This window comes from Dendrobates tinctorius, unplaced genomic scaffold (assembly GCF_039654945.1).
Source record: "Dendrobates tinctorius isolate UK_male_01 unplaced genomic scaffold, ASM3965494v1 ptg000102l, whole genome shotgun sequence".
NCBI lineage: Eukaryota > Metazoa > Chordata > Amphibia > Anura > Dendrobatidae > Dendrobates > Dendrobates tinctorius.
In genome coordinates, this window is record NW_027361770.1 from 9,672,057 (window position 1) to 9,960,414 (window position 288,358).

Sequence of the window (288,358 nt, forward strand, 5' to 3'; positions counted from 1 at the left end):
GCGTAACATTACAGTGCACAATGCGAGTGGGCAGTGTTCCGTCTTTCTCGGGTCGTATTTCGTATACAGGTCCATCGGGGTTTAGGCGGTGTAATACTCGGGAGGGACTTTCTTCCCAGCGTGTTTCTAATTTGTTCTGGGGGTGTTGGCCTAATACGAGTACCCGGTCTTTGATTTGGAGGTTGGGGGGGTGGAGGTAGATTCCTTCCTGGGTGTTCCAAGTCTTGGAGCTTGGTACGAACAATTCAGTGGAGGGTTTGCAGCCGGTGTCAGTGATTTCGTACCCATGATGATACTCCGGTCCAGGGCTGGGGCTCCTCCTGGTCCAACTCTACCTCCATGATCCTTTTGCCTTCTCGCCCGAATAGCAGGGAGTAGGGGGTATAGCTGGTAACTCAGTGAACCCGTTTGTTATAGACCCATACTAGTTCAGGGACATATTCGGGCCAGCGTGCCTTCCTGTCACTCTCCAGGGTACGCAACATTTGAATTAATGTCTGATTAAATCACTCGCAGGCCCCGTTTCCCTGCAGGTGGGATGGCGTGGTCCGGGATTTGTCGATACCGTAGAGACGATGTAGCTCCTCCATAATTTTTCCCAAATAGCTTGCTCCTTGGTCAGAATGTATACGTTGTGGGCAGCCGTACACTTGTATAAAGTTTCTAAAATTGCGGAGGCGTCCGACTCCGCAGTTTGGTCTTGGGTGGGAGTGACCACGGCGAACTTAGTGAAATGGTCCACCATGACGAGGCAGTGTTCATACCCCTGGAATGCGGGACCAATGGTCAAGTAATCCACCGTCAAAAGCTCAAAGGGCGCTGAGGTCACTATTGTTTGCACTGGGGCTTGCTGTGCGGGTGGTTTGGCTAACTCGCATAGGCGGCAGGCCCGGCAAGTCTCGTCCACAGCAGCATGCAAGCGTGGATGGTAAATTATCTGCTGCAACCATTGCAAGGTCTTTTGAGCCCCGAAGTGGGTCCCTTTTTCGTGGGCTTTTCAGGCCAGTTCGTTGAGTTGGGCTCCGGTCAGAACTACCTGCTAAATAGTCATAGATGTCCGTGATGTCGTTTTACGATACAATAGTCCCCTTCTGATGACCAGTCTCTCCCATTGTCGTAACATCAGTGACATATCCTGAGTCTAAGTCTGTCTTTGGGGGTCAATGGGTAGTTTGCCAGCAGCTACCCATTGCCGTAGGAGCCCAATTTCTTTGTCTTCTTGCTGCTGTTGGATCCATTTATCACGGGATTGCTCCAGCATGCCCCTTAGGGGATCCGAGGGGGATACTTTCTGGGTGGCAGCTGTGAGAACGGCAGCGGTGAGGGCGAACGGTATCTCTTTCCTTTCCAGTTCGTCGTCTCGACTCTTCCCTGGAGTTGTATGTCGGATCCTGGAGAGGGCATCAGCGTGTACATTTTCGGCCCCTCTTTTATAGATGATCTTATAGCTGAATTTAGCCATCCGGGCCACCCACCTTTGTTCCAGAGCCCCCAGTTTGGCGTTCTCCAAATGGGCCAGCGGGTTATTGTCGGTCCGCACCACCACTTCGGAGCCCACCAGGTACTCTGCGAACCGCTCCGTTATGGCCCACACTACAGCAAGGAGCTCGAGCTTATAGGAGCTGTAATTGTCAGGGTTGCACTCGGAATCATGAAGTGAGCGGCTTCCATACGTGATCACTTTCTCCCGGCCGTCTTCAACTTGTGACAATACAGCCCCTAGCCCGTGGAGGCTACCGTCGGTGTGTAGGATGAACGGTTGCGAGAAATCCGCATACGCTAACACCAGGGCACCTGAGAGCGCAGCCTTAAGGTCTTGGAAGGCCTCTTCTTGTGGTTGTTGCCACTGGATTTTCCGCCCATTTGCCCCGGCGGAACCCCTTTCAGCAGGTCGCGCAGGGCTCGGGCTCAACGTGCAAAATTCTTTACGAAACGACGGTAGTATCCGGCCAACCCCAGGAAGGCCCGCACGTCTTTTATCGTCTCGGGGGTAGGCCATCCCTGGATGGCAGAAACCTTTTCCTGGGACGGTCTTACGCCCTCCGCCGAGACGATATGCCCCAAATATTCGATCTGAGTGCGAAATAGGTAACATTTCTGGGGTTTTACCTTCAACCCGTACTTTTGCAGCCGGCCGAGTACCTGCCCCAACCGCCTCAGGTGGTCCCCAAACATGGCAGCATAGATGATATCGTCTAGGTATATTAACTTGGCCTCCAAATTGAGATCCCCCAGACACCGCTCCATCAACCGCTGAAAGGTTCCCGGGGCGTTGGCCAGCCGGAACGGCATCCGATTGAACTCAAATAGTCCCATGGGAAGAATGAACGCCATCTTAGCCCTGTCTTCTTCCGACTTGGGTACCTGCCAGTACCCACTAGCCAGGTCCAAAGTCGAGTACGTCGCCTTTCCCAAGGCGGACAAGGATTCTTCTATACAGGGTAGTGGGTACGAGTCTTTGATGGTACATGCGTTCAGCTTTCGATAGTCCACACAGAACTGTAGGGTGCCATCCCTTTTGCGGACCAACACGATGGGAGCTGCCCAGGGGCTTTGGCTTTCTCGGATGACTCCCTTTCGTAGCATTTGAGCCAGTAAAGTTTTCACCTCTTGATAGAGCTGTGGAGGAATCTGCCAATACCGTTCACGGATGGGGGCCGCTCCTGCCGTGGGAATTCCATGGGTGATGGCGGTGGTGCATCCAAAATCTTCCTTGTGACTAGCAAATACCTTGTGATACTGTCCGAGCAGTGTTTTTATCTGGGAAAGTTGAGCTGAAGTCAGGCCGGAGAGCTCTGCCCGCATTTGTTCCAGGATGTTTCGACCCTTCTCCTGAGTTGAGGTCTCGGCAGCCTGTAGAGTCCGGATAGTCACTGCCCAAGGGTCCTAGGGTTGCACTCTCAATTGGACCGCAGAGGCTGTCAGCACTTCTTCCAAAGGCCTTACTAGCTTGGCCATTTCGGTCCGGGACTTCAGGACGATGTCTTGGTCTTCAAGGTTGACGCAGTGCACCAGGGCGGTCCCCTTCCGCACTGTGGTCAGGGAGTGGGCCACCAGTATGCCAGGAGGCAAGCGATCCGAGTAGCATGGCTCCACCTGCATCTCTACGCCCTCCAATGGTATCGAGGCTCGGATCGGCAGGGCCACCACCGTCTGCCCAGGGGGCAGCGCAAGCAGGGGAGCCGCTGGCGCAATGACTTTGCCCAGAGCCTCGTCCTCCCTGCAGTCCTGGAATACCTGTCCTTGGGCCGTGCGGGAACCCCACTGCTTCAGGGTCTCGTGCGTAGGATCATTGAGGAGCAGATTGCCGAACTCCTGCAGTATGTTCATGCCCAGAATGACTGGATGCTGCTTATTGGTTTCCCCTTGAGTCAGAACCACTCCTCTGCAGCCGAGGGATTTACCATACAGTGTCACCTGCACACACACACACCACTCCGGCTACAGGGACCGATAGTTGATTGGCGGCTACCAGTCTGATCATGGACCCCCACAGGGGGTCTCGCTGCCTCGGGGAAATTCTGCCGGAAATAAGTTGCAGGCATAGTTGTTACTTGTGACCTCGTGTCCACTAGGCACCGGACGGCACGGCCCTCGACTTCTGCCCATACCACCGGACACTTTGTGACCAAATCTTCGGGACTTCCACCACCCCTTATCGTGGTTTCTGGCTCCGAGCGGCGTCCCCCCAGCCCGAAGCCCTCTAGTTTAATGGCCGCCGGGGTGGGTATCTCCCACGCCGGGAACACTCTCGGGCGAAGTGGCCCAGTTCCCTGCGCTCATAGCATCGGGTCTGTGATGACCGGCCGCCCCGGATAGGGCGAGGACCCCAGGGACCGGGATTGAAACTAAGCCATCCAGTCCCAGACTCGGTCCTTCTTTTCACTTCGGCCAACTTACCCTTGATGTTTTTCAACTCTTGTTTCATCTCTTCTACCCATTGGGGCTCCTCGACTGCGTTCACGGAGGCCTCCACACTACGGACCTTCCCCACGGGGAACGCCATTCCCTGCTCCTGCTCTCGAGCGTGTGCTTGACTTCCCACCTCTGAAAAGTCCATACATGGGTTCACTCTGACCTGCTCCCGTAATGCCTGCTTTATTAACGGGTCCCGCAGTCCAGTCACCAACAGGTCGCGTAGTGTAATGTCGATAGGTCTCACCCCTACGTCGTCCTTCTGTTCGATGACTGTGTAACTCTTGGAGGACATTCATATACTGGGTGATGGTCTCCCCCTCCCACTGCATCCAACTGAACAACCGGGTCCTTAACTCTCCCACACTGGTTGGGTCCCCATGGGTCTGTTCTAAAATCTGCAAAACTCTACTAAAGGTGTTGCGGTGTCCCAGGGTTCTCAACATTACTGAATCCCGAGCCTCCCCGTCTAATGCCATGACAGCTACTTCGGCTTCCAGGTCAGGAGTCAACGGGTGCATCTGAAAGAGCCCCCGCATTCGCTCTGTCCAGCTCCATAGCATGGTATTGGAGCCGGAAAACCTAGGCAGGTTGCTCAGCATAGCCCCCAACGAAATGCTGGACCGGGGGCCCTCGATATCTGTTGAGTGCACGGCCCTGCCCTGATCTGGGGCGCCGTTGTCCATGCTCGGAGACTGCATCCTGCCGACTACACCAAATGTGGTAATAGCAGGTATGCAGGATGCAGTGACGAGACGCAAGACTGATTTGTGCCTTGGACAGTAACTTTTATAAATGGAAGCCGCTAGGGCTATCCTAAGCAACCAAAACAAAATAACAGCAATTGTCCTTGCAGGAAACCAGCACAAACACTATAAAGGAGAACACAACTACGCCGGCAAAGGCCGGTTACTATAGGGCCGCGGTATGGCCGACTACGGGTCCTTATTTTCTATAGTATCACTTATCCGTCCTGACGTCCCTCGGCGTCTCGGATGATGCTGCTTCCGCGTCGCAGCTGCTGAGGATCTGGTGTAGTCTTCGGGCGCTCTGACGCCCAGGCGGGGTGGGGGCACAACAGGCCCTGGGCGAGTCCTTTGATGAGGCAACCCCCTGCGAAGGCAGCGGGGTTCCGCCAGTTAAGGGAGACCCCAGCCCCCGAGCAGAGGTGAGTCGCAGTTACGTGGAGTGGCGGTTGGAAGGCCGCATGCACGGCCTGGGGCTGTGCAGAGAGTTTCTGTTAGCGAGGAGCAGGCCCCAACTGCTGACTGCAGCGGGGTGATGGCAGCTGCGGGTGGTAATGGCAACGTCCGCGGGCAGCATCGGGCAGGCTGCAACCGCGGGCTGGAGTGGGGCGGCAGTGGCCGCGGACAGGCCGCAACGGGTTGGAGTACAGTGACAACAGCCGCGGACGACAGTGGGCAGGCCGCGACTCCAGACTGGAGTGAAGCGGCAATCTCCTGTCGGTAAGCTCGGCGCCTCCTCCCAGCAGGCCACTGTAAGACTCCCCTCTGCTGCTGGCCTCCTTTCCGGTCACTGTTTGTGGCTCTGACGCTCCCACAGTCTCCTGCTCCGTCTCTACCGTTCTGCTGACTCCTTTATACTCGCCCCTCCCCCTGCTGTTCTGTCACTCAGCTGTCCACCTTCCTCCTCTGCCCCCGGATACAGTTCCCTTAGGAACCTAGATGGCGGTCCCCTTGGTTCCGGCCCGGACCCTCTGCGGGGGCCCTCCTTCCTACACACACACCCTTGGAGTTTTGGGCTACGGTGACATCTGGACAGTGGGGTGTAGCGCCTTTGTGTCACAGCAACATATTGTGCACTATTTTCCATCATTCCCTCATGTCCTTCCCTGTGTTTTCTGAGTATATTTTGTCAATGAATTTTTAATAACATTTTCCATACTATTTACAAATAACTTGGACTAGTACATCTCCTTTTTTGCTCTTTGTATGGTTTTTGGTGTCCAGCACTATGATCCAGCACACTGCTTGGTTTATGTCGTGATTACAATGAAATTTTTTAAGCGTGTGCGTTCGTGGAATATTTTCTGTCATGTTAAACATATGTACGCATGATGCATGCGGATCAAACGCTGCAAGTCAGCTCTAGTTACTAAGGAATTCATGCCCAATGCCCATACTGCGAGCAGTGTCCGGTGAATCACACACTTTCTGTATGAGGAGCTCCAGGAGCCGGCTCCGACCTAGACGTGTGAGTGCTGACTGCACCGGAGCGGACTCATGGAGGGCCTCAGCACGATGTAGTCACTTCGGAGGTGGGAAAATGAGGTCCTCAGGGAACCTCCTCCGATCAGGTCAGCACTGAGGGGTCCAGAGGAGCGGCTATGGCGAGGAGCACAAACTCCACCTCCGGTATAGACGACACCGAAAACACAGACTTTGCCCCTTGTGTCGACGTCATCACACAACGCCAGCAAAACGTGACGTCTTTTACGTGAGACGGGTGTAGGGAGAAGAAACATGGCGGCCCCCGGAAAGAAAAAAATAATCCAACAGGATGAGCTGAGGCGGTTAATGAAGGCAAAACAAAGGGAAACTGCAGCCAAGAAAAAGATCGAGTCCCCTCTGGCTAAATATCCTTCTTATCATTAAGGACTGAACGGTAAAGTCACATGTGGATGAGCGGACAGCACCGCGCCATTCTGGGAATCAGGTCCTAAGTCTGATCGTTACCTCCAATAGACGGCGCCAGGTATCCTCTCCTGGAGAGCTAATGACATGTCCCTCTACATGTGTGCTGTACATAAGGGCTGGATGATGTGTGTGTGTATACACTCCCTCTACATGTGTACAGTACATAAGGGCTGGATGATGTGTGTGTATACACTCCCTCTACTTGTGTGCTGTACATAAGGGCTGGATGATGTGTGTGTGTGTACACTCCCTCTACATGTGTGCTGTACATAAGGGCTGGATGATGTGTGTGTATACACTCCCTCTACATGTGTGCTGTACATAAGGGCTGGATGATGTGTGTGTGTATACACTCCCTCTACATGTGTACAGTACATAAGGGCTGGATGATGTGTGTGTATACACTCCCTCTACTTGTGTGCTGTACATAAGGGCTGGATGATGTGTGTGTGTATACACTCCCTCTACATGTGTGCTGTACATAAGGGCTGGATGATGTGTGTGTATACACTCCCTCTACATGTGTGCTGTACATAAGGGCTGGATGATGTGTGTGTCTATACACTCCCTCTACATGTGTACAGTACATAAGGGCTGGATGATGTGTGTGTATACACTCCCTCTACTTGTGTGCTGTACATAAGGGCTGGATGATGTGTGTGTGTGTGTGTGTATACACTCCCTCTACATGTGTGCTGTACATAAGGGCTGGATGATGTGTGAGTATACACTCCCTCTACATGTGTGCTGTACATAAGGGCTGGATGATGTGTGTGTGTATACACTCCCTCTACATGTGTGCTGTACATAAGGGCTGGATGATGTGTGAGTATACACTCCCTCTACATGTGTGCTGTTCATAAGGGCTGGATGATGTGTGTGTGTGTATACACTCCATCTACATGTGTGCTGTACATAAGGGCTTGATGATGTGTGTGTATACACTCCATCTACATGTGTACAGTACATAAGTGCTGGATGATGATGTGTGTGTACACTCCCTCTGCATGTGTGCTGTACATAAGGGCTGGATGATGTGTGTGTATACACTCCATCTGCATGTGTGCTGTACATAAGGGCTGGATGATATGTGTGTGTGTGTGTGTGTGTATACACTCCCTCTACATGTGTGCTGTACATAAGGGCTGGATGATATGTGTGTATACACTCCATCTACATGTGTACAGTACATGAGAGCTGGATGATGTGTGTGTGTATACACTCCCTCTACATGTGTGCTGTACATAAGGGCTGGATGATGTGTGTGTATACACTCCATCTACATGTGTACAGTACATGAGAGCTGGATGATGTGTGTGTGTGTATACACTCCCTCTACATGTGTACAGTACATAAGGGCTGGATGATGTGTGTGTGTGTGTATACACTCCCTCTACATGTGTGCTGTACATAAGGGCTGGATGATGTTTGTGTGTGTGTGTGTATACACTCCCTCTACATGTGTGCTGTACATAAGGGCTGGATGATGTGTGTGTATACACTCCCTCTACATTTGTACCGTACATAAGGGCTGGATGATGTGTGTATACACTCCCTCTACATGTGTGCTGTACATAAGGGCTGGATGATGTGTGTGTATACACTCCCTCTACATGTGTACAGTACATAAGGGCTGGATGATGTGTGTGTATACACTCCCTCTACATGTGTACAGTACATAAGGGCTGGATGATGTGTGTGTATACACTCCCTCTACATGTGTACAGTACATAAGGGCTGGATGATGTGTGTGTGTTTGTGTATACACTCCATTTTGCATGTGTGCTGTACATAAGGGCTGGATGATGTGTGTGTATACACTCCCTCTACATATGTACAGTACATAAGGGCTGGATGGTGTGTGTGTGTGTGTGTGTGTGTTTGTTTGTGTATACACTCCATCTACATGTGTACAGTACATAAGGGCTGGATGATCTGTGTGTATACACTCCCTCTACATATGTAGAGTACATAAGGGCTGGATGATGTGTGTGTATACACTCCCTCTACATGTTTACAGTACATAAGGGCTGGATGATGTGTGTGTATACACTCCCTCTACATGTGTACAGTACATAAGGGCTGGATGATGTGTGTGTATACACTCCCTCTACATGTGTGCTGTACATAAGGGCTGGATGATGTGTGTGTGTGTGTGTATACACTCCCTCTACATGTGTGCTGTACATAAGGGCTGGATGATGTGTGTGTGTATACACTCCCTCTACATGTGTGCTGTACATAAGGGCTGGATGATGTGTGTGTATACACTCCCTCTACTTGTGTGCTGTACATAAGGGCTGGATGATGTGTGTGTGTGTATACACTCCCTCTACATGTGTGCTGTACATAAGGGCTGGATGATGTGTGTATACCGTCCCTCTGCATGTGTGCTGTACATAAGGGCTGGATGATGTGTGTATACACTCCCTCTGCATGTGTGCTGTACATAAGGGCTGGATGATGTGTGTGTGTGTGTGTGTGTGTGTATACACTCCCTCTACATGTGTGCTGTACATAAGGGCTTGATGATGTGTGTGTGTGTATACACTCCCTCTACATGTGTGCTGTACATAAGGGCTGGATGATGTGTGTGTGTGTATACACTCCCTCTACATGTGTGCTGTACATAAGGGCTGGATGATGTGTGTGTGTGTATACACTCCATCTACATGTGTGCTGTACATAAGGGCTGGATGATGTGTGTGTATACACTCCCTCTACATTTGTACAGTACATAAGGGCTGGATGATGTGTGTGTGTGTGTATACACTCCCTCTACATGTGTACAGTACGTAAGGGCTGGATGATGTGTGTGTATACACTCCCTCTACATGTGTGCTGTACATAAGGGCTGGATGATGTGCGTGTGTGTGTGTGTGTATACACTCCCTCTACATGTGTGCTGTACATAAGGGCTGGATGATGTGTGTGTGTGTATACACTCCATCTACATGTGTGCTGTACATAAGGGCTGGATGATGTGTGTGTATACACTCCCTCTACATTTGTACCGTACATAAGGGCTGGATGATGTGTGTATACACTCCCTCTACATGTGTGCTGTACATAAGGGCTGGATGATGTGTGTGTATACACTCCCTCTACATGTGTACAGTACATAAGGGCTGGATGATGTGTGTGTATACACTCCCTCTACATGTGTACAGTACATAAGGGCTGGATGATGTGTGTGTGTTTGTGTATACACTCCATTTACATGTGTGCTGTACATAAGGGCTGGATGATGTGTGTGTATACACTCCCTCTACATATGTACAGTACATAAGGGCTGGATGGTGTGTGTGTGTATGTTTGTGTATAAACTCACCCTACATGTGTACAGTACATAAGGGCTGGATGATGTGTGTGTATACACTCCCTCTACATATGTACAGTACATAAGGGCTGGATGATGTGTGTATACACTCCCTCTACATGTGTGCTGTACATAAGGGCTGGATGATGTGTGTGTGTGTATATACACTCCCTCTACATGTGTGCTGTACAAAAGGGCTGGATGATGTGTGTGTGTGTGTATACACTCCATCTACATGTGTGCTGTACATAAGGGCTGGATGATGTGTGTGTATACACTCCCTCTACATTTGTACCGTACATAAGGGCTGGATGATGTGTGTATACACTCCCTCTACATGTGTGCTGTACATAAGGGCTGGATGATGTGTGTGTATACACTCCCTCTACATGTTTACAGTACATAAGGGCTGGATGATGTGTGTGTATACACTCCCTCTACATGTGTACAGTACATAAGGGCTGGATGATGTGTGTGTATACACTCCCTCTACATGTGTGCTGTACATAAGGGCTGGATGATGTGTGTGTGTATACACTCCCTCTACATGTGTGCTGTACATAAGGGCTGGATGATGTGTGTGTGTATACACTCCCTCTACATGTGTGCTGTACATAAGGGCTGGATGATGTGTGTGTATACACTCCCTCTACATGTGTGCTGTACATAAGGGCTGGATGATGTGTGTGTGTGTGTGTATACACTCCCTCTACATGTGTGCTGTACATAAGGGCTGGATGATGTGTGTGTATACACTCCCTCTACTTGTGTGCTGTACATAAGGGCTGGATGATGTGTGTGTATACACTCCCTCTACATGTGTGCTGTACATAAGGGCTGGATGATGTGTGTATACCGTCCCTCTGCATGTGTGCTGTACATAAGGGCTGGATGATGTGTGTATACACTCCCTCTACATGTGTGCTGTACATAAGGGCTGGATGATGTGTGTATACACTCCCTCTACATGTGTGCTGTACATAAGGGCTGGATGATGTGTGTATACCGTCCCTCTGCATGTGTGCTGTACATAAGGGCTGGATGATGTGTGTGTGTGTGTATACACTCCCTCTACATGTGTGCTGTACATAAGGGCTGGATGATGTGTGTGTGTGTGTGTATACACTCCCTCTACATGTGTGCTGTACATAAGGGCTGGATGATGTGTGTGTGTGTGTGTGTATACACTCCCTCTACATGTGTGCTGTACATAAGGGCTGGATGATGTGTGTGTGTGTATACACTCCCTCTACATGTGTGCTGTACATAAGGGCTGGATGATGTGTGTGTATACACTCCCTCTACTTGTGTGCTGTACATAAGGGCTGGATGATGTGTGTGTGTGTATACACTCCCTCTACATGTGTGCTGTACATAAGGGCTGGATGATGTGTGTATACCGTCCCTCTGCATGTGTGCTGTACATAAGGGCTGGATGATGTGTGTATACACTCCCTCTGCATGTGTGCTGTACATAAGGGCTGGATGATGTGTGTGTGTATACACTCCCTCTACATGTGTGCTGTACATAAGGGCTGGATGATGTGTGTGTGTATACACTCCCTCTACATGTGTGCTGTACATAAGGGCTGGATGATGTGTGTGTGTGTGTATACACTCCCTCTACATGTGTGCTGTACATAAGGGCTGGATGATGTGTGTGTGTGTATACACTCCATCTACATGTGTGCTGTACATAAGGGCTGGATGATGTGTGTGTATACACTCCCTCTACATTTGTACAGTACATAAGGGCTGGATGATGTGTGTGTGTGTGTATACACTCCCTCTACATGTGTACAGTACGTAAGGGCTGGATGATGTGTGTGTATACACTCCCTCTACATGTGTGCTGTACATAAGGGCTGGATGATGTGCTTGTGTGTGTGTGTGTATACACTCCCTCTACATGTGTGCTGTACATAAGGGCTGGATGATGTGTGTGTGTGTATACACTCCATCTACATGTGTGCTGTACATAAGGGCTGGATGATGTGTGTGTATACACTCCCTCTACATTTGTACCGTACATAAGGGCTGGATGATGTGTGTATACACTCCCTCTACATGTGTGCTGTACATAAGGGCTGGATGATGTGTGTGTATACACTCCCTCTACATGTGTACAGTACATAAGGGCTGGATGATGTGTGTGTATACACTCCCTCTACATGTGTACAGTACATAAGGGCTGGATGATGTGTGTGTGTTTGTGTATACACTCCATTTACATGTGTGCTGTACATAAGGGCTGGATGATGTGTGTGTATACACTCCCTCTACATATGTACAGTACATAAGGGCTGGATGGTGTGTGTGTGTGTGTTTGTGTATACACTCCCTCTACATGTGTACAGTACATAAGGGCTGGATGATGTGTGTGTATACACTCCCTCTACATATGTACAGTACATAAGGGCTGGATGATGTGTGTAAGGGCTGGATGATGTGTGTGTGTGTGTATATACACTCCCTCTACATGTGTGCTGTACAAAAGGGCTGGATGATGTGTGTGTGTGTATACACTCCATCTACATGTGTGCTGTACATAAGGGCTGGATGATGTGTGTGTATACACTCCCTCTACATTTGTACCGTACATAAGGGGTGGATGATGTGTGTATACACTCCCTCTACATGTGTGCTGTACATAAGGGCTGGATGATGTGTGTGTATACACTCCCTCTACATGTGTACAGTACATAAGGGCTGGATGATGTGTGTGTATACACTCCCTCTACATGTGTGCTGTACATAAGGGCTGGATGATGTGTGTGTGTATACACTCCCTCTACATGTGTGCTGTACATAAGGGCTGGATGATGTGTGTGTATACACTCCCTCTACATGTGTGCTGTACATAAGGGCTGGATGATGTGTGTGTGTGTGTGTGTGTATACACTCCCTCTACATGTGTGCTGTACATAAGGGCTGGATGATGTGTGTGTGTGTATACACTCCCTCTACATGTGTGCTGTACATAAGGGCTGGATGATGTGTGTATACCGTCCCTCTGCATGTGTGCTGTACATAAGGGCTGGATGATGTGTGTATACACTCCCTCTACATGTGTGCTGTACATAAGGGCTGGATGATGTGTGTATACACTCCCTCTACATGTGTGCTGTACATAAGGGCTGGATGATGTGTGTATACCGTCCCTCTGCATGTGTGCTGTACATAAGGGCTGGATGATGTGTGTGTGTATACACTCCCTCTTCATATGTGCTGTACATAAGGTCTGGATGATGTGTGTGTGTGTGTATACACTCCCTCTACATGTGTGCTGTACATAAGGGCTGGATGATGTGTGTGTGTGTGTGTATACACTCCCTCTACATGTGTGCTGTACATAAGGGCTGGATGATGTGTGTGTGTGTATATACACTCCATCTACATGTGTGCTGTACATAAGGGCTGGATGATGTGTGTGTATACACTCCCTCTACATTTGTACCGTACATAAGGGCTGGATGATGTGTGTATACACTCCCTCTACATGTGTGCTGTACATAAGGGCTGGATGATGTGTGTGTATACACTCCCTCTACATGTGTACAGTACATAAGGGCTGGATGATGTGTGTGTATACACTCCCTCTACATGTGTACAGTACATAAGGGCTGGATGATGTGTGTGTATACACTCCCTCTACATGTGTGCTGTTCATAAGGGCTGGATGATGTGTGTGTATACACTCCCTCTACATGTTTACAGTACATAAGGGCTGAATGATGTGTGTGTATACACTCCCTCTACATGTGTACAGTACATAAGGGATGGATGATGTGTGTGTGTGTGTGTATACACTCCCTCTACATGTGTACAGTACGTAAGGGCTGGATGATGTGTGTGTATACACTCCCTCTACATGTGTGCTGTACATAAGGGCTGGATGATGTGTGTGTATACACTCCCTCTACATGTGTGCTGTACATAAGGGCTGGATGATGTGTGTGTATACACTCCCTCTACATGTGTGCTGTACATAAGGGCTGAATGATGTGTGTGTATACACTCCCTCTACATGTGTACAGTACATAAGGGCTGGATGATGTGTGTGTGTATACGCTCCTCCCTCTACATGTGTACAGTACATAAGGGCTGGATGATGTGTGTATACACTCCATCTACATGTGTGCTGTACATAAGGGCTGGATGATGTGTGTGTATACACTCCCTCTACATGTGTGCTGTACATAAGGGCTGGATGATGTGTGTGTATACACTCCCTCTACATGTGTACAGTACATGAGAGCTGGATGATGTGTGTGTATACACTCCCTCTACTTGTGTGCTGTACATAAGGGCTGGATGATGTGTGTGTGAATACACTCCATCTACATGTGTGCAGTACATAAGGGCTGGATGATGTGTGTGTGTGTATACACTCCCTCTACATGTGTGCTGTACATAAGGGCTGGATGATGTGTGTGTATACACTCCCTATACATGTGTGCTGTACATAAGGGCTGGATGATGTGTGTGTATACACTCCCTATACATGTGTACAGTACATAAGGGCTGGATGATGTGTGTGTATACACTCCATCTACATGTGTGCTGTACATAAGGGCTGGATAATGTGTGTGTATACACTCCCTCTATATGTGTGCTGTACATAAGGGCAGGATGATGTGTGTGTGTGTACACTCCCTCTACATGTGTGCTGTACATAAGGGCTGGATGATGTGTGTGTATACACTCCATCTACATGTGTGCTGTACATAAGGGCTGGATGATGTGTGTGTATACACTCCCTCTACATGTGTACAGTACATGAGAGCTGGATGATGTGTGTATATACACTCCCTCTACATGTGTACAGTACATGAGAGCTGGATGATGTGTGTGTATATACACTCCCTCTACATGTTTACAGTACATAAGGGCTGGATGATGTGTGTTTGTGTATACACTCCCTCTACATGTGTGCTGTACATAAGGGCTGGATGATGTGTGTGTGTATACACTCCCTATACATGTGTACAGTACATAAGGGCTGGATGATGTGTGTGTGTGTGTACAGTACATGAGAGCTGGATGATGTGTGTGTTTACACTCCCTCTACATGTGTGCTGTACATAAGGGCTGGATGATGTGTGTGTATACACTCCCTCTACATGTGTGCTGTACATAAGGGCTGGATGATGTGTGTGTGTGTGTATACACTCCCTCTACATGTGTGCTGTACATAAGGGCTGGATGATGTGTGTGTGTGTGTGTATACACTCCATCTACATGTGTGCTGTACATAAGGGCTGGATGATGTGTGTGTATACACTCCCTATACATGTGTATAGTACATAAGGGCTGGATGATGTGTGTGTATACACTCCATCTACATGTGTGCTGTACATAAGGGCTGGATGATGTGTGTGTGTGTGTATACACTCCATCTACATGTGTACAGTACGTAAGGGCTGGATGATGTGTGTGTATACACTCCCTCTACATGTGTACAGTACATAAGGGCTGGATGATGTGTGTGTGTGTGTATACACTCCCTCTACATGTGTACAGTACGTAAGGGCTGGATGATGTGTGTGTATACACTCCCTCTACATGTGTGCTGTACATAAGGGCTGGATGATGTGTGTGTATACACTCCCTCTACATGTGTGCTGTACATAAGGGCTGGATGATGTGTGTGTATACACTCCCTCTACATGTGTGCTGTACATAAGGGCTGGATGATGTGTGTGTATACACTCCCTCTACATGTGTGCTGTACATAAGGGCTGGATGATGTGTGTGTATACACTCCCTCTACATGTGTGCTGTACATAAGGGCTGAATGATGTGTGTGTATACACTCCCTCTACATGTGTACAGTACATAAGGGCTGGATGATGTGTGTGTGTATACGCTCCTCCCTCTACATGTGTACAGTACATAAGGGCTGGATGATGTGTGTATACACTCCCTCTACATGTGTGCTGTACATAAGGGCTGGATGATGTGTGTGTGTATACACTCCCTCTACATGTGTACAGTACATAAGGGCTGGATGATGTGTGTGTGTGTGTGTGTGTGTGTGTATATACACTCCCTCTACATGTGTGCTGTTCATAAGAGCTGGATGATGTGTGTGTACAGTACGCAAGGGCTGGATGATGTGTGTGTATACACTCCCTCTACATGTGTACAGTACGTAAGGGCTGGATGATGTGTGTGTGTATACACTCCCTCTACATGTGTACAGTACGTAAGGGCTGGATGATGTGTGTGTATACACTCCCTCTACATGTGTGCTGTACATAAGGGCTGGATGATGTGTGTGTATACACTCCCTCTACATGTGTACAGTACGTAAGGGCTGGATGATGTGTGTGTATACACTCCCTCTACATGTGTGCTGTACATAAGGGCTGGATGATGTGTGTGTATACACTCCCTCTACTTGTGTGCTGTACATAAGGGCTGGATGATGTGTGTGTGTATACACTCCCTCTACATGTGTGCTGTACATAAGGGCTGGATGATGTGTGTGTGTGTGTATACACTCCATCTACATGTGTGCTGTACATAAGGGCTGGATCATGTGTGTGTGTGTGTATACACTCCCTCTACATGTGTGCTGTACATAAGGGCTGGATGATGTGTGTGTGTATACACTCCCTCTACATGTGTGCTGTACATAAGGGCTGGATGATGTGTGTGTATACACTCCCTCTACTTGTGTGCTGTACATAAGGGCTGGATGATGTGTGTGTGTGTATACACTCCCTCTACATGTGTGCTGTACATAAGGGCTGGATGATGTGTGTATACCGTCCCTCTGCATGTGTGCTGTACATAAGGGCTGGATGATGTGTGTATACACTCCCTCTGCATGTGTGCTGTACATAAGGGCTGGATGATGTGTGTGTGTGTGTGTGTGTATACACTCCCTCTACATGTGTGCTGTACATAAGGGCTGGATGGTGTGTGTGTGTGTATACACTCCCTCTACATGTGTGCTGTACATAAGGGCTGGATGATGTGTGTGTGTGTGTGTGTATACACTCCCTCTACATGTGTGCTGTACATAAGGGCTGGATGATGTGTGTGTGTGTATACACTCCATCTACATGTGTGCTGTACATAAGGGCTGGATGATGTGTGTGTATACACTCCCTCTACATTTGTACAGTACATAAGGGCTGGATGATGTGTGTGTGTATACACTCCCTCTACATGTGTACAGTACATAAGGGCTGGATGATGTGTGTGTGTGTGTGTGTATATACACTCCCTCTACATGTGTGCTGTTCATAAGAGCTGGATGATGTGTGTGTACAGTACGCAAGGGCTGGATGATGTGTGTGTATACACTCCCTCTACATGTGTACAGTACATAAGGGCTGGATGATGTGTGTGTGTGTGTGTGTGTGTATACACTCCCTCTACATGTGTACAGTACGTAAGGGCTGGATGATGTGTGTGTGTATACACTCCCTCTACATGTGTACAGTACGTAAGGGCTGGATGATGTGTGTGTGTATACACTCCCTCTACATGTGTGCTGTACATAAGGGCTGGATGATGTGTGTGTATACACTCCCTCTACATGTGTACAGTACGTAAGGGCTGGATGATGTGTGTGTATACACTCCCTCTACATGTGTGCTGTACATAAGGGCTGGATGATGTGTGTGTATACACTCCCTCTACATGTGTGCTGTACATAAGGGCTGGATGATGTGTGTGTGTGTGTATACACTCCCTCTACATGTGTGCTGTACATAAGGGCTGGATGATGTGTGTGTGTGTGTGTATACACTCCATCTACATGTGTGCTGTACATAAGGGCTGGATGATGTGTGTGTGTGTGTATACACTCCCTCTACATGTGTGCTGTACATAAGGGCTGGATGATGTGTGTGTGTATACACTCCCTCTACATGTGTGCTGTACATAAGGGCTGGATGATGTGTGTGTATACACTCCCTCTACTTGTGTGCTGTACATAAGGGCTGGATGATGTGTGTGTGTGTATACACTCCCTCTACATGTGTGCTGTACATAAGGGCTGGATGATGTGTGTATACCGTCCCTCTGCATGTGTGCTGTACATAAGGGCTGGATGATGTGTGTATACACTCCCTCTGCATGTGTGCTGTACATAAGGGCTGGATGATGTGTGTGTGTGTGTATACACTCCCTCTACATGTGTGCTGTACATAAGGGCTGGATGGTGTGTGTGTGTGTATACACTCCCTCTACATGTGTGCTGTACATAAGGGCTGGATGATGTGTGTGTGTGTGTATACACTCCCTCTACATGTGTGCTGTACATAAGGGCTGGATGATGTGTGTGTGTGTATACACTCCATCTACATGTGTGCTGTACATAAGGGCTGGATGATGTGTGTGTATACACTCCCTCTACATTTGTACAGTACATAAGGGCTGGATGATGTGTGTGTGTGTGTGTATACACTCCCTCTACATGTGTACAGTACGTAAGGGCTGGATGATGTGTGTGTATACACTCCCTCTACATGTGTGCTGTACATAAGGGCTGGATGATGTGCTTGTGTGTGTGTGTGTATACACTCCCTCTACATGTGTGCTGTACATAAGGGCTGGATGATGTGTGTGTGTGTGTGTGTATACACTCCATCTACATGTGTGCTGTACATAAGGGCTGGATGATGTGTGTGTATACACTCCCTCTACATTTGTACCGTACATAAGGGCTGGATGATGTGTGTATACACTCCCTCTACATGTGTGCTGTACATAAGGGCTGGATGATGTGTGTGTATACACTCCCTCTACATGTGTACAGTACATAAGGGCTGGATGATGTGTGTGTATACACTCCCTCTACATGTGTACAGTACATAAGGGCTGGATGATGTGTGTGTGTTTGTGTATACACTCCATTTACATGTGTGCTGTACATAAGGGCTGGATGATGTGTGTGTATACACTCCCTCTACATATGTACAGTACATAAGGGCTGGATGGTGTGTGTGTTTGTGTATACACTCCCTCTACATGTGTACAGTACATAAGGGCTGGATGATGTGTGTGTATCCACTCCCTCTACATATGTACAGTACATAAGGGCTGGATGATGTGTGTATACACTCCCTCTACATGTGTGCTGTACATAAGGGCTGGATGATGTGTGTGTATACACTCCCTCTACATGTGTGCTGTACATAAGGGCTGGATGATGTGTGTGTATACACTCCCTCTACATGTGTGCTGTACATAAGGGCTGGATGATGTGTGTGTATACACTCCCTCTACATGTGTGCTGTACATAAGGGCTGAATGATGTGTGTGTATACACTCCCTCTACATGTGTACAGTACATAAGGGCTGGATGATGTGTGTGTGTATACGCTCCTCCCTCTACATGTGTACAGTACATAAGGGCTGGATGATGTGTGTATACACTCCATCTACATGTGTGCTGTACATAAGGGCTGGATGATGTGTGTGTATACACTCCCTCTACATGTGTGCTGTACATAAGGGCTGGATGATGTGTGTGTGTATACACTCCCTCTACATGTGTACAGTACATAAGGGCTGGATGATATGTGTGTGTGTGTGTGTGTGTATATACACTCCCTCTACATGTGTGCTGTTCATAAGAGCTGGATGATGTGTGTGTACAGTACGCAAGGGCTGGATGATGTGTGTGTATACACTCCCTCTACATGTGTACAGTACATAAGGGCTGGATGATGTGTGTGTGTATACACTCCCTCTACATGTGTACAGTACGTAAGGGCTGGATGATGTGTGTGTGTATACACTCCCTCTACATGTGTACAGTACGTAAGGGCTGGATGATGTGTGTGTATACACTCCCTCTACATGTGTGCTGTACATAAGGGCTGGATGATGTGTGTGTATACACTCCCTCTACATGTGTACAGTACGTAAGGGCTGGATGATGTGTGTGTATACACTCCCTCTACATGTGTGCTGTACATAAGGGCTGGATGATGTGTGTGTGTGTGTGTATACACTCCCTCTACATGTGTGCTGTACATAAGGGCTGGATGATGTGTGTGTGTGTATACACTCCATCTACATGTGTGCTGTACATAAGGGCTGGATGATGTGTGTGTGTGTGTGTGTGTATACACTCCCTCTACATGTGTGCTGTACATAAGGGCTGGATGATGTGTGTGTATACACTCCCTCTACTTGTGTGCTGTACATAAGGGCTGGATGATGTGTGTGTGTGTATACACTCCCTCTACATGTGTGCTGTACATAAGGGCTGGATGATGTGTGTATACCGTCCCTCTGCATGTGTGCTGTACATAAGGGCTGGATGATGTGTGTATACACTCCCTCTGCATGTGTGCTGTACATAAGGGCTGGATGATGTGTGTGTGTGTGTGTGTATACACTCCCTCTACATGTGTGCTGTACATAAGGGCTGGATGGTGTGTGTGTGTGTATACACTCCCTCTACATGTGTGCTGTACATAAGGGCTGGATGATGTGTGTGTGTGTATACACTCCCTCTACATGTGTGCTGTACATAAGGGCTGGATGATGTGTGTGTGTGTATACACTCCATCTACATGTGTGCTGTACATAAGGGCTGGATGATGTGTGTGTATACACTCCCTCTACATTTGTACAGTACATAAGGGCTGGATGATGTGTGTGTGTATACACTCCCTCTACATGTGTACAGTACATAAGGGCTGGATGATGTGTGTGTGTGTGTGTATATACACTCCCTCTACATGTGTGCTGTTCATAAGAGCTGGATGATGTGTGTGTACAGTACGCAAGGGCTGGATGATGTGTGTGTATACACTCCCTCTACATGTGTACAGTACATAAGGGCTGGATGATGTGTGTGTGTGTATACACTCCCTCTACATGTGTACAGTACGTAAGGGCTGGATGATGTGTGTGTGTGTATACACTCCCTCTACATGTGTACAGTACGTAAGGGCTGGATGATGTGTGTGTATACACTCCCTCTACATGTGTGCTGTACATAAGGGCTGGATGATGTGTGTGTATACACTCCCTCTACATGTGTACAGTACGTAAGGGCTGGATGATGTGTGTGTATACACTCCCTCTACATGTGTGCTGTACATAAGGGCTGGATGATGTGTGTGTATACACTCCCTCTACATGTGTGCTGTACATAAGGGCTGGATGATGTGTGTGTGTGTGTGTATACACTCCCTCTACATGTGTGCTGTACATAAGGGCTGGATGATGTGTGTGTGTGTATACACTCCATCTACATGTGTGCTGTACATAAGGGCTGGATGATGTGTGTGTGTGTGTGTGTGTATACACTCCCTCTACATGTGTGCTGTACATAAGGGCTGGATGATGTGTGTGTGTATACACTCCCTCTACATGTGTGCTGTACATAAGGGCTGGATGATGTGTGTGTGTACACTCCCTCTACTTGTGTGCTGTACATAAGGGCTGGATGATGTGTGTGTGTGTATACACTCCCTCTACATGTGTGCTGTACATAAGGGCTGGATGATGTGTGTATACCGTCCCTCTGCATGTGTGCTGTACATAAGGGCTGGATGATGTGTGTATACACTCCCTCTGCATGTGTGCTGTACATAAGGGCTGGATGATGTGTGTGTGTGTGTGTGTATACACTCCCTCTACATGTGTGCTGTACATAAGGGCTGGATGGTGTGTGTGTGTGTATACACTCCCTCTACATGTGTGCTGTACATAAGGGCTGGATGATGTGTGTGTGTGTGTGTATACACTCCCTCTACATGTGTGCTGTACATAAGGGCTGGATGATGTGTGTGTGTGTATACACTCCATCTACATGTGTGCTGTACATAAGGGCTGGATGATGTGTGTATACACTCCCTCTACATGTGTACAGTACGTAAGGGCTGGATGATGTGTGTGTATACACTCCCTCTACATGTGTGCTGTACATAAGGGCTGGATGATGTGCTTGTGTGTGTGTGTGTATACACTCCCTCTACATGTGTGCTGTACATAAGGGCTGGATGATGTGTGTGTGTGTATACACTCCATCTACATGTGTGCTGTACATAAGGGCTGGATGATGTGTGTGTATACACTCCCTCTACATTTGTACCGTACATAAGGGCTGGATGATGTGTGTATACACTCCCTCTACATGTGTGCTGTACATAAGGGCTGGATGATGTGTGTGTATACACTCCCTCTACATGTGTGCTGTACATAAGGGCTGGATGATGTGTGTGTATACACTCCCTCTACTTGTGTGCTGTACATAAGGGCTGGATGATGTGTGTGTGTGTATACACTCCCTCTACATGTGTGCTGTACATAAGGGCTGGATGATGTGTGTATACCGTCCCTCTGCATGTGTGCTGTACATAAGGGCTGGATGATGTGTGTATACACTCCCTCTGCATGTGTGCTGTACATAAGGGCTGGATGATGTGTGTGTGTGTGTGTGTATACACTCCCTCTACATGTGTGCTGTACATAAGTTCTGGATGGTGTGTGTGTGTGTATACACTCCCTCTACATGTGTGCTGTACATAAGGGCTGGATGATGTGTGTGTGTGTGTGTGTATACACTCCCTCTACATGTGTGCTGTACATAAGGGCTGGATGATGTGTGTGTGTGTATACACTCCATCTACATGTGTGCTGTACATAAGGGCTGGATGATGTGTGTGTATACACTCCCTCTACATTTGTACAGTACATAAGGGCTGGATGATGTGTGTGTGTATACACTCCCTCTACATGTGTACAGTACATAAGGGCTGGATGATGTGTGTGTGTATATACACTCCCTCTACATGTGTGCTGTTCATAAGAGCTGGATGATGTGTGTGTACAGTACGCAAGGGCTGGATGATGTGTGTGTATACACTCCCTCTACATGTGTACAGTACATAAGGGCTGGATGATGTGTGTGTGTGTGTGTGTGTGTATACACTCCCTCTACATGTGTACAGTACGTAAGGGCTGGATGATGTGTGTGTGTATACACTCCCTCTACATGTGTACAGTACGTAAGGGCTGGATGATGTGTGTGTATACACTCCCTCTACATGTGTGCTGTACATAAGGGCTGGATGATGTGTGTGTATACACTCCCTCTACATGTGTACAGTACGTAAGGGCTGGATGATGTGTGTGTATACACTCCCTCTACATGTGTGCTGTACATAAGGGCTGGATGATGTGTGTGTATACACTCCCTCTACATGTGTGCTGTACATAAGGGCTGGATGATGTGTGTGTGTGTGTATACACTCCCTCTACATGTGTGCTGTACATAAGGGCTGGATGATGTGTGTGTGTGTGTGTATACACTCCATCTACATGTGTGCTGTACATAAGGGCTGGATGATGTGTGTGTGTGTGTGTGTGTATACACTCCCTCTACATGTGTGCTGTACATAAGGGCTGGATGATGTGTGTGTGTATACACTCCCTCTACATGTGTGCTGTACATAAGGGCTGGATGATGTGTGTGTATACACTCCCTCTACTTGTGTGCTGTACATAAGGGCTGGATGATGTGTGTGTGTGTATACACTCCCTCTACATGTGTGCTGTACATAAGGGCTGGATGATGTGTGTATACCGTCCCTCTGCATGTGTGCTGTACATAAGGGCTGGATGATGTGTGTATACACTCCCTCTGCATGTGTGCTGTACATAAGGGCTGGATGATGTGTGTGTGTGTGTGTGTATACACTCCCTCTACATGTGTGCTGTACATAAGGGCTGGATGGTGTGTGTGTGTGTATACACTCCCTCTACATGTGTGCTGTACATAAGGGCTGGATGATGTGTGTGTGTGTGTATACACTCCCTCTACATGTGTGCTGTACATAAGGGCTGGATGATGTGTGTGTGTGTATACACTCCATCTACATGTGTGCTGTACATAAGGGCTGGATGATGTGTGTGTATACACTCCCTCTACATTTGTACAGTACATAAGGGCTGGATGATGTGTGTGTGTGTGTGTGTATACACTCCCTCTACATGTGTACAGTACGTAAGGGCTGGATGATGTGTGTGTATACACTCCCTCTACATGTGTGCTGTACATAAGGGCTGGATGATGTGCTTGTGTGTGTGTGTGTATACACTCCCTCTACATGTGTGCTGTACATAAGGGCTGGATGATGTGTGTGTGTGTGTGTATACACTCCATCTACATGTGTGCTGTACATAAGGGCTGGATGATGTGTGTGTATACACTCCCTCTACATTTGTACCGTACATAAGGGCTGGATGATGTGTGTATACACTCCCTCTACATGTGTGCTGTACATAAGGGCTGGATGATGTGTGTGTATACACTCCCTCTACATGTGTACAGTACATAAGGGCTGGATGATGTGTGTGTGTATACACTCCCTCTACATGTGTACAGTACATAAGGGCTGGATGATGTGTGTGTGTTTGTGTATACACTCCATTTACATGTGTGCTGTACATAAGGGCTGGATGATGTGTGTGTATACACTCCCTCTACATATGTACAGTACATAAGGGCTGGATGGTGTGTGTGTTTGTGTATACACTCCCTCTACATGTGTACAGTACATAAGGGCTGGATGATGTGTGTGTATCCACTCCCTCTACATATGTACAGTACATAAGGGCTGGATGATGTGTGTATACACTCCCTCTACATGTGTGCTGTACATAAGGGCTGGATGATGTGTGTGTATACACTCCCTCTACATGTGTGCTGTACATAAGGGCTGGATGATGTGTGTGTATACACTCCCTCTACATGTGTGCTGTACATAAGGGCTGGATGATGTGTGTGTATACACTCCCTCTACATGTGTGCTGTACATAAGGGCTGAATGATGTGTGTGTATACACTCCCTCTACATGTGTACAGTACATAAGGGCTGGATGATGTGTGTGTGTATACGCTCCTCCCTCTACATGTGTACAGTACATAAGGGCTGGATGATGTGTGTATACACTCCATCTACATGTGTGCTGTACATAAGGGCTGGATGATGTGTGTGTATACACTCCCTCTACATGTGTGCTGTACATAAGGGCTGGATGATGTGTGTGTGTATACACTCCCTCTACATGTGTACAGTACATAAGGGCTGGATGATGTGTGTGTGTGTGTATATACACTCCCTCTACATGTGTGCTGTTCATAAGAGCTGGATGATGTGTGTGTACAGTACGCAAGGGCTGGATGATGTGTGTGTATACACTCCCTCTACATGTGTACAGTACATAAGGGCTGGATGATGTGTGTGTGTGTGTGTGTATACACTCCCTCTACATGTGTACAGTACGTAAGGGCTGGATGATGTGTGTGTGTATACACTCCCTCTACATGTGTACAGTACGTAAGGGCTGGATGATGTGTGTGTATACACTCCCTCTACATGTGTGCTGTACATAAGGGCTGGATGATGTGTGTGTATACACTCCCTCTACATGTGTACAGTACGTAAGGGCTGGATGATGTGTGTGTATACACTCCCTCTACATGTGTGCTGTACATAAGGGCTGGATGATGTGTGTGTGTGTGTGTATACACTCCCTCTACATGTGTGCTGTACATAAGGGCTGGATGATGTGTGTGTGTGTATACACTCCATCTACATGTGTGCTGTACATAAGGGCTGGATGATGTGTGTGTGTGTGTGTGTATACACTCCCTCTACATGTGTGCTGTACATAAGGGCTGGATGATGTGTGTGTATACACTCCCTCTACTTGTGTGCTGTACATAAGGGCTGGATGATGTGTGTGTGTGTATACACTCCCTCTACATGTGTGCTGTACATAAGGGCTGGATGATGTGTGTATACCGTCCCTCTGCATGTGTGCTGTACATAAGGGCTGGATGATGTGTGTATACACTCCCTCTGCATGTGTGCTGTACATAAGGGCTGGATGATGTGTGTGTGTGTGTGTATACACTCCCTCTACATGTGTGCTGTACATAAGGGCTGGATGGTGTGTGTGTGTGTATACACTCCCTCTACATGTGTGCTGTACATAAGGGCTGGATGATGTGTGTGTGTGTATACACTCCCTCTACATGTGTGCTGTACATAAGGGCTGGATGATGTGTGTGTGTGTATACACTCCATCTACATGTGTGCTGTACATAAGGGCTGGATGATGTGTGTGTATACACTCCCTCTACATTTGTACAGTACATAAGGGCTGGATGATGTGTGTGTGTATACACTCCCTCTACATGTGTACAGTACATAAGGGCTGGATGATGTGTGTGTGTGTGTGTGTGTGTGTATATACACTCCCTCTACATGTGTGCTGTTCATAAGAGCTGGATGATGTGTGTGTACAGTACGCAAGGGCTGGATGATGTGTGTGTATACACTCCCTCTACATGTGTACAGTACATAAGGGCTGGATGATGTGTGTGTGTGTATACACTCCCTCTACATGTGTACAGTACGTAAGGGCTGGATGATGTGTGTGTGTGTATACACTCCCTCTACATGTGTACAGTACGTAAGGGCTGGATGATGTGTGTGTATACACTCCCTCTACATGTGTGCTGTACATAAGGGCTGGATGATGTGTGTGTATACACTCCCTCTACATGTGTACAGTACGTAAGGGCTGGATGATGTGTGTGTATACACTCCCTCTACATGTGTGCTGTACATAAGGGCTGGATGATGTGTGTGTATACACTCCCTCTACATGTGTGCTGTACATAAGGGCTGGATGACGTGTGTGTGTGTGTGTATACACTCCCTCTACATGTGTGCTGTACATAAGGGCTGGATGATGTGTGTGTGTGTATACACTCCATCTACATGTGTGCTGTACATAAGGGCTGGATGATGTGTGTGTGTGTGTGTGTATACACTCCCTCTACATGTGTGCTGTACATAAGGGCTGGATGATGTGTGTGTGTAAACACTCCCTCTACATGTGTGCTGTACATAAGGGCTGGATGATGTATGTGTGTACACTCCCTCTACTTGTGTGCTGTACATAAGGGCTGGATGATGTGTGTGTGTGTATACACTCCCTCTACATGTGTGCTGTACATAAGGGCTGGATGATGTGTGTATACCGTCCCTCTGCATGTGTGCTGTACATAAGGGCTGGATGATGTGTGTATACACTCCCTCTGCATGTGTGCTGTACATAAGGGCTGGATGATGTGTGTGTGTGTGTGTGTATACACTCCCTCTACATGTGTGCTGTACATAAGGGCTGGATGGTGTGTGTGTGTGTATACACTCCCTCTACATGTGTGCTGTACATAAGGGCTGGATGATGTGTGTGTGTGTGTATACACTCCCTCTACATGTGTGCTGTACATAAGGGCTGGATGATGTGTGTGTGTGTATACACTCCATCTACATGTGTGCTGTACATAAGGGCTGGATGATGTGTGTGTGTGTATACACTCCCTCTACATTTGTACAGTACATAAGGGCTGGATGATGTGTGTGTGTGTGTATACACTCCCTCTACATGTGTACAGTACGTAAGGGCTGGATGATGTGTGTGTATACACTCCCTCTACATGTGTGCTGTACATAAGGGCTGGATGATGTGCTTGTGTGTGTGTGTGTATACACTCCCTCTACATGTGTGCTGTACATAAGGGCTGGATGATGTGTGTGTGTGTATACACTCCATCTACATGTGTGCTGTACATAAGGGCTGGATGATGTGTGTGTATACACTCCCTCTACATTTGTACCGTACATAAGGGCTGGATGATGTGTGTATACACTCCCTCTACATGTGTGCTGTACATAAGGGCTGGATGATGTGTGTGTATACACTCCCTCTACATGTGTACAGTACATAAGGGCTGGATGATGTGTGTGTGTTTGTGTATACACTCCATTTACATGTGTGCTGTACATAAGGGCTGGATGATGTGTGTGTATACACTCCCTCTACATATGTACAGTACATAAGGGCTGGATGGTGTGTGTGTTTGTGTATACACTCCCTCTACATGTGTACAGTACATAAGGGCTGGATGATGTGTGTGTATACACTCCCTCTACATATGTACAGTACATAAGGGCTGGATGATGTGTGTATACACTCCCTCTACATGTGTGCTGCACATAAGGGCTGGATGATGTGTGTGTGTGTATATACACTCCCTCTACATGTGTGCTGTACAAAAGAGCTGGATGATGTGTGTGTGTGTATACACTCCATCTACATGTGTGCTGTACATAAGGGGTGGATGATGTGTGTGTGTATACACTCCCTCTACATTTGTACCGTACATAAGGGCTGGATGATGTGTGTATACACTCCCTCTACATGTGTGCTGTACATAAGGGCTGGATGATGTGTGTGTATACACTCCCTCTACATGTTTACAGTACATAAGGGCTGGATGATGTGTGTGTATACACTCCCTCTACATGTGTACAGTACATAAGGGCTGGATGATGTGTGTGTATACACTCCCTCTACATGTGTGCTGTACATAAGGGCTGGATGATGTGTGTGTGTGTATACACTCCCTCTACATGTGTGCTGTACATAAGGGCTGGATGATGTGTGTGTGTATACACTCCCTCTACATGTGTGCTGTACATAAGGGCTGGATGATGTGTGTGTGTGTGTGTGTGTATACACTCCCTCTACATGTGTGCTGTACATAAGGGCTGGATGATGTGTGTGTATACACTCCCTCTACTTGTGTGCTGTACATAAGGGCTGGATGATGTGTGTGTGTGTATACACTCCCTCTACATGTGTGCTGTACATAAGGGCTGGATGATGTGTGTGTATACACTCCCTCTACATGTGTGCTGTACATAAGGGCTGAATGATGTGTGTGTATACACTCCCTCTACATGTGTACAGTACATAAGGGCTGGATGATGTGTGTGTGTATACGCTCCTCCCTCTACATGTGTACAGTACATAAGGGCTGGATGATGTGTGTATACACTCCATCTACATGTGTGCTGTACATAAGGGCTGGATGATGTGTGTGTATACACTCCCTCTACATGTGTGCTGTACATAAGGGCTGGATGATGTGTGTGTGTATACACTCCCTCTACATGTGTACAGTACATAAGGGCTGGATGATGTGTGTGTGTGTATATACACTCCCTCTACATGTGTGCTGTTCATAAGAGCTGGATGATGTGTGTGTACAGTACGCAAGGGCTGGATGATGTGTGTGTATACACTCCCTCTACATGTGTACAGTACGTAAGGGCTGGATGATGTGTGTGTGTGTGTATACACTCCCTCTACATGTGTACAGTACGTAAGGGCTGGATGATGTGTGTGTGTATACACTCCCTCTACATGTGTACAGTACGTAAGGGCTGGATGATGTGTGTGTATACACTCCCTCTACATGTGTGCTGTACATAAGGGCTGGATGATGTGTGTATACACTCCCTCTACATGTGTACAGTACGTAAGGGCTGGATGATGTGTGTGTATACACTCCCTCTACATGTGTGCTGTACATAAGGGCTGGATGATGTGTGTGTATACACTCCCTATACATGTGTACAGTACGTAAGGGCTGGATGATGTGTGTGTGTATACACTCCCTCTACATGTGTACAGTACATAAGGGCTGGATGATGTGTGTGTGTATACACTCCCTCTACATGTGTACAGTACATAAGGGCTGGATGATGTGTGTGTGTATACACTCCCTCTAAATGTGTACAGTACATAAGGGCTGGATGATGTGTGTGTGTGTGTATACACTCCCTCTACATGTGTACAGTACATAAGGGCTGGATGATGTGTGTGTATACACTCCCTCTACATGTGTACAGTACGTAAGGGCTGGATGATGTGTGAGTATACACTCCCTCTACATGTGTGCTGTACATAAGGGCTGGATGATGTGTGTGTATACACTCCCTCTACATGTGTGCTGTATATAAGGGCTGGATGATGTGTGTGTATACACTCCCTCTACATGTGTGCTGTACATAAGGGCTGGATGATGTGTTTGTATACACTCCCTGTACATGTAGCTGTACATAAGGGCTGGATGATGTGTCTGTATACATTCCATCTACATGTGTACAGTACATAAGGGCTGGATGATGTATGTGTGTGTGTGTGTGTGTGTGTGTATACACTCCCTCTACATGTGTGCTGTACATAAGGGCTAGATGATGTGTGTATACACTCCCTCTACATGTGTGCTGTACATAAGGGCTAGATGATGTGTGTGTGTATACACTCCATCTACATGTGTACAGTACATAAGGGCTGGATGATGTTTGTATACACTCCATCTACATGTGTACAGTACATAAGGGCTGGATGATGTGTGTGTGTATACACTCCCTCTACATGTGTACAGTACATAAGGGCTGGATGATGTGTGTGTATACACTCCCTCTACATGTGTACAGTACGTAAGGGCTGGATGATGTGTGTGTATACACTCCATCTACATGTGTGCTGTACATAACGGCTGGATGATGTGTGTGTATACACTCCCTCTACATGTGTGCTGTACATAAGGGCTGGATGATGTGTGTGTGTATACACTCCCTCTACATGTGTACAGTACATAAGGGCTGGATGATGTGTGTGTGTGTATATACACTCCCTCTACATGTGTGCTGTTCATAAGAGCTGGATGATGTGTGTGTACAGTACGTAAGGGCTGGATGATGTGTGTGTATACACTCCCTCTACATGTGTGCTGTACATAAGGGCTGGATGATGTGTGTGTATACACTCCCTCTACATGTGTGCTGTACATAAGGGCTGGATGATGTGTGTGTATACACTCCCTCTACATGTGTGCTGTACATAAGGGCTGAATGATGTGTGTGTATACACTCCCTCTACATGTGTACAGTACATAAGGGCTGGATGATGTGTGTGTGTATACGCTCCTCCATCTACATGTGTGCTGTACATAAGGGCTGGATGATGTGTGTGTATACACTCCCTCTACATGTGTGCTGTACATAAGGGCTGGATGATGTGTGTGTGTATACACTCCCTCTACATGTGTACAGTACATAAGGGCTGGATGATGTGTGTGTGTGTGTGTGTGTGTGTGTGTATATACACTCCCTCTACATGTGTGCTGTTCATAAGAGCTGGATGATGTGTGTGTACAGTACGCAAGGGCTGGATGATGTGTGTGTATACACTCCCTCTACATGTGTACAGTACATAAGGGCTGGATGATGTGTGTGTGTGTGTATACACTCCCTCTACATGTGTACAGTACGTAAGGGCTGGATGATGTGTGTGTGTATACACTCCCTCTACATGTGTACAGTACGTAAGGGCTGGATGATGTGTGTGTATACACTCCCTCTACATGTGTGCTGTACATAAGGGCTGGATGATGTGTGTGTATACACTCCCTCTACATGTGTACAGTACGTAAGGGCTGGATGATGTGTGTGTATACACTCCCTCTACATGTGTGCTGTACATAAGGGCTGGATGATGTGTGTGTATACACTCCCTCTACATGTGTGCTGTACATAAGGGCTGGATGATGTGTGTGTGTGTGTGTATACACTCCCTCTACATGTGTGCTGTACATAAGGGCTGGATGATGTGTGTGTGTGTATACACTCCATCTACATGTGTGCTGTACATAAGGGCTGGATGATGTGTGTGTGTGTGTGTGTATACACTCCCTCTACATGTGTGCTGTACATAAGGGCTGGATGATGTGTGTGTGTATACACTCCCTCTACATGTGTGCTGTACATAAGGGCTGGATGATGTGTGTGTATACACTCCCTCTACTTGTGTGCTGTACATAAGGGCTGGATGATGTGTGTGTGTGTATACACTCCCTCTACATGTGTGCTGTACATAAGGGCTGGATGATGTGTGTATACCGTCCCTCTGCATGTGTGCTGTACATAAGGGCTGGATGATGTGTGTATACACTCCCTCTGCATGTGTGCTGTACATAAGGGCTGGATGATGTGTGTGTGTGTGTGTGTGTATACACTCCCTCTACATGTGTGCTGTACATAAGGGCTGGATGGTGTGTGTGTGTGTATACACTCCCTCTACATGTGTGCTGTACATAAGGGCTGGATGATGTGTGTGTGTGTGTATACACTCCCTCTACATGTGTGCTGTACATAAGGGCTGGATGATGTGTGTGTGTGTATACACTCCATCTACATGTGTGCTGTACATAAGGGCTGGATGATGTGTGTGTATACACTCCCTCTACATTTGTACAGTACATAAGGGCTGGATGATGTGTGTGTGTATACACTCCCTCTACATGTGTACAGTACGTAAGGGCTGGATGATGTGTGTGTATACACTCCCTCTACATGTGTGCTGTACATAAGGGCTGGATGATGTGCTTGTGTGTGTGTGTGTATACACTCCCTCTACATGTGTGCTGTACATAAGGGCTGGATGATGTGTGTGTGTGTGTATACACTCCATCTACATGTGTGCTGTACATAAGGGCTGGATGATGTGTGTGTATACACTCCCTCTACATTTGTACCGTACATAAGGGCTGGATGATGTGTGTATACACTCCCTCTACATGTGTGCTGTACATAAGGGCTGGATGATGTGTGTGTATACACTCCCTCTACATGTGTACAGTACATAAGGCCTGGATGATGTGTGTGTATACACTCCCTCTACATGTGTACAGTACATAAGGGCTGGATGATGTGTGTGTGTTTGTGTATACACTCCATTTACATGTGTGCTGTACATAAGGGCTGGATGATGTGTGTGTATACACTCCCTCTACATATGTACAGTACATAAGGGCTGGATGGTGTGTGTGTGTGTGTTTGTGTATACACTCCCTCTACATGTGTACAGTACATAAGGGCTGGATGATGTGTGTGTATACACTCCCTCTACATATGTACAGTACATAAGGGCTGGATGATGTGTGTATACACTCCCTCTACATGTGTGCTGTACATAAGGGCTGGATGATGTGTGTGTGTATATACACTCCCTCTACATGTGTGCTGTACAAAAGGGCTGGATGATGTGTGTGTGTGTATACACTCCATCTACATGTGTGCTGTACATAAGGGCTGGATGATGTGTGTGTGTATACACTCCCTCTACATTTGTACCGTACATAAGGGCTGGATGATGTGTGTATACACTCCCTCTACATGTGTGCTGTACATAAGGGCTGGATGATGTGTGTGTATACACTCCCTCTACATGTTTACAGTACATAAGGGCTGGATGATGTGTGTGTATACACTCCCTCTACATGTGTACAGTACATAAGGGCTGGATGATGTGTGTGTATACACTCCCTCTACATGTGTGCTGTACATAAGGGCTGGATGATGTGTGTGTGTATACACTCCCTCTACATGTGTGCTGTACATAAGGGCTGGATGATGTGTGTGTATACACTCCCTCTACATGTGTGCTGTACATAAGGGCTGGATGATGTGTGTGTGTGTGTGTGTATACACTCCCTCTACATGTGTGCTGTACATAAGGGCTGGATGATGTGTGTGTATACACTCCCTCTACTTGTGTGCTGTACATAAGGGCTGGATGATGTGTGAGTGTGTATACACTCCCTCTACATGTGTGCTGTACATAAGGGCTGGATGATGTGTGTATACCGTCCCTCTGCATGTGTGCTGTACATAAGGGCTGGATGATGTGTGTATACACTCCCTCTACATGTGTGCTGTACATAAGGGCTGGATGATGTGTGTATACACTCCCTCTACATGTGTGCTGTACATAAGGGCTGGATGATGTGTGTATACCGTCCCTCTGCATGTGTGCTGTACATAAGGGCTGGATGATGTGTGTGTGTATACACTCCCTCTTCATATGTGCTGTACATAAGGGCTGGATGATGTGTGTGTGTGTGTATACACTCCCTCTACATGTGTGCTGTACATAAGGGCTGGATGATGTGTGTGTGTGTGTGTGTGTATACACTCCCTCTACATGTGTGCTGTACATAAGGGCTGGATGATGTGTGTGTGTGTGTATACACTCCATCTACATGTGTGCTGTACATAAGGGCTGGATGATGTGTGTGTATACACTCCCTCTACATTTGTACCGTACATAAGGGCTGGATGATGTGTGTATACACTCCCTCTACATGTGTGCTGTACATAAGGGCTGGATGATGTGTGTGTATACACTCCCTCTACATGTGTACAGTACATAAGGGCTGGATGATGTGTGTGTGTTTGTGTATACACTCCATTTACATGTGTGCTGTACATAAGGGCTGGATGATGTGTGTGTATACACTCCCTCTACATATGTACAGTACATAAGGGCTGGATGATGTGTGTGTATACACTCCCTCTACATGTGTGCTGTTCATAAGGGCTGGATGATGTGTGTGTATACACTCCCTCTACATGTTTACAGTACATAAGGGCTGAATGATGTGTGTGTATACACTCCCTCTACATGTGTACAGTACATAAGGGATGGATGATGTGTGTGTGTGTATAAACTCCCTCTACATGTGTACAGTACATAAGGGCTGGATGATGTGTGTGTGTATACGCTCCTCCCTCTACATGTGTACAGTACATAAGGGCTGGATGATGTGTGTATACACTCCATCTACATGTGTGCTGTACATAAGGGCTGGATGATGTGTGTGTATACACTCCCTCTACATGTGTGCTGTACATAAGGGCTGGATGATGTGTGTGTATACACTCCCTCTACATGTGTACAGTACATGAGAGCTGGATGATGTGTGTGTATACACTCCCTCTACTTGTGTGCTGTACATAAGGGCTGGATGATGTGTGTGTGAATACACTCCATCTACATGTGTGCAGTACATAAGGGCTGGATGATGTGTGTGTGTATACACTCCCTCTACATGTGTGCTGTACATAAGGGCTGGATGATGTGTGTGTATACACTCCCTATACATGTGTGCTGTACATAAGGGCTGGATGATGTGTGTGTATACACTCCCTATACATGTGTACAGTACATAAGGGCTGGATGATGTGTGTGTATACACTCCATCTACATGTGTGCTGTACATAAGGGCTGGATAATGTGTGTGTATACACTCCCTCTATATGTGTGCTGTACATAAGGGCAGGATGATGTGTGTGTGTGTGTACACTCCCTCTACATGTGTGCTGTACATAAGGGCTGGATGATGTGTGTGTATACACTCCATCTACATGTGTGCTGTACATAAGGGCTGGATGATGTGTGTGTATACACTCCCTCTACATGTGTACAGTACATGAGAGCTGGATGATGTGTGTGTATATACACTCCCTCTACATGTGTACAGTACATGAGAGCTGTATGATGTGTGTGTATATACACTCCCTCTACATGTTTACAGTACATAAGGGCTGGATGATGTGTGTTTGTGTATACACTCCCTCTACATGTGTGCTGTACATAAGGGCTGGATGATGTGTGTGTGTATACACTCCCTATACATGTGTACAGTACATAAGGGCTGGATGATGTGTGTGTGTGTGTACAGTACATGAGAGCTGGATGATGTGTGTGTTTACACTCCCTCTACATGTGTGCTGTACATAAGGGCTGGATGATGTGTGTGTATACACTCCCTATACATGTGTATAATACATAAGGGCTGGATGATGTGTGTGTATACACTCCATCTACATGTGTGCTGTACATAAGGGCTGGATGATGTGTGTGTGTGTATACACTCCATCTACATGTGTACAGTACGTAAGGGCTGGATGATGTGTGTGTGTATACACTCCATCTACATGTGTACAGTACATAAGGGCTGGATGATGTGTGTGTGTGTGTGTATACACTCCCTCTACATGTGTACAGTACGTAAGGGCTGGATGATGTGTGTGTATACACTCCCTCTACATGTGTGCTGTACATAAGGGCTGGATGATGTGTGTGTATACACTCCCTCTACATGTGTGCTGTACATAAGGGCTGGATGATGTGTGTGTATACACTCCCTCTACATGTGTGCTGTACATAAGGGCTGGATGATGTGTGTGTATACACTCCCTCTACATGTGTGCTGTACATAAGGGCTGGATGATGTGTGTGTATACACTCCCTCTACATGTGTGCTGTACATAAGGGCTGAATGATGTGTGTGTATACACTCCCTCTACATGTGTACAGTACATAAGGGCTGTATGATGTGTGTGTGTGTATACGCTCCTCCCTCTACATGTGTACAGTACATAAGGGCTGGATGATGTGTGTATACACTCCATCTACATGTGTGCTGTACATAAGGGCTGGATGATGTGTGTGTATACACTCCCTCTACATGTGTGCTGTACATAAGGGCTGGATGATGTGTGTGTGTGTATACACTCCCTCTACATGTGTACAGTACATAAGGGCTGGATGATGTGTGTGTGTGTGTGTGTGTGTGTGTATATACACTCCCTCTACATGTGTGCTGTTCATAAGAGCTGGATGATGTGTGTGTACAGTACGCAAGGGCTGGATGATGTGTGTGTGTGTATACACTCCCTCTACATGTGTACAGTACATAAGGGCTGGATGATGTGTGTGTGTGTGTATACACTCCCTCTACATGTGTACAGTACGTAAGGGCTGGATGATGTGTGTGTGTATACACTCCCTCTACATGTGTACAGTACGTAAGGGCTGGATGATGTGTGTGTATACACTCCCTCTACATGTGTGCTGTACATAAGGGCTGGATGATGTGTGTGTATACACTCCCTCTACATGTGTACAGTACATAAGGGCTGGATGATGTGTGTGTGTATACACTCCCTCTACATGTGTACAGTACATAAGGGCTGGATGATGTGTGTGTGTATACACTCCCTCTACATGTGTACAGTACATAAGGGCTGGATGATGTGTGTGTATACACTCCCTCTACATGTGTACAGTACGTAAGGGCTGGATGATGTGTGAGTATACACTCCCTCTACATGTGTGCTGTACGTAAGGGCTGGATGATGTGTGTGTATACACTCCCTCTACATGTGTGCTGTATATAAGGGCTGGATGATGTGTGTGTATACACTCCCTCTACATGTGTGCTGTACATAAGGGCTGGATGATGTGTTTGTATACACTCCCTGTACATGTAGCTGTACATAAGGGCTGGATGATGTGTCTGTATACACTCCATCTACATGTGTACAGTACATAAGGGCTGGATGATGTATGTGTGTGTGTGTGTGTGTACACTCCCTCTACATGTGTGCTGTACATAAGGGCTGGATGATGTGTGTGTATACACTCCCTCTACATGTGTGCTGTACATAAGGGCTAGATGATGTGTGTGTATACACTCCATCTACATGTATACAGTACATAAGGGCTGAATGATGTGTGTGTATACACTCCATCTACGTGTGTATACACTCCATCTACATGTGTACAGTACATAAGGGCTGGATGATGTTTGTATACACTCCATCTACATGTGTACAGTACATAAGGGCTGGATGATGTGTGTGTGTATACACTCCCTCTACATGTGTACAGTACATAAGGGCTGGATGATGTGTGTGTATACACTCCCTCTACATGTGTACAGTACGTAAGGGCTGGATGATGTGTGTGTATACACTCCATCTACATGTGTGCTGTACATAACGGCTGGATGATGTGTGTGTATACACTCCCTCTACATGTGTGCTGTACATAAGGGCTGGATGATGTGTGTGTGTATACACTCCCTCTACATGTGTACAGTACATAAGGGCTGGATGATGTGTGTGTGTGTGTGTATATACACTCCCTTTACATGTGTGCTGTTCATAAGAGCTGGATGATGTGTGTGTACAGTACGTAAGGGCTGGATGATGTGTGTGTATACACTCCCTCTACATGTGTGCTGTACATAAGGGCTGGATTATGTGTGTGTATACACTCCCTCTACATGTGTACAGTACATAAGGGCCGGATGATGTGTGTATACACTCCCTCTACATGTGTGCTGTACATAAGGGCTGGATGATGTGTGTGTATACACTCCCTCTACATGAGTACAGTACATAAGGGCTGGATGATGTGTGTATACACTCCCTCTACATGTGTGCTGTACATAAGGGCTGGATGATGTGTGTATACACTCCCTCTACATTTGTATAGTACATAAGGGCTGGATGATGTGTGTGTATACACTCCCTCTACATGTGTGCCGTACATAAGGGCTGGATGATGTGTGTGTGTATACACTCCCTCTACATGTGTACAGTACATAAGGGCTGGATGATGTGTGTGTATACACTCCATCTACATGTGTGCTGTACATAAGGGCTGGATGATGGGTGTGTGTATACACTCCCTGTACATGTAGCTGTACATAAGGGCTGGATGATGTGTGTGTATACACTCCATCTACATGTGTACAGCACATAAGGGCTGGATGATGTATGTATGTGTGTGTGTGTATACACTCCCTCTACATGTGTGCTGTACATAAGGGCTGGATGATGTGTGTATACACTCCCTCTACATGTGTGCTGTACATAAGGGCTAGATGATGTGTGTGTGTATACACTCCATCTACATGTATACAGTACATAAGGGCTGAATGTTGTGTGTGTATACACTCCATCTACATGTGTACAGTACATAAGGGCTGGATGATGTGTGTGTATATACTCCATCTACATGTGTACAGTACATGTTTGTGTGTGTGTGTATACACTCCCTCTACATGTGTACAGTATATAAGGGCTGGATGATGTGTGTGTGTATACACTCCCTCTACATGTGTGCTGTACATAAGGGCTGGATGATGTGTGTGTGTATATACTCCCTCTACATGTGTGCTGTACATAAGGGCTGGATAATGTGTGTGTGTATACACTCCCTCTACATGTGTGCTGTACATAAGGGCTGGATGATGTGTTTGTGTATACACTCCCTCTACATGTGTGCTGTACATAAGGGCTGGATGATGTGTGCGTATACACTCCCTCTACATGTGTGCTCTACATAAGGGCTGTATGATGTGTGTGTGTGTGTGTATACACTCCATCTACTTGTGTGCTGTACATAAGGGCTGGATGATGTTTGTGTGTGTGTATACACTCCATCTACATGTGTGCTGTACATAAAGGCTGGATGATGTGTGTGTGTGTGTGTGTGTGTGTATACACTCCCTCTACATGTGTGCTGTACATAAGGGCTGGATGATGTGTGTGTATACACTCCATCTACATGTGTACAGTACATAAGGGCTGGTTGATGTGTGTGTGTGTGTGTGTGTGTGTATACACTCCCTCTACATGTGTGCTGTACATAAGGGTTGGATGATGTGTGTGTGTATACACTCCCTCTACATGTGTACAGTACATAAGGGCTGGATGATGTGTGTAGACACTCCATCTACATGTGTGCTGTTCATAAGGGCTGGATGATGTGTGTGTATACACTCCCTCTACATGTGTGCTGTACATAAGGGCTGGATGATGTGTTTGTGTATACACTCCCTCTACGTGTGCTGTACATAAGGGCTGGATGATGTGTTTGTGTATACACTCCCTCTACATGTGTGCTGTACATAAGGGCTGGATGATGTGTGTGTATACTCTCCCTCTACATGTGTGCTGTACATAAGGGCTGGATGATGTGTGTGTATACACTCCATCTACATGTGTCCTGTACATATGGGCTGGATGATGTGTTTGTGTATACACTCCCTCTACATGTGTGCTGTACATAAGGGCTGGATGATGTGTGTGTGTGTGTGTATACACTCCCTCTACATGTGTGCTGTACGTAAGGGCCGGATGATGTGTGTGTATACACTCCCTCTACATGTGTGCTGTACATAAGGGCTGGATGGTGTGTGTGTATACACTCCCTCTACATGTGTACAGTACATATGGGCTGGATGATGTGTGTGTATACACTACATCTACATGTGTACAGTACATAAGGGCTGGAAGATGTGTGTGTATACACTCCATCTACATGTGTGCTGTACATAAGGGCTGGATGATGTGTGTGTATACACTCCCTCTACATGTGTGCTGTACATAAGGGCTTGTTGATGTGTGTGTATACACTCCATCTACATGTGTACAGTACATAAGGGCTGGATGATGGGTGTGTGTATACAGTCCCTCTTCATGTGTGCTGTACATAAGGGCTTGATGATGTGTGTGTATACACTCCATCTACATGTGTACAGTACATAAGGGCTGGAAGATGTGTGTGTATACACTCCATCTACATGTGTGCTGTACATAAGGGCTGGATGATGTGTGTGTATACACTCCCTCTACATGTGTGCTGTACATAAGGGCTGGATGATGTGTGTGTATACACTCCATCTACATGTGTACAGTACATAAGGGCTGGATGATGGATGTGTGTATACAGTCCCTCTTCATGTGTGCTGTACATAACGGCTGGATGATGTGTGTGTATACACTCCATCTACATGTGTACAGTACATAAGGCCTGGATGATGGGTGTGTGTATACAGTCCCTCTTCATGTGTGCTGTACATAAGGGATGCATGATGTTTGTGTACTGTCCCACTACATGTGTGCTGTACATGAGAGCTGGATTATGGCCACTTTTCTTTTGGCTTATTTGCTACTTGCCTTAGTTTGCATTGCCACCATCTGAAGTTGCTGCAGGTTTGATTCTGCATATTTATGGAACATCGAACTGCAGCGGTCAGATGTTACATCATAGTGAATGGGATTTCAAGAAATTTCATGCCTACTATACGTGCACAGATGCCTGTGGATCACCCGCAAACACTGACATTAGGTGCGTCAATTTCTCTTCCCGGAGACGCTAGTAACCATAACAGAAATGACATCAATAGAAATGTTTTGAATGCATTTAATCCGCACGGTTCAGTAACACATCAAAACATTTACCTGCTTTTAATAGCAGGCAGCGCTTTGGACTCGGTGAACGTGCTCTGCGTCCAAAGTGCTGCTACTTCCGTATCGTGGGAACATACCCTTAAAACACAGTTTTTTAATTGCCATGGAACTACTTTTTTTAATTTAACGCCTTATTTATGCATCTGGTGCACCAGAGTTTGGGTGCAATGCCCCTGACAGGCACAGGTTAGAAAATCGCCTACAGTGGCATGTGCAAGTTTGTGCACCCCTTGTCAAAACTACTGTAATTGTGAACAGTTAAGCAAGTTGAAGGTGAAATAATCTCTAATCTACTTCACAGGCGCGGGTGGCGCCCTCTGGGAGGAGGATTTTTTTTTTCTCTTCTCCAGCAAGATGGCGCTGCCGGCTACTGCACAATAGCAGCTATCGCGTCTCTATACACACACCGATAGCTGCTACTGCGCAGGCCTGGCGGGTTCCATTTTCAATTTGATTTTTTTTTTTTTTTTTTACACTTCTTCAGTAACATCAAGCATACGTATTAACTGGACACTAAGGCTAGCTTCAGACTAGCGTTTTGGCCCGCAGCGCACGGCCGCCGCTAAGCCCCCTCCGGTCATCTCCTTCTAGTGTTGCACATCGCTGCATTCGATCTGCACACCCTATCTTTAGCATAGGGTGCCCTGGCCGTGCGCTAGTAGGATTTTGAGTGCGCTGCGCCCTTTTGACGGTGCTCCGAGCGCACCAAAATGCAACATGGTGCGTTCGGCACACGTCGGCGCACCGTCAAAAGGGGGCAGCGCACGCAAAATCCTAGTAGCGCACGGTCTGCTAAAGATGGGGTGTGCAGATCGCATGCAGCGATGTGCGACACTAGGAGGAGATGAGTGGAGGGGGCGAGGCAGAGGGCGGGGCTTAGCGGCGGCCATGCACTGCGGGCCAAAACGCTAGTCTGAAGCTAGCCTAAACATGCGATTATGCTGCAGCGGAGGTCCCATGGCTGTCACCTACCTGCAGAATGCTTTTTTTTTCTTCAGTATGTACAGGTAGGTATTCATTATGTAAACTGCAGTAGGGGGCATGTCAGTGAGGGATCAGTGACCTGTCGGCTGTCTGCATTATGAATACCTAATCAGAGCACCACATGAAGACCCACGCCCCAGGGCACGAGCATATCATTAACTCTTAACTGAAAGTAAAGATTAAACAACAACCACAAGACGGATTTCATCAACCCAGGTATCATTGTAATCAGTATAACGGCGCCGACCTGACACTGGGTATAGGTTACGGTGCACTATGTTGCTGACAGATTACTTTTAATTACCGTATTTTTCGGACTATAAGACGCACCGGACTATAAGACGCACCCCAATTTTCAGAAGGAAAATGGGCAAAAAAATAATAATGTGTCAAATGGGGGTCCGTCTTACAGTCCGAATTCAGCTTACCTGGAAAGGGATCTGGCACAGGTGGAGGAGTGGTCACAGGGGTCATTCAGTGGTCCAGGCTCGTGCGGTGGCGGCTCTGTGGTGGGGCAGGTTGGTTGTGCTGGAGCAGCTGGGCTGTGCTGGGGCAGGTGGGCTGTGCTGGGGCAGCTGTGCTGTGCTGGGGCAAGTGGGCTGTGCTGGGGCAGCTGGGCTGTGGCAGCTGTGGTGGGGCAGCTGGGCTGTGCTGGGGCAGGTGGGCTGTGCTGGGGCAGCTGGGCTGGGGCAGCAGGGCTGTGCTGGGGCAGTTGGGCTCTGTGGGGTGAGGGTGGCGGCTCTCTGTGCTCCGATGCAGGGGCGGAGGCTCCGCCGGCATTTCCTCCAAGCCCGGAGGCCCCCGCACATCCCTTGCTGGCCGCCGCCATGTTGAGGTGGCCTTCGGGAGCATGGACGCCGGAAAGATGGCCGCCGGTCCGGGGACGGCGCATGCGCAGGTTTAGATCTCGTCCCGAGATCTCGGGGGACGAGATTCAAATCTCGGCAACGAGATCTCGTCCCCCGAGATCTCGGGACAAGATCTGAACCTGCGCATGCACCGTCCCCGGACCGGCGGCCATCTTTCCGGCGGCCATGCTCCCGGAGGCCACCGCAACATGGCGGCGGCCAGCAAGGGATGTGCGGGGGCCTCCGGGCTTGGAGGAAATGCCGGCGGGGCCGCCGCCCCAGCACCGGAGCACAGAGAGCCGCCACCCCTGCACCGGAGCACAGCCTGCTGCCACCACCGCACTACAGAGCCCCGCGGCATCCGCACCAGCCTCGGAGGTAGGAACATTGCGACCATAAGACGCACCCCCCACTTTCCCCCAAAATTTTGGGTGAAAAAAGTGCGTCTTATGGTCCGAAAAATACGGTACATTTTGAACTGAGGAAAGGACAACTTGAAAATGCTTTGCTATATTCTTAATATAGCCTCTCCTGCTTTGTGAGTCTCCACCATTTTCATTTTCAGAGTACTAGACAGCTGCTTAGAAGAACCCATCGCTGCTGGTTTTGGCACAAGATTAGAGGAGGCTGGATTTTTGTAAAGCTGGGAAATTTGCATCATTTGGCCTCTCCTAACGATGATAGTGAACAAGTCATAACTCTAACAGGCTAATTAACCCCTTAACGTCCAATGACGGGCAGGCATATTCTTGTCATTGGACTCCTCCCCCTGTTGGGTGTGGGCTCCGGGGATGAGCCCGCACCTTTTCCAGCACATGACAGCTGATCTGATCAGCTGACATGTGCCCGGACCAGCTGCGGGTGGAATCGCGATTCACCAACGGCTGTTAACATGTTAAATGCCTCTGTCAAACGCCAACAGCGGCATTTAACATGCATGCGCAGGAAGTGCGTCATTACTTCCTCCCTCTGGCGCCAGTGTCACATGTCCGCGTGTCGCCATGACAACCTGGGGTCGGAGCTCATATCAGTTGAGCATATCTGCTACATAAAGCAGGGCTGCAGCAGCAGAAGCGATCGGACAACTGCAGAAAAAAGTAGAAAAAAAAAATAAGTTTTTAAAAATATAAAAAAAAAGTTTAAATCGCCTCCCTTTCACCCCATTCAAAATAAAACAATAAATAAAATCAAGCATACACATATTTGGTATCGCCGCATTCAGAATCGCCCAATCTATCAATATATAAAAAGAAATTAATCCAATCGGTAAACGACATAGCTAGAAAAAAAAAAACCAAAACGCCAGAATTACGTTTTTTTGGTCTCTGCAACACTGTAATAGAGGGCGATCAAAAGAATGTATCTGCATCAACATGGTATCAATAAAAACGTCAGATCTGCGCGCAAAAAAAAGTCCTCACCCAAGCCGAGATCATGAAAAATGGAGGCGCTCAGAAAATAGCAACTTTTTTTTTTTTTTACAAACTTTGGAATATTTTTTCACCACTTGGATAAAAAGGAACCTAGACATGTTTGGTGTCTATGAACTCGTAATGACCTGGAGAATCATAATGGCAGGTCAGTTTTAGCATTTAGTGAACCAATTGTGGGATTGCACTTTTTTGCAATTTCACCGCACTTGAATTTTTTTTCCTGTTTTCTGTTACAAGAAATGGTAAAACCAATGGTGTCTTTCAATAATACAACTCATCCTGCAAAAAAATAAGCCCTCCCATGGCCATATTGACCAAAAAATAAAACAGTTATGTCTCTGGGAAGAAGAGGAGCAAAAAATGAAAATACAAAACCAATTCCGTCTTAAAGTCCGGAATTTGGCTGTGGATAGGGATGACGAGCAGCGGGTCACAGGAGGCAGAAGCTGAAGGGTGCGGCTAACACCTATGCCCGCTACTAAAGAGAAATGAATATTCACTGCACTCCACGCACATAGGTGTGAAGAGAAGTGAATATTCGTTGATCTTTAATAGCGGGCACAGTGTTAGCCACAGCATTCCGCTCCTGCAGCTGCCCGGCAAACACGTATTCCCGCTCTTAAAGAGAATGAATGTTCACTGCTCTCATACCCACTTGCAAGAAATACGGATGAGTGCCATCAATTAAAAAAACGGATTGCACTCTGACCAGTGTTATTCAATGGGTGACATCTCATTTGCGATTTTTTTTTTTTTCTCAGCTGAAATCGGACCGAGAAAAAAATTGCAGCATGCTGACAATGATTTGCTGTGTATCTTGGATGAGACTCGCCAATGCAAGTCAATGGATGCGAGAAAAAAATCGCACAGCATAATGACCATCCTCATGCCGTCCATTTTTTACGGATGCATTACCATTCTGTGTCATAGAACACTGTAAATGGTCCTGTAAATGACTGCAGAGAAAAAAAACACATTGCATACGCATGTCATACGGATGTCAGACAGATGTCATACGGATGCTATGTGAGAAAAATCGCATTGTACTCGCATGACACTCGTATGACACTTGTCCGTTTTTTTTCAGTCCGGAAATTGGATCTTTTTTTTTTCTCGCAAGTGGGTATGAGCCTTTAAAGGGAACCTGTCAACAGGATTGTGCATAGTAACCTACACACAGTGTCAGGTTGGCGTCGTTATATTGATTACAATGATACCTTGGTTGATGAAATACATCTTGTAGTTGTTCTTTAACCCCTTAATGACCGGAGCTTTTTTCTGTTTTGCGTTTTCGTTTTTCGCTCTCCTTCTTCCCAGAGCTATAACTTTTTTTATTTTTGTGTGAATATGGCCATATGAGGGCTTATTTTTTTGCGGGACGAGATTTACTTTTGAATGACACCATTGGTTTTAGTATGTCGTGTACTTGAAAACGGGAAAAAAATTCCAAGTGCGGTGAAATTGCAAAAAAAAGTGCAATCTCACACATGTTTTTTGTTTGGCTTTTTTTACCATGTTCACTAAATGCTAAAAGTGACCTGCCATTATGATTCTATAGGTCATTACGAATTCATAGACACCAAATATGCCTAGGTTCTCTTTTATCTAAGTGGTGAAAAAAAATTTCAAGGTTTGCTTAAAAACAAACAAAAAAAGCCATCTTCCGAGACCCGTAGCGTCTCCAATTCTCGTGATCTGGGGTTGGGTGAGGGCTTATTTTTTGCGCAGTGAGCTGATGTTTTTAATGATACCACTTTTGTGCAGATACATTCTTTTGAACGCCCATTATTCCATTTTAATGCAATGTCGCGGCGACAAAAAAAATGTAATTCTGACGTTTTGATTTTTTTTCCCGCTACGCCGTTTAGCGATCAGGTTAATCCTTTTTTTTTCTATTGATCGGGCGATTCTGAACGAGCCTATTCCAAATATGTGTATGTCTGATTTTTTTTAAATTTTTTTTTTAATTGTTTTATTTTGGAAGGGGCGAAAGGGGGGTGATTTAAACTTCTATATTTTTTTTTAGCTTTTTCATATTTTTTAAAACTTTTTTTTAATTTTGGCATGCTTCAATAGTCTCCATGGGAGGCTAGAAGCTGCCACAACTTGATCGACTCTGCTACATATAGGCAATGCTCAGATCATCTCTATGTAGCAGAATTACTGCATTGCTATGAGCGCCAACCACTGGGTGCCGCTCATAGCAATCCGGCATCAGCAACCATAGAGTTCTCTATGAGACCTCTGGTTGTTATGCCAATGCATTGCTGACCCCTGATCACGTGACGGGGGTCGGCGATGTGCGTATTTCCGGCCTGGTGATCAGAAGCGCTGGTTAAATGCCGCTGTCAGCATTTGACAGCCGCATTTAACTAGTTAATAGGCGTGGGCGGATCACAATTCCACCTTCGCCTATTGCGGGCACATGTCAGCTGTTGAAAACAGCTGACATGTCCCAGCTTTGATGCGGCCTCACCACCAGAGCCCTCATCAAAGCGGGGGTACTGCCATTGGACGTACTACGTACTATTGCGTCCAAAGGCAGTAAGGGGCTAATTTTTATTTTCAGTTTTGTGTTAATGAGATTCTTGTGCCCTAAGGCGGGGTTGGTGTACATGGTGCTCTGATTTTGATATTCATAATGCAGACTGCTGACAGGTCACTGATCCCTCACTGACTTGCCCCCTAGTTTGTATAATGAATATCTGTATATACTTAAAAAAAAAAAAAACCCTTCTGCAGGCTGGTGTCAGCCTGTCGGCTATCTCCGAGCTGCTACTGCGCAGGCGTGGGTGGCGACATCTTGGAGGAGGGAATTTTTTTTTCTTCTCCAGTAAGATGGCGCCGGCGCATGCGCAGTAGCAGCTATCTGATCACAGCAGCAGACACCGATTAGCAGCTACTAAGTTACATAATGCACCTATAAACAAACGGAAGCAATTACCAAGTACATTTAAAAAGGTAATAATCTTTATTTAACACTTGTTTACACACAACTTAAAATAATTTTTGCTTTCAATGGGTGAATACAAAAATGGAGCTGCAACCACAGGGGTATATCCAAATAATGAGCAAAAAGTCAAATTTCTTTTTAGGAGTGATGTACTTAGAGCATAAAAAGGAAAGAACCACAAAATAAATTTTTAGTCCTTTTAAAGCACAGCTAATATTACAATTAGTGCTTATAAGGTTTGACATATGCAAAAGGGTATTCATAGATTTCTCAGTAATATTGAGTCCGAATGTGGTTAGTTCAATTACTCACTTAAAGCAATTTAAAGCCTACAAAATATAAGGCAATCCTGTTAAATATAAGTTGGCCCACAGTGTTTATCACAACAATAGACTAACAAGACAAAAATGCTTGTTTGAATTTTTGAATACTGTGAACTAGGATTTTCAATGATGCTCAAATTATAGTACAACTATTGCTCATAACGTCATACAAACAAACTGCTCCTCACAAAAATAATGCATGTTTGTGTTTTACATCTCCTCATAGTCAAGGTATAATGAACAGTGCTCATTAATTCTAAACATACTTGCTGGCAATAAATTAGTGCAAAAATACATCAAAAAAGGTAGAGATGCTTACCTGCCAAGACCTCCAAACAAATGCACGGTCAGGATGCAGTGGACCCATATATTTTGGCCAAAATACGTAAACTCGTAATCCTCGTCACGGATCCCCACGTTTACGAGTCCCTAACACTAAACAGCAATAGCACGAAAAGAGGACTTGAAAATCCTTCAAAAATTAAAAATATATCAACTAATAACTCACATTTTTTATGTGTTTTTTGCACTTTATTTTTCAGGGTGCAGTTGGGCCCATTTGGTCTTGTAAACTGTGGTGTCTGTTCACATGGCATACATCTTGATAGCGCTGGGCAGCCCGCCTGATCTAATAGAAGGGCGTAACTAATAGGCTGTTAACCTGGATGCTGTGCATTGCCATAGTGTGAACAGCGCCACATACAAGTTTTCATTGTGCATTAATATACCAAGCAGCCGCCCCCTCCATGTATTGGTAGGATGTGAGCGGCTGTCTCATCGGTATTTTTGCACCTGTGTTGCCGCCATCTTAACTATATGAGTCCACAGCATCCTGCATTTGTTGGAAGGCCTTGGCAGGTAAGCATCTCTGCCTTTTTTGCTGTATTTTTGAATTTTTGGAGGATTTTCAAGTCCTCTTTTTGTGCTATTGTAATAAATTAGTGCCTAGAGTAGATCCCATAATATTAATCAAGTATATAGTGTTTAAAGTGCAAGAATGCTACTAAATTGTTCAGCAATTAAAGGGAGTCTGTCACCCTATTTTAGCCCTATCAGCTGCCGGCACCGCCATCAGGGGCTTATCTGCAGCATTCTGTAATGGGGTGACAGATTCCCTTTAAATTCATAGTGGGGAAGGAGTTAAGCGTGATTAAATTTAAAGGATATACATGATCTTGTTGCAGGATGGTGCCCCGACGCGCGTTTTGCGTTAGCTTCTTCCTTTGGGGGACAGTGGTATGTTATATAATGGAGGTTTCTCTTATTTTGGCTGTAGTAAGCCACTGTTAATATACCCGTCTATAATGGAGGTTTCTCCTACCAACAAGTAGCAATCAGACAGCGCTTTGCTGCAACTGGGATGACATTCTTGCGCTTTAGTTATTATTTTTTCTATATAATATGTAGACTTTGAGTCACCCACACAAGACAAGTCTGATAGGCTTTCATTTGTTCTTGTGCTTTCTGTGGGAAAAAACCCCCAAACCCTCTATACGCATGTGTGAAGAAAAACTACCTTGGAAATGAGTCCTTGCTGTGCACTAATTAGTGAATCTCCATAGTGTAGCAGCTTATTCTTTCAGTGTTGTTCAGTTATAAGCCTTAATCACACATTGTATACATACAACAGCCTTGGCCAGTTATCCTGTGTGGTGTGCAACATACCCATAAAGAGTGAATTGTTGTGGCAAACACACATCCTGGGAAAGCAGCATAAAGAGGTAAGACTGTCCGTCACATACCCTGCTTTGTGTTTAACAGTAGCTAAGGTAATAGAATTTTTATTTTAATCTCCATGACCTTCGCATCGCGCATGACAGGAAGCCATCTTTCAAACTTCTGGACATGTGCAGTGCGCAACTGCGCATCTGAAGCTGGTAAGCTTACACCCGGCTACAGAGACGCCGTGACGCTGCCGGAATTAGTGGCAATGACGCCGCTTGTGCAAATTATGTTGTCATGCCAAACACAGGGTCATGATAACATGGAAAGAGGGCTGACTAGTATGAGGAGACTAGTCAAAGCCCTCATTAGCATAGCAATTGAGGGGCATTATAAATGCTTTTTTTCAAACTCCTCTTTACAGAAAAACATTCTTTGCCTAAATGACCCTTGTATTTACTCATAAATAAGTGAATGATGCCGGGTTGGAGGGCATGGGGGACCTCACAGGTTCCTTATAAGAGAGCAGCATAATACAGGGCAAAAAAGCCTGATTCTAGGGAAGTGTCACTTACTGGGCTGCTTTGCCTTTTCATACAATCCCTGTTTTGTTAGCAGAACTAAATATTCTATTAGGTGTATAACCTGCCCACACCCCTGACAGGCAGCTTGCTGTGTTCACAGTGTAGTGTGAGTAAGCTGCTACTCGGTGGGGGTAGGGTAACACAGATTAGCCTGACTGCTCTGCATGTGACCTGTAGTCAGATTGTGTTAATCTCCATATAAAACACTGTTTGCATTGAAATTACAGCACACAGCCTAGTAAGTGACACATCACTGCAGTCAGTCTCGTGCTGTCACAGGTGTGTCAGCTGTGACAGAGAGTCATCCTGGATTCTGCTGTAGAAGGTCTCCCAACTTTTGCTGCTATTTAACACACCCTTGCTGAAGGTTTAAAAATACCTTCAGTCTCTTCCCCAAGATACTGGTGATTTCCCATTTTCCCTCTGTCTGGTTGGAAGTACTAGCATTTGGCTAGTATCTTCTTGGAGTACTCTTGGAGGATTGCTGGCGTGATATCTTGGTGGTCTTCTCAAGCTAAGTGTATCCTCTTTTTTTGTCTATCCTTTCTGCCTTTAGTTGTAATGGGGTTGACTAGCGCTTACCCTGTCCTTTCCCTATCCTGGTCCTATTGCTAGGGTCAGGCAGGGATTAGGTTCCTGCTCGGCGTCAGGTGCGCAACCTGTTTAGGGATGTCAGGCGAGACAGGGTTTTGTTAGATCTGCCTAGGGGTTTCCACTTCCCTAGTGTTTGGGTTCCCCTCCCTCTCCCCATTGTGCACCTTGCTTCTCCCTCACCCAGCATGACACGTGCCCTATATTATTCTACTCGGATATGGGTTGAACTAGATGGACTTAAAGTCTCCCTTCAACCTTAATAACTATGTTACTATGTTACTCGCAGATTACATAGCAAAAGCCTGCTTACAGATCTCTTAAACCCCTTCAAGTATCCATATATCTTGACAAGGAAGGGGTTCCGGGCATTGGACATATGGATACGTCCTGTCAATCTGTGCTCACGAGGTCGCCTAAGATGACAGCTGAAATCTTGCTCTCGCACCTCCCCGTCTGTTTAACCCCTTTACCCCCAAGGGTGGTTTGCATGTTAATGCCATGGCCAATTTTTACAATTCTGACCACTGTCCCTTTATGAGGTAATAACTCTGGAACGCTTCCATGGATCCTGGTGATTCTGAAATTGTTTTCTCGTGACATATTGTACTTCATGTTAGTGGTAAAATTTCATTCATATAATTTGTGTTTATTTGTGAAAAAAACGGAAATTTGGCAAAAATTTTGAAAATTTCACAATTTTCCAACTTTGAATTTTTATGCCCTTAAATCACAGATATGGCACACAAAAAACTTAATAAGTAACATTTCCCACATGTTTACTTTACATCAGCACAATTTTGGAACCAAAATTTTTTTTGTTAGGAAGTTATAAGGTTTAAAAGTTGACCAGCGATTTCTCATTTTTACAACGCCATTTTTTTTTTTTTTTTAGGGACCACATCACATTTGAAGTCACTTTGAGGGGTCTATATGATAGAAAATACCCAAAAGTGATACCATTCTAAAAACTGCACCCCTCAAGGTGCTCAAAACCACATTCAAGAAGTTTATTAACCCTTCAGGTGCTTCACAGGAATTTTTTGAATGTTAAAAAAAAAAAAAAAAAAAAAGAATGAACATTACTTCAAGTCTAATTTTTTTATTTTACCAAGGGTAACAGGAGAAATTGGATGGCAAAAAGTTATTGTGCAATTTGTCCTGAGTACGCTGATACCTGATATGTTGGGGGGAACCACTGTTTCGGCGCATGGCAGAGCTCGAAAGGGAAGAAGCACCGTTTCGCTTTTTCAACGCAAAATTGGCTGGAATTGAGATCAGACGCCATGTCACGTTTGGAGAGCCCCTGATGTGCCTAAACAGTGGAAGCCCCCCACAAATGACACCATTTTGGAATCTAGACCCCCCTCCAAGGAACTTATATAGATGTGTGGTGAGAACTTTGAACCCCCAAGGGCTTCACATAAGTTTATAACGTACAGCCGTAAAATTAAAAAATCATATTTTTTCCACAATAAGGATCTTTTCACCCCCAGTTGTTATTTTCCCAAGGGAAACAGGAGAAATTGGACCCCAAAAGTTGTTGTCCAATTTGTCCTGAGTACGCTGACACCCCCCATATGTGGGAGAAAGTGCCGTTTTGGAATGCAGACTTTAATGGAATAGTCTGCTGGAGTCATGTCACATTTGGAGAGCCCCTGATGTACCTAAACTCTGGAAACCCCCCATAAGTGACCCAATTTTGGAAACTAGACCCCCCCAAGGAACTTATCTAGATGTGTGGTGAGCACTTTGAACCCCCAAGTGTTTCACAGAAGTTTATACTGTGGAGCCATAAAAATAAAAAAAATCATATTTTTTTTTCCACAAAAATGATATTTTTGCCCCCAATTTTTTATTTTCCCAAGGGTACCAGGAGAAATTGGACCCCAAAAGATGTTGTGCAATTTGTCCTGAGTAGGCTGATACCCCTTATGTTGGGGTAAACCACTGTTTTGGCGCATAGCAGAGCTTGGAAGGGAAGGAGCACCGTTTGATTAACTTTTTCAACGCAGAATTGTCTGGAATTGAGATCAGAGGCCATGTTGCATTTGGAGAGACCCTGATGTGCCTAAACAGTGGAAACCCCCCCAATTCTAAAGCTCCCGTCTCACATAGCGAGATCGCTAGCTAGATTGCTGAAGCGTCACTGATTTTGTGACACAACAGCAACCTCACCAGCAATCTCGCTACTTGTGACACGCAGTGGCGACCCGCCCCCGCTGGATATCGCTGATCGTGCTTGAATGTCCTGGGCCATTTTTTCATCGTCGGTGTCCCGTTGACCAACGCACATCGCTGTGTTTGACCCGACGAGCGACCTCGTTGGCGATGCAGAACTCGGGGACGCAGGCTGGAATCTTTCAGAAAAGCTGCTGTGTGACAAGGTACCAACGACCGCCGAGGATCGCTGGATGGTTGCTGCGTTGCTGAAGAGATCTGCCTGTTTGGCAGCTTACTAGCGACCATTTAGCGACGCACCAGCGATCCTTACCAGGTTGTATCGTCGGAATCGCAGGTGCGTCGCTAAGGCTGGTTTCACATTAGTGCTTTTTAAGCGCACGCATGGCCGGGGGTAGCTCCGCCCCCGAGCCGGCTCTCTGCCCGGCGTGCCCGCCCCTTGCTTGTAGCGCCGCCTCCTAGCGGACAGCGGCGCCTGCGATCGGCGCACCCTATCTTTAGCATAGGGTGCGCAGATTGTGCGCAGGCCGTGCGCTAGTTGCGCTTTGACCTGCGCTGCGCACTTTTGACGGTGCGCCGTGCGCGCCAAAATCCGAAAAGTTCGATTTTGGCGCGCACGGCGCACCGTCAAAAGTGCGCAGCGCAGGTCAAAGCGCAACTAGCGCACGGCCTGCGCACGATCTGCGCACCCTATGCTAAAGATAGGGTGCGCCGATCGCAGGCGCCGCTGTCCGCTAGGAGGCGGCGCTACAAGCAAGGGGCGGGCATGCCGGGCAGAGAGCCGGCTCGGGGGCGGAGCTACCCCCGGCCGTGCGTGCGCTTAAAAAGCGCTAATGTGAAACCAGCCTAAGTGAAACGGGACCCTAACTCCACCCCTAGCCCTAACCTTAGCCCTAATTTAGCCCTAATGGGAAAATGGAAATAAATACATTTTTTTAATTTTATTATTTTTCCCTAACTAAGGGGGTGGTAAAGGGGGGTTTGATTTACTATTTATGGCGGATTTTTATGTTTGGCAGCTGTCACACACTAAGGCTGTGTGCACACGATGCGATTTTTAAGCGTTTTTGCCACGATTTTTGGCGCGAAAACGTTTAAAAATCGTGTACTGAACTCCCCCCATGCATTCCTATGGCATTCCGCACATGCTATGCTAATGCTGCGCTTTTTTCCGCTGTGGAATCGCATCGCGGAAAAAATCGCAGCATGCTCATTCTTTTGTGCGGAATCGCAAAGAATTGCCGCGATTCCGCACCCATAGGAATGCATGAGAATCGCTTACTTCCCGCATGTGGCTATGCCCACCATGCGGGAAGTTAAGCGTCTCATGTGCGGTTGGTACCCACGGTGTGGAGGAGAGGAGACTGTCCTCCAGGCCCTGGGTACCATACCCCTGTAAAAAAAAGAATAAAAAATAAAAAATCGGGGTATATTTACCTTCCGGCTTCACACGCTGCATTCCCGGCCTCAGCGTTCCCAGTAATGCCTTGCGGCAAGGCCCTGTGATGACGTAGACTCGCGTGACTCTAGCGGTCTTGCGAGATCGCTATAGCAAAGCGAGACTACGTCATCACAGGTCTCGCAAGGCATCGCTGGGAACGCTGAGGCCCGGGATGGCAGCGCGGGACGCCGGAAGGTAAATATACCCCGATTTTTTTTTTTTTTTAGCATTTTAACATTCTATCTATTACTATTGATGCCGCATAGGCGGCCTCAATAGTAAAAAGCTGCTCACACTTGTCAAACACTATGTTTGACGAGTGTGACCAACCTGTCAATCACTTTCCAAGCGGTGCTTGAATATCGCACGCCAAAATCGCGGCAAAATCGCGATCAAAATCGCGGTAAAATCGGCGGAAAAAAAAGCGTGATTTCTGGGAAGGAGTCCGGTTTTCTGTGTGCGTTTTAACACGCAACGTGGGCACATAGCCTAAAAGACGCTTTTTATTGTAAAAATAGTTTTTGCATCACCATATTTTGAGACCTATAATTTTTCCGTATTTTAACCCACCGAGTCATGTGAGGTCTTATTTTTTGCGTGACAAGTTGACGTTTTTATTGGTACAATGTTCGGGCACGTGACATTTTTTGATCGCTTTTTATTACGATTTTTGGGACACTGAGCAAAAACCAGCATTTCATGAATTTTTCCGCGTGTGGTAAAATTGATAAAGCGGTTTTATTCTTCGGGTCAGTACGATTACAGCGATACCTCATTTATATCTTTTTTTTTGTTTTGGCGCTTTTATACAATAAAAACAATTTTATATAAAAAATAATTATTTTGCATCGCTTTATTCTGTGAGTCATAACTTTCTTTATTTTTTTGCTGATGACGCCGTATGGCGGCTTGTTTTTTGTGGGACAAGATGACGTTTTCAGCGGTACCATGTTTATTTATATACGTCTTTTTGATCGTGCGTTATTGCACTTTTTGTTTGGCAGTATTATGATAAAGCATTGTTTTTTGCTTTTTTTTTTAAGGGGTTCCCTAAAGGGGTTAACTAGTGGGACAGTTTTATAGGGCGGGTTGTTACAGACACGGCGATACTAAATATGTGTACTTTTATTTATTTATTTTTTTTTTCAAATTTACAAAAAAAAAAAGGAATTTATTAGGGAATATTTATATTTTTACTTATTTAGGAAATGTAAAAAAATTATTTTTACACTTATTATTTTTTTTTTTTTACTTTGTCCCAGGTGGGGACATTACTATAAAGTGTCAGATCGCTGATCTGACACTTTGCAGTGCACTGTGTCAGATCAGCAATCTGACAGGCACTGAGGAGGCTTTCTCAGACTATCCCGTCCCTGGTCATACGGGCCTGAGTACCATGGACAGGATAGTACGTCAGATGTCAGAAAAATGTTAAGCCCCTAAATACCATGATCAGTCGCAACATTTAGGAGGCAAGGAGAGTGAGGGGGCTCACACGCTGTCCGATCGGCACCCCAGCAATATCATCAAGAGGGTCCGATTGTTGCCATGGTGACATCTGGGTCATCAGTCTATGGAAAGCCTGAAAAAAAGCCAAAAAAATTTTGGAAATTTTTTTTTAAATCACAAAAATAATAAAATATTGTATTCATAAATATGTATTTTTATGTAAACAAAAAAAGAAATCTATATATAAAAGTACATATATTTGCTATCGCCGCGTGCGGAACAGCCCGTCCTATAAAACTGTCACGTTAGTTAACCCCTTCAGTAACCACTATAAAACAGGCAATAAAACGTGATCAAAAAGACAAATGTAAATAAAAATAGTATCTCTAAAAATGTCATCTTGTCCTGCAAAATACAAGCCACCGTACAGTTCCATCAGCGGAAATATAAAAAAGTTATAGCTCTCAGAATAAAGCCATGCAAAAATATTTTTTTTCTATAAAAAGCGTCAAAACATGAAAAAGATATAAATGTTGTATCGCTGTAATCATACTGACCCTAAGAATAAAGATGTCTTATCACCTTTACCACATGTGAAACTGCATTTAAAAGAAAAAACTAAAATACAATTCCTAAATTGCTGGGTTTTGTTAATTCTGCCTCCCAAAAATCGGAATAGAAAGCGATCAAAAAACATTGCGATCGACAATGGTACCAATAAAAAACGTCAACTCGTTCTGCAAAAAAAAACAAGCCATTACATGACTCTGTTGGCAGAAATATGGAAAAATTATTGCTCTCAAAATATGGAAATGCAAAGAAAAAAAGCATCTTTTAGTGTATGACAGCAGCCAAGCATAAAAAGCCTATATAAATCTGTCATCTGTCATTGCACTGACCTGACAAAGTTGTGTAATCACTTATACCACGTGAGAAAAGGCGTAAAAAAAATAAACCAATTTTTGACCTGCTGTTGATTTGTTCATTTTGCCTCCCGAAGATTGCAGTAAGGCTCAGTGCACATTTATCCTGTGCTCTATACTGAGCGTTTACATCGGTGAGTAATTCTCTGAATACATGATTCAGACAGAACAACTAGCAGAAGATCCCCTATAATGAGGCAGATGGAGACACTGTGGTCGCCGTCTGACCTGTGATCTGGCAGTGTCCGTCTTTTTAAGCGTGTATGAAAGCGTGATCCACCACAGTTTTTGTGTGCCTTTGAAAAGAACACCGATGAACAGAGGCCAGAAGAAATACAGAGAAACTCTGATGCCCCTTTATAGTGATTTAATACCTCTGTGGTTCCACGTTACTGGTAGTACAAAGGCTTTGAAAAAGCAACATGGCTACTTTCCCAACCCACCACACTCCCCAAAAGAAATTTAGCAAATTTAGCACTCCCAAATCCAAATGCCCCCTCCCTTCTGAGACCTACAGGGGTCCCAAACCGTACTTTAGCATGCACATATTTGGCATTTCTGTAGTACTAGGCAAAAGCCCGCATGTCTCCAGAAGCACGAGTTGGGCATGATGTACTGGGCAATAAAATGTATGTGCACTACAATAACAGATTTGCAATTTTCACTCCGCAACATCAACTGCTGCTTGTTTCTGGAAATCATCCATGGAGTCAAATAGTCACTAAACTTGTAGATAAACTCTCAAATGGGTATAATTTCCAAAGTGAGGTCACTTGAGGGGGATTCTGCTAGCACTAAGTAACTATGTGGAGTCAGCGAACTAGTCTAGGAAAATACTTATTCCAGGAGGTAAATAGTGCAACACCGTGTGGCTAAACATGACTGGTACAGCCACATCTGGCCTCTGGGGTATTTCCACGTTTAGAAGAAATTGTGTGACAAATTTTGGTGTCCTTTTTATCCATTTGTGAAAATGTAAAATCTGGGGCTAAAACATTTTTTGTGGTAAAAATGTAATTATTTTTTTCTTAATTTCCCAATGGCATAAAATTCTGTGACCCATACATAGTGTCAATATGAGAACCGCACCCTTAGATGAATTCAATGAGAGGTGTAGTTTGTAAAATTGGGTCACTTATGGTGGAGATCTGCTCAGGACTGTGGAGTCGGTAAGCCAAACCTCCGACTCCTCAATTTCCATTACTTAGACTCTACCAAAATGGGCTCCGACTCCTCAAGTTCCATGACACTGACTCCACCAAAATGGGCTTCGACTCCGACTCCACAGCCCTGGATCTGCTGTTCTGGAGCCTCGGGCTCTTCCAGTGGGTTTTGGCACCCGCAAACCATAACAGTAAAATCTGCACTATAATATGGTGCTTCTTCCCATCTGAGCTTTCCACTGCTTTTGAAAAGTATTTTCCGATCACATTTGGTATTAATGTACTGTACAACAAACTGGGAGGTCAATTTTTTCGTGATACCCCTTGTAAAAATTAAAAAATTTGGAGCTAAAACAGCATTTCTCCTTCCCCCATGTTGGCACCACGGAGAGAGGGGATCCACCCTTCAAGGACAGGAAACCTACAATTAAAAAGGGTGGTACCCCTCTCCCGCATTAGTTGGTTTCCTGTTCTTGATGGGGAACCTACAGTTCCTGTGAAGGGAAGGCATACCTGAGTGCCAGAAGATCGTCGTTGGATGCCATGCCCGGCCAGACCGATTCAGGCAGCGGGGGTGTTCTCTGCCTCAGCTGAGGCACCACCGCTGAGGTCAGTGGGTCTCTAGGGTGTGTGAGGAGAGGCAGCAGAGATGATGGTCATCGCTGTGGTGTGTTGCCTCTCCGTGGATCCTCACTGCCTGCGCTGCAGGCATCCCGCGGGCCAACTCTGGTGGAAAGCGCGCACCAAAACTTCCAGGCTCCAGTGCACATTCACGGGGATGTGGCCCCCCTTATGACGCGGCACCACAAGACATGACTTGTAATCCAGTCAGCGCACGCTCACGTCCAGTGGTGTGAGTGTCCCGGGTACTGTTCGCTCGCACGCTGTACACCCCCCCTTTCCGGGGGGCATCCCTATTGAGGGCAGGCATCTAGGAATAGGAGTGGGTGTGTTGAAGTGAATCAGTCTCAGGTGTGCAGAGGCGGTACAGGCGAGGAGAAGGGGAAGTGCCATGACTTATTTACCGCCAGAAAGCACTAGGAGAGTGCTTCTGATAGAGCTGTGACAGTTTTGCCCCAGTCATGAGTGAGCAGGAGCACTACATTCCCAGTCACTACCCCAGCAGTAGCTGCTGTCGCAGCCACAGCAGCAGCTGCTGTCGCAGCCACAGCAGCAAAAGAATAAACGTGCTGGACTTAGAGAGCGTAGTAACAGTGGGAGTGGGCGCTCTCGCAGATCAACACAATGCAGCAAGGACTCCAGTGTGGCATCGAACCCAAGAGAGAACCCATCTACAAGAATGGTTCCTCCTCCTAACTGTCAGAATGGTAAGTGATCTACATGAAAGTTCACCTTGTAATTACGGTCCCCCTTTTCTCTTCTCTTCTTCAGGGAAGGAAAAGTGCGGGCAAGACCTAGAACAGTACCTGCGCACATTTCACGGAGGAGTTATCCACTACATGGGAAAAAAGATTCTGCAGCTCTTGTATAGAGTAAACAATCTGTGGAGAAACCCCGAAGTTTGCCTCAGAGCTTAGGTCCATAGTAGTCACAGGTAGAAGATACCTTTAGGTCCCTTCAGGATAAGGGGAAAAACCAGCTGAAGTCCAGGGGCAGGTTCCCTGAGTCCAGGTCTAGCAGTTTTGACGGTGAACAGGGGGGACTCGGTTGCGTCCGATTCATCTTCAACAGCCTCGTTGAAGCAGTCAGGACCACCATGGGGCTGGTAGACTCTCGTCCAAAAAGACCAGTTCATGACATAATGTTCGGTGGACTAGAACGAAAAAAAAAAGATCTTTCCCTGTTAATGAGAAAATCCAATCCCTAGTTAAGAAAGTGTCGAAAGAATCTGAGAGAAAGGGCCGTTTATCCCCAAAGAGGAAGTATCCATTTGATGACTTGGTATGTTCATTCTGGGAGAAGGCACCAAAATTAGATGTGGCAGTTGCTAAGACTTCCAAAAAGTTTTCCCTTCCCTTTGAAGACATGGAGAGTATTGAAGGATCCCATGGACAAAAAAAAAGTGAATACCTTTCTGAAGGGTTCATGGGAGGCCGCCAGGGATGGGACTTAAACCTATGGTCTGGCTGGACCAGCTGTAATCACAGCTGAGAGAGAAAACCAATAGGGATGCTATACGAGACTCCATCCCAGTAATGATGGGTGACACATCGGCGGGCTCGGTCAGACTGGCAGCCAGATCGGCAGTTTTTTCTAATGCAGTCCGGCGAGCCCTCTGGCTCAAATGTTGGCCAGGAGACCTCCAAATAAAGTAAAGACTATGCTCCATTCCCTGTGAGGGTGAATTATTATTCGGGTCTACGCTTGATAATCTGGATAAAGCGGGGAATAATAACGCTTTCCTGACCTCTCCAATACCTCTTATAGGAAATCCTTTTGGAGTAGGAAATTTAACCGGAGGTAGCCCCCCTGGAATCAGGATAAGTGGGAGGATAGAAGGGGAAAAACCAAAGGGTTCTTGCTCAACAGACCCCCTCCCCCATGACAGCAACAAGCCATCCCAATGAGGGTTTTTCCCAGGTGGGGGAAAGGTTATCTCATTTTCTCCCGGCCTGGGAAAAAATATCCAACAGATCTTTGATCTTAGACCTAATAAAATCCATTCTAAAATGTCAATTCCACTCATCTCCCCAACTAAATTTTGTAGTGACACACCCCAGAGATCTTCAAACGAAGAGCAACTAGCCTTAGAGCAGGAGGTTCTTGGCCTGATAGGAAAAGCAATCCTTCAAGTGGTCCCTTACCATGAAAAAGCCGAAGGATTCTACTCCCCTCTGTTCCTGAGGAAAAAATCAGATAGAACTTACAGGACAATCATAAAACTAAAGAAACTGAACAAGTTATTGAAGGTTCAAACCTTCAAAATGGAAACAATAAAAACATTAGTAAAAATGCTGCTTCCGGACTGTTTCATATTCTGGATCTAAAGGACGCCTACTATCACGTCCCCATCCACAGAGACTATCTGAAATTCCTCAGGGTAGCAGTCCCGATAAAAGGGGTTGTAAAGCACTATCCATTCACGGCCCTCCCATTCAGTCTAGCCATAACTCCATGGGTGTTCACCAAGATAGTGGCAGAAGTAATGGCACACTTGATGGAACAAGATATCCTAATTGTTCCATGCCTGGACGATTTTCTGATAATAGGCAACTCCCTCCACCATTGTAAGAACCAACGAGAGAAATTCATGGATTCCTTGATGAACTAAAGGGGGTTTTACACATAGCGATATCGCTATAACGTCACCGATTTTGTGACGTTATAGCGATATCGCTAGCGATATCGCTATGTGTGATACTTACCTCCGACCGCCTCCCCCACTGGTTATTGCTGATCGCGTGAGAATGTCCGGCTCCATTTCTCGTCGTCTGCTTCCTGCTGGGCTTCCTGCTGTGACGACGAGCGACGCGTGTAGGCGGGCGGGAGGACGTCTTCATCGCTGTGTGTGAAAGGTGAGTATCGTGCGCTGCGTCACTGCTGCATCGCTGTGAGATCTTTCTGTGTGAAAGCTCAACTAGCGATCATTTAGCGATGCACCAGCGATCCTGACCGGGTCGGATCGCTGGTCAGATCGCTGGTGCATCGCTAAATGTAAAAGGGCCTTTAGTCTGGCTTTTAAATCTAAAGAAATCCAAAACCGTGCCAAACCAAGTGCAGGAATATCTGGGTATCATACTAGATTCAAAGAAACAGGAGTGTCGCCTCCCAGCAGAAAAAGTTGAAAATATCATAGCTCTGATATCTCGGATAAGGGACCTCCCTTTATGACTTTGTGGAAAGCAATGTCCCTCTTAGATTCCATGACTGCCTGTATCCCGGCCGTTCATTGGGCTCAGACATACCAGGGATCTGCTGTGGGAAATCTTATCAGCCAAAAGCTCTCTAAAAGGGCATTTAGAAGGTCAGCTAACCTTGTCATCGGAATCAGCACTTTCTTTAGAATGGTGGATTAGGATAGACAACTTAACCCAGAGTATTCCATGGGTGATTTCAGTGTCTCAGGTTCTGACCACAAACGCAAGCCACAGGTGTTGGGAGGGCTCACTTGAACGACCGGATAGCTCAAGGGGTCTGGACAGAGGACCTAAGATCAGTGTCCTCAAACATGAAGGAACTATTGACAGTAAAGTTTTCCCTTTTAAAATTCTCTTTAGGGGCACCACATAAGAGTATTCTCAGACAGCTGGGTAGTGGTAGCCTATTTAAATCACCAGGGAGGAACCCGGTCCCTCCTGCTCATGGTAGTGACAAAGTCCATTTTTCAGTTAGCTGAGGGCAACTTGGGATCTTTATCTGAATTCCTCATAAGAGGGACAGAAAATCGCAGAGCGGACTTCCTGAGTCGGACCCAAAAGAGACCGGGCAAGTGGGAACTGAATCAGCTGGGTCCGATTCATGGTTAACTGTCTGTGTGGAAGGAAATTAATTTCCTTCCACATAGCTTTAATTTCTGTGAAGCACCTAAAGGATTAATAAACTTTTTGGACGTGCTTTGAGGTGCACAGTTTTTAGAATGGTGTCACTTTTGGGTATTTTCTGTCAAATAGACTACTCTGTCACTTCAAACGTTATGGCCCCTAAAAAAAAACACAAATAGACTACTCTGTCACTTCAAACGTTATGGCCCCTAAAAAAAAACAAACAACAAAAAAAAGTTTTGTAGATTGTTGAAAAAATGAGAAATTGCTGAACAACTTTTAACCCTTTTAACTTCCCGACCAAAAAAAAGTTTTAAAAGTTGTGTTGATATAAAGTAGACATGTGGGAAATGTGATCTATTAACTGTTTTGTGTGACATAACTTTGGTTTAGAGATATAAAAATTGAAAGTTTGAAAATTGCAAAAATTTTACCAAATTTCCAATATTTTCACAAATAAATGCAAGTCATATCGAAGACATTTTACCACTAATATTAAGTACAATATGTCAAGAAGAAACAGTCTCTGAACCAGTGGGATCCGTTGAAGCATTCCAAAGTTATTACCTCATAAAATGACAGTGGGTAAAATTTTATAAAAGGTGGACTGGTCAGGAAGGTGAGAACAGGCTGGGGGTGAAGGATTAACAAGATTTTGATATCTCCTAATAAAAAGGATTCCTTTTTTGGGGGTTTGAAGTTTGGTTCTACAGAGTTCAGTTTTGAAAGCTCATGAGTGTCCAGGCTCCATCTTCAAATAGATTACCAATATCCGTTTAGTGGAAGACCTTATAAATATAGTGTAAAAGAGAAAAACAAATGCATTATATTTAATATAATATTGCAATACCTGCCTCTAGTGTGTTATCTCTATTGCAATACCTTTTTCAGTTCAGTGTAGTGTCAGTTGGAGGCAAGGTCTGTCTCAGACCTGTCTTAAGGAACTGTCACACTTACCGATGTACCAGCGATCCCGACCAGCGATATGACGCAGTCAGGATCGCTGGTACATCGCTAAGTGGTCGCTAGTGAGCTGCCACACAGGCAGATCTCACCAGCGACATCGCAGCGGTCAGGGGTCGCTACTTACCTGTCAGACGAGGCGATCCTGACGTCCTCCAGCCCGCGTCCACGCGTCGCTCGTCGGCGCCACAGGAAGCCCAGCAGGAAGCTGACGACGAGAAACGGTCCAGGACGCTCTTGCGCGATCAGCGATAACCAGCGGGGATTAGTCGTAGGTAAGTATCAGACATAGCGATATCGCTAGCAATATCGCTATAATGTCACAAAAACCAGTGACGTTATAGCGATATTGCTAGCGATATCACTTAGTGTGACAGGCCCTTTAGGCTAGGAGCTAGTTACTTTTGTTTTAAGATGGATATCTCGGGGTAGTAGAGTGTAATTATGCACTCTGTTTCACCAACGCAGTGAGAGTACTGGCTGTAATTGTTCAGTCGGTGTGGCCGGACCAATCGTACCTTGACACAGTTGGTGCAAGTACTGTAAGCCTGCTAGCTTTTGCCGCCCATACTGCCATGTGCATACAGCAAGAGATAAGAGGATCCAAAGCGTCAGGATAGGTAAGTATATCACTGCTGTAAGCCGTTTCCCGCCATCCTCTCTCCCTCCCCTATGGCCTAGGGTGGTGGTTACCAGAAGCTGTGCAGGGAACAGGTGCTGCTACTAGGAATCCGTCTCATCCAACTGGTCCCTTGTCCTCATTGAGTTTAGATTGACAGTGGGAGGCAGTTGGCCATCAAAGCAGCACTGTCTGGATTGAGGTAGCTAGCAGGGGTGCGGTCCTGCATGTGGCATGGCCTTTATAGCGCTTGGCCATTTTGGGGGAGGCAGGGTTAGGCGATTCCCTGGGCTGTATGTTTCCAGTCAATCTTTGGCCGTGTTCCTCCTGGCCTTCCAGAGCGGCTGGACTTGCAGCTTATAAGCGGCAGTGTCTCAGTATGCCAGGTTCCTGCTCCTGTGGCTCTGCCTCTACCTCTTAAAATCGTGTGGGGAACAGTAGCACCTCGACCTCTTCCTCATGGTGGGATGGTAAACTCACAGGGGACACCAGATTCCTGAATTATGGATGTGGAAGGCTGTTAGCTACCGGGTGCTGATTCTAAACCCTCAAACAGTTTTATGTCACTGTTTAGTGGGGTCTTCCATTTTTTTCTTTCTGTCTTTTCTCTATCACTCAAAATGTCTGAGTCTAGAGAGGACCGTGCATGCCCATTAACGCAGTCTGCACTTGTCACTTATTATGCCTAATAAAAAAGCCAAGAAGCCAGCGCTGCCTATGGTCAGCATGCAATACATAAAGTGCATATGCACATATTGATTTCTAATTGTACTTTAAAATGAGACATTTAGCAAACAAACAAGCAAATGAGACGTGGCGGAGTGGCTCAAAGAATTGGTCAATTGTTTGCTAAATGTCTTATTTTAAAGTACAGTTAGAAATCAATATGTGCATAAGCACTTTATGTATTGCTTGCTGACCATAGGCAGTGCTGGCTTCTTGGCTTTTTTTACTTATTATGCTTGTGTGACTTGTAATAGTAAGTCTTCCACTGGTCAACCTGTGGGCTATTTACCACCTGAACCTCTCCTGCTTCCTTGCTGGTAGCCACACAGGGGACCTCTATAATGGCTGAGGACCCCTCCTTCCTGGGCTTATGATTTGGCTCAGTCTGTAGCCAAACTAACCTGGGTGCCCAGGACTCTGGTTACTGTTGTGGAATGATTGCTGGTGACTATTGCTAACCTGGAGCTCTGAGTGCCGCTGTGAGTTAGTCAGATCTGCCATCATACCCAGTACCAATATGGACTGTATGAAAGTGGTCCAGGCTGCGGTGAGATACTTACTCGTCCTGGACACTTTAACAGGTGAGGCACCCAGTTTCCTTTTCCCCTTTCCAGCGGATTTGTTCCCCTCAGCATTCAGAGTCCAGTTCCAGATCAGAATCCTTCCTAGATCTATATAAGTTAGGAAAATTAAAGTACATGGTGGACAGTTTGGAGTCGGCAGTGAATGCCTCTTTGGGAGTGACAGCTGCGTCACCCCTCCCATAACTGAAACCGGTTTCTTCTAGGAGTGGTAAGCATGTTTCGTATACAAATGGGGGCTTTGACTAGTCGATGGGGTGTTAGTTGACCCTGATTAGGCCGCTCTCTTTCCATGTTATCACGCCCCTATAATTTACAGGAGTGGCGATCCGCTCATTCCAGAAGCATCACAGCGTTGCTGAATCCGGGTGTACTCTTCCCGACTTCAGAGACACGCACTGCGCACGACTGGAAGCCATCTTATGAATTTCCAGTTATGCACAGTATGCCTCTGAAGCTGGGTGTAGGCTCTCCAGCTTCAGAGAAGCGCACTGCGCATGACCACAAGCCATCTTCTGAATTTCCGCTCATGCACAGTACGCCTCTGAAGCTGGGTGTAGGCTCTCCAGCTTCAGAGGCGCACTCTGCACATGTCCGGAAGTTTAGAAACTGTTTCTTCTTGCATTAAAGGGGTTTTCCCGCAAATAAAAGTTCATTGTAATCAATAGATCTCGGAATAGTAATAAATTCCATAATTAGATGAGTTTAAATAATGTTCCTGTGCTGAGATAATCTTATAAATGTGCCCATGCTGTGTACTCTTATAATGGCTGTGTCTGATTGTGCAGAAACATGATCTGATCTTGCCACAGCTCCATAGCAGGGGAGGTGGGTTGGCATCAGAGAGTATACAGATAGGACAGCATGGGATCTCAGCTTATTGTTTTTGTGAGAAAAAAACACTTCCCTGCCTTTTAGGCTATGTGCGCACATTGCGGATTTGTTTGCGGAAATTTCTGCGCGGTTTCTGCATCTCTTTTCTGAAAACGCAGTGGAAGTTCCGTGCAAATTTTATTCATTTTTGATGTGGATTTACATGCGGATTTGTTTGTGGATTTATTAGCTAAATAAAGATCTACCGTATTTAAAAAAAAAAAAAAAAAAGCAATTTTCAAGTCCAACCTCCATTGTTGATGTGCTTCAATCAAGATAGGCTCTATTCTAGATTCTCCTCCCACACACTCTTCCTCCTTCTGACATCATTTCCTTTGACAAATCTGCATTTTTGGCAACAAACCCGCATTAAATCCACAGCAAATCCACAAACCTTTTTACATCTGCGTTTTTGCTGCAGATTTGAGTGATTCAATGGAAGTCAAAGGGTGAAAAACGCTGCAGATCCGCAAAAATTATTGACATGCAGTGGAAAATAAAACGCTGCGAATAAGGATGGAATTTTCTGCATCATGTGCACAACAACTCAGTATTCCCGTTGATTAACCTTGCTTTAGTTATCCTTTGTGTTTTTGGTACATTAACGCGCAGAAAAAAACGATGCGGAAACGCAACAAATTAGCATTGTGTGCACATAGCCTTATCTATTTTTATGTTTTACTTAACAAACAGAATCATTTGCGGTCTCTTGCTGTAATGTCTGTATGAATTAGTCTCCCCACCTACCGTGGAGCTGTGGTATGATCAGACCATATTTCAGCACGGTCAGACACAGCTATTACACAGTATACAGCAGGGGCACATCTATAAGGTTATCTCAGAGAAGGAACATTATGTGTAGGCACGTCAAATTGTGGAAGTTATTATTATTCCAAGATCTATTTGATTCACCCTTTTCTGACATCAAACGTAATAATATGTCATAAAAAAGGAAAGTCCAGCTCCAGGAGTAAAATCCAAGACATTCTTTATTAATTCCAATAAAACAATGATATGGCTGCTATGATCGTCATTGCGGCTTACCCTGGCATGGGATTACCGCATGGAGATTTGCCCAGGAGGTTCTGAACGCGTTTCGAGCGCTATGCTCTCTTAAACGCAGAATGACCTCAAGGAGCTAACTGAGCAGTATTTGAAGGCAATACACAGGTGAAAAAAATTAATTAAAACATGCAAAAGAATAAAAGTGAAAGAAATAATATATACATATACAGTGCTGTGCAAATTAATTGGGACAAAGCATTTTTTTAAGTAAAATCGTAAGTTGGTTCCCAGTCAGTGATTCAAACCAGTTTTATCTGCTTTGACCAGGCACTCACACCTGAATCACTGACTGGTAACCAACTTACGATTTTACTTAAAAAAATGCTTTGTCCCAATTAATTTGCACAGCACTGTATGTGACATACAAGAATAAGTAATACTTATATATAACAAAAAAGAAAATAAGCAATTATGTACACCAGATCAATAATAAAGCATGAACTCTTTTCTTAAATGCATACCCATAGGTACACTTGTATCAAGAAGGTAGATCCACAGTGCTTCTTTATCTCGTAATAATTTTTCTCTGTCTCCTCCTCAAACTTTTCTTTTAATTTGTTCTATGGCATAGATTTTGACATATGAAAGATCTCTATTATGAATAGAAACAAAATGGTTTGACACATTAGATATATTACGAAGTGTGGGCTGTACAATGTCATATAAATGCTCCCGTATTCTATCTTTCAATCTGCGGGTGGTAGAGCCCACATAATTTAGATTACAGTGAGTACATTCTACAACATAGACTACATAATTTGAGTTGCAATTCAAAAATTCTTTTATTTTATAATCTTTACTATTAAGAGAATTAGAAAAAGATAAGGTTTTAGATGAACAAAGACACGTTTTACAGGGAGACTGACCACACTTATAATAACCCGCTATTGATAACCAATTATTATTTTTATAATTTTTGTTCATACAATACAAACTTGGAGACAAGGAATTTCCCACGGTCAAAGCTCTTCTCGAAACAATCCTAACACCATTCCTTAATAGATTGTCCATAATACTGTCATTACGAAGTAAATATACATTTTTATTTATTATACAGTATTACTAATTTGCTTAAAATATGGGCTATAAGTAAGGACTAATGTGGGACGATCATTGTGTTGGTTCCTATTGTAAGAAATAGGTTTAGATTTAATTAGTGTCTCTCTTGTTTTACTATTCACAATATTGGCAGCTCTATCTATTGTCCAATGTGGATAACCACGTTTGTTTAGGCGTTTTTTTTTATAGAGCAAAATTCCCTATTAAAAGAACTCTCCTCACTACAATTCCTTTTTGCTCTAGTTAGTTCGCCCACAGGGATTGCTTTAATTGTGTGAACAGGATGAAAACTGCGTGCATGCAAAATAGTATTGCCTGCAGTTTTTTTGCGGTAAGTTGAAGAAGAAATGCATTGGTGCGGTTTTCCAGTTAAACCAAGATCTAAAAAACAAATTGTAGTTTTATTGAAAAGATGTGTAAAGCTTAAATTAAATTGATTTACCTTGATGTAATCCATGAAAAGGGGAATAAGATGAACATTCCCCTTCCATATTAACAATAAATCGTCTATATATCTTATGTACCGTTCTATATGATCCAAAAATGGATTGTTCACATCAAAAATAAAAAGCTCCTCCCACCAAGCCATTACCAAGTTAGCGACCGAGGGGAAAATTTCGCCCCATCGAAACACCGCTATTTTGCAGGTAGAATTTTTTGTTAAACAAAAAATAATTGTGAGACAATAAGAATTGTAAAACCGCAACAAAGTAGTTTTGTAAATCCACACAATAAGAACTATATTTATGTAAGTGAAAACGTACCGCTGAGATGGCAACATTGTGAGGGATGTATGTATATGATGAGATCACATCGCATGTTAACCATGTCCACTTTGTTTGGATCCCAGGTAACATTATGAAATATACCTAAGACATCTTTAGTATCCCTTACAAAACCTGGGAGGCGATGTACTAGAGGTTGGAGAACGGAATCTAGCCACTGGCCCAAATGTTCATTCAATGAACCTTTACCGGTCACTATTGGGCGGAAAAATATTTTTATGTATTTTGGGTAATGCATGTAGGATTGGAATGACAGAGTTGTCAGTTAAAAGATATTCAGACTGTAAAAAAAACCCCTGTCTAACATCTTCATCAATAATAGTCTTGCATTTGCTGAAAAAGGAACAGTAGGATCACCCTGTACAACAGTGTAAATTGTATCCTTGGAAATCATTTCATTCACCGCTGTGAGGTAGTCACATGCATTCATAACTACTACTGAGCCCCCTTTGTCTTACATTTTGATTAAAATATTGGGATTAGGTTTTAAATTGTTTAAAGCTTCTCTTTCAGCAAATGTAAGATTAAATTTGGGTAAATCATCATTAGGATTGTTTAGTAATTTTTTAATATCCCTCCCCACACACTCCTGGAATTTTTCCAGGTCATCCGTTCTAGTTTTTACCAGATAGAACAATGAGTTTTTAATCCTAAAAGGGAAATAAGAGGTTAATGAATCAGAAGGCATGTCAGAAGTCTCCATATCAGACAACCATAATAGACAAGTCTGCTCCAAAAATTTTTTTTCCCAAAAATTGATTTTCCAAGGGAATTGTATGTGAATCCTGGGATTCATTGTCCGAAAAAAGTGTCTCTTTATAATGAGACCCTTCACAAATTTATTTGTCTTTTAAAGTTGAATTAACGTCCAAATCCAAGTTAGTCGGCCCAAAATTTAAGCCCCTAGATAAAAGTTTCACTTCAGCTGGGGACAAAAAAAATGATGAAAGATTAATGACATCTAGGAGAATATTTAGAATGGAGAGTCCTCAGTGGTTGATACCTTTTAATGGCTAACTGAAAAGCTGTATCGTAATGACATCTAGTGATTCGTTTTGTTGGAACTTCTCAACCGATTTTTTAAGAAGGCTGGTCTGTCTGTTGTGTTTCCTGCCTCCCCTCCTTGTCCGTTTTTTGGACCAGCATTAAATCTGCGAGGTTTTCTATAATAATTAGATTGAGACTTGTTCACTTTGATGCAATTATCACTGGAAAAATCACAAGGAGGATCCTTAGACGTATCTGATGACTCCAGATCAGAAGAAGAAAATGTAAATTGATTCCGACGAGAAGCATTGGAAAAAGTGTGAGTGCATTTTTTTAAAATTGATTTGGGACAAAAAACTGGTCTTTCCCATCTGCCCAACTCGTAAACTTGATTGTTTGAATAGTCGAATAAATCTCTGTTAAATTTTCTTTTTTTGAAGTCCACTATAGAATCTTCCAAAGAGAGCATTTTAGATTTTAAATCTTTCTGAAAATTTTCGTATGCATCAGCAGACATGGTGGATGTTAATGATAAGAGATTTTTATTAAGATCCGTTTGTATTTAGACCAATTCCTGACTTTCCTGTTTCACAATCAGTTGCATTAATTGCGATGAGCAGTTAGACAGAATAGTGTTCCAAGCCTCAGTAAATTCATCATTAAAACAGTAGTGGGTATTTTTTTAATACTTAAACCACGAGGAATCATATTTTGCTGGATATAATTTTCCAACGTTGTTTTATCCCGCCATGTTCTGGTTTAATTCAATGACAATTTTTCCACTTCATGCATAAGATTAAGTAAATCTGGTGATGTATCCATAGATTTGTTAACAGACTGAAACACCTGCACCGCACATTCCCTTCTATTGGAATCAATTAAAGAGTCCATGATAGCAAAAGAAAAAAGTACTGCTAAAAATCACAAATAGGGCAATCTCTAGACGATTTTTATCAACAATAGCAAATAGCAATTCATGGTAGCAAAAAGAGTCATATATGTTCAATTTTATCTTGATTATATTTTTGCTTCACAAGATGGAGCACGAAAACAAGCAGAACAAGTATGCAAAAAAACAAATATTTAGTTCGGCTCACCCCTTAAGTTACTGACAATGCAGCAAGTCTGAGCAAGGACACCGTCTCCGCCAAAACGTTCTGGGAATACTTCTTGAAAAAGGAAAGTCCAGCTCCAGGAATAAAATCCAAGATATTCTTTATTAATTCCAATAAAACAATGATATGGCTTCTATGATCGTCATTGTGGCTTACCCTGTCATGGGATTACCGCATGGAGATTTGCCCAGGAGGTTGGCCCAGGAGGTTCCTGTGCCCTGGGCCTATACGACCAGGGACAGATTATTACGTATGAGCGTGATCGCCACCAGGTATCAGATAATTCTCACAGCTGACACCCGGCACTAAGTGCCAGGAGCAGTCACAGACCACTGCCGGCACTTTTATCCCCAAAATTTGATTGCAGCATTCCTGGAGCTGGCAGTGGGCTGACAGTCCCTCTGCCTTTGGATCAGAGACCCCACGGCGTGACGCAGGGTTCCGATTGTTGCCATGGTGACCCGATGTCGTCATGACGACTGTTGTGAGTTCATTTTCCCCTTCACCATTGAGGTCTGATGAACTCCCTCTTCTAGTGAAGGAAGGTAGTGAGGCTGATTACCAAGCACCTGAGCAGGATGATGATGACTGCGTGACTGGAATTGCTGACTGGATATAAGGCAGCCGACGCCCTTCTGCCTTGCTGGTGATTTCTCAGAGGGATTCTAGGAGACCAGTCTGATTCCTGCTCCTCAAAAGCTAAGTTTTCTGCTCTGCTTTTTGCATTTGTGTTTTGGTTTTGTTTTGCCTTGTTTTTCTGGATTTCTGCCATTCCCTGCTGGCTTGAGCTGAATTCCTTTTTGCTCTGTCTTCAGAAAATACCTTAGTACTGATATAGTCTTTTTGAAGCCTAGCGTCTTCAGGGTTTTTTTTCCTATCAGTCTGTTGGCTCTTGTTTTGATAGGGTTTTGGCGGATTGCAGACAGCAGCTTTTCTATCCTGTCCTATTTAGTTAGCTTGGGCCCCATCATTTGCTCAGCCTATCTTTCTATCTGTGTGAGTGTTTTTCATCTTGCTTCACCGTCATTATATGTTGGGGGCTGCCTTTTGCTTTGGGGTCTGCTCTGGGGCAGTTTAGATTTCCCTTTCTGTCTTTAGGCTATTTAGTTCTCCGGCTGTGATCGAGGGGTCTAGGGCACCGTAGGAACCCCCCACGGCTACTGCTAGTTGTTGTTGATAGGTTCAGGGGTCTGCAGTCCGATAGCTGCCAACTTCTCTGGTTTTCTGGACTTAGCTAGTATTTCTGTTTTTACCTCCTACGGTGACTCATTCATAACAGACGACATCCGGGTCACCAGACTTGGCAAACTTGCTGATCATGTCCAGTGCATGATGAGCAACTTTGTCAGTGCAGAGGTGACAATTTCTCCAACATAGGGATGCTACTTCATCCCCATGCTGTACAAGCGATCAGCCTGCAAAAAATGATAGTCCCATAGTGGGACAAAGTAGAAAAAAAAAAGTTAGAAGAAAGTAAAAAAAAAAAAGGTTTAAATAATTGTAAAAATAATGTAAAAAATACAATCTTTTGATGTTTTAATTTTTTTTTATCTCTAAATAAATATTTTAAGGAAAAAAACAAATAATAAAAGTACACACATTTGGTATCATTGAGTCCTCTACGACCCGACCTATAAAACTGTCCCACTGGTTAACCCCTTTAGTTGAACACCATAAAAAAAATGAGGCATCGCTGTAATCGTAGTGACCCGAAGAATAAAACTTTACCACACATGGAACGGTATAAACGCTCCCCCAAATGAAATTCCTGAATTGCTGATTTTTGTACTTTCTACCTCACAAAAATTGGAATAGAAAGAGATAGAAAAAAAGCAATGTGCCTGAAAATGGTACCAATAAAAACGTCAACTCGACCCGCAAAAAAACAAGACCTCACATGACTCTGTGGCCCAAAATATGGAAAAATTATAGCTCTCAAAATGTAGTGATGCAAAAACTACTTTTTGCAATAAAAAGCATCTTTTAGTGTGATTTCAGCCAAACATAAAAATCCAATATAAATCTGGTATCGCTGTAATCGCACCGACCAGAAGAATATAGTTGCCCAATCACTTATACCGCACGAGGAACGTCGTAAAAAATAAAATCAATTCTTCACATGCTGTTGATTTTTTCACTCTGCCTCCCAAAGATCGCAGTAAGGCTCGGTGCAGATTTATCCTGCACTCTGCATTGAGCTGTTACACCTGGGTTTCCATGTAAATCTCTGAAATACGTGATTCAGACGGAATCTCTGGCAGAAGATTCCCTAAAATGACACAGATGGAGGCACTGTGGACGTCGTCTGACCTGTGATCCGGCAGTGTCCGTCTTTTTAGGATTGCACAGAAGTGCCATCAGCCACAGTTTTGTGCACTTCTGAAAAGGACACCGCTGAACAGAGAGGCCAAACGGAGTCCTGAGTAACTCTGCTGCCTCATTATAGTGAATGGCTCCCTTAGGGGTTTCATCTGAATCTTTTTCCTCGGAGATTTAGATGGAAACCCCAAAGTAAGGGGTCAGCGTAGTGCGCTGGATAAATGTGATCGCAAACGTTATGTAAAATGTTCCCAATAAAAGCTTCAACTCAATCCACGAAAAAAGCAAGCCTTCACACAGGTCTGTCATCTGTTAGCTATAGGGGGCTTTCACGTTACTGGTAGTACAAAGGCTCTGGAAAAGTGAAATGGCTCCTCGCCCGCCAAAAGAAATTCAGCAAATTCTCTGCTCCCAAATCCAAATGCCCCCCTCCCTTCTGATCCCCACAGTGTACCTAAACCACATATAGCATCCACATTTGACATTTCTGAAGCGATGAGAGCCCGCCAAACTTACCGGTGCATGCCTCCAGAATCACGGGCCGGGCATAACATACTTGTGATTGCAGCGTACTGGTCACTACAACGGCAGCAACATCCACTGCTTCCTTTTTCTGGAAAACACTCATGTAGTCAAAATTGTCACTACATCTGTAGATAAATTCCCAAATGGTTATAATTTTCAAAATGTGGTCACTTGAGGGGGATACTGCTCTTCTAGCAATTAGGGGCGCTGTATATGGAGTTTACAAACTGTTCTAGGAAAATCTGCAATCCTGGAGGCAAATAGCACTCCATTCCTCCCGAGTCTCTCCGTATGGCTAAGTAGTACTATACAGCCACATATGAGTTATTGCCACGTTCAGTAGACATTGAGGAACAAATTTTGCTGCCATTTTTACCCACTTGTGTGAAAATGTAAAATCTGGGGCTAAAACAAAATATTGGTGGTAAAAATGTAGTTATTTTGTCTTCTCCCCCCAATGGTATAAAATTCTGTGACACACCCATGGTGTCAATATGATCACTGCACCCATAGATGAATTCGTTGAGAGGTGTAGTTAATAAAATGGGGTCACTTAAGGGGGGGTTCTGCTGTTTTGGCACCTCATGGGCTCTCCCAGTGGGTCATGTCACCTGCAAACCATATAGCAGTAAAATCTGGCGCTCCTTGCCTTCTGAGCTTTGCACTGTGCCTGAAAAATATTTCCCGATTACATGTAGGGTATTGGGTCACTCAGGAAAAAAATGGACCTCAGTTTGTTGTAAAAAAAAAAAATCCTATTAGCCCTTAGAAAAATTAAAAACTTTGGGTTAAAACAACATTTTAGTGGTAAAAATGTAGTTTATTCTTTCAGTATAAATTCTGTGAGGCACATGTGATGCCGGTATGATCACTGGACCCCTAGATCAATTCATTGGGGAGTGTAGTTTGTAAAATGAGATCACATATAGGGTGTTTCTGTGTTTCTGGCACCTCAAGGGCTGTCCCAATGTGACAATACACCCTCAAACTATTCCAGCAAAATCTGAACTCCGTTATGGCGCCTCTTCCCTTCTGAGCTTTGCACTGTGTCTCAAAAGTCGTATTTCCCCACATATGTGGCATCGGCGTACTCAGCTGAAGTTGCACAATAAATTGTGTGGTGCAATTTCACCTGTTACCCTTATGAAAATGGAATATTTTGTGCTAAAAACATATATGTGGGGAAAAGTAATTTTTTTTCTATTTTTACGGCTCAATGTTATAAACTTCTGTGAAACACCTGAGAGCTCAATGTGCTCACCACGCATCTAGATCAGTTCCCTGAGGGATCTAGTTTCCAAAATGGTGTCATTTGTTAGGGGTTTCCACTGTGTAGGCACATCGGAGGCTCTCCAAATGCGACATGGCGTCCACCAATTGTTCCAGAAAATTTTGCATTTAAAAAGTCAAATGGCGCTCTTTCCCTGTCAAAATAAAAAAAAAATTGGATCTGAAGTAAATTTTTTGGGAAAAAAAAGCTAAATGTTCATATTTTTTTTTCCACATTCCAAAAATTCCTGTGAAGCACCTGAAGGGTTAATAATCTTCTTGAATGTAGTTTTGAGCACCTTGAGTGGTGCAGTTTTTAGAATGGTGTCACTTTTGGGTTTAGTATATCATAAAGATCCCTCAAAGTGACATCAAATGTGATGTGGTACCGTATATACTCGTGTACAAGCCGAGATTTTCAGCCCATTTTTTGGGGCTGAAAGTCCCCCTCTCGGTTTATACGCGAGTCATATACCGGGGATCAGCCGGGGAGGGGGAGCGGGGGGTGTCGGAGATCATACCTCTCCTGGCATGTTTCTGCAGCCCCCCGTGCTTATTCCATCTTCTCGGCGCTGTTCTTCCTGCTTTCAGCGGTCACGTGGTACCGCTCATGACCCTCATGAATATGCGCATATGTCATGAGCGGCACCACGTGACCGCAGAAAGCAGGAAGAACAGCGCTGAGAAGATGGAACAAGCACTGGGGGCTGCAGAGACATGCCAGGAGACGTGAGTATAATGGGGGGAGCCATATTCACCTGTCCCCCGTTCCACCGCTGCGCGTCGCTCTGCTGTCTTGTTTCCTCTGGCAGTGACGTTCATGTCAGAGGGCGCCATGACGTAGTTAGCAGGTGCCCTCTGCCTGAACAGTCACTGCAGAGCCAGCAACGCTGAGGAGCAGCAGCTGCAGCAGCGACAAGGTGAGTATATAGTTTATTTTTTTTAATTGAGGCAGCGGCAGCAGCATTGTAAGGGGCCACTAATCACCGTGCAGCATTGTAAGGGGCCACTAATCACTGTGCAGCATTACAAGGGGCCACTAATCACTGTGCAGCATTATAAGGGGCCACTAATCACTGTGCAGCATTATAAGGGGCCACTAATCACTGTGCAGCATTATAAGGGGCCACTAATCACTGTGCAGCATTATAAGGGGCCACTAATCACTGTGCAGCATTATAAGTGGCCACTGATCACTGTGCAGCATTATAAGGGGCCACTAATCACTGTGCAGCATTATAAGGGGCCACTAATCACTGTGCAGCATTATAAGGGGCCACTAATCACTGTGCAGCATTATAAGGGGCCATTAATCACTGTGCAGCATTATAAGGGGCCACTAATCACTGTGCAGCGTTATAAGGGGCCACTAATCACAGTGCAGCATTATAAGGGACCACTGATCACTGTGCAGCGTTATAAGGGGCCACTAATCACTGTGCAGCATTATAAGGGGCCACTTATCACTGTGCAGCATTATAAGGGGCCACTAATCACTGTGCAGCATTATAAGGGGCTATTAATCACTGTGCAGCATTATAAAGGGCCACTAATCACTGTGCAGCGTTATAAGGGGCCACTAATCACTGTGCAGCATTATAAGGGACCTCTAATCACTGTGCAGCATTATAAGGGGCCACTAATCACTGTGCAGCATTATAAGGGGCCACTAATCACTGTGCAGCATTATAAGGGGCCACTAATCACTGTGCAGCATTATAAGGGGCCACTAATCACTGTGCAGCATTATAAGGGGCCACCAATCACTGTGCAGCATTATAAGGGGCCATCAATCACTGTGCAGCATTATATGGGGCATATGTTATTATGGAGCATGTTATAGGGCCACCATTATTCACTGTGCAGCATTATTAGGCATATTTTTGTATGGAGCATCTTATGGAACCCATCATGAACTTTATGGAGCATCTTATGGGGCCCATTTTATTTTTGAAATTTACCAGTAGCTTCGGCATTTTCCACCCTAGGCTTATACGCAAGTCAATAAGTTTTCCCAGTTTTTTGTGACAAAATTAGGGGGGTCGGCTTATACATGGGTCGGCTTATACACGAGTATATACGGACTAAAAAAGAATGGTGTTGTAAAATTGAGAAATTGCTGGTCAACTTTCAACCCTTATAACTTCTTAACAAAAAATAATTTTGGTTCCAACATTGTGCTGATGTAAAGTAAACATATGGGAAATGTTACTTATTAAGTATTTTGTGTACCAAATTTCCATTTTTTTCATAAATAAGCGCAAGTCATAGCAAAGAAATTTTACCACCATCATGAAGTACAATATGTCATGAGAAAACAATCTCAGAATCACTGGGATCCATGGAAGCATTCCAGAGTTATTACCTCATGAAGAGACAGTGGTCAGAATTGTAAAAATTGGCCTGGTCATTAACATGCAAACCACTCTTGGGGGTGGGTAAAGGGGTTAAAAAGTTTTCTTCATGGGAAACCTCATTTATTTATTTATTTTCTCTTCCTATTTCTTTCTCTCATAACTGAGGAAGCATGGCTCTAAGGCTAGTTTCACATTTGCGTATGGAGTAGCTGCGGAGGGATGCGGACTTCCTCTGTGAAGCTCCGCCCACGGCAGCACCTCCTCCAGTCAGCTCCGCCTCCGTCGGTATGCGGCCTGCGTACCCTATCTTTAGGTACGCAGGCAGTGCGGATGCCTCCTCATGCGTCGTTTTGACGGTGCGGAGACATGTTGCATTTGGCGCAGGTCCCCGCACCGTCAAAACGATGCATGAGGAGGCATCCGCATACATCCGCACGGCCTGTGTACCCAATGCTAAAGATAGGGTAGGCAGGCCGCATGCCGACGGAGGCGGAGCTGACCGGAGGAGGTGCTGCCGGGGGTGGAGCTTCACGGAGGAAATCTGCATCCCTTCGCAGCTCCTCCATACGCAAATGTGAAACTAGCCTAAGAGGCAGGGTATAGTCTGCTGGGGAGGAGCCAATATTAATTAATTGCAGTATTAGTGTCAACCTCCGGGTGGCAGCAGACTATCCTATGGTTCTATGTTCTCCAATAAAGACTTTGAGAAATATTTTTTGCTGTGAGTAAAGGTACTGTCACACTTAGCGATGTACCAGCGATCCCGACCAGCGATATGACGCAGTCAGGATCGCTGGTGCATCGCTAAGTGGTCGCTAGTGAGCTGCCACACAGGCAGATCTCACCAGCGACATCGCTGGGGACGGGGGTCGCTACTTACCTGTCACACTAGGCGATCCTGACGTCCTTCCGCCCGGCTCCACGCTCGTCGCTCGTCTCTCCACAGGAAGCGCCGCAGGAAGCTGACGACGAGAAACAGTCCTGGACGTTCTCGCGCGATCAGCGATAACCAGCGGGGGAGCAGGTCGTATGTAAGTATCAGACACAGCGATGTCGCTAGCAATATCGCTATAACGTCACAAGTTATAGCGATATTGCTAGCGATATCGCTTAGTGTGACAGGCCCTTAAAAAAAATCTATTCTTGTACAAGCTATTCTTTAAGTAACAGTGTCTATTATAAATATATATTTTTTTTGTTTTTCTTAAGAAAGTTGCAGAACTTAAAGGAGCCAATGTCAAAGACAGCCGTTCCCCTGTGTCTACACTGTTGTTGCAAACTACAAAACGAAAAGGGCCAGTTTTGGAAAGCCTGGAGAGTAAGCGTATCAAAGGTAAACTACAAATACTACATCTATCACCGTGGTCTTTTGGTAGCCTTTGGCAGAGCTTCCGTGAAGCATATGTCTGCACTATACAAGCCCCGTAATGAAACAGGCTCGTCTTAAATGTGACGTCCACCTGTGTGCGCCTTGACACAAACCTTACTCCCGTCAGAGAGGTTTGTGGCGTAAGGTACATTACTTTTCATTATGAATTAGATGAGCTGGCATCTTCACGCCTAGTTCCACCCATTTTGGCATAGCTGGCTGAAACTGGTGACGGCAAAATGTTTGTGTAACTCCATGTTGCGCAAAAAAACAATAATTTAGCAACTTTATAAAGTGTTATGCACCAGATATCTGGTGTAATTGCTTTAGTGAATTCAGGCCATAGTTTTTCTATGATTGCAGTTCATCTTAAAGGGAATCGGTCAACAGGTTTTCCCAAATTAAGGTACGGCCATCGCGTTTAAGGCCTTTTTTTTTTTTACAGTATTCTGGAATGATGTATGTAAGTCTCCAGTTCACTCTGCAGACTCCCAAAAAGACCTTTTATTATACTAACAGTGCAGTCCAGTATGATGAGTGTCTTTTGGTCTTGATCCAGCACCTCCTCTCTTTCCACAACTGCCATTCTCCTAATTTTCATGTGGATGATGTGTCCTACGTCATCCGCACAGTATCTAGCACTCTTGCTCTTGTGCAAAGGCCAAAGCCAATAACCCAGCCGTAAAGTCTGCGCATGCGCCCCGCCTCAGCAAGTCAGAGATAAATGCGGTTGCGCAGGGGCATGATTGGGAGACACTGTGTGGATGACATAGGACGCATCATGCATGTGAAGCAAGTTGGACAGCTGCGATTATAGGAAGAGAGGAGGCCTTGGATCAAGACTAGAGATGCTCATCAGAACGGACTGTACCATATGGGGGTTTAATTTAAAAGGACATTTTTGGGATCTTCAGAATTAATTTGAGGACTTAAAGCACATTCTCAGTTATGTGTAAATTCTATTTTTCTCTTATTTTCCTAAATGGTAAATGCAAATAAGTCAGTATAATGCTCAAATCATCATCGGATTTTATTGGACAAAGCTCCCAATGAAAACAGTATTTTTTTTTTTTTTTTCAAAACTACATTTTTTTTTAAATTCACTGTTCTAAATTATTATGCACAACAGAGGACCCAAACATTTTATAGGTTGTAAATAACTGAAAACGGTCATTTTTTGAATTTGCAGCACTAAGAGGTCTCATTTACTGAAATCAAAACTAAAGATCTTGACAGGTCAAATCGCATGTTACCGTAGGACCCATTCTTTAATATCACTGTCATGGAGAGTGACTGACCAGATATGAAACGACCCACCAGTAGGTCGGTCACCAACAACACAACAAACAAGGGAACACCGTGAACACAATCACAACGGTGGGCCCTGCGATAGGGTACGGGGGAATGGACACCTCCTGCACTCACCTAAGGATTTGCCCTGGTCTTCCTGACGGCCCTATACGGCTTCTTTCAAACTGTTGCCGAGTAGGATTCCTTAGGCCTCGCTTGCCCTGCACCAATCGCTAAGTAGGGAATTGGCAAATGCAGACACTGGTCCCACCGCTGCACTAATACAACACAAGGTAGGTATGACAAACAAGGTAAAGACAAACAACACTTAGCTTTCTGCTGCAAAGCACTGCACAGCAGGATCACAACACCAGATACACCATGAACAGCTGAGGCACCACCGCTCCCAGCAAGCTCCTCCCAGCGTGGTCGCTGCACAATGACCTCTAACACCGACGGTCAGCTGATGCATCAGGTGACCGTTTGCTGATGCAGGTGGTGACCACTCCTCCTTCCTTCAAAGTCAACAGCCATGTAATTACACCAGCGGCCACCGGGGGGAAAAACTGACATTAACCCCTGATGGCCTGAAAAGAAAAAAGTTTGTGTGAGAATCCAGTCTGCCACGGATCCAAGGATGGATCGTGACAATCACCTTCACAATTCTTGCATCCGTTGAGCTTGTACGTTTTTGGATAGTTTCTGCTTGAATTTCTTTCCAGTATGTCAGAATAAACTCCCAGTGCTGCTATTTTGATGTGAACGGCCTTGCACACTCATAGATTTTTTGCTTCAGGATATTCCAAAAGTTCTCAGTAGTATTGAGGTCAGAGGCTGCCACACCATAAGTTGCTCTCATTTCTGCCCAATACAGCCAGTGACTCCGATTTTCTTTGCAGCATGAGATGAGATTTGTCTTTATATACCAAATACCTGTTTGTTGCTTTGTGATGGTATTCTAGCAGCTGCTTTCTTAATCCTATGAATTTGTCTGGCAGAAGCCTTCCTCAATATGCCTTTATCCGCATGAATCCGTCTGTTCTCTATCAGCCACAAATCTCTTCATAGTACGATGATCAGCCTGGGAACCGTGGCTGTTTGACCGGTGGTAATGATCCGAGCAGAAGCGGTGTTTGCTGCGCTGTCAATTCACATGACAGCGTGGCACACACTGGATGTTTGGGCCCCCCATTCATGTGAATGGGATCTGGGTTCAGGTACTGTTCTGGTACCCAAACCCAAAGCTTTTGTAACTCTTCGGCCGAACCTGCCTGAGCCGAACACCCAGGTGTCTGCCTATCTCTATTCAATAGTTCAGGAAAAATCTTCATGCAGGTGGACAGCCCTCCTGCAGGTGTTAGCATGCTGCTCATTGAGCTTGGAATTTGGACAAGGGAGTACCTGTGTGTGACATCACACTCAGCAGGAAGTCAGTGACCTGATGGTCAGAATGCTCAAAAAGGAAGTGAACTACAAAACTTGGTTCAAGTGCGCCCTTACCACACCTGTGGGGAATTTATCAGTACCTAATAGGGGTGTGCAATTGTGGAAACCAATGTTAATGTTATTTACTTGTGTCTATTAATTTTGGTCGGTGTATCTATTTTTAACCTTATGTGGACTTCAGTGCACGGTATATAGTTTTTAGGATTAAATTAAATCTGAGACAGTCCATAGGGGCCTGCTTTTGTCTGAGCAGCAGTTTTCACCCTAGTGGTGGCGCCAGTGTGTTTTTTCTGTTGTATATAATTTTCACAGGTGTTTTGACATTGATTTCAGCGATCCAAAGAGCTCTGACACACAATATTATCCATGAGTTTATTTGAAAAACCAAAAAATTGACATTTTTATGACGATCAAATCCAATTTGCTCAATAATTTGGGCCGCGCTGCTCACAGTGTAGTAGAATGCTGTAGCTGAGGCTTTAATGGTGATACTCCACTGTATTGGGAAAACCTGCTGACAGATTCCTTTTTAAAGAAGTTGATTACTTTTTCCTTCATCTGTTAAGGAAAACTGTAATCAGATATTTTTTCTCTCCGTTAAAGGTTATGGTGAGCTGCCACGTAAATTGCAACAAATGGGGAATGCCACAAGACACTAGCACGTTTAAAAAAAAAACAAAACAAAAGTGTAGAGAATTGGGATTAACTACTCTCAGCCATAAATTTATGAAGTGTTAGTTTGTTATTACTTCCATTGTACTAGTAGTGTGAATATTGATTCACATTTTCAAAGAAACTTGAAAGGATGTGGTGCTCCCTAGTGCACTGTGGCCAACTTAACTTAAAGGCTAAAAAATTGTCTTTACACATGCAGTGGAAATCTTTAGTTAAAGGGAATGTGTCATTTGTAAGATGTTTTAGTATGTTGTGGGGGCTATAAAGTGTTCATGATCGGTGAGGTTCTAGATCCCAAGACCCTCAGCAAACGCTCAAACCGCCGCTCTGAATTCTGCATCTCCTGCAAGTGCAGAAGGGGGTACGGACCCTTAGACATATACTATTGGGACCATTTATTAATCTGTACCTGGAATTCATGCAGGAGCTATGCATTTCTGCTTTGTGGTGTCTGTGCCATAATCTCCACTTATCTGCAACATGTTCCAGCTCATATAACTCTTCGTCGTACTAGTACTGCTCTGCGAGAACTGCATTTCCGTCCAGAGCAGTACTAGTACAGCAGCACGATCACCACGACCTCACGCTGAGCGCCGCAGTGATCGGGTACAGGTGTCAGCTGTATATGACAGCTGACACCCCACAGCAATGCCCACGATCGGTGCTAGCACCGATCGTGGGCATTTAACCCCTCTGATGCCGCTGTCAGTACTGTGAATATCTTGAGGGGTGCAGTTTTTAGAATGGTATCACTTTTGGGTATTTTTTATCATATAGACCCCCCTCAAAGTCACTTCAAATGTGATGTGGTGTCTAAAAAAATGGTTTTGTAAAATTTTTTGAAAAAATAAGAAATCGCTGGTCAACTTTTAGGCTATGTAACCACGTTGCAGAGATGCTGCGGAAATTTCTGCAGCTTTTCCGCAACTCCCGCCGTGGGAAAAACACATGCGTTTTTCCCATGGAAAACAAATGTTTTTCACACGATTTTCGCATGCGGAATTCAAGCGCATTCCAAGCAATTTGAAGCATCGCTTGGAATGTGATTGACAGGTTGGTCACACTTGTCAAACATAATGTTTGACTAGTGTGACCAACTTTTTACTATTGAGGCTGCCTATGCGGCATCAATAGTAAAAGATAGAATGTTAAAAATAATACAAAAATAAAAAAATCGAGATATTCTCACCTTCCGGCGTTCCGCGCAACGTCCCCAGGCCTCAGCGATGCTCCTGTTCCCAGCAATGCCTTGTGACAATGACCTTTGATGACGTAGCGGTCTCGCAATACTGTAGCGGTCTCGCGAGAGTGCTACATCATCACAGGTCATTGCCGCAAGGCATTACTCGGAACGGGAGTTGGTGGGAGCATCGGTAAGGCTGCGCGGGACGTCAGGAGGTGAGTATAAGCCGATTTTTTAAATTTTAATTCTTTTTTTTTTTTTTTTTACGGGGATATGGTACCCAGGGCCTGGAGGACAGTCTCCTCTCCTCCAGGCCCTGGGTACCATCCGCACATGATCCACTTACTTTGCGCATGGTGGGCATAGCCACATGCGGAAAGTAAGTGGATCAATGCAATCCTATGGGTGCGGAATCACTGCGATTCCACAAAAAGAATGAACATGCTGCGTTTTTTTCCGCTGTGCGATTCCACCGCGGAAAAAAACGCAGCATTAGCACAGCATTGCGGAATCCCATAGGAGTGCATGGTGTGCGTTCTGTATGTGTTTTCGCAGCGAAAAACGCGGCAAAAACACATACAATCCACAACGTGGGTACACAGCCTTAATCCTTATAACTTCCTAACAAAAAAAAATATTGGTTCCAAAATTGTGCTGATGTAAAGTAGACATGTGGGAAATGTTATTTATTAACTATTTTGTGCAATATGACTCTCTGATTTAAGGGCATAAAATTTAAAAGATGGAAAATTGTGAAATTTTCAAAAATTTTCGCCAAATTTCCATTTTTTTTTTTCTCAAAAAACCCCGCAAGTTATGTCAAAGAAATTTTACTGCTATCATAACGTACAATATGTCATGAGAAAACGGTCTCAGAATAACCGGGATCCATGGAAGCGTTCCAGAGTTATTACCTCGTGAAGGGACAGTGGTCAGAATTGTAAAAATTGGCCCTGTCAGAAGGGTGAAAACAGGCTGGGTCGCGAAGGGCCTAAGATTGAGTCTGCAATCTTTATTCCTTCATTCATTTTCAGACCTCAGATATGCAGTTTGTTCCCAATTTATTTTTTTTCTCTTGTGGGAATATTCCTGCCAGTAAATAAGCTGAATCTGTGCCCTGTGTATATCAATTAGCTCTCATTTATCAGCACAGCTTCTATTCAGCGCTTAATTTCTTTTCATGTGCTTTCCTCCTTTTGTACAGCGTGCCCTCTCTGAGACTGTAGATAATTTCTCACCTCTATGCTGTGGAGATATGTGTAAAATTCCAACCCATCTCTGTTGCTATCTCTCATGGGTCCCAGTAAGAACATGGGCAGTGATGCATGGACCAGCTTCTAACCTGAACTTTACAACCTTGTTCTGTAATGTACTGTATGGCGCCTTATGGGGGATTGTCCTACTCAGGAAAATTGCTTGAAAACTATAATGCTGTTTTTTGTTATTTCTTCATAGTTTTATTGAAATGTTATAAAATTAAAGCGCCTATGGGTCAAAATGGTTGTTACCCCGCTAATTAATTCATTGAGTGAGTGCAGATTCCAAAGTTGCATGACTTTGGGGGGATTTCTTCTGTTTTGTCACCTCGGGGGCTATGTAAATGCAACATAGCACTCACAAAGTATTGGAAAAAAAGCTGTGCTTCAGAGGTCATATCATGCTCTTTGCTTTCTGAGCTCTGCCTTTTGCCTAAACAGTAGTGTATGACCACATACGTGGCATTGCAGTGCTCAGGAGAGATTGCAGCATAAATTATTGCGTAATATCTGTTGCAAGAATGAAAATTTTTGCTCTAAATCTGCTTTTTATTCTAACACTTTTTTGATTTTCAAAGCCCAATAGTAAAGAAATCAGTGAAACACCTGTGAGCTGAAAAATGTAAGCTACATTGCTAGATAAATTCCTGGTGAATTATAGTTTGCAAAATGGAGACCCCAATGAGGAATCTCCATTTCTGAGGCTCTGCAAATACAATATTGCTATTTAGAGAGTATACATAATCAGGATTTTATTTGGCAAACTAAGCGGTACTTCACACATAACGAGATCGCTGAAACGTCACAGGTTTTGTGACGCAACAGTGACCTCGCCAGCGGTCTCGCTATGTGTGACACTTAGCGGCGACCGGCCCCACCCCGCTGCGATATCGCTGATCATGCTCGAATGTCCTGGGCCATTTTTTGATCGTTAGTGTCCCGCTTGCCAGCATGCATCGCTGTGTTTGACGCCATAACAATGACAAGCGACCTCATTGGCGACTTAGAACTCAGGGACGCTGGCGTGATTTTGCTTTGTCTTTTCAACGCCCCCTCAGCTCCGATTGGTGGTCTCAAATTAGGATCTTTGTAGCGTTTCCTTTTATAGGTCAGCTATCAATTATATGTAATCATAACATTTAACACGTACAGTTATAATAATCGCGTGTCCCCGTGTAAGTGACTGTGGATCCACTAATAAATAGTGCATTAGCGACTCAGACAGGGACAGTGAAGCAAACCGCATAATGATAGCGCAGTAGTGGCCACCAATTGGAGCAGAGGGGCGTGGAAAAGGCAACGCTGAAGCACGCCTATCGAGGTCTGAGTCATCAGAATAGCTGCTGTGTGGCTAGGTCCCAACGACCGCTGAGGTCATTATACGGATCGCCGAATCGTTGCTGCGTCGTTGAGTAGATATGCCTGTTTGACAGCTTACTAGCGACCATCTAGCGATGCACCAATGATCCTTACCAGGTCGTATCGTTGTTGGGATTGCTGGAGCGTCGCTATGTGTAACGGGACCCTAATGGCGTGTGTATCTACAGTCATGGCAGAAAATGTTGCCACCCTTGAAATTGTCCCAGAAAAGGAAGTATATATCCCAGAAAATTATTGCAATTACGCATGATTGTTTATACACATGTTTATTTCCTTTGTTTGTATTGGAACAACACAAAACAGCAAAAGGCAAATTGGACATAATTTCACAACAAACTCAAAAAATGGGCGAGACAATATTGTTAGCACCTTACCAAAATTGTGAGTAAGCAACTTTGTTTCAAGCACATGATGCTTGTTCAAACTCGCCTGTTGCAAGTAGCAGGTGTGTGCAACATGAAAATCACACCTGATACCTGATAAAAAAGGGGCGAAGCATGGAGAACAGAAAGAGGACCAGACACCTGTCTGAGGACTTGAGAAGCAAAATTGTGGAAATATATCAACAATCTAAATGTTACAAGTCCATCTCCAGAGATCTTAATGTTATTTTGTCCACGGTGCGTAACATAATCAAGAAGTTTATAATCCATGGCACTCGTGGACGGCAGAGAAAAATTGATGAAGGGTTGCAATGCTAGATGGTGGATAAGCAGCCCCAGTCAAGTTCCAAAGAAATTCAAGCTGTTCTGGAGGCTTGGGGTGCATCAGTATCAGCGCGAACGACATTTAAGTGAAATGAAACCTTATGGCAGGAGACCCAGGACTGTCCCACTACAGAGCAGAGTGGAATAAAAGGGTTTTCTCCTTCGTCTCATTGGGGGACACAGGTACTGTGGTGTATGCTACTGCCATCTGGAGGCTGACACTAGGCAATACAACACAAAGTTAGCTCCTCCCCCGCCGCATACACCCTTGCCCTGATTGCGGGCGGAAACCAGTTTTTTGCTTAGTGTCTTATGGAGGCACACACACAGTCTGGATCTCTCCAGACTATTTTTTTCTAGTTTACTATGAAGATACTTTCCCGCACCGAGGGACATATCTGGGACTTTTCCCCAGACTTCTATTTTTGTTTGTTATTTTATGAAGATGAGACAGGGGCAACGCATCCTATTGAAAGGATCCGATTTCCCCAAACCATCAACGGGCGACCACGTGAGAGTGTCGCCTCCACGTATCCTCTTCCGCACCGTGGGACAAATCTGGGCAGGTTCCCAGAATTTTTTATTTTAGTTTGTTTTTTTCTTTTCTTTATTTTTTCTAAGAAGATGAGACAGGGGCAACGGATCCTATTGAAAGGGTCCGATTTCCCCAAACCAGCAACGGGCGACCACGAGAGAGTGTCGCCTCCACGTATCCTCTCCCGCGACGTGGGACACGATGCCAGACTTAGCCCTGTCCACCCCTAGGTATTGAAACCATGGGCTTGCACAGAGGCACAAGACTAGTCTGTGCGGCCCCCACTGCTCCACCAACGCTAGACGGAGGTGCTGCAAGGCGGCGGACGGTCCCTCTCCTCGGCTGAAGCTGGACGGAGTTAGGGTGCCTGCACCGTCCTGGATCCCCCACCACCCCTCTCCTCCCCGGTATACCTGGTGGAGTCGTCAGAGATCGCAAATCACCGGCCGTGTGTATGGGGCTCCTGGGCAGAGAGATGCGGACACAGCAGCGGTGTGCTAGGAGCGTGCAGCAAATCCTTCCCGGTGCTTCCTCCTGCAGGTAAGCTGGCGCCCGTCGCCACCACCACCCTCCGCTGCCACCTCCGACCACTCCTGTTGCGGAGCCTGGCGCCTCCGGCAGCCACGCTGCTGCGGTGTTTATGGCTGCGCCGCTGCGGCGTCCTCGGCCGCATCCCGCGGGCGGATTCTGTAAAATTGAGCCCGCGGCTTTGGCCGGACCTAGGCCGCGGCGGAAGTCCCGCCTCTGTCGGGATGTCACTTCCGGCGGTCCGCAAACTTGAAGCCGGGCAGACGCCGAATTAATTGAGGCCCCGGCTTCGGGGTGGGATAGGCCGCGGGAGGTAGGGTGGTCGGCCTACCCCAGAGAGGTGCACAGGAGCGGTGGCGTGGAGGACGCAGGAGCGGGTAAGGCGCAGCTGAGCTGCAGGTGCACGCTGGACACGCAGTGGGTGCCCTCCTGCCCCCCCCCCCTCCGTTCCCTCTCTGGGGAAAAAAGAGAGAAGGAGAAAAACGCCTTGCTCATGCAATATGGCCAGGAAGGGTAAAGCGTACGCTGCATGCATCTCCTGTAGAGAAGCTTGGCGGCTGCTAAGCAGCCTGAGCCAGGGCCGGGATCCAAGTGGGAGACCTAAGCCCAAACGTGCCCAGGAGCCCCCCTCCGGTAGCTGAGTCCAGAGAGCCAAATCCTCCGGAAGGCTATTACTATGGCGTCGCTTACAAAGGCGATCGACTCTCTTCATGCCCGGAGAAGGGTCCTCCATCTCACGAGAACCCTCGGCCTGCAGGGGCCGCTCTCATGCCAGACAGATGCCAAAGGAACGCACCTATACGAGGTCTTTCCGGGTTGCCCGGTGCCTCGGTATCTGGGAGTTCAGCATCACGCTCTCTGTCACCTATGTTACCTGCCTGCGGAGGTTGGGAGCAGGCAGAGTGTGGATTGGGACTCAGACGCTCTGCCGGACCTGGATATCCGGGGCTGTCAGTAGCAATAGACAGCCTCATTGGAGCTATCAAGCAAACCTTGGGGGTAGAGAATGAAGTTACCCTGGCCTTGAGCCATAAAGTAGCCTTTAGACAGGCCAGGCGTCCGCACGGAGTCTTTGGCACTCACCCAGAGTTTAAAGGCATTGGGCAGCGCCACAGAGAACGCCCAGATAGGCGCTTCTCGGGTCAGGAGACTATGGAGCCATTTGCCCCTGAACTCGGTAGAAAAAAAAAAAAGATCGACGGAATCCACCAGTATCTCGTATGGCCTCGAAGTCCATTAAGAATCCCTCTGATAGGCTCATTGAGAGATTGGCTCGATTAGAGTGTTTGACGCGTCAGCTTCAGCTCTCGCCCCCTCCTTTGCGCAACAGGGAGAGCCAAGGCCATGATGTCATGGGCTGAGTCAGTGAATAAGGCTTTGCGAGATAGAGACCTGCCTGTGGAGGTGTTAGAGGTCACAAATCAGATTCCTATGGCCAGAGACTACTTGATCAATGCCTCCTTGGATGCAGCCAATTGTGCAGCATCGGCAGCCGCTAACGCGGTAGCCATTAGGAGAGCCCCTTTTGTTAAGGGCTTGGCGAGAGGATTCTATTTCCAAGAGGTCTCTGACTTCCGTACCCTATCAAGGGCCTGTTCGGGGAAAGATTTGGATCAGCGCATTTCTGATGCGGCGGGAGGAAAGAGCAGCTTCCTTCCACAGCAGAAGATCAGGCATCCTTTTTTCCTAGTTTCCGACATAGTTTCGGGTCTTTCGCAACTCCGGGAGGACGGCGGCAGCCAGTTCGGCCGGTCCAAGTCGCCTCAGCCAGAACAGGGAGCGACAGGTCTCATGTAGACCCAATCCAGTGGAGGGTTCCGCGCCCGCCAAGTCGAGAGGTGCCAGGAACCCCCAGCCAAATGACTCGGGGAGCATTATGGGCGACATCAACAGGACAGGCGGGCGCCTGCTCTTATTTCGTCATTTTGGGTCGAGTTAGCACACGACTTATGGGGGACGAAACTGGTGTCTACGGGTACGACTTACAGTTCGATGAACCCCCAAGACGGTTTTTTGTCTGCCCGACTTCCCAAGGTCCAGTCCAGGGCAGGGACGTTGCGGGGGGCCGTCAGGTCACTCCAGGACGACAGGTCATTATTCCATACCAGAGCTCGAGAGGGCTCAGAAGTTTTATTCCAATCCCTTCACAGTCCCCGAAAGGGACGGGACAGTCAGGACGATTTTGAACCTGAGGCTCCTGAACAAGTTCATCAGGATCACACATTTTAGGATGGAATAGCTTCGTTCGGTTATATCGGGCATGGTGCAGAGAGAATACATAGCCTAAGTCGGTGAAGGGTCCCTCTTTTTGAGCATGCAAGGAGAATGTCAGCATTACGCTAAGATACGCTATTCCGCTTAGGATGGTTGGTCAACAGGGAAAGGTCATCCCTTGTCCCAACCCACAGGATTTTCTTCCTAGGAATGATCTTCGATACCTCCCGAGGGTTGGTGAGTCTCCCTCAAGACAGAGCCGTACCGCTCCAGCAGGGAGTCCGGAAGCCCCAGCCAGTTCCTCGCTCCATTTGTTTCGGGATGAGGATGCTGGGGAAGATGGTGGCAGCAAGGGAAGCGATTCCGTTTGCCCAGTTTCCTTCTTCACCCGCTACAGCAGGCTCTCGTTAGATTGGGATAAGAATCCATTTGCCCTCGATCAGCGGTGCCAGCTATCCTCTCAGATCAGATAGTCACTGGAGTGGTGGACGGTCAGATCTTCACTTCTTCAGGGTAAACCTTTTCCCCCAGAATACTGGCTAGTGGTCACGACAGATGCCAGCCTCCTGGGCCTGGGGAGCAGTGTTTCATCACCACACGACTCAGGGCCAATGGTCGCGACAGGAGGCACGCCTCCAGGTCAACTTGTTGGAGAAACGTATAGTCCAGCGGACACTGCAGTATTTTTGGCACTTCCTAGCCGAACCACCCGTTCAGATTCAGTCAGTCAATGCCACGGCAGTGGCTTACGTAAATCATCAAGGGGGCACGCGCAGCAGGACAACCATGCGTGAGACGGGACACGTCCGGCAGTGAGCTGAGAACATCCAGCGGTATTTTCGGCGGGCCACATCCCAGGAGTAGAGAATTGAGCAGTCTACTTCCTCAGCCGATAGGAGGTCGTGGCTGGGGAGGGGTCCCGGCACCCCGAGGTTGTTCAGCATATTTGCAACGATGGAACGTTGCAACCAGATGTAGATCTAATGGCGTCCAAAATGAACACCAAGGTGCCCGTGTTCGTTGCTCGGGCACGGGTCCCACGAGTGTTCAGGGTGGAGGCGTTGGTTCTACCAGGGGACCAGTTTCGCCTTTCCATACCTGTTTCCTCCGTTGCCATCGCTTCCAGGAGTTATCAGAAAGATCAAGGTAGAAGGGGTACCAGTAGAGCTGCTGGCACCAGATGGGCCCTGACGGGCATGCTATGCAGATCCGATACAGCGGCTCACCGACATCCAGTGGCGATGCCGCGGCGTGTGGATCGGCTGTCCCAAGGACCGATCTGCCACCCGAACTCGGGGGCCCTGGGTTACATGACATGGCCGTTGAATCTTGGATTCTAGCTCAAGCGGGGTTTTCACCACGAGGTGGGCGCTACAATGGTTAGCGCCAGGAAGCATACCTCGGCGAGAGTCTATCGTTACTCCTGAAAGTTGTTCTTTACTTAGGGTCGAGAGCACGGTCTTTCGCCCCGGACATTCTCTATTCCCGACATCTTGGCGTCTCTCCAGTCGGGCTTAGATGCAGGATTAGCCCGAGCTCTCTTAGAAGTCAGATATCGGCATTGTCCTTCCTATCCCAGTGTAGAATGGCTACTAATATGCAGGTAAAGGCTTTCATCCGGGGAGTCTCTCATCTAGTACCTCCCTATAAGGCGCCAATGGGCACCAGGGACCTTATCCTAGTCCTGAGTGTTCTGCAGGAAGCTCCCTTTGAGCCGCTACAGGTCTTTCCTTTACCATTTCGTTCGTGGAAGGGGGTATTTTTTGATAGCCGTCACCTCAGTTAGGCGATTGTCGGAGTTGGCAGCGCTGTCGTGCAGAGCACCGTTCCTCACTTTCCGCAAGATAAGGTGGTGCTTAGGTCAGCTCCCCCCTTTTCTTCCAAAGAGGTGTCCTTATTCCATGTCAAGGAGGATATTGTCTTGCGCTCGTCCTGTCTGGTATCAGTGCATCGCGTAGAAGAAGCTCTGCACACGTTAGACCTGGTAAGAGCTCTCCGGAGGTACGTGTCAAGGACAGCACCCTTGCGCCAGACGGATGTGCCGTTCGTGCTCCCTGAAGGGCCCAGGAAGGGACTCGCTGCCTCAAAGATCGACCATAGCCAGAGGGATCCGTTTAACTATTCAAGAGGCCTATCGCATCAGAGGGGCGCTGGTTCCATCAGGGATCAAGCGCATTTTACTCAGGCAGTGGGTGCCTCCTGGGCTCTTCGGCATCAGGCTTCGGCGGAGCAGGTATGCAAAGCAGCAACCTGGTCCAGCCTGTACACGTTTACTAAATATCACATTGTCCATACTCAGGCTTCGGTGGATGCGAGCCTGGGTAGAAGGATTCTCCAAGCAGCGGTAACGCACCTTTAAACAAGGGATGTATGGAGCTTGGATAGGTGAGTCAATCTCCCACCCAGGGACTGCTTTAGGACGTCTCACAGTACCTGTGTCCCCCAATGAGACGAAGGAGAAACATGGATTTTTGTGAGTACTCACTGTAAAATCCTTTTCTCCGAGACGCTCATTGGGGGACACAGCACCCACCCTGTTAGCCTGTTGGCTCTTGTTTATTTGATTAATGTGTATGTTGTGATGAATGTCAGGGTGGTCCTTTGCCAGACATATTGTTTACTGCATTAAGGCTAATGGTTATTGCTCTCCTACTGCTTTTGCACTAAACTGGTTTCCGCCCGCAATCAGGGCGAGGGTGTATGCAGCGGGGGAGGAGCTAACCTTGTGTTGTATTGCCTAGTGTCAGCCTCCAGATGGCAGTAGCATACACCCACAGTACCTGTGTCCCCCAATGAGCGTCTCGGAGAAAAAGATTTTACGGTGAGTACTCACAAAAATCCATGTTTTTTTCTTTTTTTGCCTCTGTATTGTGGAGATATTAGCATTTGTTATATCCAAATGGGTGTTATCAGATAGCAAGTCCTACAGGGAGCAGAAATGAATGTCACAAGTGAAAACAAAACACCCACTTGGACTTAACAGAAGTGAACTCATTGGGTACCAAATGCTTTGATTGCTAATATCTCCAGAACAGAGGGGTGAAATGAAAAAAGATAAGTAAAAAATGCAAGGTCAGCTTGTAAAAATTGGTGGAAGGTCCTCTTTAAGACTTAAAGGGGTTGTCCGGGCTTTTCACATAATCTCAGTACATATCTGAGCTGCAGAATTATGACAATAAGTAATTTACTTTTTGTCACTAGTTTGCACGGTTTTCTAGATATTCTGAACAGAACGTCCAAGGGGGGGTGTGTTATGGCATTGAAATGAGAACTGGTCGTAACCTCCTACTCTACTCCAAACATGCCATCTATAGCAACAACCCCACCCTCCATATCTACGGGCCCTCCCTGTCCACATGAAGAAGCCTGTCCCTCCTCACACAGTAACAAATCCTCACCCTCTAGCAGCCTCACTGCAGAGAGCAGCTGCTCCTCCCCCAAATACAGGCTGAACCGTGAACTATGGAAAGTGAACCTATTGAGGAGGGGAAATCGTCCTGTATTCTGGGCCACTCCATGATTACAATGCATAACTCATTATCAGTAATTCCTTCCCTCACTGTCTCAGGCTGCAGCTTCTAATCTGCACAGGGGATGGCAGTCACTGATGTAATCTGTTGTGTGACAAAGCCACTGCTGTGTGAATGAGACAGCTCTGTGTCACTGATGTCTTCACACAGCAGCAGATTTGGTGCAGTGTATATGTGAGCACTATGTCTCTAATGACACAAATACTGATGGGAGCAGCCGGTCCCAGAATACTGGACGATTTTCCCTCCTTACTAGTTTCACTTTCCATAGATCAGTGTTCAGCATGTGTCTGGGGGAGGAGCAACTGGGTGCTCCTGCTCTCTGCACTGAGGCTTCTAGAGGGGGAGGATTTGTTACTGTGTGAGGAGGGCTTCTTCATGTGGACGGGGAGGGCCTGTAGCTATGGAGGGTGGGGTTGTTGCTATAGAGGGCATGTTTGGAGTAGAGTAGGAGGTTACGACTAGTTCAATTTCAATGCCATAACACCCCCCCCGCTTGGACGTTCTGATCAGAATATCTAGAAAACTAGAAAACCGTGCAAACTAGTGATAGAAAGTAAATTACTTATTGTTATAATTCTGCAGCTCAGATATGTACTGAGATTGTGAAAAGCCCGGACAACCCCTTTAATAGTGTGTAAAGGTAATGCTCTTTATAGTGTCCTTGGGCACACTTTGTGTGGTGTAGTGACCACTGTGTCCGCTAGGGGGCGCTGTGTGGATGTCCTAGGAGAGAGGATGAATGGCAGAGTACTGAATGACTGTTGTGTATCTCAAGGTGGGTGGCCTTGAGATGGAGACTTATGTGTATGTTGATCAGCAGTGATAATGCTGAGGTGCTTTTTCAACGTGTCCGGGAGAAGTCTCCAGGTAGCTGGTGAGTCGGACGGGACTAGTTACCTACAAATCCACCCAGGGGTGTGGTTAAGAACGATATTGTAAAGAGTGTGAGAGTGGTTCAAGGACCTGTGATGAGGTCATAGCCATGTGACCCGGTGGGCGGGGCTACGGACCATATAAGGTGGCCAGGGTAGGTCACATGGGTGAATGCTTGGACCCGGTTGGTCCGTTGTGGAAGGTCCCGCTGGGAAGATGGGGCATCCTGCCTGATAACTGTGAATGCTGTGAGTAATGGCTGCACGTGCCTAAGAGTTCCCAGAGGAGGGAATGAACGTCTGCAGTGAGAAACAGCCATGAGGTAACCCTGACAGCAAGGGGATATAACTGTGGTGAGGCTTGAGAGCCTGCGCATTGAACAGTGCACAACCTGTGTGACCACAGGGTTTACAGAGTGAAGCTCTGTCATGGACGCTATGCTGCTGATATGAACTTTTTGTTGCTGCTGTGGGTTTATGATGCCTAATAAACCGCCTGGAGGTATGATTTTGTGGAAAACCCATGCCGGAAGTGATAATTTGGCTGCCAAGCGAGTGATCCCCTATGTTAATGACAGCGCTACTTTACAGTGGTTACTGTGAGTGGATGGCAGCATTATGGATAAAGCCGTCTGATTCATAATAGTGCATAGGTTAAAATGTAAAAGTGCATTTACACTGTAAGATAATAATGAACGAGCATTGTTAATGCTGTTTCCACGATTTTTTGCTGTGCTAGCAGGCTGTCAATGAATGAGCAAAATGTTTTTTCTCCTTCGCCTCATTGTGGGACACAGATACTGTGGGTGTATGCTACTGCTGCCTGGAGGCTGACACTAAGTGAAAAAAAGAGGTTAGCTCCTCCTCCGCCGTATATACTCTCGCCCCGATTGCGGGCGGAAATCGTTTTTTTGCTTAGTGTCCATTGGAGGCACAGGCTTGTTTTTTCTCCAGACTCTTTTTTTTTTTTTTCCATGAAGATGAGACAGGGGCGACGGACCCTATTGAAAGGGGCCAATCTCCCCAAACCAACAACGGGTGAGCACGTGTGAGTGTCGCCTCCACGTATCCTCTCCTGCAATGTGGGACACAATGCCGGACTTAGCATTGACCACCTCTAGGTATCAAAACCATGGGCTGTACAGAGGCACAAGCATAGTCCGTGAGGCCCCCACTGCTCCACCAATGCTAGACTGCGGTGCTGCAAGGCGGCGGACAGTCCCTCTCTTCAAACCTGGAGAGAAAGACGGAGCTAGGGTGCCTGCACCGTCCTATATGTGGCCCCCCTCCCATCTACCTGAGCTCGGAAGCTGAAGAATCGTCACGGAGGAGGATGGCCTGGGAGGGCTCCTGCGGTGACATCCACAGGGCTGGAGCCCTTAGCCTGTTCAGTGGAGATTGATGCAGCAGCAGCTGAAGAGAGTCCCCACGTCGTGCGCAGTGGTGGGTCCGCACGTCCAGCCATGTAGCCTCAGCCTGGGACACCGTGGGAGGTGGGTCCGCCCCCACCGTCACAGGCATGCACCATAAATCGAGCCCGCGGCTTCGGCCTAAGCTAGGCCGCAGTCGGAAGTCCCGCCTCCTTGCTGCACGTCATTTCCGGCGGCCCACCCCTCGTGGCCTGGACGGGCGCCGAAGAAATTGAGCCCCGGCTTCGGACCAGCGCTAGGCCGCAAGCCGGAAGTACCGCCCCCGGAGCTAATTTCTGCGGACGGCCCGCCCCGCAGCTATGGCGAGCTTCCTTGAAGCTGGAGCAACGCCCGGCACGTCCAGGACACGTGGGGTCACGGGACTTGGGTAAGTGGTGCCCGAGAGGCCACGCTATGGGAAAACGAGGAGTGCTTCCCCCCCAACGGTCTGCAGTGCTGATGCCTGGCAGATATAGCATGTCCGAAAAAGCGAAGACGCACACGTTTCTATACGCTGCATGCATCTCTTGTCGGGCTGCTTTCCCGCGGGCACAGAGCAAGCGATTCAGCAAAGCCTGCGATTCTGAACGCGTCCAGGAGCCCTCCCCTGTGACCGGGGCCAGTGTACCAAGTCCCCCGAAGTGGGCCCTATCACTGTCGCAGTCCATGGCGTTGCTTATGAGGGCAATCGAGTCCCTTCGTGCCCTTGATAAGGGCAGGGACAGTGACTCGCCTGTCTTAGAGGGGTCCTCCACCTCACAAGAGTCTCCGGCCTGCAGGGGCCGCTCTCACTCCAGGCAGACCCGGGGAAAACGAACCCACACGGTGTCGCCCAGTTCATCCAGTGCCTTGGCATCCGTGAGTTCCGCTTCTCGCTCCCCGTCACCAGTGGTTGATAGCGAGCAAACCTCAGATTTCGACTCAGACGAACCCCTTGACCTGGATACTGCGGGGTCTCGTGAAGCAGTGGACAGTCTCATCGAAGCCGTCAACCAGACCTTGGGGATTGAGGATGATTCCACCTTGGCTTCAGGCCATAAGGTGGCATTTAAGCAAGTTAAACGGCCGCATAGAGTATTTTGCACTCAGCCAGAGTTTGAGGACATAGTGCAGCGACACAGGGAACGGCCAGACAGACGCTTCTCGGGTCAGAAGGCGCTCGAAGCGAGGTATCCATTTGCTCTGGACCTCCGTAAAAAATGGACGGAATCCCCAACGGTGGATCCACCTGTGTCACGCTTAGCCTCTAAAACCCTGTTATCCATACCTAGTGGATCTTCTATTATGGATCCCACGGATCGTCTCATAGAGAGCTTGGCTCGCTCAGTATTTGAGGCATCAGGGTCAGCACTCTCCCTCGTTCGCGGCAACATGGGTGGCCAAGGCCATGATTTCTTGGTCAGAATCATTAAAGCCTTGCTGGATAGGGACCTACCTGCAGAGGTGTCAGAGATCGCGAGTCAGATCGCTATGGCTGGGGACTACTTAATGCATCTTTGGATGCAGCCAATTGCGCGGCACTTGCTGCCGCTAACGCAATTTCCATTAGGAGAGCTCTATGGTTAAGGAAATGGCGTGCTGATTCCACCTCCAAGAAGTCCTTGACTTCTCTACCTTATCAGTGTGGCTGTCTATTCGGAGAGAAGTTAGATCAGCTCATCTCTGACTCCACAGGAGGGAAGAGCGGTTTTCTCCTTCAACAAAAGATCAAACCTCCTTTTTGTCACCAGTTTCAGGCACGTTTTCGGGCCTTTCACAACCCCGGGTGGTCCACAGCGGCCAATTCCACCGCTTCAGGTTGCCCCAACCAGGATACAGAGTGGCAGGTCTCATATAGAGCCAACCCGTTGGGGAGACTGCGTACTCTACAGCCCAGGTCGAGGGGATCCTGGTCACCAAAGATCTTCAGCCAAATAACTCAAGGCATTTGCCAGGCGACACCAGCAAGGTAGGTGGCCGCCTACTCTGGTTTCGCCACGTCTGGCTCAACGTCGCACATGACACATGGGTAAAAGAGCTGGTGTCCCCATTTCCCCCGCATCAAAGGTTTCTACGCTTCGCCATCAACGGTCTACATTTTCAGTTCGCAGCGCTACCTTTCGGGCTAGCCATGGCCCCCAGTGTTCACAAAGGTCATGGCTGTCGTCATGGCTATCCTGCATTCTCGGGGCATAGTCATCTTGCCTTACTTGGACGACCTCTTGGTCAAGGGCCCTTCAATGCGGGCATGCGAGGAAAATGTCAGCATCACGCTAGATACTCTTTCCTGCTTAGGGTGGTTGGTCAATGTAAAGAAGTCATCCCTTGTTCCAGCTCTGAGAATTTCCTTTTTAGGGATGATCTTCGACACTTGCCGAGGGTTGGTAATTCTCCCTCGAGTCAAGGCTCTAGGGAGTCCGGACATTTCACCAACCAGTCCCTCATACCATCCGGATTGGGATGAGGATTCTAGGGAAAATGATGGCAGCAATGGAAGCGATACCGTTCGCCCAGTTCCATCTTTGTCCCCTGCAGCACGCCCTCTTGTCAGCCTGGGACAAGAAACCTTTCACGCTCGATCGCCGGTGCCGGTTGTCCTCTCAGGTGAGGCAGTCGCTCAGGTGGTGGATAACCAGTTCCTCTCTGCTTCAGGGGGAAACCCTTACCCCAGACCATTGGTTAGTGGTGACAACCGACGCCAGCCTCCTCGGCTGGGGAGCGGTTTTTTGCCACCACATGACCCAAGGACGGTGGTCCCCGCAGGTGGCACGTCTCCCGATCAACTTGTTGGAGATACGAGCAATCCGGCTGGCTCTGCAACAGTTTCATCACCTTCTAGCAGGCCGCCCCATTCGGATTCAATCGGACAACGCCACGGCGGTGACTTACATAAATCATCACGGGGGCACCCGCAGCAGAGAACCCATGCGCGAGGTAGGGCGTGTTCTTCATTGGGCCGAGAGGAACCACTCAGTGATATCGGCAGTCCACATCCCGGGCGTGGAGAACTGGGCGGCAGACTTCCTCAGCCGGCAGGGTCTTGTGTCCGTGGAGTGGTCACTACACCCCGAGATTTTCCAACAGATTTGCCAACGGTGGGGAACACTGGATGTGGATCTGATGGCTTCCAGGGTGAACGCCAAGGTGCCCACGTTTGTTGCTCAGTCCAGGGACCTGCAGGCAATCACTGTGGATGTGTTGGTTCTGCCATGGAACCAGTTTTGCCTCCCATACCTATTTCCCCCGCTGCCACTACTTCCGAGGGTCATCAAGAAGATCAAAACAGAAGGGGTTCCAGCGATTCTGCTGTCCCCAGACTGTCCCCGCCGAGCGTGGTACGCAGATCTGGTGCAGCTGCTCGCCGACGTCCCTTGGCGACTGCCAGAGCACCCAGATCTACTGTCTCAGGGTCCGATTTTCCACCCGAGCTCAGGGGCCCTGTGTTTGACGGCATAGCCGTTGAATATTGGATTCTAACCTGGGCGGGGTTTGGGCGTGAGGTGGTCGCTACAATGGTTAGCGCCCGGAAGCCGGCATCGGCACGTAATTACCATCACACCTGGAAGTTTTCTTTTCTTGGTGTCGAGGCCGCGGTTGTGCTCAACTGAGATTCTCTATTCCCAACATCTTGGCCTTTCTCAAGTCTGGCCTAGACTCAGGGCTAGCCCCAAGCTCACTCAAGAGACAGATATCGGCTTTATCCGTCCTGTTCCAGCGCAGAATTGCTACTAATTTGCAGGTGAAGACTTTCATCCAAGGAGTCTCCCATTTGTACCTCCCTATAGGGCGCCCCTGGACGCCTGGGACCTTAATCTGGTACTAAGCGTTTTGCAGGAAGCCCCATTCGAACCGCTACAGGATATCTCTTTGTTGTACCTTTCCTGGAAGGTGGTGTTCCTGGTAGCCATAACTTCTATCAGGCGGGTCTCGGAGCTGGCGGCCCTATCCTGCCGAGCCCCGTTTCTCACTTTCCATAAGGATAAAGTGGTGCTCAGACCAGCCCCTCCCTTTCTGCCGAAGGTTGTTTCCTCATTTCACAATAATGAGGATATTGTCTTGCCCTCTTTTTGTCCAGCACCGCTACACCGTGTGGAAAAGGCTCTTCACACGTTAGACCTGGTAAGAGCCCTCCGAAGGTACATGTCACGGACGGCACCCTTTCGTCAGACAGACACGCTGTTCGTGCTCCCCGAGGAGAGCAGGAAGGGACTCACTGCCTCAAAGTCGACGGTAGCCAGATGGATTCGGTTGACTATTCAGGAGTCCTACCGCATCAGAGATGCGCCGGTTCCAGCAGGGATCAGAGCACACTCTACTTGGGCAGTGGGCGCCTCTTGGGCGCTTCGGCACCAGGCTTCGGCGGAACAGGTTTGCAAAGCAGCGACCTGGTCCAGCCTGCACACATTTGCCAAACATTACAGTATCCATACTCAGGCTTCAGCGGATGCGAGCCTGGGTAGAAGGATTCTTCAAGCAGCGGTAATGCACCTTTAGACAGCAGGTGCATGTAGCTTGGATCGGTGAGTCAACTTACCACCCAGGGACTGCATTAGGATGTCTCACAGTACCTGTCCCCCCCAATGAGGCGAAGGAGAAACATGGATTTTTGTGATAAACTCACCGTAAAATCCTTTTCTCCGAAACGCTGGGGGAAACATTGGGGGACACAGCGCCTACCCTGCTAGCCAGTTGGGTCTTGTTTGTTTAATTAATATGCATTTTCGTTTGATATTAGGGTGGTGTTTTTTTCTGACATGTTGTTACCTGCATTAAGGCTGATTTTTGTTGTTCTCCTACTGCTTTTGCAAGAAACTGATTTCCGCCCGCAATCGGGGTGAGGGTGTATACGGCGGAGGAGGAGCTAACCTCTTTTTTTCACTTAGTGTCAGCCTCCAGGCGGCAGTAGCATACACCCACAATACCTGTGTCCCCAATGAGCGTCTCGGAGAAAAGGATTTTATGGTGAGTTTATCACAAAAATCCATGTTTCATCTAGTGAAATTCTTGGTGTTAAATTATCCTATGTAAGCAGGACTAGCACTACCAAGAACAATGGCGGCCTATGCTCACTGGGCGATTTAGTACGAAATCACTCAGGGCGCATCATTTGCTTTGAAAGTCTGCTTTGTAAACGGCCAGATGACCTTTTGTAAAGGTTACCGATCGGTAGTTGTATCGTCCCGCCGGATGGTCAGTGTAAATGGACCCTAATTCTTGCCTCTGTTTTAGAGATAATGAAATGTCCCATTTGCATCTTTACTTACCTTTGATTTAAAAGAATATTGAACCTTCAAAAAAGGACAAACGTAAACTGGGTTTGCCCACAGTCAGTGTTTTCTGTATGGTGCTAAATCAGAAATTTCCTGAACCGACCCTAGCGATTAGTGTTATGCTGAACGGTTGCTGTTTTGGCTGGAGAGCAGCTCGGAGTGAGTCCTTGGTAGGGGGTAAGTGTTCTTGTCAGTGAGCCCACTCGGTACACTGCACCCGGCTGTAACTGCTGCAATCACCGCTAGCTGCCATCTCAGCAGGTCACACTGCCGATATCACTGTTGGTTGTGACAGTAGCATTGAAGCAGCTGAACAGTAGAGGTGGTCACTTTCATCTGCCACCGTTCCTCCTGCTTTATAGTGTAGGATATTGGTAGTTTTGTAAAGCTAATGTATCTGCATTGTACAAGCTATCAAGCCATTTCAGCTTCGAATTCTTTATGGAAACAAAAACATGAACTAGTTTCTTTTCAGTGCTTTGCTATTGATGACCTATGATTGATGGGAGCTGATCTGCAGTCCCCAGTAGCAGTCACTAAAGCTTTTCACAGGATTGCATCATTCCGCTCCATCACACCATTTATATCCACCTGGTGCTGGACCTGGAAACAAGTGATCAGTCTGGGATTCCCCCACCAATCTGAAATTGATGACCAATCCTAACATTGTGACTGGCATATTTCTTGTTGTTGAGTTTGGTCCAGAAGACTTTCGCAAGTGTATGCTATCCCTTTGAATCTAGCCTTTAACCCCTTAATCCCATATAACGTACTATCCTGTCCATGTGCCCTGGGACTTAATTCCCAGGGACGGGATAGTACGTCATAGCGATCAGCGGCGCCCACGTGGTGAGCGCCGCTAATCGCGGCCGGGTGTCAGCTGATTATCACAGCTGACACCCGGCACAATGTGTCAGGGGCGGTCACGGACCGCCCCCGACATGTTAACCCCTTGCACACCACGATAAAACACGATCGCGGTGTACCGGGGGTTAAAGGGAAGCATCGTGCTTCCCTGAGCCACCCACGGCAGCGCAATGTGCAGCGCTGCTGCAGGGGGCTCCTTCCCTGCAGGCCCCCCGAATCCAAGATGGCGACGGGGACCTTCGGGGGCCTGCAGGGAGCCGGCTTCCTCAGTGCCTGCAAAGCGCAGGCACGAGGAAGCCTGCTGCACTGCCTGTGACAGATCGCTGATCTGTCACAGTGATCTGTGATGTGACAGATCAGCGATCTGTCACAGGACAGAGATGTCCCACCTGGGACAATGTAATAAAGTTAAAAAAAAAAGTGTTAAAATAATTTAAAAAAATCGCCAAATAAATTAGAAAAAAAAGAATATTCCCCCAATAAATTCATTTTTTGGAAATAAAAAAACAAAATAAAAGTACACATATTTGGTATCGCCGTGTCCGTAACGACCTGCCCTATAAAACTGTCCCATTAGTTAACCCCTTTAGTGAACCCCTTAAAAAATAAAAAATGAAGCAAAAAATAATGATTTATTATCATACTGCCGAACAAAAAGTGCAATAACGCGCGATCAAAAAGACACATATAAATATCCATGGTACCGCTGAAAACGTCATCTTGTCCCGCAAAAAATGAGCCGCCATACAGCATCATTAGCGAAAAAATAAAAAAGTTATAGCTCGCAGAATAAAGCGATGCAAAAATAATAATTTTTTATATAAAATAGTTTTCATTGCATAAAACCGACAAAACATAAAAAAAACCTAAATGAAGTATCCCTGTAACCATACCGACCCGAAGAATAAAACCGCTTTATCAATTTTATCGCACGCGGAACGGTGTAAACGCACCCCCCCAAAAGAAATTCATGAAACGCTGGTTTTTGTTCATTCTGCGTCCCAAAAATCGGAATAAAAAGCGATCAAAAAATGTCACGTGCCCGAAAATGGTATCAATGAAAACGTCAACTCGTCCCGCAAAAAATAAGACCTCACATGACTCGGTGGGTCAAAATACGGAAAAATTATAGCTCTCAATATGTGGTGATGCAAAAACTATTTTTACAATAAAAAGCGTCTTTTAGCGTGTGACAGCTGCCAAACATAAAAACCCGCCATAAATAGTAACTCAAACCCCCCGTTATCACCCCCTTAGTTAGGGAAAAATAATAAAATTAAAAGAAAATGTATTTATTTCCATTTTCCCATTAGAGCTAGGGTTAGGGCTGAGATTAGGGTTAGGGGTGTGTTGGGGTTAGGGTTGGAGTTAGAATTGGGGGTTTCCACTGTTTTGGCACAGCAGGTGCTCTCCAAATGCAACATGGTGTCTGATCTCAATTCCAGCCAATTCTGAGTTGAAAAAATCAAATGGCGCTCCTTCCCTTCCCAGCTCTGCCATGCGCCCAAACAGTGTTTTACCCCCCACATATGGGGTATCAGCCTATTCAGGACAAATTGCAAAACAACTTTTGGGGTCCAATTTCTCCTGTTACCCTTGGGAAAATAAAAAAATTGGGGACTAATTGATCATGTTTGTGGAAAAAATACGATTTTTTTTATTTTCATGCCCGGGCATTATAAACTTCTGTGAAGCCCTTGGGGGTTCAAAGTGCTCACCACACATCTAGATAAGTTCCTTAGGGGGTCTAGTTTCCAAAATGGGGTCACTTGTGGGGGGTTTCCACTGTTTAGGTACATCAGGAGCGCTCCAAAAACAACATGACACCCGCAAACCATTCCATCAAAGTCTGCATTCCAAAACGTCACTACTTCCCTTCCGAGACCCGACGTGTGCCCATACAGTAGTTTTCAAATCAAAATCAAATCAAATCAAATTTATTATCGCCAAGTACATATTACATATATACAAGGAATTCTTTGTGGCAAAGAGGCAACATAATATATAACAACAGATACAACAAGTAACATCTAACAAGACAGATACAGTATATAGTCTACACATGACGATTTAATTGTTGAACAGAGAGTGGATAGAAGCTGTTCATATGGCGGTTGGTGCTGCATTTGGGGACTCTGAAACGACGTTCTGAAGAGAGTAGTTGGAATGAGGAGTGTCCCGGGTGAGAGGGATCGGATGAAATTTTCAATGCGTGGGATCGAATACTCTTATCATAAAGATCCTGGATTTTAGGCAGGGGGGAACCTATAATTCTCTCTGCTGTTCTGAAAGTCCTTTGTAAGCGGAGTTTGTCATGCGCAGTGGCTCCCCCATACCAGACTATCAGAGAGGAACAAATCACAGATCTGATGACAGCATTAAAGAATAAGATCAGCAGATTCTTAGACAAACCATATCTTTTCAGCTGACGCAGGAAGAACATCCTCTGTTGTGCTTTTCTTATAACAGCATCCACGTTTTTGCCCCATTTAAGATCATGAGAGATGATAACACCAAGGAATTTGGTCTCTGTGACCCTAAGAACCACTTCGTCATGGATGTAGATTGGAAGTATCTCATGTTGATCTTTCCTAAAATCCACAACCATCTCAGCAGTTTTTTTAGTGTTGAGTACAAGATTATTGGCTTTACACCAGTCACATATTCTTTTCACCTCACTCCGATACAAGTCTTCAGCATTTCCCCTGATGAGACCAATCAGTGTCATATCATCGGCAAATTTCAAGATTTTTACTGAGTCTGCTGAAGAGATGCAATCATTCGTATAGAGAGAAAACAGTAACGGGGACAAAACACACCCCTGAGGTGCCCCGATGTTTGTGACCAAGGTGTCCGAAGTGAATGGTCCAACTTTTACACTCTGTATCCTGGCTGTCAGGAAGTTATAAATCCACAAGCATAAGTTAAGAGGGACTCCAAGAGCTACCATTTTCTTATGAAGTAAATTCGGATCAATGGTATTGAACGCTGAGCTAAAGTCCATGAAAAGAATCCGGACATATGAGTGCAGTTCATCTGTATGATCCAAAATGTACTTCAGTGCCAGATTGACAGTGTCGTTTGCCGAACGATTCTCCTTATAGGCAAACTGAAGCGGGTCCCATAGCTTCTGCGTGAGTTTTATCAGGTGGGACATCATAATTCTTTCGAAGACTTTCATAGCTACAGATGTGAGTGCTACTGGTCTATAGTCGTTCAACTCAGAGGATCCCACTTTCTTGGGGACAGGGATAATTGTGGAATTTTTCCAACACTGAGGTACAACGCACTCTTTCAGTGACACATTGTATATATTTGTCAGTATAGGGGCAAGCTGGGTAGCACATACTTTCAGACACATTGGAGATACACCATCAGGGCCAGGTGCCTTTTTGACCTTAAGTCCCTTTAGGATGCGTATCACCTCTGCCTCGGAGATCACTACTTGGGTGTTGCACAATGAATGATCTTTATATGAACATACTGAGGAGCTTAGAGATGAATAGCCACTGTGTGTAGAGCTTGCCTCAAATCTGCAGTAGAATTCATTTAACTCTGCTGCCAGACTTCTGCTGGGGTTCACTATAGTGGGGTGGCTTTTATAATTGGTGACCTCTCTTAATCCTCTCCATGCAGATCTAGTATCTTTTGATGAGAACCTTTCCTCCAGAATCTTTGCATACTCGTGTTTGGCTAACTTGATCTCTTTAGATAGCGAGTTCCTAAGTTTCTTGAATTCAGTAATATCGCCTGCTTTATAAGCCTCCTCTTTTCTCTTACGGATCAACCTGACTTTTTGTAAACCACGGCTTGTTGTTTCCCCGAAAGTGGACAGATTTGGATGGAATAAACGTGTCTTCACAAAAACGGATATATGAGGACACTGCATCAACCCATTCATCCAGACCCGAGCATGTTTCCTGGAATACCTCCCAGTCCGTGCATTCAAAGCATGCTTGTAGTTGCAATTTTGCCTCCTCAGACCATGTCTTCTTTGTATAAACTGTAGGTTTGGATGTTTTCAACCTTTGCCTGTAGGCTGGAATTAAATGAATTAGACAATGATCTGAAAAGCCCACTGCTGCTCTCCTCACTGCCCTGTAGGCCCCTTTTATGACTGTATAGCAGTGATCAAGCGTATTGTTCTCTCTAGTGAAGCAGTTTATTTGTTGAGTAAATTTGGGAAGATCCAGGTTGAGTTTTCCTTTGTTAAAGTCCCCCATTACGATCACAAATGCTTCTGGAGATCCTTTCTCCCATTCTGATATTTTGCATGCTAATTCACCAATAGCAGCTTTAACAGATGCTTGGGGGGGAATATATACTGCAACCAGAACCATAGATGAAAACTCTCTTGGAGAGTAAAATGGTCTACAATTGAGTGCAAGGTACTCTAGATCTGGAGAGCAACCCACATATGGGGTATCAGCGTACTCAGGACAAATTGGACAACAACTTTTGGGGTCCAATTTCTCCTGGTACCCTTGGGAAAATAAAATAATCGGTGACTAAAAGATCATGTGTGTGGAAAAAATACGATTTTTTTATTTTCACGCCCGTGCGTTATAAACTTCTGTGAAGCACTGGAGGGGTCAAAGTGCTCACCACACATCTAGATAAGTTCCTTGGGGGGGTATAGTTTCCAAAATGGTGTCATTTGTGGGGGGTTTACACTGTTTTGGTACATCAGGGGTTTTCCAATTGCGACATGGTGTCCGATCTCAATTCCAGCCAAAAACGTCAAACGGCACTGCTTCCCTTCCGAGCTCTGCCATGCGCCCAAATAGTGGTTTACCCCCACATGTGGGGTATCAGCGTACTCAGGACAAATTGCACAATAACTTTTAGGGTCCTGTTACCCTTGGGAAAATAAAAATTAGGGGTGAAAAGATCATTTTTGTGGAAAAAATGATTTTTTAATTGTACCTCTGTACGTTATAAACTTCTGTGAAGCCCTTGTGGGTTCTAAGTTCTCACCACATATCTAGATAAGTTCCTTGGGGGGTCTAGTTTCCAAAATGGGGTCACTTGTGGGGGGTTTCCACTGTTTAGGTACATCAGGGGCTCTCCAAACGTGACATGGCGTACAATCTGAATTCCAGCCAATTTTGCATTGAAAAAGTTAAACAGCGCTCCTTCCCTTCTGAGCTCTGCCATGCGCCGAAACAGTGGTTCCCCCCCACATATCAGGTATCAGCATACTCAGGACAAATTGCACAATAAATTTTGCAGTCCAATTTCTCCTGTTACCCTTGGTAAAATAAAAAAAATTGAACCTGAAGTATTTTTTTTGTGAAAAAAAGTTAAATGTTCATTTTTTTTTAAATATTCAAAAAATTCCTGTGATGCACCTAAAGGGTTAATAAACTTCTTGAATGTGGTTTTGAGCACCTTGAGGGGTGCAGTTTTTAGAATGGTGTCACTTTTGGGTATTTTCTATCATATAGACCCCTCAAAGTGGCTTCAAATGTGATGTGGTCCGTAAAAATAAAATGGTGTTGCAAAAATGAGATATCGCTGGTCAATTTTTACCTCTTATAACTTCCTAACAAAAAAAAAATGTTGGTTCCAAAATTGTGCTGATGTAAAGTAAACATGTGGGAAATGTTACTTATCAAGTTTTTTGTGTGCCGTATCTCTGTGATTTAAGGGCATAAAAATTCAAAGTTGGAAAATTGCGAAATTTTCAAAATTTTCGTCAAATTTCCGTTTTTTTCACAAATAAACGCAAGTTATTTGAATGAAATTTTACCACTAACATGAAGTACAATATGTCACGAGAAAACAATGTCAGAATCACTGGGATCCATGGAAGCATTTCAGAGTTATTACCTCATAAAGGGACAGTGGTCAGAATTGTAAAAATTGGCCCGGTCATGAACGTGCAAACCACCCTTGGGGCTTAAGGGGTTAAAGGGGTTTTCCAGTGTTGAATGAACCATCTGCAGCCATTCTGTGACTGAAGACTGTGTGCACATCACACACTGTCAAGATACCCCTGAATTCCCTGTGTGGGTGGTCACATTACAGCATATATGTTGTGGTCATGTGCCAACAAGACTCGTGTTCTTCTCTCAATTTTTTTCTATTGAGAGAAGCTGGGTGAGACCTGTTGGCACACGACTGCATGTAAGTCATTCGCATCCATGCGGTCATATAACCACCCACTCACCCAAAGCATACAGGGAGATTGTGACAGTGTGCGGTGCAGTACATATAGTGACTGCAGACTTTTCTTCTGAGACCAAACAACCTCTTTAAACCGCTCATCAAGTCTTTTTTTGGTCAGTGTTTCATCAGTATTTGCAAGCCAGAACCAAGAGTGGCTTCAAGATGTCGAAAAGATCGAAATCTATCAGTAATAGTCTTATCTCGTTTTAGGTTCTGCTTTTTATTTTTTCCGTATTTGTAAACTAACATTCTGACCAAAAACTTGTAAATTGGACTATTAGTCTATAGAGATAGCTGATTTGTGTGTGGGGAGGGGGGAAAGCATCTGTATTTTAAGGTAGGGCAAGAAAAAGTCTGTAGAAAAGAAGGAAGGCACATAAAGAGGAAATCACTCTAGAAATGAAGCTGTTCTAGCACCTGAGATCTACTGAAAACCACAGCTTCCAGGACACACAGAGCTCAGATCCAGCATGTATTAGTAAAGGGACACACCAAAATAAGAGAAATGTGAAACTAGGCTCAATTATAGGTGGTCTAAAAATGGATGAAGGTATAAAAATTGCAGACTGAAACAAGTGCAAATTATTTTAACTATCAGTAACTGCTAACGTATGTAAACCTATTTTTTTCTTATCTTGAAGGTCTTTATAGCTTAAAGGAATTTTCTGATGTTATTACCTTGATTTTATTAGTCAGATAATTAGTTAGCAAGTTTGGAGTTGACTTGATTTTTCTGTCTGCGTTCAGTCTCCTGCTTTGAGTACTTTTATCTTGGATTGTTTATACTACAGTTTCTTTCCAAGGAGCTTGGCCAGATTCATCCTGGCCATTATACTCAGTAGCTATGTTACAGGAGAGGAGTTTACTCCTAACATTCCAGTCAGCTGTCTACAGGCCATTGATTTCTATGCAGCAATTAGATGCCCACTTCTTTCAACTCCTAAGCTCTTATATTTCCTCTATGATCCCTGGTCCACAGATTTTCACACCCGACCCTCTCCCCCACCTCACCATGGTAGCTTGTGGACCAGTCCTAATCACTGCTTATTGTTTATGAACCCTGCGGTTGTTTAAATGCCTTTTTTTAATCTCTATATATAAATATAATATAGAACACATTGACATACCATTAATTTCTGGTATCTGTCATTCAAGGATGGGTATACCCCCCACACACACACAAAACAACAACCAGGAAGTAAGGGGACTGCATAGCTTTGAGCTTCTTAAGATACAACTTGAGACTATCCCTTTTAAGCTTTCTCTTACTACTAAACACAGGACAGGGATGAGGGAGGGGTGGGGGTGGGGTGAAACTTTGCAACATAATTGTATCATAAGTTTGAATAGGGTTTGGGCAAATTAGTAGTTTTGAGATATATTCTTACTTTTTTTTTTTTTGCATTTTCTATGTTTAATGTCACTTTAAGCACATAACGTTTATGTATATATTTTTTTTTATTCTCTAGATTCTGAAGATGAGTCTTCGGCATCATCAAAGACATCAGCGTAAGAATCATTAAGGTTCATGGAAATCACAATTATGTTAGAATGACTTACATTCACATCAGGTTTCTGGTAGCCTCATGAAAGTTAGTGTGTTTTATTTCCTTTTTTTTTTTGACAAATTATCATACCTTTTTCATGTTCCATGAAAGATATTTGTCATGGAGCATCTCAGGGACTTTAGAGCGGGTTCAGAAGCAGACCCTGCTTGACAAAGGTCAGATGCCGGCTACATTACACAGGTAAACTCAAGAGGTAAATGACGCACACTCTGTTGATTTAGTTAGGTGCAGTCTGAACTTGGACCAAGTCCAGAAATCATCACCAAGAGAAAACAGCCACTCTCAAACATTTTTCGCTATAATTGCAGATAGAAAACACTAGAGTTGTGTATAATATAATTTCACCACAGAAAAATTATCGAGGTAGCAAGGGAAACGAGGTAACATTTTGACCCAGTTACGGGTCTTTATCAAACCTCACTTAAGAAGAAGAGAAAGTCACCAATAAGTTGTACTAGACAAATAGAAAGAAGAAGTCCCAGCTGGGGCTTGGTACTGTGTGGGGTCTGGCGCCGTCATTTTGTCTCGCACAGTAATCCATGTCTCACAGACAGGAGAGAGATAGTGTTTTTTTTATTTTTGGTTTATTACAGGAGACGAGGGCTTCAGTTGAATTAGGCGGCAGGTGAGTATAACTGTGTTTATTATTTCTAAATAAAAATGGAAATCTGTGTTTTGTTTTATTTTTAATAAAATACTTTATTCTGGCTGTGTCTTTATTTCCCATATATCTATAGGCTTAGTAATGGATAGGTGAAAAATGAGGATGAATGAACTCATGGAGATCAACATCCAACACTGCGGAGACACCAACACATGTTTCTCAACGCAGTGATTCTAGAGCAAAGCCCCCATCCCTTATGGGTAATATGTAAAATATGCAAAACACAAGCCGCGGAGACACCATCACATGTTTCTCAAGGCAAGCAAGTTTCCTACTCCACACTGATGAGGGGCAATACCCCGAAACAGCTGTCTGTGGATGGATACCATGTTTTGGCATAGGTGGTTTCCTTCATTGGACACTGCCCTTTCTGTGGTTCCTTCCTGGGGAAAGACCTGGCTAGTCATTGCTTGCGTTGAGAAACATGTGATGGTGTCTCTGCGGCTTGTGTTTTGCATATTTTACATATTTCCCATAAGGGATGGGGCTTTGCTCTAGAATCACTGCGTTGAGAAACATGTGATGGTGTCTCCGCAGTGTTGGATGTTGAAACAATGAATTCATTCATCCTCCTTTTTCACAGTCTTCTACTAGACATTGCTCCTACTGGCCAGTTTCCTACTCCACACTGATGAGGGGCAATACCCTGAAACAGCTGTCTGTGGATGGATACCATGTTTTGGCATAGGTGGTTTCCTTCATTGGAGACTGCCCTTCCCGTGGTTGTTCCTTCCCGGGGAAAGACCTGGGTAGTCATTGCTTGCGTTGAGAAACGTGATGGTGTCTCCGCGGCTTGTGTTTTGCATAGTAATGGATAGGTGTCATATTGTCACCTCTCCATTTCTAAGCTGTGGACTTGATGTCACTTCACAAAACAAAGGTCACATCAATCCCACTTGCCACCGCTAAAGAGCAAGAGTGAAGAGTCTGGCATAGTGCCAGAATTGGCACTTCTGGGCAGCTGAGGGGCCTATATCAATGGCTCCTTGCCAGCCTGAGAATTCCAGGCCCCAGCTGTCATATTTCGCAAGGCCGTTTTTTTTTTTATTGTTTAAATAATTAAAAATTACGGCATGGGGACCCCTCTATTCTTGATAACCAGCCTTGCAGAAGCTGACAGATAAGGGTTGCAACCCGCTGCTGTGAGTTTTGCCTGGCTGGTTATATAGAAAATAGAGGGGAATCCACAATGGATTTTTTAGAAATTTTAATTTACAGCACAGTAGCTGGCTGATGACTACTCAACCCCTCCTGCTGTCACTGTTATTAGTGGCAGCAGGTGTATGCTGATGAGAGTAATATACCCATCAGCCGGTGCCTGCTGTCATTGTTCTCGCCTAAATACAATCCTCATCATTCTCCCCTGCTCTCGCTGATTGCCAGCAGAGCAGGGGAGATTGATCAGAACAGTCTTCAGCACCCGGCGCCGAGGAACAGAGCGCTGCTACGCTGGCGCCGGGACATGTCACACGGATGACATCCCAGTGTGTCATCCGTGTGAACGTGTGCAGAACATTTTGCTGCTAGTGCTGACTGTAAAAAAACGGACATTTGTACGTGTGGGTCACAGGGACACACGGTCCCTGGAAACACACTAACGTGCACAGACCCTGGATGAACTGCAGAGATCTACAGCTGAGGTGGGACAGTCTGTCCATAGGACAACAATCAGTCGTACACTGCACAAATGTGACCTTTATGGAAGAGTGGCAAAAAGAAAGCCATTTCTCAAATACTGTATATCCATAAAAAGTGTCATTTAAAGTTTGCAACAAGCCACCTTTGAGACACACAAAACATGTGGAAGAAGGTGCTCTGGTCAGATGAAACCAAAATCGAACTTTTTGGCAACAAATGCCAAATGATATGTTTGGTGTAAAGGCAACACGGCTCATCACCCTGAATACACTATCCCCACTCTCAAACATGGCGGTGACAGCATCATGGTTTGGGCCTGCTTTTCTTCAGCAGGGACAGGGAAGATGGTTAAAATTGAAGGGAAGATGGATGGAGCCAAGTACAGGACCATTCTTGGAGAAAACCTGTTGGAGTTTGCAAAAGACCTGAAACTGGGACAGAGATTTGTCTTCCAACAAGACAATGATCCCAAACATTAAGCAAAATCTACAATGGAATGATTCACAAATAAACGTATCCAGGTGTTAGAATGGCCAAGTCAAAGTCAAGACCTGAATCCAATCGAGAATCTGTGGAAAGAGCTGAAAACTGCTGTTCACAAACGATCTCCATCAAACCTCACTGAGCTTGAGCTGTTTGCCAGGGAAGAATGGGCAAGAATTTCAGTCTCTCGATGTACAAAACTGATAGAGACATACCCCAAGTGACTTGCAGCTGTAATCACAGCAAAAGGTGGCGCAACAAAGTATTAAATTAAAGGGGCCGAATAATATTGCACGCCCCACTTTTCTCCTTTGCCTCATTGGGGGACACAGAAACTGTGGGTGTATGCTTCTGCCGCTAGGAGGCTGACACTAAGAGAAAAAAAAGAGGTAAGCTCCTCCTCTGCCATATACACCCTTGTCCCTATTGCGGGCGGAAATCAGTTTTTTGCTTAGTGTCCATGGAGGCACACGTCTGGTTTTTCTCCAGACTTTTTTCCTCTTTTTCCCATGAAGATGAGACAGGGACAACGGATCCTATTGAAAGGGTCCGATTTCCCGAAACCAACAACGGGCGAGCACGTGCGAGTGTCCCTCCACGTATCCTCTTCCACGTCGTGGGACACAGTGCCGGACTTAGCCCTGACCACCCCTAGGTATTGAAACCATGGGCTGTACAGAGGCACAAGAGTAGTCTGTGCGGCCCCCACTGCTCCACCAATGCTTAGACTGCGGTGCTGCAAGGTAGCGGACGGTCCCTCTCCTCTCCCCCTGAAGGGGTTAGATGGAGCTAGGGTGCCTGCACCGTCCAATTTCTTATCGAGGCCCCCTCACATACCTGTGCTCAGGCTGAAGAGGATCATCGGTGAGGGTCTGGGAGGGCTTCTGCAAAGATCTGAGGGCTGGAGCCCCCAGCCGGCAGAAGCCACCTACCATGCAAGGCAAGAGTGGCTGGATCCGTCAGGCGGCGCCGCGCCGGTTAGTAGCGCCATGTTTTGTCAGCGCCATGGAACTGCGCCCCCCCCGGGCGAGTAGGGGAAAAATTGAGGCCGGAGCTGGGCCGCGCATCACTTCCGGCGGCCCGCCCCGCACTGGGCGGCGGTGAAGAAATTTAGGCCCCGGCTTCGGAGCGTGGCTAGGCCGCAGAACGGAAGTTCCTCCCCGAGAGTGGTTTTACATGCGCGCGATTTGAAGGTGGAAGCGTCCAGGACGGGGGGCACAGGACTCGGGTAAGTGCTGCCTGAGAGGCCACGCTATAGGGTAAACGGGGTGCTACCTCCTCCCCCCTCCCCAGCAGCGGACAGATACAGCATGTCCGAAAAAGCAAAGACGCACACGTTCTTTTACGCTGCATGCACCTCTTGTCGGGCTGCGTTTCCGTGGGCGCAGAGCAAGCGATTATGCGAAGCCTGCAAATCCAAACGCGCCCAGGAGCTCTCCCCTGCGACCGTGACCAATGTGTCGAATCCCCCGGCACTGTCACAGTCCATGGTGTCGCTTACGAGAACAATAGAGTCCCTTCAAGCCCCAGATAGGGGCAGGGACAATGGCTCGCCGGCCTTAGAGGGAACCTCCACCTCACAAGAGCCTCCGGCCTGCAGGGGCCGCTCACTCCAGGCAGACCCGGAGGAAACGAATCCACACGGTGTCGCCCAGTTCATCTGGTGCCTTGGCATCCGTAAGCTCTGCTTCTCGCTCCCCGTCACCAGAGGTTGATAGCGAGCAGACCTCAGATTGCGACTCAGACCAGCCCCTTGACCTGGACACTCCAGGGTCACGTGAAACAGTAGACAGGCTCATAGAAGCCGTCAATCAGACCCTGGGGATTGAGGATGATCCCGCAGCGGCTACGGGGCATAAAGTGGCATTTAAGCGAGTGAAGCGCCCTCTCAGAATTTTTTCCTCTCACCCGGAGTTTGCAGCGGCACAGAGATCGTCCAGACAGGTGTTTCTCGGGTCAAAAGGCACTCGAAACAAGGTATCCGTTTGCTCCGGACCTCCGTAAAAAATGGATGGAATCCCCGATGGTGGATCCTCCGGTTTCGCGCCTAGCCACTAAGACCCTGCTATCCGTCCGTAGTGTTTTCTCGATTAAGGATCCCACGGATCGCCTTATAGAGAGCTTAGCCCGCTCAGTATATGAGGCGTCAGGGTCAGCGCTCGCCCCCTCATTCGCAGCAACTTGGGTAGCCAAGGCTATGATATCATGGTCAGAAACATTAAACAAGGTCGCGCAGGAGCAGGATCTACCTGCAGAGATTTTGGAGGTCGCAGGTCAGATGGCGATGGCCGGAGACTATGTAATCAGTGCGTCTTTGGATGCGGCCAATTGCTTGGCACTTGCTGCCGCTAATGCAGTTTCTATCAGAAGAGCCCTATGGTTAAGGACATGGCGAGCCGATTTTACTTCTAAGAAGTCCTTGGCTTCCCTGCCTTATCAGTGCGGCCGCCTATTTGGGGAGAAGTTGGATCAACTTATCTCCGACTCCACAGGAGGAAAGAGCGGGTTTCTCCCTCAACAAAAGGTCAAAACGCTTTTTCGTCACCTGTTTCAGGCACGTTTTCGGGCCTTTCGCAACCCCAGGTGGACTACAGCGGCCAATTCCGCCGCCTCAGGACAGGGAGTGGCAGGTCTCATATAGAGCCAACCCATTGGGGAGAATGCGTACTCAGCAGCCCAGATCGAGGGGATCCAGATCCCAAAGATCGTCGGCCAAATGACCGAGGCCTTTACCAGACGACACCAGCAAGGTGGGCGGCCGCCTACTCTGGTTTCACCACATCAGGGTCAATGTCCCTCACGACGTATGGGTAAAGGAATTGGTGGCCTCAGGTTACAAAATAGAATTTGTCAAATACCCTCCAAGACGGTTTTTTCTTTCCCGGCTTCGCAGGGTGGATATCCAGGCAAGGGCTCTATTGGGAGCCATGAAATCGCTCCAGCACAACGGAGTCATTGTTCCAGTGCCGGAACACGAAAGAGCTCAGGGGTTCTATTCCAACCTTTTTGCGGTTCCCAAAAAGGATGGGTCTGTCAGGCCTGTTTTGGACCTGAAGCTTCTGAACAAATTCATCAGGATCAGACATTTCCGGATAGAGTCTCTCCGTTCAGTCATATCAGCCATGGAGCAGGGAGAATACTTGGCCTCAATAGAAATCCAGGATGCATATCTGCATATTCCCATTTTTCCTCCTCATCAGAGGATTCTACGCTTCACCAGTGATCTACATTTTCAGTTCGTAGCGCTACCCTTCAGGCTAGTCATGGCTCCCAGAGTGTTCACAAAGGTTATGGCAGTTGTCGTGGCCATACTGCATTCTCGAGGCATAGTCGTCTTGCCTTATCTGGACGACCTCTTGGTAAAGGGCCCGTCAATACGAGCATGCGAGGAAAATGTCAACATCACGCTAGATATTTTTGCCCGCTTAGGATGGTTGGTCAATGCGAAGAAGTCATCCCTTGTGCCAGCTCAGAAGATCTCCTTCCTAGGAATGATCTTCGACACTTGCCGAGGGTTGGTAATTCTCCCCTCAGGAAAAGGCTCTAGCTCTCCGGCAGGGAGTCCGGACACTTCGCCAACCAGTCCTTCATACCATCCGATCCAGGATGAGGATTCTAGGGAAAATGGTGGCAGCAATGGAAGCGATACCGTTCGCCCAGCTCCAACTTCGCCCCCTGCAGCGCGCCCTCTTGTCAGCCTGGGACAAGAATCCTTTCACGCTCGATCGGCGGTGCCGACTGTCCTCTCAGGTCAGGCAGTCGCTCGGATGGTGGATAACCAGTTCCTCTCTGGCCCAGAGGAAACCTTTCCCCCCAGATCACTGGCTGGTAATGACAACCGACGCCAGTCTCCTCAGCTGGGGAGCGGTGTTTTGCCACCACACAACTCAAGGACATTGGTCGCCACAGGAGGCACGCCTCCCAATCAACTTATTGGAGATACGAGCAATTCGGCTGGCTCTGCAGAAGTTTCATCACTTTCTAGCAGGCCGCCCCGTCCGGATTCAATCGGACAACGCCACGGCGGTGGCTTACATAAATCATCAAGGGGGCACCCGCAGCAGAGCAACCATACGCGAGGTGGGGCACGTTCTTCAGTGGGCCGAGGCAAACCACTCGGTGATCTCGGCTGTCCACATCCCGGGCGTGGAAAATTGGGCGGCAGACTTTCTCAGCCGGCAGGGTCTTGCATCCGGAGAGTGGTCTCTACATCCCGAAGTTTTTCAGCAGATGTCAACTGTGGGGAGCTCCGGATGTTGACCTGATGGCTTCCAGAGTGAATGCCAAGGTGCCCACATATGTCGCTCGGGCCAGGGATGCGCAGGCATTCGCGATGGACGCGTTGGTTCTGCCATGGAACCAATTTCACCTCCCATATCTATTTCCCCCACTGCCACTACTTCCGAGAGTCATCAAAAAAATCAAGACGGAAGGGGTGCCGGCAATTCTGCTGGCCCCAGACTGGCCCCGTCGACCGTGGTACGCAGATCTAATGCAGCTGCTCGCCGACGTTCCTTGGCGCCTTGCAGAGCGCCCAGATCTACTGTCTCAAGGGCCGATTTGCCACCCGAACTCAGGGACAATGTGTTTGACGGCATGGTCGTTGAATCTTGGATTCTAACCCAGGCAGGGTTCGGGAGCGAGGTGGTTGCTACAATGATTAGCGCCCGGAAGCCTGCTTCAGCACAAATTTACCACCACACCTGGAAGGTGTTCTTTGCTTGGTGTCGAGGCCGCTGTGTTTCTCCGCTGAGATCCTCGATCCCCAACATCTTGGCTTTTCTCCAGTCGGGCTTAGACTCGGGCCTTGCCCCAAGTTCCCTCAGGAGACAAATATCGGCCTTATCTGTCCTGTTCCAGCACAGAATTGCTACCAATTTGCAGGTGAAGACTTTCATTCAGGGAGTCTCCCACTTGGTACCTCCCTAGAAGGCGCCTATGGACGCCTGGGACCTTAACATTGTCCTAAGTGTTCTGCAGTAAACTCCATTTGAACCGCTTCAGGATATCTCTTTGAAGTACCTTTCCTGGAAAGTGGTGTTCCTAGTGGACATCACTTCCTTCAGGCGGGTTTCAGAGCTGGCGGCCCTATCCTGCTGAGCTCCGTTCCTCACTTTCCATAAGGATAAGGTGGTCCTCAGACCAGCCCCTCCTTTTCTGCCGAAAGTCGTGTCCTCTTTTCACATTAATAAAGATGTTGTTTTGCCTTCTTTTTGTCCAGCACCATGCACCATGTGGAAAAGGCTCTTACATTAGACCTGGTAAGAGCCCTCCGGAGGTACATGTCGCGGACGGCACCCTTTCGGCAGACAGACACATTGTTTGTGCTCCCCGAAGGGCGCAGGAAGGGACTCGCTGCCTCAAGATCGACCATAGCCAGATGGATTTGTTTGACTATTCAGGAGTCCTACCTCATTAGAGGCACGCCGATTCCAGCAAGGATCAGAGCGCAGTCTACTCGGGCAGTGGGCGCCTCTTGGGCGCTTCAGCACCAGGCTTCGACGGAACAGGTTTGCAAGGCAGCAACCTTGTCCAGCCTGAACACTTTTGCCATACATTATAATATCCATACTCAGGCCTCAGCGGATGCGAGCCTAGGTAGAAGGATTCTCCAAGCAGCGGTGGCGCACCTTTAAACAAGAGGTGCATGTAGCTTGGATCGGTGAGTCAATCTCCCACCCAGGGACTACTTTTGTGATAACTCACCGTAAAATCCTTTTCACCGAGACGCTCATTGGGGGACACAGCACCAACCCTATTAGCCAGTTGGCTCTTGTTTTGTTTAAATTAATTTACTTATTTGATATAAGGGTGGTGTTTTCTTTGTACACGTTGTACCTGTATTTAGGCTGCTTTTGCTGTCCTCCTACTGCTTTGGCACCAAACTGATTTCCGCCCGTAATAGGGGCGAGGGTGTATACGGCGGAGGAGGAGCTAACCTCTTTTTTCACTTAGTGTCCGCCTCCTAGCGGCAGAAGCATACACCCACAGTTTCTGTGTCCCCCAATGAGCGTCTCGGAGAAAAGAATTTTACGGTGAGTTATCACAAAAATCCATGTTTCAGTTTTTGAATTTCCACAAAAATTTAAAATAGCCAAATATTCAGAATTGAAAGTCCTCAGTGGTTGATAAAATAACCAATACATTTCGTTCAACTTCACACTTGTATGCCACTTGTTGTTGATTCTTGACCAAAAATTTACATTTGGTATCTTTATGTTTGAAGCATGATATGTGGGAAAAGGTTGAAAAGTTCCAGCGAGCCGAATGCTTTCGCAAGGCACTGTACATGCAGCTGCACACTCCGGTCCCGAGTACAGGGTACTGAGGTACGAGACTCGTGCAAGTTTCTTGCAAGTGTGACCCCGGTCTTACACAATATCTGTTAAATTTAAAAAAAATTTGTGTGGGCTCCTGCTCAATTTTCTGTGGCAGACGAGGAAAGCCAGCAACTGGGGTCCGATATTTATAGCCTAGGAGGGGCTTAATACCCATGGATCTTCCCAGGCTATGGATATCAGCCAGCAGCGGTATATTTAGCCTTTACTGGCTATTAAAACAGGAAGACCCCTCAATACAGACAATGTGGGGTCCCCCTATAATTAATAGCTTATAAAGGCTATGCAGACAGCTGCAGACTGATACTAATAGCGTAGGAATTGCCCCCCCGGCTACAAACACCAGCTCGCAGCCTCCCCAGAAATGGCGCATCTCTAAGAAGCGCCAGTTCTGTTGCTTAGCATCTCTCTTCCCACTGCCCTGTACCGGTGGCATATGGGGTAATATTTGTGGGGTTGATGTCAACTTTGTATTGTAAGGTGACATCAAGCCCTGCTTCGTAATGAAGAGGCATCAATAAAATACCTATCCATTACTAATCCTATAGTTGGTAAAGGCTTAAATAAACACACAGCCAGAATAAAGTATTTTAATGAAAAAAAAACACTAAACGCTGTTTCCCATCTTTATTGTACTCCTAATTCCTGCGATGCCCTCGATGACCTGTAAAAAAATAAAATAATAAAACATCAGTATACTTCCTGTTCCGACGTAATCCATTTAATAACGAGTGTCCCATCATGATCTCCCCTATAGAGCTATCACATCAGGAGATGTGACCACTCTAGAGGGCCTCCAGTGACACACTGACTGGAGATAATGGCTACTGTAGTGTTATCACTGAGGGTTCACTGGAGTTCATGCTCTCACTTTACGGCACTGCTGCGTGAGAATTTTCCCACACAGTGATGCTGCAAGTGACAACCTGAACTCCATTGACCTCTGACGGCGGAGTGATACACTGTGGATGGATATCTGCCATCATTGCATCACCGGAGGCCCCTGGAGAGCGATCACGTCTGCCAATGTGACAGCTCTCCACGGGAGATTGTCATTGGACAATCGTTATTACATGGATTACGTTGGAATAGGGAGTATACGATTACTTTTTTTTTTTTTTTAATACATGATCGAGGGTGTCGGGGATTAGCTGTGTGGTGACTGTACTGTATGTGTGTTTTTGATGAGACTACTACTGTACCATTATCGGCTAGCTGTCACTATAGCAGGCATAGCCGGATGGGACTAGTAGTCCCATCGGACGATGCCTGCCTACATACAGACCCGCACAAGCAGACACCCGCCCACACACAGTCTACACCCACACTCTTCCTCCTCCCGATCTGCAGCGTTTCTCGCACACAACTCCGCAGAAAAACCGCAGATCTTTTTAAACCTGCGGTTTTGCTGCGGATTTGCCTGACTCAATGGTAGTCAATGGGTGTGGAAACGCTAGAGATCCACAAAAAGAATTGACATGCTGCGGAAAAAAAAAATGCTGCAAATCCGTGTGTATTTTTCCGCAGCATGTGCGCAGCAGTTCTGTAATTCCCATTGACTAACATTGCTTGTGCACTACACTGCGGATTTGATGCAATTCCGCGCATCCAAAAATGCTGCGGAAACGCATCAAAAATCGGAACGTGTGCACATAGCCTAAGGGAACTTATCTAGATGTGTATTGAACGTCTTGAATTCCCAGGTGCTTCATAGAAGTTTATAACGTAGACCCGTGGTAAAAAAAAAATTAATTTTTAGCAATTTTGTATTTTCACTAGGGTAACAGAAGATGGACCCCAAAATTTGTTGTGCAATTTCTCCTGTGTTCACCGATAGCCCATATGTCTTCGAAAGCTACTTTTGATCCATAGTGCAAAGCTCAGAAGGGAAGAAACGCCATACTACAGTTCAGATATTACTGCACTTGTTTGAAAGGTGCCATGAGTGCCCCTTAGGTGCCAATGCAGTAGAACCACCCATAAGTGACCCCATTTTGCAAACTAAACCTCTCAATGAATTCATCTAGGGTACAGTGATTATATTGGCACCACAGGTGTGTCACAGACTTATAACATTGAGCAGTGAAGGTAAAATAATTTACACTTTTACCACCTAGATTCTCTTGGCTTCAAGTTTTACATTTTCATAACAGGAAATAGATAAAACTGACACCAAAATTTGTCCCACAATTTCTACTGAACGTGGCAATACCCCATATGTGACTGTACAGTACTACTTAACCATACTGAGAGTCTCGGGAGGAACGTAGCGCTATTTGCCTCCTGGAGCACACATTTTCCTAGAATAGATTATGAATTCCATGTAAAGGGCCCCTAAGTGCTAGAAAAGCAGAATCCCCTCCAAGTGACCCCATTTTGGAAATTATAACCCTTTGGGAATTTATGTACACTCCCTGACAGAAGTAATGTTGCTTATCCATGTTATTTAAATAAAAGCTTATAACCTGACTTTAAATTTATCCATTGGTTGTGCAAATTATTCTTTTGAAAGCTGAAACCCTCCGAAATGTGGTTTAGGTTAAGAAAATAAATTGGCATCAATGCAGAAATATTGATCATTTAATGGACACAGAATGGTCAGATTTTGGCAAGACAAAAGTTTTGTTGCCCACAGAAAGTAATGTGATATTCAAACAAATAATTAACTTAAAATACAAATATATGTTGCATAACATTGGTGAAGGAAGTTGTGGTGCTATTAGAGTCATATTTAATATTTTGTGTGACTTCCATGAGCTTGAAGAACTGCATCCATGCGGTTCAACAATGATGCATACAATTTATTAATTAAGTATCAGGAATAGCAAAGAATGCAGTCTTACATGCCTCCCGGAGTTCATCTAGATTCTTTGCTTTTGTCTTCCAAGCTTCCTCTTTCATCCTACCCCAAACATGCTCAATGATGTTCATGTCTGGTGACTGGGCTGGCCAGTCCTTGAGCACCTTGATCTTTTTTGCCTGTAGGAACTTTGTTGTAGAGATGGATGTATGAGATGGAGCACCATCCTGCTGCAGAATTTGACCCCTTTTATGATTTGGAATATAAGAGGTAGCTAATACTTCGTGATATTGTAGGCTAATGATATTGCCTTCCACCTTGCAAATGTTTTGCACACCCCCTTACTGAATGTAACACCAGACCATGATCTTTCCACCACCAAATTTAACTTTTCTGGGTGTATTTTGGATCCATACGGGCTCCAGTAGGCCTCCTGCAGTATTTGCGGCTGCTGTGGTGTAATTCTACTGAAGATTCATCAGAGAAATCCACCTTCTGCCACGTTTCCAGCGTCCATCTGTTTAGCAGGCTGTAGGACTTAGCAAAAGCCACACGGTTTTTTATTTGCCTTTTGTTTAGTGCTGGCTTCTGGGTACTGATTCGACCATGGAGGCCATTTCAAGATAGAATCCTACAAACTGTTCTAGTTAACACAGGACCTTGAGGTGACCAGCCCTGTTGGAGCTCTGCTGCAGTGGAAGAGGGGCTTGCTTTGGATTTTCTAACCAACAAATGTTCCTCCTGAGCAATTGTCTTGCGGGTTATGCCGGACCTGGGCTTGTCAAACATATCTCCAGTCTCTGCAAATCTTTTTTTTAATTTTTTGTACTTGACGCTGAGACACATTAAAGGTGCCAGCCACCTCTGCAGTGGATCTGGTCTTCAGCCTCTTGATAATCCAGGCTTTGGTCGCAGGGTGGATTTTTGTCATGTCAGAGCTCAAGTTGCAGCTCAAGTGAAGGCCTGGGTTGCTGGGTTTCTTTTTATACACACCCACTAATTAACCGATCATTTACTGAGCACAGGTGAGGATGTAAACTAGGGTGTATTATATGACCAGGCGACAAAACTTTTGTCTTGACAAAATCTGACCATTCTGTGTCCATTAAATGATCAATATTTCTTCATTGATGCCAATTTATTTTCTTAACCTAAATCACATGAGGCTACCGTATGTGCCCATGTAGTTTTTAGGTTGTGCGGATTTTGTTGAAAAATCCGCAGGTAAATCCACATGACTTGTCCTGCGGTTTATCTGCGGATTAGCCTGCGGTTTTGCCCTGCGGTTTCACACCTCATAATGATAAGGTGTGAAACTGCAGCGGAAACCGCAAAAAGAATTAACATGCTGCGGATTGTAACCCGCAGCAAATCTGAAATAAAGGTACTGTACAACGCAGCAGAATCTGCTGCGGACCCGCAGGGCCAAATCCGCTGCGGATCCGCAGCAGAATCTGCAGCGTGTGCCCATACCCTTCCGGAAGGTTTCAGTGTTCAAAAGAATAATTTATACAACCAATGGATGAATTTAACGTCAGGTTATAAGCTTTTATTTACATAACATGGATAAGCGACATAACTTCTGTCAGGGAGTGTACAGATATATTGACAATTTTGACTCCATGGGTGTTTTCCAGAAACAAGTAGCAGTAGATGTTGCTGAGTGAGAATTGCAAACTACAGTTGTAGTGACCAGTACACTGTAGTGACCAGTATGTTGCAGTCACCAGTACATTATGCCCAGCTCATGCTTCTGGTGACATGTACCTGTAAATTAGGCAGACTCTCATCACTACAGAAATGTCAAACAATGTGGGCTTCTAAATGTGGTGGAGCTCAGAAGGGAGGGGGCATTTGGATTTGGAAGCAGAGAATTTGCTGAATTTCTTTGGGCGGGTGAGGAGCCATTTTGCTTTTCCAGAGCTTTTGTGATAACAGTAACGTAGAGGCCCCCTTTATTTCCATTAACAGATGACAGACCTGAGTGAGGACTTGCTTTTTTTGTGGATTGAGTTGAATCTTTGGTTGGGAAAATCTTACATAACGTTTCGGATCACAGTTTTTCGGCGCTCTCCACTGACCACTTACTTTGGGGTTTCCATCTAAATCTCTGAGTGACTTGATTCAGATGAAAATCCCAATGGATCCATTTACTATAATGAGGTAGAGGTTACACTGGACTCCGTCTGGCCTCTGTTCAGCGTTGTCCTTTTCATAAGTGCACAAAACTGTGGCCGACTGCACATTTATGCAATCCTAAAAAGATGGACACCGCCGGATCACAGGTCCTATGACGTCCACTGTGCCTCTCCTTCTGTGTCATTTATAGGCAACTTTCCACCTGGGGTTCTATCTGAATCACGTATTTCAGAGATTTACACGGAAACCCTGTGTTACAGAACCACTCAGCACCCAGAATATGTTGTGCAGTTATATGTATATATAATAGGTTCCATGTGAGATGCATGTCCCTAATTTATCAGCAGTGTCCGCCCTCCCCCCACCTTTGTAATTCCCACAGTAAACCTCCGCAGGCTCCGGCCACCTGCGGCTTTTGTAATGCATGTCTGGCCTGATGCTTGTCTATTGGCCGGCCCTCTGTATCTTTGTGATATATTCTGTGTCCTGTGAGTAAAGTGTTGTCAGACTGGAAATACATGGAGAAGCAGTGATCTTTTATATGCGCCCATGCACTCAGAGGAATTCCAGCCAGCGTCATTCATTCAGACTCCAGCCAACGCAGAGCGGACCTCCGAAAACACGAGGTGGTACTGAAAGAGGTACCCCAGCTTGGTAGACCCCGTTACACCCTGGTGTAAGCTCTTAGTGTAGAGCGCAGGATAAATGTGCACCAAGCCTTATTGTTTTCTTAGGGAGGCAGAACGAAAAAAAATCAACAACAGGTGAAGAATTGGTTTTATTTATTTTTTACACCGTTCATTGTGCATTATAAGTGATATGACGACTTTATTCTTCGGTTTGATGCTGTTACAGCAATACCAGTTTTGTTGTGTTTTTATGTTTGGCTGCTGTCACACAAAGACGCTTTTTATTGTGAAAACTAGTTTTTGCATCACCATATTTTGAGAGCTATAATTTTTCCATATTTCGTCCGACAGTCATGTTATGGCTTTTTTTTGGGGGGGGGGGGGATGAGCTGACGTTTTTATTGGTACCATTTTCGGGCACATTTCATTTTTTGATCGCCTTCTATTCCAATTTTTGGGAGAGGGAAATAACGAAAAACAGCTATTCAGGAATTGCTTTTTGTATTTTTTTTATAACGTTCCTGCATAGGCAGCATCAAGAGTAAAAAGTTGGTTACACTTGTCAAGCACTATGCTTGACAAGTGTGACCAACCTGTCAATCACTTTTCCAAGCAATGCTTCAATTCGCTTGGAAAAGCTCTAGCATTCTGCAAGCTAAAAACGCTTGCAAAATGCTTGTGTTTTGTGGAAAAACGCATGCGAATGAAGTTTTATAGAAAAATTAATTATTTTTGCATCACTTTATTTTGAGAACTATAGCTTGTTTAGTTTTCTGCTGATGGAGCTGATAGCTTGTTTTTTGCGGGACAAGATGACGTTTTCAGTGGTACCATTTTTTATTTTTTTCAGCGGTATGATGATAAAACATTGTTTTTTGCCTCTTTTTTTATGGTGTTCACTCAAGGAGTTAACTAGTGGGACAGTTTTATAGAGCGGGTTATTACATAGTAACATAGTTATTAAGGTTGAAGGGAGACTTTAAGTCCATCTAGTTCAACCCATATCCTATCCTGACTTGCCCTAACATGTTGATTCAGAGGAAGGCAAAAAAAAAACCCATGTGGCAAACAGTAAGCTTCACATTGGGGAAAAAAATTCCTTTCCGACTCCACATACGGGAAGGAATTTTTTCCCCCAATGTGTTTGTTACGGACGTGGCGATGCCAAATTTTTTCTTTATTTGGGGATTTTTTGAAAAAATGCTCTTACACTTTTTTTTATATATACCGTATTTTTTGGATTATAAGATGCTCCGGATTATAATACGCACCCCAAATTTTGAAGAGAAAAATAGGATTTTTTTTAAATCAAAATGGTGGTGCTTATAATCCATGTGTCTTATTGCTTACCGGGGAGGTGGCTGCAGTGAAGTGGGTGTCCGAGAGTCGCTGCTGGAGGAGGCAGGAGTGGGGTGATGCTGCAAGGCCGTAGGCTGGGATGAGGGGGTGTCCGAGGTGCAGTGCGCTGCTGACCAGGGTGTCTGTCGCTGCTGCCCGGGGTGTCCATCACTGCTGCGGGGGCTCTGCCGACTTTTCGTGAAAGGCCAGAGCCCCCCGCAGTTCCATGGTTTCCTGTGCGGTGGACTCCAGGAAAATGGCCGCGGGGGGGGGGGGGGGGGGGAAGCGGCGCATGCGTAGAAGGAGATCTCGGGAGATCAAATTTCAGCGTTGAAATCTTATCTCCCGAGATCTCCATCTGCGTATGCGCTGCCCCCGGCGGTCATTTTCCCGGAGTCCACCGCACAGCAAACCACGGAACTACGGGGGGCTCTTGCCTTTCACGAAATGTCACCGGAGATCCCCTGCAGCGACGGACACCCCGGGCAGCACTGCCCCAGGCACCCCCTCATCCCGGCCTGCAGCAATGGCAAGGGTAAGGTATATACGCATTATAAGATGCACCCCCAATTCATCCCCCAAATTTGCATTCAAAAAGTCAAACTGCGCTGCTTCCCTTCTGAGCCCTATCATGTACCCAAATAGTGGTTTTCCCCGACATAGGGGGTATCGGCGTACTCGAGAGAAAATGGACCACAAAATTTGTTGTGCAATTTTTACTGTTACCCTTGTGAAAATAAAGTTTGGGTTTAAAGTATATTTAAAAAAAAAAAAAAAGTTTAATCTTCGTTTTTTCCTTCCACATTGCTTCAGTTCTCAAGAAGCAATTGAATGCTTGATAAACTTCTTGAATGTGGTTTTGAACACCTTGAGGGGTGCAGGTTTTAGAATTTTTTCACTTTTGGGTATTTCTCTCACTTCTGGACCCTCAAAGTCACTTCAAATGTGGTCACTAAAAAGAAAAAATGGTTTTGTAAATTTTGTTGGAAAAATTAGTAGAAATGAGCAAACCCGAACAGTAAAGTTCGGCATCCGTACCACACACATACTGTTCGGGCATGGACACCAAACACGGACTTCACCAGGAAGTCTGTGTTACTGTTTCAGGATTCGGCTCCCCGAACATTGGGTGTTTGTCATGAAAATGACAGCGCTGCAAACATTACTTAGGCTAGTTTCACATTAGCGTTTTTTTGCGCAGCGCATCGTGCGCATAAAAAACGCAAAGAAAAACGCAAAACAAATGTGCGTTTTTTTTTCTTCATGCGCACGCTGATGCGTCAAAATAACGCAGTGTTACTTGCGTTTTACATGCGTTTTTGCATGCGGTTGCGTTTTTTATGCGCATGCGTTTTTAGGTGTGACATTTCACAATAGCAAAATCTTTGACCACCAATGGGTCACCAGTGGGCGTGTTTCATTGGAATGTTTTATAGACCCTGTACTGCTGAATTCATCAGATTTTGCTGCTGTTTCCGGTGTCAAGATGGACTTGCGTCTGGATAATTTCCGCTTCAAGCTGGATCTTGACATTGCGCTGTCTCAGGCGTATGTCTTTTGTTGCCAGCAAGAAAGGGAGAGGGAGAGACAGCAGAGACGGCAGCGGCGTAGGTTTTGGAGGCATCCAATCATCGAACTCCGGCCAAGCCGTGGAGCATATCACACGCTGTACAGCGAGCTACAGGAAAACCCGGAGAAATTTGCTGACTATACACGGATGTCCCAGGAAAGCTTCCTTGACTTGCTGGGTATGGTTGAAGGAAACATCCGGAGAAGGGACACTCAGCTCCGGCGTGCCATTCCTCCCGAAGAAAGGCTCCTTGTCACCTTACGGTATGTATGTTGTTATGTTTGCATAATTTTTTTGGCTTTTTATTTTTTTTTTTTTTTGGTCCAAAAAATTAGGTTTTTTTTGGCTATTGATTTTTAACATTATTTTTGTGAAATTGCTTTTTTGCATAATGGTTTTTCTTCTGGCATGTACTAATCCCAATCCTTTATAAAATGTTTTTTTGCTATGTTGTATTAAAAAAACATGCAAAATAGTTAGGCCATGTACTTTTTTATTTTCAGTGTTTTTAGTAATACCCAAGACAGAAATATAATTATTTTTTCTTTTTATGTTTGGCAGGTTCCTGGCAACTGGAGAGAGTCTTTCATCCCTGCATTTCCAGTACCGGCTGGGAATCTCAACTTTATCTGGGATTGTTGCCGACACCTGCAGGGCTCTGTGGGATGTTCTGTGTCCGGAGTTTCTGCCATTGCCCACTGCCGAAAAGTGGCTTCAAATATCGGAGAAATTCTGGGCAGTCTGCAATTTCCCGAACTGCCTAGGAGCGGTGGACGGGAAGCACATCCGCATCACAAAACCCGCAAGAAGTGGCTCCGAGTACTACAACTACAAGAAGTACTTTTCCACAGTCCTAATGGCCATTGCGGATGCAGACTGCCGGTTTGTGGCGGTGGACATAGGGGCATTCGGACGGGGCAACGATTCACAGACTTTTAAGAACTCTGATATGGGCTGGAGGTTGTACGGCAACCATTTCAATTTTCCACTGGCACGGCCTCTTCCCCAAACCCAAACTCCACCACTGCCATTTGTAGTGGTTGGGGATGAGGCATTTCAGATGTGCCCAAACCTGCTGAAGCCGTACTCCAGCCGTGACTTGGACCACCGCAAGAAAATTTTCAACTACAGGCTTACGAGGGCTCGCAGGACTGTAGAGTGCGCCTTTGGCATTCTAGTGTCCAGATGGCGAATTCTCAGCACCGCCATCAATCTCAAAATGGAAACAGTAGATGAGGTGGTGAAGGCATGCGTGGTTCTCCACAATTTTGTTATGGCAAAGGAGCGGCCGAACTTTGACATGGATGAGCCTGCTGCCAACCCTTTGCCAGATTTTACTCAGCACCCTCTTCGGTCCTCAGTCGAAGTTGCCCAAATGAGGGACCAATTTGCGGACTACTTTTTATCCGATGTTGGTCGTGTAGCATGGCAGGATCAAATGGTTTAATAGTTTTCTTGTTTGTTAAAAATAAAATACATGGTTTTTTCTACCTGTACCCAGTGTACTGTGTCTTAATAAACTCCACTACTCATCTGCCCAGGTTAAATTGAAGAAAGGGAAACCACCATAAAAAAAAAAAAAAATATATATATATATATATATATATATATATATATATATATATATATATATATATATATATATATATATATATATATATATATATTATAATATATATATTATAATATATATATATATATATATATATATATATATATATTATAATATATATATATATATATATATATATATATATATATTATAAAATATATATATATATATATATATATATATTATAATATATATATATATATATATATATATATTATAATATATATATATATATATATATATATATATATATATATATATATTATAATATATATATTATAATATATATATATATATATATTATAATATATATATATATATATATATTATAATATATATATATATATATATATATTATAATATATATATATATATATATATATTATAATATATATATATATATATATATTATAATATATATATATATATATATTATAATATATATATATATATATATATTATAATATATATATATATATATTATAATATATATATTATAATATAAATATATATATATATATATATATATATATATAAATATATATATATATATATATATAAATATATATATATAAATATATATATATAAATATATATATATATATATATATATATATAAATATATATATATATATGTATATATAAATATATATATATATATATATATATATATATATATATATATTTTTATATATATATAAATATATATATATATATTTTTATATATATATAAATATATATATATATATTTTTATATATATATATATATATATATATATATATATATATATATATATATATTTATTTTTATATATATATATAAATTTTTTGTTTTTTTTTGGTGGTTTCCCTTTCTTTACTTTCTACCGGATGGTCAGCCATCCAACTCTGAAAGGGATACTATATTTCATTTTTGTTTTATTTATATATATATATATATATATATATATATATATATAAAAAAAAAAAAGAAATATAGTATCCCTTTCAGAGTTGGATGGCTGACCATCCGGTAGAAAGTAAAGAAAAACAAACCATAGTGTAGGGCGCAGTGTGTGCAGGCGGCGAAAGACACAATAACCAAACATTATTTTGAAAAAAAAATATAACATTTATTTAAATTATTTTTTAGTTGCTGGAAACTGGGGGGTGTGGAGGGATGAGGAACGGCTTTGGGTGGAGTAAGGGGTTCTAGGGGAAGGAGGAACCAAAGAAGTGGGGGAAGGGAGCTGAGGCAAGGAAAGTTGTGAAGTGGGAGGTGAGGGAGGAGGGAGGGTAAGAGTCCTCCTCTTAGTTTTTTTAGGACGGTGGCCCGTCGTCTTCCTGCTGTCCTCGCTTGAGCCTGAGGACTGGCTAGACCCCGGGGACCGCCTTGAGCCTCTGGACCGCCTTGAGCCTCTGGACTGCCTTGAGCCTCTGGAACGCCTGGAGGCTGGGGACTGGCTGGAGCTGGGGGACCGCCTGGCACTTGTTGACCGCCTGCCAGGATCTTGTTCCAGCTGTGGCATGCTGGAGGTGGTGGATGTCCTGGCAGGGGCCGTAAATATTGAATGCGGGTCCCCCAGCTGATGCTGCTCCGAGGTGGTGGTGGTGGCGGTCCATGCAGGCGTGGTGGCTGTGGCGGTCCATACCGGGGTGGTCCTCCCGCTGGTGGTGGTGGTTGCGGCGCTCAAGGCAGGGGTGGTGACGACGGGCCATCCAGTGGTGGTGGCGGCAGCAGTGGTGGGCCAGGCAGGAGCAGCGCTTGGCATGGTGTTGGCGGGTAAGTGTCCAGCTGCACTCGGACTTGGGGCGGTATATTGGTGTCCGGCGAGGCTTGGAAGTGTGGTGGCTGTGCAGTGATATGCAGCAGAAGTAGGTAATGCTGTAAAACGAGTCAGTGGTGGCACCGGTGGAAATGCCACCACTGACTGCTGCATAATCCTACTCTGCTGCATAGCCTGCATAAAAGCATTGTTGCAGGCCTGCATGACAGTCAACTGGAGGTCAGGGGTAAGGTGTTCCGCCGTGTCCCGAGCTATTTGGGTATAAAAATGATGCGCTGGTCTGGCGAGGTCGACTTCCAGGCGCTCAAGGCGACCCTCGATAGACTTGTAGCGTTGGTCCAAAAGGAGGAAACCACTCTCAAGTCTATCGGAGAGTGCCTTGAGGCTACTCTGAAAGACCGAGCTCAATTCAACGAACTCGGGCATGAGAGGCCTGTCCAAGGTCCTCTGCCGCTGCTGGCGGGAAGTGCCCGCAAAACCAGTGGCAGAGACCTGGGACAGGGGAACACCTGAGCGACCAGCTTCCTGGTCTCCAGATGACTGTGGTGCAGACCTGCAAGGTGCTTCCTCGCTGATGGATGGCTGGGAGGGGTCCGGGGCAGCTTGATGAAGGACCGCTTCGGGACCAGGTTGCAGGGTGCTGCTCCAGGTGCTGTGAAAAGAAAAGAAAGAAATTACTACCATAAATTAACAATCGCCAACTCCTGTGGAATAGAAAAGCACAGAATAAAACACAATACAACTAGAAAATACTTACGTTCGGGAGGCAAGGACCGGTCTTAAAAATGCCAAGGCACGATGGTATCGGTACTTCGTGCCGGTCCTTGCCGCAGCACCACTGCGAACCTTATTCTCCTGACGGATATCCCTGTTGAAGCGGTCCTTCATCGAGCGCCAACGGGTTCTGACTTTGTTCACTGTGATGGAAAAAAAAAAAAAAAGAAAAAAAGTAAGACTATGCACTGGAGGCTGTGATCATCCAACTGTGTGTGATGATAGAAACTCCATGGAGTTAATAGCATCACACACAGTTGGGTGATCCCGGCCAAGATCACTGCTGCATCACACTGCATTTAAATACTTACGAAAATCCTTGCGGACCCGGGGAGAGGCATTGTCCCAGCCATCCATCAGCGATGCGGCCACCTCGTTCCAGAGCCGCCGGATCACCACGTTGTCCGAGTGCAGTTGGTGACGGGTGTCCCACAACGGGACTCGCTCCTGGACTAGACGGATGAGCTCGTCGTTGTCCAGGGCGAGGTCCTCCTCCCGCTGTGGAGCCTAGAAAAGAAAGACAAACATTAATCTTTGAAAGATTTAAAAAAAAAAAAATATCGATAACTAGCTGAAGAGCCCGGCGCTGCCCGGGCATAGTAACTAACTGTGGTTAGTTATATAAATTTAAAATTATCCTCCATCCCATAGTCCCGTGCCCATATTCCATCATACATATCCTCCATCCCATAGTCCTGTGCCCATATACCCATCATACATATTCGCCATCCCATATGCCTGTGCCCATATACCCATCATACATATTCGCCATCCCATAGTCCCGTGCCCATATACCATCATACATATCCTCCATCCCATGCCCATATACCCATCATATATATCCTCCATCCCATAGTCCCGTGCCCATATTCCATCATACATATCCTCCATCCCATAGTCCTGTGCCCATATACCCATCATACATATTCGCCATCTCATATGCCTGTGCCCATATACACATGATACATGTTCGCCATCCCATAGTCCCGTGCCCATATACCATCATACATATCCTCTATCCCATGCCCATATACCCATCATATATATCCTCCATCCCATAGTCCCGTGCCCATATACCCAAACAAACAAACATACACACACACACACACACAAACACACACACACACATACACACTTTGAGCCCTAGATATTGATAAACAATCCATGAAAAAATTATTTGTTTTAAATGGAAATAAATGGAAAAAAACAACAAACATCGAAAAAAACAACCATGAAAATTTAAAAAAAATAAAATTAAAAAATACCAAAAAAAAAAAAAAAAACCAGACGAGAAAATAAGTAAAAAAAAAAAAAAAAACAGTCCGTCTGTACTTACATCACGTCTACCCGCCCGCACTTGGCCTTGCTGCTCCTGCCGTTCCTCCGGTGGTGGTGGCGTGATGGAGGATGAGCTCTGAAAATTAAACCAAAAAAATTAATCACATGTGTTTATTTTTTCAAATCCATACGGAAGCATAGTACTCACTTCTTCTGCCTCTTGCCCTGTCCCGGGGACATATTCTTCACCAGATGAAGACATGCTGCAATAAAAAAAAAAAGAGACATAAGTACATAGAAATGTATTGAAATTTCAGCCAGACATTAGGTTTTTCATACTTACATTGGTGCAGCTTGTGCTGTGTGTCCACTAGTGAGCAATCCTTAAAGTATTGTGGAATCCCAGTGCCCACACCATTTTATCACCTTGGTTCAATTTTTTTTTTTTACTGTCTAGACCAAATTTCAGTCATGTTTATGTAAAAAACGCATGCGCATAAAAACGCAAGACCATGCGCAAGTATTGCGCTCCCATAGGCTCCAATGTGGTGTTTTTGCGCATTCCGTGCGCATTCCGTGCGCATGCGTTGTTTTAACGAGACAGGGCGGAACCAAAAATGCAACATGTTGCGTCTGACGCGCCTGGCGCAAAAGACAAAAAAACGCATGCGCACGAAAGCGCAAATATGCGCAAGACCATGCGCACATCATGTAAAATATAGGTGCGCAGTGCGCATGCGCACTGGTGCGCCCGATGCGCTGCGCACAAAAGCGCTAATGTGAAACCAGCCTTATCGGTGGTAAAATCATCACCGCTGGTCAGACAGCCGCGATTCCCACTCTGTCAAAAGACAGCATGAGCGTGCAACTGTGATCGGAGGTAGAAAATTTCCCTTTGGTCACTAGTGTCAGCTGATGGGACTACTGTTCCCGTTAGCCGATGCCTGCTGCCACAAATAACAGTGAGAGTAGGAGCTGCTGATGGGAGTATTAATAAGCCGGCACCTGCTGCGCTCTAAAGAAATTAAAAAAAAAGAAAAGGCATGTGTTCCCAGCTGGGCTTAACTGTAGTGACCTTGGTGAGATCCCCGCTAGCATCGTGAGAAAGTTTCATGATGCAGAGGCGAGTTCAGCACAGTGAAATTCTACCGGCAGACTGCGGTGAGCAAGCCACTGCACCATGAGACTTTCTCACGGTGTTAGTGGGGATCTCACCAATGTCATTGCAATTCAGCCTTGCTGGGAACACAGCCTCAGTGACCAGCAGTAATCTCGATGACGTCACCGCTAGTCACTGATACTGTGCTTGCAGCATGTCATTTACCAGTGGTTCTCAGCCTGAAGTTGCATCTTGGCATCGTCCAGGTTAAATACTGTTTATCGCCCAGACATGGATTACGGCGTGGGACAGAACGATGGATGGGTGATCCTCCTTTTCTGGGCTGCTATTTTTAGGCTTGGGGGCAATATCATGGCCCCTTACCAGAATGAGAATACCAGCCTCCAGCAATCTGCTTTATCTTGGCTGGTTGTCAAAAATGGGGGGACACCATGACGTTTTTTTTAAATTATTTACTTAAAAAAATATGGCAAAGGGACCCCTCTATTCTTGATAACCAGCCTTATTTTTTTAATGTATTTACAGCTGTGGAAGCCAGATGATGACTACTCCCATCAGCTGCTCCTCATTGTTATTAGCGACATCAGCTGACACCAGTGACCGGAGGTGAACTTTATACCTCTGATCATAGCTGCGCGCTCACGCTGTGTTTTGACAGCATGGTAACCATGGTTGTCTGACCGGCGGTGATAATTTTACCGCTGATCAGAAGTGTTGTTTGCCGCGCTGTCATGGGTACTGTTCTGGTACCTGAACCCAAACTTTTTGTAACTGTTTGGCCGAATGCACCTGACCCAAATATCCAGGTGTCCGCCCATCTCTAAAAATGAGAAATCGCTGGTGAAATTTTATCTCTTCTAACTTCCTAACAAAGAACAAGTGTTTCCAAAATTGTGCGTTATTTATTAACTATATTGTGTAACATAACTCTCTGATTTATTTTAGGCATGAAAATTAAAAATTGTAAAATTTTAAAATTTTTTAACAAATTTCCGTTTTTTTTTTACACAAAAAAATGCAAGTCATATCGAAGAAATTTTACCACTACAATATATCATGAAAAAACGATCTTCGAATCGGTGGGATGTCTTGATGCATTCTAGAGTTATTAGCACATAAAATGACAGTGGTCAGAAGTGTAACATTTGGCTTGGTCATGAAGGTCAAAATTGGCTCGGTCACTGTGGGGTTAAGTTAATATCTGACCTTTTCGTGAGCATCACAACATGATCTGGGGTAAATATCAAACATAAACTCATCTGTTTTGGATTGTTTGCACCTCATCATTGAAAGACCATGGTCACCCTGGCATATAACTTGGCCCAGTACTGTCCAATGTTTTTATTCAATAGCTCTCGGAATATACTATGGGGCAGTGAGATGTGCGATTATTTGTTCATGCTGATTTGGTATGAGAAAACGATCACAGCATGCTGCAATTGGCACCGAGACTCTGCTCACTCACACCCATTGCTTTGGATGCTATACGCTAGTGACTGTAGCCTAAAGCTTAGTCTGTCTTACAGTGTGTGACACCGTCAAGATAAAATATACCAAAGAAACTGTTCTATCAGAGCTAACTTGCATGCTTTCCTCCCATTGAGCATTGTATGTAAGTCTCCATACTCGGCTGTCCTCTTTAAGGAGAACTATCACTAATAGTTATATCCAAATAATTTTGAGTCTACAATTCGAAAATTAAACACATTTGTTTAGCTTTATTAAATGTACTTTAATAGAAGTCAAGGCTTGCTTTTATTGTATGTAAACCAAAGTCTTGACGGAATGATTTTACTACTCAACTTTCATTGTCCTGTCAGTAGATTTCCTTTTCTTTTTCTTTTTTTTTTTAAATGTTTCATTTATTTTTGTTTAGGCTTCCACCTGGCTTCTTTGAAACTGGTGATCAGTCATGTGATAAAAAAACTCCAGTGAATGCTCCAATTGTTCGTCTCCTGGCAGGGAATTATGATGATGATGAAGAGGAAGATGGTGAAAATGTCCCAGCAGGCCCATCTTCTACACAGCAATCCATGGAAATTCCACTCCCCCCACCAACAACACAAGACAGCAGTCTTCCACCAGGTATTGCATAAACTAGCAGCCATATGCTTGAACGTTAGATTATAATGGAAGTAATATTACAGCTATCTTACCCCCCTTCCACAATTTGATATAAAATAAAAAAAATGGAAAGAGGGGAGAGAGCGCAGATTCTAAGTGCAGCAGCTAGATTCGAATGTACCAGTATGTCAAACAAGTGCTATTTTGCACACACCTTTTTTTGATGTCCTTATGAACTTGTCTATAATTCCACTGGGTGGATTAGTTGTTGTTCCCCCTCTTCACGATTTGCGACACAATCTTGAGCATTTGTGAAAACACTCAAGGTGTTTGAATAGGAAGCCGCATGTGTAGTTCTTTTCCAGGTGGTGTGCACTCCCTTCCACAGTTTGTTATAAAAACAGTACACCAATAGGATGTTATAATGTGCTAATACAACATGAGATGGTGTTTTTGAATCCTCTGCCACTCCAGCTCTCAAGACCACAAAGGTTGGTCCAGCTGACGGCACAACAAACACCAACAACGGGAAGGGAAAAGGGGGAGGAAGGCCATAATTGTAGGGCCATAAACGAGGGATGGGGCACCTCCTAACTCATCCTGTGCCTATCCTTAAGCTCCCCTAATGCCCTGTGTGGGTCCCCCCCACCCCCGTCACTTACCTGGCCCCTAACTGTCACCTCACTTTAAGGGTGTGTGCACACGTAAGCGTTTTTACCGGCAAAAACGCTTAAAAATCGCTTAAAAGAAGCATCCCATTCATTTTAATGCATTCTGCACTTTTTGTGCATATTGATGCGTTTTTATTCTCCCGGTAAAAAACGCAGCATGCTCATTAATTTTGCAGAAAAATCTGCATTTCTAACTATTTTCTATGAGACTGGGGCCGCTCCGGAAAAAAACGCATAAAAAACGCGCGGTTTTTATGCAAAAAAACGCACGGAAAAAAACACTCATTTTCTGGGAAGGAGTCCGGTTTTCATGTACAAATTTTCTGCATATGTGTGCACATAGCCTAACCCTGGCTAGTGCACTGGCCGTCAAGGACGCTATCTTCACCACTGCAGATGGTACAACACAAGGGATAGTGACAAGCATGAGACAGGCAGGATAAATACACAAGCAACTTAGCTACAGGCTCCGCTGACAAGCTCCACACCGCACAGGACACAGAAACAGGACCCTGAACTCCACAGAAGAAGCGGATTCAGTCCTGACACCAGAGAGCTGTAACTCTACGGCTGGTCTATATAGAATATCTCTATCATCAACAGTCAGCTGATGCGTCATTTGACTGTTTAAAGGATGGTGGGAGTGGGCACCACCTACATCAGCTGACCTATCAACTCAGCAGCTTGCAGCAAGGAAAACTGACATTAACCCTTGCTGGTACGAAAGAAAAAAACACAGTTTAAATGAAATCAGAGCCAGAGCGCAAAAATGGATAGTGACAGTACCCCCTTTCAATGAGGGGCCTCTGGACACTTAACACCGGACCTCACCGGAAATAATGTACAGTGAGGATGCCTCAACCCACTAGAATTCACCTCTGCAGTCACCTAATCCTCAGGTTTACAGCAAACGCAGCCCGAAGGTGACGCAAATAACGTAGGCTCCGGAGGCGCAACAAATCTCCAGAGTGATGACCTGTGGAAAACGTTTAGCACCTACATTACAGGGGGTAACTCCAGCTAAAAAGTCCCCGGGCTGAGAATGGCCGACACCCAATATGGCCCAATCATCCTAAACTACAGGTCCCAGATGCGTACTTCCACTTGATGTTTTTAGTGGACACCCACGCGTACTCATTCACACACGTGTCCGGACCTGAACGTTTATTTCCACGCTTACATTTGCCAACAGATGGTAATTTTCCTGAGGAACAAACAACAGAGGTATCCCCTATGTCACCAAACTCATACCCTCACTATACACAGAGGGAACCACCACCATCCCCTGATCCCTCCTCCCGAGACGACACCGAGACTCAGGTTTACTGAGGTTTACTCAGGTTTGAATCCTGCTCCTATTTCCCGGTAGCACCTTATCTGCCTCCATGGGAGAAGAAGGGGTAGGTTTGAGAAGGACAGCAGATACAGTAACTCCCTGGCAACAGCCTTTACTAGTCTGGTCACAACTCGCCTTCCCTAGACCGCTAAACTATGACAAGATTGTGTCTCTTCAGCCAGGGAAGACCTAAGATGATGGGAGTTGGCATACCTTCCAAGATATGTAGCACAGCAGGGACTCTTCATGACGAGTCCCTATATGCAGGTTAATATTGTCTACAACTTGGGTCAGACTCCTCTGGCTGAGAGGGAGAGTCAATTGCATGAATGGAAATGGGTCTCGTCAGCGTCCTACCGATCAGACCGTGGGTCTGAACAAAGCGAGAATCCACCAGATTGACCCCAGCTCCTCTTTCCACAAGAAAAAGTACAGTCTGCCTCCCCAACAAACACCATTTCAGTAGAAATGGAAAACTGAGACGTGGAGGAAATGTACACATCCTAAACGCCTCCCTCCATACGACCAGGGGAATGCGGCTTTGGTGATGAAGTACCAAATTTGGCGCGAGATGGGCAGACATTAATGTAATGATCCTTATGACCACAGTAGAAACAGGCCTCCATCCCACGGCGAACCGCAGACAACCCAGTTTGAAAAGAGATTCCTCCCACCTGCATAGGCTTGTTCGTTTGCACCAATGTGTCATCCTTCCTAGAAAGAACAACAGGGGGTAGATTCTGTGTATGTCTCTCCCTGAGTCATCTATCCACCCGGATAGCAAGGGCCATGGCGGCTTCAAACGACCCAGGTGTAGCATACTGCACCAGAGTATCTTGAAACCTAGCTGACAGACCCTGACAAAAATGGCTCCTAAGAGCAGGGCCAATTTCCGAATCTCTGAGCAGTACTCCTCAGTCAGGCGGCCCCCCTGCTTGATCTTATGGAGACTCTGCCAAAGAGACTCCATGAGGATCCCCATACACCAGTGCTGCAAAAAACTTGTCCACCCACTGCCGACCGATTCACCATCTTTGCTGAGAGAAGGCCCATTATTGGGGATCACCTTTGAGAGGAAGACTATAATCCTTACATGCTGTTCCTCACTTCCTGAAGAACGTGGGCGAAGCCTGAAATAGAATTTACAGCTTCCTTAACCTCTTAACGTCCGCCGATATGCCTTTTAACAGTGGCAGGTAAAGGTACTTATTCCTCAGTGCCACTTTTTAACGGCGCTGAGAAATAAGTGTATATCACCTCAAACCGTTGGAAATTCTTCTGGGATTCAGCTACCGGGTGTAGCTGAGACCCCAGAGATCATGATTCGGGTTGTTTTTTACCGATCCCAGTGTTGCGATCACCGTTATTCACGAAATAACGGCAACTGCAAAAAAAAAAAAAAGTCTGATTTCCCATTTTATTTCTCTCTCATCTGATGTGATCCTGCACATCAGAGGAGAGAGAAATGCAGTCTCCAGAGTACCCCCTGTACCTTTTGTGTCCCTGGACCCTCCTACATCCCCCGGTCCTGTCCCCCAGCCGCCTATCACAGTGATCAAAATAAAAAAATAGTACATCAAACCCCCCTCTATCACCCCTTAGTTAGGTAAAGATAATAAAATGGAAAAATGGAAATACATTTTTTATATTAGGGTTGGGGTTAGGAGTGTATTGGGCTTTGTGTTGGAGTTAGAATTGGGGGGTTTCCACTGTTTAGGTACTTTAGGGGGTCTCCAAACGCGACATGGCACCCACCATTGATTCCAGCCAATTTTGCATTCACAAACTCAAACGGTGCTCCCTCCCTTCTGAGCCCTGCCATGTGCCCAAACTGACTTTCCCCCCACATACGGGGTATCGGCGAACTCAGGAGAAGTTGCACAACAAATTTTGTGTTCCACTTTCTCCTGATACCCTTGTGAAAATACAAAAATTTGGTTCCAAAATAATTTTTTTTGTGAAAGTAAAATGTTCATTTTTTCCTTCCACATTGCTTTAGTTCTCGTGAAGCACCTGAGGGGTTAATAAACTTCTTGAATGTGGTTTTGTGCACCTTGAGGGGTGCAGTTTTTAGAATGGTGTCACTTTTGGGTATTTTCTGTTTTATTGACCCCCCCCCCCCCAAGCTCATTTCAAATGTGAGGTGGTACCTAAGAAAAAATGGTTTTGTAAATTTTTGGAAAAATGATAAATCGCTGATCCACTTTTGACCCTTATAACGTCTTAAAAAATATTGTTTCCAAAATTGTGCTGATGTAAAGATAACATGTGGAAAATGTTATTAAATATTTTGTGTGACACCACTCTGATTTAAGGGCACAAAAATTAAAAAGTTTGAGAATTGCAAAATGTTCTAAATTTTTGCCAAATTTCCATTTTTTTCATAAGTAAATGCAAGTTATATCAAAGAAATTTCACCACTAACATGAAGTACAATATGTCACAAAAAAACAGCCTCAGAATCAGTGGGATACGTTACAGAGCTATAACTTCATAAAGTGACAGTGGTCAGAATTATAACAATTTGCTTGGTCATTTAGTACCAAATAGGCTTTGTCACTAACAGGTTTGAGACCAGAAATTTATCTCTCCCTCCAGAGAACCTGCCAGGGTGTGGTATCTTGGGTTCTGGTTGACATGAGCTGACACCATGAACCCAGACACCCGCTGAAGCTGCTGTACTACCTGAGACCGCAGCTCCGTTAACTCATCCGTGAGGGTCTGGGTCTCGAACTCCACAGAAGTAGCAGAATCAGCGCTGATACCAGAGAGCTGCAACTCCACGGCTAGTCTACATAGAATAACTCTATCACCAACTGTCAGCTGATGCATCATGTGACTATGTAAAGTATGGCGGGAGTGGTCACCACCCACATCAGCTGACCTAGCAACTCAGCAGCTTGCAGCATGGAAAACTGACATTAACCCTTGCTGGTATGAAAGCAAAAAACTACGTTAAAATTAAATCAGAGCCACCATAGCTGCCACTCCACCATGTTTTACACAAACTCCTTGCAGACACCATAGCTGCCACTCCACCATGCTTAACACGAACTTCTCGCTGACACCGTAGCTGCCAATCCAGGACTCTGACTGAGTTGTCCTGGACTCTCCTCAGCTCCTTCCTTCACCCAGCATGGTTGGAAAAGACTAACAATATCACCAACATCAGTGAGCACAACTGACACACCTTTATTGAGTAAACACACCTGTTAGTGATTCCCGTGCAATTACACTAACCACCACCAGGGGGAAATTATCTCTAAAAACACCAGTGCAATGACCATACTGGCCCCCGGGGCAAACAGAACAAAAGACAGTACCGTGTAATAATCCTAATGGCCACCGGTGGCAAACCTAACTCTGAGCATACAGCTCAAGGAAAAAAAAAAAGGTTACTTTGCATTATATCAGTCATGATCCAGCATGGATCATGACAGATGGCAGGAACAGGCTAAGCCACCAAAAAACCAGAGCGGTTGGTAACAAAGCGGATTGCAGACCCCTGATCCTATCCACACAACTAGCAGTAGCCGTGGAGCGTACCTACGATGCCCTAGACGCCTCGGCACAGCCGGAGAGCTAACTAAGCCTAAAGCAAGAAATTTGAAATCTAAACTGCCCCGGAGCAGACCCCAAAGGAATAGATAGCCCCCAAACATATATTGTCGGTGAGACAAGATGAAACACAAACGCAGGCAGAAAAATAGACTGAGCAAACGATGGGGCCCAAACTGACTAGATAGGATAGGAAAGGAAAGACACTGTCTGCAATCACGCAAAATACTCTGAAAAATCCAACACGTCTGATGTACAAAAAACGCTGAAGTCACACGACTTTGCCCCCACTATATCAGCACTCTGGTTTAAACTGAAAGCAAAACAAAAGAGACCAATATAAAAGGGGGACTGAACAAACTGACACAAGCCGTCACATGGAGCGGTGGTCCAGCACAGCCCCCAACAGGAGCAAGCTGAACCCGCACAACAAGCAGAGATAGACAAAACCAGATCAGATGCAAAGGATTAGCAAATGAACCACTTAGCTGAATAATGCAGGATCAGAGCAGGAGACATCAGACCACAGAATGCACAGGAAAGAAATCACCAGCAGGGCTTGAAGGAAGTCTGCTGACTTAAATACTCCAATCAGTAACCCCAGATCTCCAGTCGTCATCATCATCATCATCAGGTGGCAGACCTCTTTCAATTTGGCCAGCTCCACTACCTCCAGTAACCACCAGAGGGAGCCCTGATAGAGAATTCACAACAGTACCCCCCCACTTGAGGAGGGGTCACCGAACCCTCATCCACGCCACCAGGCTGGTCAGGATGGGCCCGGTGAAAAGCAAAAACCAATCTCTCGGCATGAATGTCAGAAGCAGAGACCCAAGAATTATCCTCCTGGCCATAACCCTTCCACTTGACCAAGTACTGGAGTCTCCGTCTAGCCAAACGAGAATCCAATATCTTCTCTACCTCATGCTCCAAATTACCTTTAACCAATACAGGGTCAGGGGGCACCGCCATGGGAACTACTGGCTCCACAAACCTCTTCAACAAAGATTTATGAAAAACGTTATGAATCTTAAACGTAACTGGAAGAGCCAAACGGAATGAAACGGGGTTAAGGATTTTCAAAATCTTATAAGGTCCAATGAATCTTGGCTTGAATTTTGGAGACACAGCCTTCATAGGAATTTTTTTTAAGACAACCAAACCATATCACCCACTTTAAACCGGGGACCAATGGTCCTATGCCAGTTGGAAAACAGTTGGGCCTTTTCCTGAGAGTGGGACAACTTATTCACTACTTGGTCCCAAATCTGCTGTATTCTCTTTACCACAGAATCCACACTTGGGCAGGCCGAAGATTCCACCTGCCCTGAAGAAAATCGAGGATGAAACCTAAAGTTAGAGAAAAAAGGCAACATCAAAGTGGCAGAACTAGCCCTATTGTTTAGCTCTAATTCGGCCAAGGGCAAAAATGAGACCCAGTCATCTTGATCAGCAGATATGAAACATCTCAAATAGGATTCCAAAGTGTGGTTTGTTCTCTCAGTCTACCCATTGCTCTGAGGATGAAATGCAGAGGAGAAAGATAACTGAATTCCCAGTTTCGAACAAAAAGCTCTCCATAGTCTGGAAACAAACTGGACTCCTCTGTCCGACACAATGTTCTCAGGAATCCTGTGCAAACGAACCACCTGTTGCAAAAACAAGGGCACCAACTCAGAAGAAGATGGCAACTTTGGGAGTAGTACAAGATGGACCATCTTAGAAAATCTATCACAGATCACCCAGATAAGGCCGGGGTCACACTGGCGAGGAATACGGGAGAGTGAGAGGCGCTAAAAGCCCGCATTAGACACGGACCAATGATTCTCTATGGGGTCACTCGCACCAGCCGTATATTTCTCCTCCGTATCCTACGCTTCGTGCCACTCGCAGCATGCTGCGATTGTCAGCGTACTACGGCCATAATACGCCAATGCAAGTCTATGGGTGCGCAAAAAATACGGATTACACACAGACCACACATGTGACTTGCGAGAAATACGCACCAGGTGTCTTTTAGCAAATGTGGCAATTCAGTGCACTATACAGTAAACTCACACTGACAGGTTTAATAAAGAAACGAATGAATAGATATAGACACATAGAATACATATATATATATATATATATATATATATATATATATATATATATATATATATTTATAAATATTATAATATATATATGCATTCTATGTGTCTATATCTATTCTTTCATTTCTTTATTAAAACTGTCATAGGGCTCCATTATATGTCCATTTTGCAAGCCTGCGAGAAAATCTCACCATACGGATGCCATACGGATTACATACGGATGCTGACATGCGCAAAATACGCGACCACACCTTGATTACGGATGACATACGGAGCACTGTTTAGGGGTCTGTCATCCGTATTACGCATGTAAAATACTGACCGTATTTTGCGCAGGTTAGTGTGACTCCAGCCTAACAGTCATTCTCTGAGAGACAGGAAGATCAGAAATAAAATCCGTTGAGATATGGGTCCATGGTCTCCTGGGCACCGTCAGGGGCATCAACAAACCACTGGAACGAGAACAGGGCTTGGACCGAGAACAAGTCCCACAGGGCTGCAAAAATTCCTGACATCACGAGATCAGGCAGGCCACCAAAAAGACCGACTCACCAAATCTCTAGTACCAAAAATACATGGATGACCAGCCAACGTGGAGCAATGAATTTCAAACATTACTCTTTTCCTCCACTGGTCAGGGACATACAATTTACCAAAAGGGCAACGCTCAGGTTTGTCCTCCTGAAATTCCTCCAGGGCATGTCTCAAATCAGGTGAGATGGCGGAAAGAACTACACCCTCATTTAGAATGGTAGTAGGCTCGGTCACATCAAGAGAATCCGCAAAGAAACTCCTAGAAAGGGTGTCCGCCTTAACATTCTTAGTGCCCGGAAGAAAGGAGGCCACAAAATTTAAAACGCGTGAAAAACAAGGCCCACCTAGCCTGTCTAGGATTCAAGCATTTGGCTGATTCAAGATATATCAAATTCTTGTGGTCGGTGAGGACCACAACTTAATGTGTAGCTCCCTCCAACCAATGTCTCCACTCTTCAAATGCCCATTTCATGGCCAACAATTCCCGATTCTCCACATCATAGTTACGTTCAGATGGGGAAAATTTTCGAGAAAAGAAGGCACAGGGAATTATCTTAGAGGTTACCGGATATCTTTGGGATAAAATGGCTCCTGCACCCTCAGAAGCATCTGTCTTCACCTGAAATGGGAGTGAGACATCAGGTTGCCGTAGAACCGGAGCAGAAGTGAATCTCCACTTAAGCTCCTGAAATGCCGAGACTTCCTCTGGAGACCAATTCACCACATCAGCGCCCTTTTTGGTAAAATCAGTCAGTGGTTTAACAATACCAGAAAAATTACTTATAAATTTATGGTAGAAATTAGCAAAACCCAAAAACTTCTGGACAGCCTTCAAAGTAGTGGGCTGAACCCAATCATAAATGGCCTGTACCTTGGCTGGGTCCATTTCAATAGCAGACAGGGACAAAATGAATCCCTAAACGAAATCCTCTGTACATCAAAGAGACACTTCGATCCCTTAACATACAGAGTATTTTCCCTCAAAATCCGGAACACAGTCCGCACATGTTCCACATGAGAATCCCAGTCACTGGAAAAGATCAAAATATCATCCAGATAAATGATCAAAAACTTATCCACAAAGTCCCGGAAAATATCGTTCATAAAAGATTGGAAGACAGAAGGGGCATTAGTGAGCTCAAAAGGCATCACCAGGTACCCCGTGCTTGATGCGAATAAGATTATACGGCCCCCTGAGGTCAAGTTTGGTAAACCAACAGACACTTTTAACTCTGGAAAATAAATCAGAAATCAGAGGTAAAGGGGAACTGATATTTAAGTGATTTTGTTAAGGGAACGATAGTCAATACATGGCCTTAATGAGCCATCTTTCTTGGCCACAAACAAAACCCCAGCACCTAAAGGTAAAGAGGATGGTCTGATATGACCCTTCTCCAACGACTCCTTGAGATAATATCGCATAGCATCATGTTCAGGTACAGATAAGTTGAAAAGCCGACCCTTGGGAAATTTACACCCGGGCATTAACTCAATTGCACAGTCATAACTTCTATGAGGAGGCAAAGACACAGACTTACTCTCACTAAATACATCAGAAAAATCAGCCAAATAGTCAGGAATATCATGAGACTGGGGAGAGGTGGAGAAAACAGGAGTGTCACTAAGAACACATTGACAACCCCAACTCACCACAGACACAGATTTCCAATCCAAACAGGATTATGGGTTTGCAACCAAGGAAAACCCAGAACAATAGTATCATGCAAATTGTGCAACACCAAAAATTTACAATTTTCTTGGTGGTCCTGGGCAACCCGCATTATCACCTGGGTCCAAAACTGGGGTTTATTCTCCACCAAAGGAGTAGCATCAATACCCCTCAAAGGGATAGGAGTCCGCAGGGGTATCATGGGAAAGCCACAACGTTTGGCAAAGTCAAAATCCATCAGATCCAAAGCTGCTCCTGAATCAACAAAAGTCTTAGCGGAAAATGTAGATAATTAGCAGATCAAGGTAATCGCCCAAAGGAACTTAGGCTGTACACTGCCCACCGCAAATGCATGAGCAAAACGCTTTTCTCGTTAGGGCAGACAGAAATAGTATGAGAGGTGTCCCCACAGAAAGAACACAACTTATTACGCCTCCTAAACTCCTGACGTTGCGCCCTAGACAAAACCCTACCGCATTGCATGGTTTCAGAAGTTTGTTCGAAAGGCGGCAACGCCTCTCGTGTAGTTTTACGTTCACGTAAACGCCGATCAATTTGAATGGCCATTGACATAGTCGTCAAGACCAGAGGGACAGGAAATCCCACCATAACATCTTTTACGGTTTCTGCCAGACCCTTCCGAAAGAGAGCTGCTAGGGCATCATCATTCCATTTAGTAAGGACCGCCCACTTTCGGAACTTTTGAAAATATGACTGCAGAATCCTGACCCTGGTTCAGTGCCAATAAGGTTTTCTCAGCTTGATCAATAGCATTAGGTTCATCATACAACAACCCCAGGACTTGAAAAAACGTATCCACATTAGCCAGAATAGGATCACCGGGTGTCAAAGAAAAAGCCCAATCCTGGGGAACGCCGCGCAGCAGGGTGATGACATTTTTAACCTGCTGCACAGAGCTCCCCGATGAGTTAGGTTTCAAAGCAAAAAATAGTTTACAATTATTCTTAAAATTCAAAAATTTAGACCGATCCCCAGAAAACACATCAGGAGTAGGGATTTTTAGTTCAACAGCAGATGATTGAGCGAGATAGGCAGAAATTCCCCGCACTTCAGCAGCGAGCTGCTCAACACGATCGGACAATTGCTTAGTCTCCATTTAGACAAAAAAAAAATCCTCCTACGGCCCCAGAGAAAAAAGAGGAAAAAATATACAAAAAAAAAAAATCTGACACCTTTTTTTTTTTTTTTAAATTCTCTCTTTTTTTAGAGTACCCTAGAGTCTACAGTAAGGCTGGTGATTCTGTTATGAATGGGTCACCGAGTTGGATGGCAGTAACATGCTAAGCCACCAAAAAAACAGAGGTTGGTAACTAAGCAGATTGCAGACCCCTGATCCTATCCACACATCTATCAGTAGCCGTGGAGCGTACCTACGATGCCCTAGACACCTCGGCACAGCTGGAGAGCTAACTAAGCCTAAAGCAAGAAATTTGAAATCTAAACTGCCCCGGAGCAGACCCCAAAGGAATAGATAGCCCCCAAACACAGCAAACTTAGCAAATGAACCACTTAGCTGAATAATGCAGGATCAGAGCAGGAGACATCAGACCACAGAATGCACAGGAAATAAATCACCAGCAGGGATTGAAGGTAGTCTGCTGACTTATATACTCTAATCAGTAACCCCAGATCTCCAATCGTCATCATCATCAGGTGGCAGACCTCTGTCAATCTGGCCAGCTCCATTACCTCCAGTAACCCCCAGCGGGAGCCCTGAAAGAGAATTCACAACAGATTCCCTCCAGTCCTAGAAATTATGACATCCTGCCCATTTCATGTGACTAGTACAGCCAATCATTGGCTTCAATAGTGATGTCTCCCAATTAAAAAAAAAAAAAAAAAATCCCAGAAAGTCAAACTTTATAAACACCTTTTGGGGATATATTTAGACGAAAAAGCATGTATTTTCTGCACATTTCAAGATAAATTTTGGAATTAGGCTCTATTAAAATCTTAATATGTTCTTTTGGAGCCTGCATGTATTTTACTGCATAACAGACTGCTGAGACCTGTCCACTGTGAAATCTGTAACACAAGATCTCTTTATGGCTTAGACCATAATCCTTTTTTTTTTTGCTATTCTGTATGCTTATAAAGCTGACATCCCTTTTCTTTTGCATATGTTGTATTTGGATATATGTCAGCAGGTTTGTCTCCAGGATAACCGAAAGAGTTACAGACCAAGCTATTGGAAGTTTTTAACGAGATTTATAGCTCTGCGATTTGAGAATACATGCAGGCTTTTTTTTAATAAAGCCCAGTTACACAATTGATTATTTTAGGAATTTACAACTATATTTCGTTATGCCGGTGATTGTACAGTGGTGTGAAAAAGTGTTTGCCCCCTTGCTGATGTCTTATTCATTTGCATGTTTTGTCACACTTACAGTAGTGTTCAAAATAATATCAGTCCATTATGACTAACCAGATTAATAACTATTTTAGGTACAAATTATATTACCACACGTCAAACAATTCACCAGTTGGTGCAGTAAGAATCTTAAGAAAACCAACAGACTCAGTATTCATGATCTGCATGTTTTTGAGTCTCTGTATTAGAATAATTAATTGAAAGGGGGGTGTTCAATATAATAGCAGTGTGGAGTTCAATTAGTGAAGTCAATCATTCTGGGAAGAAACAGGTGTGAATTGGGTGGCCCTTATTTAAAGGTGAAGCCAGGACATGTTGTACATGCATTTCTCCTTGAATGCATGAGACATTTTTCAGAAGAACAGCGTACATTGATTAAATAGTTAATTGGAGAGGGTAAAACTTATGAAGGAGTGCAGACAATGATCGGCTGTTCAGCTAAAATGAACTCCAATACTTTTAAAATGGAAAGCCAAACCAGAGAGACGTGGAAGAAAACTGAAGACTACCATCGCCAGAATGGCAAAGGCTCAGGCAGTGATAAGCTCCAGGATGATCAAAGACAGTCTCACGTTACCTGTGAGTACTGTGACAGTTAGAAGACGTCTGTGTGAAGCTAATCTCTCAGCAAGAAGTCCTCGCCAAGTCTAATAAAAAAAAAAAGTACTGAAGCGAATACGATTTTTCAAAGAACACATCAACTGACCTAAAAAGAAATGGAGAGACATTGAAACATTTTGTGGACTGATGAAAGTAAAATTGTTGTTTTTGGGTCCAAGGGTCGCAGACAGTTCGTCAGACCACCCCCAAACTCTACATTCAAGCCACAGTACACTCTAAAGACAGTGAAGCCAAATGTATTGGGACATACACCTTCCAAAAACTTAAACTTTTCTCTCATTAGTCCACAGAGTATTGTCCTAAAAGTCTTGGGGATCATCAAGATGTTTCCTTTCAAACTGAGATTTTATGTTCTTATTGCTCAGCAGTGGTTTTCGTCTTAGAACTCTGCCATGCAGGCCAAATTTGCCCTGTTTCTTTCTTATGGTAGAGTCTTGAAAACACTGACGTTAACTGAGGCAAGTGAGTCCTGCAGTTCTTTGGATGTTGTTGTGGGGTTTTTGTGACCTCTTGAATAAGTTATCGCTGTGCTCTTGAAGTAATATTGGTTTGCCGGCCACTCCTGAGGAGGTTCACCACTGTTCCATGTTTTTACCAATTGTGGATAATGGCTCTCACTGTGGTTTACTGGAGTCCCAAAGCTTTAAAATGGCTTTATAACCTTTTCCAGACTGATAGATTTCATTTACTGTGTTTCTCATTTGTTCCAGAATATCTTTGGATTGCGGCATAATGTTTAACTTTGGAGGACCTTTTGATCTACTTCAGGCAGGTCCTATTTATGTGATTTCTTAACTGAGAATGAGTGTGGCAGTAATTAGGCCTGGGTGAGCCAAGGGAAATTAATTTCAACTTCCCAAACATGTTATAAACCAGTTAATTTATGTTTTAAGGGGGAGGGGGCCTTATCACTTTTTCACACCAGGCCCTGTAGGTTTGGATTTATTTTTCCCCTAATAGTAAAGATCTTCATTTAAAATCTACATTTTGTGTTTACTTGTGTTATCTTTGTCTAATATTTAAATTTGTTTGGTGATCTGAAACGTTTTTAAGCCCCCTTCACACACAGCGAGATCACTAGCGATATCACTAAAGCATCACCGATTTTGTGACGCAGCAGCGATATCGGTAGCGATCTCGGTACATGTGACTCCTGTGGGGAGTGCTGCTGATCGCGGCCGGGTGTCAGCTTCTTATCACAGCTGACACCCGGCACTATGTGTCAGGGGTGGTCACGGACCGCCCCCAGCATGTTAACCCCTGGCACACTGCGATCAAACACAATCGCAGTGTACCGGAGGTTTAGGGAAGCATTGGCAGGGAGGGGGCTCCCTCCATGCTTCCCTGAGACCCCCACAGCAGTGCGATGTCCCTGCAGGTCCCCGGATCCAATATGGCAGTGGAGACCTTCGGGGGCCTGCAGGGAGCCGGCTTCCTCACTGCCTGCGGAGCGCAGGCATGAGGAAGCCTGTGTGTCACGTCGCTGTCAGACTCAGGGCCTGCTGTTCTGGCTTCGGCCGCTAGGAGGCGCCGGACTGGCACGTCGCTGCCAGACTCGGGGGCCTGCTGCTCCGGCCACTAGGGGGCGCCGGACTGACACTTCGCCACCAGACTCGGGGCCTGCTCTCCTGGTCTTGGTCACTAGGAGGCGCCGGGCCGTCACGTCGCCGTCAGACTCAGGGACTGCTGTTCCTGCCTCGACCACTGGGAGGCGCCGTGGTTCGCCTCAGGGTGAGGGTGGTGACAGAGAAGAGGCCCCTGCGCAGGCATCTGGTGGCTGCAGGCTCCGCCCCTCTGTCAATCATGTAGGGCTTACTACATGTCCGTCTGGCCTGGTCCTGGGGGCGGTCCTGGTTACATCATCAGTCCGGGAACCTGTGAGGGATGACCTGATGCCTCAAATGCCTTGGGACTGGTCTTGCAAGCCGCCGCATATATTCTTAGTTCCCCTGCGTGCTACTGTGTAATTTGCTATAGTTAAACTCTGACCTCAGCCTGGATTTCTGACCATTCTATTGCCTGCCGTTTTTGTACCTCTGCCTCTATTCTGATATTTTGACGCTGACCTTTGCTTGGATTCCCGACTCTCCTTCTGCCTGCTGATTTTGTACCTCTGCTGCCCTCCGGCCTCCGACTCCTGCCTCCTGACTTTGATTACGGGTTTTAGTTTTGACCCCTTGGCGGCCGTCCTGCTCTGGTCCACTGCTCCTCTGAACAGCTACCCCCTGGGTCTTGCCACAATTCCAGATCCCTGTATAGGGGTTAAGGGTCTCGGGGTTACTCGGGGTGCTGTTCCTACTGCAGCCCAGATTCGCAGACGGCCGTCACACTGTGCAGCGCCTGTGTCAGATTAATGATCTGTCACAGCGATCTGTGATGTGACAGATCAGCGATCTGTCACATGACAGTGATGTCCCCCCCCCCCCCCGGAACAATGTAATAAAGTTAAAAATATATAAAAAAAAGTGTAAAAATAATTTGTAAAAAATCGCTAAGTAAATTTAAAAAAAAAAAAATTCCCTAATAAATTCATTTTTGAAAAGAAAAATAAAACAATAAAAGTACACATATTTGGTATCGCCGTGTCCGTAGCGACCTGCCCTATAAAACTGTCCCATTAGTTAACCCCTTTAGCGAACCCCTTAAAAAAATAAAAATAAAAAACGAAGCAAAAAATAATGCTTTATCATCATACCGCAGAACAAAAAGTGCAATAACGCACGATCAAAAAGACAGATATAAATAACCATGGTACCGCTGAAAACGACATCTTGTCCCGCAAAAAACGAGCCACCATACAGCGTCATCAGCGAAAAAATAAGAGTTATAGCTCGCAGAATAAAGCGATGCAAAAATAATTTTTTTCATATAAAATTGTTTTCAAAAGCGCCAAAACATAAAAAAAATATAAGTGAGGTATCGCCATAACCGTACTGACCCGAGGAATAAAACTGTCTTATCAATTTTACCACACGTGGAATGGTGTAAACGCACCCCCCAAAAGAAATTCATGAAATGCTGGTTTTTGTTCATTCTGCGTCCCAAAAATCGGAATAAAAAGTGATCAAAAAATGTCACGTGCCCGAAAATGGTACCAATAGAAATGTCAACTCGTCCCGCAAAAAATAAGACCTCATATAACTCGGTGGGTCAAAATATGGAAAAATTATAGCTCTTAGTATGTGGTGATGCAAAAACTATTCTTACAATAAAAAGCGTCTTTTAGCGTGTGACAGCTGCCAAATATCAAACCCCCCTTTATCACCCACTTAGTTAGGGAAAAATAATAAAATAAAAAAAATGTATTTCCATTTTCCTATTAGGGTTAAGGCTAGGCTTAGGGCTGAGATTAGGGTTAGGGGTGTGTTGGGGTTAGGGTTGGAGTTAGAATTGGGGGTTTCCACTTTTTTAGCACATCAGGGGCTTTCCAAATGCGACATGGCGTCCGATCTCAATTCCAGCCAAAAAAGTCAAACAGCGCTGCTTCCCTCCCGAGCTCTGCCATGCGACCAAATAGTGGTTTACCCCCACATGTGGGGTATCAGCGTACTCAGGACAAATTGCACAATAACTCTTCCGGTCATGTTACCCTTGGGAAAATAAAAATTGGGGGTGAAAAGATCATTTTTCTGGAAAAAATATGATTTTTTAATTGTACGGCTGTACGTTATAAACTTCTGTGAAGCCCTTGGGGGTTCAAAGTGCTCACCACATATCTAGATAAGTTCCTTGGGGGGTCTAGTTTCCAAAATGGGGTCAATTGTGGGGGGTTTCCACTGTTTAGGCACATCAGGTGCTCTCCAAACATGATATGGCATCCGATCTGAATTCCAGCCAATTTTGCAGTGAAAAAGTCAAACGGTGCTCCTTCCTTTCTGAGCTCTGCCATGCGCCCAAACAGTTTCCCCCCCCCCACATATCAGGTATCAGCGTACTCAGGAGAAATTGCAGAATAACTTTTCCAGTCTAATTTCTCCTGTTACCCTTGGTAAAATAAAAAATTGAACGTGAAGTAATTTTTTTTGTGAAAAAAAGTTAAATGTTCATTTTTTTTAAACATTCAAAAAATTCCTGTGAAGCACCTGAAGGGTTAATAAACTTCTTGAATCTGGTTTTGAGTACCTTGAGGGGTGCAGTTTTTAGAATGGTGTCACTTTTGGGTATTTTCTATCATATAGACCCCTCAAAGTGACTTCAAATGTGATGTGGTCCCTTAAAATAAAATGGTGTTGTAAAAATGAGAAATCGCTGGTCAACTTTTAACCCTTATAACTTCCTAACAAAAAAAAATTTTGCTTCCAAATTGTGCTGATGTAAAGTAAACGTGGGAAATGTTACTTAAGTTTTTTGAGTGCCATATCTCTGTGATTTAAGGGCATAAAAATTCAAAGTTGAAAAATTGCGCAATTTTCGCCAAATTTCCGTTTTTTTCACAAAGAAACACAAGTTATATGAATGAAATTTTACCACTAACATGAAGTACAATATGTCCCGAGAAAACAATGTCAGAATCACCGGGATCCATGGAAGCGTTCCAGAGTTATTACCTTAAAAAAGGACAGTGGTCAGAATTGTAAAAATTTGCCCGGGCATTAACATGCAAACCACCCTTGGGAGTAAAGGGGTTAATGTTACATTACAAAATTACAGAAGGTGATGTGGGGGAAGAAAAGGTGCTAAGGAATCTGAGGACTACATCCCAATGGATAAAATATACACAAGTATCTAACAATAGGCAAAAAAAATAGAAAAAATGTAAGAAACAGAAGGATAATAACAGCACCAGTGGCTGATACTTTTGTGACAGTCGCTTGGTACAGAAACATCCAATATGAGAAAAATATTTGAGGGGGCTTGTAAAGGATTATATATGCAATAGAAAATATTATTATAAGGGATAGCATGGTTGTCAAACTAATGTGATTTATTTCTGTGAAGAGGAGCAGAATCCTGGACACGGGTAGCTGCAGATTGCGGCCGATTCACCAAAGCTTTTATGTTGCAATACTAGATAAAAAGCTTTGAAAAGTTACTAAACTTTTGTGCAATGAGTAGTTGCGCATAAATTTTCAAGTTTTTACATTTTCACACTAGTTTGAAGCTGATCCACCAAAATCTGTGAAACTGAGTAGGAGCCCGGACAGGATGACGTAACTACGCCCGCCTGTCAAATTCAACAAAAGTGCTGGTGCTTTTATTATGCCAGAAATGCTACTCTAGTATCTGACTGGAGCAACATTTCTGGCAAGGCTTATGGAGGTGCAATGTACTGTGAAGGTACACTGAATTAAGTGCCTCTTAATGAATTTGGTGCAGCGTACTAAAGTGAGTCCTTCATTAAAGGGGTTTTCTCACGAACAAAGTTAATGTTAATCAACATTTTAATCAAAAGATCTTTGAATAATAGCTTCCACAACTGGATGTGTTTAAAAAAAATGTTCCTGTGCTGACATACACTTATAATTGTGCCCCTGCTATGTACTGTGTAATGGCCATGCAGGAATATGGTCTGATCGTCCGTACCACATTTCCTGGGAAAAGGAGTACACAGACATTACAGCAGGGGATCACAGCTGATTCATTCTTTGAGGTAGAACATTGCTTAGAAAATTTTTTACCTCACAAAAAGAATCAGCTGTGATCCCATGCTGTAATGCCTGTATACTCTTTTGCTTCCCCCCTCTTCCCTTCCCAGGAGATGTGGTATGATCAGACCATGTTCCTGCACGGTTGGACACAGCTATTGCACAGTACACAGCAGGGGCACATTTATAAGATTATCTCAGCAGAGGATCAGTTTTGTAACCCATCCAATTTTGGAACTTACTATTATTCCATGAAATAAATATATATAATATTTTGAGGGTTCTGTGCAGGATTTTAGTTGTTCCCAGCAGGGAACAACTAAGCCTGGGGTCACTGCTCCAAGTGCTCCTATCACCACTGGAATCACTGTTGCCTTCACCTTCCACATCTTCTCCAGTTCTTCTTTGAGGCCCTGGTATTTCTCCAGCTTCTCATATTCTTTCTTTCTGATGTTGCTGTCACTTGGCACTGCCACATCTATTATCTTTGCTGTCTTCTGATCCTTGTCTACTATCACTATGTCTGGTTGGTTAGCCAACACCTGCTTATCCATCTGGATCTTGAATTCCCACAGGATTTTAGCCCTTTTATTCTCCATCACTTTCTCTGGGGTCTCTCACCTGGACTTATGGGGACTTGGCCCATATGCTGTGCAGATGTTCCTGTATACAATTCCCGCTACTTGGTTGTGGCAGCCATTGGTAGGATTTCTCCATATCAGCCATCTCCATATCTGTCGATGGTACATCCCATGCAGCGGCTTGTCTTGCCATGGCGCTTCATGTTCCTGTTCTTCCTTCCAGATCTGTTGTTGCTTCCTTAGGCTTTCTCTCAACATCTCATCTTTTGGTGCCATTTTTCTAATGTATTCCTCGATACTCCTTGTTTTATCCTTGATGGTGGCTATGATGCTTATCAAGCCTTGTCCACCCTCATTTCTGTTGGTATACATTCTTTGGGTGCTAGACTTAGGGTGGAAACCTATATGCATTGTGAGGAGCTTTTGTGTCTTCACACCTGCAGCTTTCATCAATTCTTTTGGCCAGCACACTATGCCAGCAGGGGTATCTGATAACTAGCAGAGCATATGTATTGTTGGCATGGATTTCATTCTTCCCATTCAGCTGGCTCTTCAGGACCTGTCTTACCCTTTGATGGTTTTTGGATATTGATGCTTTCCTTGCCTCCTCATCATGGTTACCGTATCTCTATGGGATGCCAAGGTACTGTACTTGTAGCATGTCTGTACATATGCTATGTGCCCTGCTGGTAATTCCACTCCATCAGTCTTGACTGCCTTGCCTCTCTTTATTACCAACCGGCCGCACTTCTCTGATGTCTTTGCTGTAGATTCTTGTCAGGTGGATCAGTGAATTGATATCTGATATAAAAAAATCTGTCAGAATACTCTCTTAAATACATATGACAAAATTGAAAGCCACTCCTCAAAAGGCTAGAATTAAAAAGGGAACTCTGGAGTATTTTAAGCTTAGGTACAATTTATTAATAGAAAAGACACGCTTAAAATTCCCTGCAGGGGTTAAAAAAGACAGACAAGCAAGTGGTAACTAGCACAAAAGTGGTTAAAATACATGCAGATGGGCTCTGGAGGTAGGGTTTGTCAGAGGGAAAGTATTTAGGGTAACATGTCCATGTCTGCCATTACGGCCATTAAACCTCCACCTCTACAAATAATCCCCACCTTACTCCAAGCTTATCAAAAATTATAAAAATTAATCCTTACCCATGCTGCTGAAGAAAGCCCCCAGTGCACATGCAAGTGTAAAAATTCCCAACTCGCATTTTGCATGTTGATACCTCCGTTTCTCAAGGGGAAGTGAAGAATCATGTTTTCTACAGGACCTTTGTAAACCTGTGACCATGTCACATGACCATCAGCCCACAAATGGGATTAAAATTGCGGCGCATGCACATCAGGGAGAGACAGCAGTTGCCATAACCAGACCGGTATAGAGATGACCGCTCCTTCAGTGTATCGTTCGCTGGCTCCACTTCATCTCCTCTTCCTCTCACTGTTGGGGTCCTTCAGGGCTCAGTCCTTGGCCCCCTTCTCTTCTCTCTCTACACGGCCCCAATTGGACAGACCATCAGCAGATTTAGCTTTCAGTACCATCTTTATGCTGATGACACACAACTATACACATCATCCCCTGACCTTAGCCCCGCTGTACTAAAGAACGCCAGTGACTGTCCGCTGTCTCCAACATCATGTTTGCTCTCTATCTAAAATTCAACCTCTCCAAAACTGAATTTCTTCTGCTCCCACCGTCTATTAACCTCCCTAAATCTGACATTTCCCTCTCCATGGGTGGTACTATAATAACACCCCAGCAGCATGGTGTTAAGTTTTGACACAAATTTTTCCTTCACCTCCCATATACCATCTCTTGCCGCTTACACCTAAAGACCATCTCTAGAATCCGCCCTTTTCTCACCATGGAAACAAAACCCCTCAATGTCACCCTGATCCACTTCCGCCTGGACTACTGTAACGCTCGTATTAATTGGCCTCCCCCTCACTCGACCTTCCCATCTCCAGTCCATCCTTAATGCAGCAGCCAGGGTCGTCCATCTGGCAAATCGGTACTCTGATGCATCCGCTCTTCGCCATTCCTTGCACTGGTTGCCCATTCTTTATAGGATCCACTTCAAACTGCTTGTTCTCACCCACAAAGCTCCCCACATTGCGGGACCCCCTACATCTTCTCCCTCATTTCTATTTATCGGCCTGCCCGATCGTTACGCTCTGCAAGTAACGTTCGATTAACCTCTGCACTAATCTGTACCTCCCACTCCCGGCTCCAAGACTTCTCCTGTGTTGTGCCAATCCTCTGGAATGTTGTACCCCAAGAAATCAGGACTATCCACAACTTGCACAGTATTAGGCGCTTCCTCAAAACACATTTGTTCAGAACGGCCTGTCACGTTCCCTAATCAGTCATTTTATATGTAAGTGTGTGTAGCTCATTCACTATCTATCTGAGAATAACCCTCCATCAAATTCCACCGCACTGAACAGCACCACAAAAACTGGCTGGTGACCAGCTCATGCGACCCTATAACGGCGACCGCAAAAAAAAAAGCAGCGATTTTACATTTAACTTCTCTTTCCTTTGATGTGATCGCACATAAGAGGAGATAGAGGGTCCCCGATCCCCCTCCGGTACCTCTCCGTGGTCCTCTGTCCCCTCCCGGTGGTCCTGCGTCCCGCCGACATCCTCCGGTGGGCGCCACCATCTTGGATCTGGGGAATCTGCCGGCTCCGGCTGGCAGATTCCATTCATTCATTTTGATCACGATGATAAACTATCATTGTGATCAAAATAAACAAAATAGTACGTAATCCCCCCGTTTATCACCCCCTTAGTTAGGCCAACATAACAAAATAAAGAAAATATTTTTTTTTTCAGTTTTCCATTAGGGTTAGGGTTGGGCTAGGGTTGGGGTTAGGCTAGGGTTAGGGCTAGGGTTGGGGTTAGGGTTAGGGTTGGACTAGGGTTAGGGCTCGGGTTAGGGCGAACTAGGATTAGGGTTAGAATTAGGATTAGGGATTAGGGTTGGGATTAAGGTTAGGGGTGTGTTGGGGTTAGGGTTGGAGCAAGAATTGATGGGTTTCCACTATTTACCATCTTTGGGGGTCTAAAAATTGGGTCTAAAAAAACTCTTTTGTGGAAATAAAGACTTTTTATTTTCACGGCTCTGCGTTTATAAACTTCTGTGAAGTGCTTGGGGGGTTCAAAGTGCTCACCACACATCTAGATAAGTTTCTTAGGGGGTCTAATTTCCAAAATGGGGTCACTTGTGGGGGGTTTCCACTGTTTAGGCCCATCAGGGGCTCTGCAAACGCAACATGATGCCCGCAGACCATTCCGTCAAAGTCTGCATTCCAAAATGGCACTCTTTCCCTTCCAAGCTCACCCATGCGCCCAAACAGCGGTTCCCCCCCACATAAGGGGTATCAGCGTACTCAGGACAAATCGCACAATAACTGTGGGGGTATGATTTCTCCTGTTACCCTTGTAAAATTAAAAATTTGGGGGCGAAAAGATCATTTATGTGGAAAAAAAATGGATTTTTTATTTTCACAGCTCTACGTTATAAACTTCTGTGAAGCACTTGAAGGCGCTATGGGGGTCAGGTGCCGGTGTCGCCGGTGGCTCAGGCCCCCGACACTGGCAATATTTACTTGTCCCCACTCCATTGCTGCGCGCCTCTCTGTCTTCCGGGTCCCTCTGCAGTGGCGTTCAGGTTAGAGGGCGCGATGCCGTAGTTAGTGCGCGCCGCGCCGCTCTCTCTGCTGCCTGAACATTACTGGAGAGAGACCCAGAAGACAGCGGTGCGCAGTGATGGAGCGGGGACCGGTAATTATCACCAGTGCCGGGGGCCTGAGCCAGCGGCTACATCGGCAACTGACCCCCATAGCGCGCCGGTGTCCCTGCCTACTCAGGACACTGGCACCAGGCCCCCAGCGACGAGAGGTGAGTGTAATTTTTTTTAAATGGAAGTAGCAGCTTCAGCAGCAATATATGGGGCATATACAATATATCAATGGAGCATCTTATAGGGCCACCATTATCCTTTGTGCAGCATTATATGGGGAATATTTATCTATGGAGCAACTTATTGGGCCACCATTATCCTTTGTGCAGCATTATATGGGACATATTTATGGAGCATCTTATAGGGCCACCATTATCCTATGTGCAGCATTATATGGGGCATATTTTGTAAGGAGCATCTTATAGGGCCACCATTATCCTTTGTTCAGCATTAAATGGGGCATATTTTGTATGGAGTATCTTATAGGGCCACCATTATCCTATATGCAGCATTATATGGGGCATATTTTGTATGGAGCATCTTATGGGGGCCATCATGAACTGTATGGAACATTCAATTCTGATTCAATATGGATATTCAAAAATATTTAACCTACTGATATCTCAATTAATTTTATTGGTATCTATTTTTATTTTTTAAATTTACAAGTAGCTGCTGCATTTCCCACCCTCAGCTTATACTCGAGTCAATAAGTTTTCCCATTTTTTTGTGGCAAAATTAGGGGAGTCGGCTTATACTCGGGTCAGTTTATACACAAGTATATACAGTAATTATTTTCGGCTAGAGAACAACCTCTCTACGCTAATTTGAGTTGGTGGCAAAGTGGTAACTACATGGGCAACATTTCTAACAATTTCAGGGTGTGAAGGAATTGCCTCGTGCACAGTCAGTTTTAATGAATGGTTGAACTCTTCTACTTCTTTGAGAGTAAGTGAAACATTTTGCTGAAATATGGTCAATCTGTTTTCTATGGGAGTGGAATTTTTTTCCCTGTGGCAACGCTTTGCCTGCTCCATGTCGTCCAAATACTTTACAAAGTTAAACTCCTCATCTGTTAAGGCTGAAGATATGGTAGCAGTAGCACTGGCAGGACCCGAGTCCTCTTGCTCTTGCCAGTCCTGTAGCCCAATCATCCTAACTTCTACTTCAGTCATAGCTTCTTTTCCTTTAGTAAGCTGTTGATCATCCAGCAACATACAATGACTTGGATCCATATAAACAGCTGCTAGAAAAAATTTATTTTCTAATAGCAGTGTATCTCTTTTTTAGTCACTGTAAATGCAATTCCTTATATTCAGTCACCTGTGTCCATTGACCTTCATGTAGTGTTACCTGAGGGTTGACCATGTCTACAAGAAAGGGCTTCAGCTCAAGCAATCGCTCATTAAATAGGTGCTGCCCCACCAAGTGGCTTAATCCACAATTGCCTCATTTCCAGCAAGTCTCTTCAAGATAGAATCAATTTTAGAGGTTCTGGCAGCAATAGCCAATTTCCTCACTTTGCCAATAAGTTCCTGCATGTCCCTCTTGTAGACTATCTTATTGCCAGCTGCAGTGTGTGCACAACACAGCCCATGTGATGAATAGGAAAGAGGTGTGAAGCAGCTTCAACAAGATCATCTAATTGTAAAGAATCATTTTGCTGTTCTTCTGTTGTAATATCTGTTTGTTCTTCCGTTATGGGACAGGACTGTGGCCTTCCATGTCCAGCCTACTGAATGTGAAATGTTCTTCTAGCTGCTATTCACCTTCATTATTCTCATTCATCAGTTTAATTGTACTTACGTTTAAAGCATTGTCAGTTTCAATAGCAAGAACCTGCTCTTTTTTGTGTTAATAATTGTCATGATCCATTTCGGGGTTTGTTTCTGATTATTCTCTCCCCGGGATAGTCATGCTGGGGTTAATCTTCCCTGCCTCGTTTTGGGCTCTGTCTGGCTATTTCAGTCCGGTTTTACCTGCAAGCAGCATCCTGTCTCTGGCTTGAGCAGCTGACCTCGTTATACCCTGATTTGTCCTCTGCCCGTTGTCCTAGGTCCCGTTCCTGTGTTCCCCTGTGACTTTGCTCATTGTAGTACTCGCTCTCTGTGTTGTGACCCCTTGGTTTTTGACTCGGCTTGCCCTCTGACTTGTTTGACTGTCTTCCGTTTATGGTTTTCCTGCTCCCGACCGACTCTGACTTCTCTGGCTTGTTTCTGACCATGTGTATTGCTGTGACCTCTGGTACTTTGTTCCCTCTCTGTTGCTGACCTGGCTTTTCTGACTACTCTTTTGCCACCTAGTGGCTCCTGCCTGTTGCTCTGTAGTTTTACTGTGAGTATATCTGTTTTTCCTTCACCCACAACCCCTGGTGGAGGTTGTGTGCTAATGCGCTGCAGCAGGCATTACAATAATCTTGCAGAACTTTTTCCACTATGGCTTTGAGAAACTAACTGGCGCGATGAGCTTTAGTATCTTTTACTGCCAGTGTCTTGGGAACAATTTTCTTGTCACAAATAAATTGAACGTTGATAGCAAAATAGTTCACTCTGTGACGTGTGTAGGCATCCATTTTAAGAAATATAAACCATCTCTTGAGTCTTTTTAAGACCATCCTTTTGGTTAAGGGCTTCTTCAATCACTAATTTTGTAATACTTTCTCTTTCCAGAGAAACACCAAGTTTGCGGACCATTTCCTCATTAAGATCTGGAAAAGCTGATCGTGCAAATAGTGATAATGGTACACAGTCCTTCACAACAAGCTCGATGAGCTGTCTTTGAAACTTATCTGCTGTCATTGTTATAGTAACTTTGTCACTTACATAGTATGTTCTGGCTGATGATTAAGATTCTCTGTCCCTCTTTGAATTATGGGAAGTGCTGGGCACTAGTTTGGAGTGTCTGTGATCTTTCTCAGTCACAGCTTTGAAATCTTCTGGTTGTATGCATTTTTATCACTGCTTGAGTATGCGCTGATTTTGAGCTCACAACTTTTGTTTTCATCTGTCAAACACTGAGACACAATTTTTTTTTATCTTGGCTAATGTGAAATGTTCAAATACAGCTGACTTCATAAGAACCTTCTTAGGCATTTTGTAATCATATAAATTAGCTCTCAAAATAATTTTGCCATATAAAAAGGTGTATATTATAATTTCTGCAAGAATAGGGAATCTTGTATAACTTTGGATAGAAATAAAACAAAATTTGCATAAATCAATAGTGCAGATGATGACAGTTTGTAATATGTTATTAGATATCTTTTCTCTGAACTTTTAATCTTGGGGTTTCTCAGGGTACAGCTCAGTAAATGTTTCACATCATGATGCCTCACAGTCTATGAAGGGGGGAGGAGGGAGGGAGCAAGTTTGTGCTAAACCATACCCCAGAAAGAAACTGAAACTGCTAGCAGAGCTAATAACATGAAGAGCATCAGATGAACTCATCTCTCCAAACATGATCTCAGGGATGACCAGGGTGGTCTCCAAACGTGACAAAGCGCCCGCCATTGATTCCAGCCAATTTTGGGTTTAAAAAGTCAAACAGTAATCTCTCCATTCTGAGCCCTGCCATGCACCCAAACAATGGCTTTCCCCCACATACGGGATATCGGTGCAGTTTTTAGAATGGTGTCACTTTTGGGTATTTTCTGTCATATAGACCCCCCCAAAGTCACTTCAAATGTTAGATGGTCCCTAAAAAAATGGTTTTGTAAATGTTGTTGGAAAAATGAGAAATCGCTGTTCATCTTTTAATCCTTATAACTTCCTAACAAAAAATATTATGTTTCCAAAATTATGCTGATGTAAAGTTGACATGTGGGAAATGTTATTTATTAACTATGTTGTGCCATATGACTCTCTGATTTAAGGGCACAAATATTAAAAGTTTGCAACTATATTGCATTTAAATCTTGAGGTGTAACTATATTCACAAGGGGTTAATTAAGGGTGGGAGTTCATAATTAAGAGTTTATAAGGGGCAGCTGGTTGGGGCTCAACTCCTTTTGGAAGGACAGTATAAACCCCCCACAAGTGACATTTTGGAAACTAGACCCCCCAAGGAACTGATCTAGATGTGTGGTGAGCACTTTGAACCCCCAAGTGCTTCACAGAAGTTTATAACGCAGAGCCATGAAAATAAAAAGCCTTTTTTTTTTTTTTTCCATAAGTGATTTTTTTTAGCCCCCAATGTTTTTATTTTCCCAAGGGTAACAGGAAAAATTAGACCCCCAAAGTTGGTAAATAGTGGAAACCCCTCAATTCTTGCTCCAACCCTAACCCCAACACACCCCTAACCCTAATCCCAACGCTAACCCTAATCCCAACCCTAATCCTAATTCTAAACCTAATACTAATTCGCCCTAACCCTAATTCTAGCCCTAGCCCTAATCCTAGCCCTAACCCTAATTCCATCCCTAACCCTAATTCCATCCCTAACCCTAATTCCATCCCTAACCCTAATTCCATCCCTAACCCTAATTCCATCCCTAACCCTAATTCCATCCCTAACCCTAATTCCATCCCTAACCCTAATTCCAACCCTAACCCTAATTCTAACCCTAACCCTAAAGGTACGTGTACACGCTGCAAAATCTGCTGCGGATTCATCCGCACGGATTTTGTAAAATCCGCAAATAAATTCGCAGGTCAAAAGACCTGCGGTTTATCTGCGGATTATCCTGCGGTTTGGCCCTGCGGTTTCAGCATCTCCACAATGGTGGAGATAGGAAACCGCTGCAGAATCCGCAGAAAGAATTGACATGTCAATTCTTTCTGCTGTTTAGAAACCGCAGATAATCCGCGCGGAAAATTCCGCAGCGTCTGCACAGCGGTTTCCATTTCCCATAGGGAATAATGGTACTGTACACCGCAGCAGTTTCTGCTGCGGATCCGCAGCGGCCAAATCCGCTGCGGATCCACAGTGTGTGCACACACCCTAATTCTAACCCTAACCCTAGCCCTAATGGAAAAATGAAAAAAAAAATGTTTTCTTTATTTCATTATGTTTGCTTAACTACCCAGGGGGTGGTAAACGGGGGGGCTATTTACTATTTTTTTTATTTTGATCACTATGATAGTTTATCATAGTGATCATAATGAATGAATGGAATCTGCCGGCCGGAACTTGCAGATTCCCGGCGGGCGCACTGCGCATGCGCCCGCCATTTTCTCCGGATCCAAGATGGCGGCGCCCACCTGAGGAAGCCGCAGGGACCCAGGACCACCGGGAGGGGACAGAGGACCACCGATTGGTACAGGGGGGGGGATCGGGGACCTTATTTCTCTCTCCTCTGATGTGCGATCACAACAGAGGAAAGAGAAAATAAATGCAAAATCGCAGCTTTTTTTTTTTTTGGTCGCCGTTATAGGGCTAATAACGGCGATCGCAAAAGCGGGGTCGGTAAAAACCGACCCGATTCATGTTCTCTGGGGTCTCAGCTACCCCCAGCAGCCGAGACCCTGGAGAAAATCTGACACTGGGGGGCGCTATTTACTTTCTCCACAGCGCCGTGAATTAACCGCTGTGGTTTAAGTACCCTTAATTACCGCCGTTAAAAGGCGTATCGTCGGTCGTTAAGGGGTTAAGCTTACTCACAGACACGGATTCTTTACTGTAAGAGCAGTGAGACTATGGAACTCTCTGCCATATGATGTTGTATTGAGTGATTCCCTACTAAAATTTAAGAAGGGACAGGATGCCTTTCTTGAAAAGTATAATATTACAGGTTATATACACTAGTTTCCTTGGTATTGCGATGATCCAGGGAGCTAGTCTGATTGCCGTATGTGGAGTCGGGAAGGAATTTTTTTCCCCAATGTGAAGCTTACTGTTTTTCACATGGGTTTTTTTTGCCTTCCTCTGGATCAACATGTTAGGGCAAGTTAGGATAGGATATGGGTTGAACTAGATGGACTTAAAGTCTTCCTTCAACCTTAACAACTATGTTACTATGAAAATTGCAAAATTTTCTAAATTTTTGCCAAGTTTCGTTTTTTTTCATAGATAAATGTAAGTCATATCAAATAAATTTTACCACTAACATGAAGTACAATATGTCACAAAAAACAAAAAAAAACAATCTCAGAATGAGTGGAATCCGTTGAAGCGCTCCAGAGATATTACCTCATAAAGTGACAGTGGTCAGAATGGTAAAAATTGGCCTGGTCATTAAGGGGTTATTCCTGGTTGTCTTAATATATTGCTGTAATAACTCCTCTTCTGTTTTCAAAAGTGCATCACGTACCCCCACAGCTGTGCAGCCATGCAACCTCACAACATGATGCTGCCGCAAGCCTCCCTCTTTTTCTTCTATAACAGTGGTGCTTATAGTATGACCATTCCATTTTTTGCTCCATCAGATCAGAAGACATTTCAGCATAAAGCAATATCTTTGTTCCCAATGCACAATTGCAAACTGCAGCCTTTTAGGCAATGTCGATATAGGACACGTTTTGTTATTGATAGGGTATACTTTTGTAGCCATTTCCTCCAACAACACAGAAAGGTTTTTTTGATGCTGTTCTTGGAATGATTGGTATTGTTTGCACATTGATATCGAGGTAACAGAACGCGTGTACTTCCTGAACGGTGTGATGTCGGTGTGGACACATAGTCTTTAAACTTGCAGTTATTGTTCCAAGGGTACCTTCAGGTGTTTGGAAATTGCTCTCAATGATGTTCCAGACTTGCAAAGGCCTAAGATTCTTTTTATAATGTTTAGTTTTTATTTTTCTATGATTACAAGCAAGGGGCAAGTGTGCCTTGAAGGTAAGCCTTAAAATACTGCCACATGGACACCTCAATGAACTCAAAACTTGTCAATTAAATGAACTGCTTCTAAAACCTTGAAATCGTCTGCAATTTTTCAAGCTGTTTCAAGCACAGACAACATGGTGTATGTAAACCTCTGACCCACTGGAAGTTCAATAGTGAATTATAAATGACCTCATCTCTTTGTAAACATTTGTTAGAAAAATATCTTGTTTCATGTACAAAGTGGACCTCCTATATGACTAGCAAAAAGATAGTTGACCTGGAGTATGTGGAGGGGCTAAATATTTATTTATAATGTTTTAATGACTTGACCCGTAATGTATGTAAACTTGTCATTGTAGCTATGTTGTTGTCCAGTGTACAGCATAGCATGATGTGTTGTTTTTCGATTTCAGACTTCTTTGACAGCAAAACACCCTTGGTTTCTCATTCTGGGTCTATTTTGAAGGCAGACATACAGGAAAAAGCTGTTGAAAGGCAAGTTTTGTATGATATATGATTTGTAAAATATACAGTTAGGTCCATATATGTTTGGACAGAGACAACATTTTTCTAATTTTGGTTCTAGACATTACCGCAATGAATTTTAAACAAAACAATTCAGATGCAGTTGAAGTTCAGACCTTCAGCTTTCATTTGAGGGTATCCACATTATAACTGGATGAAGGGTTTAGGAGTTTCAGCTCCTTAACATTTGCCACCGTATTTTTAAAGGGACCAAAAGTAATTGGACAGATTAAATAATTGTAATTAAAATGTTCATTTCTAGTACTTGGTTGAAAACCCTTTGTTGGCAATGACTGCCTGAAGTCTTGAACTCATGGTCATCACCAGACACTGTTTCCTCCTTTTTGATGCTCTGCCATGCCTTCACTGCGGTGGTTTTCAGTTGCTGTTTGTTTGTGGGCCTTTCTGTCTGAAGTTTAGTCTTTAACAAGTGAAATGCATGCTCAATTGGGTTGAGATCAGGTGACTGACTTGGCCATTCAAGAATATTCCACTTCTTTGCTTTAATAAACTCCTGGGTTGCTTTGGCTTTATGTTTTGGGTCTGTAGTATGAAAGGACGACCAATCAGTTTGGCTGCATTTGGCTGGATCTGAGCACACAGTATGGCTCTGAATACCTCAGAATTCATTCGGCTGCTGCTGTCCTGTGTCACATCATCAATAAACACTAGTGACCCAGTGCCACTGGCAGCCATGCATGCCCAAGGCATCACACTGCCTCCGCCGTGTTTTACAGATGATGTGGTATGCTTTGGATCATGAGCTGTACCACGCCTTCGCCATACTTTTCTCTTTCCATCATTCTGGTAGAGGTTGATCTTGGTTTCATCTGTCCAAAGATTGTTCTTCCAGAACTGTGCTGGCTTTTTTGATGTTTTTTAGCAAAGTCCAGTCTAGCCTTTTTATTCTAGATGCTTATGAGTGGCTTGTACCGTGCAGTGAACCCCAGTGGCGGATTATAATGAGGTCAATTTGGGCAGTTGCCCCGGGCCCAGTGGGGTTAAGGGGCCCACAGCCCAGGCCAGTAAATTGCCCCATTATAATCCGCCACCGCGCAGGGCCGGATTATAGGCAGGGCAGGCGGGGCTTCATCCCCGGGGCCCCCACCACAAGAGCTTCTAAGGGGGCCCCCACCACATTCCTGCTGGCTGCTGCAATGGCACTCCATCTTCTCCCCACCTAAAAGTGAGTGACCGTGGGGGCGGCATTATGTGCTCTGCTACCAGCAGCATCTACAAGTAGCGTGAACGCTGATGCTGCTGGTAGCGTGCAAAGGCTTGTGATGAGATCACAGGAGGTAAGGTGTCAGGGCCCCCGATCATGTGACCCCTGTCTCCTCCCCTCCTGTGACCTCATCACAGGTCCTGTGCGCACAGCACAGAGCACTGAGAGCAGCCATGTATGTGGAGTGCGGCTCTGCGGATGGAGGTCAGTGCTGGAGGCTCCATTATTCTCTATGTGGAGTGCGGCTCTGCGGGTGGAGGTCGGTGCTGGAGGCTCCATTATTCTCTATGTGGAGTGCGGCTCTGCGGGTGGAGGTCAGTGCTGGAGGCTCCATTATTCTCTATGTGGAGTGCGGCTCTGCCGGTGGAGGTCGGTGCCGGAGGCTCCATTATTCTCTATGTGGAGTGCGGCTCTGCGGGTGGAGGTCGGTGCTGGAGGCCCCATTATTCTCTATGTGGAGTGTGGCTCTGCGGGTGGAGGTCAGTGCTGGAGGCCCCATTATTTTCTATGTGGAGTGTGGCTCTGCGGGTGGAGGTTGGTGCTGGAGGCTCCATTATTCTCTATGTGGAGTGCGGCTCTGCGGGTGGAGGTCGGTGCTGGAGGCCCCATTATTCTCTATGTGGAGTGCGGCTCTGCGGGTGGAGGTTGGTGCTGGAGGCTCCATTATTCTCTATGTGGAGTGTGGCTCTGCGGGTGGAGGTCGGTGCTGGAGGCCCCATTATTCTCTATGTGGAGTGCGGCTCTGCGGGTGGAGGTTGGTGCTGGAGGCTCCATTATTCTCTATGTGGAGTGTGGCTCTGCGGGTGGAGGTCGGTGCTGGAGGCCCCATTATTCTCTATGTGGAGTGCGGCTCTGCGGGTGGAGGTCAGTGCTGGAGGCTCCATTATTCTCTATGTGGAGTGCGGCTCTGCGGGTGGAGGTCGGTGCTGGAGGCTCCATTATTCTCTATGTGGAGTGCGGCTCTGCGGGTGGAGGTCGGTGCTGGAGGCTCCATTATTCTCTATGTAGAGTGTGGCTCTGCGGGTAGAGGTCAGTGCTGGAGGCTCCATTATTCTCTATGTAGAGTGTGGCTCTGCGGGTGGAGGTCAGTGCTGGAGGCTCCATTATTCTCTATGTGGAGTGCGGCTCTGCGGGTGGAGGTCGGTGCTGGAGGCTCCATTATTCTCTATGTGGAGTGCGGCTCTGCGGGTGGAGGTCGGTGCTGGAGGCTCCATTATTCTCTATGTAGAGTGTGGCTCTGCGGGTAGAGGTCAGTGCTGGAGGCTCCATTATTCTCTATGTAGAGTGTGGCTCTGCGGGTAGAGGTCAGTGCTGGAGGCTCCATTATTCTCTATGTAGAGTGTGGCTCTGCGGGTGGAGGTCGGTGCTGGAGGCTCCATTATTCTCTATGTGGAGTGCGGCTCTGCGGGTGGAGGTCGGTGCTGGAGGCTCCATTATTCTCTATGTGGAGTGCGGCTCTGCGGGTGGAGGTCGGTGCTGGAGGCTCCATTATTCTCTATGTGGAGTGCGGCTCTGCGGGTGGAGGTCGGTGCTGGAGGCTCCATTATTCTCTATGTGGAGTGTGGCTCTGCGGGTGGAGGTCGGTGCTGGAGGCTCCATTATTCTCTATGTGGAGTGTGGCTCTGCGGGTGGAGGTCGGTGCTGGAGGCTCCATTATTCTCTATGTGGAGTGCGGCTCTGCGGGTGGAGGTCGGTGCTGGAGGCTCCATTATTCTCTATGTGGAGTGCGGCTCTGCGGGTGGAGGTCGGTGCTGGAGGCCCCATTATTCTCTATGTGGAGTGCGGCTCTGAGGATGGAGGTCGGTGCTGGAGGCTCCATTATTCTCTATGTGGAGTGCGGCTCTGCGAGTGGAGGTCGGTGCTGGAGGATCCATTATTCTCTATGTGGAGTGTGGCTCTGCGGGTGGAGGTCGGTGCTGGAGGCCCCATTATTCTCTATGTAGAGTGTGGCTCTGCGGGTGGAGGTCGGTGCTGGAGGCCCCATTATTCTCTATGTAGAGTGTGGCTCTACGATTCGTGGCCCCTGTCACGTGACGAGGGGGGCCCACAGAGTCTGAACTGCCCCGGGCCCTGGCTACCCTTAATCCACCCCTGGTGAACCCTCTGTATTTACTTTCATGCACTCTTCTCTTTATGGTAGATTTGGATATTGATACGCCTACCTCATGGAGAGTGGTGTTCACTTGGTTGGCTGTTGTGAAGGGGTTTCTCTTCACCATGGAGATTATTCTGCAATCATCCACCACTGTTGTCTTCCGTGGGCACCCAGGTCTTTTTGCATTGATGAGTTCACCAGTGCTTGCTTTCTTTCTCAGGATGTACCAAACTGTAGATTTTGCCACTCCTAATGTTGTAGCAATTTCTTGGATGGGCTTTTTCTATTTTTGCAGCTTAAGGATGGCTTGTTTGACCTGCATGGAGAGCTCCTTTGACCACATGTTTCCTTCACAGCAAAACCTTCCAAATGCAAGCACCACACCTCAAGTCAACTCCAGGCCTTTTATCTGCCTAATTGAGAATGACATAACGAAGGGATTGCCCACACCTGTCCATGAAATAGCCTTGGAGTCAATTGTCCAATTACTTTTGGTCCCTTTAAAAACAGGGTGGCACATGTTAAGGAGCTGAAACTCCTTAAAGGGGTTGTCCGGGCTTTTCAAATAATCTCAGTGCATATCTGGGCTGCAGAATGCTGACAATAAGTAATTTACCTTCTGTGGCCAGTTTGCAAGGTTTGCTAGATATCATCTCTTGCTTGTAAGAAAAACGTCCAGGGGGTGTTTGTTCTGGAATTGAAATGAGAACTGGTTGTTTCCTCCTCACTAGTTTCACTTTCCATAGATCACTGTTCAGCGTGTGTCTGGGGGAGGAGCAGCTGGGTGGTCCTGCTCTCTGCACTGAGGCTGCTAGAGGGGGAGGATTTGTTACTGTGTGAGGAGGGATAGGCTTCATCATGTGGTCGGGGAGGGCCAGTTGCTATGGAGGGTGGGGTTGTTGCTACAGACGGCATGTTTTTAGTAGAGTAGGAGGAAATGACCAGTTCTCATTTCAATGCCAGAACACACGCCCCCGGACGTTTTTCTTACAAGCAAGAGCTGATATCTAGCAAACCCTGCAAACTGGCCACAGAAGGTAAATTACTTATTGTCAGCATTCTGCAGCCCAGATATGCACTGAGATTATGTGAAAAGCCCGGACAACCCCTTAAACCCTTCATCCAATTTTAATGTGGATACCCTCACATGAAGGCTGAAAGTCTGAACTTCAACTGCATCTGAATTGTTTTGTTTAAAATTCATTGTGGTAATGTCTAGAACCAAAATTAGAAAAATGTTGTCTCTGTCCAAATATATATGGACCTAACTGTATACATGATATGAGATGATGCAAAAGCTATGACAATTCTATTTCTCGAAGGTATAATTTACTAAATGTGGTGGACCTCTGCTATTAAATTCAGGTTTTGCAGCCTTCTTTGCTCTGATATGCCAATTAAAAAAAACTTACACCTGCCATCCCAGCCCTGATTCTACTCCTTTTGTTCTTAGACTTCTTTTCACTCCACAATCATCTATTTGTTTGTCATGTAATAAGAGCTGTTCAGCCATTATAGGCAGGATTTTGGAAAGAAGAAACCTAGTTGACTTAATGTGACCTATTACTTTACTCGAAATACACTTACCGTAATCATTGGAGGAACTAATAGCCATCCAGCACACTACCCATGTTAAATTTCTTGCAGACTAGTACACCTTGAGATCAATAAATGCCTAATTGCCCACCTCTTTCATTCTTTGTGTCCCCATTGACTACTGCAGTTTTGATTTGCATGACATCGCGGCAAACACGGGCTCTGATCGGCGGTAAGATCATTACTGTTGGTCAGAGAGCTGCAGTTCCCACGCTGTCAGATGACAGCGTGAGCCTACAGCTGTGACCAGCGCTAAAAAGGTTACTTTCAGTCACACGCGTGGGAAGATGAGTACTATTCCCATCAGCCTCAGTGTACGCCTACTTTAGCTGATAACAGCATGAGCAGGTGCCACTGATGGGAGTATTCATCAGCAGCGCCTGTGTTATAAATAAATTAAAAAAAAGTAAAAAAAAAAAAAGAAAATGACTTTGGGCCTCATCTATTTTTGGTGAGTGCAGGCAAAACTGACAGCTTCGGGCCGTAACCCTCAGCTGTCAGCTTTGTCATGGCTTGTTATCAAAAATAGTGGGGTCCCACCGCGTTTTTGTTTACATTATTTAAATTTTAAAAAATAGCATAGGTCCTGTTTTTTGACAACCAGGCAAGCTATAGCAGACAGCTGAGGGCTGGTATTCTCAGGCTGATAAGGGGCAATTAATATAGCCTTCCCCCAGCCTAAAGATAGCAGCCCACAGTGGCCCCAGAAATGGCACATCTAATAGATGCAGCAATTCTGACACTTTGCCTGCCACTTCCCATTAGCCCTGGTGCGGTGCCAATTTGGGTAATGCTTGTGTGGTTGATGGCAGCTGTTTTATGACCACTGACATCAAGCCCGCACACGTTAGTGAGCAGTGCCATGAGTTCACCGGGATTCAGCTATAAACCTATGTCTGACAGCGTGGTAACCGCAGCTCTCTGACCAGCGTAAAGATCTTACCGCCAATCAGAGCCAATGGTGTTTCTCACGATCACATGCAGATGACAGCGTGACAAACACCCAATGTGTGAGGGGGTGCCAAACCTGGACAGTAACAATTCCTGGAGAAGTCCATGTTCGGAGTCCGTGCCCAAACAGTAGGTTTTCGGTATGGACCCCAAACTTTCTTGTTCGGGCTTGCCCATCTCTAGCCCTAACCACTTTTGTAATTAAGCCAACAACTAAGTGACAAACAAGATCACTCAATAACTCTATAACATGTTAGGATATTCATAAGTAACATCATAACCTTCTCAAAAAATGAATACACCAAAGAGTCCAGAAATACAAAGACTCAAATAATTTTATTTAGTAGTACAAAAAAAAGAAAACAGAGCAAATGGACATAATAGCATACCATAAAAAATATTAAAATGTAACAAGTCCTTGAAAAAGCCACGGTAGGCGAAACGTACGTTGGAGGGAGCTGGAGGCACACTGAGCCACTTATTACGGGTATCTATGATTTAGTTATATTTCTTAAGCACTTTAATTGGCTAGTTTAGCCTGTTTACACTATGCACTTATTTTTTTTTTTTTATTATATTCATATGATTACTCTGTTAATGTGGCCAATGTGTTTATTATGCATCTTCTTGTTACATTTTAATATTTTTTATGGTATTCTATTATGTCCATTTGCTCTGTTTTCTTATTTTTGTACTACTAAATAAAATTATTTGAGTCTTTGTATTTCTGGACTCTTTGGTGTATTCATTTTTTGAGAAGGTTACACTTTTGTAATTAGCTTTATTATACAATTTACTGTGTGTTTTTTTTAATTTTATTTTATTCCTATGACTTTTCAGTTGAAAGGCGTCTCAAGCAGGATGTCGCAGGAGGGTAGGGCAACATTCACTTCTCTGCAGTGGCTATTGTCCCTCCTGAAATAAAATGTCATCTGATGGTGGTGCTTCTGTCCCTTACCACAGCTACTATCCTCACCGTACACTGATGACATCCTGGCTCAGTAATGATTAAAAAGTGACCACATTTTCAGTTGCCGCTGCTGCACAGCCACTACTTTTAACATTGCAGTCTCTTTACCTATAAGAAATCATCCTCGGGGTGGGAATTGAAGCAGTGTGAGTGACACAGGTGCTGCCCCCTCAAAGTAAAAAAAAAGTTTGAGACCACTGCCCTCGATCATAGAAACCTTCAGTACTAACTGTTAGTTCCCTGATCAGTATTCATTGTGGTGCTGACAAAAGCAGGTAGTCACTTTCGCATTATCCCTGCCAATCTAAAGAAGCATGATTTCCAGGGCTGGCTGAAAAATCTTGATAGCCTTGGGCCATCTAAAGATTCTAGAGCTTTTTTAATATTTAAATTCTGTTAGGGCTGACCACTTACAGGATTTCTCCATGGAGCATGAGTGAATGGGATACCGTCATGAAATCAATATCAGAGCAAAATTATGCCTGCGTCCACTAGTGCTTTCTGTGGCAATGGGGATACTGAAATAACTGCTAAGCATCGTCCTCTGCGGGACTAATGGACCCCATTAGAAGGAGCATCACATTTTCTCCCAATCAAGCGCTTCTCCCAAAATCTATTTACCAATTCTGTTCAAAATCACAATCGTGAAGCGCTGAAATGCCAGCTAATTGCATTAGTTCAGTGAATGGCTTTACTTCAATGATGATTTCTCACTATAATGTGTAATCTATATTTACATTATATTTACAGACTTCTGTATACTTGGTATATACTTCTTGCAGTGTACTATTTAAGTTTTATCTGTGAGAACTACAACTGCATGAAATGGTGTTTGAGATGCCTCCAGAAGCTTACTAATGCTGATAGAAGATATACTCCATGATGTGGAGGAAAGGAAGTATGATGTGTCTTTCATCTGCTGCACTAGGTTTTCTCAGCCAACCATTGCTTCTAAAGTGCTCAATCTTTTCCGTTTCTTGGTGTTCTCAATGTATTCAGAAATGCAGGTAGATGTTTACCCATCAAGCATTACCACCAGGGAGGCATCCTATTGGCACCAAATGTATTATTGGCAGCAGGAAAATGACATCACATATGCAGCCAGTGACCTTTAGAGGGCTATTTTCATTGTAATGAAGTGATGATATAGCCCCCACAGAGCTCTGATCTCAACATCATCGAGGATATCTGGGATTACATCAGGAAGGATTTTTGCAGGCCTACATCCACAGAAGATGTGTTATTATTTCTCTAAGATGCTTGAAACAACCTCGCTGCCAAGTTCCATCAAAAACTGTGTACAAGTGTACCTAGAAGAATTGAGTCTTTGTTTTCAAATAATTTTATTGTTTTTTTAGAAATAAACAGGGTAGGGAAATGAAGGTAGGAAGGGAGGGAAGAGAGTGGGGAATAAACAACCTTGTACAGGTACGGAAAATTTTTTTTAAAAACTAGAGAACCCACAAATAGGCATAGAATAACATATATCGAATAACAACATAAATGGAAGAATTGAGTCTTTGTAGCTGTTATGAAGGCAAAGCCAGGGTGACACCAAATATTGATTTCATTTAGAGTTGCTTTTTGTTCATTCACTTTGCATTTTAAGTGATAAAAAGTGAACTAAACTATTAAAGGAGATGTCCACTACTAGGACAACCCGTTACCAATCTAAGTTTTCCCAAGTTAAAATCACAACACTTATACTCACCTCTCTTGCCAGTGCCGTTTCAGCGGCGGCGTCACTTGCTCTTTTGGGACTCATGTGCGGAATGTTACGTCACGAAATCCACGCGTCCAATCGCAGCCGACTTCACTGTCTCCACCTTCGTATAAGTACGGTAATCAAAAAGTGGTGAGAGAGCAGCTGTAGCTCTAACTTCATCTTGATTAGGGAGAGGGGGTATTTTTGAAGCTCATCATGCCATGTCATCTGATATTGGAGGCTGAAATCTGTGTGTCAGGTGCCTGTCTTGCTGGTGAAGCTCAGCCAGAGGTTCAAAGAAAGGAAATAAGCACCACATCCATCCACAATATGCAAAAATTTAGTTCATGCTTTATTCAAAATTCATTAAAAAGATGGATTCCAAAAATATGTAAATATATCCTATGATTAATTGCGCTTGGTGCCAGAAACATGTTAGGTTTTTCTCCATATTTTTTGGATTCCATGTTTTTAATGAATTTTGAATAAAGAGTGAACTAAATTTTTACATATTGTGGATGGATGTGCCGCTTATTTCCTTCCCTTGAACCTTTTCATCTTGATTACTTATTCGTCCGAAGGCAGGACAGTGAAGCAGTTGCTGAAGGGGCATAGGGCTGCTTGATGTAACAACCCCACGTAACCTCTGGGAGACTGAGTGCCCACACCTCTACAACGGGGACAAACACTCACATTGAGAAAGGGTTTTCCTAGTAGTGGGCAACCCCTTTAATACTTCTTTTATGATAGTATTATTAATATTATCGTTTGCATATGAGGTAGGCACAGGAAGCGGTTTCAGTAAATGTCCAGGCTGATGTATTTTGACTTCATAAACCACTCAGGAAACCAAACAAAAAGACAGCCTTTTCCAACACAAAGTAAATAGTCCATACAGTTTGCCCGCATGAATTAGTGTACAGCTCTTCAGTCCTTAGCAAAAGACAAACACACTTGAGATCTACACACCTCCAGACAAATATACTGAATGAGGCAGCTGGCCTCAATTTTAATTGCCATACTATGCGTACGGGGTGGGGTTTTGTGAGCAGCCAGTCCCATCGATCTATTTCAACTGCTCGTAAACCCAGCCCTGATACGCTGTATTAACACTCTATGTGCTGGAGCCTGATTTCCCAGGCTTACATCACTGAAGCTACCAACCTTGATGATGCCTATATCCCCTTAGGGACCTGTCTGGCTGCCATCTTACTTACCCCTCTACTCTCTGCTCAAAGCCAGGGGCATTGGCATCTTCTGCCATCAGACTGTGGAACCTCGAGAGTGCATCAACATTGCCATGCAGTTTCTTGGGTCTATGCTCTACATGGAAGCGAAATTCCTGAAGTGCTAGTAACCACCTGGTCATATAGGCACTTTTCCCATTCTTCTCCTTCATCCACCTCTGCGTGGCATGGTCTAACACTAGCCTGAATTTCCGGTCTAAGTACATTTAGAGTGTCCAACACTCACTTGATGGTCAAACTTCCCTCTCCACTATGGAGTAATAATTCTCTCAGGATGACAGCTTTTGACTTAGCTACATTATGGGATGCTCTTCCTCATTCACTGTTTGTGATAAGACTGCGCCATCCCCACATCTAACGCGTCTGTCTGGATAACAAACTCCTTAACCCCTTTACCACCAAGGGTGTTTTGCATGTTGATGACCAGGCCAATTTCTGACCACTGTCCCTTTATGAGGTAATAACTCTGGAACGCTTACATGAATTCCGGTTATTCTGACATTGTTTTCTAGTGACATATTGTACTTCATGATGGTGATAAAATTTCTTTGATATAACACGTTTACTTGTGAAAAAAACGGAAATTTGGCGAAAATTTTGAAAATTCCAACTTTGAATTTTTATGCCCTTAAATCAGAGATATATCACATAAAATACTTTAATAAGTAACATTTCCCACATGCCTACTTTACATCAGCACAATTTTGGAACCAAATTTTTTTTTTCTTAGGAAGCTTATAAGGGTTAAAAGTTAAACAGCGATTTCTCATTTTTACAACACCATTTTTTTAGGGACCACATCACATTTGAAGTCACTTTGAGGGGTTTATATGATAGAAAATACCCAAAAGTGACACCATTCTAAAAACTACACCCCTGAAGGTGCTCAAAACCACATTCAAGAAGTTTATTAACCCTTCTGGTGCTTCACAGGAATTTTTGGAATGTTTAAAAAAAAAATTGAACATTTTAACTTTTTTCACAAAAAAAGGCTTCAGATCCAATTTTTTTAATTTTACCAAGGGCAACAGGAGAAATTGGACCTCAAAAGTTGTTGTACAATTTGTCCTGAGTACGATGATACCCCATATATGCAGTTAAACCACTGTTTGGGTGCATGGCAGAGCTCGGAAGGGAAGGAGCGCCGTTTGACTTTTCAATGCAAAATTGGCTGAAATTGAGATTGGACGCCATGTCATGTTTGGAGAGCTCCTTCATAGAATAATATAGAATCGTAGAGTTGGAAGGGACCTCCTGGGCCATCTGGTCCAACCCCCTGCTCAAAGCAGGATTCGCTAAATCATCCCAGTCAGATGCCTGTCCAGCCTCTGTTTGAAGACTTCCATTGAAGGAGAACTCACCACTTCTCGTGGCAGCCTGTTCCACTCATTGATCACTCTAACTGTCAAAAAGTTTTTTCTAATATCTAATCTGTGTCTCCTCCCATTCAGTTAATGTGCTTAAACAGTGGAAATCCCCCACAAGTGACACCATTTTGAAAACTAGACCCCCTAATGAACTTATCTAGATGTGTGGTGAGCACGTTGAACCCCCAAAGTGTTTCACAGAAGTTTATAACGTAGAGCCATAAAAATAAAACAATATTTTTTTCACAAAAATGATCTTTTCGCCCCCAATTTTTTATTTTCCAAATGGCAACAGGAGTAAATGGACCACAAAAGTTGTTGTGCAATTTATCCTGAGTATGCGGATACCTCATATGTGGGGGTAAACCACTGTTTAGTCCCATGGCAGAGCTCGGAAGGGAAGAAGCACCGTTTTACTTTTTCAACACCAAATTGGCTGGAATTAAGATCGGACGCTATATCGCGTTTGGAGAGCCCCTGTTGTGCCTAAACAGTGGTGGAAACCCCCCAATTCTAACACACCCCTAACCCTAATCCCAACCCTAATCCCAACCGTAACCGTAATCCAAACCCTAGCTCCAACCCTAACTTTAGCCCCCCCCCCAATGCAAATTTTAGCCCCCAACCCTAACCTTAACCCTAACTTTAGCCACAACCCTAACCCTGACTTTAACTTAACTCACTTAAGCCCAACTCTAACCCTAATGGGAAAATGGAAATAAATACTTTTTTTATTTTATTATTTTTTCCTAACTAAGGGGGTGATAAAGGGGGGATTGATTTACTGCAACACCGGGGTCGGTAAAAACTGATCCAAATCATGTTCTCTGGAGTCTCGACGACCCCTGGAAGCCGAGACCCCGGAGAAATTCCGCCGCTGGGGGGCGCTATAACCTTAAACCTCAGCGCCGTTAAAAAGCGGCGCTGTGGTTTAAGTACCCTTAACTGCCGCCGTTAAAAGACGTATCAGCGGTCGTTAAGGGGTTAAATGTAACTCATCATTCTCCCCTGCTCTTGCCGATCGCTGGCAGAGCAGAGGAGAATGATGAGAGCCGTGTTCAGCACAGGGGAACAGCGCTTACTGCAGCGCTTCTTCCCTGGTGCCTGTACCTGTGTGGTACTGATGCGGCTTACACATGCCACACGTGTGCCGCAAGTATTACACACACCGACACTGACATCTCCGGTCAGGACGTGTGAAAGAGGCCTTATAGTGGGTTTTTATGTTTGGCAGCTGTCACGCTAAAAGACGCTTTTTATTGGAAAAAATAGTTTTTGCATCACCACATTTTGAGAGCTATAATTTTTTCATATTTTGGCCCACAGAGTCTTGTGAGGTCTTGTTTTTCGCGGGACGAGCTGAAGTTTTTATTGGTACCATTTTCGGGCACATGACATTTTTTTTATCACTTTCTATTCCGATTTTTGGGAGACAGAATGAGCAAAAACCAGCAATTAACGAATTTCTTTTCTGGGGGTGGGGGGTGGGTGGAGTTACATCTTTCCGCATGTGGTAAAATTGATAAGGCAGTTTTATTCTCCGGATTAGTATGATTACAGCGATACCTCTTTTATATCATTTTTTTTATGCGCTTTTATATAATAAAAACTATTTTAGAGAAAAAATTGTTTTTGCATCACTTTATTCTGACAGCTATAACTTCTTTATTTTGTCGCTGATGACGCTGTATGGCGGCTCGTTTTTTGTGGGACAAGATTACATTTTCAGCAATATCATGTTTATTTATATCCGTCTTTTTGATTGCGTGTTATTCCACTTTTTGTTTGGTGGTATGATGATAAAGCATTGTTTTTTGCCTTGTTTTTTTTTTTGGTGTACACTAAAGGCGTTAACTAGTGGAACAGTTTTATAGGTCGGGTCATTACAGACGTTGTGATAACAAATATGTGTACTCTCATTATTTAGATTTTTTTTATTCAGATATTTATTTAGTAATACAATAAATATTGTTTTTTTTATATATTTTTTCAATTATTTAATTTTTTTTTTAACTTTATTCTATATTTTGCACTTTGTCCCACTATGGGACACTCATTTTTTGCAGGCTGATCACTTCCATATCATGCAGATGGAGCAACATATTCATGCTATAGAAGCTGTCAGCGCTGCACTTTCTGCACACTGAGCTGAGAGACTTCCTGGTATTTGGGAAAGTTATGAAATGTGCTATAAATGGCTGTTCTAAGGCTACATTCACACACAGCGTTTTTGCTGCGTTTTTTGAGGATACTCTTTTCAGCTGTAAAAGCAGATCAGCTTTTTAAAAAACTGCATCACCTGAAAGGTTTTTGAGCTCATAGATGTTTTCTTTTCCAAATAATTTTTTATTGAAGGATTTTATCATAGATAATGTTTTCAATAGCAAAAGCAGATTAGAGAAACGCCACACAAACTGACATGCTCATTCTTTGTGAGGATCTGGTTTTGAGCCCTAAAACGGATCCTCACAAAACGATGTGTCTGAATGTCATATCTTGAAACCCACTGACTTTGCTGGGATACCCAGAGTCACTGCATTTTACTGCAAAAAACGGATCCGCTGTGTGTGAATCATGGCTGTAGCCAGCGAGGGGCAGGGGGGCAGCTGCCCCCCCCTCTAGAAGCAGGGGCACGCACCTATCAAAACTCACTTGTATGCTGCAGTGCTCCCGTCCTGCATCGGCTCCAGGCTGCAGGGGGCAATCTCCCCTCCTCTGTCCTGTCTTCTGCCGTCTTCACCAGAGAGAGGAGGGGGAGGGGTGCCTACCCAGCACAGGATCCGATTCCTGGGCCCCGAGCTGGAGAATGTGAGAATGTGAAAGTACTACTGCTCATCTCAGTAACAGGAAGGTAACTAATGCTAATATTGTAGGTGATTATTATGTGATCTCTGTAAAAGGAAGATCTTAAAAAGACTCTCAAAAGACGCTTCATGTTTCTTAAAATGGATGCCTGAACACGTCATTGAGTGAACTATTTTGCCGTCAATGTTCGATATGTTTGTGGCAACAAAAAAATGTTACCAAGACACTGGCAGTAAAAGATACTAAAGCTCATCCAGGCCTTAGTGGAAAAAGTTCTGCAAGATTATGAACTCAAAAAAGAACAGGTTCTTGCTATTGTAACGGACAATGCTTCAAACAAGATAAATACAATTAAACTGATGAATGAGAGTAATGAACAACAGCTAGAAGAAAATTTAGGATTGAGTATGTTTGAGATGGAAGGCCACAGTGCTGTTCATGTAACTGAGGAACAAACAGATATTACAACAGAAGAACAGCAAAATTATACTTTAGAAATAGATGATCTTGTTGAAGCTGCTTCAAAACACTTTCAAATTCATCACATGCGCTGTGTTGTGCACATGCTGCAGGTGGCAATATGAGATAGTCTGCAAGAGGGACATGCTGGAAATCTGATTGGAAAAGTGAGGAAATTGGTTATTGCCGCCAGAACCCCTAAAATTGATTCCATCTTGAAGAGACGTGCTGGGAAAGGGGCAATTGTCGATCAAGCCACTTGGTGGGGCAGCACTTATTTAATGATTGAGCGATTGCTTGAAATAAAACCATTTCTTATAGATATGGCGAACCCTCAGGTAACCCTAAATGAAGGTCAATGGACACAGGTGGCTGCATTGAAGGAATTGCTTAATCACCCATTTACCGTGACTAAAAAATTACAAGCTGAGGATTTAACTCCTGGCATTTTCATAAGGGAGTGGAAGAACTTGCTATTTTGCCTGTCCCAAAGAGGAAGTTTAATCGCAGATGGCATTTCTGCTTCACTGAAACGGAGAGAGACACAGCTATTGGAAAATAAAATTTTTCTGGCAGCTGTTTATGTGGACCCAAGTCATCGTATATTGCTTAATGATCAATAGCTTACTAAAGGAAAAGAAGCTCTGACTGAGGTAGCAGTTAGGATGAGTGGCCTACAGGAGGACTGCCAGGCGCAAGAGGACTTGGGTCTTGACAGTGCTACTGCTGCCATATCTTCATCCTGATCAGATAAGTTTGACTTTGACAAGTATTTGGATGACTTGGAGCAGGCAAAGCGTTGCCGCAAGGAAAAAGATTTCACTCCGTCTCCTATAGCAAGCAGATTGACCATATTTCAGCAAAATGTTTCACTTGCTCTCAAAGAACTAGAAAAATTCAACCGTTCATCAAAACTGACTGCATGAGGCAATTCCTTTATACCCGGAAATTGTTAGAGATGTTGCCAATGCGGTTACGGCTTTGCCTCCAACCCAAATTAGTGTAGAGAGGTTGTTCTCTGGCCTTAAAATTATTAGGTCAGATTTGAGGTCATCTGTGAAGGAGGATCTGATGGAGGCAATTCTATTTCTTAGAGCAAATTCATAGACTGCACAAATGTTATTTAGTATGTTTTTGTTGAAAACTGTTTTTGCCGCTTACATAGTTTATTACATAGTGATATATATATATATATATATATATATATATATATCACTAAGTAATTTATATTACATAGTGTATTACATATTTACAATTTATTACAGTTTTTTGTGTTCAAGAGTTGTATTCCAATAATTATATATTATGTTCTATCTAAATATCTTGATTCTTGTATCATAAAAATGATTAAATGTCTGATGTTCACTTTGTACTACAATACATTTTTCACTTAAATATAAGCAATATATGTCGGAGTCGGTGTAAGGGAAATTGAGGAGTCGGAGTCGCAGGTTTGGCTTACCGACTCCACAGCCCTGGTTACCATAGCGGCGATCGGGATCTCCCATCATGCCGCGGGGTCTCAGATCCAAAGGCAGAGAGGCTGTCAGGGCTGTCAGCCCTCTGCCTGCTCCCGGAATGCTGCGATCGTGTTTGATCGCGGTATTCCAGGGGTTAAAGTGCCGGGAGACCACTCCTGGCATTTGGTGCCGGGTGTCAGCTGCGAGAATCAGCTGACAGTCGGCCGCACACCATCCGTGTGCGTGGCCGATCGCTATGACATGCTATTCCATCCATGGTTAGACAGGCCCAGGGCACATGGATGGAATAGTACATCAGCTAACAGAAAGGGGTTAATGAAATCCGGTGCCACCCACACTATAGTTGTTTACACAGGGTTAGCTTCAGTTCCTGGAAGGTTGCCTCAGCTTCTGGAGACCAAGTAGCTGACTTTACCCTATTAAGGAGGTCCATCATAGGGGTGGCTATCATGGCAAAGTTAGGAATTAACTGGTGGTAGAAGCCCGCAAAGCCCAGGAACACCCTGGGAACAGAAATCTTCAAGTCTTGTCACAGATTCTCAGTGGGAATTAGTTCTTGACTGTGATTGGGCCATTCACAAATTAATATGCTTTCATCTAAGCCTTTGCATTCTAGCTCGTAAGTATGTTTAGGGTCGTCCTGCTGTAAGGTGAACCTATGGTCCAGTCTCAAGTCTTTTGCAGCCTACAACAGGTTTTCCTCCATGTATTTAGCTCCATCAATCTTCCCATCAACTCTGACCAGCTTCACTGTTTTGCTACAGTACTTTGTGTTGCTATATCACATAAAATCTCAATAAAATGTATTTACATTTATGGGTGTAATGTGAAAAAATGTGTAAAAGTTCATGGATTATGAATACGCTTTGAAGGCACTGTATAACTGCAACCATCCACCAATAATCAATGATTTATATTTATAAATCCATACACTGTTTGAATTGATGAATTAAATCATGTTCTAGTATGCAAATTGCCTCTTCAGAGAGAAAAAGGACTTGAATTCTATGGAGCCACCTGTTGGAAACAATAATCCGGAGGCAATTTGCGTATTAAATTTCCCAAAGGAGCATTGCACTTAGAGTAAGCATCCTTACCTTGGCATGCCAGAGCCGCTATGTCAATCTCCACAAGGAAAAAAACATTACCCCTTAGACGGCATGTCCTACTGAAAGTTTTGTTTTAAAATAATCCCACTTCTCCCCCATGTTTGTGGTTTTAAAAAAAAAAAGAAAGTTCATACCTGGGTGTGCTGTCATTTAAAAGATATTTGTTTGTCTTTTTGTACACCACTAACTGCCCTGTCTTTGCAATCCAGAAAAGAGAATACAGCGGAAGCCTTACCTGAGGGATTCTTTGATGACCCAGAAGTTGATGCAAAGGCAAGTGTTCCTTCTGTTTTATACAGTGCCAAAGTCGGACCATTAACAGAATTAGAACAGAAATGGTTCATTTGATTTTAATCTGCTCCAGCTCCCTGGTAGAATTCATCACACACACAGCATATGGAGTCTGTCACGAGCCATATCTTTCCTGATAGAGGAGGCCGTAGCAGTGTGCGCCGTAAGCCTGCCATGTGTTCTGTGGGTTACTGCAATGTGCTTCTGCACACTTTGGACGAAGTCGTATCTTAGATAGTAAGCTGCTATAAAACTGTTGATTTGCTTCTTGGGACATTATATTCCTTTTAATGAGAATTATAAAATAAATAAAAATATGATTTCGCTCTGGTCCAGTGATTGCTGTGATGATTAAAACAAAAAATTGATGCTATGAAAACTAAGACATTGGCACCAAAGTGAAGCGTCAAATTTGTCAGTCAGTACCAGGCTGTTCTTGTGGGTCGTGCACATAAACTAAAACTTTACATCTCTCCAATAAGTCTTACCTGAATGCCACCATTACTGTGAGATGCCACAACTGTCCGCTAACGTGGTGGCAAGTTTTAGGATATTCTATTAGACATTTAATATGTGAATTATAACTGAAATGTTAGAGCAGTGAACCTCTAAGATGTCACTTTCTGAAACATAATGGTAGTAAATGTCATGTAGAAGAATGTAATTGCTTTGTAGTGAGTCTTGTTTCTTTTAAGGTGAGGAAAGTCGATGCCCCTAAAGACCACTTGGATAAGGAGTGGGAAGAGTTTCAGAAAGAAATGCGTCAAGTGAATACTGTAAGTACTATTTATCTGCTCATCTACCTTTTTGTATACCTACCAGTTTTCATTGCATTCAATGTATATGCTGTTCCATTAGAAGCACTGTACTGTGCCAAATTAAAACAAATGAAGATGACCCCTGTTAATGAATATGGAAATCATAAATGAGCCAAACTGAACCGCTCTGTAGTAGCATCTACCATGCATGTGGATTCAATTTATCCTAGAATTACATGGACAGCCATTCATCTAAATATCCATCATGTATAATTACTGCAGTACAGCTGTAGGGAAACTGTTGGACTGGCTTTGACTTTCCCTGGCAAAATCCGTTGTGTGCTTGGGTTGTGTCTGAGAAAGCAGCTGCAATTGTTGCTAAAATGATAGAAGTCTTTTTTTTTTCTTCACATTCTCACACCTTTTTTTTGCCTGTGACCAACCTAGCCAAGTTCTCTTATCCACTACTTGGCATCTTAGGCTGCCTAGCCAACCAGACTACTACCTTCTTAACTTCTGAGTAAGAACACCCCTCGTTGTAACGCATGCGCAAGGTCTAGGACAGAGACTCCTTGACTACAATAACTAAGAGGCTGCAAGAGCACTCAGTTTTCCAAATCACACCTACAGTAGATGCTTAGGTCAACTCGCATAATCTGGTCCCAGGTTTCAGTCATCTTTTCACGGTTTCTCCGGACGACAACCAGAGGAAAAAACAGCCCAAATGGACTCCAGTAAGAAATCAACCTTCAAATTTCTGCCTGTCTTGCAACCTCTATCACAGCTCACCATGTCTAGTTCCGACCACAAAACCTTAGCCCAGGGGTGCACAACATTTTTTGCTCCAAGGGCCACATTGCCATACTGAACCAATCCCAAAAGCCATAAATCCTCCTAAATCTCAAATCTCTGTTTTGACACTTTTTTATCTTTTAAAATAGCCATAAAATACGTTATGGATTGCAATATGTACAAGACCAGAACCAATTATACCACATGAGTGCAGCACCAGAACCACTATCAGTATATGAATGCAGCATCAGAACCATCATTATTACATGAATGCAGCACCAGAACTACCATCAGTACATGTATGCAGCGTCATAACCACCATCAGTGCATGAATGCAGCAACTGAAACACAGTCAGAACATGAATGCAGCATCAGAAATAACATCAGTACATAAATGCAGTGCCAAAATCAGTACAGTGATGAATTGTAGTGTCAGGTCAAACCCATATTCATTTGGATTGCATGAACATACAAATCCCAGCATGTCCTTAGCTGGTAACACCAACTCCCAGCATCTCCTTACCATTGTTATCATTAGACTGCAGACCATACATGAAACAAAGCACTAATGAGATGCAGGCAGTATCACAAATAAACATTTACATTCAGATAACTTATAAGTGAGAGCTCTTCTCTGATTGGAGTAAGGGCCCCGTCACACATAGCGACTCACCAGCAATCCCGACAACGATATCAACGTGTCAGGATCGCTGGTGAGTCGCTACATGATCGCTCGTGAGCTGTCAAAAAGACAGCTTCACCAGCGATCGGCACAGTGACGCCGAGCGTGCGGCGTCGCTGTGTACTTTAGTTACCAGCGCGCTGATGCAGGAAGCTGGTAACTAAGGTACATATTGGGTTTCTAAGGGTGTACGTCACTTAGAAACCCGATGTGTACCTTGGTTACCAGCTCCCTGCATCAGCGCGCTGGTAACTAAGGTACACATCGGGTTTCTAGGCACAGAGCACCCCCTTAGAAACCCGATGTGTACCTTAGTTACCAGCTCCTGGTGGCTGGTCTCTCGCGTGTCACACGCAGCGATGCGTGTTGCCCAGCGGAGACCAGCGACCCCAAAAATGTCCAGGGCTTTCCATCAACGATCAGCGATTCCGGCAGGGGGGCTGATCGCTGTCTCACACAGCGATCTCGCTGGTGAGATCGCTGTTGCATCACAAAACTAGTGACTCAGCAGCGATCTCGCTAGCGAGATCGCTATGTGTGACGGGGCCCTAAATCCCATCCCTTTTGTTTATAATGTAGCACAGTTGCTATGATGAGATTTCATTCCCAGAGCGAGCTTCGTGCAACAGATTTGCCTCTTCTTTGTCTTCAGCAGCACATCACGACACTGTGCCCTTAAAAATAAAAGCATCTTTATACTGCACCATAAATACAGTGATGTGAAAAAGTGTTTGCCCCTTTCCTGATTTCCTTTTCTTTTGTATATTCATCACACATAAATGTTTCAGATCACCAAACAAATGTAAATATTAGACAAAGATAACACAAGTAAACACAAAATGTAGTTTTTAAATGACGGTCTTTATTATTGAAGAAAAAAGAAATCCAAACTTACAGGGCCCTGTGTGAAAAAGTGATTGCCCCCTAAACCTAACAACTGGTTGGGCCACCCTCAGCAGCAGCTACCGCATGTTTCCTTCATTCGAGAAGTTGTCCCCTACCTGGATGACAACCTAATGAGTGCCCTATCCCTTTCCAAATACCTTTTACAGTCTATAAATTATGCTAGCATAAAGATTATTATTTCAGAGCTAGATTTGTCTTGTCTCATTTTTTCTTGTAGGTACTGAGCTATATGGTCTCATCTAAAGAGTCTATATCCACTTATATTGATGATTCTTGTCCTGTGGCATTAGTAACCAGTCTTCCTGGACCACTCTACTCTACTCCTCTAGATGTTCGCCACGCTTCTCCCATCATGCTCCCTTGTCCATCCTTTATTCCATCTAATCTACTACAGGACCTGTGAGTCCGTCTTCCAATGATGCCAGGAATGATATTATCCTCTTTGTTGCTTCCTTGCTTCTATCTTATGCTTTTTATCTTTGTCTTGATCTGGAGTCCAACTGAGCTTCCTAAAGGGACAAATCTCAACCCCGTATGCATTTTTTTTTTCACAGAGTTTTGACCTCAAAATTTGACACCTGGAACTTCCTTCAGTGTGCTGCCCATGCAGTACTCTCTTATTAATTCCCTATCACTCCTTTGGTCTTCAGCTTGGTTTTGGAGGCATTGCAGTTGGGTTCATTTAACCCCTTTACCCCCGAGGGTGGTTTGCACGTTAATGACCGGGCCAATTTTTACAATTCTGACCACTGTCCCTTTATGAGGTAATAAATCTGGAACGCTTCAACAGACGGATCTTCTGAGAATGTTTTTTCGTGACATATTGTACTTCACATTAGTAGTAAAATTTCTTCGATATAACTTGCATTTATGTGTGTAGAAAGCCGAAATTTGGCGAAAATTTGGATAATTTTGCAATTTTCAAACTTTGAATTTTTATGCCCTTAAAACAGAGAAATATGTTACACAAAATAGTTAATAAATAACATTACCCACATGTCTACTTTACATCAGCACAATTTTTGAAAAAAATTTTTTTGTTAGGAAGTTATTGGGGTTAAAAGTTGACCAGCGATTTCTCATTTTTACAACAAAATTTACAAAACCATTTTTTTAGGGACCACCTCACATTTGAAGTCTCTTTCAGGGGTCTATATGGCAGAAAATAACCAAAATTGACACCATTCTAAAAACTACACCCCTCAAGCTGATCAAAACTACATTCAATAAGTTTATTAACCCTTCAGGTGTTTCACAGGAGCAGAAGCAACGTGGAAGAAAAAATTAACATTTAACTTTTTAGTCACAAAAATGATTTTTAGCAACACTTGTTTGTTGTACAATTTCTCCTGAGTACGTTGATACCCCATATGTGGGGGAAAACCACTGTTTGGGCGCACGGCAGGGTTCGGAAGGGAAGGAGCGCCGTTTGACTTTTTCAAACCAAAATTGGCTGGAATTGAGATCGGACACCATGTCACATTTGGAGAGCCTCTGATGTGCCTAAACATTGGAAACCCCCAACAAGTGACCCCATTTTGGAAACTAGACCTCCCAAGGAACTTATCTAGATGTGCAGTGAGCACTTTGAACCCCCAAGTGTTTCACTAAAGTTTATAACACCCGTGCATGAAAATAAAATCATATTTTTTCCACAACCATGATCTTTTAGTCGCCAATTTTTAATTTTCCCAAGGGTAACAGGAGAAATTGGACCTCAAAAGTTGTCAAATTTGTCTTGCGTATGCTGGTACCCCATATGTGGGAGAAAACTACTGTTTGGGCACACGTCAGGGCTCGGAAGGGAAGTAGTGACGTTTTGGAATGCAGACTTTGATGGAATGGTCTGTGGACGTCATGTTCCATTTGCAGATCCCCTGATGTGCCTAAACAGTAGAAACCCTCCACAAGTGACATCATTTTGGAAACTAGACCCCCCAAGAAACTTATCTAGATGTGCCTAAAGAGGGGCAATGCCCAACAAGTTCCCCCTTTTTGGAAACTAGACGTCCAATGAACTTATCTAGATGTGCCTAAACAGTGGCAATGCCCAACAAATGCCCCCTTTTTGGAAACTAGACCCCAATGAAATTATCTAGATGTGCCCCCTTTTTGGAACTAACATACTGTTTCCTGTTTTAAGTAAATTTAAGTAAATTAGTAGTGCATGGAGGTGTGGTACAGTTTGAAGCAATCTTTCATACACAGGCCAGGTTTTTGGGGGCAGGTGTCGCATTGATAAATGGTGTCTTGCGTATTTCCGTTTTGTAACACACTCGGCATCTTTTTTGCGACTTACCTGTTTTTCCAGTTTGTGGGACCACCCCCGGGAAATGCAAACCTGGTATGATACGAGCACCTTCAGTTCCGGAAGTACTGGGGCCCGCTTCTTCCTGAGTACCAAATATTAGGGCCTTAACCACTACCTCCTGGAACTGAAGGTACGACGGATCGGTGTGGCCTGCACATTGTGACAGCAGGAAAGCGTTGAGCATTGCCATTTCTACGATGTGCAAGGCCAGCTTTTTGTACCACACCTTCGCCTTTCTCAAAGCACTGTATGGTTAGAGGAGTTGATCAGAGATATCAACGTCCCCATGTTTTTGTTGCACCCCAGTACACAGTTCGGTTTGCAGATCTGTGTAGAGGTACCTCGTACAGTGATGAGGGCACTGCCATCACCGTGTATGGTGGTCAAGAGGAGGACATCCCTCTTGTCCTTGTACTTGGCCACCAGTAGGTGGTCGTTACATTGGGCTTTGCTGTCACCCCTTCTTAGTATCTGCCCAAGTAGCGTTTTCGGGAGGCCTCTCTGATTTTTGCGGCCTGTACCGCAGGCTGTGGTACCTCGTGCAGAGAGAGATTTGAAGAGTAGATAGCAAAGCCACTAAAGAAGACTAAAAATCTCCAAAAATTCATTTTTATACAGCAGACAAAAAGACAGAGTGGCTGTTTGATCTGGTATTTTGCACCTGTGTTGCTGACATCTTGCTATATGGGCTGGCTGCACCCTGTAGTGCATTTATTTCAAGATTTGGGCAGGTAAGTGTTGCTGCCTTTTTGTCTGCTTTTTAGATTTGAAGGGTAGAATGCTGGTATAAAAGTTATCGGTGCAGAGGTGATAACCTTTATCCAGTTATGTGTGCACCAAATCCCACACAATTTTCCCACTCACTCCCAAGACAGGGGGACATTCAGGGGGTTCAATCATGGTGTCCTTCCCTTAGTAAACTCTAAACCTGTGGGTGTACCCTGAGGTACTCTCACACAGCTTATAAAGTTTGATTCCGTACCTGGCCCTTTTACTGGGCAGGTACTGATGCAATCTGAGCCTTCCCTTAAAATGAACTAAGGACTCATCCACGCAGATGTCCCTTTGGGGCTCATACACTTCAGCAAACTTTTTGTTGAAGTGTTCGATGACCGGCCGAACTTTGAACAGACGGTCAAAGTTGGGGTCATCGCGTGGGGGACACTGTGCATTATCGGTATAATGCAGGAATTCATGGAAGGCCTCAAAACGCATCCAGGCTATAACCTTTCGGAACACTGGAGTGTTGTATAAAATATCAACAAATGTAGGATAGAAAAAGAACGGCACTTAGGTGGACATACAAGAGAATACAATTTAAAAAACACAATTGCAAAACAATATACTGCTCGCATACACCAATAATAATAGAGTAACAATATCTAACTACAAGAAAACGGATAAGTCCAATCGGACCTTGCGCATTGGACCTAATAATCCATTTGGCTTTATGCGTTAAAAGTATTTTATTATGGTCTCCGCCTTGCAGAGGGTATTTCACCCTTTCTAGACCTGCAAATTTTAATAATTGAGTATTGGAATTATGCTTTTCCTGCATATCTTTGATTAGCCTTAAAGATCCCTTTCCTGTGATAATGGAACGCAAATGCTAACGAACCCGAGTGACCAAAGGTCTTATTGTTTTACCAATATAATAAAAAAGGCAAGGACAGAAAAGAAAGTAAACTACAAATTTTGTTTTACATGTAATAAAATTGCGCACTGTGTTCTGAATACAACCAATTTGCAAAGGATTAAATGTAATGTGTAGGATGCAAAAATTGCAATCACCACTCTTAAAGTTTCCTTTTTTCCTGAACTCAAAACAAGAAAAGATCTTTTGGTAATAAAAACCGCACTAATAAAATTGTAAAGAAAAAACCTGCCACAGATGGTTGGATTACAGACTCAGATTCGAGTGCTGCAGAGGAACAAATAGTCACACAGGATTCAGCATTAGCAGGATCCTCCACCCAATCCGTCCCTTTAGGAGAAAAACATGACGAGGAGGGAGGAGATGGAAATGCATGGAAAAAATGCAAACAGGTCTCGTATAGGAAATAAAAGTAACGAATGATGACTTGCAAATTACCGTATTGATGTGTCTAGAAGAATTCTGACTGCTGACCATATTTCAGTTTTGTCGAGGGGCTTGAATTTTTGCATTTCTGAGCAATTTGATTTAACAAATTTTAAGATAGATCTATTTAAGGGTGTTAGGAAATTACATCTATATAAATCCTTTATTAATAAAGTTAATATACATTCACAAGCTGAAGCCGCAAGCCCTGTGAATATAAGGTCTTTAGGTTTTATGGCTTATCCACCAGATAACCCTGGTCATTTTGCAGATGTAAAAACATTATTAGAACTTACATACCCCTCTGTGTCTATGTCTTTTTTAGATTTGACTCTAATCGAAACATGGAATATAGATCATGCCTACACAGATATATATATCTCCCTGCACTGAATACAGATCATAATTTGCCTTGTCTTTTTATTGGCACTTAAGTTGAGAAATGGATCAAGATGTGGCTTTAGTTTAAAAAAATTGAGATTCCCAACTTCCAGGATATCTCTGTCCTTGACTGTCAAAGGCTTTCAATATTGACATAATGTTTTCTATCAGGATTTTACCTTTTCATAGAAAGAGAACATGGCATGGCTGTCATTATCTGTCTGCCCACTATTAATTTGGGGCTGATAGGCATGTCTCACAGTTATGAAAAAATAGGCATGTTCTTCCCTTCATAGTCCTGAAGTTAAAAATGTATATTCCATCAGTATCAGATAGATACAAGCCCCAATATTCATAACTATACATTGGATACACAAAGTCTGGGGAGGTTCTTTCATCATTGCAACCTCTGCCTGAGAAGAGCTCAATTCTTCTCCTCTGATAAACACATGTCCTTTTGTTATCTGGCTTCCAGCAAGGACTTTTCCATTGTGATTACCTGTACACCACAATATATATCCTGCTTTAACCATTTGGTTATCTTGGGCAGTCCCAGCTTAAACAGGTTTTTTTTTTGTAGTTTTTCTCGCCTCCTAGTTACATGTATTTTCCTCTTTTTCCCTATGTTAAACATGTTGTTCTACTTCAATTAAGTGCAAGCTCTTTCTGGCGATTTTAAAGTGGTTGTCCGGGCTTTTCACATAATCTCAGGGCATATCTGGGCTGCAGAATTGTGACAATATGTAATTTACTTTCTGTCACTAGTTTGCATGGTTTTGTAGATATTCTTAACAGAACGTCCAAGGCGGGGTGTATTACGGCATTGAAATGAGAACTGGTCGTTTCCTCCTACGCTACTAAAAACATGCCCTCTGTAGCAACAACTGCAACCTCCATAGCTACAGGCCCTCCCCGTCCACATAAAGAAGCCTATCCCTCCTCACACAGTAACAGATCCTCCCAGCCGCTCCATTCCGCCCCCTTCCCCCGGCGCTATCCCCCCCCCTCCCTGCCGCTCCATTCCCCCACCAACCAATGACAAAGCAGCAGAGCGGGACTGAGGACGGATACAGCAGGACAGTGCATGGAGAGCAGGGCTGTGGAGGAAGACAGTCTCCAGGACTGGGGCTGAATAGTGCCGGCACCCTCCCAACCCTGTCCCGGCTCTGTCGGCGCTCCCCGTCGGCAACTGCACTATCCCCCTCTCCCCTGCAGCTTCCCGGCCTAAATTTAGTCCCCGGCTTCTACTGCGGCCTACTACAACGCTAGACCACGCCCCGCAGGCCGCCCAATCACACGCGCTGCAGCTCCGCTCTAGCTCCGCCCACTCTGGCAAGTTTCGCCCACTCCGACCGACCACGCTAGGCAACGCCCCTGCAGGCCGCCCAATCACATGCGCTGCAGCTCCGCTCTAGCTCCGCCCACTCCGGCCAAACTAACAATCTGTGCACCTCTTTCTGCTGGTCCTGGCGTCACCGCGTGTAGTGCATGGGGAAGGAAGACAGCGGGGCTGTAGAGGGAGAGAGCGGGAGAGCAGGTCTGTGAAGGAAGAGAACGGGGCTGTGGACGGAGAGCGCGTGAGAGCGGGGCTGTGGAGGGAGAGAGCAGGAGAGCACCCTCCCAACCCTGTCCCGGCTCTGTCGGCGCTCCCCGTCGGCAACTGCACTATCCCCCTCTCCCCTGCAGTTTCCCGGCCTAAATTTAGTCCCCGGCTTCTACTGCGGCCTACTACAGCGCTAGACCACGCCCCGCAGGCCGCCCAATCACACGCGCTGCAGCTCCGCTCTAGCTCCGCCCACTCTGGCAAGTTTCGCCCACTCCGACCGACCACGCTAGGCAACGCCCCTGCAGGCCGCCCAATCACATGCGCTGCAGCTCCGCTCTAGCTCTGCCCACTCCGGCCGAACTAACTATCTGCGCACCTCTTTCTGCTGGTCCTGGCGTCACCGCGTGTAGTGCATGGGGAAGGGAGAGAGCGGGAGAGCAGGGCTGTGAAGGAAGTGAACGGGGCTGTGGACGGAGAGCGCATGAGAGCGGGGCTGTGGAGGGAGAGAGCAGGAGAGCAGGGCTGTGGATGAAGAGACCGGGGCTGTGGAGGGAGAGACCGGGAGAGCAGGGCTGTGGACGAAGAGACCGGGGCTGTGGAGGGAGAGAGCGGGACAGCAGGGCTGTGGAGGGAGAGAGCGGGACAGCAGGGCTGTGGAAGAAGAGAGCGGGCTGTGGAGTGACACCCGGACACGGATGTAGAGCACGGATGTAGAGAAAGCTTGACAAAGACGGGTCACCGTTGAAATGTTGCCATCTGAGGATTCACATTTAATTTGAGTGCTGCCTATTTTTTTTTCCTTTTGTCATTTTGGCTGTTTGGACACTGCTGAATAGGTTTTGCACCTGCTGTATTATTTTGGTAGTGCTGCCCTTTTTTCTTGATTTATATATATATATATATATATATATATATATATATATATATATCCTATGTGTATATATCTATTCTTTCATTTGTGTTTTAACCTGTTATTGGAATCTATTATATGGTCCATTTTGCAAGCCGGTGAGAAAATCTCACCATAATGATGTCACACGGATGCTTAGATGCGAGAAAATCCTGGCATTACGATCAGATTACATACAGATCACTGTTCATGAAACATTTGTGCGATTGTGGACCGTGAAAAACAGACCCTTTTTTTTATACTTTGTGTGTGACCCCAGCCTAACAAGGTACAATACTTTGGGTAACAAGGTACAATACTTTGGGTAACAAGGTACAATACGTTGGGTAACAAGGTACAATAATTGGGGTAACAAGGTACAGTACTTGGGGTAACAAGGTACAATACTTTGGGTAACAAGGTACAATAATAGGGGTAACAAGGTACAGTACTTGGGGTACCAAGGTACAATACTTGAGGTAACAAGGTACAGTACTTGGGGTAACAAGGTACAATACTTGAGGTAACAAGGTACAATACTTGAGGTAACAAGGTACAATACTTGAGGTAACACGGTACAATACTTGGGGTAACAAGGTACAATACTTGGGGTAACAAGGTACAATACTTGGAGTAACAAGGTACAGTACTTGAGGTAACACGGTACAATACTTGGGGTAACAAGGTACAATACTTGGGGTAACAAGGTACAGTACTTGGGGTAACAAGGTACAATACTTGGGGTAACAAGGTACAATACTTGGGGTAACACAGTACAATACTTGGGGTAACACGGTACAATACTTGGGGTAACAAGGTATAATACTTGGGGTAACAAGGTACAATACTTGGGGTAACACGGTACAATACTTGAGGTAACACGGTTCAATACTTGGGGTAACAAGGTACAGTACTTGGGGTAACAAGGTACAGTACTTGGGGTAACACGGTACAATACTTGGGGTAACAAGGTACAATACTTGGTTAAAATAGAAAAAAATAATGGTTTAAAAAACAGATCCGTCGAAAAACGGATGAAAAAACTGATCCGTCGCCTCAGTTTTTCACACTCTGCGACGGATCAGTCGAGCCAACGGATTGTGACTGACACAATGTCCTCTGACAATTCCAGGGCCATTCCCGTCTCCCCCTGGAACACATGACCATAGTTGTGACTACTGGATTCCTCCAGTGCTTGCTGTACAGACCAGAAGTCACTTCTCAGTGCAAGTCTGTGAGACTCAGAACAAGGCTCCCATAGTCTTACCCTGAGAGAAAGTAATGTCTGTTAGTGCTTTCCAGCTAGAACTGCAGTCACGATGGTGGAGAAGGATCGGAACGTCGCTAGAGATAGTAGTAGTCAGCTACTGATTAGTATTTTAGTACATAGAGGGAACGTAGGCTATTGATACCTAACCAGAGGTAAAATAATGATAAAACCTGAGTGGTGCGTTAAGAAGGGAGGCGCAAAGTGTGTATAGCCAAGTGCTAACTAGTAAGAATTGTGGTGATTATGCTGAAATCAATGTAGCCATTATTGTTCCTAAAACAAGGAAATATGAATATGGAGTAGGGTTATGTTACAACCACTGAAATTATCACATGAAAATCATTAGTGAAGATTTTTGAAGTTATTTTCTAACATTTGTATTGAAGGTTTCTGAAGCAATTGTGGCTGAAGAGGATGAGGAAGGTCGATTGGATCGTCAAATTGATGAAATTGATGAACAAATGTGAGCACTGACAATGCTTTTTTTTTTTCTCCTCTGTACTTTCACGGCATTTATATTGTGTTTTACAGGGAATCTTTAAATAGGCTTTTGTTGTGTAATCTGAGAGCAGCATGATCTGTTGTCGGAGACCCTGATTACAGCAGTGTGTCGTTTACTGAGCTGCAAGTTGCATTTTATGGATAATTCACTGTTTTATCAGTAGGAGAGTAGCTCTTTCTATGTTCATGTGTTCTGTATAACTCCACACCCAACCCTGATAGGTAGCTTACTGCCATGCACACTGTATATAGAAAGAACTGGTAAATCTGAAACTTACAGGCCAATAAGTGACCCATCGCTGGAATCAAGGTTTCTGACCCTACATCATGCTGTCCAAAGATTACATTGCAAAAACCTTGTCAGATTCCTTTTAAGGCTGTGTGCCCACGTTGCATTTTTGTAAGCGTTTCCGCAGTGTTTGAGCCGGATCAGACGCTGCAGAAACGCTTAAAAGAAGCATCCCATTCATTTAAATGCATTTTGGCCTTTTTGTGCCAATTGATGCGTTTTTTTCCGCATAGGAAACGCTTAGCGGCTAAAAACGCAGCATGTTCATTAATTTCCACATTAGTCCGCGTTTTTAGCTGTTTGCTATGAGTCCAGAAGACGCGTGGAAAAAAATGCATAAAAAATGCGCGTTGTTTGTGCCAAAAACGCGCTGAAAAAAAGCGCGTTTTCTGGGAAGGAGAAGCGTTTTGCATCAGGTTAAAAACGCTAACGTGGGCACATAGCCTAAAGGGAACCTGTCAGCAGGATTGTGCTCATTAACCTACAGACAGTGTCAGGTTGGTGCCGTTCTACTGATTAAAATGATACCTAGGTTGATGAAATCCATTTTGTGGTTGTTTAATCTTTATTTTCAGTTAATGAGATTCTTGTGCTTCGGGGTGGCCTGTTGGGGGGTGGGAGGGGTCTTCATGTGTTGCTCTGCTTAGGTATTCATCCTTATGGGCTTATGACGGGTCACTGATCCCTCACTGACCTGCCCACTATTTTACATAATGCATATCTTATTGTTTGAAAAAGAAAAAAATTACAATCATCATGCAGGTGTCGGCGCCTACGCTGTAGCATGATTCAATCTATAAAATCCATATTTTCATTTGATTTTGTCTTATAAATTTCTTAAGGAAAAAAATAAAATAAAATGATCTTAATCAAAATGGTGCTCGAGGTTGCGTCTGCGCGTAGCATCATTCTGAATGTGCTAGCTGCTATAGTGCAGTTTTCGACTGTGCAATTTTGCTAGAGAAAAAAAAAATTACTCCATCAAGATGATGCCAGCCACATCTGCGCAGTAGCATCATTTGGAACACGTTAGATGCTACTGCGCAGGTGCCGGTGGCACCATTTTGCCGGAGGGGGAAAAAAATTGGCTCCATCAAAATGGTGGTGGCGACTGTGCAGAGTAGCATCTATAACATTCCGAATGATGCTACTGCGCAGGCGTGGCCAGCGGTGCCATTTTGATTAAGATAATTTTTCCAAACAATAAGATGCCGTATGCAGTATATAAAATAGGGGGTAGGTCACTGGGGGATCAATGACCTGTCACAATTCCATAAGGATGAATATGTAAGCAGAGCACCACCCACAGGCCGCCCCGAAGCACGAGAATCTCATTAGCTGAAAACTACAAATAAAGATTAAACATAAATGACAAGATGGATTTCATCAACCAAGGTATTATTTTAATCAGTTTAACGGCACCAACCTAACAGTGTCTGTAGTTTACTGAGCACAATTCTGCTCACAGGTTCACTGTACATCATGAACATAAAAGGTAATCTGTTTGTAACCATGTTTTATACTACTTTGTTTTTTGGAATTTAAAGGGTTAATGTAGGTTTTAAACCTCACCTACCCACTGGATATTGGTAGTAAACCTTGGATCAGGTATGAGACACATTTGTATCAGGTTCTATAAAAAGGTATCCAGGCAGGCAACAGATCACAAGAGAAGCCTTTCTCAACTGCTCTGTCTACCGGGAAAACCATGAATACATGTAATAGACTCAACAGACATGATTCTGTTTAATATATATGAATTGTAAGCGAAGGTCTGTTGTTGCATAACTGTGGGTATATTGTTATAGACTAAATGAAGGGGCAAACCAACAAAGAAATGTGGTAACATAAAGATGTAATGAGTCTCTAACATTAATAAATATAGAAAAACAACCTTTAGTGAATAAAAATAATCCATCCTGGTCCAAGGAGTAAGAGTGAGAAATAGGAGTAAGAAAAGGCAGAGGGGACTTATAGTAAGGCATTCATTTTGTCATAACATATTGTAATATGGCTGTGAACAAATTTATAAATGTAATGGGAATGGAGTAACAAAGTCAACCATATAGTACCATACACATAATAGTCCTCTCATGTTTGTATTTGATGGTCTTTTATGAACGTACTTATGTATGTTACTATGGTATTACGCCAACCCCGACGCACGTTTTGTTTCACTGCCTACTTCTTAGTTTTTTTTCCGCCTATTTCTTTCTCTTGTACTCTTGCTTGGACCATGATTATTTTTATTCAATAAAGGTTGTTTTTCTTTATTTGTTAATGCTGTGTGCTCATTACCAAGTTTAGTCTCTCCATTTCTTTGTTTACAAGAAAACCAGCCCACTAGGAAATGTGACATTTGATAATAACTTCTTGTTTACATCAGGTTTTTATGTTAAATTTATTTTTTTAACCCCTTTCCGACCACCAATACACTTTTTAACAGCGGCAGTTAAGGGTATTTATTCCTCCGTGCCGCTTTTTAACAGCGCTGAGAAATAAGGTTATAGCACCCCCAGCGTCTGAATTTCTCCAGGGTCTCGGCTACAGGGGGTCGGTGAGACCCCCAGAGAACATGATTCAGATTGGTTTTACTGACCCATGTTGCGATCGCCGTTATTCACCGAATAACGGCGACCGCAAAAAAAAATTACTGTTTGTTTCTCTCTCCTCTGATGTGATCTAGCACATCAGAGGACAGATAAATGGAGTCCCTCGAGCAGTTCCTCCCAGTACCTGCACTGTCCCCCGGTCCCTCCAGCTCTGTCCCCTGGCCCACGGCTTCATCTTCTGGGGAAAAAATGGCGGGCGCATGCGCAGTGTGCCCACCGAGAGCTGCTGACAAGCACCTAGCAACAATAAGAGATTTCTCCTATTGGTTCATTTTGATCACTGTGATAGACCCTATCACAAGATCAAAATAAAAAATTAGTAAATCAAGCCCTCCTTTATCACCCCCTTAGATAGGTAAAAATAATAGAATTAAAAAATGTATTTCCATTAGGGTTAGGGGATTGAGCTTAGAGTTGGGGTTATAGTCTAGAGTTAGCGTTATGGTTGGGGTTACAATAGGGGTTATAGCTATGGTTGGGGTTATAGTTGGGGTTATAGCTAGTGTTAGGGTTGGGTTAGGGTTATAGATGGGGTTATAGTTAGGGTTGAGCTAGGGTTGGGGTTAGGGTTGTGATTGAGGTTAAGGTTGGGGTTAGGGCTGTGTTAGGGTGGGAGTTATAATTAGGGGGTTTCCACTGTTTGGGTGCATCAGGGGGTCTCCAAACGTGAAATTGATTCCAGCCAATTTTGGGTTCAAAAAGTCAAACAGTGTTCCCTCCCTTCTGAGCCCTGCCATGTGCCCAAACAGTGGCTTTCCCCCAGGAGAAATTGCACAACAAATTTTGTGGTCCATTTTCTCCTGTTACCCTTGTGAAAATAAAAAAGTTTGATGCCAAAGTAAATTTTTTGTGAAAAAGTAGAATGTTAATTTTTTCCTTCCACATTGCTTTAAAAAATGGTTTTGTAAATCTTGTTGGAAATCAATGAGAAATCGCTGGTCAACTTTTAACCCTTATAACGTCCTAACAAAAAATTTGTTTCCAAAATTGTGCTGATGTAAAGTAGACATGTGGGAAATGTTATTTATTACCGTATTTTTCAGACTATAAGACGCACCGTATTTTTCAGACTATAAGAGGCAGCGGACCATATGCCGCACAAAGGTTTTAGAGGAGGATATTAGGAAAAAAAATGTAAGCAAAAAAATGCGGTCAATTCTGTACTTAATATCCCCTATCCTGGTATATATGGTCCCCTCATCCCCATCCTGATACACATGGCTCCCACATTCCCATCCTGGAATGCATGGCTCCCTCATCCCCATCCTGGTATGCATGGCTCCCTCATCTCTATCCTGGTATGCATGATCCCCCTCATCCCCATCCTTGTATGCATGGCTCCCTCATCCCCATCCTGGTATACATGGCTCCCTCATACCGATCATTCATACCCTGGTATGCATGACTCCCTCTTCTCCATCCTGGTATGCATGGCACAGTCAGCCCCATCCTGGTATGCATGGCTGCCTGATCCCCATCCTGGTATGCATGCCCCCCTCATCCCTATCCTGGTAGGAATGATCGCCCTTATCCCTATCCTGGCAGGAATGATCGCCCTCATCCCTATCCTGGTATGCAGGGTCTCCCCTCTCGTCCTAGTGTGCATGGCCCCTTCCCTATCCTGGTATGCAGAGCCCCATCCTTAACCTGGTATGATTGGCCCCCATCCTAGTCCTGGTATGCATGGTTCCATCCTTACCCTGGTATGATTGGCCTCATCCTTATTCTGGTATGATTAGCCCCAAACCACGCTCCTGTTCTGCATGGCCCCATCCTTATGATTAGCCCACACGAACCCACCTCCATCGTGGTATGCATGGCCCCATCCTTATGATTGGCCCCCCACCCCCATCCTTGTATGCACGGCCCTATTAGAAAACATTAAAAAAAGCAAACCATTATACTTATCTTCCCGACGCTCCCTCGCAGTGTCCGGTTCCGATGCCAGCAACTGCTTTATGCTTGTTTTATTGACCCTTCAGGTGCTTTACAGGAATTTTTGGAATGTGGAAGGACAAAATGAACATTTATCTTTTTGGCACAAAAATTTTAATTTAGACCCAAAATTTTTTATTTGCACAAGGGTAACAGGAAAAAATGGATGCAAAAATTTGTTGTGCAATTTCTACTGAGTACACTGATACCCAATATGTGGGGGAAATCTGCTGTTTGGGCACACAGCAGGGCTTGAAAGGGAAGGAGCGCTATGTGACTTTTTGAATGCAAAATTTGCTGGAATGATTAACAGGCACCATGACGCGTTTTGAGAGACCCTGATGTGTGCCTAATCAGTGGAAACCCCCCACAAGTTTTATCATTTTAGAAACTAAATCCTTCAAGGAACTTACCTTGAACCCCTAGGTGCTTCACAGAAGTTTATAACATTGAGCCATGAAAATAAAAAATCACATTTTCCCTACAAAAATTTTCCTTTAGACCTATTTTTTTTTTTTTTACTTTCACAATGGTAACAGGAGAAAATGGACCATACAATTTGTTGTGTAATTTCTACTGAGTGCGCAGATACCTAATATGTGGGTGCACGGCAGGGCTTGGAAGGGAAGGAGCGTCATTTGACTTTTTAAATGCAAAATTTGCTGGAATAATTAGCGGATGCTATGTCACTGTCACGTTCATAGAAATTTACAACGTAGAGCCGTGAAAAACAAGAAAAACTTTTCCCAGATAAATCTTTTTTATCTCCAGATTTTGCATTTTCACAAAAGTAACCATAGAAATTGTGCCATGCAATTTTTTATGCAATTTCTTCTGAGTACGCAGATACCTATATGTGGGGAGTAAAATAATGCTTAAGCTCACGTCAGGACTCAGAAAAGGAGTGATGTTGTGAAGCGCAGACTTTGGTCTGCCGGTATCATGAATCGTTTCTAGAGCCCATGATGTGCCTAAACAGTGGAAACCTCCCATATCACATATGACACCATTTTGGAAGCTAGACCCCTCAAAGAATATATATAGATGTATGTTGAGCACATTGAACCGCCAGATGCTTCACAGAAGTTTATAACGTAGAGCGGTGAAAATAAAAAAGTTCAAATTTTTCCCACAAAAATGTTATTTTAGCCCCATTTTTTATTTTCACAAGGATAGCAGGAGAAAATGGACCTCAAAATTTGTACTGCAATTTCTCCTGAGTACGCAGATACCCCATATATGGTCGAAAACTACTTTTGAGGCACAGTGCAAAGCTCAGAAGTGAAGAAGCGCCATATGGAGTTCATATTTTGCTGGACTGGTTTGAGGATGCCATGTCATATTGGCAGAGCCCAGGAGGCTCCAGAACAGCAGAACCCCAACCTAAGTGACCCCATTTTACAAACTACACCTCTCAATGAATTAATTTAGGGGTGCAGTGATCATATTGATACTACAGGTGAGTCACAGATTTTTATACCATTGGGCAATCAAGACAAAAATTTATTTTTAGCAACGGGTTTTATATTTTCACATGGAGAAATGAGTAAAAATGGCATCAAAATTTGTCCTACATTTTTTGGTGAATGTAGAAATACCCTAAATTTGCCTGTACAGTACTGCTTAGCCATACGGCAAGACTCGGCAGGGAAGGAGCGCTATTGGCATTACCATTATGCAGGAGGCATCCTGGAGCGTAGAATTTTCTATAATAGTTTGCAAACTACATATACAGAGTTCCTAAGTACTAGAAAAGCGTAATCCCCCTTCAAGTGACCCCATTTCGGAAATTATGCATCTTTGGGAATTTATCCATAGGTTCTGTGACGATTTTGACTCCATGGGTGTTTTCCGGAAACAAGCAGCAGTTGATGTTTTTGTTGAGTGAAAATTGCAAACTTTCATTGTAGTGATCAGTACATTGTGCTCAGCTCATGCGCCAGTAAATTAGGCGGGCTCTCGTCGCTACAGAAATGCCAACCATGTAGATGCTAAATGTGAATTAGGCACACTGGGGTTCAGAAGGGAGGGGATCATTTGCATTTGCAAGCACAGAATTTGCGGAATTTCTTTGAGGGGCGGGTAATTGCCATTTCGCTTTTCCAGAGCCTTTGTGCTACCAGGAATGTAGAAACCCCCTATATTTCCATTAACAGGTGGTGGACCTGATTGAAGGCTTGCTTTTTTGTGGATTGAGTTGAAGCTTTTATTGGGAATGTTTTACATAACAATTTGGATCACTTTTATCTGGCGCTCTACGCTTAGCACTTATATTAGGGTTTCCCTTTAAATCTTAATAATAATATAATAATAAATTTTATTTTTATAGCGCCGACATATTCCGCAGCACTTTACATTTCAGAGGGGATTTGTACAGACAATAGACATTACAGCATAACAATAATCACATACAGTAGATTATAACAAATACCAAGAGGAAAGAGGGCCCTGCTCGCAAGCTTACAGTCTATGAGGAAAGAGGTAGACACGAAAGGTGGGTGGTAACAGTTACCCTGATTGTATGGACCAGCCATAATGTTAGGTGTGTGACAGTACGGACACAGAGGGCTAATGGATGCATAAAGCATGTGGGAGAATGATGCGGGGAACCTGGTTATGGTAAAACTTTTGGCTCTGCCACACAGGGATGGATTAGGTTAATGTGTTGGGGTGGTAGGCCAGTCTGAATAAATGCGTTTTCAGGACACGCTTAAAATTGTGGGGATTGGGGACTAATCGTATTGACCTGGGAAGTGCATTCCAAAGAATTGGCGCGGCACGTGTAAAGTCTTGGAGACGGGAGTGGGAGGTTCTGACTATTGAGGATGCTAACCTCAGGTCATCAGCAGAACGGAGGGCGCGGGTAGGGTGGTATACTGAAACAAGGGAGGAGATGTAGGGTGGTGCTGAGCCATGGAGGGCTTTGTGAGTGAGGGTAATAAGTTTATACTGAATTCTGGAGTGGATGGGTAGCCAGTGTAATGACTGGCACAAGGTAGAGGCATCGGTGTAACGATTGGTGAGGAATATGATCCTGGCTGCAGCATTCAAGACAGATTGGAGAGGGGAGAGTTTGGTAAGAGGGAGACCGATTAGAAGAGAGTTACAATAGTCGAGACGAGAATGAATAAGAGAAACAGTAAGAGTTTTTGCAGAGTCAAAGGTAAGAAAAGGTCGAATTCTAGAAATGTTTTTGAGGTGCAGATGACAAGAGCGAGCCAGTGATCGAATGTGGGGGGCAAAGGAAAGCCTGGAATCAAGTATGACCCCAAGACAGCGGGCCTGTTGCTGGGGAGTAATAGTGGAACCACACACAGAAATGGCAATGTCGGGTATAGGTACATTAGTAGAGGGAGGAAACACCAGGAGTTCAGTCTTTGACAGGTTCAGTTTCAGATATAGTGAGGACATGATATTAGACACAGCGTTTAGACAATCGCCGGTGTTTTCTAGAAAGGCTGGCGTGATGTCAGGAGAAGAAGCGTATAATTGGGTGTCATCAGCATAGAGATGGTACTGGAAATCAAATCTACTGATTGTTTGACCAATAGGGGCAGTGTACAAGGAGAAGAGGAGGGGGCCTAGAACCGATCCTTGGGGGACCCCAACAGTAAGGGGAAGATGAGAGGAGGAGGAACTGGCAAAAGATACAGTAAAGGAGCGGTCGGAGAGATAGGAGGAGAACCAGGAGAGAACGGTATCCTTGAGGCCAATGGAACGGAGCATAGTGAGGAGGAGCTGATGATCCACAGTGTCGAATGCTGCAGAGAGATCCAAGAGAATTAGCATGGAGTAGTGACCATTTGATTTAGCTGTTAGCAGATCATTAGAGACTTTAGTGAGGGCAGTTTCAGTGGAGTGTAAAGAGCGGAAACCGGATTGGAGAGGGTCGAGAAGAGCGTTTTCTGAGAGATAGCGGATAAGACGGGAGTGGACCAGGCGTTCCAGGAGTTTAGAGATGAAGGGAAGATTAGAGACAGGTCTATAGTTAGCGGCACAGTTTTGGTCGAGGGATGGTTTTTTAAGTAGTGGATGTATGATGGCATGCTTAAATGAGGAGGGAAAAATACCAGAAGAGAGAGAGAGGTTAAATATTTTAGTTAGGTGAGGGGTGACAGCAGGGGAAAGGGACTGGAGGAGCTGTGACGGAAATGGGTCACTGGTGCAAGTAGTTGGGCGAGAAGATGCAAGGAGCCTGCTTACTTCTTCTTCTGTGACTGGTTCAAAATCAGAGAGTGAGCTAGATGCAGTGGGGGAGGGAGGACAGTGCATGGTATGAGGTGATTGGGAGATAATTTCCTGTCGGATCTGGTCAATTTTTTCTTTGAAGTAATTGGCCAGATCGTCAGCTCGGAGCTCCGTGGTTGGGGCCTGTACTCTTGGATTGAGTAGAGAATGAAAAGTGTCAAAGAGACGTTTCGGGTTATTGGACAGTGAGGTGATGAGGGTGTTGAAATAGGTTTGTTTGGAGAGGTGAAGGGCAGTGTTGTATGTTCTAAGCATAAACTTAAAATGGATGAAATCTTAATGCAGATAAAGCCCCTGAGGGAGGCATTCACTTTAATGAGGCAGCAGAGTTACTCTAGACTTCATTTGGCCTCTGTTCAGCAATGTCCTTTTTCTCCTTCGCCTCATTGGGGGACACAGGTACTGTGGGTGTATGGTACTGCCGCCTGGAGGCTGACACTAAGTGGAAAAAAAGAGGTTAGCTCCTCCGCCGTATATACCCTCGCCCCGATTGCGGGCGGAATCAGTTTTTGCTTAGTGTCTGTTGGAGGCACACGTCTGTCTGTTTCCAGACTGATTTTTTATTTTTTTCTTTCCCCATGAAGGTAAGACAGGGGCGACGGACCCTATTGAAAGGGTCCGATCTCCCCAAACCGACAATGAGCAAGCACGTGCGAGTGTCGCCTCCACGTATCCTCTCCCGCACCCTGGGAATGATGCCGGACTTAGCCCTGACTACCCTAAGGTATTGTAACCCTAGGCTGCAGAGGCACAAGTGCAGTCCGTGCGGCCCCCACTGCGCCACCAATGCTTAGACTGCGGTGAGGCAAGGGTGCGGACGGTCCCTCTCCTCATCCCTTGAAGGGGTTAGATGGAGCCAGGGTGCCTGCACCGTCCTTTGTTTCATACGGCCCCTCCTCCTCTCTACCTGAGCTGGAGCCGAAGCATGGAGGAGGGTGGCCTGGGAGGGCTCCTGCAGCGGCGCAGGGCTACAGCCCTTAGCTTCATCCGGGCGCCACAACGCGCTCCTTGGCGTCGGGCAGCAGCGGACCCGGTTCCGGCCTTGGCTGGGGCTCGGCGGTTCCGCCCCCAAACCCCCCTGTGGGCGGATATAAAAAATTTAGGCCTCGGCATCTGTGAGCTCTGCTTCTCGCTCTCCGTCACCAGCAGTCGATAGCGAGCAAGGCTCAGACTACGACTCGGATGAACCCCTTGACCTAGATACGCTGGGTTGTCAGGAAACGGTTGACGGTCTCATAGAGACCGTCAACCAGACTTTGGGGATTGAGGATGAGTCCACCCTGGCTTCGGGCCATAAGGTGTCATTTAAGCAAGTCAAGCGCCCCCATAGAGTATTTTGCACTCACCCTGAGTTTGAGGACCTAGTGCAATGACACAGAGAACGGCCGGACAGGCTTTTCTCGGGCCAGAAGGCACTCGAGGCGAGGTATCCTTTTGCCCCAGATCTCCGTAAAAAATGGACGGAATACCAAATGGTGGATCCACCTGTGTCACGATTGGCTACGAGAACCCTACTATCCGTACCTAGTGGTTCTTCTAATAAGGATCCCACTGATCGCCTCATAGAGAACTTGGCTCGCTCAGTGTTTGAGGCATCAGGATCAGCACTCTCTCCCTCGTTCGTGGCAACGTGGGTAGCCAAGGCCATGATTTCTTGGTCAGAATCATTGAACAAAGCCTTGCAAGACATAGACCTACCACCTGAAGTATCAGAGATTGCAAATCAGATAGCTATGGTGGGGGACTACTTAGAATCATAGATGATCAATGCATCTTTAGATGTGGCCAACTGCGTGGCACTTGCAGCCGCAAATGCGATCTCCATTAGGAGAGTTCTGTGGCTGAGGACATGGCGGGCCGATTCAGCTTCATAAAAGTCGTTGTCATCGCTACCATACCAGTGCAGCCACCTATTCGGAGAGAAGTTGGATCAGCTCATCTCCGACTCCACAGGACGGAAGAGCGGTTTTCTCCCTCAACAAAAGGTCAAACCGCCATTTCGTCACCAGTTTCAGGCATGTTTTCGGGCCTTTCGCAACCCCGGGTGGACCACAGCGGCCAATTCCGCCGCATCAGGTCGCCCCAACCAGGATAGGGGCCGACAGGTCTCGTATAGAGCCAACCCATTGGGGAGAATGCGTACTAACCAGCCCAGGTCGAGGGGATCCAGGTCCCAAATATCTTCAGCGAAATGACTCGAGGCATTTGCCAGGCGACACCAGCGAGGTAGGCGGCCGCCTACTCTGGTTTCGCCACGTCTGGCTCAATGTCGCACGAGACGCATGGGTGAGAGAGCTGGTGTCCTCAGGGTACAAGATAGAATTTGTCAGGTACCCCCAAGACGATTTTTTTCTTTCCCGTCTTCCCAAGGGGGATACCCGGGCAAGGGCTCTACTAGGATCCATTGATTTACTTTGACACAACGGAGTTATTACTCCTGTACCGAAAATCGAGAAGACTCAGGGCTTCTATTCCAACCTGTTTGCAGTCCCCAAAAAGGATGGGACTGTCAGGCTCATTTTGGACCTAAAGCTCCTGAACAAATTTATCAGGATCAGACATTTCCGGATGGAGTCTCTCCGTTCAGTCATATCGGCAATGGGACAAGGAGAATACTTGGCCTCTATCGATATCCAGGACGACTATCTACATATCCCCATTTTCCCTCCGCATCAAAGATTTCTACGATTCTCAATCAGCGGTCTACATTTCCAGTTCGCAGCGCTGCCCTTCGGGCTAGGCACCGCCCCCAGAGTGTTCACAAAGGTCATGGCAGTCCCCATGGCCATTCTGCACTCCCGGGGCATAGTCGTATTGCCATACTTAGACAACCTTTTGATCAAGGGCCCTTCAAGGTAGGCATGCAAGGAAAGTGTCAGCATCATGCTTAGGGTGGTTGGTCAACATAAAGAAGTCATCCTTTGTCCCAACCCAGAGGATTTCCTTCTTAGGGATGATCTTTGACACTTTCCGAGGGTTGGTAATTCTCCCTCGAGACAAGGCCCTAACTCTCTGGCAGGGAGTTCGGATACTTCACCAACCACTCCTTCACACCATCCGTTTCGGTATGAGGATTCTAGGAAAAATGGTGGCGGCAATGGAAGAGATCCCATTTGCCCAGTTCTATCTCCGCCCCCTGCAGCACACCCTCTTGTCATCCTGGGACAAGAACCCATTCACGCTCGATCACCGATACCAGTTGTCCTCTCAGGTCAGACAGTCACTCGAGTGGTGGACAATCATTTCCTCCCTTTTCCAGGGGAAGCCCTTCCCCCCCAGACCATTGGCTGGTGGGCACAACCGACGCAGCCTCCTCGGCTGGGGAGCAGTTTTTCGCCACCACACGACCCAGGGATGGTGGTCACCGCAGGAGGCACGCCTCCTGATCAACTTGTTGGAGATACGGGCGATCCAGCTGACTCTGCAACATTTTCATCACCTAGCAGGCCACCCCGTCCAGATTCAGTCGGACAACGCCACGGCGGTGGCTTACATAAATCACCAAGGGGGCACCCACAGCAGGGCAACCATGCGCGAGGTAGGGCACGTGATTCGCTGGGCCGAGAGGAACCGCAAGGTGATATCGGCGGTCCGCATCCCGGGGGTAGAGAACTGGGCAGCAGACTTCCTCAGCCGGCAGGGGCTTGCGTCCGGGGAATGGTCACTACACCACGAGGTCTTTCAGCAGATTTGCAAACAGTGGGGAACATCGGATGTGGATCTGATGGCCTCCAGGGTGAACGCCAAGGTGCCCACATTTTTCGCTCTGTCCTGGAACCCGCAGGCGCTGGTTCTGCCATGGGACCAGTTTTGCCTCCCATACTTATTTCCCCCACTGCCACAACTCCCGACAAGAAGATCAAGGCGGAAGGGGTTCCAGTGATTCTACTGGCCCCAGACTGGCCCCATCGGGCGTGGTACGCACATCTAGTGCAGCTGCTCGCCGACGTGCCATGGCGACTTCCAGAGCGCCCAGATCTCAGGGGCCCTGTGTTTGACGGCTTAGCCGTTGAATCTTGGATTCTGACTCGGGCGGAGTTTGGGCGCAAAGTGGTTGCTACAATGATTAGCGCCCGGAAGCCTACCTCGGCATGAGTTTACCACCACACCTGGAAGGTTTTCTTTTCATGGTGTCGAAGCCGCTGTTCTCCTCTGAGATTCTCTATCCCTAACATCTTAGCCTTTCTGCAGTCTGGCTTAGATTCAGGCTTGGCCCCAAGTTCTCTCAGGAGACAGATATTAGCTTTATCCGTACTTTTTCAGTGCAGGATTGCGACCAATTTGCAAGTAAAGACTCATCCAGGGAGTCTCACACTTGGTACCTCCCTATAAGGCGCCTATGGACGCCTGGGACCTTAACCTGGTCCTAAGCGTTCTGCAGGAAGCTCCATTTGAACCGCTACAGGATGTCTCTTTGCCATACCTTTCCTGGAAGCTATTGTTCCTCGTAGCTATAACATCAATTAGGCGGGTCTCTTAGCTGGCAGCTCTATCTTGTCGAGCCCCGTTTCTGACTTTCCACAAGGAAAAGGTGCTTCTCAGACCAGCGCCTTCTTTTTTGCCAAAGGTCGTTTCTTCGTTCCACATCAGTGAGGATATTGTCTTGCCCTCTTTTGGTCCAGCATTGGTTCACCGTGTGGAAAAGACCCTTCATACGTTTGACCTGGTGAGAGCACTCAGGAGGTACGTGTCACGGACGGCACCCTTTCGTAAGTCTGACGTGCTGTTTGTGCTCCCTGAGGTTCGCAGGAAGGGACTCGCTGCTTCGAAATCGACCATAGCCAGGTGGATTCAGTTGGCTATTCAAGAGTCTTACCGCATCAGAGGTGCACCAGTTCCAGCAGGGATCAGAGCACACTCTACTCGGGCGGTGGGCAGCTCTTGGGCGCTTCGGCACCAGGCATCAGCAGAACAAGTCTGCAAGGCAGCAACCTGGTCCAGCCTGCACACATTTGCCAAACATTACAATATCTATACTCAGCTTCAGCGGATCGTTAGAAGGATTCTCCAAGCATCAGTGGCACACCTTTAGACAGGAGGTGCATGTAGCTTGGATCGGTGAGTCAACTTCCCACCCAGGGACTGCTTTAGGATGTCCCAAAGTACCTGTGTCCTCCAATGAGGCAAAGGAGAAACATGGATTTTTGTGATAACTCACCGTAAAATCCTTTTCTCCGAGACGCTCATTGGGAGGCACAGCACCCACCCTGATAGCCAAATTGGATTCTGTTTGTTTAATTAATATGCTTTTTTGATAGATATTAGGGTGGTGTTTTTCTAGACATGTTGTTACCTGCATTAAAGTTGATGTCTGATTTTTGTTTGATCTCCTACTGCTTTTGCATCAAACTTATTCCGCCCGCAATCGGGGCGAGGGTGTGTACGGCGGAGGAGGAGCTAACCTCTTTTTTTCACTTAGTGTCAGCCTCCAGGCGGCAGTAGCATACACCCACAGTACCTGTGTCCCCCAATTAGCATCTCGGAGAAAAGGATTTTACGGTGAGTTATCACAGAAATCCATGTTTTTCAGAGGTGCAGAAAACTGTTGCCATATCACAGGTCTTACGGCGTCCACAGTGCCTCCATCTGCCTCATTATGGGGTTTTTTTCCGCCGGGAGTGCCGTTCGAATCCCTTATTTCAGAAATATACCCCGGTGTAAGCACTCAGCATAGAGCGCAGGATAATTGTGAGCCAAGCCTTACTGCGATCTCTGGGAGGCAGAATAATGAAAAAATCAACAGCAGGTGAAGAATTGTTTTTGTTCTTTACTCCGTTTCTCTGCGGTATAAGTGATTAGGCAACTTAATCCTTCAGGTCAGTGCGATTTCAGCAATACCAGATTGAGTTTTTATGTTTTGCTGCTATCACTAAAAAAACTTTTTTTATTTTCAAAATTAGTTTTTTTGCATCCCCATATTTTGAGAGCTATAATTTTTCCATATTTCTGCTGACATAGTCATGTGAGGGCTTATTTTTTGCTGGACAAGTTGATGATTTTATTGGTACCATTTTCGGGCTCTTGACATGTTTTTACCGCTTTCTATTCAGATTTTTGGGAGACAGAATAAACCAAAGCAACAATGCAGGAATTGTTTTTTGAGCTTTTTTTAATGCCGTTCCGTGTGTGATAAAATTGATAAGGAAGCTTTAATCTTTGGGTCACTACGATTACAGCAATACCTGATTTATATTGTTTTTCATTTTTTTTGGGGGGTCTTACACAATAATAACTATTTTATAGAAAAATAATTATTTTTCCATTGCTTTATTCTGAGAGCTATAACTTTTATTTTCCAGGATGTCCACCTGACAGCACCATGGAGGACGTCCTCCTCCTACTTACAGGGACAGGAAAGCACACGAGAGGTTAAAAGGTCCCGTCCCACCCCCTTTCCCTCAGTGTTTTTGCTGTCCCTGCATTGAGGGACACACGAGAGGATCGCTACAGAAGCTTACCGGAGAGCCCAGGGGGATCGTGCGGTCAGTCCAAGCCTTCCCCCTGTCAAGAAGCCCAGGGCCGAAACTTCCCGGTGGGGAGTCCCTCTGCCCCAATGCCAGAGAGCAGGACGATGCTCCTGGAGGGAGCCGCTCCTCCCGATGGGAGGATCTCTGCTCCAGATAGCGGGCCGCTGTATCAGGGCGGAACAGAGCACGGTCCCCGCAGGCAGCTGGTTGGGTGGGCGCCGGCGTCACAATCAAATCGCTGTCATGGGCGCAGGCGGGGCTAGTATCCAGGCTGAAACGCGGAAGAGGCCGGCGAGATTCTCGGCCTCCCACAAGAGGATGCGCGTTACTTCCGGTGACATCACGAGCCGGGTCTGAACCTCAGCGCGCGCTCCGGGGGAAAGCGTCTCTCTGGCATCGCAGATCGCGGCGACAACGGAAGCAGAGGCTCCGGTGGATGGAGGGGATAAGAGAACCCCAGCAGCCACCCGACAGTGGCTAAAGACACCGCCAAGGCCGCATCTAAATCGGTCAGATGCCCTGTATGCCGGGTAAAGCTGCCAGACACCCATGGCAATACCCTCTGTGGACCCTGTACATCATGGGTCATAAGAGATGAGCAGCCATCCCTCATCGCAAAGTTGAGATCCCTGATACGTGAGGAAGTCCAGGCCTCCAGGTCCAGCCTCTCACGGCAGCAGTCCCCCAGTCCAGGGCCGAGCCGCTAGCACCCGAGGTGGGAAGCAGAGCCAGTTTCCAAACCAAGCTCGGTCAAAGGTTCCGACTTCCGGGACTCGGATCCAGAGGAGGAAGGAGAGATCCCGGCAGACAGATGGGATCGGGGCAGAAAATACCTGTTCATGCTAGAGGACACTGATGAGTTGGTCCTGGCTGTGAGGAACACTATGCAGATCGAGGAAGTTACTAAGCTGCAATCTAGACAGGACCTGATGTTTGGGGGACTTATGTCTCGGAAACAAATAGTGTTCCCTATAAGCGAACACATCAAAGCGATGGTCCTAGTGGAGTGGAAGGATGCGGAACATCGACTCTTACTATCCCGTGACTTTAAGGGTCGACTGCCTTTCGATCTGGAGGAAACACGATCATGGGAAGAGGTTCCTAAAATCGATGTTCCCGTAGCCAAGGTCACCAAGAAGACCGCCATCCCGTTTGAAGACTCATCAAGCCTCCGGACATTCGGCGGACATTCTATTAAAAAGGACATGGGAGACTTCTGCAGCCATCATTAGGGCTAACATAGCAGCCACCTCGGTGGCCAGATCTATGTTCTTGTGGATGGGGCAGTTGGAGGAACACCTGACCAACAAGACCCCTTGATCCAAGATCCTAGCATCTCTTCCCCTCATGAAATCGGCCACGGCGTTCCTGTCAGACACGTCGGCCGAATCAGTAAGATTTGCGGCCAGGAACAGCTCCCTGTCTAATGCAGCGCGGAGAGCGGTCTGGCTCAGATCCTGGTTGGGGGATAACACTTCTAAGGCCAAGCTATGTTCCATCCCCTTCTCGGGCCTAAGGGTGTTCGGGCCAGCCCTAGATAGTATATTAGAGCTAGTGTCCGAGAAAAGCAAAGGTTTCCCAGAAGAAAAACCAAGGCGGCCCCAGTCCTTTCGGAGAGGATTCTTTTCTAGGAGACAGACCGACTTTAGGAGCCAGGGCAGGTCCAACAGAGGCTCCTAAAGGAGCTCCCACAGCCAGGGTGGGAGAAGCAAGGGCCCCCTTTTTGAGTTATCCTCCAAATCTAGGAGGCAATGACGCCATAGGTATCGGGGGGAAGACTTCGCAGTAAATTGGGCCCAAGTTACCCACAACCAGTGGGTCCTCAGAACCATTGCGGAGGGCTACAGCTTAGAGGTTTGCTCCCCTCCCCCCCGACAGATATATTTCCCCCACCGTAGTCCTGGCGGACTCCGCCATGTGGACAGACCTACAGGACATGGTCAGTTCAGCGGTTATAGTTCCAGTTCCTCTGACAGAGATGGGAAAGGGACACTACTCCTCCCTGTTCTCCATCGCAAAACCATCCGGCGAGGCCCGAACTATTATAAGCTTAAAGCCTTTGAATGCCTGGGTCAGGTACAAAAGGTTCCGGATGGAATCAATTCGGTCAGCAATACATCTAATAGACCGGGACGCTGTTATGTGCACCCTCGACCCATCTCTCATCACAGAGACTGCTAAGGTTCGCAGTCAGACTACCGACCCGGACCTTCCACTTCCAGTTCCAATGCCTCCCATTCGGGCTGGCTTCGGCCCCCCGAATCTTCACAAAGCTGGTAGCGGAGGTAGTGACCTACCTGAGAAGTCAAGGAATCGTGATCATACCATATTTAGACGATTTCCTCCTGGTGGCAGGATCCGAAGAAGCGCTCATTCGAGACAGAAACCGAACAGTCACAGTAATGGAGTTCCTTGGCTGGGTTATCAACTGGCAGAAGTCAGACCTGATACCAGAGAGCAGGAAGGTCTTCCTTGGAGTTCTCCTAGAATCAGGAGGCAGAATATCCCTGCTAGCAAGGGAAAAGCAGGAGACTATTCAAAACAAAGTCGAAGACCTCTTGAAGCACCGCTCCTCCATAAGAGAGGCAATGAAGGTTCTGGACCTAATGACTGCTTGCATTCCGTGCGTCAGATGGGCCCAGTTCCATTTGAGACCCTTCGAGACTCTTACAAAAGGAGATCCTCGCAATATGGGACTGGCGTCAGTCTTCACTCGACAAACCCATAAAGTTGCCAGGGCCGGTGAAGAAATCACTACGGTGGTGGACACAGCCCAGGATCCTGCAGGTGGGCGTACTATGGACCACCTCTCCATACGTGGTAGTAACCACAGACGTCAGTACGTGGGGGATGGGGAGCCCACGTAGAAGGGAAGATCTTTCAAGGAAGATGGCCAGAAGACATCAGAAACAAATCCTCCAACTTCAGAGAACTCTGTGGTCTGGAAAACCCTGAGGCGAAACCGGACGGTCCTGAAGAATCAACATGTCTGAATATTGTCCAACAACGTAACAGCGGTTTCATTCCTGAAGCACCAGGGAGGGCCCAGGCATCGACCACTCCAAGCCCTAACAGAAAGAATATTCACCTGGGCAGAGGGAACAATCCTCTCAGTAACCGCAATCCACCTGAAGGGTTCCCAGAACGTGGTAGCAGACTACCTCAGCAGACAGCAGGTCTGCCCGACAGAGTGGGAACTGAACAAGGAGATATTCCATCAACTGTGTCAGCGTTGGGGGACCCCCAGCATAGACCTATTCGCAAGCCGGAAAAACTCAAAGGTCTCCAGATTCTACTCCCTGAACTCGGCGGACCACCCGGAAGGCGTAGATGCCCTGAGCCAGGCCTGGGAAGAACCCCTCTCTTACGCGTTCCCACCATTGGCACTCATACCGGCGGTACTCGGGAAGATCCGCGAGGACCGCGCAAAGGTGATTATGATCGTCCCATACTGGCCGAGAAGAAGCTGATTTCCCCTACTAGGGGCCATGGCAGTGGAAAGCCCAGTCGAGCTCCCTCTGAAATAAGACGTAATCCACCAGGGCCCGATCCACCACCAGAATCCAGCAAGACTTCACCTCTCGGCTTGGATCCTGAAAGGGACATCTTGAAGGCAAAAGGCTTATCAGATCAGGTCATATCTACCCTACAGGCCAGCAGGAAACTGGTTACATCCGCAATATACCTGAAGATATGGAAGAGGTTCTGTCTGGAGGGTGGCAGGTCTGACTTTATGGCAGGTACCCCTGACCTCCCTAGTGCCCTACAGTCGGGGTTTAATAAGGGCCTTAAGCCCAGCACTTTAAAGGTCCAAATTTCAGCTCTGAGCTCCTTCTTTGATTACCCTCTGGCCTCTCATCCTTGGGTAGTAAGATTCATAAGGGCCACGCAACGTCTATGCCCTACGATTAGGCAGCTCTCCCCGCCTTGGGACCTTAGCTTGGTCCTCAGATCCCTATGTAGGAATCCCTACGTCCACAGTGAAGAGATGTTCATCTCAACTCTCACTCGGAAAACGGCCTTTCTTGTAGCCATTACCACGGCTAAGAGATTAGGAGAAATCCAGGCCCTGTCCACCAGAGACCCATATCTCCAGGTCAGAGAAGATCGTATAATCTTGAGATTAGATCTGGCATTTTTTCCAAATGTAGTCTCTTGCCAATATCTAAACCAGGAGATAGTGTTACCATCCTTCTGTGACAACCCCCGTAATGAGAAGGAACAGCGTCTCCACTCACTGGATGTGAGACGGGCGGTTATAGACTATCTAGAGGCTACCAACAGTTGGCGTATTGACCCAAACCTGTTCATCCTTTTGGGGGGTAAAAAAGCCTCTAAGGCAGGGGTGGGGAACCTTTTTTCTGCCAAGGGCCATTTGGAATTTTATAATATCGTCCGGGGGGCCGTATAAAATTATTAATAATGATGAGCGAGTATACTCGTTGCTCGGGTGTCCTCCGAGTATTTTGGCGTGCTCAGAGATTTAGTTTATGTTGACGCATTTGCGTGATTTGCGTGGTATATCGAGTCTGTGGTATACAGGACATGGGGGGGTACATGGGGCGTGAGGTATACAGCACATGGGGGGGTACATGGGGCCTGAGGTACCGTGATTACCCTGCACACTGCAGCCGTCTCCCCATTGCAGCCGTCTCCCCAGTGCAGCCGTTTCACCCTCACTACACCACTAATCATCATACCCAGCTCCGCTACTCCGCTCCTATCACCCACACTACACCATTATCCATCTATCCCAGCTCTGCTACTTCGCTCCTATCACCCTCACTACACCGCTAATCATCATACCCAGCTCTACTACTCCGCTCCTATCACCCACACTACAGCACTATCCATCATACACAGCTCTGCTTCTCCACTCCTATCACCCACACTACAGCACTATCCATCATACCCAGCTCTGCTACTCCGCTCCTATCACCCACACTACAGCACTATCCATCATACCCAGCTCTGCTACTCCGATCCTATCACCCACACTACAGCACTATCCATCATACCCAGCTCTGCTACTCCGCTCCTGTCACCCACACTACACCGCTAATCATCATACCCAGCTCTGCTACTCCGCTCCTATCACCCACACTACAGCACTATCCATCATACCCAGCTCTGCTACTCTGCTCCTGTCACCCACGCTACAGCACTATCCATCATACACAGCTCTGCTACTCCCCTCCTATCACCCACACTACAGCACTATCCATCATACCCAGCTCTGCTACTCCGCTCCTGTCACCCACACTACAGCACTATCCATCATACCCAGCTCTGCTACTCCGCTCCTATCACCCACACTACACCATTATCCATCTAACCCAGCTCTGCTACTCCGCTCCTATCACCCTCACTACACCGCTAATCATCATACCCAGCTCTGCTACTCCGCTCCTATCACCCACACTATAGCACTATCCATCATACCCAGTTCTGCTACTCCGCTCCTATCACCCTCACTACACCGCTAATCATCATACCCAGCTCTGCTACTCCGCTCCTATCACCCACACTATAGCACTATCCATTATACCCAGTTCTGCTACTCCGCTCCTATCACCCACACTACAGCACTATCCATCATACCCAGCTCTGCTACTCTGCTCCTATCACCCACACTACAGCACTATCCATCATACACAGCTCTGCTACTCCACTCCTATCACCCACAGTACAGCACTATCCATCATACCCAGCTCTGCTACTCCGCTCCTATCACCCTTACTACACCGCTAATCATCATACCCAGCTCTACTCCGCTCCTATCACCCACACTACAGCACTATCCAACATACACAGCTCTGCTACTCCACTCCTATCACCCACACTACAGCACTATCCATCATACCCAGCTCTGCTACTCCGCTCCTGTCACCCACACTACACCGCTAATCATCATACCCAGCTCTGCTACTCCGCTCCTATCACCCACACTACAGCACTATCCATCATACCCAGCTCTGCTACTCTGCTCCTGTCACCCACACTACAGCACTATCCATCATACACAGCTCTGCTACTCCCCTCCTATCACCCACACTACAGCACTATCCATCATACCCAGCTCTGCTACTCCGCTCCTGTCACCCACACTACAGCACTATCCATCATACCCAGCTCTGCTACTCCGCTCCTATCACCCACACTACACCATTATCCATCTAACCCAGCTCTGCTACTCCGCTCCTATCACCCTCACTACACCGCTAATCATCATACCCAGCTCTGCTACTCCGCTCCTATCACCCACACTATAGCACTATCCATCATACCCAGTTCTGCTACTCCGCTCCTATCACCCTCACTACACCGCTAATCATCATACCCAGCTCTGCTACTCCGCTCCTATCACCCACACTATAGCACTATCCATTATACCCAGTTCTGCTACTCCGCTCCTATCACCCACACTACAGCACTATCCATCATACCCAGCTCTGCTACTCTGCTCCTATCACCCACACTACAGCACTATCCATCATACACAGCTCTGCTACTCCACTCCTATCACCCACAGTACAGCACTATCCATCATACCCAGCTCTGCTACTCCGCTCCTATCACCCTTACTACACCGCTAATCATCATACCCAGCTCTACTCCGCTCCTATCACCCACACTACAGCACTATCCAACATACACAGCTCTGCTACTCCACTCCTATCACCCACACTACAGCACTATCCATCATACCCAGCTCTGCTACTCCGCTCCCATCACCCACACTACAGCAGTATCCATCATACACAGCTCTGCTACTCCGCTCCTATCACCCACACTACAGCACTATCCATCATACCCAGCTCTGCTACTCCGCTCCTATCACCCTCACTACACAGCTAATCATCATACCCAGCTCTACTCCGCTCCTATCACCCACACTACAGCACTATCCAACATACACAGCTCTGCTACTCCACTCCTATCACCCACACTACAGCACTATCCATCATACCCAGCTCTGCTACTCCGCTCCCATCACCCACACTACAGCACTATCCATTATACACAGCTCTCTACTCCACTCCTATCACCCACACTACAGCACTATCCATCATACCCAGCTCTGCTACTCCGCTCCTATCACCCACACTACAGCACTATCCATCATACCCAGCTCTGCTACTCCGCTCCTATCACCCACACTACAGCACTATCCATCATACCCAGCTCTGCTACTCCGCTCCAATCACCCACGCTACATCACTATCCATCATACCCAGCTCTGCTACTCCGATCCTATCACCCAAACTACAGCACTATCCATCATACCAGCCCACCTCCCGCACACCCACCTGCCCTGTCTGCCACACCACCTACCTCTTCTTAGCGATGGAAGGAGCTGCTGGGGCCGGCCTGCAGTTATCTGGAGAGGACCTCAGCCTGCGTAGAGAACAAGCAGACACCGAGGAACCCTCGACTGCCTCAATGCTTTCGTGTTGTGCGGAGGAGGGTGGCCAAGGGGAGAGGTCACAGCGAGGGCAATCTGTGGCTTCCAATCAGGCAGCGCGAAGGCAGTTATTAAGCAACCTGCCAGGGAATGAGGCGGGGCGGATCATCACGTGGGACCCCTGCAGCAGCCAGAAGACTAAGGTGGGGGCAGCACAATACCGCACGCACCTCTTAAAGGGCCCGCAGCCAAAAAATGGAGAAAGTCGCTGCAGGCCGCACAAGATGATATGGCGGGCCGTATACAGCCCGTGGGCCAGACGTTCCTCACCTCTGCTCTAAGGCATCCATCGCAAGATGGATTACTTCAATAATCTCAAACGCCTACCAATCGGAAGGCGCCATCCCGCCTGAAACTCTAAAGGCCCACTCAACAAGGGCAGTATTGGCCTCTTGGGCCGAGCAAGCGGGCACCTCGGTTGATCAGATCTGTAGAGCAGCAACCTGGGCCAGACTTGACACATTCTGCAAGCACTACAAGCTTGATGTGCTATCTGGTCAACAGACCGCATTCGGGAGAAAGGTTTTCCAGGCGGTAATCCCACCCTGAGGAGGTGCTTTGGTACTGTCCATGGTCCTGTCAGGTGGAAGTCCTGGAAAATAGGTATTAGACCTACCGGTAATGATGTTTCCAGGAGTCCATCCTGACAGCACGGGTAGTTCCCTCCCTGTTCATGTTATGTCATATGCTGTAATATGATTGTATCATTAAAGTGTTATTTGCATTATCCACGCTGTGGTACTCGTTAAATCACCGAGGGAAAGGGGGTGGAATGGGACCTTTTAACCTCTCGTGTGCTTTTCTTGTCCCTGTAAGGAGGAGGACGACGTCCTCCATGGTGCTGTCAGGATGGATTCCTGGAAACATCATTACCAGTAGGTCTAATACCTATTTTTCCTCTGATGGAGCTGTAGCAGCTTGATCTTTGCAGTACAAGATGACTGTTTCAGCGATACCATTTTTATTTACCATACATTCATTTTTTGATCGCGTTTCATTCCGCTTTTTGTTCGACAGTATGATAAAGTATCGTTTGTTTGCCTAGCTTTTTTTTTTTTTTTTCACGGTGTTCACTAAAGGGGTTAACCTCAGCGACAGTTTTTTATAGGTTGTTTCATTCCGGACGTGGCGAATCCAAATCCTTTTGTTTGTGTGTTTATATTTCAAAATAAAATTTATTTATGGGTACAATAGATAAAAAATATAGCTATATATATCTATTGATATCTCTCTCTTTCTAGATAGATATCTACAGCTCTGGCAAAAATTGAGACCACTGCATAGTTTTATAAAAATCAGCTTCTCTCCATGTCTAACAGCCATTCCATTCCAGTGTCAGTTGAATTCCAACCAGGGTACACCTCATTCTACTTAATGTGCTTCTGATTAGGTGATCACCTGAACCCAAACTTATTTAGCACAAGAAAGTATGAAAAACTCTGCTTTGGTGTTTGCAATCCTCTTGCAATCGAACAAGCTGGATGGCTAAACAAGTGCTAGTAATATCCCAAAAGTAATAGGAGTGAAAAAATAACTTTTAACCATGCCAAAGAAGTTGAAAAGAAAAGTCTTGAGTGAGAAAAAGAAGGGCTCAATTCTGGCTTTACTAGCAGAGGGATACAGTGAGCGTCATGTTGCCTCCATCCTTAAAATTTCTAAGACGGCAGTCCATTACAACAAGGTAAAGCAGCAGACATTGAGAACAACAAAGCTACAAACCGGCAGAGGGCTAAAACGACTCTCCACTGACCGTGATGACCGTCATCTTATTCGAATGTCACTCAGCAACCGCAGGATGACGTCAAGTGACCTACAAAAGGAATGGCAGATGGGGTGAAGTGTACGGCAAGAACAGTTCGTTACAGGATCCTGGAGGCAGGGCTCAAGTCATGTAAAGCTAGAAAAAAGCCTTTCATCAATGAGAAGCAAAAGAGAGCCAGGCTGAAGTTTTCCAAAGACCATAAGGATTGGACCATAGAGGATTGGAGTAAGGTAATCATCTCTGATGAGTCTAATTTTCAGCTTTGCCCAACACCTGGTCGTCTAATAGACGGAGACCTGGAGAGGTGTACAAGCCACAGTGTCTTGCACCAACTGTGAAGTTTGGAGGAGGATCGATGATGATCTTTGGATGCTTCAGCAAGGCTGGAATTGGGCAGGTTAATCTTTGCAAAGGACGTATGAATCAAGCCACATACAAGGTTATCCTGGAAAAATAGTTGATTCCTTCTGCTCAGGCAATGTTCCCCAACTCTGAGGACTGTATTTTCCAGCAGGACAATGCACCATGCCAAACAGCTAGGTCAATCAATGTGTGGATGAAGGACCACCACATAAAATTCCTGTCATGGCCAGCCCAATCTCCAGACCTGAACCCCATTGAAAACCTCAGGAATGTAATCAAGAGGAAGATGGATAGTCACAAGACATCAAACAAAGAACTGCTTAAATTTTTGTACTAGGAGTAGCATAAGGTCACCCAAAAGCAGTGTGAAAGACTGGTGGAAAGCATGCCAAGACGCATGAAAGCTGTGATTAACAATCATGGTTATTCCACAAAATATTGATTTCTGAACTCTTGCTGAGTTAAAACATTACTGTAGTATTGTTGTTTCTAAATTATTATGGACCTGTTTTCTTAGCATTATTTGAAGTCTGCAAGCACTGGATTTTTTTCTTATTTTGACCATTTCTCATATTCTGAAAATAAATACAAAATTTAGTGCTTAGAAATTCGGAGACATGTTGTCAGTAGTTTATAGAGTAAAGGAGCAATTTACATTTTACTCAAAAATATACGTGTAAAGAGTAAAATCAGACAAACTAAAAATTTTGCAGTTGTCTCTTAATTTTTGCCAGAGCTATATATAATCATTCACATGTATTAAGTTAGTCACATTAACTGCTCTGCTACCTCACAAAGCTGGGGAAAGTTTGAACAGTTTATTTTACCGTCTCTCCCTTTTCTAATATCTAAATATGAGGTGCGTCGCCATGTACATGGTACCTCATATTTAACTTCTTGGGCTAATGTAATCACGTGTGTATGGTCACACTCTCACCTGTATCATTTTTATCTAACATATTTTATTGTCATCATGTATTTTTATGATATAAGATTTATTTCCCTGTTTGTGCTGCTGACTAATAGGCTTACAAAATGCCATATTTTTTGAGCCATTATAAAGATGTACATGCAGTTCTCATATTGACGGTATTTATAGGTTATATGCGTCCTATAGTCGAGTGTGTCCAAAAATTATGGTAGTTAATAAGGTTGACTTTACCATAATTATTAATTTGGCTATGTTTTTGGGTAATTTGCTATATTGTAGAATTGAGTAAATGATTCTTTCCTTTGTTCTGCCTTTCAGGGAATGCTACCGTCGTATTGAACATTTGAGAAATCGCAAGGATGTTCTGCACAATACACTGATAGACGGTGTAAAAGCAAAATCCTGCAAACATGAGGACGATGATATTGGAAGCGATGATGAAGATATTCTGCCAGCAATGCTTACACAGAGCTGGCGGGAGAAGGGTGTTTTTCATTAGGCAAAAATAATTATTTCTCTAAAGATCTGTATATTACTGATGGTTCTTCACATCTCAGCTTTAGCTTAATCAAAAGGCAAAAGTTCACATTTGGAGTACTCTTCGTTTCTTCAGTATTACTATGCAAGCCATTCCTGTTTATGTAATTTATAGATCCTACATTTTTACGGGAAATTCTTAGTCCACTCTGTTTACATAGAATAAGGAAACTCCTCCCTGCCTTCCAGGGCCTCCAATTCTTGTCAACTAATATTTTTGTTTTGCCTCCCAATTTGGTAAATGTTTTTTTTTTATATAGGATTCAAAAATTATTCCTAAAGTATCTTGTAACTGTTTTGTATAGTTATGGATTATTAAATTGAATAATTGAAATTATGTGTTCGTAATATTGATATTCACTCTTGTTTGTATATTTCACATTGTTGTATATTTTTTTTCTTGTGCTAACCCAGTGTGCATGTGGGAGGTGGGGTGGTCTGTATACGTGAAAATTATTTACAGTATTAAAAAGTTTTAGCAATCTAATTGCTCTGATTTAATTTAACTTTTTCTCACGTTTCTAATTTTTTTTTTACAAAATGTATATTTAATTGGAATTAATCACTGTCATTTACGACAGTGATTATTTCCTTTTAACCCCTTCACCCCCAAGGGTGGTTTGCACGTTCATGACCGGGCCAATTTTTACAATTCTGACCACTGTCCCTTTATGAGGTTATAACTCTGGAACGCTTCAACGGATCTAGGCGATTCTGAGATTGTTTTCTCGTGACATATTGTACTTCACTTTAGTGGTAAAAAATTTTCGCTATAACTTGCGTTTATTTATGAAAAAAACAGAAATATGGCAAAAATTTTGAAAATTTTGCAATTTTCAAACTTTGAATTTGTATGCCCTTAAAACAGAGAAATATGTGACACAAAATAGTTACTAAATAACATTTCCCACATGTCTACTTTACATCAGCACAATTTGGGAACCAACATTTTTTTTTGTTAGGAAGTTATAAGGGTTAAAATTTGACAAGCGATTTCTAATTTTTACAACAAAACTTACAAAACCATTTTTTTTAGGGACCACCTCACATTTGAAGTCACTTTGAGGGGTCTATATGGCAGAAAATACCCAAAAGTGACACCATTCTAAAAACTGCACCCCTGAAGCTACTCAAAACTACATTCAAGAAGATTATTAACCCTTCAGGTGCTTCACAGGAGCAGAAGCAAAGTGGAAGGAAAAAATGAACATTTAACTTTTTAGTCACAAAAATAATATTTTAGCAACAATTTTTTTATTTTCCCAAGGGTAACAGGAGAAATTGGACCCCAAAAGTTGTTGTCAAATTTGTCCTGAGTACGCTGATACCCAATATATGGGGGGGAACCACTGTTTGGGCACAAGGCAGGGCTCAGAAGGGAAGGAGCCCCGTTTGACTTTTTCAACCTAAAATTGGCTGGAATTGAGATCGGACGCCATGTCGCGTTTGACGAGTGTCTGATGTGCCTAAACAGTGGAAACCCCCCACAAGTGATGCCATTTTGGAAACTAGACCCCCTAAGGAACTTATCTAGATGTGTGGTGACCACTTTGAACCCCCAAGGGCTTCACAGAAGTTTATAACACCCGGGCGTGAAAATAAAAAATCATATTTTTTCCACAAACATGATCATTTAGTCCCTAATATTTTGTTTTCCCAAGGGTAACAGGAGAAATTGGACCCCAAAGGTTGTTGTCAAATTTGTCCTGAGTACGCTGATACCCAATATGTGGGGGGGAACCACTGTTTAGGCACATGGCAGGGCTCAGAAGGGAAGGAGCCCCGTTTGACTTTTTCAACCTAAAATTGGCTGGAATTGAGATTGGATGCCATGTCACGTTTGACGAGCGTCTGATGTGCCTAAACAGTGGAAACCCCCCACAAGTGACCCCATTTTGGAAACTAGACCCCCTAAGGAACTTATCTAGATGTGTGGTGACCACTTTGAACCCCCAAGGGCTTCACAGAAGTTTATAACACCCGGGCGTGAAAATAAAAAATCATATTTTTTCCACAAACATGATCATTTAGTCCCCAATATTTTGTTTTCCCAAGGGTAACAGGAGAAATTGGACCCCAAAGGTTGTTGTCAAATTTGTCCTGAGTATGCTGATACCTAATATGTGGGGGGGAACCACTGTTTAGGCACATGGCAGGGCTCACAAGGGAAGGAGCCCCGTTTGACTTTTTCAACCTAAAATTGGCTGGAATTGAGATTGGACGCCATGTCACGTTTGACGAGCGTCTGATGTGCCTAAACAGTGGAAACCCCCCACAAGTGACCCCATTTTGGAAACTAGACCACCTAAGGAACTTATCTAGCTGTGTGGTGACCACTTTGAACCCCCAAGGGCTTCACAGAAGTTTATAACACCCGGGCGTGAAAATATAAAATCCTGTTTTGTTCCCACATAAATGATCATTTAGTCCCCAATTTTTAATTTTCCCAAGAGTAACAGGAGAAATTGGACCCCAAAAGTTGTTGTTCAATTTGTCCTGAGTACCCTGATACCCCACATGTGGGAGAAAACTACTGTTTGGGCACACGTCAGGGCTCGAAAGGGAAGTAATGACGTTTTGGAAAGCAGACTTTGATGGAATGGTCTGCGGGCGTCATGTTCCATTTGCAGAGCCCTTGATGTTCCTAAACAGTAGAAACCCCCAATAAGTGACCCCATTTTGGAAACTAGACCCCCTAAGGAACTTATCTAGATGTGTGGTGAGCACTTTGAACCCCCAAGTGTTTCATTAAAGATTATAATGCCCAGGCGTGAAAATATAAAATCCTGTTTTGTTCCCACATAAGTGATCATTTAGTCCCCAATTTTTAATTTTCCCAAGAGTAACAGGAGAAATTGGACCCCAAAAGTTGTTGTTCAATTTGTCCTGAGTACCCTGATACCCCACATGTGGGAGAAAACTACTGTTTGGGCACACGTCAGGGCTCGAAAGGGAAGTAATGACGTTTTGGAAAGCAGACTTTGATGGAATGGTCTGCGGGCGTCATGTTCCATTTGCAGAGCCCTTGATGTTCCTAAACAGTAGAAACCCCCAATAAGTGACCCCATTTTGGAAACTAGACCCCCTAAGGAACTTATCTAGATGTGTGGTGAGCACTTTGAACCCCCAAGTGTTTCACTAAAGATTATAATGCCCAGGCGTGAAAATATAAAATCCTGTTTTGTTCCCACATAAATGATCATTTAGTCCCCAATTTTTAATTTTCCCAAGAGTAACAGGAGAAATTGGACCCCAAAAGTCGTTGTCCAATTTGTCCTGGGTACTCTGGCACCCCACATGTGGGAAAAAACTGTTTAGGCACACGTTGGGGCTCGAAAGGGAAGTAGTGTTGTTTTGGAATGCAGACTTTGATGGTCTGCTGGCATCATGTTCCATTTGCAGAGTCCCTGATGTGCCTAAACAGGAAAAAAACCCACATATGACATCATTTTGGATACTAGACCCCCAATGAACAAATCTAGATGTGCCCCCAACTAATCTAATGTAAATTAGTAGTGCATGGAGGTGTGGTACAATTTGAAGCAATCCTTCATGCACAGGCCAGGTTTTTCGGGGCAGGTGTCGCACTGGTAAGTGGTGTCCCTGCGTATTCCTTTTTTGTAACACACTAGACACCTTTTTTGCGGCTTACCTTTTCTTGGGGTTGGCGGGACCACCCCCGGAAAGTGCTGACCTGGGACAATACGAGCACCTTCAGTTCCTGAAGTACTGGGGCCCGCTCCTTCCTGAGCGCCAAACATCATGGCCTTAACCACTACCTCCTGGAAATGAAGGTACGCCGTATCGCTGGGGCATGCACATTGTGACAGCAGGAATGCGATGAGCATTGCCATTTGGACGATGTGCACGGCCAGCTTTTTGTACCACACCTTGGCCTTCCTCAATGCATTGTACGGTTGGAGGAGTTGATCGGAGAGATCAACTCCCCCCATTTTTTTGTTGTACCCCACTACACATGTCGGTTTGAGGACCTGTGTAGAGGTACCCCGTACAGTGCAGAGGGTACTGCCATCACCGTGTATGGTGGTCAAGAGATGGACATCTCTCTTGTCCTTGTACTTGACCACCAGCAGGTGGTCGCTACATTGGGCTCTGCTCTCACCTTTCCGGAGCATCTGCCCAAGTAGCGTCTTCGGGAGGCCTCTCTGATTTTTGCGGACAGTACCGCAGGCTGCGGTACGTCGCTCAGAGAGGGATTTGTAGATTGGGATGCTGGTATAAAAGTTATCAGTGTAGAGGTGATAACCTTTATCCAGCAGTGGGTGCACCGAATCCCACACAATTTTCCCACTCACTCTCAGGAAAGGAGGACACTCAGGGGGTTCAATCCGGGTGTCCTTCCCTTCGTAAACTCTAAACTTGTGGGTGTACCCTGAGGTACTCTCACACAACTTATAGAGTTTGATTCCGTACCTGGCCCTCTTACTGGGCAGGTATTGACGGAATCGCAGCCTTCCCTTGAAGTGAACCAAGGACTCATCCACGCAGATGTCCCTTTGGGGGCACGTACACTTCAGCAAACTTTTTGTTGAAGTGTTCGATGACCGGCCGAACTTTGAACAGACGGTCAAAGTTGGGGTCATCTTGTGCGGGACACGCTGCATTATCAGTATAATGCAGAAACTTGTGGATGGCCTCAAAACGCGTCCGGGCCATGACCATTCGGAACACTGGAGTGTTGTATAAAATATCAACACTCCAATATTGCCGAATTTCCGGCTTCTTCAGTATCCCCATATGGAGGACCAGGCCCCAAAACTGCGTCATTTCAACTGCGTCTACAGGAGACCAGTTTGAAAATGTTGAACGCGGGTTTTGCTCCAAAAATTGACGAGCGTACAAATTAGTTTGCTCCACCATGAGGTTAACAAAATCCTCAGAGAAAAAGACTTTGAAAAAGTCAATTTCTGTGAGGCCGGTGGTGTCAAACTTGATTCCTGATTCTGCCACAAAATCAGGAATCAGTGGCTCGTAATTTTCGGGGGGCGAGGTCCATACGGGGAGCCACTGGGTCAGCTGCGGGCATGGTGGGCGCTGCCTCATCTTCTGTCCTGGAGCGTCTGCGTGGCGGTTCCGCAGGACCCGAGGAGGAAGATGAGGAGGGGGAAGAGGAAGAAGAAGAGGATGAAGAATCCGAAAAATAAAGAAAAGTCGGATCGTCATCCAAATCGCTATCAGTTTCGGAGGCAAATAAAGCATATGCCTCCTCCACTGAATAGCGCTGTTCGGATGAATTTGATGACATTTTTGTGTAAATATGGTGCTTGGGTGTACACTTTATTGAAAACTGTATGTGTACGTGAGGGGGGGGAGTGATTGGTGTAAACTTTCTGTAAAGAAAAAGCTGTGGAAAAAAGTCTAAAACAGCAGGCCCTAGCTGATAAGTGTCACTTATCAAAACTAGGCTGCTGGATGTGCGCACGGGGTGGCGCAAGGGGGGGGTGGAAAAAAAAAAAGGAAAACGGCAAACTCTGATAAGTGAACTGTGTCACTTATCCAAGTTTCGCAGCTGCGGGATGTGTGTACGGAGGGGCTAAGGAAAAAAAAGCGAGCTCAAGTGTTGATCGGTGAACTGCGTCACCAATCAACGCTTGGCGGCTGCGCACGGAGGTGGCGCAAAAGTGGGGTGGAGGGGGGTAAAAATAGGGGGAAGGGGGATGGGGGGATTGGGGTGGATGAAGATAGATTGGGCAGGGATCAACAGTTAGGGTTGTAGTTAGGTGGCACAAAGGGGGGTGAAAAAAATGAAAAACGGCAGGCACAAGCTTGGATAAGTGACGTGTGTCACTTATCCAACTTTTGCGGCTGCGGAATGTGTGAACGGAAGTGGCGCAAAGGGGGCTAAGGAAAAAAAGGCGAGCGCGAGTGTTGATCGGTGAACTGCGTCACCGATCAACGCTCGCCGGCTGCGCACAGAGGTGGCGCAAAAGTGGGGTGGAGGGGGGTAAAAGGGGGGTGAAGGGGGGTAAGGGGGGGTGGAGGGGGGATGGGGGGATGAAGATAGATTGGGGGGGTGAAGATAGATTGGGCAGGGGATCAGGGATCAATTAACACTTACAATTGTAGTTTTTTTTCTTCTTTCTTCTGCAGGGATTGTGATGCTACAAGCTGTGGCACCACAATACCCAGCACAGGAGCTCTTGCTGCGTCCGACCTCTCTGCAGGAATCCTCAGCTAGAGTGAGGACCCCTGCAGACAGGTCAGACAGGTCAGAGGCAGGTCAGGGGGCAGGTCACAGAGCGGTCACATCGCTGCTGTGACCTGTCATTGGTGGGATCGAATGATTACATCGATCCCACCAATCCCTGATCTGCCTGGTGACCATGGCAACTGCCTAGAATTGGAGCTCACAGCTCCGATTACTAGGCAGGTCATGCCCAGGTTACCAGCAGGGCACAGAGCGGTCACATGGTGACCGCAGCTGTGCCCTGTGGTTGGCGCGATCGCCGATCTAATCGATCGCGCCAGCCAACTCCTGCAGGCCCTGCTGGGCCTGCATCAGGCTCCAGCACGATCGGTGCTAATATAGCACCGATCCTGGCCGGTACTGGCAGGGCACAGCGGCGATATAGCGCCGCTGTGCACTGTGATTGGCGCGATCGATCAGATCGGCGATCGCGCCAATCCGGGTGCTTTTTGCCGGTGCCTGGCGTTGCCAGGCACCGGCTCTAGGATCGAGTACATCAGTACTCGATCCCCGCCTAGGACATCATTGTTTCAGCCAAGCTGATTGGCTGAAACAATGAGAAACGCTGCGATTGGCTGTTCAGAATTGAACAGCCAATCACAGCGCTCTGGATGCCGGGGGGGCGGGATCGCAGCCCGGGATGCCGACGCCATCTTTTCTAAGGTGAGATGGCGTCGGAATTTTAATGCGATCACCGCGACTTTAGTCACGGTATCGCATTAAAGGGCCCGACGTACTATCCCGTCCACGGTCATACGGGCCCGGGTACCGTGGACGGGATAGTACGTCGGATGTCAGGAAGGGGTAAAATATACATTTTGTAAAAAAAAAATAAAAAAACATTTGTATAGTTAGTTTACAGTTATCCATACCAGTTTTCATTCTATTGGCTAATGTATACAAATATTAAAAAGTGAATCTTATACCAATATCTACTCACAGGTCTACAAAAAAATATTTTTTGTAATCATCACAGGTGACTTTGTACTTTTCTCAATCATCTTTTTGTCCTGATTTCAAAAATGTACATAGTTTATCTGTAGCACGTATAGTTTCCATGGAGCAGCATCATTATTATAAGGTATAGGAAATATATTGGCGACATTAAGAAAATCGTATTCTACATATCAGGAAAAATTGCTTCACCTTACAAAACAGTTTTTAAATATGCTTGACATTAGACTGTTGATACGATTTTTCACGGTTGTTCCTATATTACATCCAACAGTAATCAGCCATCATTGAGTCATTCCAAAAACCCTGGTAGCAGTGTTTCATTACTTTAGTGTCCCGGTGAAACCGCTCGCATTGTTCATCACTTACATCCCCAAGATTTTGAGGGAAGAAATCTAAATGTGAATGCAAAACGTGCATTTTCAGAGACATGCGACATCCAAGTTACTGGTATACATTTAGCAATTCCTCAACATCGTCAACATATTCTGGAGATTTTTTTTTCTAAAGTTTTCTCAGATCCACTTGAAGCTTTTCCAAGATCTCAATTCCTTATCAGTTAGAGTTTCTTCAAACACATCATCTCTCCTAAGCTCTCTGATCTGAGGACTAACAAATACCCCTTCCTTCAGTTTTGCTGGTGAAATGCTGGAGTATTTCTGTAAAATGTACTGGAACCCTTGTGAATTTGTCTTTAAAAAAAAGTTTTTAATTTCAACTTTGTGTAGTGGAGGAAGAAAGATTTTTGTTTTAGCAACTAAAGGATTATGCTGAACATTGTCTCTGCCTGGAGCATAGATGTTTCTCTGTCCCCAATCACGATGAACATAATGCTTCACTGTATTTGTACTGTCCCATAAACACAAGAAGCAACAATATTTTGTGAAACATCCTTGCATACCCATTAGCAGACCAATCACTTTCAAATCTCCACAGATATTTCATTCATGGTGCTTATATTGTATAGCATCCTGTTATGAATGGGTCACCGAGGAGGAAAAAACCTAAACATGCTAAGCCCAGAAAAACCAGAGAGGTTGGTAACTATGCAGATTGCAGATCCCTGATCCTAACCACACAACTAGCAGCAGCCGTGGAGCGTACCTACGATGAACCTAGACGCCTTGTCACGGCCGGAGGACTAAATAAGCCTAAAGCAAGAAAAGGGTAAACTGCCCTAGAGCAGACCCCAAAGGAATAGACAACCCCCACACATGTATTGACGGTGAAACAAGATGAAAACACAAACACAGGCAGGAAAATAGCCTGAGCAAACGATGGGGCCCAAACTAACTAGAAAGGAGAGGAAAGGAAAGACACTGTCTGCAATCTCCCCAAAACCCTACAAAATAATGTCCAACACTTCTGATAACAAAATTAACCCTGAAGTCACTAGACTTCTCCCACTATATCAGCACTCTGAAATATTCTGAGACAGAGCAAAAAGAAGCTAATCTAATAAGGGACAAAAAGCAAATTGGCAAATACAGATAAATATGAGTGGAAATTCAGCACAGCCCCAGCAGGGGCTGGCTGACCACACAAAAAAACTAAATAGAACAACAAAATCAAGTGTGAACATTAGCAGAGAAACTTAGCTTTAGCTGACTGGAAAAGAGCTGAGAACCAAGACCTGACAAGCAGAAGAAATCACCAGCACCAGAGTAGGGCGTCGGCTGTCTTAAATCCAATCTGAGATTCCTGAGGTCCAATCGTCATCCTCATTATCAGGTGGCAGATCTCTACTGATTAAATCAGCCTCACTACCTCCTGTTACCACCAGAGGGAGCCTGGAAGGAGAACTCACAACTGGTAGACCAGAAAATGAACTCACAACAGTACCCCCCCCTTGAGGAGGGGTCACCGAACCCTCATCCACGCCACCAGGCCGATCAGGATGGGCCCGGTGAAAAGCACGAACCAATCTATTGGCATGAATATCAGAGGCAGAGACCCAAGAATTATCCTCCTGGCCATAACCCTTCCATTTGACCAAATACTGGAGTCTCCGTCTAACCAAACGAGAATCCAATATTTTCTCTACCTCATATTCCACATTGCCTTCAACCAACACAGGGTCAGGAGGTGCTGCCATAGGAACCACTGGCTCAACAAACCTCTTCAACAGAGACTTATGAAATACGTTATGGATCTTAAACGTAACTGGAAGAGCCAATCGGAAAGAAACAGGATTAAGAATCTCCAAAATCTTATAAGGTCCAATAAATCTTGGCTTAAATTTTGGAGATGCAACCTTCATAGGAATATTCTTAGACGACAACCAAACCATATCACCCACTTTAAACCGGGGACCAATGGTCCTATGCCGGTTGGAAAATCGCTGGGCCTTTTCCTGAGAGTGACAACTTATCCACCACTTGGTCCCATATCTGCTGCATTCTCACAACCACAGTGTCCACACCTGGGCAGGACGAAGATTCCACTTGCCCTGAAGAGAATCGAGGATGAAACCCAAAATTACAGAAAAAGGGTGACATCAAAGTGGCAGAACTAGCTCTATCGTTCAGCGCGAATTCGGTCAAGGGCAAAAATGAGACCCAATCATCCTGATCAGCAGATATAGAACATCTTAAATAAAACTCCAAGGTCTGGTTTGTTCTCTCAGTCTGTCCATTGGTCTGGGGATGAAATGCGGAGGAGAAGGATAACTGAATTCCCAGACTGGAACAAAAGCTTTCCAGAATCTGGAAATAAACTGAACTCCTCTGTCGGACACAATGTTCTCAGGAATCCCATGTAACCGAACCACCTGTTGTAAAAACAAGGGCACCAACTCAGTGGAAGATGGCAACTTTGGGAGTGGTACAAGATGGACCATCTTTGAAAATCTATCACAAATCACCCAGATAAGTCATTCTCTGAGAGACAGGAAGTTCAGAAATAAAATCCATTGAGATATGGGTCCATGGCCTCTTGGGCACCGGCAGGGGTATCAGCAACCCACTAGAACGAGAACAGGGTTTAGACCGAGAACAAGTCCCACAGGACTGTACAAAATTCCTGACATCACAAGATAAGGCAGGCCACCAAAAGGACCGACTCACCAAATCTCTGGTACCAAAAATACCTGAATAACCAGCCAATGCGGAGCAATGAATTTCAGACATCACTCTTTCTCCACTGGTCAGAAACATACAATTTTCCCATAGGGCAACGCTCAGGTTTATCCTGAAATTCCTCCAAGGTGCGTCTCAAATCGGGCGAAATGGCAGAAAGAACTACCCCCTCACCTAGGATGGTTGTAGGCTCGGTCACATTAAGAGAATCCACAAAGAAACTCCTAGAAAGGGCATCTGCCTTAACATTCTTAGTGCCCGGAAGAAAAGAGACCACAAAATTAAAACGTGTGAAAAACAAGGCCCATCTAGCCTGTCTAGGATTCAAGCGTTTGGCCGACTCCAGATAAATCAAATTCTTGTGGTCGGTGAGGACCACAACTTGATCTCTAGCTCCCTCCAACGATTGTCTCCACTCCTCAAATGCCCATTTCATGGCCAACAATTCCCGATTCCCCACGTCATAGTTGCATTCAGATGGGGAGAACTTTCGAGAAAAGAAGGCACAGGGATTCATCTTAGAAGTCACAGGGTCTTTTTGGGACAAAACAGCTCCTGCACCAATCTCAGAAGCATCTACCTCCACCTGAAATGGAAGTGAGACATCAGGTTGCCGTAAAACCGGAGTTGAAGTAAATCTCTGCTTAAGCTCCTGAAATGCTGAGACAGCCTCAGGAGACCAATTCAGCACATCAGCGCCCCTCTTGGTCAGATCAGTCAATGGTTTGACAATACCAGAACAATTACCTATAAATTTACGATAGAAATTAGCAAAACCCAAAAACTTCTGGAGAGCCTTCAAAGAAGTAGGCTGAACCCAATCATAAATGGCCTGTACCTTGGCCGGGTCCATTTCAATAGTTGATGGAGACAAGATAAATCCCAAAAATGAAATCCTCTACACCAAAGAGGCATTTCGATCCCTTAACAAACTGAATTCTCCCTCAAAATCCAGAACACAGTCCGGACGTGTTCCACATGAGAATCCCAATCACTAGAAAAGATCAAAATATCATCCAGATAGATGATCAAAAACTTATCCACAAAGTCACGGAAAATATTCATAAAGGACTGGAAGACAGAAGGGGCATTAGTGAGCCCAAAAGTCATCACCAGGTACTCAATGTCCCTCCGGAGTATTAAATGCCGTCTTCCATTCATCCCCGTGCTTGATGCGAATAAGATTATACGCCCCCTGAGGTCAAGCTTAGTAAACCAGCAGGCACTCTTAACTCTGGAGAATAAATCAGACATCAGAGGTAACAGGTACTGATATTTAACCGTCATCTTGTTAAGGGAACGAAAATCAATACACGGTCTTAATGAGCCATCTTTCTTGGCCACAAAAAAAAATCCAGCACCTAAAGGTGACAAGGATGGTCTAATATGACCCTTCTCCAACGATTCATTAATATAGGATCACATATCATCATGTCCAGGTACTGATAAGTTGAAAAGCTGACCCTTGGGAAATTCACACCCAGGCATCAACTCAATTGCACAGTCATAACTCCTATGAGGAGGCAAAGATGCAGACTTACTCTCACTAAATACATCAGAAAAATCGGCCAGATAATCAGGAATATCATGAGACTGAGGACAGGTGGAGAAAACAGGAGCGTCCCTAAGAACACACTGACAACCCCAACTCACCACAGACCCAGATTTCCAATCCAAAACTGGATTATGAGTTTGCAACCAGGGAAAACCCAGAACAATAGTATCATGCAAGTTATGCAGCACCAAAAATTTACAATTTTCTTGGTGGTCTGGGGGAACTCACATTATCACCTGGGTCCAAAACTGAGGTTTATTCTCCGCCAAAGGAGTAGCATCAATACCCCTCAAAGGAATAGGCGTCCGCAGAGGCGTCATGGAAAAACCACAACGTTTAGCAAAGTCCAAATCCATCAAATTCAACGCTGTTCCTGAATCCACAAAAGCCTTAGTGGAAAACGTGGATAAGGAGCAGATCAGAGTAATTGCCAAAAGGAACTTAAGTTGTACACTGCCCACAGCAAATGTGTGTGCAAAACGTTTCTCGTTTAGGGCAGACAGAAATAGTTTGAGAGGCGTCTCCACAGAAAAAACAGCTTATTACGCCTTCTAAATTCCTGACGTTGCGCCCTAGACAACACCCCATCACATTGCATAGGTTCAGACATTTGTTCAGAAAGTGGCAGCGCCTCCCGTGTAGTCTTCCGTTCACGTAAACGCCGATCAACTTGAATGGCTAATGACATAGAGCCATCCAGACCAGAGGGAACAGGAAATCCCACCATAACATCCTTTACGGTCTCTGATAAACCTTTCTGAAAGAGAGCTGCCAGTGCACTATCATTCCATGTAGTAAAGACCGCCCACTTTTGGAATCTTTGACAGTATAACTCTGCAGGATCCTGCCCCTTCTTAATGCCAACAGGGTTCTCTCAGCTTGATCAACGGCATTAGGTTCATCATACAACAACCCCAAAGCCTGAAAAAATGCATCCACATTAGTCAGAATAGGATTTTCAGGTGTCAGAGAAAACGCCCAATCCTGAGGATCGCCGCGCAGCAAGGAGATGACAATTTTAACCTGCAGCACAGAGCTCCCCGATGAGTTAGGCTTCAAGGCAAGAAATAATTTACAATTCTTAAAATTCAGAAATTTAGACCGAGCCCCAGAAAACACATCAGGAGTAGGGATCTTGGGTTCAGCAACATGTGACTGAATGAGGTAGGTAGAAATTCCCTGCACTTCAGCAGCAAGTTGCACCACATGATCAGACAGTTGCTTAATCTCCATTAGGAGAGAAAAAAAATCCTACGGCCCCAGAGAAAAAGAGGAAAAAATATATAAAAAAAAAAATTCTGACACTTTTTTTTTCTTTCCCTTTTTCCTTCTTTTTTCTTAAACAATTCCTTCCTGCTTTTGAGTACCCTAGAATCTGCGGTGTGGATGGTGATTCTGTTATGAATGGGTCACCGAGGAGGAAAAATGCAACACACGCTAAGTCTCAGAAAACCAGAGAGGTTGGTAACTATGCAGACTGAAGAGCCCTGATCTTAACACACAACTAGAAGCAGTCGTGGAGCGTGCCTACCGTGGTCCTGGACGCCTCGTCACAACCGGAGAGAGCTAAATAAACCTAAAGTAAGAAAAGAGGAAAACTAACTCCCCAGAGCAGACCCCAAAGGAAAGACAGCCCCCCACATGTATTGACGGTGAAGCAAGATGAAAACACAAAGGCAGAAAAATAGGCTGAGCAAACGATGGGGCCAAACTAACTTGAAAGGAAAGATACTGTCTGCAATCTGCCAAAAAACACTACCAAAAATAATGTCCAATGCTTCTGATAACAAAATTAACCCTGAAGTCACTAGACTTCTCCCACTATATCAGCACTCTGGCCTCTTTTTGCTCTGTCTCAGAATATTCCAATCTAATAAAGGACAAAAAGGCAAATTGACAAATACAGATAAATAAGAGTGGAAATTCAGCACAGCCCAGCCGGGCTGGCAGACCACACAAAAACTGAGTTGACCAATAAGAGCAAGTGTGAACATTAGCAAAAAACAAACTTAACTTGAGATGACTGGAGCAGAGCTGAAGTCCAGGACCTGAGAAACAGACTGAATCACCAGCAACAGGATGGGGCGTTGGCTGTCTTATATCCAGTCTGATACTCCAGAAATCCAATCACTATCCTCCTCGTCAGGTGGTAGACCATTACCAATTAAACTAACCTCACTACCTCCTGTCACTACCAGAGGGAGAACGGAAGGAGAGCTCCCAGCTGGTGGAGCAGAAAATGAGCTCATAACACCGAACCCACTCCTCAGGCCCCCGAACCAATGCCCACGGTCTGGGACCTAGATGACGAAGAAGATAGCCTAGCGGTATAAGCGGGCCATCCAAGGAACAATATCTCAGCAAGTCACGCCAGCCCACCAGAATCGGCCAGTCCACCACCGGCCACCACCCCAGAAAGCTCCACCACAGTCTAACTAAGACGCCCTGAGCTGTCAACAGCCGGCAAACCCCCCGAACACTATGAACAGGATCAGTTCGTATGGCAACAGGAACTTTTGTCTCAAAAGGCCAACCCCAGCCTACCAAGACCCTCGCCTGAGGACTGGTAAGCATACAGGATGGGGGAGTGTGGGAGGAGAGGCCTCCGCCGAGTACCTGGGCCGAAACCGAGGGGACTGTCTTCCAGGTTCCTGGGGTATCTGTTTCCAGGGAGCAGAGCTAGGGGATGGACTGCTGAGACTGACAGGGCAGTTGGGGGAGGAGTCCAGAGAAGAGGGGTGGAGAGGGCCAGACGGTGTGAGTCAGCAGAACTAGGGAGAAGGAGGTGGAGACTGGGGGAGGGCCAGATAGCGAGAGCCACGAGCAGCTTCCAGAGAGGAGGACAGCGATAGGAAGATTCTCGGTGGACCGCAGGGAGACGGCGCCAAGTTTACCGACAAAAGAAGACTGCTGCCTCACTCCAGCTCTCGGCTGCGGCCTACTTGCAGCCGTCCGCTGCCGACGCCGCCTCACTCCAGCTCGCGGCTGCGGCCTCTCGCTGCTGCCCACAGCCACCGCCGCTTCACTCCTGACCACGGTGGTGACTCCTCCTTTGCCGCCCGCAGCTGCCACCGCCCCACTCCAGTCCGCGGTAGAGACTGGGCCTGTGCCCCCTGCGGATCCTCCAGTGCGGCCTCACACTACACCTGTGGCCTATCAACTGCCACTTATCACTGCCGCTGCCAGTCCCTGTCAGGGAGTTGCAGCCTCCACTCCCAGGCGGTATCCCGCTGCCTCCGCTGGGGGACATTCTGCCAAAGAACTCTGCAGGCCTGTTGTGCCCCTACTCCTCCTGGGCGTCGGAACGCCCGAAGACTACTCCAGATTTTCAGCGGCTGGGCCCAGTGGCTGCGACGCAGACTCACTGTGGAACAGAATGCCGAGGGACGTCAGGACGGATAAGTGATACATAGTGACTAAGGACCCGTAGTCGGCCATTCCACGGCCATATAGTGACCGGATTAGTCGTGTTCTCTCAATCCTTTGTGTATTGGCTCCCTGAGAAGACAACTACTGTTATTCTGTTGGTTGCGTAACAATAGCCCCAACGGCATTTATATATAAAACTTGGAGTTTAAAGTCATTTCTGTCTCGCATCTCGTCACTGCATCCTGTGTACCTGCTATTACCACAGATACACGGCTCAGCAGACAGTATCACAGAGAATAGGAATCAATTCACAGTTCAGCAGACAATAACACACAGGAGAGAGTTAGATACACGGCTCAGCACACAGGATAGGATTAGTTACATGGCTCAGCACACAGTATCGGAAAGACTAGATACACGGCTCAACAGACAATAACACACAGAAGAGGATTAGATCCCTTGGTGGGATTTGAACCCAGGACTTCAGCACTGCAAGGCTGCAGTGCTAACCACAAGCCACCATGCTACCCGAGGATTAGATACACAGCTCAGCTGTCAGACAGGATAGGATTAGATACACGGCTCAGCAGACATTATCACACAGGATAGGATTAGATACATGGCTCAGCAGACAGTATCACAGGATTAGATACACAGCTAAGCAGAAAGTATCACACAGGAGAGGATTAGATAGAGGCTCAGCAGTCAGTATCACACAGGATGGGATTAGATACATGGCTCAGTCAGCAGACAATATCACACAGGATAGGATTAGATACATGGCTCAGCAAACAGTATCACACAGGATTAGATACACAGCTCAGCAGACAGTATCACACAGGAGAGGATTAGATAGAGGCACAGCAGTCAGTATCACACAGGATAGGATTAGACACATGGCTCAGCAGACAGTATCACACAGGATAGGATTAGATACACAGCTCAGCAGACAGTATCACACAGGGTAGGATTAGATGCACGGCTCAGCCCTATCACACAGGAGCACAGGATAGGATTAGACACATGGCTCAGCAGACAGTATCACACAGGATAAGATTAGATACATGGTTCAGCAGTCAGCATCACACAAGATAGGATTAGATACACGGCTCAGCAGACAGTATCACACAGGATAGGATTAGATACACAGTTCAGCAGACAGTATCACACAGGATAGGATTAGATACATGGCTCAGCAGACTATCACACAGGATAAGATTAGATACATGGCTCAGCAGACAGTATCACACAGGATAGGAATAGATACGCAGCTCAGCAGACAGTATCACATAGGATAGGAATAGATACATGGCTCAGCAGTATCACACAGGATAGGATTAGATACACGGCTCAGCAGACAGTATCACACAGGATAGGATTAGATACATAGTTCAGCAGTCAGCATCACACAAGATAGGATTAGATACACGGCTCAGCAGACAGTATCACACAGGATAGGATTAGATACACAATTCAGCAGACAGTATCACACAGGATAGGATTAGATACATGGCTCAGCAGACTATCACACAGGATAGGATTAGATACATAGCTCAGCAGACAGTATCACACAGGATAGGATTAGATACTCAGCTCAGCAGACTATCACACAGGATAGGATTAGATACATGGCTCAGCAGTATCACACAGGAACACAGGATAGGATTAGATACACGGCTCAGCAGACAGTATCACACAGGATAGGATTAGATACCCAGTTCAGCAGACAGTATCACACAGGATTAGATACATGGCTCAGCAGACTGTATCACACAGGATAGGATTAGATACATGGCTCAGCAGACTGTATCACACAGGATAGGATTAGATACATGGCTCAGCAGACTATCACACAAGATAGGATTAGATACATGGCTAAGTAGACTGTATCAAACAGGATAGGAATAGATACACGATTCAGCAGACAGTATAACAAAGGATAGGATTAGATACACGGCTCAGCAGACAGTATCACACAGGATAGGATTAGATACACAGCTCAGCAACAGGATGTGCCAAAGGAGAGAACATTTTCATTCCAAAAATTCCACTCATTCCATCTGATTTGCCTTTTGATTTTAAATGCCCCCAGTTTCCACTTTGACTGGCATTTGCAATGTCCATTAACAAGGCTCAGGGACAGTCCTTGAAAGTAGTAGGGATCAATTTGCAATCTCCATGCTTTTCTCTTGTTCAACTTTACGTGGCCTGTTCAAGAGTTGGAACTGCCAAAATTCTGTTCATCTTTGCATCGAAAGGAAAAACCAAAAATGTTGTTTATCAAAAGGCTCTTGAATAAATTGAAAATAAAATACTATCAGTACTTAGGTAATCATTTAGTTAATTTGTGTTGCAAATCTGTAGTGTTGAATATATTATGTGAAATGTTTTTATGTGCAATATAATCATTATAATTTGTTATAACCAACCACAGTTAGTTACTATGCCCGGGCAACATCGAGGCTCTTCAGCTAGTATATTATATAGTGTCATTACAGAGTGATCTACAGTATTTCAAGTGTTTATTTCTGTTAATGTTGATGATCATGGCTTACAGCCAATGAAAACCCAAAAGCCATTATCACAGTAAATTATAATAAGTAACATAAATCACCTGCAAAGTCTTACTGATCGATGAAAAACGTCCCTTCATATATTTCAGTAGGCTCCATAATCATGGAGAAGATTGATGACTTGACAGATGTACAGAAGGCAGTCATTGACATACTCCATAAGGAAAGTAAGCCACAAAAGGTCATTGCTAAAGAAGCTAGCTGTTCACAGAGTGCTGTATCCAAGCATATTCATGGAAAGTTGAGTGGAAGGAAAAAGTGTGGTAGAAAAAGTTGCACAAGCAACCAGGATGACCGCAGCCTTGAAAGGATTTTTTAAAAAAGGCCATTCAGAAATTGCTGCTGGGGTCATTGCTTCAAGAGCTACCACACACAGGCGTATCCAGGACATGGGTTACAAGTGTGCCGCCCCTAAGGGTTCAGTCACCACAGAGATACTGCACCTCCTCCTGAGGTGTAGTATCCCACTTCCCAGGTAAGATGGTAACACCTGACCAAACTCCAGCACCTACATCCAGCACAGACACCTTAGAACAGCAGAACACCCTTTATAGCAGCTGCTTTGGTTCATGAAGGGTGGTGGGTGGAGCTTAGAAACATTAGAGGGGAAAGCTGACAGGAAGTTAAGTCAGTTCCCCACAGGGGGAAGATGAGGAAGGACCTCTATACAGAGAAGTTCTCCTTCAGGGGAAGGATGGAGAGAGGACGTATTTGTAGCAGCTCCCTGAGAGCTGGAGCTGTTTGCAAGGAAAGAGGAAGAAAGAAGGGTCAGTTGTTCAGAAGGAAGATAGATGAGCATGGAATGTGTGGAGGAGAGAGACTGGGGATTGGGGCTAGTGCAGAGCCCTTTCCTTAGTTTAAAGCGCCAAGACCGGGCGCCGGTATCCGAGGCTGTTTGTGATACTAATGATCCTGTAGCAGAAATCAGAGGAATGGGAGTTGAGACCGCTCTATTCCCAACAAAGACTCGAAGACACAGTGGCAACTTGTGCATGAGCTGGGACATGATTGTATGGAGTCCCAGAAGCAGGCTATAGCCACCTGTCATATGAGTGGAGTTTAAGTAACATCAAGAAGGAGGCACTTGAGTGTAATTCAGAACTACAAGTACTTCAGATTAGCGCTATAAAGGAGACATTCAGGAAAGGCACATTTGGAAGGGAGTGCTGGAAGGGTTAATCCATCTGCCTGGGAGTTGGCTGAGCCCCTGACACGGAGACTGCAGCATTGAAGCGGGCACCTGTCTGTGCCAGAAACGTGAGTGAAAGAATTGGAACTGCACTCAACTGTGTCATTGCCTTCTTCCTGCACCAGCCTATTCCACACCGCTACATCTCTGTGCCTAACACTACACCATCTACCTCAAAACCTACTACTACTGCCCTGGAACTACAGCTCTACCTGTGGAGAGCTATTACATCTTTGCTGCGCCCCACCATCTGCCCCAGAGGATCTGCATCGCAGCGTCAGCTTAACACCTTCATTGCCGAGCACCACAGGTGGCGTCACAAATCATCTACCTATAAACTCTATTCCATTCCACCTATTTTACATGGACACCCAGGGCCATGGACCGGGTCACCGCCACTGTGACACATCCCTCTGAGACACCGGCCCGGTACCGGGTAATCCCACAGACCTGGGGGTGATCCACAAGTGTCGCATTCCTTGTGTTATGCCACTCCAGACCAATAGACAACGCCAGAAGAGTCTTACTTTGGCCAAGGAGAAAAAGAACTGGACTGTTGCTCAGTGGTCCAAGATGTTGTTTTCAGATGAAAGTAAATTTTGCATTTCTTTTGGAAATTAAGTCCCAAAGTCTGGAGGAAGAGGAGAGGCCACAATCCAAGCTGCTTGAGGTCTAGTGTGAAGTTTCCACAATCAGTCATGGTTTGGGGAGCCATGTCATCTGCTGGGGTAAGTCCACTGTGTTTTATCAAGAATAAAGTCAGCGCAGCTGTCTATCAGGAAATTTTTGAGCACTTCATGCCTCCCTCTGCCGACAAGCTTTTTGGAGATGGAAATTTCATTCTCCATCAGGACTTGACACCTATCCACACTGCCAAAACTGCCAATACCTGATTTAAAAACAGCAGTATCACTGTGCTTGATTGGCCAGCAAACTCACCTGACCTTAACCCTATAGAGAATCTATGGGGTATTGTCAAGAGGAAGATGAGAGACACCAGACCCAACAATGTAGACGAGCTGAAGGCTGCTCTCAAAGCAACCTGGGCTTCCTCAACACCTCAGCAGTGCCACAGGCTCATTGCCTCCATGCCATGCCGCATTGATGAAGTAATTGATGCAAAAGGAGCCCCAACCAAGTATTGAGTACATTTACTGAACATACGATTCAGTAGGCCAACATTTTGTATTTTAAAAACATTTTCAAGCTGGTGTTATAAAGTATTCTAATTTACTGAGAGAATGACTTTTGGGTTTTCATTGGCTGTAAGCCATAATCATCAATATTACCATAAATAAACACTTGAAATAGTTCGCTCTTTTTATAATGACTCTATATAATATATGAGATTCATTTTTTGTATTGAAGAACTGAAATAAGATAACTTTTTGATCATATTCTAATTTTGTGAGAAGCACCTGTATGTGAACTCATTTTACAAATTAATTAATTCATCTAGGGGTGCATTGATCATATTAACACCACTTGTGCATCACAGAATTTCATACCACTGAGCGGTGAAGAAAGAATAAATCACATTTTTACCACTAAAATGTTGTTTTAGCCCCAAGTTTTTAATTTTTCTAAGGGCTACTAGGATTTTTTTTTACAACAAACTGAAGTCATTTTTTTCCTGAGTGTGCCAATACCCTACATGAAATCGGGAATTTTTTTTCAGGCACAGTGCTAAGCTCAGAAGGCAAAGGTTGCCTGATTTTACTGTTATGGTTGAGGGTGCCATGACCCACTGGGAGAGCCTTTAAGGTGCCAGAACAGCAGAACCTCACATAAGTGACCCCATTTTATGAACTACACCTCTCAATGAATTAATCTATGGGTGCAGTGATCATATTGAAACCTTGGGTGTATCACAGAATTTTTTTACCATTGGACAGTGAAGCCAAAATAACTCAATTTTTACCACCAAAATTTTGTTTTAGCCAAAGATTCTATATTTTCTGGCAACAAGTGGGTAAAAATGTCACCAAAATTTGTCCCACAATTTCTACTGAACGTGGCAATAGCCCATATGTGGCTGTACAGTACTTCTTAGCCATATGGATAGATTCGGGAGGAACGGAGCGCTATTGCCTATTCAGATGAATGGATCTGTGCACATGTCAGTGTGTTTCAATGGACCATGTGTCCGTGGGCAAAACACACTGACATGTCCATGTTTTAATGTCAGCACAGGCTACAAATTGTCCCGCAGACGTGCATACTCATAACCCACATGGATGTCATTCATGTGACATGCATTGGCGCCGGGGAAGAAGTGTTACAGTAAGCGCTGTTCACCAGCGCCGGTTGCTGAATATGGAGCCGGGCTGAGCTGCGGTGAGATCCAGTGAGATCCCCGCTAGCACCGTGAGCTGTGTCTTTATTTATCATGTAAGTATAATAATGGATAGGTGTCTTATAGATACTTTTCCATTACTAAACAGTCAACTTGATGTCACCTGACAATACAAAGGTGACATCAACCCCACAAATATGAACCCCACTTGCCGCCGCTACAGGGCAAGAGGGAAAAGCTGGCAAAGCACCAGAATTGGTGCATCTAATAGATGTGCCTTTTTCTGGGCAGCTGCAAGCTGCTTCAGGGCAAGTGGGAGGAGTCGGGCAAAGCACCAGAATTGGCGCATCTATTAGATGTGCCTTTTCTTGGCAGCTGCAGGCTGCTATTTTTAGGCTGGGGGGTCAATATCCATGGCCCCTTAGCAGCCTGAGAATACCAGCCCCCAGCTGTGAGCTTTAGCAAGGCTGGTTGTCAAAAATGAAGGGGAACCCACGCCATTTTTTAAAATTATTTATTTAAATAATTTTAAAAAAACTGCGTGGGGACCCCTCTATTCTTGATAACCAACCTTGCTGAAGATGACAGCTAAGGGTTGCAGCCCTCAGCTGTGAGTTTTGCCTGGCTGGTTATCAAAAATACAGGGGAACCCATGCCATTTTTTTCGTTTATTTATAGCACTGGTGATGAATACTCCCATCAGCCGCTCCTGCTGTCACTGTTATTAGCAGCAGCAGGGTTAGGCTGATGGGAGTAATTGTCCCATCGGCCGCCGCCTGCTGTCTCTTTTATTACTTAAATATAGCTCTCGTCATTCTCCCCTGCTTGTGCTCATCGCCAGCAGAGCAGGGGAGAATGATGAGAGCCGTGTACAGCGCTTTTTGTAACGCTTCTTTCCTTGTGCCTGTCCATGTGGTAGTGATGCGGCACACGGTTTCTACATGTATTACAAACATGGACGCTGACATCTCCAGTACCGGAAATATCAGGATGTGTGAAAGAGGCCTTATAGTGATGATTTAATGTTTGGCTGCTGTCACACACTAAAAGACGCTTTTTATTGCAAAAAATAGTTTTTACATCACCAGATTTTGAGAGCTGTATTTTTTCCATATTTTGGTCCACAGAGTCGTGTGAGGTCTTGTTTTTTGCAGGAGGAGTTGACGTTTTTATTGGTACTATTTTTGGGTACATGACTTTTTTGATCGCTTTCTATTCCGATTTTTGGGAGGCAGAATGAACAAAGAACAGCAATTCACAAATTTCTTTTTTTTTTTTTTTTGGGGGGGGGGATATGCCTTTCCGCCTCTAGTAAAATTGATAAGGCTTTATTTTTCAGGTCAGTACGATTACAGCGATGCCTTATTTATATAGTTTTTGTTATGTTTTGGAGCTTTTATACAATAAAAACTATTTTCTAGAAAAAAATAATTATTTTTGCATCACTGTATTCTGAGAGCTCTAACTGTTTTATTTTTCTTCTGATAGAGCTATATGGTGGCATATTTTTTTGTGGGACAAGATGATGTTTTCAGCGGTACCATGTTTATTTATATCTGTCATTTTGATCGCGTGTTATTCCACTTTTTGTTTAGCTGTATGATGAATGGTTTAGCTGTATGGCATTATTTTGCCTAGTTTTTTAATTTTTTTATGGTGTTCACTAAAAAGGTTAACTAGTGGAACAGTTTTATAGATCGGGTCGTTGCGGACACCGCGATACCAAATATGTGTAGTTTTATTGTTCTTTTTTGTTTGTTTTTTTCATTAAAATATTTATTTAGAGATAGGATATATATTGATTTTTTTTTTATTATTTTTGATTTTTAAAAAATATTTTTACAATTATTTAAACATTTTTTTTTACTTTGTTCTAACTTTTTTACCTTGTCCCACTATGGGACAATCATTTTTTGCAGGCTGATTGCTTTCATAGCAGACGAAGCTGTAGATAGCATGCCATAGAAGCTGTCACCGCTGCACTGACAGAGAGACTTGCTGATCATGCACTTCGCATGATCAACAAGTTTCCTAGCTCAGGTGACCTGGATGTCGTTATGACATCGGGTCACCATTGCAACGATCGGGACCCTGCGTCATGCTGCGGGGTCTCCGATCTAAAGGCTGTCAGCCCTCTGTCGGCTTCTGAAATGCTGCAATCGTGTTCGATCACAGTATTTTGGGGGGTTAAATTGCCAGGAGCGGTCAGAATCAGCTGACACCCGGCGGTGATTGCCTGCGCAACCCCCGTGAGCGCGGGCGATCTCGATGACGTAATATTCCATCCAAGTTAAATGGGCCCAGGTCCCATGGACTGAATATTACGTTCAATGTCAAAATGGGGTTCTGAGACTGAAGGGAAGATAGGGCTTTGGGACGAGAGATTAAAGATGAGTGAATATGTTGAAAAACGATCGCAAAACACAAATTTGACATGAATATGGCACATTTGGATTTTTGATCGGAAACAAGTACATTTTTATAAAATCGGTAACATTCGCTAAAAAGTGCGGGAAATTATTTGTGTTGCCATTAAAGTATTTTGAGCACTTTGGCTAGGATAGTGGTGTGTGTATAATGAGCATGGGGCACGTGTTTGATGAGGGGAAGGGATGGGGAGAGCCCAGAGAAGCGGCGTGCTTGTAAATTTTTTTTTTTTAACTTTGTGTGCACTTTGCGGCTAGCCAATTTGGGCGCAGGAAGCATCCACAATGTCCAAAAAAAACGGCTTGTGTCATTGGCTGCTGAAGTCACATGTCCCTCTCTATATAAAGAGCGGACATCTTGTTTTCGCACCATTTTGTCTATACAACAGGGCAGAGAGGCTGCTCCGGGTTGCTGAGAGATTTTTAGCTAGTTTTCTAGGTGGTTGTTTCTAAATCAGATAGTTTTGATAGCTAGTGTCCTGTGTGTGTGGCTGCGAAATCAACCTTCCAGCAGTTTTGTTTTTTTGTGTGCCATTAGCGAGGTCCAAAGGCAAAGACAGCAAGGCACATTTCATAGAAGTGTGTAGTGCACTGCTTCTATTGTGCTCCATGCACGAGTAGACCTTTCTAAATCTTATTTTTTCAGTTGCTGAATGTGATACGGCAAGGCATATGTCACCTTGTCATTTAGTGGTGGGAAAATTCAGCTTTGTGCAGAGCTGTTATATTGTAAAAAAAAAATTTTTTTTTTTTGCAGTTGCTAACATGAATCAGCACGCCATATCTCACCTTGTCATTTAGTGGCAATGAAATTCATCTTTTTGTATAGCACAGTAGAAAAAAAAATCTGTAGCTAAACATGATACAGCCACCATCTCCCATCTTGTCATTTAGTGGCGGTGAAATTGTTCTGTGTGCAGAGCTGTTTCTCAATAAAAAAAAAATATTTTTTTCTGTAACAATTGTGATACAGCAGGCTAGATCAGAGTGTGAAATTGATTGGAGCAAATATTCTAGGTTATACAGGCCTCATCAACATTAAAAAAAATACTTTCTTCTGTTAATAGCGTGGTACAGTAGGGGAGACCTGTTTGAAATTATTTGGAGAATATAGTCTGTTATACAGGCATCATCTATACACAAAAAATAATTTCTTCTGTTACTAATGTGATACAGTAGGGGAGATCTCAGCTTGAAATAGATTGGAGCATATCTTTGTCATACAGGTGTAATCCACACTGAAACAATTCTTTCTTCTGTTACTAACATCATACAGTAGGGGAGATCTCATTTTTATAATTGTTTGGAGCATATCTTTTGTTATACAGGCCTCACCCACAATGAAACCATTCTTTCTTCTGTAACTAACGTGATTCAGTAGGGGAGATCTTTGTTTGAATTTGTTTGGAGCATATCTTCTTTGTTATACAGGCCTCATCCACACTGAAACAATTCTTTCTTCTGTGACTAACGTGATTCAGCACGCCATATTTCACCTTGTCATTTAGTGCTGCTGAAATTCAGCTGTGTACAGAGTAAAGAGCTGGTGCAGAGTAAAAACATCTAATTTTTTGTTGCTAATACTGGGTTCCTACCACACAATTTGAGCAATATGACTGGGAAAAAGCGAGGTCATGGTGGAAGAGTGATTAGGATTAGTGTTCAAAGTGTATGTGGGGTAGGTGGTAATGTTATTTAAAGCACTAGGTCACAAGGTCACGTCCTATACAAACACAACTGACAACTGTTACTGGATGTGCTACTCCACTACTTTTCTTTGGCAGCTGCACAGCGATTCGCCTTGTTGATGAGGCCAAGAGAGAGCATTTGCTCGTGTTGATGGCAAGCACAGCTTCAAGTGCCCTCTCCTCCTCTTCTTCCACCTCAACATCACATAGTACTACAGTCCATTATCTGTTGTTCATAGTTGGCTGGAAGGGACGGAGGAAACAAGCATCAGATACCCAGCCACCAACACAGCATGGGCTTGGACCTGATGGAAGAGACCAAGATATAAGTGCCTTCTTGCTGCACTATCTGCAACATGATCCTGGTATAGTTATGATTCAAAATAGTGCTGACTACTGGGTTGCCAATCTGTTAGATCCATGTTAAGACAAAATTTTTCCAGATGCTTCTCGCCCTTGAAAGAGACCTGTGAATGCTGAAGTATCGAAACATGCTTTTAGACAACCTTATGAGAGGTTTTTCCAAGACAGCAGTGAGGCACACAGCATTGCATCTCTAGACTTTCAACCTCCGGCACGTCTATTCGTCAACGCCAAAACATTATGAGCAGCAGCAGTAGTGTAAGTGGCCGAAGCAATTTCGGTGAGTCCTTTGACACATCTTTTCGACCAGCTTATGCACCAGCACAACAGAGTCCAAGTCTGACACGTAGTGAACAACTGGAGAGGATGGTGTAGGAGTATCTAGAACTCAATTTCAATACCATTAGGGAGGGTTTGAACCCTTTCACATTTTGGTCTTCAAAAATGGATGAGTGGCCTGAGCTTGCCTTTATCACCTTGGTAGCTTTATCATGCCTGGCAGCCAGAGGTCTCTCAGAACTTGCCTTCAACGCTGGTGGTGGTGTCCTGATAGATAAGCACAGTCGGCAGTCCCCTGAAATTGTAGACCGCCTAACTTTCGTAAAGATGAACAAGTCATGTATCGCCAAAGACTTTTGCACCCCAATTGCAGACTGTACAGACTAGGCGATGTTGTAGATTTTAGTGTGCTGCATTGTTCTTACCTAGTTGCAGTCTGTGATATCGTTAGTGGGGCCTCTGTGCCTGCTGTTGCTGCTGCTGTTGCTGCAGATGTTATCACTAATTTGTGGAAATGTGATCAGTCTTGGTTGGGCATCCATCTGCTGCGCTCGCTGTAGTAGAAGACGTGTCGTTTCTATTATACTATTTTTACACTCGAGAAAGTTATGCCACTTCTTTGGTGTCAGGCCCTAATTTTTTTAAATTTGAAGACTCCTGATTGGGTCTCTTCATCTGCTGGGTTAGCTGTAGTGAAAGAGATGTCGCTCCTCATTATACTATTTCTACTCTGGTGAAATTGATGCCACTTTGGTGGTGCCGGCCACTAATTGTTTGAAATGTGAACCCTCCTGGTTGGGTGTACATCTGCTGGTTTGGCTGTAGTGCAAGACATGTCGCTCCCTATTATACTATTTCTACTCTCGTTAAATTGATGTCACTTTGTTGCTGTCTCCAACTAATTTTTCGAAATGTGTACATTCCTGGTTGGGTGTACATCTGCTTCATTGGTTGTAGTGGATGAGGTGTCTTTCTCCAGTGTACTAGTGTACTCTATTTAAATTGATACCACTTTGGTGATGTCTGCCACTAATTTTTAGAAATGTGTAGACTCTCGGTTGGGTCTCCTTCATGTGTGTTGCTTGGAGCAGTAGACCTCCCAGACTGGCAGCCCTCCACTCCCTTGGAGTCAACTACTCATGTTACTATCCTTAGATTTTTTTTACATTAATAGTCTACGAAACTGATATTTGTGCCACTTGAGTGTGGCTGAGCATCAAAGCAGGTTGAGCAGTTGCATGTGGTATCGGGGCTCCCAGCACAGCAGGTCTATACTGATCCCTCACCCACCTCATCTTAATTTGAAGTTCAACTCAAAGCTTTAAATGCTGGCCCAGACACAGATGTCTCATTCATGGATGCTTGCTGCAGTGCCATTCTAAAATTTATACTCTCGGTAAATTGAGGCCACTTTCCTGCGGTCTGCCCCTAATTTGATGTGTTTTGCCAGCTTTTGGGAATGTTTGAAGGTGTATATGCATTTGTTTTTGCCTCCCATTGACTTCAATGGCGTTCGGCGAATAGTCGACAAATAATTCGGCTGAGCAGATTATTGAAATATTCGCTCATCCTTAGTAGAGACGAGCGAACCCTTCAAGGTTTGGTTCGATTCGCAGAACGTTTAGACGTTCGCCGAACATGTTCGGCAAACATACCTGAACCCCATTAGATTCAATGTGAGGCCAAATCAAACATATAGACAACACACTAAGGGGTGACAAAAAGCTTCCCAAACAGCTAAAACTAAAGACAAACACCATGAAAAGTGGCATCAATTGACCCACAGTAGAAATTTGCAAATGGCACAGTAGCAATCAGCCATTGGCCATGCATGAGGTATCAGGGTCTGGTCCACCATTTACAGCTTGAAACTTAAGTTTCAATGAGGACTTGGTGGTTAAGGGAGCAGTGTAAGCCTTCTTAGCTGAGAACCTCATGCAACACTTCCCTTTTTGTTTTCTTTTTTAATTCCAGCCACTTTCAGATGACACAAACATCAGTTTCATACAGTTGTATAGGAAGAAAAATGTAAGAAAAGTAATACAGGTAGTTGAGTGAAAGTAAGTGCAGGCCTGCCTGTCTGGGAGCCCTACTTCTACAGGCAACAATTTCCACAGAGTAGAAATAGCATAATAGGCCTCTGACATCCCTTCCACTACAGACAACCCACCAGATGGAAACCCAACTTGGATTCTCCATATTTCAAAAATTATGGTCACACACACCACTAAACTGGTATCAATTTCCACAGAGTAGAAATAGTATAATAGGCCTCGGATAACCTTTCCACTACAGGCAATGAACCAAATGAAGACCCAACTTTGAGTCTCCACATTTTAAAAAATTGTAACAATAGCAGTAGCAACAGCAGGCACAGTAGAAATGACAAAGATGGCACAGACTGCAATAACGAGCGATCAATGCATGACACAAAAAAACGACACCATCTCCTATTCTGCCGAGTCTGTGACTGATGTGCAAAAGTATTTGGAGATTCAAGACTAGTTCATTTTGATGAAAGTTAGGTGGTCTACACTTTCAGTGAACAGCTGGATGCACTTATCCGTCAGGACACTATCAGCAGCACTGAAGACACGTTTTGAGAAAACACTGGCTGCCGGCCATGACAAAACCTCCAAGACGTTAAAGGTGAGACCAAAATTTAAAAGGGTCCAAATCCCCAAAGACATTGATATTATGCTTCAGATACTCCTGCACCATCCTCTCCAGTTGTTCACAACGTGTCTGACTTGTGCTCTGTTCTGCTGGTGCACGGGCTGGTGTAAAAAAATGTGTGACATGACACAGAAATTGCTTATGCCACTTAGGCTGCTGCTAATGTTTTTGTGATGACTCCTTGACGATCCCGGGCTTGGATGTTTAAAACTGGTATGCAGATTGTCTGCCTCTCTGTTGTCTTGGGGAAAACCACTCTTTTGATTGTCTACAAGCGTGTGCCGATACTCCAGCATATGTGCAGCTCTTTCCAGGGGGAAGCATCTGGCTAAATTTACTCTTGTTCCATGGATCTAACAGAGTGGCAACCCAGTAGTCATCACTATTTCTAACCCTAAGAGTATGAGCATCATGTTGAAGATGAGCACCTGCTTGCTGCACTATGTTTCAGGCGCATCCATGAGGTCCAAGTCCATGGTGTGCTGTTGGCATGGTATCACTCAAGGTTGCTCCCTCCGTCCCCTCCTGCCAACCACGGACAACAGAGAGGGAATCATTATTCTCTTCATGTCCTAACTGTTGCGCGTCCAACAGTTTGTCTGGTACAATGAGCCATCCTCCAGTACCAGCTGCATGACCATCCTGAAATTTGAGATATTGTTGTCAATGTTGCATCCTCCTCTGCTTCTACCTCTTCCTTTGGGACCACCACCTCCTCATGCAGACTGTTCAAAGTGTTCTCCTGCATGTAAATGACTGGAATAGTGATGCTGATGATGGCATCGTCAGTGCTAATCATCTTAGTAGCCATCTTAAATCTGTGCAGAAGAATGCAGAGGTCCTTTATCTGTGCCTACTCTGCAGGCGTGGTTTGCATTATGTCCATACTGCGTTGGCCAAGGCTGTGCAAAAGGACATACTGCACCAGGGTTGTCGCTTCTGCAACATATACAGAGTGGAATGCCACCGTTTTGGAACATCGCAAATCAAATGGTTAACCGGTAGACCGAAAGACCTCTGTAAAGATACAAGTCGATGACCTGCGGGGTGCGATCAGTGTAAGTGAGCACTCAGCGACTGTGCTTTCTGCAGCAGCGCATCCAGGCTGTGATAATGGATAATGGTGCATTATCGAACACGGTCTTCTCTTACTTCAGGTTCAGTGGAGACAGACATTGCTCTAACTCAGCCAGTATAGCTGTCCACAACTCTTGAGCTGTGTGACTGCGATCTCCAAGGCATATTAATTTGAATACTGCCTGATTGTGGTGAGCCATGGTTGCTCAGTACGGAGGGACAGCTTGAGGGCACAGGTGGAGGCCCTAGAGGAGGTGTAGGAGCCAGAAGCAGTGGAGGAACTGTTAGATGCACAGGTTTGTCCTGCAAGACTTGATGATGCTGTAAGGAGGAGGACCAGGCTTGCGGCTCTGCCTGCTCTGTACCTCTGTGATTCTGCCTGTACTCCGCACCCTTGTGGCCCTCCTCCTGTGTGAACAGGTCCAAACCTGTCCCGTCATACTCCACTCCCTCCTATCAGTACCCGTACCTGCACCTGCTTTGTGAACAGGTCTCTACCTGTTCCTTCACACACCACACCTGCCCTGTGTCTCAGCCATACCTGCCTGCCCTGTGTCTCAGCCATACCTGCCTGCCCTGTGTCTCAGCTGTACCTGCCTGCCCTGTGTCTCAGCCGTGCCTGCCTGCCCTGTGTCTCAGCCGTGCCTGCCTGCACTGTGTCTCAGCCGTGCCTGCCTGCACTGTGTCTCAGCCGTACCTGCCTGCCCTGTGTCTCAGCTGTGCCATCCTGCCCTGTGTCTCAGCCGTGCCTGCCCTGTTTCTCAGTCGTGCCTGCCTGCCCTGTGTCTCAGCTGTGCAGCCTGCCCTGTGCCTCAGCCGTGCATGCCTGGGTACCAGCCGTGTCAGCCATGCCTACCTGCCTGCCTGTCAGTCGCACCTGTCCAAGTGTCTTGTCCCTGAGTGGGATCAGCAGACACAGCCAGGCACCACCGATCAGAGGCTCCAGCGAAGACCGAGGCAGCTGTCGTAGTTACACCCCTTCCAGGGTAGTCTAGTTTGTGGCACAGTGGGACCACAACCCCCCCGGCTCATGCGAATCTGCCAAGGCGCGAGTGTGACAGTAGCGATTACAATCACCCAGGAAAAGTCGTCTTGAAGTCTAAAAGAAGTGCGTTGAATCCTGGAGAAAGATGCAGGCTGAACTGATGAATGCTCCCCCCCAACAGGTGCAAAAGGTGAAAGCTGTGCTGAAGCATTACCAGAATGTCTTCGCCCATCATGACGATGACTTCGGGTGTACCACAGCCATAAATCACGAGATACCTACAGGAAGTGCTGCACCAATCCATGAGAAATACCAGCAGACTCTAGCTCAAATTAACCAAGAAGTAAAGGAGGTGATGGCCCAAATCCTACGGAGGGGAGTTTTCAGGGAGAGCCAGAGCCCGTGGGCAGCCCCTATCGTCCTAGTTAGAAAGAAGGATGGAACCCTGCATTTTTGTGTCGATTATAGGCGGCTGAATGCATGTATGGTGGGGAATTTGTATCCCCTACCAAAATATTCAGGATTGAGAGTCCTCAGTGGTTGATACCTTTTAATGGCTAACTGAAAAGATGGTAACACATTGCAAGCTTTCGAGACTACTCAGGTCTCTTCATCAGGCTGATGAAGAGACCTGATCCCCTACCAAGAATTGAGGAGTCGTTGTCCGCCTTGGGAAAAGCTAAATACTTCTCATCCCTAGATCTGGCCAGTGGATATTGGTAGGTCCCCATGGCTGAGCATGACCGGCCGAAGACAGCGTTTGTAGTGCCCATAGGATTATTTGAATTCAATCGAATGCCTTTCGGCCTGACTAACCCTCCTGCCACGTTTCAGCGATTAATGGAGAGATGCTTGGGAGATCTGAACTTTGAAGCTACCCTTATCTATCTGGATGACATCATTGTCTATGCAGCCACCTTTGAAGAGCATCTCTGAAAGTTGGAGCAAGTGGTGAGTCGTTTATAGAAGTATGTCTAAAAGTGAAGTCTCAAAAGTGTCACCTTTTTTGCAAACAAATTAAATACTTGGGACATGTCGTATCTGCTGATGGAGTGAGACCAGCCCGAGAGAAAATAGCAGCGGTGCAGGACTGACCCACCCCAAAGACAGTGAAGGACGTTTGGGCCTTCCTGGGACTCACTGGGTACTACCAAAGGTTTGTGAATAACTTCACCCGAATTGCTAATCTGCTGCTGGAGTTACTAAAGGGGGTGCCATATGGTGCAAAAAATTGGACCATCCAGTGGGGCAATAGCCAGGAAAAAGCATTCCGAGCTTTGAAGATGGCCCTAACTGAGGCCCCAATATGGGCCTATGCGTACTTTTCCCAGCCCATCATCCTTCATACCGATGGAAGCCTACATGACGTAGGAGCTATCCTGTCACAAATGCAGGATGGGAAGGAGCAAGTGATTGCCTACGCAAGCCGGTACCTTCATGACTCAGAACGAAACCCAGATAACTAATGCTCTTTCAAGCTAGAATTGCTGGCGCTGGTGTGGGCGATTACTGAGAAATTTGCTGAATACCTGTCAGGGTCCGAAGTCTTGATGCACACTGACAACCCCCTGGCCCACCTAGAAAATGCGAAATTGGGGGCCTTGGAACAGAGATAGGTGGCCCGCATGGCGAAGTACTGGTACAAGATTGCATACTGAAAGGTGGCTGGGAACACACATGCTGATGCTCTGTCGAGAGTTACTCATGAATGACCTTGATACAACCGAGATGAAGAGCTAGAGGCAATAGAGATTCCTGGGTTCCGGGGCATCGCCTTGTGGTTGGCAGCAATGAAGGGACAGATCAGAGAGGCATCGGGAGAACGAGTGCTGGGACGATGTCGAGAGGATTGGGTGCAATTCCAGAAGGAAGATAGGGAACTTGCCCAGTTGAGACAGTGGGTGGCCGTGAAATGACTCCCTAGCCGAAGAGAAAGAGAAGCTCTGTCCCCGGGAACGCTGCAGATCCTCAGGCAGTGGGAGAGGCTTCAGTTGGAAGATGGCTTGCTGTATTGGAAAGTGCAGTTGGTACGGGAGTTGGGAGTTACCTGGCAAGTGATACTCCCATAGAAGTTGATTAGCGTGAGAGGTGTTCACTTTGGCTCACAGAAGTTGGTCTACCACCCCCGATCGAAGACTGCAGTAGAAGAAGCCTGCCAGCAATGTTGAAGCTGTGAACTGGTTAAGCCTCCAGAAAAGAGAGCCCCCACACAGACCATCATGACATCAGCTCCCTTAGAGTTAATGATGATCGACTACTTGACCATGGGACCGGCTCATCTGGGATATGAACACAGTTTAGTGACCACTTTACCAAATTTGCTGTGATGACTCCCATTCGAGATCAAACTGCTGAGTCAGCTGCACAGACCATTTGTCAAGACTTCATCCGGGTGTACGGCTGTCCGAAGTGGATTCATTCTGATCAGGGCACTTGTTTCCAAGGCCGAGTGATGGAAAAGCTGCACCCTCTGTACCAGATTGAGAAGTCGGGTGCACAGTACAACTGGATACATCCCATATACCCTGCTGTTTGGGCGAAAAGGATGGGAGATTACAGAGTTGGAACTGGATCCAGGACTACCCACGGACAGGGATGTCTTCCTGGGTCAGAGAACATCGACATTGGTTGCAGACCCTTCAACGGCTGGTGCAGACCAGGTTTCAAGAGCTTGAGCATTATGAAACAGCACCCTTTCAAGGGACAGCTCTTAAGGCCAGAGACCGTGTGTTGGTCTGAGATAAGCAATCTCGAGGCAAACTGGAACACCATTGGGAAAAGACTCTGTATTGGTTGTAATGCCATGTTAGGTCCAAAGGTCCCGTCTATGAGGTTCAAGCCGAAGGGAAAGAGGGGGCACCTATCCAAATAGTACACCGAAGTGTGTTGCGTCCTTGCCTGTCTCGAGACCCCAAAGCAGGGGAGAGAATACCAAATGTCCCTAAAACGTTCACCCCTGCGGTTCCTGATTGTGATGAGGAAGACACATTTGTTTTGTTAAATGAAAGGGATGGCTCTTTGCCCATTGGTCCAGAGGAAGTACGCAGGCCCAAAAATCCAGAGATGGCTGCTCCAGAGAACTGAGGTGAACCCCCGTCCTCCGCACCCCAACCCAATTCTACCAGTCTACCCTAGTAGCGTCGTAGCTCGCAGATGACAGCTGGAATACCCCCACTCGATGCGAACAAGACCAATTTATTTGGCAGCGGATTATTAGAGAGATGGAAGAATGCCAATGTCTACTACAGGAACTCTCGCCCATGGAATGACAAGCTAAAGGAGAGGAGGAGTGTAAGGAGGAGGACCGAGCTGCGGGCATCTGCATTGCGCCGGGTCCAAAACTGTCGAGGCTGCATCCCAGGTTGTCCGGGGGAAAGGATAGGAGACCGGACAGATGTTGTCACCCAGAAGCAGGGGGAGTGGAAAAGAAAAAATTGCACGCAGTGACGGGCAGTTTCCCGCCAGCGGTGACTGAGCAGGTTTGTGCACAGCATGCTCCGCTGGATGTCCAGCTGTCCCGGTAACATGCCACGGTCGGCTGTACATGAGCATGCTGCTGAGCCCAGCAGCAGAGGAAGAGCCATGGGCTCCATTAAGCTCAGTGGTGCACGCGGGCATAGGAACGAGGGCCGTGTTCAGGACTGTTTGTTGTGGCTCTCTTTGCAGGACAGCACACCGCAGACCCCCTTGTTAATAACATAGTAACATAGTTATGAAGACTGAAGGAAGACTTTATGTCCATCTAGTTCAGCCTATTTTTAGTGCAGCTGTTCTGCATTGTTGATCCTGGGGAAGGCAAAAAACCCACAGAGTAGAAGCCAATTTTCTCCATAGGGAAAAAAATTCCTTCCCCTAATCTGGGTCAACCATCTACCTATAATATTATGTTATTCATAAGCTTCTATACTGTTACTCACAAGAAAAGCTTCCATTCCTTTCTTAAATTCATTCAGTGAGTTGGCCATCACCAATTCCTCAGGAAGAGAATTCCAGAGCCTCACTGCTCTTACCGTGAAGAACCCTCTTCTATGCTGGTGCAGAAATTGTCTTTCCTCCAAACGAAGAGAATGCCCTCTTGTTCTTGTCACAGTCCTTGGTACAAACAGTTCATTGGAGAGATCTCTGTATTGCCCTCTGATATACTTGTACTGTACATATTTATTAGGTCTCCCCTAAGTCTTCTCTTTTCTAGAGTAAATAGACCTAATTTTGATAACCTTTCTGGGTATTGTAGTGAACCAACTCCATTTATCATTTTAGTAGCCCGCCTTTGAACCCTTTCAAGTTCAATAATGTCTTTCATGAGCACCGGTGTCCAAAATTGCACACAATACTCCAAGTGTGGTCCGACGAGTGATTTGTACAGAGGGAGAATTATGTTTTCATCTCGTGTCCCCAGACCTCTTCTAATGCATCCCTTGACCCTATTTGCTTTGGTGGCAGCTGCCTGACATTGGGCACTCCAATTTAGCTTCTTATTGACTAAGATGCCTAAGCCTTTTTCCATGTCTGATTTCCCCAGCAGTTTCCCATTTAGTAAGTAATTGTAGCATCTGTTTCTCCTTCACATGTGCATAACCATACACTTATCTGTGTTAAACCTCATTTGCCATTTTTCAGCCCAATTCTCTAATTTACTCAAATCTGTCTGTAGTTGCAAACTGTCCTCCTTTGTGTTAACTACCTTACATAGTTTTGTATCATCTGCAAATACTGATATTTTACTGTGTAAGCCATCCACTAGATCATGAATAAATATATTAAATAGTAGGGGGCCCAGAACCCTGTGGTACCCCACTAGTAACCCTGGCCCAATCTGAGTATGCACCATTAATAACCACTCTTTGTTTTCTATCACTAAGCCAGCTACCTACATATCTACACACATTTTCCCCTAGCCCAAGCTTTCTCATCTTACTTACCAATCTTTTATGTGGGACAGCGTCAAATGCTTTAGAGAAGTTGAGATAAATGACATCCAATGATTCTCCTTGGTCCATTTGAGAGCTTACATCCTCATAGAAGCTGATCAGGTTAGTTTGACAGGAGCGATCCTTCATAAATCCATGTTGATATGGAGTTAAACATTTATTAACATTGAGATATTCCATAATGGTATCCCTTAGAAACCCTTCAAAAATTTTACCCACAACAGATGTTAAGCTTACCGGCCTATTGTTCCCAGGTTCCCTTTTACACCCCTTTTTGAATATTGGTACCACATTTGCTTGCCGCCAATCAAAAGGAACAGACCCTGTTTCTATAGAGTCTATCACATTACTTAACTCCCTTAATACCCGCATCTCCTTTGACTTTGGCTGCACAAGTTTATGGATTAATTGGCTCAACAGGTAAAAACCGGAGAGCGCCCGTTGCCACCAGAAGATATTCATGAGCTGTGGAATCTCCTCTGAGGACACTGCACCGGCCATTGCTGGGACTACAGCCCTCATCGGATCATCCATAGCCGAGGAAACCCAGGACATGATATGTTGATTGCATGGACTGTTATCACATTGTGGTTGTCTATTTCCCTCTCATGTGCCCCTTCACCTGTTCATCTCCCTGCGAGGAGTATCTTTAGGCTGAATTCACACGTGGCTTTTTTTTGCGTTTCCGTGGCGGTTTTAACCACGCAATTTTGCCGCAAAAACGCGAAAAATAAGCATCCCATGCATTCCTATGGGATTCTGCAATGCTGTGCTAATGCTGCGGTTTTTACCGCGGCGGAATTGCTTCAAGGTAAAAAACGCAGCATGCTCATTAATTTCGCGGAATCGCGGCGATCCCGCACCCATAGGAATGCATTGTTCTGCTTACTTTCCACATGTGGCTGTGCACACCATGTGAAAAGTAAGCAGAACATTTGCGGATGGTACCCACGGTCCTGAGGAGAAGAGACTGTCCTCCGGGCTTTGGGTACCATATCCCTGTAAAAAATAGAATTTAAAATAAAAAATATTGTTATTCTCACCTTCCGACGTCCCGCGCAGCCTTCCCGCCTCTCTCCATGCTCCCGGTCCCTGTAAGCCTTTGCGAGCGATGACGTCCGTTCTCGCGGGATCGCGAAGTCTCGCGGTCATTCGCGCGACGTCTTCGCGAATGACCGCGAGACGTCGCTATCCCGCGAGAACGGACGTCATCGCGGTAATTTTCGCAAAGAATTACTGGGACCGGGTGCGTGGAGAGAGGCGGGAAGGCTGCGCGGGATGTCGGAAGGTGAGAATACAATATATTTTTTTTATTATTATTATTTACATTCTATCTGTTACTATTGATGCTGCATAGGCGGCCTCAATAGTAAAAAGTTGGTCACACTCGTCAAACACTATGTTTGACGAGTGTGACCAACCTGTCAATCAGTTCTCCAAGCGATGCTACAGATCGCTTGGAAAATGCTAGCAATTCTGCAAGCTAATTACACTTGCAAAATGCTAGTTTTTCCGTGGGAAATCGCGGGAATTTAAAATGCAATTTTCCCACGGAATGGAATTCTGGAACTCTCGCGGTAATTTCCGTGAGAGTTCCGCTACGTGTGAACCCAGCCTTACTGTTACATTAAATTGTTAACCCTTGCTCTGCCTTCTTGCATCCCACAACCTGCTTACAATGCAAGACTTGCAGAGCAGCCTCTTGACTGCCTGCTCCCATAGCTACTATAGTCACCCAATGCCCTGTCAGTGAGATGTAACTCCCCTGCCCATGTTTTCTTGTCCTGGTGTTAGTTGTGAAATGCAACCTGGCAGATACAGATTTTTTTCAGGGAATGGGTGAAGTTGTCTGTGACATGCTGGTGTAGCGCAGGCACAGCTTTCTTAGAGAGGCAATGGCGACTGGGCAATCGGTATTAGGAAACATTCATTTACATGACCACAACAGCGGGACAAGGAACTGGCTGCTTTGCTGAGAGAGGGTGGAGTAGGATGAACAGGACAAACTGCTGGACTCTGAGTGAGGTGCAGGCGGAGAAGTTATGGTGGATTGAGAAAAGTGTGTTGTGCTTGGTGACACAAAAACAGCATTCATGTCCAATTCTGTAACAGGTGACAGGCTCTCACCCCGACTATTGGCGGTAAACTGGAGTTTCTGCAGCCGGAGACCTTATTGAGAACACTTGGCACGGTGATGGAGGAGGAAGAAGTAGCAGATTTGGTTGATGGGATGGCTGGTGGTTGGCGAGGCCCTCTAGTCTGCATTTCCACGCTAAGGCATGTTGATCGCGCATATACCAGTTCATGCATGTTCAGCTCTGGCAAAAATTAAGAGACCACTTTCCAATGTTCAGTTTGTCTGATTTTTCTCTTTAGGCAGGGATCACACATGTGAGAAACTCAGACGGGTCTCACATCTTAATACCCGGCACTGCCGCCAGCACTCGGGTATTAAGATGTGAAACTGATTCGAGTTTCTTGCATGTGTGATCCCGGCCTTCTAGGTATATTTTTGAGTAAAATGTAAATTGTTCTTTTAGTCTACAAACTTCTGACAACATGTCTCCGAATTTCCAAGCAATAAATTTAGTTTTTTTTTTCTGAAAAGGAGAAATGGTCAAAATTAGAAAAAAACTCAGTGGTTTCAGAACTCAAATAATGCAAAGAAAACAAGTTGATAATAATTTAGAAAAAAACAATACTAATGTAATGTCTCAGGAAGAGTTCAGAAATAAATATTTTGTGGAATAATCATGATTTTTAATCATAGCTTTCATGCGTCTTGGCATGCTTGCCACTAGTCTTTCACACTGCTTCTGGCGCAAAAATTTAAGCAGTTCTTTGTTTGTTGGCTTGTGACTATCCATCAGCCTCTTGATTACATTCCAGAGGTTTTCAATGGGGTTCAGGTCTGGAGAATGGGCTGCCAATAACAGGGTTTTGAAGTGGTCTCTTAATTTTTGCCAGAGTTGTAATTTCAAATTATTTCAATTTTTGCCTTTACTGGGTCTATTCTTGTAAATTTGGCAAGTATTGTGAGTTGGATCATCCTTTGCGGTCTCAATAAAGGCCCAGGCTAGGCAACCCTTCCCGCCCCTGTGAACTGCACACTAGCAACCAATGCTGCCCACAGATTGTGGGAAGCCGCAACGTAACCTCCTCGTCTTACTCCTCCTCTGCTGAGCTATTCAGCTGCGTACCTCTGGGTCACACCAAGTGGGATCTATAACCTCATTGTCATCCTCTATGCTCTCACATTCCTCACCCTGAGAGTCACCATTTTCTTCCTGCCCTGATACCACAGTACAGTCCACGTGAGCCTCCAGTATCTGAGTTTCATCAGGATCACCTCTACCCCCACTAGTTAATGTCTGGGGATAGAGTCTGAATTCTGCTTGGACCCTACTTCATCCGGCCCAGGACACAACATGAAAAAGTTTTGGGCATCGGTGCAGATGCTTTCCTCCTTTAGATTCTGTGATTCTTCGGAGCAGACCTCTGATGTCCATGAAATAGAATGTGGGAACAGCTCTGCAGAATGGCCCATCTGTAGTTTCCCACAGTAAGTTGGGCATTTGGAAATTTTTGAAGCAGGGGGAAACAAGGGTGATTAGGGTACCTCCTCTGAAGATTGTACTGTGTGTTATGTTAAGGTGGAGGAACAGGAGGAGAGACCACTTGATGCAGCACTTTCCGTCCACTGGAGCACATGCTCTTTCTAAATCTCATGTACAAGGTGTACTACTTTGCGGCTGCCAAAGAAAGAGAGTTTAGTAGCTTGTCAGTGGTGTTTGAATATGACGAGATGGTGTTTGTTCATCTTGAGCTTTAATTAACATTAACACCTAATCCATGTACACGTCAATCACTTAGCTTATTTCTCCTTCTAACATGATCTTTCTTTTTCCAACGCCTGTTGTATGTAGTCTTCCCCTCTTGTAACCTGCTGTTTCACAACATTAGGCCCACAACTGTCACCTGTCACTAAATGAACAATCACTATTTATTTTCTGAGATAGCATGCCTGAACAACATTGTTATACCTAACGATTTTTATGTGGAAATCTGGCCTTCTGATTTGTCTCTGAAACAGCGTTTCATAACAAATAAGTAATAACAAATAAGTAGCAACAAAAGCATTACTGTAAACGTGATGATTTACCGAACTGTGATAGAATTTTGCCGACTTTGAGTTAAAATGCTCGTGTAACTGAACACGAATCCAAATGTGCTATGTTCAAGCCGAATTTGAGATTGGCAAAAGTTTTCTGAACAAGGTCACTCATCTCTAATGGTAATCACTGTTCATAAAATTCTTTTATAGTTAGAATCTGCAAAGAACCTGACGCCTAGACAGGCAAGGTGACCTTTGTTCTTCACCAGATTCAACTTTTTTGTGATGTATAGGCGGGGGAATAAGAATATTAAGTCGTATGCCTTATCCCATTGTTTTCCTGTGTGTGGAGATAATTGTGAACTGGTTCCTATACTACAGAGAGGGGAATTAATTGCTGCCATAAGTTCTGACCTTGAGAAAGAGGTTGTAGAGATGCAGGGGGACGCCCCTGCTGCCCATCCTTTTAGGTAAACTGTTTGTACCTATGAATCTCCATCTTAAAGTTATAGGTGAATATCATGATTCAGTCTTGGCTGGAGCCAGACACCGCAATGGTGAAGCCACTATAGATCTCCTTACCCGGCCTTTTTGGTGGTCTGGGGTGCATCAGGATGTTCGGGAGTATGTAGCTGCCTGTAGTGTGTGCATGTTCTAAGGCTCCTGATACTTGTTCATCTGGGTCTCTCCAACTATTGGCGATTCCCAGTAGACATTGGACTCATTTGTCAGTAGATTTCATTACTGGTTTTCCCGTATCTGCAAGTAATACAGTTATTTTGGTGGTAGTTGACAGATTTAGCAAGATGTCTCATTCCAATGTATTATCTGCCTTACCCAACACCAAGACCTTGGCACAAATTTTCATCAAAGAAATCATGAAATTACATAGGATTCTTACCGATGTTGTTTCTGACCATGGGGTGCAATTTATTTTCAAATTTTGGAAAGCATTTTACAGTCGTTGAAGATCTGTCATTTTCCTCAGCCTTTCATCCACAGTCTAATGGGAAAATTTAATGTGTGAACCAGAATATTGAGACTTATCTTAGTTGTTTTTTTATCTGAGAATCAGGAGGATTGCATTATTTGCTTACCTTTAGATGAATTTGCGGTGAAAAGCCATTGTCATGAGTCTACCGGTACAGTAGTGTTCAAAATAATAGCAGTGCATTATGACTAAACAGATTAATCACTATTTTTGATATAAATTATATTACCATGTCAATCAATTTACCAGTTGGTGCAATAGATTCTAAGAAAACTAACAGACTCAGCATTCCTGATCTGCATGGGTTTGAGTCTGTGTATTAGAATAATTAATTGAAAGGGGGTGTGTTCAAAATAATAGCAATGTGGAGTTCAATTAGTGAGGTCAATCATTCTGTGAATGAACAGGTGTGAATCAAGTGGCCTTTGTTTAAGGGTGAAGCCAGGACATGTTGTACATGCATTTCTCCTTGAAAGCCTGAGAAATATTGGTTGTTTGAGACATTGTTCAGAAGAACGGCGTACTTTGATTAAAAAGTTGATTGGAGAGGGTAAATCTTATAAAGAAGTGCAGACAATGATAGGCTGTTCAGCTAAAATGATCTCCAATGCTTTAAAATGGAAAGTCAAACCAGAGAGACGTGGAAGAAAATGGAAGACTACCATTCAAATGGATGGAGAATTGCCAGAATGGCAAAGGCTCAGTCAATGATCAGCTCCAGGATGATCAAATACAGTCTCAAGTTACCTGTGATTACTGTGACAGTTAGAAGACACCTGTGTGACTCTAGTCTCTTAGCAAGAAGTCCCTGCAAAGTCCAACTGTTAAAAAAAGATGTAGTGAAGCGGATCCAATTTGTCAAAGAACACATTAACTGGCCTAAACATAAACAGAGAAACATTTTGGGACTGATGAAAGTAAAATTGTTGTTTTTGGACCTAAGAGCCACAGACAGTTTGTCAGACGACCCCCAAACTCTGCATTCAAGCCACAGTACACTCTAAAGACAGTGAAGCATGGTGGTGCAAGCATCATGATATGAGCATGTTTCCTTACTTTGGTGCCGGATCTATTTACCGCATACCATGAATCATGGACCAGTTTGCAAATATTAAAATACTTGAAGAGGTCATGTTGCCTTACGCTGAAGAGGATATGGGTGTTTTCAACAAGATAACGACCCTAAACACACCAGTAAACAGGCAAAATCTTGGTTCCAGTCCAATAAAATTGAGATTATGGAGTGACCAGCCCAATCCCCAGTCCTTAGTCCGATAGAACACTTGTAGGGGTGCATTAACCCCTTTCTGACATTAGGCATAATAATACATCCACGTCAGAATCCCTCCCTTTGATGTGGGATCCGGCGCTGAGCCCACATCTTTCCCGGCAAATGTCCGCTGTTTTGAACAGATGACATGTGCCTTTAACAACCGCGGGTGAAATTGCAATCCACCCGTGGCTGCTAACCTGTTAAATGCCCCTGTCAATCTCTGAAAGCGTAATTTAAATCCCAATTCTGAGAAGTGGGCCGGAAATCCCGCCCATCGGTGACCCAATCACGTGATCGCATGTCACCGATGGGTCGGCATGACAACCAGAGACCCAGCAGACCCCTATGGTTTTCACTGCCGGATTGCTATGAGCACCGCCCGATGGTCGGCGCTCATAGCAAGTGAGCCTGCAACTGCAGGCCTGGACAACTGCATCTTCTAGTCTCCCATGGAGACTATTGAAGCTTGCAAAAAGTAAAAAAAAAAGTTTATTAAAAAAATATAAAAGTGCAAATCACCCCCCTTTTGCCTCATTCAAAATAAAACAACAAAAAAAAATCAAACATACACATATTTGGTATCGCCGTGTTCATAATTGCCCGATCTATCAATATGAAAAAAGAATTAACCTGATCGATAAATGGCGTAACAAGAAAAAAATTGAAAACGCCAGGATTACATTGTATTGGTCACCGCAACATTGCAATAAAATGCAATAATGGGCGATGAAAAGATCGTATCAATAAAAACGACAGCTCGGCACACAAAAAATAAGCCCTCACCCAGCCCAAGATAACGAAAAATGGAGAAACAGCAGGTCTCGAAAAAAGGCGCCATTTTCCTTATGTTTTTTAATAAAGTTTGGATTTTTTTTTCACCACTTAAAAAGAATCTGGGGGTGTGTATGATGCCGGCGTGAGCGGTCCTATTCCTGCTGAGCTCTTTCCAGGCATCGAGGTTATACGGCTGAAGCACCCTGCACCGGTGTTCATTTGCTTCGCCGGATATGTCCCAGAAGATCAAGGAACCCGGCACAATCGGCTCCGGCATCAGTGGGTCCCGCGACAGCCCTGGATGAAGTCCTGCTTCGGGACCAGGGCGCTGCTGGAGGAGCCCGGGTGCCATCTTGCCTCGTGGAGGAGGCTGACTGGATACTTCAGGAGCTGGTGCGGAGAGACTGGTGAGAGGCCCTCAGGCCACGCTATTACTGGGCTATCTGGGAATCTTGCCCCCCATCTGTCTGACCCTCCAGCCCTGTGCTCCCCTGCTGGATCAGTGCATGGGCCCTCTTGACCTGGATGCTGGGCAGCATGAAGGAGAGAAAGGTTATTTTTCTCTCCCTCCTAATCGTGCACATCCCAAACAGTCCCTGCAACATATTCCCCGCACAGAGTCTCATAATGAAGCTGAGAGAGACTATTTGGAGGGGTACTCTGATGAGGAGGGTGTCCCCCTGGATGATCATCTACCCCCACAGTGACTGAAGTTCTTCTCTCGTTTTCCTTCGCAGGAGGACTTTAGGGCACTGATAACAGAGGTCAAAGACGCCTGCAGGTCAGAAATTACATGTGTGCGGCAAGACCTACAGCTTTTGGCTAGAAGAATTGATTCTCTAGAAGGAGAGCAAAATGAAACCAGATCACATGTGGCTGAGTTGCACCAGACATCTATTGCACAACCAACGGAAGCTGGTCAGAGATCTGCAGGTTCAAGCAGAGGACTTGGATAACAGGGGCAGGAGGTCTAACATCAGAGTCAGGGGTGTCCCTGAGTTGGACGGCCAGATAAATGTTAGAATAATTCTTCAGGAAATTTTCGCCTCCATTTTGGGTGACTCAGCCTCCACTCCTTTTAAATTAGACCGAACACATCGGTCCCTACAGTCTAAAGGAGTTTCTCCTTTCCCAAGAGACATTATTTGCTGTCTTCATGACTTTGAATCTAAGGAAATGATTATGAGGAAGGTCAGGTCTCTTTTGTATTATGACTCTGTCATTCAACCATTCCCGGATCTATCTCGCATAACTTGTCTTTCCTCCATCTCACGTATCTTCCCTACCTGATCTATCTATTATGGTAAACGGCATCACGCTCTCTCCTGCACCTGAAATCCGCTGCCTCGGAGTAACTCTCGACTCTGCCCTGTCCTTCAAACCACACATCCAAATTCTTGCCACCTCCAACTCAAAAATATTTCCAGAATCCGTCCCTTTCTCAGCCCTCAATCTACTAAAACTCTGGTACATGCCCTCATTATCTCCCGCCTTGACTACTGCAACACTCTCCTCTGTGGCCTCCCTGCTAACTCTCTTGCACCACTCCAGTCTGTCCTCAACTCTGCTGCCCGACTAATCCACCTCTCTCCTCGCTACTCCCCTGTCTCTCCCCTCTGCAAATCCCTCCACTGGCTCCCAATTCACCAGCGAATCCAGTTCAAACTACTAACACTGACCTACAAAGCCTGAACTAATCTCCCAATATCTTCCCTCACGTAATCTTTGATCCTCCCAAGACCTCCTACTCTCATCCACACTTATTCATTCCTCACACATCCGCCTCCAAGATTTCTCCCAAATATCCCCCATCCTCTGGAATTCCATGCCGCAACATGTCCAATTATCCACCACCCTCGGATCCTTCAAACAGAACCTGAAAACCTTCCTCTTCAGGAAAGCTTACAGCCTGCAATAACCATTCTGCCGCCTCGCCGCCACTTGAGCTGCCACCTCACCACCCCCCGGGTGCTGCTGCCCCCCCGACCTTCTGTCTCTTCCTCACTATCCCATAGAATGTAAGTCCGCAAGGACAGGGCCCTCTACCCTCTGTACCAGTCTGTCATTGTAAACTTGTTTACTGTTAATGATATTTATAACTTTGTATGTAACCCCCTTCTCATGTACAGCACCATGGAATTAATGGCGCTATATAAATAAATAATAATAATAATAACTTTACTAAAGGAGGAGGCTCCTCCGGCCTTTGTTGTCCAATACAAAGGATTTCAAAATCCCGTATAGGTAGAGGTTCCCATTTGCCCTAGCTGCCCGGAGAGAGGGCGTCTCTGCGTCTCTGCGCTCCCTAGAGGATGTCTTCCTTTTGTGAAAAGTTGGATCTTCAGGTCTCAAAGATTTCTGATTGGGATATTCCTGTCCCAGGGGGTCAGCCTCCACCTCCGGTTTGAACCCAGAAGAGAAGGAAGAATCATCTGAGAAATGGTGGAGATGGGAAAGGAACATTGGGTTTCCTCTGATCTCATGGACTGAACTTTTTTTTTCTCTTTTCTCACTACTTTTTGCATTTTCTCTTTGTAAGTAATGCAAGATTTGTTTTTGACAATTGCTTATGATTCTTTAAATGTTTTAGCCGGTGCAGGCTTATTTCTATAGCATTGAATAAAAATTTAAGCCGTTTCTCTTGCCAAGGGACTGCTCCTCTATGGTTTGTTTCATTTTTCGGGGTTTGGGCTGTTGGGCTACATCTGCCTGTGAATTTTCTTTCTGTGGCTGCTGCATATTATTAACCTCGTAAGCTTGTTTCTTGTGAGGTCAGTCACAGACCAGACTTCCTATTCCTGGGAAATATGGTGTTTTAGTTACTTATATTATTTGTTCTTTCTCTCTGTGTCCTCTGTTGTCCTTGTCTTCCCCACTTCCTACTGTTTTCCCTCTACTCATTCCCTTGCTTGCAAGTTTTGGATCTCATCTTGTGAAATATCCTGGACGAGAAGGTCTGGTGCTACTCCCCGAGGAGGGTGAGAATGGTTCTGGCTCTAGGCGACCATAGGCATGTGAGTACTCTCCACAACCCCAAATGTTACCCATACTATCTTTAAACGTTAAGGGACTTAAATCCTCTAGAAAGAGGAGGCTTGTCCTTCGAGAATTGAAGTCCCAGAAGGCGGATATCGCTTTCCTTCAGGAGACTCATTTTGACAACACAAGCTCTTTCAGCTTCGCCTCCAGGTCCTTTCTTGTGTCACATTCTGCGTTCTCAAATAATAAAGGGTGTGTGACTATTTTGATTTCCTCGGGCTGTCCTCTACAGGTGAACAAGGTACACACTGACCCTGCGAGCAGATATGTTGCTCTGGATGCTTTTTTAAGAGGCAGACCCATTATTTTGTGCAATATTTATGCCCCAAATTCAGGTCAGATCAAATTTCTGAGAAGGATTTTTTCTTGACCCAAAAATTAATGCTGGCAGCTTTGTTGGTGGGTGGAAACTTTTTCGGAACAATCTGTTAGATTCTCTACAAGTGGTTTACCCCATCACAAAATTTGGTTAATTTGGCGAGAGACTTTAGAAAATTAATTAGGTCTAACTCCTTGTTTGACTTGTGCAGAATCGATCACCCTAGAGATAGGACCTTTTCCTTCTACTCTCCCCCTCTTCACACCCATTCTAGAATAGATTTTTTTTTTGAGAATATTTTGATCCTTAGGATGATGGTAAAGGAAGAGTTGGGTCACATCACCTGGTCTGATCATGCCCCAGTGGTTTTAGCTCTTAAGACCACTCAACCGACTCCGGGGGGTGTCACTGGCGGTTGAATGAGTTTCTAATAAAGGATTCGACAATTCGGAAGACTTTATTGAATTGACATCTTCCGTTTGAATGAGGGTTCAGTTTCTTCCCCTTCGTTTCTTTGGGAGGCCCATAAGGCTGTCCCTGTATTGTATTAAGGAGGGTTCTAGATTAAAAAAAATACTAAAGTAGAATTTGATAAATTAACTTCTCAATTATCAAGTGAGTAGCGTAAGTTAGTAGCCTCACCTTCAGTGAGAACCTTAAATAAGGTTGTGGCACTCAGAAACAAACTGAAAGATCGGACAACATGTAGGGTATAAAATCTCATTCTTTATACTGAACAAAAGTACTACGAGATAGGAAACAAAGCTCATACACTTTTGGCCAGATTGTTGAAGGATAGAGCCTTGAATCCCCATCCCCAGGCTTTGAGAGGTACTTATGGCATGATCCATTATGATCCCACTGAAATCTCGGATATGTTCTATAATTTTTACAGCAAATTATATAACTTACAAGACATTACCCTTTTAAATAAGCCCGTTAGAATAGATGCTCTGCGCCAATTTTTGTCAAGCTTGAATCTTTCAATTCTCCCCTCTGAGGCCTTGTCGTCTCTTAATCAGAGTTTGACGCGGGAGGAGGTTCTGGACATTTTGAGGGACCTCCCCTTAGGTAATTCTTCGGGCCCAGATGGGCTGACATATCTGTACTATAAAATTTTTGCAGAGGAGCTCTCCACATATGATCAATCTCTTTAATTCCTTTCTTGGGGGCTCCCCCATGCCGGACACTCTAACACACATTCCTATCTGGTCCTTATCCTAAAATCGGGGAGAGACCCCCTGGATTGCTCAAACTATCACCCGATAGCATTGTTATATTCTGGTTTTAAAATATTCACCCGCTTACTAGCTAATAGATTGAACTGTTGTCTTCCACAGCTTATAAACAAGGACCAGGTGGGTTTCGTCCATAACCGGCAGGGGGGAGACAATACTAGAGGGGCAATTGACCTGATTGATGTTGCTAATAAAAATACTAAGCTTAGATGCAGAAAAGGCATTCGATCGCTTTAATTGGTCCTTTTTATTCGAAACTCTGAAGGCTTTTGGCTTTTCGGGCCCCTTTCTTTCAGCTATTGGAGTATTATATAGCTCCCCTTCCGCCTCAAGCAGGCTCCCTTTCTGAACTTTCCTTCATTTAAGATATCAAATGAGACTCGCCAAGGCTGCCCTCTGTCGCTCCTATTATATGTTTTAAGCATAGAACCACTGGCGACGATGATTAGACAAAATCCAAACATATCAGGCATAGAGGTTGGGGTATAAGCTTAACACTTCAAAAACAGAGGCCCTCCCACTAAATTTACCTCCTGAAGTAATGGACCACTTAAAACTAAATTTTAAATTTAGATGGAAAGCTGAGACTATTAAATATTTAGGGGTTAATATATCCTCCTCTATTGGCAATCTGTATACTTCCAATTTCCCACCCCTTCTGAACGAATTGAAGAGGTCGTTGGACAAATTGAAGCCGTTCTCACTTTCATTAATTGGCAGGATTGCCTCTCTTAAGATGTCCCTCCTTCCCAGACTCCTCTATTATTTTGAGACCTTGCCGGTCAAAGTTCCCATGAGTAAGCTTAAGTCTCTCCAGGCAGCTATGATGAGGTTTGGAGGGATGGATGTCATCGGATCTCTAAATGTGTCCTTGTCTCTCCTAAATAACAGGGATGTCTCTCGGTCCCTGATATTATTAAATATTATTGGGCAGCTCACCTTCGTAGAATCCCTTCATGGGCCTCGCTTTGGGCATATAATAAGTGGACGGAGATAGAGAAATTATGGTTAGCGCCTGTCCATCCTAACTTGCTTCTATAGCTAAAGAAGGCCATTGTGACCCCGGAGTCTCTACTAGGCCCCATCCGTTTTACGAGAGAGATCTTGGTGTCCTGTATGAGAAAGTTTGGTCTGGCCTCTCCTAATTCGCCTATGGTTTCATTTATATTCCAACTCCTGCTGCTGCCAAGCAGTCTTGAGCATACGATAGTCCACCCTTGGTCTTCTGCGGGCTTGTTTAGATTTGCAGACGTAGTAGACAGGGACACGTTGGAGCTCCTTACATTTGATGACATAAAATCTAAATTTTCTATTACCAATAAAGAATTTTACCAATATCTGCAGATTAAGCATATTGGCTTCTCCCTTTTTGGCTCATCAGGAGTCTCCCTGACCACGGACTTTGGGTGGATTTGCAAAAGAGGATCATCGAACAAGGGTTTGATCTCAGAGATTTATAAGATTCTGAGTTCTCCCCAAGATGGGCGTCAACCAAAACACTCTTACATGTACAAATGGGAATCTATTCTGGGAAAGGAACTCTCTCCCCAAAATTGGCAGGTCATCTCGGAAAAGGCGGCTAAGTTTTCTATCTGCACCCTTTACAAGGAAAATCAGTATAAGATACTTATGTTCTGGTATCACACTCCTGACCTCCTTCACAGACAGAACCCTTCAGTACTGGATGGTTGTTGGCAGTGCGGCTCTGATGTGGGCATGCTGTATTATATCTTCTGGTCGTGTCTGAGGATTGGGAATTTTTGGAGGGAGGTGGGCTCGTTGATTTCCAAGGTTCTCTTTACTGATGTGGACCTAGATCTGTCCATTTATCTGCTAAATCTTATTCCTAAGGGGATGGGGAAAAGGTCTGCTAAATTTTTACTACACTTTCTTACCGCAGCTATATGTTTGATTGTCCTCAACTGGAGACAGGTCTCCCCGCCGTCACACATTCATCTGCTTTATAGAGTTAACGATATTCGAAGGATGGACTATATGACGGCAATTCTGAATGTGAAAGTGGAGAATTTTGACTCGGTATGGCCCCATGGGATTACTTTTGGGCACAGAGAATTGACTAACTCTGTACTGGAATGCTGGATCCTCCCTCCTTTTCTTGTCTGTTTAAATCTAGGTTAAATGTTTGATACATTGTTTATGTTTTATTTTGCAATGTGGTTGGCGAGTCATTGACATTTTTCTCATTTTCTCTGCTTTGTATTGTAAAAGACTGACTCGACTTCATTATTTGTCAAAATTGTTAAAACTTCAAAAAAATGTACAATTAAAAAAAAGAACCTAGACATGTTTGGTGTCTATGTACTCGTAATTACTCGTAGTTATGTGTAGAATCATAATGGCAGGTCAATTTTAGCATTTAGTGAACATGGTAAAAAAAAACAACTGTGGAATTTCACTTTTTTGTTTTTTAACCACACTTGGAATTTTTTTTCCCGTTTTCCAGTACACGATATGTTAAAACCAATGGTGTTATGGCTATGGGAAGAAGGGGAGCAAAAACAAAAATACCTCCGGTCATTAAGGGGATAATAATGTCGACTCTAAGGCAAAGCCAACAAATTCCAAAAAATTGTGGGATATAGTCCAAGCATCCTGGGCTGGAATAACAGTTAACAGGTTCCAGAAGTTGGTTGACTCTATTCAAAATAGATGTGAAGCAGTTCTAAAAAACTGTGGTTATACAACTAAATATTAAGTCCATAGTATGTCAGAAAAGTGGCAGCGCTCACATCCCTTTAAAAGCAATCATTTATTCTGGAGTCACATAAAACAGCAGAGGCAGGAGGGAACGATGTGGACAAAAGGTCAGGACGACGGCAGTTTCACACAGGCGTGAGCTTCTACGGGTCCCCCGTAGACGTGCACACCTGCGCAAAACCGCCGTCATCCTGACCTTTTGTGCACATCGTTCCCTCCTGCCTCTGCTGTTTTATGTGACTCCAGAATAAATAATTGCTTTTAAACGGACGGTGAGTGCTGCCACTTTTCTGACATACTATGGACTTGCTCATTATTTTTTTTTATGGATGAGCACCCCGGTACCACTGAGTACACATTCAATGCCTAAAGATATTTACCCCTGTATAACAAGGACTCCTTATGCGTGGCTGTTATCATTTCTATTTTTTCTTAATAGTGTGTACAACTAAATATTAGGTTAGTGATTCACAGGAAAGCTAAATAGTCATAAAAATGGTACATATTGTGAGTTGTAAAGACGAATGCAGACACTGCTATCTTTTAGAACAACCCAATATTCATTTTTTGTTATTTTCTGTAAAGAAGTTAAAAATTATATACATTTCTCTTCATGTTTTGAATTAGAAAGCAGTGTGCAATGTTCCCAGTGCATGGAAATAAAAGTTAGTAAAAAGACTGTGATTAACTCATGTTTTTGAACACACTGCTATTATCTTGAAAACTATTGTAAGTCCCCGTTCTTCAGGGCCTACGGATTTTATCCTCAGTTCAGCTCTTTTAATAGGAATTGTTCTTCAGGAATACATGAAGAGGAAGAGTTTTCATCATCTATTTCATCTGTGTGGCAAGTGGTTCTTAATAATTTAAGGAAGATGGTGTTCAAATATAAGAGTATTGCTGATCGGGCCTGGACCTGTGTATTGTTGATTTGGTGTGGTTGTTCTCATGGAACATGAAGTTAAAGGTCCCTTCTTTAAAACTGGGTCCCAGGTTCATCGGTCCTTATAAGATTGTGGCCGTCGTCAATCCTGTAGCATTCCATCTTGCTTTGCCACATACTTTCAGGATTCATAATTAGGGATGATAGAATAGCTTCGGATAACTCCTTATCTGAATAGCTGTAGCGCTTACCGAATTGCTAATTCGGGAACCTGGATACTTGGAGTGCTCATGATAATCAGCTGTTCGGTACCGCAGCTGAATGTGTCACCGCTGTGTGAGTCACAACACACGCATGGAAAGCCTGTTGGGCTCTCCATGGATGTGTTGTGACTGACTGTCATCAGGCTGTGAGCTGATACTAATAGCCAGGGAAGCTCCATGAGTATTACCCCCTTCCCAGGCTATAAACACCTGCCCCCCGCCGTTGTCTTGCCCTCTGCGGGTTATCAAAATTGTGCGGGAGCCCACCCCATTTTTTTCAGAAAAATAATCTTTCATTAATTAAATACATGTACAGTAAGCTGCGCACACACTGTACTAATTGTATTTGTCACAGACATCTGTATATCTACCTATTAGCGATGGATGAACTCAAACAGTAAAGTTCGGCGTCCGTACCGAGCACCTACTGTTTGGGCACGGACACCGAACACGGACTTCACCAGGAAGTCCGTGTTACTGTATGGGTTCAGCTACCTGAACACCGGGTGTTTGTCGTGCTGTCAAGGGAAGGGTCTGGGAAGGGGCCACCGGCCCCAGGTATCTCTACAACAGAGTGTTGACAAATACCTTATTTGAAAAAACCCATCTGTGCTGTGTATCAGCCACAAATCTCTTCACAGTATGAAGATCATGCTAAAGTTTTCAAGTTTTCTTGAAATATCTAATATCTTCATATCTTGTCCAAGAAACTGTACTATTGGATGCTTTTCTGAAGCAGAGAGATCCTTTTTCTTTCCCATGTTGCATGAAACCTGAAGCCTGCTTAAAGGGGATATCCTGAACTCTCTGATAAACCTAAAATGTGCCTAAGCACTGACAGGCAGGTAGTTGCTACTAACCTGCCTATTGTGCGCAGCGCCATTCTTCCCAGGCACTGAGTGGTCACAATTGGTTGCTATGTACACTTGTATACAAGATGTAACATTTTCCACTGAAGTTCTTAAAATTTACAGGCGGTGCATTTGTTTGCATTCAACCAGATCATCTGCATGTGGCATGTAAAGGTTCTCTCTGAGTTTGCTTCAGTTTCCTCCCACACTCTATGGTCTTATTGGGTATGAGAGAGACACAGAGGGAATCTCTGTGATGATGATCTGTGGCAGCGTAGATATGTAACTGCTGAGTTTCTACGTGACTATACCAATGATGTGGTACTTTTCTATAACTTATAGCAGACACTGTTGGAATGGTGTAATGGTAAACTTGTATTCTTATTTCATTTTTGCAAAAAAAAGGAAGGAAAAAGAAGCACATGACTTAAATAGATAATGAACATTTATTCTTCCAATATTGTCAATGTGTCAGAGCATAAAACACTGGACATATGCCAGACTTGATTGTCTTAAAAGGTTTCTTTATTTAGTTACATTAAAGCTCTGTTCTTCAGATTCAGCAGAATGCTGCAATTTATTAAGTAGGACTGTTTCTGATCACGGAATATATTGTATTACTCACTTCCTCACTGTTGCAGTATGTCTCCATCTTTCTTTAAAATTGTTTCATAAAAAGAAGCGAGACATGAACATTGATCAGATGACTAAATAAGTTGGTCCACATTGCATATGATGCACATTCAGTGTATGTATATATATATATACACATTTACATACATACACATTCATGTTTGCATTTGAAAAATATTGTGCACACTAATCACAAAATGAACTAGTTTATAGTCATTGCTAGTATTGATAAGACTGTTTTGCCGAAGCTGACGAAATATATTTAGTTTGCAGAAAATGACTGTTTATTTGGGCATTGAACAGTTAAATAAAAATGTGAAATCAATAGGTATATGGCGCAGCCATCGCATACTGACTGACATAACAGCATAATGCATTGCAGCCGCATCAGTTTCATTCCTATACAGGTCTTGTAAGATGTTAACACAGGTAACTCCTTGGCAGCCCTTTATAAAATAACTATTTTACAGCAGCCATAGCAGAGATTATTCATTATTCAGAAGAGGCTACTGTGTCTGTGATGCAAACATGTCCAGCATGTACTGTCCATTACATGTAACCTCTGCAGACTCCACATTTCTAAGGACTGGGGATTGTGGGGATCTGTCTGGGGATCGTGTCTTCAAGAATTTCAGGGCAGTAAGAATTCCTGGAGGATGCAGCAAAATATACAAAATGGGCACATATCCCCTTTACTAGATAGTCAAAAGTAAAACATGTGCTTAAAACAGCACATTACCCCCTGATGGCGTTAATGCTTTTCTTTATGTTGTATCATGATAAAGGTGATAAGTAACCAATGGCTTTACTCAAAAATTGCCCCACAGGACAATTTCCCCATAAACTCAAATGTTTTACAAGGGTTAAGTTACTAGGATTAGTAATGCACAGCATATTCTAGGTTGAGATACATTATTTTGATCACATATGTAACACCAAGAGAAAATACTGAATAAAATGATGCCATTTGAAGTAGCCGAACAGTTCAAAATGGCTTGAATGGCCCAGTTGTTTTACACAGATAATGTTCACAGTGCAGACTGTATTTACTGTTTTGTCTAAAATAAAGAATAATTGAAAAACAAATGTTCCAAAATATTTAGCCACATCAGCCACCTGAGCTAGAACCAATGTATTTTGGGGAGAGTGCAAATATACATTTACAGTTTTTTGCAATTTTACAAGATGTCTTTTTTTCTTCTTTTATTTCCTTTTTTTGTGTTCTGTATAAGTCATCACCTTCTTTTAAGCAAGTTTATATTCATTCTCATAAGAATGATCATTCACCAACACACTGACATTCTACAAACTATTGCCGGTTTAATAATTACTTCCAATGAAAAAAGCACATAGCAGAGTATGGTGGCTCTATCCAACTCCTTAGTCAAGCAGTGAACCTCGATGGACACAAAATTTCCTGACGCTTTCAAGGAGATGAAGGCCGGTGTAAAGCTGAATCCATACGGATTAATTCATATTCACCAAAAGAAACTGTGAAAAGAAGAAAAGAGTTTTCTTACAGTTTTATTGATGAATATGGAACTTAACAAATATTTCATGCTTCATAGTCAAGCTCATTTTTCCAGGGATTGTAAGATTTTTCTGCTAAAGCAACATTTAAATCAAACTAAAAAATCACGGTTGGTTTAGAGGTATCAAAAATAGTTGTACAAAAATTGAGCTAGTAAATATATGCTGGAAATGTAAATTGTAGAATTAATTGGAAATATTAGGAATTAGGAGCAGACAACAGTACAGAAGGGGTGAAAGACGAACAGTAAAAACCCATTTTATTATTTGTTAGACGCCAGTGGAGAGCTACAAACAACATTCCTAGATACAGATGAGAAGATTGACTGATTTTAATCCCTGCCTCCCTGAATTGGGCAAATCCATTTCACATATTTGAGGCTTATTTGAAAAGAACAAGTTGATCAGTTTGATAATTGATCAGTATGGGCTAATCAATCAGTATGTTCATCTATTTTCTCATATGTATATGTCAATATGTGAGCTTTTATGTGGCAAATTTTTATTAAATGAGTGGATATACTAAGCAACACAAATTTCTTTAGGCATCTGCAGTGTGAAATGTTTTTTAGTTCAGTGGTTGGAGTTTTAGCTGTTTTTTGTTTAGTTCTATCATTCCTGTCATACACATATACAATAAAAATCTTCCAATCTACTCTACAATAAGAGAATTATTTGAAGCATTAAAGGCGTTGTCTTGGCTTAGTACAAAAGACTGCAGTCACTCTTTGCATCTGCAGACTGCTGATTGGTGACAGCGAGCGGTGCACATGCTGTCATTATTCCCTGGTATTGCTGTTGTGGGTGGGTGGGTGGTCACGTGATGTGCATTCTTGCGGTCATATACTGACTAGACTTGTCTGGTTTTTCTCTAGTCGCTCATTCCTAAACAGAAAACTGAATGCATCTAATCAGCACATACATGCATCACTTGACTGTGCTCTTCCTAGGGCAATACGGGGCATTTGTCACAGTGTGCCCTCCACACACTGTCACGATTCTGTAGTCACATAGAGTCTGGACAACTCCTTTAACAACAAGAATTCTGTCATACAGTACAAAATTATTATTGTTATTGATCATAAAATTGTTGGAATTGTTAGGCTAATTTATATGGCCATCTTAAATAGAAAAAATGTATATTTACCTCTAAAATTAAAGTTTCCTTTAAATCTCACTGACAAAAGTACAAGTAAAGAGAGTAGGATAAAGCCTAATGAGCGATCTATAGATGGCTAGTCTGTATAACTCATAGCAGCAAAAAGCTCTCTGACACTTTATCAAACCAGATCAAGTCATAAATACACCAGAAACAATTATGTCAATGTAGAAAAAGATTTGACGAGCTAGTTTGTCAGTATGGCGTGTACTTGACATTATGAATAGATGGACAGTTTTTGGTAAAGTGTGTTAAATAATAATTATTATACGATCTAAAAAATATTTAGATTTGAGAGTCCTGAGTGGTTGATAGCTTTTAATGGCTAGCTGAAAAGATGGTAACACATTGCAAGCTTTCAAGACTACTTGGGTCTCTTTGTCAGGCATAGACTCTTCATCAGGCTCAGAATAACACAAAATCTGAAGAGTCACATAATTATACAGGAGAGGACACAGGAATAATGCAATAGATAAGAAAAGTGGCTGAAGCAGAACTATCATTATAGGAGGAGAATGAGAAGCAGTTGTGGCCATAAATAATGGAGCAGTTCATAGATAAGGAGTGTGAAAGTTTTATTGTCCCATGATTGAGATCTGGTTCATGGTTGTGATGTCCCTAAATGGTCTGAGGAGTGCATTTCTTAGTTAATGTAGAAAAGCATAAGATTTTGAATTATTTTATGCCTGATGATGAATCCTAAGTAGTCTTGAAAGCTCACAATTTGTTACTATCTTTTCATTTAGCCATTAAAAGGAATCTCAAATTTTAATATTTCTATCTACTGGCTAACAAGGTACAAAGATATATATTTTTCCTATACATTCTCAAACATTTAAGCAAAGCCGATTCCACGCAAAAGAAAAACTATATTTTTGTTAATTCTTTTATATTACAAATATATACCTATTGAATTTTTTTTCTTTTTATTCACTCTGATATTTTTGACGTGAGCTGTATGACATTCCAGATGTAATAAATGAAGACGAACTAACAGCTTCCAGCTAGTGGGAAGTGAAATTGCTTATACCTTCTTAAGTACTGAAAATGGCTCTTGGAATCTGATTTGTTGCTCTAGTTCAATCTGTACTTAATGTCATAAATAAACACTAATATGTGGATGTAACCCATAACTTTTTCTATATGGAATACAGGAACCAATAATGTAATGATCCACTGTCTAGTGGTTTTCTGACAGGGGACTATTTGCTGTAAGGACAGTGACATTATGAAACTCTGTGCTACACAATATATTTGTTGTTGAATTCAAAAGGGTTCTTGATAACATTCATTAAAGATACAGTGGGAAAAAAGTATTCAGTCAGCCACCAATTGTGCACTTAAAAAAGACGAGAGATGCCTGTAATTGACGCCATAGGTAGACCACAACTATGAGAGTCAAAATGAGAAAAAAAAAATCCAGAAAATCACCTTGTCTGATTTGGCAACATTTATTTTTCAAATTCTGGTGGAAAATAAGTATTTGGTCACCTAAAAACATGCAAGATTTCTAGTTCTCACAGACCTGTAACTTCTTCTTTAAGAAGCTCCTCTGTCTTCCACTCATTACCTGTAGTAATGGCACCTGTTTGAACTTGTTATCAATATAGAAGACACCTGTCCACAACCTCAAACAGTCACCCTCCAAACTCCACTATGGTGATGACCAAAGAGCTGTCGGAGGACATCAGAAACAAAATTGTAGCCCTGCACCAGGCTGGGAAGACTGAATCTGCAAAAGGAAAGCAGCTTGGTGTGATGAAATCAACTGTTTGAGCAATAATAAGAAAATGGAGGACATACAAGACCACTGATAATCTCCCTTGATCTGGGGCTCCACGCAAGATCTCACCCTGTGGTGTCAAAATGATCCCAAGAACAGTGAGCAAAAATCTCAGAACCACACCTAGTGAATGACCTGTAAAGAGCTGGGACCACCATAACAAAGGCTACCATCAGTAACACTCAACGCCGCCAGGGACTCAGATCCTGCAGTGCCAGATGTGTCCCCCTGCTTAAATCAGTACATGTCTGGGCCCCTCTGAAGTTTGCTAGGGAGCATTTGGATTATCCAGAAGAGTATTGGGAGAATGTCATATGGTCTGATAAAACCAAAGTAGAACTGTTTGGTACAAAAAAAACTTGTTGTGTTTGGAAGAGACAGAATGCTGAGTGGCATTCTTTAGAACACCATACCTACTGTGAAGCATGGGGGTGTAAACATCATGCTTTGGGGCTGTTTCTCTGAAAAGGGACCTGGACAACTGATCCGTGTACATGAAAAAATGAATGGGGCCATGTATCGTGAGATTTTGAATGCAAACCTCCTTCCATCAGCAAGGGCATTGAAGATGAAACATGGATGGGTCTTTCAGCATGATAATGATTCCAAGCACACTACAAAGGCAACAAAGGAGTGGCTTCATAAGAATCATATGAAGATCCTGGAGTGGCCTAGCGAGTCTCCAGATCTCAACCTCATAGAAAACCTTTGGAAGGAGTTGAAAGTCCATGTTGCCCAATGACAGACCCAAAACATAACTGCTCTAGAGGAAATCTGCATGGAGGAATGGGCCAACTTACCACCAACAGAGTGTGCCAACCTTGTGAAGACTTACAGAAAAAGTTTGACCTGTGTCATTGCTAACAAAGGATACATGACAAAATAGTGAGATGAACTTTTGTTGATGACCAAATACTTATTTTCCACCATAATTTGAAAAATAAATGTTGCCAAATCAGACAAGGTGATTTTCTGGATTTTTTTTCTCATTTTGACTCTCATACTGTAGTTGTGGTCTACCTATGTTGTCAATTACAGGCCTCTCTCATCTTTTTAACTGGGAGAACTTGCACAATTGGTGGCTGACTAAATACATTTTTCCCCACTGTATAATATTGCATGTTTTGGATACTAAATTACTGGAGATGGATCAAAGGATTTATTCTGCTTGACCTATTTGGCGGTGGAACATAATGTCCGCTTTCCTTTGGTATTTCAGCTCTCCTTTAGATCAATACTGTAGATTAAAGCAGCACTCCCATCAAAGATTATATCCTGTTAATATATTGCAGTCATCATATTATATGCTAGTGTCTGCTTACAATTTGTTATTTCCCCTTTTGCCTAGTTAATTCTTCTCATTTCCATTAGGTTTATGACATCATGTCAAGAAAAACTGACTGGTTGAATTCTTCTAAGCTTTATATAGAAACAGGAAGTAAACTTCACTGCATGAGTCATCATAAGAACGAAAAATCTAGGTCACTGAAAACACTTTATAGTTCTATTGATGACTCTGCAGGGAAAATAGACTTACTGTTTCTAAATAGCGCAAAGAAGAATTCAGCTAGTCAGTTTTTAATCACATGATATCATAGACTTAGTGGGAAACAGTAGAACTAACTGTAGAAAGGCAAAATGAGCAATTGTAAGTACACAGTGCTATATAATATGATGAGTGCAATATATTAAAAGGATAAAAACTTTGATGGGAGGGTTTCTTTAACTGGTCGAACGTCAAATAGTTGTCTTTTTTAACCTTACTTATATTATATTTTAGTGATTTACATATTTTAGGATCGCTTCTAGAAGTCATTAAAAAGGAACCTATATTGTTTCATTTCAGAGATCAAAAATCATGGTCATGTGATGCTCACACATGCAAAACTTCTTATAGAACAGTTGTGACAAAATTTATTTTATACTTTAATGTTAAAATGGACCTACCACCAGATCTAACAATATATTCTTTATACATCCTTAAAAGATCACCTTTTCCTGATGAGGATGGTGTACTTATTTGGCAAATCCATCCCAGAATGACTCTATAACCCTTTCTATACACTCAAATCATTCAAACTACACACTGTTAGTCCAAGTGTATTCAGGCACCATATTCTATCTGCGCCCCCCTAGCTTGATTGACAAGTATTTTTTCACTGTCTTCATCCTGAATTCTGGCACATGCGCAGTAGAAGCTGCAGACTCCATAGCACTGCACTAGGGAAAATCCTGTCACCAGCAACCCTTTCAATGTATAATACCAATGTTTAACACCTTCTGCTGCCAGAACTAAGGTTGCCAAGGGGAAGTCTGCACATATGTACATTAGATCTATGATCGAACAAGGCAGATTTGCCCAGACTTCAGGAAGGTCTTCACTGTTCCAGTGATAATAATAATAATCTTTATTTTTATATAGCGCTAACGTATTCCGCAGCGCTTTACAGTTTGCACACATTATCATCACTGTCTCCGATGGGGCTCACAATCTAAATTCCCTATCAGTATGTCTTTGGATGATAGAGCCGCTATAAATAATGAAGATTTCCTTTTATTGACCATGTATAGATTGTGAAAACTCTGTAGAACTGACACCAAGATAATGCTGAAACTGCATTCTTTTTCATCCTGGCTACAATGAATAATATTTATTTGCTAGTAATCTTTTAAAATGGTAAGTTCTGCGATTTAAATTTATACAGTGGGGAAAAAAAGTATTTAGTCAGCCACCATTTGTGTAAGTTCTCCCACTTAAAAAGATGAGAGAGGCCTGTAACTGACGTCATAGGTAGACCACAACCATGAGAGTCAAAATGAGAAAACAAATCCTGAAAATCACCTTGTCTGATTTGGCAACATTTATTTTTCAAATTATGGTGGAAAATAAGTATTTTGTCACCTAAAAACATGCAAGATTTCTGGCTCTCACAGACCTGTAACTTCTTTAAGAGTCTCCTCTTTCCTCCACTCATTACCTGTATTAATGGCACCTGTTTGAACTTGTTATCAGTATAAAAGACACCTGTCCACAACTTCAAACAGTCACACTCCAAACTCCACTATGGTGAAAACCAAAGAGCTGTCGAAGGACACCAGAAACAAAATTGTAGTCCTGCACCAGGCTGGGAAGACTGAATCTGCAAAAGGCAAGTAGCTTGGTGTGATGAAATCAGCTGTAGGAGCAATAATAATAAAATGGAAGACATACAAGACCACTGATAATCTCCCTTGATCTGGGGCTCCACGCAAGATCTCACCCCGTGGGGTCAAAATGATCACAAGAACAGTGAGCGAAAATCCCAGAACCACACAAGGTGACCTAGTGAATGACCTGCATAAAGCTGGGACCACCATAACAAAGGCTAAAATCAGTAACACACTACACCGCCAGGGACTCAGATCCTGCTGTGCCAGACATGTCCTCCTGCAGAAGCCAGTACATGTTTGGGCCCATCTGATGATTGCTGGAGAGCATTTGGATTATCCAGGAGAGAATTGGGAGAATGTCATATGATCTGATGAAACCAAGGTAGAACTGTTTGGTAGAAACAAAACTCGTTGTGTTTGGAGGAGACAGAATACCGAGTTGCATCCAAAGAACACCATACCTACTGTGAAGCATGGGGGTGGTAACATCATGCTTTGGGGCTGTTTCTCTGCAAAGGGATCAGGATAACTGCTCCGTGTACATGAAAGAATGAATGGGGCCATGTATCGTGAGATTTTGAGTGCAAACCTCCTTCCATCAGCAAGGGCATTGAAGATGAAACATAGAAAGATCTTTCAGAATGATAACGCACACTGCCAAGGCAATGAAGGAGTGGCTTAGTAAGAAGCATATGAAGATGCTGGAGTGGCCTAGCCAGTCTCCAGATCTCAACCCCATAGAAAACCTTTGGAGGTATTTGAAAATCCGTGTTGCCCAGCAACAGGCCCAAAATATCACTACTCTAGAGGAGATCCGCATGGAGAAATGGGCCAACATACCACCAACAGTGTGTGCCAACATTGTGAAGACTTACAGAAAATGTTTGATCTCTGTCATTGCCAACAAAGGATATATAACAAAATATTGAGATTAACTTTTGTTAATGACCAAATACTTATTTTCCACCATAATTTGAAAAATAAATGTTGCCAAATCAGACAAGGTGATTTTCTGGATTTGTTTTCTCATTTTGACTTTCATAGATGTGGTCTACCTATGTTGTCAATTACAGGCCTCTCTCATCTTTTCAACTGGGAGAACTTGCACAATTGGTGGCTGACTAAATACTTTTTCCCCACTGTACATTGTAGAGAACTAAAGCTTCGGGTGCTCATACTATGGCATGTTGTGCAGCTGAAAAGACATTTCAGAAAACTACTTTTCACCAACTCTCATCGGCTTGCATGTTCTCAGCAATGTTTGGCTATGAGCAGCTGACAAACATGGTGGTTCTCGCAATGCTCCTCTCAGCTGAGTGACAGTCACAGTACAGAGCACCAAGAACTCAGTTTTCACTGATGCATAAAGGTGAACCTTAGAACCATGGGCTTATCCATGAGATAGTAGTTGCTGCACAATATAAGCTATTGCCAGGAATGCTATTAACCTGCTAAATCATTGGTTGTCCAACTGCTAGGACCCCCACTGAGTCCATGTACATCGCTCTGGAGTCCCCCAGTTTGAAATGAGTTGGGGTCAAGCAGCACCCCTTTTTTTACTGTATATAGGACAATCCAGATAAAAACAATGTACTATATGGCAGTCTGACAGACCACAAATGGAGCAATTATTACTGCATGGAAGTGGGAAACTCCAGAGCCTCTTTCAGTGGGGGCCCAAGTGGTAGGATCTTCAGCCATCAGAAAGTTATCATCCATTCTATCAATGTTCATACCATCCATTATAAAGCCAATATACTGATTTGTGCTGTCATTGTTCATTTGTGTTTAAGGAACCCCATGCTATATTATTATTAAAATGTATTTTGTGGTTGGGAAGAAATGACAGATTACAGTGGACAAGCTTTTTACAAGAGCACACTTTTTGCATACAGTGATGCCAGCTTTTAAAATGCAGTTTTTAGATGCAGTCAACTAATACAAGGAGAATAGGAGACGCTGCTTGTGTGTCGCCATCATATGAGAAATTATAAGTCTTGAATCCCAAATTTTGTGGCAGCTAAATCTCCATCACAAGTTGGCTATAGGCAGTTGCATGAAATAACCATCAGAAGAAATGTCATTATTTCCTATTGAGGTCCCTGTTGGTGCAGATTTAGCATGTCAGAAATAACGACCTTTCACACCCTCTGATAAATTCTTTGTAGTTTAGCACACGTCGAGTCCATATCCCATATTCTAACCCTGTGCTTCTACTGGAAATGACAGTAATTCTAATGGCTGCCCCTGTGCTACATGTTCTAAGGTTTCTTCTCCATGTGCCATTCGTTATTAATTGCATCAGCATGTTCTGTCGTTTTCTTTATTAGTAGAATACATTAAATCCATGAGCCTATATGAAACTACTAAGATGGCTCCATTCCATTCAGTACTTTCCCTAAAGGATGTAAGAATGTGACACTATGTAATGTACTGGAGATGGTAGATGCTGTAAATGAGGCCCAGCAAAAAGAACAAGGCAAGGTATTCTTTTATAAGAACAAGTGGATATAGCCGGTATAGAAATTCTTTAGCTGATTCCTGCCTGTAGATTTTTTTATTGACAACATTGGCAAATAATCGCAAATGTTCTGTTTATTTTATACCTTCGTGTAAATGTGGTCATCTGGAATTTGCCTGATAAATTGGAATAAATGCCATAGCTTAATGGACTTTCTATTTTCTTGTAACATGAAATCATGAACCCCTTCTAGTATGTATTTAGCATAAAATAAATCTAATTTTCACTTTAGTCAGGAAAAATTTATTTAAAGATATATATACTACACAGATACTTTTGCACATATATATGTGTGTGAATGTATAGATATATGTGTGTGTACATACAGTATATATATGCAAAATTATCTAACTTACCATTAAATCTACAGTTAAATACAGTCATTTTGTAATACAAAAGGTTCATGCGTTATATATACATATTCTAATCAAATATATATATATTCTAAGCATGAACTTAAAACATTGAGCAGAAAAACTCTTGTGTTAATACCAAACTCACAACAGTGCTTATCCAGTCAATACAATTGTGATATGAAGAGAAAAATTAAGGAATTAAACGCTTTAGGAAAATAAAAGAGCAAATTAAATAAAAAAAAAATGTTGTGACTCCCCCTAGAATATGAAATATTATAACAAGCAATAATCCCCCACGTGCTTAAGTCCAAAGATCTCATTGTCTTTCGAGGAAAAGTCCTGTCTTGAGACTATTACCATACGAACACGTTGGGATAAACTACATTGCCCCCAGGCCAGTGACTTCTGAGGAAAGCCTAGAAGGTGGAAAGAAAATAGATGGGGGAAAAAGCAAGAAAGGAAATTCTTCTCACCATTAGAGAACATAACACTCATTGACAACCAGCATAAAAGAGCAGAGAAATGCAGGCCACAAATTCTTACAACAGTTTTTACTTCAGGGTTAATAAACCATAAATACAATAATTCAGAACATTGCACAGCAGTTATTGTAAGCTGTTAATAGCCAGGGAGTCATGGCATTATATTCTGTTTTTCTTTTATATATATATTTATATATGTACAAAACAGAAACACTTCAGTTAAACACAATTTGTAAAAGAGTGACCTTTAATGATGGTTACAATGTCATACTTAGTGCACTAGTGAGAACAAACCTACATTATACAGAAATGACACATAATACAAATTAGTACTGTCGCCGCCTCCGTACAGTAATACTGATTTTCTTTCTTATGGGGTGAATACATGACAGCCCCTTGGAATAAACATGGTTTAAACACTGAATATCAGAAATATATATTGCATTTGTATGATACCATAATTCTAGTTGCAGTTTGTACAACTGTGTAAATATCTGCTATTAAAGCTATGATACTTTGAGGAGCGCAAGTTAGTGAACATTGCCACTCTACAGTGCCTGTACCTTGGAGATTGGAGGTAATCATGCTGTATGTCTAATTCAGCACTAAGCAACACAGAATATAACACAGAAAGTGAGTGAAAAGAAACAAAACATGATTCCAACTAGTTCCAACAATGCAATGAAGAACATTATTTGTAATGGAAAAGAAGTACGGTATTTAACAAAGTGTCCCCAAGGCTGCATGTTCCAGGATACTCCACGGAGCTCACTAGTAATCTGTGTCCAAGGTGCAATGTGACCCACTGATGTAATGAGGACCCATCTTAGCATCCATATTACAGCCACAAGCCCCAGCCCAAAAGTGGGGTCTATAATCTGAACTAATACCATAGAGATCTATGGTGCTGTAAGTTTGGCTCAGTATAAATACAGACCAAAAAAAGCATAATGCTAATAAAAGGGATGCCAGACAGATCAACAGCCATAGCAAGGTATTACTCAGGCTCCCTAAAAGACACTCCAAAATATAACCTTGTAAACAAAAAGGGCACAAAGGAGTAAAAAGTCCATATTGATATAAAAATTGTAAATTTATTTAACAATTCCACAAAAATGACAATACCTATATAAGTATATAAACAGATAGACCAAACAAGGATCAGGCAATGATGGCTAAGGTCACCAATAATAAAATAGAAAGTGCTAAATTGCCAGAAGTATAAGCGACAATAAGGGGTTAATTAGCTAAAACCTCCACTAGTAAAAGTCTTTAACATGTGCACAGACAATAAGCTGGAGTCTATTCAGTTGGTCAACCGCACCTTGATAAAGTGAAAGCGAAACGCGCGTCGTCACGGCGGGCGTTGGTCCAGTTCAGCACAATATGGGTAAGCACTATGCTTGAGCAACTGAATAGACTCCAGCTTATTGTCTGTGCACATGTTAAAGACTTTTACTAGAGGAGGTTTTAGCTAATTAACCCCTTATTGTCGCTTATACTTCTGGCCATTTAGCACTTTATTTTATTATTAGTGACCTTAGCCATCATTGCCTGATCCTTGTTTGGTCTATCTATTTATATACTTATATACGTATGTATTGTCATTTTTGTGGAATTGTTAAATAAATTTACAATTTTTATATTAATATGGACTTTTTACTCCTTTGCGCCCTTTTTGTTTACAAGTTTGGCTCAGTAGTCTGGCCATCAGTCCTGACCTGCAGCCTTAATACAGATGTGAAAATGCACCCACATTATGGGTGCCTGAATGGTACAAACACAGGCTCTTTATCGAGAGTTGTAACATTTGATAACCATTCAATTTAGTGTTTCTGCATGAACATATATTAATGTGAGGCAGATGTAATGTTCCTACAGATGAGTATGTCAGTAGGTCTTAGTGGAAAACACTTTTTTATCCTAGTGGTGAATCCAATTGGATTCTCGCTTCTGGTCAGGATGCAAAAATATAGCCGAGCACCGAATGTTCACTCACTTTGTAGTTTGCAATGCTGTGAAAATGTGTCCATAAGAACAAAAAGCGAGGGATTTGTAGTCCTACCCTATGTCCTTAGGACAAACTATGGATAGTCTTGGAAAACAGAGCGTCTCTAGCTTTGCCTACAAGATGTGTTTATGGACAAGCCACTTCAGCCTTGTTACCAGATATTATATTTTAGCATTTCCACCATTTTGCTGAAAAAGAGAATGGACAGCATCTCCAAAAATCCTACATTGATCTAATGCCACTAGGCAAAAATATATTCAACTGAACATGAGGTTCTTAGTTTAACATTTTGATCAGACTGTATGAAGCCCACTGCCACGTCACCTCTTAGTGGATCTCCATCGCCCTAAAGGAGGGGAGCCGTATGCCGACCACTGCCTCAGCGACAATGCAACGGCATGGCGGACGGCCTGGTGCCTCACAGTGCCATTAAGGTGATATGGACCCACTAAGAGGTTTGCTGTGACATGGCTGTGGGCTTCATACAGTCTGATCAGCATGTTAAACTAAGAACCTCATGTTCAGTTAAATATATTGTGGCCTTTGCGGCATTAGATCAATGCATAATTTTTGGAGTTGCGGTCCATGCTCTATTCAGCAAATTTCCATCATTTTAATGTAAAGGTAAGTGATATATGAGGACAGATCAAATTGGAACTCCAGTTCTTCTTAATCAATTAATGTAGCATTTTTATGTCTGTGAACCTTACCATTTTTATTGTCACATTGAAAATCAGTCCATTTGGAAAAAAAACTCCTATTGCTACCTGTAAACCACTATCGAGTTTTTGAAAGAATCTTTAAAGGCCTCCCACCTTAACTCTTTCCTGACCAGGTGATTTTCAAAATTTTCATTTTTGTTTTTCCTCCTTTTCTTACAAGAGCCATAACTTTATTTTATTTTTCTGTCTATATAGTTGTATGAGGGCTTATTTTTTTTTGTTTTGAATGACACCATTAATTTTACAATGCATTATGCTGAAGAAACAGGAAAAAATCCACGCGAGATGAAATTGCTCTTAAAATGCAATTCTAACATTATTTTTTTGGGTTTTGTTTTATTGGCGTTCATTGTGATTCTCAAGGTCAGTACAATTATAGCAATACCACATTTGTTCTTTTTTATTTAAATGA

The 288,358-nt window shown here is 44.7% G+C and overlaps 3 protein-coding genes across 9 annotated transcripts in view; 1 reads left to right on the forward strand and 2 right to left on the reverse strand.

Moving 5' to 3' along the window:
• The first annotated feature begins 6,083 nt into the window (after positions 1–6,083).
• Positions 6,084–221,977, forward strand: ZNF830 (zinc finger protein 830). 2 transcript variants are annotated; one of them, XM_073587730.1, is made up of 11 exons: positions 6,084–6,511; positions 48,857–48,956; positions 78,124–78,247; positions 109,068–109,107; positions 135,192–135,400; positions 165,353–165,434; positions 182,684–182,747; positions 183,461–183,541; positions 188,833–188,945; positions 194,767–194,843; positions 221,272–221,443. In XM_073587730.1, exons 1-11 carry the CDS (start codon positions 6,399–6,401, stop codon positions 221,298–221,300), a joined length of 1,032 nt encoding a protein of 343 aa, XP_073443831.1. In that variant the 5' UTR covers positions 6,084–6,398; the 3' UTR covers positions 221,301–221,443. The 2 variants fall into 2 exon arrangements, with proteins under 2 accessions (XP_073443831.1, XP_073443828.1); XM_073587727.1 differs by lacking the exon at positions 188,833–188,945 and having other exon boundaries at positions 6,089–6,511; positions 221,272–221,977.
• Positions 129,428–131,035, reverse strand: LOC141099727 (uncharacterized). The gene is made up of 2 exons (XM_073587726.1): positions 130,901–131,035; positions 129,428–130,795 (listed from the first exon to the last, which is right to left on the reverse strand). The coding sequence occupies exons 1-2, from the start codon at positions 131,029–131,031 to the stop codon at positions 129,499–129,501; spliced, it is 1,428 nt and encodes a 475-aa protein (XP_073443827.1). The 5' UTR covers positions 131,032–131,035; the 3' UTR covers positions 129,428–129,498.
• A 52,049-nt stretch (positions 221,978–274,026) lies between the features above and the next one.
• Positions 274,027–288,358, reverse strand: part of LOC141099730 (poly(rC)-binding protein 3-like) — a 1,815,006-nt gene continuing 1,800,674 nt past the window's right edge. For 4 of the 6 annotated variants that reach the window (XM_073587732.1, XM_073587734.1, XM_073587735.1 and 1 more), the window contains one exon: positions 286,857–288,358. This exon is cut by the window's right edge and continues 5,595 nt beyond it. Coding sequence is in view for 2 of the 6 variants with exons in the window: in XM_073587736.1 (XP_073443837.1) it covers positions 285,111–285,147 (37 nt within the window). In the remaining 4 variants the exon portion in view is untranslated. Of the gene's footprint in view, positions 275,724–284,373; positions 285,148–286,856 lie in introns of those variants that run through there. The other 2 variants (XM_073587737.1, XM_073587736.1) reach the window with 2 other exon arrangements.

Excerpts from the sequence above, each read along its gene's own strand:
- ZNF830 (XM_073587727.1), top strand. The coding sequence starts at position 6,399 with ATGGCGGCCCCCGGAAAGAAAAAAATAATCCAACAGGATGAGCTGAGG. Across the intron at positions 109,108-135,191 it reads GCATCATCAAAGACATCAGC|GCTTCCACCTGGCTTCTTTG; the intron begins GTAAGAATCATT and ends ATTTTTGTTTAG. Across the intron at positions 194,844-221,271 it reads GATGAAATTGATGAACAAAT|GGAATGCTACCGTCGTATTG; the intron begins GTGAGCACTGAC and ends TCTGCCTTTCAG.
- LOC141099727 (XM_073587726.1), bottom strand. The coding sequence starts at position 131,031 with ATGAAGGACCGCTTCAACAGGGATATCCGTCAGGAGAATAAGGTTCGC. Across the intron at positions 130,796-130,900 it reads CCGGTCCTTGCCTCCCGAAC|CACCTGGAGCAGCACCCTGC; the intron begins GTAAGTATTTTC and ends TTCTTTTCACAG.